General features: G+C 38.2%; 1 protein-coding gene and 1 long non-coding RNA gene across 2 annotated transcripts; one reads left to right on the forward strand and one right to left on the reverse strand.

Annotated features, from left to right (window-relative positions):
* Positions 1 to 124,943: 124,943 nt before the first annotated feature.
* LOC116783708 lies at positions 124,944 to 138,856 on the forward strand. Its single transcript, XR_004355800.1, has 3 exons — positions 124,944 to 125,098; positions 136,996 to 137,247; positions 138,488 to 138,856. It is a non-coding gene; the product is annotated as an uncharacterized LOC116783708 (long non-coding RNA).
* Positions 129,242 to 231,407, reverse strand: PRIM2 (DNA primase subunit 2). Its single transcript, XM_032681462.1, has 14 exons — positions 230,322 to 231,407; positions 229,544 to 229,647; positions 229,160 to 229,239; positions 223,140 to 223,260; positions 210,481 to 210,576; positions 209,486 to 209,623; positions 176,777 to 176,844; positions 170,418 to 170,490; positions 169,150 to 169,335; positions 146,453 to 146,579; positions 143,933 to 144,015; positions 134,683 to 134,751; positions 129,636 to 129,868; positions 129,242 to 129,567 (listed from the first exon to the last, which is right to left on the reverse strand). The coding sequence occupies exons 1-13, from the start codon at positions 230,473 to 230,475 to the stop codon at positions 129,641 to 129,643; spliced, it is 1,527 nt and encodes a 508-aa protein (XP_032537353.1). The 5' UTR covers positions 230,476 to 231,407; the 3' UTR covers positions 129,242 to 129,567; positions 129,636 to 129,640.
* Between the last annotated feature and the right edge of the window lie 16,288 nt (positions 231,408 to 247,695).

Consider the following 247,695-nt stretch of genomic DNA (forward strand, 5'->3'; position numbering starts at 1 on the left):
AAAAACTATCATTTCGTGGTCAGTGTACCCCAGACGGCCTCTGACCACCACATCTCTCACCAGTCCCTCTCTGTTTGTGAACAGCAGGTCTAACGAGGCCCCACCCCTGGTAGGTTCATCTATCAGCTGCAACAGGAAATTATCCTCTATACACTCTAGGAATCTCCTAGACTGCCTCTTCTCTGCTATGCTGAGTTCCCAGCGGACATCCGGTAGGTTAAAGTCACTCACAAGAAGGGCTGGCAATTTTGAGTCATCTGCCAGCTGCTTGTAGAATAATTCATCACCCTCTTCATTCTGGCTGGGTGGTCTATAACAAACTCCCACCAGGATGTCAGCCTTGTTGGCCTTCCCCCTGATTCTGACCCATAAGCGCTCAATCTTATTGTCACTGACCTCAAGTTCCAGAGAGACAAGAGTCTCTCTAACATATAGAGCCACCCCTCCACCCCTCCTACCTTGTCTGTCCCTTCTGAAGAGCTTGTAGCCATCCAGGGCAGCACTCCAGTCATGCGAATCATCCCACCACGTTTCCGTGATGGCGACTACATCACAGCTTTCCTGCTGCACGATGGCTTCCAGCTCCTCTTGTTTGTTACCCATACTGTGAGCATTGGTGTACATGCACTTCAGCTGGGCTGCTGACATCACTCCCAACCTTGGCTTTCCACCCTTAGGCTCATCTCTGGAGAGCTTTGTTTCAACCCCTTCACCCTTCAAACCTAGTTTAAAGCCCTCTTGATCAGCCCTGCCAACTTATGTTAGGCTTCTTTTGCCCTTGCTAGATAGAATTTTACAGTTCCATTAAAACAGTAGGCAACTAGAACTATCCCTACGATGGAGGACAAATTATGCTTTCCCTGAATTAAAGTCGACTGTGTATACCCATGCTTTTTCTTGCAGTAAGATTGGCTTCATATAAAACTGTCAGCTTTATCAGTGGGGCCAAAGCTTACCCCTAAGCTAACGTTAGCAATGTAGAAATCATTCAGCCTGACAATTTGAACCAACTTAAACATGGAAGAACAGGAACACACTCTTGTTTGTCTCTCCTATTGTCAGAGCCAACACAAGTAAATTTGCTGTTTAAAAACCCCATCAGAAAGATGACTTAACTTTTTTTTTAATATATCACAAAAGCCTAGTGACAGAATGGATGAAAAGAATAAATAAACAGATGTAGTCATGTATTATAGCGAAATTAATGTCACTGAGCATGAATTCAGAAATAATGTGATAAAGAACCATGCAAAGACATGATTCAATTACAAGAATACTGCTCTCACAAACATCTGGAAATAATACTGCTACTTTCACACCTTTTAACCAATCAGTTCTACTTTCACACAGGAGTGTCAAACAAACCTTAATTCCTTAATGCCTTCAATTATTTTTTAAAATCTAAAATAAAATACACTAGGATAACAGAAGTGACTTATTACATTTGTACTTAAACTAATTCCACAATGTAGCAGTGAAGACTTTGCAACTCCCTTTTCTTGGTCTTTTGCTGGAAGAGAGGTGATTAGGAAGTAAGAATCAATAAACCAAATAAAATCCTCCTCAGAACTTCACTTGCATTTAGAAGAACTGATTAACAATGCTCCATCTTACCAGTCACAAAGTAAATGATGTCCAGCCAAGAACTGCTATCATTTGTAAACAAGATGCTTCTGAAGGAAATCTGACTGATTTCACATTATATATGACTTGTCTGAAAAAGACAGATTTCTTGGAATGGCACAACAAGGGGATGCTGGCCAACTTTCTCTCCAGAATTTCCAGGGCTTCATACCTTTGAGTGTAGCATAAAATAAGCTTCTATGGGCACAAACAAGCAAGTAACAGAGGGGAGAGGAAAGTAACTGCTATGTTTAACAACTAATTTATGTTTTATTAATATTTTTCAAAATAACAAATTACAAGAAGATTTGGCACTAAAAAATCCAGTCTTATTTTACCTAAAGCAGTATTAACAGGTTAAACCTTGGGAAAACTTTCAAAAATAAGACCAATCAAGCACTAGTATAATTTGTCATTTCAGTAGGGACACTTTCAGAGCAGAAATTTTAGGGAGTAGTTCAATATTGCATTTTCAAAAATAAGTAAAATATAAGTTTGTCAGAAATTGTTTAAAAAGAGTTGGTTTAGCTGTGGCCCATGCAAAAGATTTGCCACTTTCCTTTTAACTCTGTTTCTTATATGAAATTAATTCCAGAAATAGTTTTTTCTTCCTTTTGAGCAGTTATATAAGGATAGGAATAGAAGAAGTGGTTCTTCAGCATCCTACAATTGTTAAAATTTGTTTAATTGATGATAAAAGGTGAAATGGATTTCTGTTGCAAAGATGGCTTTACTAATCTAATTATTAGACTTTACTATATATATGTATAAAGTAAGAGGATTGGGAATTGTGGTAGCTTGTATTCAAGAACACTTTTTTCACTCCTTTCTGCTATTATATATCTCTTTTCAATGTTGTTTACCTTTCTATTTTTTCATTTGTGTTTAATTTCCAGTTTGATTTAACAAAAAAATCTAGCACAACAATACTGAGCCTTTTAAAAGTAGGATATATTTCAAGGAAATGTTCCAAATTTACATTCTTGAGTTATTAAGTAGGATAGTGAAATACTTCCATTGCTTTCAAAATTATATTTCTTCACGTAAATAAAATCTAGTAGAGCTATATATATGCTGTTCAGTGAAACGGGGGGCATGTAGCCCCTTTAAGGCATAGATTTACACACTTCTTCTGAACAGATGTGATATTGATCCAAACACTTTGTTATTAATATTTCTTCTAGTGAGTGGCAAAGATGCCCTATTTCACTGGACAAAAATATGGCTTCAGATGCACAACAACACAGAAAAGAAGATAGGGATTTTGATTTATGAAAGCAAAAGAGTACAACAGACAAATAAAATGAAATAGAAGATTACAAAAAGGAAGAAATAAAAGCTTAATGGGGAGCAGGTGGAGTGGACCACAGAACACCAGCCAAAAATAACCCTTGTTTGTCATACTGGAAAGTAAAAATCAGCCTCAGCCAATTCAACTGCCTCTCTTACTACACAGTACTAGGCACATAGCCTTAAAATTAAATACCATGGAAAATGTTCAAGGAAGACTGGGAAAAACTGCCCCAAATCAACAGGGTTTCCTTGTTTTCTTTAGCCCAGTGACACTAAAAGTGCCTATCAAATCAGAGGAAAAAGTATAGAAAGGCAACTAGATTCTTAGAGAAGCATTTCAAGGAAGAAAACTGAGCAGCTAGGGAGCATGGATCTCACCACTTTCTCAGTCTTCTTAATCAACTTCCTCAATTCTTTTTTTAATTTTTCTTTTTCTTTCTTTCTTTCTTTCTTTCTTTCTTTCTTTCTTTCTTTCTTTCTTTCTTTCTTTCTTTCTTTCTTTTTCTTTCTTTCTTTCTTTCTTTCTTTTCCTTTCTTTCTTTGTTTCTTTTCTGCAGCATGGTTAATTGGTTTAAAGTATGCCTCATTTAGCTTGTGGGAAGTAGTAGTCTTCATTAATTCAGTTCTCAGTTCATTTGCTTTGCATAGAGTTATAATTAGCTTCAGAATAACTTTGGTAACTTCTGCAGATTTATAGCTTCAGTTTTATTCTGCATTTGGCTTTTCCCTTATGTTTCAATGGGTTGTATGAGTTTTAAAAAATCAAGATCAGAAAGGATTGCTTTAGGGAATAATTTAGCATTGCAATTTTGGTGACAGTCTGTTTACATCCCTCTGTCTGTTCAGTTACATAAACAGTTAAAACAGTAAACTTTATGAAATCTCAGATGACATTTTCTTACAAACAGGCAGAAATTCACAGTGTTTGACCTGCATTTTCTGTAGAAGGAATCCTTTCCCATGTATGCCAATCCCTCACCATATTGTATATGGTATCAGAGTAATGCCCCCATACTGTTCTGAGCTGAGGAAGGAATCATGTCAGTCTTTCACTGATGTCCTATAGCTGAAAGAGGATTTGGTCTATTCATTGGGTCTGTCCTCCCCCAAGTCCATTTAAACAAACCCTTTTTAACTTGCTTTGAAATTTTGCTTTCTCTGTTTGTTTTGTTACTATTTCTTGTGTCACAGCAGGCTGTAAGAGGACTATCAAAACAGATATTTTCTAGCCGTGCTTCAAACAAATAAAGAAGGGTGAGATGTGACGGACAAGAAATCAGAATGGGAAAAACCTCAGAAGTGGAAAAGGACTTTATGATGCAGACTTTATAGTTATTATGTATACACACATTGTATGTTCCCCCAGAGTTTGTGTCTTTTGGGCAAATCCCGGCCTGTTCACCTCCCTGCTCCTCTGTTTCTCTGCCGATTGGCTGGAGAAGCTGCAGACAGAAGACAGCCCCCGTTCACCCTTTCCTCCCCTGGTTCCGCCTGCGTTCCTCCCCTCTTTTGCCCTGTCCCTACCTTGGTTTGTCCCCTCGCTTGCCTGTCTCATGCTCCACCCTGTGTTCTGGCCCTTTGCCCTCCTGAGCTGATAAAAGATGGTGTGCACACGTAAATAAAGGATTCTACCTGCATCCCACCCTCGTGTCTCGGACCTGTGTGATGTCACAGTCCCATCCCCTCTTCGGACTGCATCAATTGGAGGCATACTGCTGTAGTAAGGATACATACACAACACTACACAGTGCAAACTCATTTATGTAGGCTGGCAAGGCAGCACTCCTATTTTAAGAAGGGTAAAGAGTCAAAAGACAACAGAGCCACAGTATCTCCTGACACCTCTGTAAGGCTGATATCACAGAATCACAGAATTCTTAGAGTTGGAAGGGACCTCTGGAGGTCATCTAGTCCAACCCCACTTCATATTCACACATGAACTGTGTCAGTGTATTTTGTACATCAGCCCACCCCTGGCTGACTTGATGATTTCTTTCTTCTTAAGGAAAAAGCGCAATATGGTCCAATATGTTGGGCCATGTTGAGTAAGAGGAGGGGAAATAAACCCTTCAGAAAAGTTCCACAACTTCATATAAACTATAATTTTCTTGGCACATGTGTCAAAATACCACCACCAAGAAAGATGCCAACAATTCCAGGAAGAAGCCACAGCTACTACTAGAGATATTCCCAAGGAATATCTGATGCTGTAAAGGAGTTTAAGTGAAAAACATATGTAGTAAGAATAAGGTGCCCAGTCCCTCCACAGGTGTCATTTGAGATCTGAGCTGGTCAGAGCACAGGGCCAGGGTGGGAGTCATAAGTGCAATGTTAAGAGCAATGCTGCAAAGGCCGCTGTTTTTCTGGTTTAAATACAAGTCACTCACAAAGCTCTGGAATCTGTGTGCATTCACTGTGTGCTTAGGCAGCCTGAACTGTCTCCAAATCCCACTGAAAATTTCCTGCTTCGGTAGCTCCCACAACAAACCAGAAACCTATGATTTAATGGTCTATAGCTAGTATACTTTTCCCTTACCTCAACAGCCAACTAGCAGACACCACCTAAAACAAAATGAGGTTGTGAAGAAGTTCTACCAACAAGTTGCCAGTGGTTCAGCCTATGGTAAGACAGAAATAAAGTGATATTGTAAATGCTGGTAACCTGCCGAAGTCCTATTAACTGCTCTGCATGGACTGCTAAGCTGTAGCTTCCTGTAGCAGTCCACATGCTGACTTGGCGATACATGATCTTAGAGAACAACTCTCCCCCACAGTTACCCAGCATGGGATCAGGCCACTGAGCCAGGAACGTGGAGTTCCTGGCACACTCCACAAGTCTCTAAGAAAAATGTTTTATTTGTTCCTCAATACCATCATCATTACAGCTCAGGAGTTAGACTCTCAGAGATGTGGTCAGTCCATACCACTGCCATGAGATGAACACGGGGTAAGCCCAAGCCCAACACTTAGGTAATATCCTAATATCTGCCATAAAAACCATAGGTAATTTCACCCTGCATGCTCACAGGAATGATTAAATGACATCTCTTCAACAGCAGACCACCTTGCAGAGCAAATTGTTGACTGGAATCCAAACATGCAGAAAATTGAGCTGACTTAGTATGTGGAAGACTCCTGGCAGAGCCTCATGAGCAGAAAGCATGTTTGAGCAGCTTGTTGTAATCAGATTTCAGAGAGGTCCTGGCACCTGGAGGGATATGAGGATACCTGTCCCAGATGGTTGACTCTGTGATACCATTCCTGCCACACAAGAGTCGTCCCTGAAAAGACCAGTTAAAGAATTTTGTATCATATTGGATCTGCTACATGGCGAGCACAAAAGAATCAAGCTTTATCAGTGAGATGGTTACAAAGTCATTTATAATGAGTTTTGATGTAGAAATTTCAGAAACTGCTCATATGTTTGGACAAATGCAAGAGACTTTAATTCTATCAGCACACTTTTTTTTTTATTTGTCAGATTGTTCTGGATCCGCTCATTTTCTGTCTACATCACATCACAGAATTTATTCAGATTTTGCTCTCATTTTGCTAAAACCTTTTGTGCTGTTTTTACTATGCCACCAGCCTTGACTTCCACTACCCCAGTATAAACTGCGGTTTCTTTCATCCAGCAGGTACCACGGTGCCCAATCAGCTTTTGGAGCTGTCCTATCACTGTGGAAGGTGACTGATGATGACACTCCTCAGATTTCCATGCCCAACACCACCAAACATTCAGAAGAAAGGCAAGGTGATCCTTTTAATTTCTGTTTAAAAATTCCGTGTGATATGCTAATTCACAATATGAGACCCTAACAGAAGCTACAAAAATGTCAACGAAAGATTAAAGAGGGGTGAATTTAAGGGAACTTGGTGACATACCAAAGTGTACATCAGGTTGTAGTCTTGTCCTGACATACACATAAAGCCAACAGAGTCCTTACAAAAAATACTGCTTGTAAGGGTCCAGAAACTAAAACGATCCCAGATATGGGAGAAGAAACTGGAATCCTTTATTGAACACGCAAATGCTATTTAAGGGTCTCGGGGGCTTAACATGCTGATAAGGAGGCCGGTTTATGCCAAGTAGGGGAATCCACAACCCATTAGCATTTCTAGGAGCAGGGATGACATAAGGGGAAAAAGGGTTTTACATTTCCTGGATCCAGTATTTACATTTGGGGGAAAAGAATTGATACTTCCAGTAAGTAGGATTACATTGGGGCAGAATGGTCAGCTTTTCCCAAAATAAGGATTACACAGGGAGGGGAGAAAACAATGGGTTATCTGCAGGGACTGATAGCATCACAGCGAAGTGTCTCCATATCCTGCTGGAGGAGACCAGAACAATTCACATGGATGAATGTCAATGGATCTTGTCTGGTCTTTTAGATGGTGGGTTTTTCCCCAGCCCCTGTGGCCCAAGGCTTCTGGCTCAAGCCCAGCACTTCCTTTTCTGCTGATATTCAAATTTCGGACTGCAACAATTGCTTAGTTCAGTACCTTCTATGTCTAAAAATTTGTTCACAACTGTTGTATACGCTGTCAGTAATTTTTCTCTGTGTTTAGAGTACCAGTAATTCAGGGTTATTATTTTTTGGAGTCTTAAGAACAGTTACTCAAGGTCTACAAATGAAAAGTTTAAGGGTAGCTGTTCTGGAATGCCAAGAGAGTTCACCACAAGGACAGTGCTGTTTTCCAAAATAAATCACAGAATCACTGAATCAAAAAATGGTTCTGCACGGGGTGGGGTGGAGGAGGGAGAGAGAAAGAGAGAAACAAAGAAAGAGCAGATGATCTTTGAGGTCCCTTCCATCCTGCTATTTTATGATTCTATGATATTAAAATACGTGCTTTAAGAAAACAGAATAAAAATAGGACTATGGATGGAAGTAAATCTTATGTCACTTCAAATGCTGGGAATCTCTTCATGGATGGGTTCTGTATGGCATACCATGGGAAAATCCATCTGATGTCCATTCGGTGCTTTATGAAATCAAGGTTCCCAGTACCTGAAGGAAAATAAGATTTATGCACTATCTATATCCCTCTTTTTGCTTTATCTTTCTGAAAGAGCTAATTTTGATATGCCATTTGTTGTTCGGCCTTTCATAGTGTCATCCACAAAGAGCCCTGGACCATCTCTCACCGCACATCCCCTTCTGCCCCCCATGCAGGACATGTGTCTAGACAACAGTTACCACAGAACATTTGTGGCACTTGGAAGTTGTGCCCTACCTTAATGATTTCCATATGCAGGAAGTCCATTCTCACTGACACACTCAGCAGACTCAGAGGCTGCTCTTTGCAGCAGGGCAGAAATACCTGAAACCAATTTGAGAAACCTTATTTCCTGGGTCTGCACAAGCTGGAACAGCTCTATGTCAATTTTCAGAGTGGTGATCTTGTTTTTATCATTCCAATTATCCATCACACAAATGGAGAGGTCTTAGGTGAAGTAACTAAGGTTGCCCACGCCTCAGTCTGTTACGGAGCCTTTCTTCTATAAATACTAAAATAGATCATGAGAGACCTGGCAGGATGTGAAGAATAATTGCTAAAAAATTCATATTTTAAGTTGGGAAAAGTTTTGCAAAGTTTTTATTAATATTTGAAAAATGCTATTTCTCTCTGTTTAATGCATCAATACCATCTCTGCCTTACACACTTTCTAGTTAGCATGAAGCCATCAGCAAACATTTTTATCTGAATTTTCTCCACCTCTCCTCTCTAATTATTTTCCATTTAAGAATTCAGTCAAAAGACGTTAAAAGTTTGTTTTAACAAGATTAAGCTTGCTGAAACAAACCATAGGTTCAGCAGTAATAGACTGTCTCTGAGTTTTTGAGAGATTCAACGAATTTCTTGAAAAAAGTAACAAGCAATGCTGTGAAGTTCCAACATCTGGAAAAAAATTTGTTGCTTGAAAAAAGTGTTGCTAGCTGTCATGAATAGTCCCTAATTATACTGAGAATCTTTACACCAAGAAACAGGGTTTTTCAGCACTGGACGTTGGGCTGCAATCAAATGCTCTCAGTGAATTCCAGCTCCAAGAAGTTAAAAGATGCATTGAAAAGTCATAATGAAGTGTACAATTGGAAACATTTAACAGCGATTCTGTCCAAATATGAACCAAGCAATTGTCTGAAATCACTGGAAACTGGTCTGTTGGCTATTCAAACCCATATTGAAGAACTGATTGAGATTGCATATAATTTTTTTAACAACTTAAGCTTTCCTACTTCAAACCAATCGGAAGGCATGCTGCATGATTGAGACAAACTTTGACTAAGTGCATTCAAATTCTGATGTTATATCTTCACATAGTCCAGATTTTGAACACTTCTCATGCTAAGCACACAACAGCAAGACAACTGGAGGGCCATTCTTCCTGTTCTTTTTCATAATCAAACACGAAGCAGAAAAATTTGAGCAAGAAATTTGTATCCAGATCTCCATGGCCTCTCAAAGATATTGTAGTTGAGTTTTGTCAGCAGAAAGACTTAACTACATCCTCCAATGTATTTTGCAAAAGTGTCATCAAGAGCCTGAAATAATTACATTGCTTTTTGCCACTTGAATATACAATTCCCTAATGGTCTTATCTACTTCATGTGTTATGTTTTTGTTGTTATAAGAATCTGTTACCTGATGAATAAGTGCAATACTGTTGCAATTCATCTGTCACTTGAAGGCATCAATCTAAACACAGTTCCTTCATAACAAATCACCTGTTAAGATTTAAAAGTCATCTCTTGTCATTAATAAAGAAGCTTTCATATAAGAGAAATATGGACATAATATTTGGGTTACCATCAATTGAGTGCATATGTATCCTTTAACTGAGAAAAATCCAGTTATTTTGCTTGAATACAAAAAAGCAATGGATATATGTTAAAGGAATTTACTCAATATTTTTCATTATTTAATGGAAAAATGAGTGGAGAGATCATCAAAAATTATTATCTAAAAGATGAATCCACTTTTACATTTTTAAAACATGAAAGAAGAGGGTTACCTGTGCTGTCAGAAAACTTTCACTTCTGCCCAGCAAGCTAACAGAGAGACCTCCTACTATGCAACTTTCCAGCTGTGATGAGTTGTTTGAGCTAAGTGAATTGAAATGGAGAATAGTCTACAGAGCATCTGAAAAAGGCTCTCAGAAGCCTTTGACCAGAAATTCTTTCTTCCCTTGGACCCTGCCCAGATGCAGCTGAGCCCACCTTCTGAGGGCTAAGGTATCCTGACAGAGGGGCTCATAGCAGGTGTTTGTTGGCCCCAGTTCAGCACCAAAGCCATCTATCACTTTTCCCCAAAGCCTTTCAAGTGCTCCTTCTCCAAGAAGGGCAGGCAGAATACAGCCTTTATAAAAGCACCATGAAAAGCCAAATGATAAATTGATGTTCTTTCAGTCTGAAATTAAAACCTATGTCAATTGTAATGGCAGAAATGTATGTTTTAAATTGGAGTCAAAATGCTTTCAGCAAAAAGACATTTGATAGTATCACGAGCAGATTGAAGTTTCCAAAAAAACATCAGCTGCCAACATCAGTAATCCCTGGAGTGCTGCAGAGACCGAAAGAGTCTCTTCCATTGAATTTTGCCTGCAGAAAGCCACTGCAGACTGGAGTGGCTGGATGTGTGGAAAGCACACATTTTTAAATGAGCATTGGTACCTGAGTAGGTCGAAATATAAACATGGAAAAAAACTTGATATTTTAAAGAATATGGAAGTCTACCATTCATCCTACAATTGAATGCAGCCTAAATTACAAAGCTGCAGATTTTTACCCTGCCAGGATCCAACTGCGCAGTGCTTAATCAGCCACCCTAACACTGGGACAAGGCTGAGAACTGCTTTGCTTGCTCAACAGATTATGTTGTTGGCATTATCCTGTAATGACACAACAAATTCTATAGACAAATTTTGCTGCAAAAGCAACTTCTCTGGTTTTCACCCTAAGAAAACCTGCACAGTAATTAATTTCACAACAGTTTCTTTTGGCAAAGTAATACAGCAGATAGAATAAAACATTTACTAATAATTGATTATGAAAACTGTAGCTAAACTATGTTCAGCTAGTATAATAGCTAACAGCTATAAGAATACAGAGGCCATGATTCTTCACAAGAACAAAATATTTCAGTCCAATAGTGTTTGAGAGTGATTTGGTAGATAATAATTCTAGTAAAACTGCAAAGGACCCACTACAAAAAGGATTGATGGAGGTGCAATGAGCATTTTTTATAAAATTTTGACCCATAATATGCAACACTTCTAAGAATTAGATTATTGATAATTTCTCCAAACCCAAGTGACATATTTCTCCTAAATATTTCAAGGACCAGCCAATGGTTTCTTCTCAATGATGATTCAAACTACAAGGAAACAAAACTTCATTGCAAATAACAAAACCTGATAGCAACATGCAGTGATGTATGATGAAATACAGATGAAATCACTGGTAACTGTGCATTGAATCAAGCCTTTTGTTTCCATGTTAAAGCTCTTCTCTTACTCTTCTACACTGTCTTTCCACAGTCCCCTTAATTTCAAATTTTTGTTCCTTAATGGGAAACAAAATACAGCTCTACTAACCTGTTTGTCTGTGAAGTGGTGCATTTTTTCCTGTCTCTTCTTTCTTTGCATGTATTTGCTAAGTAATTTTTCTACCTGAAAGAGAACTTGCAGTTCAGTGGAGCTCTGGTCTAATGCTTCATCTTTCATATATTAAGCATCTGCAAAACTTTTTAGGAAGAAAAGAAAATAAAGGCATTAGGAATATTTTTTCCCAAGATTGTTTTTTCCACTGTGTAGCTCACCTTTCATAATTATTCTACTCATGCAGCCTGACTTTTGCCAGCAAATAAACCAGAAGCAGAGAATTGATATGTCCTTTCTGCAAAGAAGTGTTAGAAACAAGCATATTAAAACATTTTGATAGGAAGAATATTACCACATTTTTAAGAACGCTATCTCTTTCCCCCAAAGTGAACAGATTTTCCAATACATGAGTCTAAATATGAGGTCAAGTTTTCTTAAAGCTTTGGTGTATTAGCAACTGCAGTCCAGATTCTGGCCTTTCAACAAATCAAATACCTAGATTCTGTCTGGCCTTAACTACAGACACCTGATTCAGATGTCTATAGGCACCCTTGCTGTCTAAATTCCCCCGGTAGTCCACGGAATTAGCCAATACAATTAAAATTCCCTGTAGAGACACGAGCTTACCAGCCACAAGGGCATCAATACGGTTTCCCATGCCCACAGATCCCTATTTCCATGTCCAATATCTACACTGACTGGCAATATTGTACAAGATGTATAAGAGATACATGAATTTAAATGGTGGCTTGTGTATCCACTTTTGGATGAAGTGAATGACTCTCCAGCCTCCCTTGGCTGGGAGCAGGATACAGTTACTAACAACACAGCGTGTCCAAGATGCCACAGGACTTCCAAGACACTTGCACAGGACATGATGTAAGACTCACAAGGGATCTTTGTCTCCTGGAGATTCTGCTCGAGCCCAGGCAGTAAATCTCACACAATTAAGTGGCACCAGTTGCTATAGCAAAGTAGCTGAATCCCACTCTAGAATCTACACACAGAAGGAGTTTAGACAACTGGAGGGCTTGTAGACAACTAGATTTAGGGGGTTTGTTTTGAATTAAATCCCACCATAAAAGTCTGCATGAGAACCCAGTTTCCCCAAGTTTCAAACAAGCTCAAAGTGTTCTGATTCACACTATACACTTATGCCAAATAAGCAGCCAAAGTGCACATACTGAATAAATTTAGACCTCAAATCTCAAAATTCTCTCTTACCTTCATGCCAACTGTGTATCCTATCAAAGAGAATCATCTCTGTCCCCATCTGTGCATCTAGTGTTTCTCAACTAGAGATGTATGAAGTCTATTTCTCTTTTTTACTGTCAAAAAAAGCAGTGACTCATTAGAACTAAACTCGTCCTTTTTTTCCTAGTTGTTTTAAAACTTCTAGTTGCAAAAAACAGAAAAAATAATTTCTAGAATCATGCTGTAAAAAATAGGTTTTGCTTACTGACACCCAAAGTTTTGTAACTGGCATTGAAGTGACAAAGTTTACTCACATTCTTCTTCAGACATTTCCAGCTGCAAGGGCAGAGAGTACTCTATGTAGATATTTATAACTGTTTCATGTGATTCACAGTAACCACGTTTCTCCCTTAAATCTTGTAAATTGAAGAAAAAAAAAATACAAAATTCACTAAAGGAAACATGTACTTGTTCTTAGGAACTCGCATAATCATCTTTAATCATATACACAGTTTAGTTAAATTTTCAAACATAAAATAAAAAGCACTAGAAGTGAGTATTGTCTAGGTAAAAGCCACCTTTAACAGCAGAAGAACAGAAGTTCTTTAATAATATACACAACATGTAATTATTTTGGATAGTAAATGAGAGAGAAATTTCCTACTGGGAATATGGGATGAATTCAGATAATCTGTTTCATCATTATATTGATTATTAACTATATTCCTTATTTTCATAAACTACTAACAGTCTTTTAAAGGCTATTAGTAATCAGGACATCCATCACTTTCAAAAGAAAATCAAAATTTTGTAATAATAGTAGAATAGAAGAATATCTTACATTTTTAATATACCTATCATCTTTTCTAAATTATCTCAGATTGCCATTCCGTGAGGAAGAAAAAATCTCTTTTTTAAGGCACATAGTTAAAGTACAAAAAAATTGCCCAGAACTAGACAGTCAGCTGTAGCTTGATGCTTTTATAGCTCACTACCAAGAGAAAGTTGCAGCTACACTGGTGGTGGATTTTCAGAGATATTCAAGTGATTTTCCCAACATCACCTAAACCCAGTACAAAAATGCAAATCAAAAGCAGAGAAATGAAGAGACCAGGCAATGGGAAACATTAGGTTTCTAAGCCTTAACCAACACTTCAATTTCATCCAGCTGAAAGTAGAGCTGTACAGAAGTGAACTTAACTCACAGGGCAAGTAGCATTATTTTGCCTTAGGAAAGAAAAGCAAGAGGAATTTACTCCAAAGAGAGGTAATCCTAAGAGTTCTGCCTACTCAGAGCTAACATGAGAATAAGAAGGGCAAGCCTCCTAGCCAGGAAACACAAACACAGATAGTGGCAACTCTGGCAACTCTGCTATAAATTAACAACTGGACATCAAAGGAGAATGTCTAACCGCTAAGAGAAGATCCTAGTTCACACTTGGAATCAACCAGGATACACTGCAGTCTTTTCTAATGAAATAATACCCCCAAAAAAGCAGATTGAAATTTATTTCTTTATCAATGCCTGACCTTCTTCTTGGCTGGGTTCTTCTTCATCATTCCCAAAATCAACTACCATGCTAATTCCATTAAAAGCAAAAGATCTAATTGATTGTTAATGAAAAGAGAACAGGAAAAAAGGCCATTGCAAAGCCAAGACAGACAACCTGGTTAGCAGTAGAATGTGATTCTGCCAAGTGCAAAGACATTTATTCAATCTTATATAAAGACAGATTTCATTTATTTTGAAACTCTCAAAATTAAATCATTCACCATTTGAACAACAGAGCTGATCAAGAGATTCCCAGCTTCAAAATGTGATGGACTAGCAAAGATCTGACATTTGAAACTGTCAACTATACAAGAATGTTTGGTAGCATTTCAAAAGTGTCCATGATACTTTATATGGAGTTGTCTGGGGGCTTTCTGTAAATTTTTAAACTTTTAGTCTTAAATGCAGAAAATTTTCCATAAGGTTTGCATGAAAGAAAATCACATTAATAACTTGTGGGAGTCTTGGGATTCAGTGTTTCCAGGTAGTCTTTGTCTCCCAAAAGCAGGTCACCTACCTCAGTACTTAGATACACTTCCAGGTACCTTTCTCTATACTTTCCAGTAACACCAATTTTGACCTTCTCTATTAACAGTCTATAAATATTTAACTCTATTAAATCCATTATGATCTCGGACTGAAATACATCATCCCTGTCACTTTCACTTGTGCACTCTCTCTCTCTTTACACATATATGGATTTATGTAATTATTTTTCCTGAAAAAAGAACACTTGGCTTTCAGATGTTTGGTTCTCTTGAAAATTTACTTCCATACTTCATAAGTAGATAAAGTAGGATTTTTTAGCATAGTACATAAGCTCTTTCAATTCTGAATGTTACTAAACTCCGAACAGAAGATGATGGGGTTTTAGCTTATCAAATGTCATTCGAAAATAGCCCAGTGTACAAATAACCTGTTACTGTGGATCTATGTCACTGGAAAGTCTGTGTGCTATGCAGATGGAGAGACCAAACCAACCAAGCTAAAGCTAACATCTTCAAAGCTGAGTGACTAATTGTTCATTCATAGGCCTCTGTGTGCCCAGTACGCAGCACAGAAACTAAAGCAGCCCACTGTGCAAGGATATGAACAACCACACACAAACTTAATGCCCATTTCTGTTCTATTAACAAATTGCCTCCTGATGCTCTTGAGATCAGATTTCTTCATTGGCTAAAGGTAAGGCAGGAGAATAGCAACCATTTCAAATTGCTCACCACCTGTATGCAAACACACAGAAGCCAATTCAACACAGGAATTTACTGGGATACAGAATATTGCCTTGGCTGAGAAAATCCAGACACTTATTTAATACTTCATGCAGGTTGCAGTGATGACAGGATTCTGAGGCAGGAGATGTTGCCCAGCCTTGCATAGAAATAGTTGAGTTCCAGGTAGGCACTGGCTAGCCCAGCTATAAGCATTTGACAGAAAACATGGTTCAGAGCAATTTGAGTTTCTCTTTGAAGGTGCACAACACTGCACCGTCTCAGTCACAGAATACACTCAGTTGGAAAGGACACACAAGAATCATTGAGGCCAACCCTTAGACCTGCACAGGACCATCCCCAAGAATCACATTGTATGCCTGAGAGCATTGTCCAAACGCGTCTTGAACTCTGTCAGATTTGGTGCTGTGACCATTTTAGTCCCCCCATTCTGCAATAAGTAGAGCTGATCACATCCCCAGCTTGATGTCTATAGGTACCCCAGCATATGCAACACATCAATTGTCCAAAAGAACCCAAGTATTGTCCTTTTGAGAAGTGGATCTTCCAGTGGCAAGGAGAGAAGAGTATTTTGGGAAGTATTGAAAAATACCTGAAAGACAACACAGTCATTGGCCACAGCCAGCACAGCTTCATTGAGGAAAGTCCTTCCTATCCAACCTGATTTCCTTTTTTAACAAGGTAGCTCATCTAGTTCATCAAGGGAAGCCAGTTCAAGTAATCTTTTTGGATTTCAGGAAAGGTCTCAATATCATCCCTCACAGGATCTTTCTGAACAAAATGTCCAGCACACAGCTGGATGGCCACATCATGTGGCAGGTGAGCAATTGGCTCGCAGGTCAAGCACAGAGAGTAACAGTGAATGGGGTAACATCAGACTGGTGACCTGTCACTATTGGGATTCCACAGGGCTCCATCTTGAGCCCTGTGCTCTTCAACATCTTCATAAATTACTTGGATGAAGGACTGGAAAGGATACTAAGAAAGTTTGCAGATGACACAAAAGTGGGAGGAGCTGCTGGCTCCCTCAAAGGCAGGGAGGCCCTGAAGAGAGACCTCAACAAATTAGAGAACTGGGCAATCACCAACCACATGAAGTTCAATAAGGATTCTGCACATGTAATGGGGCATCTGTAGATGCACACATGGGCTGGGGAATGAGATGCTGGAAAGCAGTGCCAGCAAAAGGGACCTGGGGGTCCTGGTTGAAGACATGTTAAATCTGAGTCAGCAGTGCCCTGGCAGCCAGGAGGGCCAACCATGTCCTGAGGGGCATCAGGCAAAGCATCGCCAGCCAGTCAAGGGAGGAGATTGTTCCACTCTGCTCTGCACTGGGGAAGCCTCACCTTGAAGCCTCCCCAAAATTGTGTGCAGTTTTGGTCACTGCAATATAAGAAAGATGTTAAGCTATTAGAGAGCTTCCAAAGGAGGGCAACAAAGATGGTGAAGGCTCTGGAGGGAAAGCTGTATGAGGAGCAGCTGAGGTCACTTGGTCTGTTCAGCCCGGAGAAGAGGAGACTGAGGGGAGACCTCATTGCAGTCTACAACTTCCTTATAGGGGAAGAAGAGAGACTGGCATTGATCCCTTCTCTGTGGTGACCAGTGACAGAACCTGAGGGAATGGTCTGAAGATGTGTCAGGGGTTTTAGGTCAGATATTAGAAAAAAGTTCTTCACTCAGAGGGTGGTTCAACACCAAAACAGGCTCTCCAGGGAAGTGGTCACAGCAGTGCCAGAGTTCAAGAAGCGTTTGGATGATACTCTCAGGCACATGGTGTGACTCTTGGGGATAGTGCTGTGCAGGGCTAAGGGTTGAACTCAATGATCCTTGTGGGCCTCTTCCAATTCAGCATATTCTGTGATTCTGTGACAGTGCCACTGAGGTGCTGCTGGGGTGGCATGGTGAACAGTTTCAATACTGAAGTCACACTGGAAATGTTCCTGTATACTCCATATTCAATGCCACTTAGTGTGTGACTGGATGGATGAGACCTTGCTACTTTGAGTATCCTAGGGTACTCCAGCCAAACACTGCAAGCCCCAAATAGATAACTGCTCTTGTGTGCATGTGCTGGTGGGATATTGGTCTGAGCTATCGAGCACCTTTTAAAATACATATGTCTGCCCAGACCTGGAGCTGCTGTGAAAACTACGGGATCCTTTCATGTAGAATATTTACCCAGACATAACACTGTTCCTGAACAAACTAGATTGTGCTTACCGACACATTTCAAATTTGTATTTTGAGGCACCCTCAGATGAGCAGGTGCCAGGAACAGTTACTACTAACCAGCAAGTTTCCAGTCTTAGATTTGAACTCTTAAGGAAGTTTATAAAATCCTAAGGGCAGCCTGTTTTTTTTCTTTTAAAATTTCTCCACATGCAAATACGATATTTTTAATAGCTTGCTCCAAAGTTCACCAAAATCCTTGAAACACCATATATTAACCAGGAATCCATCACCAGAATTAATGTTGGTTATCAATACCCTCAGTCTTCCTAAAACAGTGTGCTCTGAGCTCCCCTGACATCTCATTGCAACAGGAATGGCATCATCCCTGCGGAACTGGAAAACAGTATAAAGTGGAACTGCTGAAGATGTGATCAATCTGTTTTTAAAATCCTCAAAGGTGTGCTTGTGCAATTTATCCCAGATGGCTACAGAGTCTCTTTTATGTAGTTCATAAAGAACTTGGCCTTCTGAGGAAACAGAAGGTAGGAATTTGTTACACAATATTATCTTATAAAAGATCCACAGAAATTCTCATGTGCTTATGAACAGTGGCATCTCATCTACATGTTTTGTCTTTTGTCTCTGCTATCACATTTATCAATCACATGTTCTAACCACCATGACAAGATTTCTCACAGCACATATTTTGCTACCTTTAATTTTAGACTTGTAGCTGCACATTTCAAAACTTTTTTTAACATTGCATCACATTATTTTTATCTCCTATGTTTGTAAGATATAAACACCATGAGTACTAAATCTCGGTCATATCAGAATTTCAAGAGTCTTATACATTCTCTTGTGCGTAACTTCTCCCTGTTCTTTTGATGGTGAATGTAAAATAGCAAAGGAATCACTGGATTAAAAACTTGTCACTTTGATGAGACCAGGACAGGGTAAATTTTGGAAGAATATGCCACCTGTATCTACTCAGGAACTCTGATCTATCTACTGTCAACCCACTCATCACTTATCATCCAGATCAGTCTTCTCTCAGAAGGTACAAGCACAGCTTTCTTGCTTTCTTTGATTTTATTCCATGCTATCATGTTATATGTAAACACTGATTTGTCAGGTTCTTCATCCTATGTCATGCTTGGTCTCCATCTTGGTATGGTTTCCCTTGCTTTTGAAAATTTTCGAGTGTGACCTCCTTGGTATAATTTTCCTTCTTTCAGCAAAATCTGTGTTAGCTGTATTTGAAAAAAGGCATTTGTGATCGCCATCATCTTATCCTCCTCTTGCATTTTGTGAGGTTTCACTTCTGCATCTCTCCTCCTCTTCTGTCTTTGTTAATAGTTCTCATATAAGTCTGAACTTCCCTCTAGGACAGAGAATGTGGAGCAGGTTTCAAGATACCTCCTTCAGATGAGTCTTTCATCTGGGTTATTTGCATTTAATATTACTCTACACTTTTCTAGATACGCATTATTAGGATTTTTGCTTTCTTTCCTGTTATCTGAAGAGGCCAGGTGTGCACACAATACATGTCGTGTTTCAAGTTTATGTGTCCTCAGAAGGATATATAAATAATCTGCTGACTAGGCACTTAGACAACTTGTCTGTCCATTCCAGGAATGAGACTGTCTGTACTAACAGTGTTAAAGCTATAATGACAACAACATCATTAAAACAGTTTGGGGGAAAACAAAGGACTACAATTTCACAAAAATTTCCTCTCTTATTTTCACTCTCCAGAATTGACTCAAATGTACTTTTAGTCTTCCATCTGTCTATATATACTGTATGTGAAGCTGGGGAGAACTTAGACTAAGTCAGTGCTGCAATAGCCAGATGCATCTGTTGGTGAGAGACCACTAACATTTTCACCTCTCTAAGGCTGCCTAAGAAGAGAGTTTCTTCTTTATCAATGCTTGAGGATCTCTTATGGAATAGGAGGTGGTATTCTGAAATCTCAGCACCAAAAATATGCTTTATTCTACCTCAGAAGACAGCAAACATAGAAAGATTTTTTGAAAGACAGGGAGATTTCAAAGTGTGGTACTATTCCCTGTTGTCAGCAACAACATGGAACCACATTTCTTTTATAAAGTCCTTTCCTCAGTTAAAACAACATCTTATAATTGCGAGAGTTTGACACAGAAAACCAAACATGACCCAGCTCATTTACTAATAAAAACACAATATACAGAAGTAAAACAACAGCTATATATGATGTATTTGTCCATCACTGCTTATTCAATAAGATTTGATTCGTTTTCTTGGCTATAAATGGGACTTACTATTCTGTTATGCACAAATGTTATAATTTGAGGGATAATATATTGCAAACCTTGGTATCTTGGTGTTCCCTTGGAGACATCCCAGGCAAACTAATGATTTTCATTTCAGACTCTCAGTTCACTCTGTACTTTTCATTGCTATGAGGGCTTTATAGTAATCACAAAACACTTAACCAAGAAAACAAAATTAAAAGTCATCTAAGGTATCCAGAACTCTACTATACTGCCCTTGAAAATGTGTGTTATTCTTTTCAGTATTTTGTTGGCTTAATGAAATTTGACTGTGTAACATTTTGCTTTTTTTCTCTGATCCAAGCTCACATTACCATTAGCGACACAAAAATTATGTATTTTCAAGTCCAGAAGCAAAATATTCCTCTTTCCCTAGCTAATTAAAGTCAGCTTAATGTCCATTTTTAAGCCAAAATCTTATCACATGTTGTCCTGTAGAGCAAAATTTGTCACGTGTTTCATTACATATACATGTCTTTTTTATTTTGTCTCAAAATGGAAAAGTAGTTTACAATTTCTAATTTTTTCTTTATTACCAAAGGCTCATTTCCTAATGCTTTTGAGAAAAAGTTGTCTTTTATGTTTTCACATTTTTACCAGCCTTTTCTCATTCAAATCTCAAATCCTTCCATATTTCTAAACTCTGAAACAGTGGTTTTGTATGACTAAAAGTTTGCTTCAGGAATAAATCACACAAAACTGAATAAACCTTTGACCATTCTCTGAACATTTAAATAGACCTATTAGCATAGAGGTTAATGACGGTGAGTTCTTTAGGTATGCATTATTTCCAAGTTTGTTGTTATATAGCAACATCAGCAATTCATAGACAAGCAATACCCAAGATGGTATTGCAGCTGTTAGGCTAACATGCTTCCAATTCTTGTCAAAGGCAATTCAACACATGCTCAACACAAAAATAGGTATTGGACACTAATATTGTTATGAAAAAAGATTCCAAGTCCAGATAAATGACTTATGAAGATGCTGCTAAAACTATTTTTATGAGTGTGACCTCAGTGTAGAAAAGCCATAGTAAACCATTAAATATTGCACATCAAATGTTTATGAAGATGACAGTGACAAAAGAAGAGACCACAACTGTAGTGTCCAAGCTATCTCTTCATAAATATGTTCAAAATAGGCATAAAGAAGAATAACTCCCTTATATGGCATCTGTGTGTGAATACTCCTTTTGATAAGTAATTTATCTGTACTCTTTTTAATGTTGATAACATCAGAAAAAAAATCTAAAAGTTGCAAAATAATATGAGTAGTAAAATGGCCTTCTTAGTAACTCCAGCATGTATATGGCAGAAAGGAGAGATGATGAAGTGAAGATTGAACAGAGAGGAGACAGCAGCAAGTAAGCATTCTGAACAAATCAGCCATTAAAACCACTACAGAAAATGCTGTTGTTTTGTTTTCCCTCCAGCATAAAATTTCGCTCCTGAAATATGCTGTCTTCTAGGTAGCACAATTTGTAAAACCCATACACAATAATTTGCTTGGCAGTCACAATTTAGTGATCCATTAAAGACTTATCTTTAGGCTCCAGTTCCCTGAACCCATCAGTCAGAGCTAAAGCAATAAAAACTTGCTCAGGGCAGAAGCTCTGGGGCTCATTTTCAGAACGGCTGAGCACCTTCAGCTGTGAAAGTAATAGCTACAGGTACCCAGCATAATAAAAAAAAAACCCCTCTACTACATGCATTCTGTCTGTTGGTTTCCTTCACCTGCACAGTCACTAAGCAGAGAAAGTCTGCTTTTGTGTATTTTCAAGTAAGTCAGCTCCCACATTTCCATGAGTAATCTGCATGCAAGTTTTTTAGGATCATAATCGATCATTCAACAGTGGTAAAATATTTTGCTTGGTCACAGTAAAGAACTTCCTAGAAATAAAGTAGATAAGGAAAGAGCTAGGTGGAGATAATAAAGTTATGCTATCATGGAAAGGAGAGTTCAGGAGAAGCTGGTCAGTCACCTTCTCTTGCCACTGAATCAACATCCTTCTAGAGGAAATAGTTGCCAGTGATTAATGAAGAAACTCTCTTCGTCAGCATTGAAACTATGGGGTTTTACTGCAGCATCTGAATTTGCATTAGGGGGAGTTAGAATAACAGTATTTGCATTTGCATTTCAAATGTGACTTTCTCTTCACCATTTAGATTTAGAACTCTTTATTCCTAGGATTATGACCTAAACCAGTTTGGACTTACAAACCAAAAAACTAAGACCTGCAGTTCAGAGTTTGAAAATGACTGGATTTAGTTGCTTTATTTGGAGTACATGCATGGTTCTAGACCATGGAACTTATCAAGCTAAATGAGTTTCGCCAAGCCATCAGGTGCTACACTGAGGTTGAAGATCTGTTCTGGTCGACCAGCAAACTCTTCTGAACAAGAAGCTGGGATGTGACTGCCAGACTCCTGAGATGCACATAAGATAGTGATGTTATCAGCTCCCCCACTGTTGCTATTTTTCTCCTGATAATAGTATTTTTCTTCAAGCTCCAGTTCCTGAAATGAAAGTCTCACTTTTCATTATATAAAAAAACAGATTTCTAACTCTTTCTGTTGCAAGGGAAAGTTGGAAAATGAGACTTCAGAACACCTGAACATCTTAGAAACCTCAAAACAAATATTTTTATTATGTGGGGGTGTTTTATTTGGATTTTTTGAGTTTACTAAAAATTAATCTGGGGAATCCAATTCCCTGTTTACTAATGCACAAGAATGACAATGATGAGAAATACACTGAGGGTCCCTCATTCAGGTGACTGGGACACAAGGAGAGATGCAGAAGATATTATAGAAGACATTTTGGTCTTTTCTCTCTAAGAATAGCTCTAAACTAGACAGTATAAATTGCCACTGGGGAGATAGTTGCTGTGACTTGCCTTCATTATGTTTTATTTTCCTATCAGAGTGGAAAAGAAAGCATGCATGGTAGGCCTGTTTGACCTACACTGCTTGCATCATATATGCAAGAAGTATAGCCCTAGCTGGAGGCTAGCTGGGAGCCAGCTGACACATGGGGAGAGGGCTGCAAAGGGATGTAAAGTCACACTCAAGAGAGTCTAATAACAGGATGTACTACAGACCACTAAAATAGTTTGGTGAAGAGAATAAGTCCATCCCCCATAATGAGACAAAATAAAAGCTATATACAGAAAAGTTTGCCTCAAGCAGCCAGCGGCAAACAGGATTAGAGCTGCTGACAGGTACAGATGGAAATGACCCAGCACAAACTCCACCACAGGACTTACACAGGTTGGGTTTTTTTGAAATGAATTGATGGGCTAAAGGGATGAACAAATCACATGCCTGTGATAGGGGCAGTTACCTATTGCTAGCTGTCAGACTGAATTAAGACTAGGTTCCACAGTGTCTTTGTTAGAAGTTACTCCAACTGAATCCCAAAATTTGTTTCAACAGCAATCAAGAGGTAGTACGTTAACTTTTGGTGAAATCAAAGTAGTTGCTTATTTTGTTTTATCTTAACTCACTGTGGCAAAATATGGGTGCCTTTCTTTAAAGAACCACCTGATAAAGCATGTACTATGTGCCCCAATGTGAGTTGTGTCTTCATTAAATCTTTTCAGTATGACATGGAGCATAGAATCATAGAATCAGCTGGGTCAGAAGGGACCTCCGAGATCATCAAGTCCAACCCTTGATCCAGTACTGCTGCGGTTGCTAGGCCATGGCACTAAGTGCCACATCCAGTCTCTTTTTAAAAATCTCCAGGGATGGAGAATCCACTATTTCCCTGGGCAGCCCATTCCAATGTCTGATCACCCTCTCTGTAAAGAAATTCTTTCTAATATCTAACCTAAACCTCCCCTGGCACAACTTGAGACCATGTCCTCTTGTCTTGCTGATAGTTGCCTGGGAAAAGAGACCAACCTCCACCTGGCTACAACCTCCTTTCAGGGAGTTGTAGAGAGTGATGAGGTCTCCCCTGAGCCTCCTCTTCTCCAGCTTGAACAACCCCAGCTCCCTCAGCCTCTCCTCATAGGACTTGTGCTCAAGTCCCTTCACCAGCCTTGTTGCTCTTCTCTGCACCTGCTCCAGCACCTCAATATCCTTCCTGAACTGAGGGGCCCAGAACTGGACACAGCACTCCAGGTGTGGCCTCACCAGTGCTGAGTACAGGGGAAGAATCACTTCCTTGGTCCTGCTGGCCACACTGTTCCTGATCCAGGCCAGGATGCCATTGGCCTTCTTGGCCACCTGGGCACACTGCTGGCTCGTGTTCAGCTTCCTATCAATCCAAACTCCCAGGTCCCTCTCTGTCTGGCTGCTCTCCAGCCACTCTGTGCCCAGCCTGTAGCGCTGCATGGGGTTGTTGTGGCCAAAGTGCAGGACCCGGCACTTGGCCTTGTTGAACCTCATCCTGTTGGAATCAGCCCAACTCTCCAACCTATTCAGATCCCTCTGCAGAGCCCTCCTGCCTTCCAGCTGATCGACACTCCCCCCTAGCTTAGCGTCATCTGCAAATTTGCTGATGATGGACTCAATCCCCTTATCTAAATCATCAATAAAGATATTAAACAGAACTGGGCCCAACACTGATCCCTGGGGGGCACCACTAGTGACCAGCCGCCATCTGGATGCAGCACCGTTCACCACCACTCTCTGGGCCCGGCCCTCCAGCCAGTTCCTGACCCAGCACAGAGTGCCCCTATCCAAGCCGTGGGCTGCCAGCTACCACGTAGGTGGTATCTATGCCCTCCCCAAAAAACCTCTGAGGACAGAAATATAGCAACGTCTGTTTTAAAAATGTGGTTGCTTATAATCTCGTGGCACAAAATCCATATATGCTGTTAATGTCAATGTAAGGTGAACAAGGCTTGAATCTCACTCCATTGACCCTATGTGCTCCTTCCTGATACCAGCAGGAGAGCCTGAGAGAGGCAGCTGGGGCATGGTTCTGTGTCATAAGGCAAGGATAACCTTTTCTAGCCCTGTCAAAAGATAACCTGAATATGTGTTGAAGTAAAGAAGCTCTTTTACTACTCTGGAAAGCCCATGGCATTGAACATTCACATAAAATCACTAGGGTCGCATTTTTTGGGGTAGTCTCATAGATCTCATAAACTCAGCCTGGGCTTATGCAGAATTAAAAGCCTCATTCCTAACCAGCATTTCTAAGGAGATAGTTACATAAACGGGATTTTTTTCTGGGTATATATAGTTCTATAATAGGCATTCTTTTTTTTTCCTTCTTCTGCTATTCAGATTGCAATAGGAAATGGCTAAGCAAACTGTGGAAGCCATAAACCAGCTAACACTAAGATGTCTGGGGTTCTATTTTGCATATTTGTATTCTTAAGCACCAGCTCCAGGCAGAAATTTGAGAAGAATGCTCTGTGTTTGGTTTATTTTGTCACAAGGTAGATATGGATTGAGTTTTGAAAACATACTTAGCTTATTTTCATAATACCTTTTCCTTTAATGTGCCCAAACTAGAGTTGCCACATAAAAAGCAAAAGTATCAAAGTTAAAAGCCATCAGTAACAGGCAGAGACAGTGAAAAAAAATTATCTGGCAGTTGTAAGGTTCTGGGAATTCTGTAAAATTCACACAGAAAGTCACAGTCATTAACTCCTTCCTCTGCCATGAGTGCATTTGATGAAGCTCCAAGAAGTATGTCAAGGTCACATTTACCCAATTCTAATGAAGCAAAGCAAAAATCACAATTTGTTAACCATCCACGGGGGATAAAAGTGATTTTTTTTTTAATAGCTAAGTAATTAAAAAGGCAAATGTGTTCCATATTGCAAGAGTACCACTATATTAGATAAGGGAATGGTTCATGACCATGTGACACTATTAACATGACTCAAAATTATCTAGTCTCTTCAATTACTATATTTCCCTTAGCAGAATGTAAATTTCAGGTTAGTGATTTTCATTGCACTAGTATATGGTTGCTCAAAAGTGTCATTTAATGAATTTTTTTTGAAGTTGCTCCTCTTTGAATTTCTTCTCCTCCTACTCAGGGTTCTGTTTATTTTAATTGGGAGTTATTTATGCCAGATTGTGTACTGACTCTCCATGATTTTTTTTTTAAATAAGCAGTTTTTTTCAAACCCACTATGTGAGAAATATCTCTAATTAAAATTTCAGAGATGACCAAATAAAGTGAAATAAAGAACTTTATTAATGGCGCACTGGGTGCACCGGACTCGTGACCAGGTCCGAGCACAGCCCGAATGGGAGGAACGAGCCTTTTTAAGACCCTTTGATTTACCCTCGCTCCTCCCATGCCAATCCTTGCTCTTTTCTTCCTTAAAAGGTGATATTGTCTTCTTCTTGCAGTCCATGGGTTTTTTTAACCAACCTATCAAGTTGTTTCCATGTCCCCGGCCACATGGTCCCTTGGCAGTGAGCCCAGACTGGTCTTACTGCCTTAGATACTTTCCAACCCGCCTTCACACTCTTAACTGTAAGTAACAGTAAGTAACTATAAGCAACCATGTAAGCAGAACAGTAAGCAGCAACAGGTAACTGCAAGCAGAACAGTGAGCAGCCACAAAATGGCTCCCCAACTTCCCAAATAAAATGACCTCCAGGTATCTCAGCACTAGGCAACCATGGAAACCCCTGCTTGTAATAAAACCGTCTTATTCATTTCCTACAACCATACTGTGAAAAGAGTCACTATAAATAACAGAGGGAATTTAAAATCCAATCTCCCTTGAACGGAGAGACTTTCTCTTCAAGATGCAAAATGACCTAATAATTTCATGGGCACTATAGGTTTTTGCTTGATTCTGTCACCCTTCCTCATGCTGCATAGCAATATCTTTTGCAAGTAGTGCCACTGGAATCAGTGTAGGAGGCAAATAATCCATTTTATTTAAAGTCATCTATTTTTCACAAAGGTGAAAACATAATATGGCTACTTTATCCAACGTGGAAATACAGTATGAGACAATAACTACATAACTACTCCTTTTCTGTTAGTTTTACTAAAATATTAGAAAATAATTTTACCTCTTTCACATTAATGGCAATGTTTGCATTATAATTTAATTTCTCTTTTGCCAAAAGTTTGTTTCCTTGGTAACCAAAATCTTTACCACAAACTTCAAAGAATGACCAGCAAAGCAGACAATTAGTTTACAATGACATTTAAACCAGGAGCACTTATCAACAGCAACCCCACAATGGTTCTTAAGTTTTTCTTAATCAAGGGTTAGGTGCTGGTCAGGTACAAATGCTGGGAGGGGGAAGGAGTGGGGTGGGTGACAAAGAGAGAAAACTTGACAAGGAGTTTTAATTAGGCCTGCATGGGGAAAATTTGCTACCAATTTTGCTAGAACAAAATGCTCCTAAATTCCTAGGAAAAGTGAACTGGAAGAGAAAAATATCGAGGAGCTTTTTCCAAAGAGGTTACTTTATATCTTATCTATTATTGTATAGTGAGGTACTTACGTGGCACCCCCCAGGTGCATATGCATGTATGGGAAACAACAAATGTGACAGCAATGTATCTTTCTAGCTGGTGAAATGTGACCTGCCATTTTGTACCCTTAACATTTTGACACCTCAGTTAATGGAGTATTGCCAGCCTTCCTTAACAAAATAGACACCTGAAGGGTTAGCACCCACTGTAATCCACCTCCTGCCTTGCTATAGCATGCTCTAACACACACTGAACAAACTGCTTTACAAATCACAAGTGGTTGTGATGGCCCTCTTTAACTACATCAATGTCTTCTGACAGAGATTTCCTCAAGATAAAAGATCTCCCTTGAGTAAAGATCAATTAAAATCACTAAAGAGACAGGTAAATGGTCTTAAGTTAATTTTACATGTTTTACCAGGAGCAGTAAGGACTGGAATTCTGTGTATGGTGTCTTTGTTATTTAGCCTCAGTTTCATCAGGCAAAAAGGTTAGAGTCAAAATGCAGAAAATATTGTTCTCTTCCAGGAAGAAGATGACTTTTCACTTGTGATTAAATCCTCATGTATTCCCGAGAGTATCCAGGCCAAGAGCAAGGAGGATTTTTTTAACTTTATAGAAAAAGTGCATTTGCATTCAGAGTTGTTTCCAAGACAAAATATGTAAGAGCTGTTTAAAAATAATAATACAAACCTCACAAAATAACACCGAAATTCTTTGATATATGATTCTAATTCATAAAGGAAACTGATGATTTCACAGATTTTGTTGAAACTTAACATGTGTTCAAATATTCTCCATTTAGTACATGAACTGAATAGCTCTGTACTTCTAGATAATTATATGAGTCGTTCTGATACCAGTAACTGAAATAACTAATGACAATCACAACATACTGTCTATCAGACATTGCTGCAGACAGATGCAAGTTCCTTAAGGTATATAGGTGTTGCTTTTTCAACAGGATACAATACGCATGTAGTGTTTCCAGTAAAATCACAGACTCAGTGACTTGTTTTATTGTAGCATTTCTAAAACAGAAAAGCATAAATGAAAAATGTTACTGGCATGTAAGAGAATAGACAATAAAGAATGCATACTGCTTTTATAAACCAGAAGATACAGGTGAAATCAATTCTCCTCATAAATGGCAGAATCTGCAAGTGCACCTTATGTTACAGTTCTGAGAGGTAGTGATAATGGTAACATTCAGCTAACAGGAAAAGACAGAAAATAATCCAATATCCAATTTACTATGACTAAATATGTACATAAGAAGTAAACAAATTCTCCTCTTAAGAACAAGTTTAAATTGTATACACTATTGCTCTCACAGCATCTGGAATTCTTCAATCATAAATGAAGCACTAAACACGTCCATAAAACATGTTCTTTTTATTAACTCAGGTGCACTTAATGCATCTCAGTAACCTGCTTTTATTTGAAGGAGCTGAATAGCAGAAACTTGCTGCTACACCATGAGAATGTTACACGGTGCTGAAGAGACTAAAACAGTATACAGAACTACAGAGCAAACTACCCAACACATTGCATCCTGACAACTTTTACAAAGAATATGAGCAAGAATAATTTGCTTCGCAACCCCATATCTGAGAAAGCTACAATACCTCCTGTGCTAACTACCTACATTTTCCTACTTCAGTAAAGAAAAAGTCTGACATTATGTCAAGAACATGATTGTGAGGATTTGTTTGTTTGTTTTTAACTGCTGTAAAAAACAGGATTGAACCAGTAGGCAAAATATGGTATTGAATGATGAGATGTGAAGGCTCCATGAAGTATTTCCATTATTAAAATTGCTCCTCCTTCAATGGATGGGAAACTGATGTAGAAACCCTTCATAGCCTTTGAATATCACGCAGTCTGGAGCTTTTGAAGAGACACAGCTCTATTTTCTAGCTGGTTTGTTACAAGACAGATCCTAGAGTGCTAAAGAAAGTGTCTTTGGTATTTTATCTGCAAAAAATTACATGCAGCTCTTGACTGTGTGCTTTTAGAGGCGCCTGAGAAAGTGGTTATCTTAGTCAAAGCTCTTGAGCATTAGTGGTTATTAAAGGCTGGTGAGTATTTCAGAGTAGTTATTAATCTCCCTGTGATCCAGTAACTAGATTTTCACAATGACTGGCTTCTTATAGTGAGTTCTTCTGTAAGAAAATGCATTATCAATAGGCAAAAACGCTACATAAAGTGCCATAGCATAGGAAGGCTGGAGTGGGTTGGCGTCATCTGATCCTGACAACAGACAGGAAGAATTCCAACACCATATGCTTTCATCTGCAAAATGCCTACTTCTGAGTAAAAGTGCCCCATAAAATTAAAGTTATCTTCCTGTAGAACTCAAAGTCATTTGCAAATTTCCTTCTTTTAAACAAGCTCAGAAGTAAGATTAATGGACTAATGAAATTAACTCTGCATCAAACCAGTTTTATCTTCTGACTCTTTCTGCAGGTTCTTAATTTCCATGCTCTTTTGCAAATCTGTAGTCACAGGACTCTAGTTAAAACTGCTTATCATCTGCCATATAGTAAACACAAGTTCTCTCTTGCTATAGCATCATTGTTCTCTTTGTGACATCTGGAGATTAGACAAAAGCATTTAAAAAAACTACAATACAATGCTTAGCTTCATTCATTTTTCTTCATAGTTTCTTCAACTACTTCATGTCAACTAGTTTGAAGATTTTGAAAAATATCTTGGAAAAGTGATGCTTTCGTGTTGTATCACCAGGTTTTGCTATTAGCACTATTCTGAATCTAATTACCAAATGTACATGCTGGAAACTTGAGATCCTCCACGGTGTCTAGTGGTGATACTAAAGGAGAGACACAACCTGCTTGTACAGTGCACTCATGTGATCTTTTATCGCTCCTCTGGTAATGAAGCATCAGTGGTAAATCAATTAAGTGTTAAAGTTATTGGCAGGCCAACAAGTAAATACAGACAATGTAGTAAAGTGAGAACCTCATTTTGGTATCAAAGCAAGAAGGATGGTTTAAGGGAGGTCTAACGAAGGGCTGAAAACTACAATGGAGATAGCCAAGGACAAATTTATTCTATGAATGCAGCCCACAGGGATGTTAATTCTTACTGTTGTAAGAAAGCAAAAAGGGAAACACACCAAGACTGTGCTGCATTCCTTTAGCTGAGGAATGAACACTGCAAATGCAGACTTCTGAAATGTGACTTGTTTATATATTTTTATATATGTATATATGTTTCTTCCTGTATTTTTTCATTGTAGGGATGGTAGAACATCAATAACATAGATATATTTATTTTTTTCTACTGGGTTTACATGAGAAGCTCACAGTATCTGAAAAAAAAATATGAAACACCTATCATTCATGCTGAATTTTGTGGCTTTCCATAGTGGTATAAGCAAGACAATACAGACCCAGGGTTAGATTGTTATTCCTTCTCTCTGACTGACACAAAAGACTTGCAGGGGGAAGGAAACTGTGTTGTGAATCATACGCTATCAAATGACTGTGGTATACATTGGGCTCCATATATCACCAGGAAAAAGAGAATAGTAATGTTTAAGGCAAACAGATTTCATGGCATTATCAGCCCATCAGGAAATGATTCAACTCCAGAAAGTGTTAATTTTTGTTTTGAAAACCCTGCCAACAGGGTTTTGTCTTTCTCTTCCATTGCAGCAGGCACAGATGCCTGCAATGTGTTACTCAACTGTTTCCCTTAAGCCCAACGACTGAGCTTTGTTATCAGTTATATTCAGAAACACTGCTTCAGCCTAAAATTGAAGGAAAATCTATTTTCACCTTTTATATTAAGTACATTTGCTTCTCCACTAGGATAAGACTATCAGAGGCACACATAGCTTAAACGTATTATTGATTTTTAGAAATTAAAGCCAGTTTCACATAGCTCTGGGCTTCAGTGAGTCATAAAATTCCATCAACAGTTAGTTCAGACGGTTTTTTTGTTCCTGGAAGACAGAGATCAGTTCATGTGAACTGACAGGTGGAAATGTATTCAGTGTGAAAACTTCTGAAGGAAATTTTGAAGTGGGACACTTAGCAGAAAGAGATTGATTTTAACTAATCTGCAACCAGCTGAGTACAGAGACCAATATGTAGTGAAATGGGGTCATTGCATTGGGGAAGTCTGAAATTCAAACCTGCAGATGTTCGTCCTTAGTGCTTAACTGAACCTCTAGGGTCCTCAAAGCTGTGTTTTAAAAAATATATTTCATTTTTCTTTTCTTACAACACTTCCACCTCATAGTAACGCAGAAAATTCCCAGACCACAATCTCCAGTTCATCACTTTTTTGTCTTGCTTGTTTCAGGATATGCAAAGATGTTAAGATGGAAACCCGATTTTAAAATGAGAGAAAAAAAACAACTTAGAGAAGTAAACCCATATATTTCTTAAGAACAAGTGTCTTGAATTTGCTCATGCTGTTTCTATCACATGACGATTCAATGTATTCTTTTAACAGATATTTCATTACACACAACTCTCTAGAAGAAACATTTGTTTTCTCTTAAAAAAACATGTATCAGAGCCTGATTGAACTCAGACATGTTCAGATACGGAAAAATTCTGTTCTCATAATATATCACTAAGTAAAATGCTATAAATACTACCACCAAAGTAATGAAGCTATTACTCAGACATTGGCCAGTGATTCTCAATGTCTCACCCTATCAAAAAATTATCAGGTATTCTGAAAACAGCGAAATGCACAGTTACCCAGCAAAGAAGAACCTATATTTCCTTCTAGAATTTTTACAGATGTTTGCAGAACCCAAGGGAATGGCCTGAAGTTGTGTCAGGGAGATTTAGGTTGGATATTAGAAAGAGGTTCTTCACCCAGAGGGTGGTTGGGCACTGGAACAGGCTCTCCAGGGAAGAGGTCACAGCACCAATCCCACCAGAGTTTAAGAAGAGTTCGGATGATACTCTCAGGTACATGGTGTGACTCTTGGGGATGGTCTTGTGCAGGGCCAGGAGATGGACATGATGATGCTTGTGTGTCCCTTCCAACTCGGCATATTCTGTGATTCTGTGATTCTGTTATCCCATCACCAGCCCATACAACTCATGAGCAGACATGAATTTCACCAGGAGAATGCTGTGGGAAACAGTGTCAAAGGCTTTTCAAGTAAACAATGTCCACAGCCTTTCCCCCATCCACTAGAGGGATCACCTGGTCCTAAAAGGAGATCAGGTTAGTCAAGCAGGACCTGTCTTTCATGAATCCATGCTGTTCTGGTCCCCGGGTTGCCCTGCATGTGCCATATGAGGACGTACAGGATGATCTTCCGGCACTTCTTATAGATGGGCATCACACTGGTTAACTTCCAACCACCTGGAACCTCCCCGGTTAACCAGGATGGAAATGATGGAAAGAGGCTAAGCACTTCTGTCAGCTTCCTCAGTACCCTTGGATGGATGTCATCCAGCCCCACAGACTTGTCCATGTTCAGGTGGTACAGCAGAGCACTTATCATTTCCACTTGGATCTTGGGGGCTTTATTCTGCTCCCCATCCCAGCTCAGGGGGCTGGTACCCAGGGGGCTGGTACTTCAGCTATTAAAAGCTGAAGCAAAAAAAGCATTAAGTACCTCAGCCTTTTTCTCTTTCTTTGTCACTATGTTTTTCTCTACATCCAGTCAAGGACAGAGATTCTCCTTAGTTCTCTTCCTGTTCCTGATATGTTTACAGAAATATTTTTTATTGTCCTTTATGGTGGTGGTCACTAGTTGGGCTTTGGCCCTCCTAATTTTCTCCCCACATAACCTCATGACATCCTTGTATCCCTCCGGAGTTTCCTACCCTTCTTCCGAAGTTCATAAACTCTCTTTTTATTCCTGAGTTCCATCCAAAGCTCTACATTCACCATGTCTCCTGCCCAACACTAATGTTTAATTCTTCTCCCTTTCCAGATAGACACTGTCCAGAAGATCCTAAAAATTAGGGGTTTTCCCTTTCCCTCATTATAATATTTATTATAATATTTATTATCACAGTTAGCACGAGATCCAGATGACAGGGAATTGTCTTCTCAGCACATAAAACATCACTAACATTCCATATAAGCAGGTGCTTTGCATGGTTTAGGCTGCTGCTAATATCCTTGCAGATAGCAGTATCATAGGATATTGAGGTGTGAAGACACCTCGAGAGATTTCTAGTCCATCCTCATGCTCAAAGAAGGATCAATTATGGGATTCCTCTGCATTTTATCTAGTTGGGACTCGAAAATCTCCAAGGACAGAGACTGTACCACCTTTCTGAGCAACCTTTCTGAGAAACCTGTTCTTCTGCTTAGCTGTTTTCATGGCAAAAGTCCTTTTCCTTTTAGCTATATTTGTTTTAAATTCTTTTCTTTGTTGTTGTTTTTATTATTCCTTTTTTTAAAAATTGGTTTTTCCTAGTCTAGGTCTCTCATTTCAGCTTATGCCTGCTGTCTCAGATCTTCTTGCCACACAGCACTGTTAGAAGACTCTCTCCGTCTTCTCCTGTTCTGCACCATTCTTCAATCTTTGGACCTCTGGAGCTTCTGTCATTTGTCCATAAAGCTCTGCTTAGGGTTCACTCATCTCTCATTACACCTTCACCTTTAACTGTTACCCAAAGGAGAACATTTTGCTTTTCTACCTTGCTGTACATAGCAGTAAATTATCTAAGTAATTCTTCTCAGGTTTAGGAAACTACCTTCTTCTCATCTGGGAGAAGTAGATTCATAAGAGTTTCCTCTCCAACATCAACCTAAGAATTTTAGTTCTGAAAACGGAGCAACTTTGGAGAAGTGCAGAGAATTCCCAGGCCCCATAAGGTGAGGAAAGATCTATTTCCATGCCAAGTACAGAGTTGTGTGTGAATGCCTCACTTCACATTGCAGTTGCTGGAGAGCAGCTGCTGATTTGAAGCATGCTTTATGAAAAGAGGATGATACTGGAGTTCTTTCATTTGCAAAGTTTCCAAGATAACATCTTTGTTATACTTTCAAGCTTAGAATTCAGGCACTCATTTGAAGCTAACACTGTTTACCTCTCAGATGGACTTTAAAGATAGTTTATCCAAGAAATGGGAAGCTGCTTGCCATATTTCTGTTTCTTACTCCAAGTTTTGTATTACAGTTCCAGGCCTCAAAATCACACCATTTAAAAACTTAAAAGCAAGCAACTACAATTCAACACTTAAACAATCTGTATAATGAATGGATTTAAGATCATCTATAAAATGGCACTCAAGGGACAGCAGGTCCAGGTTACACACACTGTTTTCAAAAACTCAGCTTATGAGTGATTTGCACACTAGTGTAAATCATTGCTTTCTCAGCAAGTACATTCCTGTAAACTAGTATTAATGTCAAATTTATACTCATAAAAGCATGCAGACTGAAAGGAGAAGTGACAGGTATTGATTTAATTTCTTGTCATGCATATATTTGCATAGTATTTACAGATTAATAAAGGACATATACCTTGTGTAAATCAATAGCTACCCTGCCTGTGTACTGTAAACTTCATTATTCATGATCTTACACTGTGAATTAACATTACACATTGAATGAAACATTAAAGATACAAGTAAAATGACTATAGATTTCTTTGAAGGACATAGGGAAGGTCATTAACTGAAAGATAGAACAGGGATGTACATGATTTCAGAAATTTTAGTCTCTGACCTTTTCTCCATCCTTTCATAGTCTCTTATCTGTTTCCCATTCTGTCAAATACAGATGAGAGTATCTCAAAGGGTCATTGCGAGGAGTTATTCATTAATGTTTGCAAATGTCTGAATAAAGGGCCATCATTTTACAGTTATGGATGCCTTCTAGTTTACAATATTATTAGGACATTCTCTAACCTTGTAGATGCATACGAAGTGATTACTTCATTTCAAGGAAAGAAGTCCACATGATAAATAGAGGACAACATTTGCTTCCCATCTCTGCATAGAATTTTATCACCATACATTGATATAATTATTTATTTGTGATTAGTGTTATAGATTAAGACAATATAATTTTATTCTCATTCTGCTCCCTTTACACAAACAAGACTTCCTGTGGAAGATGCACCCTGTATGGGAAACATCCATAAGTCCCTTAAGTTCATTTCTGCAAAGCACATTGAGGACAAGCAGGGTGAGGAGCCTGGGAGAAGGAAGAATTGTGATACACTCCGCAAAAGGTTGCAACAACTTTGTCCCAGGGGAACACTGCCAGCAACAATAAGTTTGATCAGTCTGGAGGTCATGTTGGCATAAATGTTCCTGGTCAGCTGTGTGATCTAATGGACACTAGGGGAAGGGGCACACAAGACAGAAGTGGCAGCATTCACCATGACCGTACTTAGTTCCTAGCCAGCTTGACCAGGCAGAAGAAATAAGTTTGGGACGGGAATAAGTTCTGCAACAAAAAATTACAGGAGCTTTGTAGTCGACAACCATTGTTCAAGAATCTGGTTCTCCTTCCTCTCCTCTATGAACTAAAGAAAACCACAGAGGAATAAGAATGGGAGAACAGGGAGTATTGGGTATGGAAAAAGCCAGTTACGAAAAAACAGCTGCAGGTCAGTGCACTTGTGTAACTGAGCCCTGGGCATGATCTCAGTCATGCCTCCTCTATTCTTCCTACTTTTCTCACTATCTTTTCTGTGGGTGAGGTCTGTCTTCTGAGTCCATGTGGATGAGCTCTAGTGACCTCCAAATCAGACTGGACACTAGACAACGTGCCAGATCAGAGTGTCAGCCACCAAGGTGGAACCATCTGCCTGGGGGTTCCAGAGTCCCCAGAGTCAGCAACAGGAGGAGACCAAGTCTGAGGGCCGGTTTCTAGACAGACCAAGCAGCTCTGGGAGACACACACAGCACTTCACTCTGCGTGTGTGTGTGTGTCTGTCTGTGCGTGTGTGTGTGTACGGCGCAAACTGTAACCCCTGGGAGTAAATGAGGAGGAAAAGGTTTGGGTTTTCTTTGTGGTTTATGGACACGTGAACACTGTTTTCTTTCATGACAAAAGCACTGGCATCTGTAGTGATTTGTATGGCCAACTACTGTGTGTCTGTGCATGTAGGCGCCTTCTGGACAAACTGGCACAGCCTCACTACTGGTTGAATCTACAAATGAGAATAGCAGCAGTCTGGCTCTGCTGGATTGGGACAGGAAGGATCTCTTCAGTCCCTGTGGCCACCAGATCTAGCTCCGATGAACCAGAAAGCAGAAAGCCCCTAGATCATGAAACTGATCAGACACAGTGACCTCCAGGATCTTCCCCATACAAAAATGATGAATGTGCTCCTCCTGCAACAGCAGATCAAGTAACTCCACAACCCAAGATTGTAATGGAAAATACCAAGTCATTCCAATCTCTTCTTCCTGCACCAAGAGTATCTGCTGCCTTTTCATCCCTTCTTCTTCCATAATTGTTATTTTTGTGTTATCTCTATAACAGAGGTAGGCAGAGCTGAGTTTAGGAATATCATCATGCCATAATGCATAGCGTGCTGCCACCAATCTACAGAAACTTCTGTGCCCAGAATCCCATATATATCATGTTTGAACTTTTCTGGTTTTCAAGTCTTCGGTAAAACTAGTAGAAGCCTCCCTACTGTATCTGGGCTGTATCCTTTAACATGGTATTGATCAAAGCCGAATTATTTCCAAGCAGAGAAATGCTATCTCATTGAACCTAGAATTAACTTTGCTTTTCCATAACTGAGCAAAACCAAAGCTGATAAATCCTTGGTGTTTAATTCCAGTAAAGAAAAGATAACCATGAGAGATAATAGAGCTTTTCAGGAACTTGTGTTTTACCTGAAATTATGAGCTGGAAAACAGAAGAAGGATACTGAAGGGGTAGACTGTTCTGCTACTAGAAAGAATGCACTGAAAGCAGTGAGACCTCATTGCTCAAGCCAAGCACAGAAAGCCAATGCTCTGAATTTATGAAGATAAAATGCAACCAGAAAAACCCTCACCATGCCCTGCCTGATCCTATAAACCCTGGCACATTGCACCAGAAGATCTAATCTTTTATAGTTGACAACACTATTGGTCCTTGAAAATATGAAAGAAAAGAAGTCCTCAAGGAAAAAAGTAAAGCTCACATAAAAGCATGGTTTAACTTTTGTTTTACTTCTCAAACACCTTTTTCTCACCCTGACTGATCTTAGCGTGATCAAATGGAAAACAAATCTCCACAGAAATAACACAGCTGTCTTTCTGGTCTCTCAGATCCTTTAGAGAGGTAGAGAGAGGGCACTTGGAACTCTAAGGTGGTGTTTTCTGGTTCTCTCTTCCTTCCTTCTCAATACGAAAAAAAAATAAAAAGAGTATAGAAACAGGAAGAGTAAAACTTCCAACTTTCTTAGAAAAATGAAGTAGTTAAAAAAAGGTTAAAGATTACTAGTGGCAACAGAAACAGGAAAATTCAAACGCAGTGCTTTCTAAAATGGCTTGAATACAAACTTCCAAGCATGTCTGGTCTTAGTATTCTGTCCTCAAAGAGGACTCTGAGGACATGAGAGGGGGATTAAATGCAATAAGAGCGTTCAGAGGTCTTCTGCCATCATCTGTCCAGGAAATAAATAGGGATGAAAAGTGAATGGAGCAAGAAATGGACTGTCTGGCAGTCATAAACATCTACAGCTATGCTAATGTAGGAGGCTGAGCAAGGGATGGAGAAACAGGATGGCAGAACTTTGCCCATTAGATCTCACTGCATTTATCACACAAAGTGAATGAAATCCAGGAGATTTAAACTGCAGGAAGAAAATGCTCCTAGCTTAGACCAGCTCAGCCCAGCTGACCTGCAAGGAGTGGGCAAACAGGGGCGTGGCGCCTCAGGGATAGCATGGCAGTTTGCTCAGCAGTTCATGCAGGCAGGGCAAGCAGGAGGTGCACAGCCACCCTCCCAGCTCTCTCTGGTGGCCTGTGAGGTAGGTTTGTGACTGTCTGGGGTTTTTGGTTTGGTTTGGTTTTTTCTGCAACTCAACTTGACCCAGCAATGGTTTCCAAACGAGTGAAAGCAGTTGCTGTTGCTCTCAGGGGGAGCGTGCTAGCCCAGACAGAACTTCCAAGGAAGGATGCAGCTGCTCAGGTCACTGGCTGCACAGAGTGGCTGAACCTGGTGTCAGTACCAGAGGACAGTGTGAGAGACACCTGCGTACAATGTGAGCAGGAGAATGATTTGCTGTGCTTAGTGGCAGAGCTCAAGGAAGAAGCGGAGAGGTTAAGAAGTATTAGGGAGAGTGAAAGGAAATACAGTGGTGGAGTCATACCTTTTCGACCCCAAAAGAAATCTGTCAGGAGACAGTGAAGCCCCTCCTACCATCAGGCAGATGGAGCAAACCAAGTAGATGGAGGGGAATGAAAACAGGTCTCTGATCAAAAAGGTAAAGGAATCCCCTTCCACTGCCCATCACCTCCCACAGTGCCCTTAAAAAACAGGTCTGAGGCCCTGGACCCAGAGAGTCAGGCAGAGGGCAGTCAAGAAGAAGATCTGTCTGGAGGGTCTCCAGGTTGCACCCCATCTACCAGACGGATACAACCACAGCTATAAAGGAAAAAAGAAGGGTAGTTGTAGTAGGCAACTCCCTTCTGAGGGGAACTGAAGGCCCTATATGCAGACTGGACCCATCCCATAGGGAAGTCTGCTGCCTTCCTGGGGCCCAGGAGAGGGATATTAGTAGGAGGCTCCCTGAGATAATCCAGACCTCTGATAATTATCCACTACTGGTAGTCCCGGCTGGCAGTGATGACATTAATGAAAGAGGTACCAGGTTAGTTAAAAAGGACTTCAAGGCGCTGGGTCGATTAGTTATTAGTTAATGGGACAGGAGCACAGGTGGTATTCACCTCAGTTCCTGCAGTAGCAGGGATGAATGAGGAGAGGAGTAGGAAAACCCATCTTATCAATAGGTGGTTAAAGGATTGGTGCCACCGGTAGAATTTTGGTTTTTTCGACCATGGAGCAAATTCTATGGTACCAATCCTGCTAGAGTCAGATGGGCTTCATCTATCTAGCAAGGGCAAAAGTTGTCTAGCCCATAAGTTGTCAGGGCTGATCAGGAGGGCTTTAAACTATGAAGGGAGAAGGAGTTGAAACAAAGCTCTCCAGAGACAAGCCTAAGGGTGGAAAGCCAGAGTTAGAAGTGAAATCAGCAGTCCAGCTCAAGTGCATGTACACCAATGTACGGGTAACAAACAAGAGGAGATGGAAGCCACTGTTCAGCAGGAAAGCTGTGATGTAGTCACCATCATAGAAACGTGGTGGGGTGACTCGCATGACTGGAGTGCTGCCATGGATGACTAAAAGCTCTTCAGAAGGGATAGGCAAGGTAGGAGGGGTGGAGGGGTGGCTCTGTATGTTAGAAAGTCTGTTGACTCTATAGAACTTGAAGTCAGTAAGATAAGTGCCTGTGGATCAGAGTCAGGAGGAAGGCCAACAAGGCTGACATCCTGGTAGGAGTCTGTTATAGACAGGATGGATGAGGGTGATGAATTATTCTACAAGCAGCTGGCAGATGTCTCAAAATCGCCAACCCTTCTCCTTGTGGGCGACTTTAACCTGCTGGATGTCTTCTGGAAACTCAACACAGCAGAGAAGAGGCAGTCTAGGAGATTCCTAGAGTGTATTTACCAGCTTCAGCTGATAGATGAACCTACCAGGGGTGGGGCCTCGTTAGACCTGCTGTCCACAAACAGAGAGGGGCTGGTGGGAGATGTGGTGTTCGGAGGCCTTCTGGGGCACAGTGACCATGAAATAATAGAGTTTTCAATACTCTAGAATGCAAAGAGGGCCATCAATAAAACTTTTGCCCTGGACTTCTGCAGGGCAGATTTTGGCCTACTCAGAAGACTGGTTCAGAGAATACCTTGGGCAACAGCCCTTGAAAAGAAAGGAGTCCAGGAGGGATGGACATGCTTCAAGAAGCAAGTCTTGAATGCATAGGAGCAGGCTGTCCCAGTGTGCCGAAAGGCGAGCTGGAGGGGAGGACAGACAGCCTGGCTGACCAGGGAAATTTTAAAGGAAATTAGGAGAAAAAAGAGAGCCTACTGATTATGGAAAAAAGGGCTGGCTACTCATGAAGAGTTTAGGAATATACTCAGGTCATGTAGAAAGAAAATTAGAGAGACAAAGGCACAACTTGAACTCAATCTAGCCCCTTCTGTTAGGGATAACAAGGTGTGCTTCTACAAATACATCAGTAGCAAAAGGGAAACCTCCATTCTTTCTTGGACATGGGGGGAAACATAATCACCAAAGATGAGGAAAAGGCTGAGGTACTTAACACCTTCTTTGCCTCAGTTTTCAGCAGTAAGACAGGTTGTTCTCAGGACAACTGCCCTCTGGAGGTGGTAGAGAGAGAGAGGAAGCCGAAAAGCCCACCTGTAATCCAGGAGGAAACTGCTGAGCCACTTGGATCCTCACAAGTCTATGGGACCAGATGGGATCCACCCAAGGGTGATGAGGGAGCAGGCGGAAGAGTTCACCAAGCTGCTCTCCATCATCCACCAACAGTCTTGGCTCACTGGGGAGGTCCCAGATGACTGGAAGTTGGTGAATGTCACACCAATCCACAAAAAGGGCTGCAAGGAGGAACTGGGAAACTACAGGCCTGTCAGCCTGACCTCAGTACCTGGCAAGGTTATGGAGCAGATCATCCTAAGTGCAATCACACAACAGCTACAGGTTGGACAAGGGATTAGACCCAGCCAGCATGGGTTTAGGAAGGGCAGGTCCTGTCTGACCAACCTGATCTCCTTTTATGATCAGGTGACCTGCCTGGTGGATGAGGGGAAGGCTTTACTGATGATCTGGATGAGGGGATTGAGTGTACTATTAGCAATTTGCAGATGACACCAAGCTGGGGGGGAGTGTCGATCAGCTGGAAGGCAGGAGGGCTTTTCAGAGGGACCTGGACAGACTGGAGAGTTGGGCTGATTCCAACAGGATGAGGTTCAACAAGGCCAAGTGCCGGGTCCTGCACTTTGGCCACAACAACCCCCTGCAGCGCTACAGGCTGGGCACAGAGTGGCTGGAGAGCAGCCAGACAGAGAGGGACCTGAGAGTTTGGATTGACAGGAGGCTGAACATGAGCCAGCAGTGTGCCCAGGTGGCCAAGAAGGCCAATGGCATCCTGGCCTGGATCAGGAACAGTGTGGCCAGCAGGACCAGGGCAGTGATTCTTCCCCTGTATTCAGCACTGGTGAGGCCACACCTGGAGTACTGTGTCCAGTTCTGGGCCCTTCAGTTCAGGAAGGATATTGAGGTGCTGGAGTAGGTCTAGAGAAGAGCTGGTGAAGGGACTTGAGCACAAGTCCTATGAGGAGAGGCTGAGGGAGCTGGGGCTGTTCAGCCTGGAGAAGAGGAGGCTCAGGGGAGACCTCATCACTCTCTCCAACTACCTGAAAGGAGGTTGTAGCCAGGTGGGCGTGGGTCTCTTCTCCCAGGCAACCAGCAGTAGGACAGAGGGCATGGTCTTAAACTGTGCCAGGGGAGGTTTAGGTTGAATATTAAGAAAATATTTTTTACAGAGGGAGTAATCAGACATTGGAATGGGCTGCCCAGGAAGGTGGTGGATTTTTAAGAGGTTTTTAAGATGAGACTGGATGAGGCACTTATTGCCATGGCCTAGTAACCACGGCAGTATTGGATCAAGGGTTGGACTTGATGATCTTGGAGGTCTTTTCCAACCTGATCAATTCTGTGATTCTGTGAAAATGGTAAAAGCAAATGGAAAATCCCTTCTATAGGGGAAATACTATAGCTGTGCATTGGCAAAAACCTAATAAAGGAACTTGGAAACCTATTGCTAGAAATCAAGGGGCTTAGAGTATAACAGTACAGGATTGCAAGTGCCAAACTAAGAGCAAAGTCGGAACCTAGGCACCTGAAGGAATAAAAAAACTATTTTTTTTTTAAATCACTACAACCTACACACATGTACAGTCACCCTTGCAGGAACCTACCAATACTAAAATAAAGCACAGTTACAATGGAAAGAAAACAAGTTAGGTACACAGCCTGACTGGTCCTATTCCAGGGGAAGGATCATAAGTCTCTCAAAGGGGAAAAAATTAAGATTTCTTTTTATCCCATGATCCTAATGGCTATTTTTGTTAATGGTTTTCTGTAACAACAGCAAAAACAATGGAAAACTGTACTGAACAGCAAACTGAAACATGCCCACAGCAAGAGACAGCCTTTTAAGCTTCCATCTCACTAGTGCCTGTCTATATGAATAATGTCACCATGTCACTGCTTTTCCTGCATTCTATTACAGAATATTCTTCCCCCGTTTTTATTATGCTATTCTATTTCAACGTGATGAATTATCTATATTACATTTCTTGAGTAATATTCCCTCTAGGGATGGACATACTTAGTTCAGAAAGTTTTCAACAGAAAAAGGAAAAGAAAAGGGGAAGAAAAATAGAAACTTCCACATCTCTACTTTTTTTAAGCTACCCCTGGGAGTAGGACTTAATTATCTACATTTTGCAATTGCCAGTCAACTCTTAGCCGAATGATGAAAATCAGTGGTACTAAGAAGTGCTGTTCAGGCAAGTTCGGGCAGAAGGAAAAAGGAGTCTGTTAGCAGAGAGCAAGAATGGGAAGTTGAAGTCACAAGATGGGGGCCCAGTTAAATAGTTTCACTGGCATTAAATTCTACTCCTTTCTCGATTGTTCCAAAACTGATGCACTTACTCAATCGACCAAAGATAACAGGTTCAATAACCTTCTCTTTGAAAGTGGCACAAAATAAGAAAACAGCTATCCCCACAGAAGCTCTTACCAGGGGAATAGGTGGGTATGCTCTGGATTATATAGAGTAAAACAGATTTCATTTGATAGAGACCAATTTAAGGTTAAAATCTGTGACTCTATGGATATAATTTTCACTTTGTTCCCCACTCCAACATGAGAAATAAAAGGAAATAAGACATGCTAAGTCACCTTTTCTTTGTGTATACAGTTATTAATGGATTTTTTTACATTTCTGTGTTCCAGCAGACTTTAATGAGCACTGCTGATGAGACACCTTCTCCATTCTGCAGTGCTAAGATCTGAGGACTTCAGGGGCCGGGCATGCATGATTTGGCTTGTTTTCTACTCTTACAGTAGCCTATACTTTCATGTGAATATGTTAACCATTCCCATGCTGTCAGCCTTGAATAGAAATTCAATGCTGAACATTGTAAGCTTCTGTTCTGTTGAGTTGCTGCAGATATGCTTTTATGCTCAGAAATCTGTTTTGTCACCAGAGTAATTCTGGACAAGGAGACCCTATAGACACTTTTTTTATTAAAAACAAAAAAAGAAAAAACAAAATCATTTTGGGAAAATTACTTCCACCAGCTGAGCTGAGTTTCAAATAAATCTGTAACTAATAATATGTATTCTGCTACTATGAAAATCTTTACAGGACTAAACAGTCCTTGAGGAACCATAAGCCAGCTTTGCCATGTAGGATGACTGCAGTACAAAACCCCCTACTTGCTCTTTCTTCACACTTGTTTGTTTTAATTCTGTTGACCATTAATTTTTTTTTTAATAATCGTTAATACTTAAAATTCAAGAGTGCTTATTTGTTTAGAATTGGAAAATGTCTTTCTATGCATTCAGTTAGAATGTTAAACATTCTGCAAATAATCTTCACAATTCAGCATATATCACAAAACTTTACTTGTTTAGTGCTACTTTCTTTTTTCCCTTTTTGAAGATGAGTCATTGCTATGCTTCCTTACCCAGAGGAAATTATCCACCTAGGCAGCCTGGTAGCTTTCCATTGTTAAAAAAGCATCTGAGGCTTAAATGGCACACTGCAACAACAGTTCTCACTGAAGACCCAATATGGTAAGTTCTAGACTCATAGTCTAGCTACAATTTTGTCTCATCACTTGTTTTAGGGCCTTTCTTTCATAAGGAAATTGCATGGCTCTGAGTTCACCATGGATTTGGGACTCTCACAGGTATATTTCTGCAGTGGCTATATGTTCTTGTTGCCTAAATGCTACTTGGCTACAATAAGGCTAAGACAAATACTACTTCTCCAACGACTTTTCCTTAAAAACTCAGAGAGAATGGAGGTTCATTATTGCCTTCTTGAGAAATGTTGCTTGTGAATACCCAAGCTATATATATCACTTCTTTTAAATTGTTGATGCAGATCAGTTTTGCGACATTACAATGGACACCAGAGCGGTCTAGAGTGGGAAATATAGCACCTCAAAGTTTCCCCTCCAGCAGGCACATCCTCAATTTTCATTGCCCAGCATATTACATTTCATCATGATACAGTAGAAAGATGTTCATTAGCAATTTGACCCTTGTCTTGCAGGGCTTCAAAAATCTGATACTCTCTCATGAACAAAAAAAATGATTTAGAAGTTGGTTTAGTAAAAGTGTCTCTTTGGTCCATGCTTTCGATCAACTCTCATGACCTTGAAAAACAATTTGCATTTAAGAAGAGGACTTTATAGTTTCACTTGGAATATCTTTGATGTAGTCCCATTTATTTCACATTCTAGCCCACTGCCCCTAGAAAAAAATCCTCTTTTACTGAACACTGGAAAAATTAAATAGGCTGTTTCCTTAGAGACACACTTACGTTTATCTCAACAGTGACTTCATTACTTACAAATCTCTACTTCCTTTCTTTCAAAGCCACATTTTTATCTCCTTTTTCTGGTCTTTAACTACAACAGCTACACACTGAACATCAGGCACAGGAGCCCTTTTGTGCACGGGAGAGCTCAGCTCGAAGCTCACCATGCAATTCAATAAACCAGACAATAACGCCCACTGTGTACTTCTGCCTCACTGCAAAAAGGAGCTGAGTCAGCTCCATTAAATTCAACTGGAATCCTTATTGTATTCCTTACTTTTAATAAGTTGTCTCATAGTCTAAGAGCAAAGACCTATTGACAGTGGCCGTTAGTGCCTTCAAGTTTAAAACAGTATAACATACCATCTTTATGGGGCAGTCACTGGAGGATGCTCCACCATTTTTACTGTTACCTTGAACAGTAGCTCCAGACAGACTTTTCCAATATACTGAAAATAACCAACCAAACGTGATGTATATAAGCAAAGATGAAGCAGTTAAGCAAATTAAAAAAGCATATTAATGCCGAGGCTCACATCCTTTTTATGAACATGTAATGCTCACTAGTTTCTTTGCATGGCAGGGTAGGAGGTTATACATTTTGCAAAAGGTTCATACATCAGCTTCAGCATCCACTATCATATTTCACACACATTCTCTTGAGATGACAAATTATTACACCATTTAATGTGCTTACTCATAGTTGCAATAAAAGGAATATCTTATTCTTAGTGGAGAGTTTCATTACATATAATCTTGACACTTCTGGTCTAAGTACCCTCATATTTCACACAGGGTAAAAAGAAAGTCAGGAGGTGCCTTGTAACTTTTCTTTTTTTTTTTTTTCCAGCTGAATGCCTTGTTACAGATTAGAAAACAAATTTTATCTCTGACTGGAATTAGGCTGTTCTTAGGCAGAAGGTTACTCACTTGAGTACTGATAGTCTTTACATTTCCACCATTCCCCTCAAAAGGAATTATTTGGAAAGAATCCTAAAGTATCAATATACAGAGAGTTGTTCTTTTAATTACAAGTAGCCAAAAGCAAAAACAGTGGTGGAAGAGTAGCCTAGCAGTAGAGGTTTGCATTTATCTAGGTTGTTAGCACTCAAATTAACTGGCAACTGCAAGCTTACTCTAGGAAACTCTCTATTCTCTTAAGCCACCTTTGCTCACTTAGAATTAGTAGGAGGATTCAGACTGGAGCTTTAAAGACTGAAAATAAAGGGAGAGGATGCAGCCCATCCTTATGAAGGCTCCGTACCTTTGAAATTCATATTTTCCTCATTGCTTGAAATAGCCCAGTTCTGATTACCTCCAGATTATACTGCACAATGCTATTTTTTCCAGAATTTTGTACTCAGTAGAATGGAGGAGACTGAAAATGTTCAAAAGAATGACTTTTCAGGAGGGGTGTCTTTTGGTGTTGCACTTACAATAAGTTTTATATTATATCAAAAGTTCTGGGTTCAAAGGAATGTTTAGTGTTCCAAAAATCTAAATAAATACATAAATTCAGACTATAATGTAAAATATTACAGTTACATTTATATTTCAAGTAATGATCATCTCACCAAAATCTGAGTAATGGTCAGGTAATGACTATTTCACAATATGTGTTGAAAAAGCAGAAACTGAAAAATCCAAAAGTTGTATTTACACGTTCCTAGAAGGTATTTTTTTAAGTGTTGTCATCTTAGCAAGACATTTCATCCACAACAAACAAGAAAATGCAAAAATAGATAGGTTTCTATACAGGGTGCTTTTCTGTAGCCTCAATTCTCAACAGTTCCTTGGTCAAAAGGAATTAGAGGTGCTAATTTTACAAATTTCATTAGACCCTTTGACATGTAGTTCCAACCATTAAAGATGCAAGACCAAAGTAATTTAGAATATTTCTGTCTTTTAAAGGTACCTGAATAACATTCTAGTATGTGGTACTGTTTTAAAGAAACTAAGGTATGACTGTCTTCCATTATATCAAATCTATCCCCTCTCCACCCTATATTCAGTAGCTACATCTGTTCTTTTTTGACCCATGATAAGGTAATAATCTCAGTGTGGCTTCTGCTGGCTAAAATGATCACAACTTTGTAGAAAAGTAATTTTTCTCAAGAAGCAACACTGCTGGCTTAAAACACACAGGGCACATAACACAAAGTTAATTGGGCGCATAATGATTTTTGAGTCATAAGGTTAAGTATTAAAAACCAAGGAGATAAACAAATCCCATACACCAGACCATGGTGCTTGCCATGTTGTAATTGATGTAATACACTGCATAGCTTTTATTCAGAGAGAAAGAAGTTTTAGGGAGTGAAGTGAAGCAAATAACACAATATGTTAAGTGAAACAATAGTCATTCTTACTCTAATCTTGTAAGAATTTATCACAGGACTATTTCACAGCTAGAAATTACTGAGGTTCTTTCTGCATACATTTCCAGAACCAGCTATCCTGAATGCAGGATCACAGTTAACTGCTAGTAGTTCAGAGTCTCACAGTTTTGCAGGGGTTTTGTCTGTCAATTGATGTTTACTTGCAATCTTTATGTCTTTATACACTTCCCAAACATTCAAACAAGCCTGATCTATTTTACTAATTTTACTAATTTTTCCAAGGTGTTTCAGGTTTCCCTTTCTTCTGCTGTAGCTATTATTTATATTTGAAACTGAAAGCTGTTCTTTAAACACAGAAAATTTCTGGGGCTTCCTAGTCATACAAATTTAGAATTCCCATTCATTTTATTTAGAAAATATTGTAGATATGCATTTTTTTAAACATCCAGAGATCTGAAATTTGCTTTCAGAGATTAAGACAAGTGATTCACAGATATCTCATTTTGCCTACCTTTCATCTAGGATTGAATTCTCTTGTTAGGTTTGAAACAGAAAACAGTTCCTTATGCTATTAATGGATTTTCTTGTCAAATAAAACTACTTGAAAGGAGGTTGGAGCAAGGTGGGGGTCAGTCTTTTCTCCCAGGCAACTAGAAGCAGGACAAGAGGATACAGTCCTAAGCTATGCCAGGGGAGGTTTAGGTTAGACATTAGAAAGAAATTCTTTACAGAGAGAGTGATCAGACATTGGAATGGGCTGCCCAGGGAGGTGGTAGAGTCACCATACCTGGAGGTATTTAAGAAGAGACCGGATGTGGCACTTAGTGCCATGGTCTAGTTGACAGGGTGGTGTTAGGTCATGGGTTGGACTTGATGATCTCAGAGGTCTTTTCCAACCAGGTTTATTCTGTGATTCTGTGACAATAATTGTCATAAATTTGACTACAACAATAATGAACATTCTTTCAAAAGATCACACCCAAGAGTTTTACAGTAACATGAGATAAAATAACAGCTTGAATCATTCCAGGATTAAAATAATGATTTCATGCCACATTCAAGTGATGCTTATGAAACACTCACTAATCTTGAAAATTTAAGCAAAACTGGGAATGCTTGCTAGACCCATAAGATAGGCCTTTGAAGGCTATAGACTGTATACTTCAGTACAAAAAAACTGCTTGTAGCTGTCATCTTCCCTTCTCTGCAGAGTATGTTTATGTGACTTGACACAGCATGACGTAAGTATTGTATTCTAGATATATGTGTGGTACTACACAAATGTGAAAAAAAGAAAATCCAAACAGCCCTTCCCTTGAAGATGTGAGCAGGCATTACACATAAAATGTTAGGAGATGCTGTCTTTGCTGCAAAGTACAGAAAATAAAAGAAAAATAAATCAGTAAGGTTGTCATCCAAAGTAGCATTTGTATGCCTGAAATGCCATAAACCCCTCAAGTTTCCTGACTAGAATCTTGCACACAGATCTCGACTTCTTTTACGCTTAGAAACTCTGTCATTGTGGCCAAACAGATTATTAGCTGAAGTCTGGGAGGAATTTCTTCCAAAGTGAGTATCCTTGCATCCAAGCCCAAAAGAGACTAGATCTAGTAAGTATCCAGTAATTTTATCCTCCATTCTGCTCCAGAATGACTATTAAAAACAGGTAAACTGTGAAAGAAAAGGATTAGGGTCTTCCCTTCCTTTTACTGCAGCTCCATAATTGGAATACCCTCCAAAGCAGAGAGAAGAGACACCCCTCTAATAGTTGCCAGCCTAAGGGGATGATGATCATTGTTCCACTCCCTTACAGAGGAGCTGCACATGCATCTATAAAACAAAAAGAAACTAAAGGTATTTTTCATCTCTCGCAGCAAAATGCAAAAATTATGAGAAAAATTATGGAGAGCAAGAGGGGTGGATTCTGATTCTGGAGAGCACATGGGGAATGTGATCCTGTGTCCAACCCTTGCTCCCAGAACTATTCATCCTAGGATGAAAAAATAGGAATAATCCAGCTGGAGATGACTAAAGCTGTTTTTTGCAAAAATAAATTGGGGATCTACCGAGCTTCTCCAACACTGAGATGGTCAGTCTTGCAATGTTAGATTCAGTGAGGTCTTTTTTACAAATTATTTTATATCATATCCTCGTTTTAAAGTTACTGATTGTAACTACAGATAGCAGACACCATCAAAAATTGTAAGAAAGGAGGGCTGGAAATTGACTAGGCCTGGTGAGACATTTTGAAGTATTCAAAGACCATCCCTAGCAAGTGTTTACTTCAGCTGTTCTTCAAAATCTCTGATGTCACCATCTCCCTAATGCAGCCTCTTCTGCACTTCCACAGTTTTAACAATGAAAAAAGTTTTCTTAATATCCACCTTCCGGACATCTTTCATTCAGTTTAAATTTCTTCTCTTCTTTTTGCCATTGAATATGTGGAATAGTTGATCACATGTATCTTTACCTTTAACATGTTAGAACCCTTTAACACCTCAGAAAATTCTCCAGTCCCTTCTTTGTCTTCCAGACTTTCAAAATAACAACAGCAGTTCTTAACCATTTTCTTGGTTGTTGCTTGGGCTTCATAAATCTCTCATAATTGCTAATGATTTTTTTCTGAATATTATCGAATTTGTTTACATATTTTCTGAGGTACAGTATAGAACACTGGATGCAGTTCCCCAGATAACCTCACTAGCACCGAGTGGAGTTTGGTAATTTCATCCCCTGTCTGACATAACCTCTTCCTTATAATAACAATTCCAAAATGAGATTAGGTTCCTGGCAACAGCGTTGTTTCTTAGCCCAATTTATATACCTCTTGCATTATAATCCCCTGCCATTATCAGAAGTGCTGTTGTCTACTTTTTTCCAGCCTTCAGTGTTTGTGTTTGATACTTCCAACCAAAGAACAGTACTTTGTGTTTGACCTCATTTCAGACTGAGAATATCAGAGCATTTCCTCAAATCATGAGTTCAAATGAAGGATTCTGGAGACACTGCTTTCATCTGTTTTCCTTACAACAATTTGAGGGAAGATTACATACATTTCTGTGATTTCTTCAATGTTCTTGGTCAAGATCTAACCATAACCCTATTTTCTTACTCCCCTTGCACTTTTTACCCAGACAGCCACAGTTTCATTCTCTACATTTTTCCCTATTTTTTTTAATTCTTATTCTCTTTTTTCTTGGAAGAAATCAGAGAACCTTTAATAATTTTTCTTTCCTTCGTAGTATAAAGGTCACTCTTGATAACATGAAAGTTTTACAAAATGTACCTGCACTAAGAAGGAAAGTAAAAATTTACATCAAAAACTGAAAGACTGAAAAATTTGGGCTCAAGCCTATTTTAAAGATCATTTAACTGAAATAAGAGACTTTTTGAGTTAATTCATGTCACAGGACTACCTAATATAACATAGATGTTATCTTGTCATCAAGGAAGATGCCAAGGAGCATATATTAGCTGTCTAGTCCACCAACAAAACTAACTGACCTCTTGGAAAGTGTCTTTCAAAGGGGAAAAGACCATACATGCTGTAACAGTGGAGCTTACCACACACAGCCAAGCCATGACAAACTGGCAGATAATTTCTTTTGAAAATGTACAGTTTAATTACTCTACTGACAATTGTTTTGAAATCAAATAGCACAAAAAGCCATTAGCAATTTTTAATCAAGGGGGGGGGAAATTATTGCAAATGCCAAGGAGAAGGGCATCTGGGGGGAAAAAAGCAATAGTGAAATGACATGTTTAGAGGAAAGGAGAAAAAGCAAATAAAAACGGTGTTCAGGAAGATGGATTACAATGTATTAAAGAAATTTCAAGATACTTTCTCCTGGATGGCTAATTAAGGTGAACACCTGTTAGAGACTGAGTTCCTTGAAGTAACTTTTAATGGTAAATACACAAACCATTCCACCACAGACAAAAGAAAATAAGTACAGCCAACAGACTGCCGTGACTAAACCATGGGAGCTTTATGGATTTTAAAATGCAAGGAGGAAGTATAAAGATACAGTGAGAAGCTCAGCTTAGAAAAGACAAAAATTAAAATTTCAGCATGACAATAAGAGAATAAAAATGAGGGGCAAACTGGAAAGGAACCATCAAAGAACATGGAGAATGGAAATCTGCATACTCCCCGTGTTTGCATTTGAAAATTTTCCACACCTGAAAGTTTTCCATACCAATCTTAATCTTCCTTGCTGCATTTTTGTATGATTTTCCTGTCCCATCATCCCAACATGAAGAACAGGGTTTTACATCAGTCTGTTACACATCTAAAATCTTCAGCATTTGATCTTCTCTTTTAAACCTTAACTATGTTATCACTTTGCGTTTTCTCCATGGGATCATAACTTCATTCAATATGGAAGTTGTTATGCATTATTTTGTTTTAATCTTCTTGTTCAGTTTGTGATTTAAATTTTTTTCCTTCTTATTTTATTCAGCCTATATAAAAAAGCATTGCCCAGATCACAAAATTGTTTATTTCCTACTGGATTTTTCCTTTGAAATGCAATGCCTTTGAACACTTTAGAAGTATTAATTTGTTTCTCTCCACAATACTGTTGTGAGATAAATGCTAAGCTCTTTTCACTGAATAGTTGGGAGCTGAGGCACAGATAGTGAAGATAGAATTGCTAAAAGCATTCATTAATTGTTGATCACCAAGTTTAGCCAAACAGAAGGTTGATCCTTCAGATTTTATGGAAGTTCAGTGCCTAGTTAAGATGTTAAGCATTGCTCGCTTAAGAGATTTGTCCCTCAGTGTAACACACTGGAAGCACATTATGGCCCAATGATTTCACTGACTTACCCAGTGACAAGCAGCAGCTCTCTGGTAGAGACAGGAAAACCCAGTCTTCCAAAACAGCACTCTACTTCCTTAAGCATCAATCAGTGGTTATGTAAAGATCATATCTCTGTTCATAAAAAAAACCAAAATTTGTATGGATAAGTGTATCTCTGGTATTCTTTATCCTAATTTTGTAACTTTTGCAGTAGTCAGACAGTCTCAACAGAGGTGTAGGGAGAATGGAGAAAAAAGTTTTGCTGTGCTCACTTCTGACATTTGAGATTACAGTTTACTTCAGGAAAAGGAAAACCTCCAGGGAAAATCCCAGTAATTTCAGACTGGATCATACTCTGTCCAAAAATGCCACTTGGTACAAAACACTGAAAACCTCTGGACTGTATAAAAAGATTCCTACATTCAGGAAAATTTTCACCAGCACTGGAACCTGCTCAATAAATATCCTACCCAATGTCAAGACTTCCCATAAAGCAAACAGTTCATAGTCTTTTTGAAAAATGCTAATACACTAATAATAATGCTAATATTATTAATATATGTAAATTTATAATAAAATAAATTTTAAAAGTATATGCATACATAAAATACACTAAGAATTTATTATACTAATTGTGTATAAATTACTTTTTGTTTTTTTAATTAACAGAAAACACATTATAGCTTGAATTTTGGTTTCTGATTTTGGTTTAAACTTAAGGCATCCTGAGAAATCTCTCTGTTATTAACAACAGAATTAATTTTCGAGCCCCCCCATAAAGTTATCTTTGTACTGTGTCCAGACCAGATAAGATTCAATGTTTTCCTGGTGTCAGATTATTCTTGATGTAAAATTTCCATGCTGTTCATATACCACGGTGCCAAGCACAGCCAGATTAGTAACAGAAACAGTGTCTCCCTGGAAAGAGATTCCTGACTTTTGATTCAGAAAAGTAATTTGCTCATAGTTATTGAAGGACACACTTCTTCCTACCAGGAAATTTTATTAGTCAGCCTAAAAACCTGCTTATAACACAATTCACAGCCCATCCATCTGTGCTGCTGGGCAGATCCTCTGCCAGCTTGTGTCTCCCACACTGCTCTAAATGGCAAAATAAAAATGTAATGGTGTACCAAAGCCTTCCTAACCTATTCAGCACAACAGAGGAGGAGCCTATGCAGGAGTGGTCAGCGGTATAGGGGACAGTCTGCTGTCCTTGCTTCTGGATGGTTACCCCACCTGAAGGCAGATACTGTGGTCGGAGCCCAGACCCTGCCAGCACCCCAGGAGCCACAACACATGGCAGGTCAAGGCAAGGGAATCATCAAAGGCCTGACCACAGCTCAAGAAATAAAGGTTTTTCTACAGAGAGCAAAGGTACTGTGCAAAGGGCAAACAGGCAGGAGCAAGTGTTTCTAGGCAGGTCAGGAATCACAGCCAAAATTAAGTGAGTTTTGAAGCTGGAAGAGGAGCAAGGCTTAGAGGGTCATTTCAAGTCACTCGGTCTCTAGTAACAGAGAGTTCAACTGTCATGAACACATTTAATCTGGTAGCCTGTCTGTAAGCTGCTATGATGTAGAACTGCAGGAAGCTGAGTTTACATGCACTTGTCCAGTGGTCAGAATAGAGCAGCAATACAACTGTTCATAATTTTAAATAAAAGCTTTTCTTCGCTACAAAGAATTAAACCAAAGTAGAGAGTAGCAAAATTGAATGTTTCTTTATTTTTGTGCTGTAGCTGCAGGTAACGTTACTGGAAAAGAAACAAAAGCAGAAATTATCTGATTACCTTGGGTAAAGTAAATGACCTGCATCTTCCCTTCCAGTTTGATCATGTCTACCAAAACAACATTTTATTATTTTTGCTAAATATTCAGTCCTTCCCATGATACTAGGATAAGCGAGCAGAAATCCAAGATACATTATTTTTAAGTTATGTATCCAGACCATCAAGAACAATGAATAGAGGAAGCTTTCCAGGTTTTCTTACACTGATTCTACTTCAATACTTCTTGGCACACTGCTGAATAATAAAATCTCCTTTCATAAGAAAGTAAGTGTGCAGATCTACCAACCTCATTTAGGCACTTTCTACAAATACCAAGGGAAAATTAGACACAATGTCTGGTTTCCCCAGCATTGTTTTACATCAGATGTTTTCAATCTGTAAATCCCTAAAAATTTTTCAGAGAAATTTGGAGACCATTGTAGAGCAAATTTAAGCCTAATCCATCTTGAGTTTTGAGAGATTTACAGACCCTTTTAGACAAAAAAAAATAAAAATTGACCATCAAAAGGAAAATATGACACCTTTCCATTTTACTATTAAAAAAATTGTTCAGGAAAATTACAGCTGTGAAAACAGCAGTGGCTTTTGTCTCCATGTGATCCAATTTGTTCACTGCTTCATGATGCTTTTGCATGACCAAAAGCTTGAGATGCCCAGACGGCATGGCATAGATTATATCAATGAGGAGCCACATGGAGAAGCAAACATGCCGGCTGCTCCTGCCCACCATAGTATGGTAACACCCTAGGGTTTATTCAGCAGAGCTGGGGAGGAGCTGCCCTTAAGCTCTGTGCTGTTTCAACTTTATGAATCAGAAATTGATATTTCTATAATGCTATCTGTGTAAGGCATCATTATTCATATCACACCCAAGCCTATAAACAGTTTCTACATTAAAATGTGACTTGCCCCTCGATTCATTCATCTCTTCTCCAAAAAAATTGTTTTTCTTTCAGTGATCTTTAATTCTGCATGTTTTTCTTCACAACAGAAAACTTTCTATGCTTCTCTCTATGCGTATATGGGTCCTTATACACTCCTGTGAAAAAGCAAGGAATGTTTATTTTGCAGACACACAGAAAAGATTATGAAAAGCTGTCTGATCTTCTCTATCTCCAAGCCTTGGAATCTCATCCAGTTCAGACTATTTCATCCTTTTTAGTCATTTCTGACATGTATCCTCCTGTCTCTCCTCCATTCAGTGAAATACTACTACCTCCTCTACAAGTGTGGAAATTCTTACCACCCCTTGGGCAAGAAATTCTCTGCATGGTCATCCCCCCCATCAACCCAGCCACATTCGATGTCACCCCCTTGGCAGTCAGACATAACTGACCCTGCACCTTCTTCTGACCTGTGTTGTTCTTCAGTTGCTGTCTGCTGTACTTGGTTCACCTCTTACAGGATCCACCCACACATGGTGTGAACCTCCAGAGTTCTTTATAAATATAACCCAAAATGAAAAAAAAAGTACACTGCACGTTTACTGGTACATATTATTTGCAAGGAGAGGCATAATAAGTGGATTGTTTAAATATAAAGTCGGATTTTCTTTTCATCTACAGAATACCTTAATTCTTCAGTGCATCAGTCAACACTGTGGGAAATACTGTAATAATATTTTTGCAGCCACAGGAGAGGCAAGTGGTTTTGTTTTTGCACGAAACCAGTTTCAGTTGTTGATACTGACCTTCTTATATCCATGTACTCACTAAAATGTGTAAGCCCAAGTCATCTGTCCAGCATCCAGGCAAGATGCCATGTAAATGCAGGTGTTTTGTCTAGCAGTCCTTGCAATGGCCTGGGAAAAAAGGACTCTAGCTGTCAAGCCCTTCCTACATCTTCTGTGTTCCTATTATGCTGGCCACTATGTACTGGCTTTAGATATACCTTTTGGTACCACTAGGAACTGCCAGTTTCTCTATTAGTATTTGATCACTGCCCTTTGTCCCTCAGTCTTGGTAAGAAGCTGCAGTTAGATCTGTGCTAGGATCAACACACATCATTCTCACAGCCCTTCTCCTGACTTTCCCTCAGTGCTTCCACAGCGACATTCCCAGGTTTAACATTTCTGTAGTAACTCTCTATAACACCATCTACACAAGGAACTTTCTAATGTTGCAGGTTGCACTACATATTTTGGAAGAAGGCTGGAAGTTCAATAATGGTTATTTCTTCAGAGGAGGGTGCCTAACCCTTCTGAGGAGGGTTTTTACGTTTACTGCATGCAAGGCAATTTGAACCTGTACACAAAGACTGCATTATTTGGAATTCTGTCCTGTGAGTTGGATATGTTTATTGCACCAGTGCAATAAGCCCACTATGAGTAGTAGGAGATTGCAGAAATACAGATCAAGTTTTTTCACTTGCTGTTCTCAAGATTTATTTATTTCTTTCAGAGCATGTGTAAAATCCCATCAAGAAAAAAATCATTATTCTTAAATAAATTGATTGTTAGGAAGTTTCCAGCAATAATAATTTTTATTTTAGCACTGAATGAGACAAAAATGTTCCTATAAAAACATTCTCAAGCAATTCTTTCCACAGAAGATCACATATATAAGCAACGAAAGAAAAGGAAACAGCTCTACATACAGGTTTCCTATGTCCTTGTAACAGTCAACCTAACACATAGAAATTATGAACAAAATAGGAAACAGTATTATGTATTAACTATACAAAATCTAGAAATAAATGTTAATAGGCAATAGATGACTCACCTGATATATTTCTTCCTTGCTCCAGACCCCTTGCATTTCCCCACTTCAAAACTCAGTGTCTCTGAGTATCAAGCCACCTGATACGGCCTAAACACTACCGTGGACTGCCTTCCACTCAGTATCACCTGCCTTTAACCCCCGTCACTTCCAAATATTAGCAATAGCACTGTAATAAATTTTACATTTACTTTACTGGCTATTACTTCTCCCACATTAGCCATCCCAGACTCTGTTTCTTAGAAGATGTTTCATCTCCAGCACTCAAGAAACCACTGACTTCCCTGCCACAGAGTAGCTAGAGATCAAGTTTTTTATAACTCCAAGCTACCATGGCTGCCTACAGTATCAACACAGCAACAATATCATTAAAAAAAATAAATAAATTGAGAGTCTAGATACTGTTCTGCACGTCCTTTCAGGTGAATACTTGTTAAAACAATGTGTAGATGATAATTACTCACCTATACTATTCTATTCTATTCTATTCTATTCTTATTCTATTCTATCCTATTCTATTCTATTCTATTCTATTCTACTCTATTCCTTTCATTCTATCTTGTTTGTTCAATTTTAATACATCCTTACAGCTACAAAAATTATTCTTTTTCCCTTTTACTTTGTTATTTCAGTTTGTCCAGTATTCAAGGCTGTTAGACTGCAGTTTGTTCACCACCATGAGAACAATTATATTGACAGAGAAGTGCCTCTGACAAAAAAGTATTAATGCCTCTGAAAGTATAGCACTAAGTGCTATATATTGGTATATACCTCAGGCTTCTTTGGGGCTAATAATAATAATAATAATGACAGAGAGATGTGTGATGCTCCCATGATGAGAGCTCTGGGCTCTAAGAGCAACTCATTCGTTCAGCTGCTTTTCCGACCTCCCTGCTTTGTCATTCCTAAACAGTAGCCCAGCAGTGAGCTGCCATGGCAATACACAGCATTTTCTGCAAGTAAGTGAAAGACAATGCTACATCCCTGCAGAAGAAAAAGGACTTAATCTAAACATGTCAGCAGCTCTGTGCATGGACAGAGGGCTGCCTGCATTCAATACTCAACATGAATTTAATGTTGAGAATTGGTAATAGGAGTGGTTGTTAGCATCATATTTTGGAAAGCCATGGTCACTTGATCCCTTTTGGGGCTATAAAGTGGCCTGATTCCTACTTTTAGAAAACAAAAAAAAAGAATTGTGAAGAAACTTTGGTTTTAAAAAAGCATAAATACCATACAGTGTGGTCCCTTAAAATTCCTATCTGAAGCAGGCATTTTTCTAATATAATGCTCCATGTACAAATGGAATTGGTCCTCAACAAATTAGCAATTACATAAAAGTTTATCATATACAATACAGAGATTAAAATGTATAACAGAAAAAGATATCTAATTGATGTAATATTTATATCAACAGTAATTTTTTACAGTAAAGTTCTAGTTACATGACTTTTAACATAACAGCATAACTACATTACTTCCAAACATGACATTTCACAGCTGCATATACATTTTTTTAAATATTTTTATATCTGCATACACTTGCAGTTATGTATGAAGCACCTGAAGTTTATGCAGTAGAAGATATTTTACCCAAAAGGATTTGTGTCAGCTGATTTTCTGCTGAAGAAGTCATGTCTCCAGATTACAGAAAACCTATTCCATGCAGGTGGCTGCAATGAAAGACTTGCATAGTCTCAGAGAAGCGGCAGTCAACAATATGTTGCAGCTATGCAAAATCAAAAGCTTCTGCACATCAAGGGACACTAGAAGAAACAGTCCTTCAATCCTCTGTTGAATAAATAACTTACACTATTGTGCAGCTAATCATAAGCTGCCCTGCAAAAGGAAAACATCTGCAATGTTCACTTTTTAAACACTGTGCATATGGAGTTTTCATCTGCTTGGTTGGTTCATGCTTTTTTTCAGATGTTTCATGACATTGCAGCCTCTAGAAATGAAGATTCTTTGTTTCTGCATAAAACAGGACTGCAGAGAAAGATTATATCCGCCAGAAATGACATGTGTTTGCCTCCTTGCAATGTTCTGACAAATAAAAACATCCTGATAGTGTCACAAGTCTATACAGGTGTGATGGAGTGCTGCTTTTCACACAGAGCTCTGATTTATCTTACTGCTAGGAAAAAAGCCACAGGTAGCAAGGCAGTTTGAGAGTGACCATTCGTCTGCAGACACGGAGGAACACACACCATTCCATCTGGGAACAACACGAATGAAGTTTCTGCATGTGGCCGTGCCCCTCCCATGGCTGGTGTAGGTCTTGATCCCACCCTCTCTGCTCACATCCCACTGATTGAAACAGAGGTGAGGAAGAGCCTGAAGGGAAGTCTTTGTGGACATAGGTCCATCTTTATATCCTGTATATAAAATTATCATGCAGCCTGAGTAGTTGTGGGGTTTGTGTGTACAAGCTATAATATGTATTTGTTTGGACCTGAAGATGAGCAGTTTTAAAGAAAAGTGTTCTATCAGACCATCATGGCTATGGAGAGGATTCTACTTAAGCCATTGAATATTTTAATAACCTCATTCTTAGAGAGAAAAACATTATAGAGCTCACATTACTATGTTGGCCAGACAGAAAATGTGTTTCAAGGATGAAAAGTTTTCTTGTATTATTCAGTGAGGCAATAAAAGTGAAATCATCAAAAGTCACCCTTCTCGTCGTGCATTACTGGATGAGCTTTGTCAGAACACATGATCAGAAAGATATAACAATTTAGTATCGCAAATCAAAAAGTGTAGTGGATCTGCTCACATTAGTTTGCTTGCAATGAAATGGCAGTAACTATAAGAAGGAAATTTCAGAAGCACTTAAGACACTTCAAATTCATATAGACATGACTGCAGGATTTTGTCTTCTACCTTTGAACTCAGTGGGCATTAAAAGTGCTCAGCCCCCTGCAGGAGCAAATCCTTTCCTTCCTCTGCTTGCCATGCTTCTCTGCATTGCAGATATTCTCTGCTGCCTCTATGACTTCTCCCTGCTACCCCCTCATTCCTGAAACATGCTCTTTTGAGGTACATACTCCAGTGCATGTCATAGCCAGCTCTGCTCACACTCCAGCTATTCGTTTTCTTGTCAAAGCATGTACACACCACATTTTCTATTGTTTTTTTCTGAGCACAACAGTGGTCCCAGTTCAAGTTCTTACATATTTCCTGCAACTCTTCTCAGCTGCTGAAGCAAAACCACAGCTGTACTGGTGGAGACAGAAGAGCTCGGGAGCACAGAGCTCCAAACACTCACTCCTGGCTGTACTGTTGTCTAAGTTTAAGATTACAACTTTGAAATTAGGCGGCTTCAAGCGAAAAGTGTGGAAAAGGAAAAGAACCAAATCCTCCAGACAAAAGATTCTCAAGGGGTGGCACTGGCCCACTCTTTAGAGGGAAATTCCCCTGCTCCTGTGCTGCCCAGTGAGCGTGGCTTTGCTCCGTCCCCCCTTCCTGACTCCCCCCTTCCTGACTCCCCCCACCCTGGAAAAAACAGATGGGGACAGGGGGACACTGGGAAAAAAATTCCAGCATTTCTTTTCAAACCCGTGGCAACTATTTACTGCTCTGTGTCAGCCTACCAAAGACCCAGCAGTGGGCACGTGGCCAGGAGGAAGCATGTGCAGGATAAGACTGAGCTGATCTGTGCCAGTCCTCATCAGCAAGCATTCATGAGACGGACAAGTATCCCACATAGCATGATGGGCAGGCCTACTTTTACACTGGCTTTTGGTATGTGTGTCAAGACACATATACTACTATTTTTTGTATCCGAATAAAGTATAGGGAAAGAAACACAGATTTCCATGGCTTAACATAGCACATTTCTGTTAACCTGTATATTGTCAAAAAAATGTCATGAAGATGTGCAATGACACATGGTTCATGGTGCCAATGATCTTGCAAGCAGAAACCATTTTCCCCAGATCTTTGATCTTACATAAAGAGAGCAAAGTCTCTTAAAACAATCTGCAGCAGGATTATTTTTTGTCTTTACTAGGGCTACCTACATGTCCTCTAAACCAGTAGGGCAAAACCAATCCCTGTGGCACTGGAAACAGTGCGGTCTGCTGGAGTTGGTGCAGGGTTTGCAGCAAGGAGATCCTGAGCAATGATTAATCCTGCACAAGCAACTGATTCATTATGTGGCCTTTGGCAAATCCCTTCACTCCTCTGCTTTCATTTCCCCATCTGTAAAGTGAGAACAGCAACATGCCCTTGGTGGGGATGCAGTGACCACAGGCTGTGGTGGTGTCAATGACTCCCAGCCATGCTCCCTAAGGAAACTTTAGCCCACCTGTGCAGAAAGCAAAGCCAGTTTATTCCCATGGCACAGGCTCAGCAGAACAAAACCAGAACTGTGCAGAGGAAATTACCAAATTAGAAAGTAGAAAGCAGAGCCTGGAAAAGAGAGGCCGAAAAGTCATTGCATTCAAAGAGGCACTGGCTCCTTCTGGATTTACTGACCCTCTGTTGGATCATAAATTTTTCTTTTTCTATCCCTGTTTAAAAGTTTTGGCAAAGTCCATGAGGTGAATATTTTACCTGAGGTAGAACATAAAAGCCATTTGATGTGACTGTGATTCTGACAAAAGTCAAAAGGGAACTTTTTATGCAGACGTTTGAGCCAACATTATCAAATCCATAAACGATATCCATTTTCTGCATGTCGTATTTCTCTTCTGACTGGTTCTCACTATGAGCAAACAGCCTTCATTTTTTACAAAGTACTGCAAAGTGCAATAGGTATCATCAAGAAAAGAAAAAAAAAACAATTGCGGCAGTCTATCAAAGTTTGTCATGTTTTAACTGAGTCTCAACCACAGCAAGCAACAAAATGTGCCAATGACAGCAACTGAAGAAAGATGCATTTGCAAGATAAAGTTCAGCCTTCCCCATGCTAGAGCACCCACTTGGTCACATGAACATTGCTTGGAGCATGTGGCTGGTAAGAAGATATTCCTATTGCAATACTGGGCAATAATTGGACATGTCTCTCCCGTTATCAATCCCTGTGTGACAGGACACCTGTGATATGTCTTCTGACTCTACCATTTTCTGCTGAGCCAATTCTCTCATTAGTTTCCTTAAACAAAACTTTTCCATATTGAAAAATAATTCTGAAATAGCAGCATCAGTGTGTTACACTCCTCTCTTATTAGGAAACCAGCTACAAGCATCATGGATCTAAAAGCAAGGGGCACAGCCTGAGCATTGCCATCTATTTTGGCAATTTCCCTGTCCTTAGTGGCTTGATCTTATAAAATTAAAAACTAACAGGACTTTTATTTTTTTTCTGGTTGTTGGAGGGAATGCTGAAATAATTGGGTGGGGTGAATTATTCCTAACAGCTAGTCCACTGTTCGTACAGCCTTAAAATTTGATCAAAGGAGGAAGGAAGATTTCCAGAAAAATGTTTTATATGTAACTGTGCAATTACTTGCATGTAATTGTACTGAAACTGTTCTTTGATCTGACTCATCTTCCTTCTTTTTGGACACTTTTTTACAGGCTACCTGGACTGCTTTCAGTGGCTTAGGAATGATCTTCTGCACTTACCTGACAGATACTGTCATGACTCAACTGATTCCCATACAATTACGATAATTACACCTATTAATCTGCCAATACCTCTGCAGCCCATGTTCCTGCCTTCAGTATCATTCATCCCATCTATTTACAGAGTCATCACCTGTTTTATTCCCACAGCTGAGTCACCAGTCCCAACATAGTGACATTTTGGGTTTCCTTGAACTCTCTTACTGACATCTACCTGTTGTATGAATTTTGAGAGGAGATCTCTTGTGACTTCCTCTGGAGATTTAGAGAAGACCCTCCATTTCTTCTTTCAACCGATATTGACTCATTGGGAGACCAAGGTGGAGGGCATGCTCCTCACCTGCCTGGCTAGGTCATTAAATAGAATTAGCCTTTTCAGGAATCCAACCAAATTAAAATTATTTTATTGTAGCAGAGAGCACTGTAACAAGGGTCGCAAATCACACAACTATCAGGCTAGGCATTGTGGCTGCCAAACAACGTTAGAAGACAATTACTATGCAAAGCAGGGAAATACAATCTGACAGCATAAAGGTTCAACCAAAGACAAAACTATCCATGTTACAACAGATCACCCTGCATCACACGCTGTAATGTTTGTGTACAGGGGCCCCGGTCTCGGTTAAATAGTCCTTCTGCTGCCATTTTGTCTGCAGTAGGAACTCCATGTTAGATTGTGACAGGAATAAGAGACAAACCGTGAGGGAGGGAGATAGCTATTTTCATTGTTTTATTCAATGCATTAAGTGTAGTTTTCATTTACTCTGTATCAATAATTTATAATAATTGTATGCAGTGCTTTCAAGATCCATTTGCAGGATGTTCAGCCAGAGATCATTCCCTTTCAGTTACACAGCAAATCCTCCATAAACTCCTCAACCCTGACTCTCTCATTCCTATATGGAGGGCTAAGGGTAAGCCAGCAGGTCACCAGGACATCAGGCAGGAGGAGGGCCCAGAGGGATTTTGGGAGTATCACAGAGGAGGATAAGAATGAATTGTCAGAGGCCTTTATGTGAAACCGTTACAAGCCCAGCAGGCTCAAACTACAGGAAGGGTTCCTTCATCTGCATCTGGGGTCTGAAGCAAGTCACTGCAGCACATGAGACTCTCCTAAGAAGTTAAGCAATTTATTTTTCATGTCCATGAAAGTACATGGGCCTTGGGGATAATTTCCATTTCCCTCATCACTTCTGTTCAGTTTTGCTACACATTAAGGTATATAATACACAGCTAAAGCCATTGCCAGGCTGGCTCACAGCTCTCTGCCTGTTTTTCCAGTTTCAAAACATTAACTATCTTGGAAAAATGTGCAGAAGATGTATTTGACACATACTCAAAAATAAACATCTGGAGGGATAAAGGGGTGGCTGTACAGGAGTTGTCATTACAGTTCCTACTACAAAAAGCCTAGAAAACAAGGAAGATTAAGTCGTTGAGTAATTGTTTCAAAACTAAGATGTAAAAGCAGGTAAAGAAACTGGTACATTAATTAAAAATGCAGATAGTAGCAGCTATTGTCAGTATGTTAATCATGATCTCTAGTACAGCGACAACCAATGCCTTTGTTTTGTCACAAGGACACAGTCAATAGCAAAGTGCTGCTGTACCAACATGAACACTGTGGGATAAATTCAGTGGTTCAAGAGACTGTTGATCCTTCCTAGCTTCCAGAAGAAGGGAATTCACTGCCGTACTGTATTTGTGCCAAATTATGGCACCTATGTTGGCCAGTGGAAGAGCAGTGTGATTCTACCCATTCGTCTTCCCTTGTCCATTTGCTCCCAAATGATGGGAACAAGTAAAATGTTTTTTCATTTATCCCAGCCTGACCAGATCAAATTTCATAAGCAACATCATATGAACCCTGCAAGGCAGGTAGCTCATAGGCACAAGGCCCAGATCTCTCCAATACCTGAGTTGTCTAATGCTGTTCTGAAAGAAGAGTCTTGAAACTCAGGTATGATGCTGATGAAATATTACCATCATTTCTCCCAAAAGTGGACCAATTTATCACAATGCTGTTGTCTTTTATTCCAGAAATTCCAGATACAAAGTAAAAAATATCATGGTACTAAATATTTTGCATTAATAAATTATTATGCTTACTGATTTAATACTACCTATAAAAAGTTCTTTCTCAGGAGAAAACAGGTATTTTTCTACTGTTGTAATAGTCCTGGCAGTTGATAGAAATGCAAAATTAAGCAACAGAACTTCCTTTAATTTCACAGTCTGTGATTCTTCCATAAAACTTTTAAAGATCAATTATGTCCCATCACTGCAGGCTGAACTAAGTGATTTATGCATAAATAGCCATATACAGTCAACTACTGGAGAATGAGCAACTCATCTGTTCACGTACATTCAAAGAACTGTTATTTTTGGCACATACTTTACCATTACATTAATCTTTCTGATGCTTCATATTTTCCATCATGCAGGCATCTTGTTGCACCTATAGCTCTGTGTGACTTTCATAAAACTTGTGCTGTTGAATAAAATAGAAATTGAAATCCAAGAGCAATTGTTTATGGATGGGCCTGTACAGTGTCCCAAACACGAAATGAAAAGTGAATTAACGCTTTTCAAAGTCACTCTCAAAAATTTGCTCTCCTTTCTACTGGAAAATAGAGGAAGAGTTTGCATTCCAGTAGAATGGTTCGGTGTGGCTTTTGAAGCAATTACATTGCAATAGCTTTTTGGGCTTTTCAGATTAAACTGAAGGCTTACCTAAAAACTGAAGGCACTCTTCCTCATCTGCTGCAGGGCTCGTGATACTCAAGCAAGATTTGAAGACTCATTCTCCAGCTCAAAGAGACTGGAAATATCAAGTAGCCAATATATGGTGGTAGGGCTTTTATGCTCTGGTGAGAGCTGAAGAAAATTGTGCCTGTCGTATTTATAGCTCTACAGTCCACAGTAGTCAGTAATTTTATCACCAGGTGCATCTCAATGCTGTTGTAACACAGCAGGTAGTATCCACAGCTAATGGGCAATGGGGAGGTGCACAGAGCCCTTTTGGATCTGTCATTTCCCTCCTGCAGCAGGGAAGCTGCCAAGCTCCCAAGTTTCAAAGATAAAGTCAGGAGAAGAGCTGAGGGGCAGGATATGTCCTGGAGGGTGGCATGGCTGAGCTCTGTCCTAGTACAACAAGACTCTTTGTTATCTATTCGAAGAAGCCACAAACTATCAGAGCAAGATGTTGGTGTTCACTGGAACATTTGTGAGACTGAGAAATGGTCTATAAAATGCAACCTGAGAACTTCAGAACTATTTTTGGGCTAGCTTACAAAATATACCTGCACACTGGTGAAAAATGCAGTTTCATTTCAATTTTTAACTGAAGAATTAGAATTATATTCATGGTCAATCCCTAATCAGGCAGAAGAGACATTTGATTTTGCTGTTGAAGAGTCCTACAAGCCCAAACTCAAAACAGTACACAATCCAAATGCCAAAGTAACAAAGAAATTCTATGACACAGAAGAATAAACAGACAATATCTATTTGTGCAATATCTAACAGAGCAAAGCATCAACATTCAGAAATCTTTTTTGTTGTCTCAGATCTATGATCATCCAGTGGAGTAAATGAGTTGAGGTGCATCCTTAAAATCACCCTGTAAAGGATTGAAGCACACTGGCACGATACAAAGCTTATTACACATCTAAATCTATTATCTATAAGGAGCAGTTACAGCACTGTCATATCCAAAAAAACCTCTTTAGAAAACTAGGAAAGAATAGAGTTTTCTGCCAGCATTAGGATGAGCATCTAGAAAATATGTTTCTCTTTGGGCCTTATTTATTGTTATTTATCTAACAGCACTGTGGCTGAGCCCCTGAGCACCATGGTCTCTCTAGACCCTCCAGGTTGCTTTGTGCCATATCAGTGGATGGTGGGTGCTCTATCTGACTCAGCCCCCCTCTCTTTCATAATGGTGCTCTGGGTGGGGAGAAGAGAATGAAATTATGTCAGTGCATTGCAAGTTATAACCAAAGCTGAACGAGAAACAACCATAAAAGCTTAAGAGCCCTGTATCCAGCAGTCACCAGCTCTTAGAAGGAGAATGAGGGGATTGGAAAAGGAACTAATCAGGAAACGCTCATCATAAGAACACAGCTTTTTATCAGAGGCACTTCCTCTGCTATGGCTTTACACGTTCTGAGCACAAGGTACTTGCAGAATTTCATGTTTTATTGATCATCCCATACTTAAATTCAGCTAATGGATGGTACCAATTATTCAACCAGTTGGTGAAGGAGAGATTTTAAATCATGCTGAAACACAAATGATTCACAAAACTGCAAGTTGCGGATTTTATGCAAGTGCTGGAGCATCACAGTTTGCAGTCCAAACACAGAAAATATTTTGAATAACAGAGCAGAATGGTCTTACTCCATAGCACTCTGCAACCTGAAACCTTTTACATATATGCAAAATGTAGTGCAGCCAAACCAAAGCAGAGTTTTCCATCCACTTCCCAGTGACATCAATGAGGTACCTATCCAGTCAGATCATACAACTTTCGACACACAAGCTATGTGATGCTATTTCCACCTTCCCAGCAGGGTAGCGAGAGCTCCTGCTTTGCTAGATTTGGCCATAAGTAATGACTTACACGGAAGACAAAGGAAAATACAGTATTATCTAGTAGACAAGCATATTAAACTCTTCTTTAAGTAAACAGAGCACAAACTAAAGGTCCAGTCCAGCTGGCAAGAAAGCTCATTTCATTAGTGATGTGAATTTAACCTGTAGGAAGCAGGGAGGAGGCAAATTGATTTTGAAGATGTCTATCATTTATTTTGAACATGGACACAGCACTTGGAGAGGCACCTCACTTAGAGGTCCCTGGTAACAACGAGAAGTTTTATTAATTTCCCTTGAAGAACAGCAGATGAAGGTAGGAAAAAAGTCCAAGAAACTCTTCAGTATGAAAGGGGCTATAACACACAGATATGGGAAGTTAAAGTAGGGTAACCCTTAACAGAGCTTACTACTTTCCAAAGAGCAGCCTGGAGGTGGGAAGGAGTTTCTGCAATGCTGCCTTGATGAGGATATTCCTTCCTGCCCCTACAGGAAAGTGAGGTTCTCCTCCAGGACTTCTTGTATCAAGAGGTTTCCCACTCCTCCTCAGACAGAAGGCAGTTGAGTGGCCAGTGACAAGACACACACAAACACAGGTCTGAGATCAGAGATGGCAGGAAAGAGTATTTTAAACCCTTTTATTTTCTGAAAGGGCTGAGGTAGGATATCGTGTGAGATGGCCAGTAACTCCCCTAGGGCAAAGAAAGGGTGAGAGATTTTGTAATTATTGTATTACTTGTGTTACTACGCACTGATGACACAGGCAGCTTATTTTGTCCCCATGTCTCTGCTATGATGAGCTTTTTCCTGAGTTCAGTTCCTTGCACAATTTTGTGTTGCTGCAGTTTCGCCTGTCTTTGCAAAGCAGAAGAGCACCAACATCTCCTGTGGACTAGGAAGAACTGTAAAAACCCTGATTTGAAAGGACCTCTGGGCCTGCTGCCTGGCCTTTGCTGCTTCAGGCAGCAAAGTATTCACATACTATTCAATTATGGTCTTCTGTGGCTGAAGGGAGCAGCAAGAGAATGCCACTCTCACTGGCTGGTAGTGCAGCTGCTGAAGCATCTCTTTACAGATTTTAAACATTAGATCTCTCTTCTATAGCAGCAGTGTTGCATAAACAGCACATGCAGTGCCTTAGCTTTCAACCTTCTGACTGCTGAGAACCACATAGCCTGATGCTTGGTGAGGTTAGCCTAAAAGTATATATATTCCTGCATTACAGAGTTATGTTATACATGCATATAATAATGCAATAATGCCTTACATAAGGTAAACGTGTTTGCATGATGTGTCCCAACACGCACACCTCTAAAGTCCTGTGGAATCATCCATATCAACATTAGATACTATAGAACAGAAATAACTTTTGTATTATTTAAATACAAAACATTTATAGTTTTTGATTTTAAAATATGTGTGCAGTCTTTAGAAAATGATTCAGTTATGCACACAAATATCAGTCCTTGAGCATATATCAAAAAGATCACATCTGTATATATGTACATATAAAACTACACACTCTGTGTGTGTGTATATGTGTGTGTGTATATATATATACATTCTCTGTAATATGAATGTGTTATTGCATGAAAAGAGAACATAACAGCTTGTTTCCAGGGAAATCACAGCTAAGGTCCTTAAGCACACCTCTCCACTGCCCACATGAAGAACGTTTGAGGTGGGGAGGGGGGGGGGAATAAGACTATGGTGTGAACTCACACTTGCATGCAAGACAAATTTGCAAGGCTATGAAGAAGGCTACTTTTTCCTCTAGCTGCCAGTGACTGCTGAGCTCAGATACTGCAAGCCAGGAGACATTCCCTCTCACAGAGACAAGACACCACCAAGCTGCTGATGCCTTCTCAGCAAAGTCTTCCATCAAACTGAAGAACTGGCAGCATTTTGAAGGTGGCAATGAAAATGTTTCAAAAAAAACAGTACAGTGAAAGTGAATCTCCTTTCTCTCCTTCTTTGCAACCTTACATACCACACAGTCATGCACAAAGAAAATAATCTACACCCATATTTGTGAATGTATTTCTCTAATGCATGTGTTCATACATGCCCAACACAGAAGGGTTGTAGAGGAGTTTAGGACAAATGGTTTTAAAAGCAAGTAAATACATATGCACTCTTACATGTGCACAGATTATCTAGGACTCTGCTATTTACAAGTAGAACAAGTGCAGATGAATGCAGAAAACTGCATAAAGTTCTGTTTGTTACCTATTTTATTTCTTTATAACCTTTATGGAGGATTTTTCCAAGTTAATTCTCAATTGTTACTTACAATTGTACGATTGCAAGTATGATGTTTAACATCTACCATGACAGGTAAATGTATACTCTTCTGAAGAGATGGTGCAGATTACATAAAGGAGCAGGTGTATTTCTTGGGTAATGCAGTTGAAACAGAAATATTTTGTCCCAGAGAAACCAGCCATGATGTATGAAATGTGCCGAGGATATAGGATGCAGTACTTACTAGGAAAGTCTGAACAAATTCCCTTGCAAGGTGTGCAACCTCTGTACATCAATAGCATCACCACCAGGTACCTGAATGTGCTGTAATGAAATCATTGCAGCAAGAGTGTGCTTTTAACAGGGAGGCCAACAGCAATTTTTCTTCTCAGCCAGAGAGACTAACTAAACCCTTTCTTTTCTCTCTCTCTGTCTCACACACATTTTGCATAGAACAGCCCTTTGTATGCTCCTCTTTTCTTTGGGAACCACAGACATCCTAACTCCACAAGTGCATGCAGCTGGTCAGGACCCTACTGTGCAACTTCACTAATGATTATGAACCATGACAAAATCTATCACTTTATGCTCCTGTGCCAGTACCATCATTTGCTGTAGGTGCTCTTCTCCATGTTTAACCTCAGACTGCAGCCCACACCTAACGCTGTCTGTCCTGATGTTGTTCTCAGCTGATCAGGATTCAGCTACCAGGTCACAGTCCCAGCTGCCTGCTGCACCTTTATTTCAGCTTAGCTTAACTTTCCTTTCATCTAGACAAAATATAGCACCTCCAAGCCATATTGCATGTAGGTAGCCTTTCTTTGGATGAAGTTAACTTAGAGTATTTACTACATAATTTGGTAGCTTACTCCTTAAGGGGCTCTACTCTGGCTGCCGGCAGATCTAGTCAAGGTATGTTAATTAGCAAGCAGTCAGACTTATGAAATATTGGCCTGGTAATTATCCATTGAGAATTTTCATCTTGCTGAACCTCTTTTGAACTCATCTAAATTGCTTTCCATCAGCCCAGCAGGGTTGCTTCAGAGGTAGTGACTGGTACAGTACAAAAAGGGTGAACCTTGCTAATGAAACTCTCCCTGAGAGTAGTATGCAAATGAGATTTGTTTCATCCTTTACAGTCAGCAACTCTAAATGTTGCATTACTGCCCCACTCATTAGAGCAAAGGCATCATGCTGGATAAGTACACTGCCCTCTATCCCTGTTTCTTCATTCCTCAGTAAAATTCACGCTCAGAAAGAACTGAGCAGTCAATATTATTCATTGAGCAACGCAGCACAGAGGAACTAGGCTCTTGCAGAGAATATAGAGTCATGCTGCAGCCTTTTCACCTCTGAGAGCCAAAGTGGTTTCCAGATGTTGTGCTTGCAAACTCTGCTCACAGACTGGAAATTCATGAAAGGGTTTTACTTCAGAATGACACAGAAAGGGCAATGAAACACTGCCCTGCTGACACAGTTCAGTGTTAGGTGCTGTTCTTACTTAATAAATTGAGAGAGACCACAGGCTCCTGCTTGATGGAGAACTTCCTTGGTGGGTTTTTAACAGCTCTTTGATCTGAGGCTTCACAGTGTAGTGCACAGATTGACTGAAAGACACAATGATGTTACTGAAGTTTGACTGTTGTTTGATTGGTACTGAATTGTACTAGCTCCCCTTGTCTCCTGTGTCACTTAATTTAATCCTTCTTGATCTTCCTCCCTGACATTTCTAATCACATAGCAGATTTTTGTAAAGGTCATAGGGGCAGAGGGGGGATGCAGGACACAGGATTGTTTTCAGTCTTTTGCAGATGCAGTGGCCCAACACAGCATATCTCTCTCTTGCAGTGATGCTTTCCTGGAGTTTTCCTCCATTCTTCCATCACATTTGTACGAGTATATTCAGAGATGAGAATTCAGAAAAAAAAAAATATATGAGCATAGACCTTGCAAGAGGTGAGTTTGTCATTATTCTCTTTAATGGCATTGATTTTCTTTTCATTTTCACTGCTGAAGAGAAAGGAAGAACTGTAAATAAGAGAATATTGCTACTGTCACTCTGACATATTGTAATGAACAGCACAATACACCTTGAATGAAAAACACAGGAAAGCAGTTTTCTGCAAAACTACCATTTCTGGGGTCACAGATGATATATTTATGGAGTTTTAATTTTTTTCTGGCTCACTGTATAACGGAATCACTGAAATGCAGAACTAGAAGGTGCTCAAGGGGTCGTATAGGATAGCTTTCAGTGAGACACTTAACTTCCTCCTCTGAGGACAGGGGAATTTGGCATCCTGCTGCACCTCTCCTGGTGTCCAGGGTCCGAGGCTGCAGGTGTAGAAAGCCCAGTTTATCAGAGCACAGGATAAGCTGCACCTACCCAGAATGTTCTGTCTGCTCCTACAGCAGCCTTAGACCTGTGCGGTAAGGGCAAGCTGAGGAAGACTTTGGCCCAGAGTAGATCACTGTTGCACCAGCATAAGTCACCCTAGCACTCTAATGAATGAGCTTTTGGGCAAGCCAGAGGCAGACACCAGGCTGCAAATCTCTCACCTACCCTATCCCTCCTTGTACTAGACACAGTCCCCTGTCTCCAGACCCCCACTCACCCAATTTGCTTTCATGAGCTTAACCCAAGATGCTCTATAACTATGCAAGCTGCATTCACCCTAGAGAGAAAGGTTTTCCTAATATTGAAACTATAATATTTTCTTAATGTAAATTAGACTAATTTATTCTAGTCTCTCAGCAGCAAGTAAACCACGGCATAAACTGCTAGTTCCACAGAGATCCTGTTTCATGTTACTGTCATACTCCAAGATTAAGCCTGACCCTGAGTAATTTGAGGCATATTTTTGAAATAGGACTGTCACAACATAATCCAGCAAGAAGGCAAGGACAGAAAGCTTCGCCTTTTTTTAGTGAAAAGCTGATTGGAAACACCTCTTTTTAGAGTGATACTGAGATACAAGAGAGTAACATGTAGCAATCTTACATGGTGGGGTCACAGGCAATCTGAGAGGACGACTTGGAAAACTTAGTCTGATGATGATCAGTGCCAAGAGAAATTAAGTGTATTTTAATTGAAATATTCTCTGAAATAAGTGTTTGGCGATATCTGAGTACATCAGTGAGTCAGACACAAAAGGAATTAAGCTATTTGCACTTGAACAAATCTGATTAAAAACTACCTTCATGAAAAAAGTTTTAATGCTATGAAGAAAGGGGACTGGAGGAGGGGCAGGGGAATAACCACCAGGTTAAGGTAATTAATACCGTTTAAAAAAAAACCCAAACCCTCAAAGGCGTTTCTTTGATCATTGCAGTAGAAGCCCAGAGGATATTGTGAATTCTTCTAGACTTCAGCAGAGTATCAGTCATAGTGATTTTACCTCTCTCCTGTTTAGTAATCATATGCTCACATTTTACTTGATCCTGGTCATGGTTCTTTAATCCTTCTTATAGAGAATACTTTACTGAAACAGATTATTGTACAGCCAGGTCCTTGCTATTTCCCTTGCTGTGTTTCTCTCTCCATAGATTTCTGTAGGAAAACAATCAAAGCATCAGCTTCTTCCCATCTGTGCAGAAACAGGAAAGGTTATGAGTTTCACTGTTCAAGACTGCCTTATACTCTAGTATTTTAAATTAAGCCATTTGAAAGAGAACTAAAACACAGAAAATGCCATAAACTTTCTTGAAAAGTATGCATTCTTCTGCAAGTTAAACTTACTTGCAAGGCTGAATTTACAGTTAACTTTAGTACAGACTTGCAGGAGAGGGTATGATGCCAAGCTGAGACAGACCTCTATGTGCAAGAAAAAAATATATATGTGAAATTCTGAAGCACTTGGAAGCAGTGAATCTGAACATTACTGTTCATAGAGGGAATTTATGGATTTACAGATTTATCTGCTCTTATGAGGTCAAGTCTTTTATACTAGTGGCTTAACAGTAGCAGTTTAGTTTTCATGCTCACAAGAGTTTCATGACACTGGTTTCCTGAATATCTCTTTGCTTATCAAGCATTCACAGACAGGAATAAAGATCAATGTTTTTTTAACATAATTATATGGTACATTTATTACAGATTATGCCATTTTGAAGACAGACAACAAGCCTCAGAGCAGGACTGTGAAGCAGACCTTCAGCCAGATGATTAGTTCTGCCTGTAGGAAAAGATACACAACAAAAGTTAGATGAAGAATTGTTGTATGTCAGGCAATAAACAAAGAGAAGAAAAGCCACAGGGAGAAATATCGAGTTAACTGTACACCATGAAATGCAAGCTGGGTTTACAGACCATCTGAGGAGAACTCAAAGACCATCTAAGGAGAACTGAAAGAGCTGGTACACCAGGCAATCACTGGAAGTATCACTTCCCTTCTACTGGTACAAGACAGCATTACTGTAGGCTACTGGCCAGATTTCTGTAGAAATTCTGTACATTCATATTAGTTATCAAAAAAAGAAAAGGACATTAAAGAGGAGAGCAACAACTGAGTAGCGAGGAAGATATTCAGGGTAGCAGGGCAAGCAGGAGGTGGCAGGAGCTGCCTGGTGCTCTGGGCCATGCTGAGTGCGCAGAACACAAATTAGAAGAGCTTCAAAAGCCTGATCATCACACAGAAGTCCAAGTGAGACAGATATTGTCTAAAGTCACAGCAGCAAAATAAGGAGCTGCGACAGACTAGCTGGGTTTGAAGCAGCAGCCCAGCGAGGGCCAAGGAGCTGTAAGATGATCGTTGAGAAAATGGGCTCTAATTCTGGCAGGTCAAGTTTGTAACAGGGATTTTTTTGGATGATAGTAGATGAGTAAAAGATCATGCTGATCTTGATTATATAGACTTATGTCCACTTCACCAGGTGAAATGAGCCTCACAGAAATTCCAGGTCCAGCAGGAACACACCAACATGGGGAGGTACAAAGGAAACCACCATCTTTCCCATGCACTGCAATTCAATCTCAGGTAGATCACTCTGAACCCCTCTCCAGAACCATTTGCATTTACAGAATATGCAACTTGCAGTTTGTACCTATCGGCTGCTTAATCTTTAATGCTTCTCTTAGGGAGCTTCTAGATATCAAGACTGGCACCCTGCAGATGAGGAACCTGGTACCTGGAAGGTGGTGTAATATATTTTAGAAGCAGAAGACAGACTGAAGTCCAGCTCTCCCTCACAGCACAGTTAATACAGAACACAATATTTGCAGGTAGCTTCAGTGACATGAAATTTAACTGACGTAAAAGTGTAACCGAGTACTGTTATCTTGTGGTGTCTGCCAAAATCAAACTGCCTCTCACTCCTGGTTGCTCTTGTGCGTCACGCACAAGAGGAGTACATGAGCACCACCTCCTGGCAGCTGATAACAGCAGAGGTTTAAGAAATAAAACAGCGGGTGAGAAAAAAAATCTCATCTCTATGTGGGAAAGACAGCAAAATCATGCTGTCCATGCACTAATGGTAATATTTCCAATTCCTATAATAGTCTTTTGGTACCAGGATATATACTTGCTACTTGGGAGCAATGGTCTAGTCAATACCTTGAATCAATACAGGGCACCATAGTAGGGAACAGGATGAGGCAAAAACACACCAAGACACACATCTTTGACACATAACAACTAGGGTGAAGTAAGCCCAAAAGCTCTCTCCATATGAAATGCTGTCATCTGAAAACCAAAGCACTTTTAAGCTTTCATGGTATGGCCTGAGAGAAGTTTTGAAATGGGTATAAGCAGTCTTTGCAGTAAGAAAGTCTGAGTACATCCATGCTTTGCTTGCTCATCAGAGCAGTTGCAGCTGAGATTGTAGTCTCCTTAAAAAAGTCAGAAAGGCTATGTCAACATTTGTCTTGAGCAGAGAAAAAGCAGCTCAAAGACAAGTGCTGGCAGTTTCCTTCAGAAGGTTTTAGATTCCGTACTTGAATGTGACGGCCTCACAAAGGGCAGCATGTTGATTATCAGCACTATAAAAGGACAAAGACAGGTCTCTAGCTCTTTCTTGGCACAGTTGACCATGAAAAATGATGATGTAGGAGGGAAATCACTGAGCATAAAATGCCCCCTGACTCTCAAATACTACATGGATTAAAAAGGAAAGAAACTCTTATAATCACAAATGAAATTATATTATACCAGTTCTTCAAGCTGTGAGATTTCTCAAGCAGGACTGCTGGTAATCAGGAGGACCAACTGGCAATTGAAACCTGTTTACGTCTGAGAGAAAGATTAAAGTCCTAAAACAGAGGAGAAATAAACCTTATCATTTTTAACTAAAACTAAAACCTGACTTTAATGTCTCACAAAAAAAGCTGCAAAATTTCAGCATTTCATGAAAGCTAAACAGTGAACTCTCAGGATCTGCACTGACGGCTTTTAATTTGGAGGTTAGACAATTAATTTTCTCACTTCCAAACTTCAGTGAAAGGTTCTCAGGAGCCTTCTTCTTTTTCTGGTTTATATAGTTCCCTTTGCTTTCTTTTGACCAAGTACAACTTCTAATATACATCAAAAGAGCCATTTGAAGTTATTAGGAAGGTCTAGCACCATTTTTTTCCTGACACAGAAAAACAAGATCTTTGTTTTAACAGTGGTTTAGTCTATTTGTAATTTTTAAAGATCTTTTAAGGATAACTTCTGCTCATTCACACACACACACACAAAAAAAGCTATCACAGGTGAATTTGGCTTCTGTGGAAATACAGAATGGCACTCTGATGATAGATTTGGTCCCTCTGCTCTTCGGCTGTTGAAGAAGAGTCACCTGGGCAAATGCCACTGCAGAACTGTTTTAGGGCCAGCATGTTATGTTCCATTAAACCTGGCAAGAGAAATGTTCAAAGCTAAATCTCACAAATCCTACTCTAAGAGTTAAGCTATTCAGCAAATAATTCAATCTAAATCTTCTTGGAATCAGGAGAAGGGTATATTAGTGAGATGAGTCACAAATTCTGTCTCACCTACCATTTCCCAAGCATTCTAAATACAAGGTATACCATCTTTACCCATAAATTAACTGAACAAGTCTGTTTTACTAGTCAGAAAGAACCAGAAGGGGTGGCTGCACAGAATACGTACCTGAAAAAAAGACAGATAAATAGGTCAGTCTCTGCTGAAGTACAATATTATTTGTCCCTTCCATTAAAGCTTAATATGTCAAAGCAATACCAAGTTGATTTCTCGATTGGACATCCAACCCCTATTCCAAATTTCAGACTTTCCTCCATTGTTGATAATGAACCTTAAAATTAACGAGGAAGGGAGGGATCATTCCCAGAGCTGTCCATGGCTTCATCTCAGGTGGACACTTGTTGGTCATAGTGAAGACGGTAAGGTAGAAAACACTTGTCTTTACCATCTGTACCCAGCTTGCTCCCAAATTGCTCAACGTTTTCAAAAGATGGGAATGCAGTTATGCAAACCAGAGGTTTTGTGGGACAGAGCAGAGACAACCTTCTTCACTAATAGGCTCAAAGCAAACAATCATCTAAAGACATCAGACATCTCATTGCATCAGATGCTCCTTTTTTATATGTGTCTTTAATCATGTGATAATGTATAGCATATGTTTGAAGAGTAGGACAGTGAGAATACATGTTCCCAAGGTAGGAGATAGTTATCGAAGTCTGTTATAAAAAGCAGTATGCAAGTATTAGTATTATTCATCAGTCCAATAAAGAAGAATAATTATCACTGTTAAAAGGCCTAGGCAGATGGAAATTAATTCAGAGGAAACACTGGTAAACAAAAGCACAGATCCCAAATGTTGTGCTTACACCACTTTGGTAAATTATAAATAAATAATTTCTTAATGACAAAGAGCTGTAAACTCTTAAATAGATTCTAAAGATCAACTCAGAAGTTTGGCTTACTATAACATGCTTTTTGTAATAAAATGAAATAATTCAAGTTGAAAACTTTTAATTAAAAGTGTTTTATAAATTGCATTCATTATGTACAATTGCAGTGATATAGTTTTTTTGCTCTCTGGAGCAATCTGTTTTCTTTAGTTTCTTTCTTTTTACCACTTAATAAATTATCCTCATTTACACAAAATTTTAATGCCAAACTCTTTATTAATAGAATAATTATGAACTTCAGTAGCAACAGATTTTGTGGTGTCACTATTAAATTATCTACCCCTTCCCAGCTTAAGTTCACTGTTCAATACCACGCCTGCAAATGGTTTGGCAGTTGCTTTTTGCAGCATAGCACAAGAAATATTTAAAGCAAAGCTTTCAGGAATTACTTCTGAATTTGGGGTGGTCTAGCACAAGTTGAGTTTTCCTGTGCCTTATTTCAAAACAGGGCTGTGAACACTTTCCTTCACTGCATTGGCTTTCTTCCCACAGAGCTATAGCAGATTAGGATGCACAAGAAAGCTAGTGGCTCTGTTTCTTACCTAACTTGAAAAGCTTGATATTTAAATTAATTTAAGATATGAGCCTCCAAATATGTTGTGTTTTCTCACAGAATTTGGCTGCTATGACAGATGTCCCATCCTTACAGAGATCACACAAACAGCTCAATGGAGTTTTTTTTCACAAGAACCAAAACTCAGGACATGGTCTTCAGCAGTCTCTAACACTTTCAGCTCTGGTACCCAGGCAGCAAAGAGAACATGATGCAAATGTATGCATCAGGTGTATGATGCAAATGTATGCATCAAGTGTATGATGCAAATCTATGATGAAGGTACAATGAGGACAAAATAGGAGGACCAGGTTAGGACAAGTAATGCCTAAAGAATCAAGAGAAGCTGGTAAGCCTGAGATTAGCTAAGATTAGACAAGGAAAAGATCATAATATATATAGAAGGTATATATAGAAGATATGTATAGAAGGATTTCTAACCACTGAAGGAGTTTCCTGTTCAACATGCAGACCATAATTTCAAATCCCAAACCTAGTAACAGCCATAGGTTATAAAACACCTTGGAAAGGGCACTTTTCATTCTCCTTTACTTCTGGTAAACAGGTGATGACAATCTGGTACTGCTATCAGTTTTTCTGTTGCTCAAGTGACGAAGATCTGTGTGATAGAAGGCTCTGGTTCTGTCAATAGACCATTTATCATGAGAAAATTTCTGTTATTTCAGTCTGACTTCTAAAACCCTGAGACTACACAGATATTTCTTCTGAGAAATCAGTCGGGTTGCAAAGTCAAGGATTTAAGAGTTAATAAATGGTAGAATTAAGGTTTTACAGACACCATCACTTTGTGCAAATTTGCTATGAAACAGTTAATAACTACACAACCACATGACATAATGTTTTTAATAGGCTCTCTCACATTTAGTGAATAAAATAAACAGTACTCAAATAAATTAACACATTTTGGTGCCATTGTTTGATGTGAGGCTCCAGGCCTCACATATTGCATCTTTTTTTCAACAACTGGTTTCAGTGCCCTCACTGTAGGTATTCATTCCTGAGCTGGCCACCTACCTTCTCTATAAAGCAGTGAAGAAAATAAAGAGAGTTTTAAGAAGCAATTCTTGAGACCCAGTTGAAACACTTGCTTTACTAGAAGATAATGTCCTACAAGTGCCTGCTTCTAGGCTTTCGAAGAAGCCAAGGCGCAAACATCACCACGTAGGTAGATAAATACCTTATTTACACCCTTATATATTTCCCAGAATCCGTATGCTTATCTTAAGTGTGGCTTTTAATACCTTCAACAGCAAGCTTGGGTGCTCAGCAGCTTTGATCATTGGGCTTAAATGTATTCAGTCAGGCAGCAAAAGATGAGGCCTTTCCAGACAATGACCATGTGAGAAAAGTCAGTGGATAAACAATGGCCAGGAGTTTTGTGGTAGAACACAAAAGACTCTGTCCCTCCAGGGCAGTACCATTCCCTCACCTAAGAATTTGTCTTTTCCCTAATCTACAGTTCTTCCTGGTTCCTTTTTGGCATTTCATATCTCTAGGTGATTTTGCAGGTCAGTGACTGTTAGGATAACAAAGTTATGAGAGGGAAGAGGAAGGCAATTTTGTTGTTGTTACGTGCAAAGGCACCCCGGTGGCTTGAGGCCTACTGTGGCCAACCTCTGGAGGGCCATCTCACTGCCATGGCTTATTTGCTTTGCAGAGACAGAGGAGGGTTTATAGCCATTTCAGAGGTATTTATCATTTTCATCCTAACAGTGAAAAAGCAGGTTGGAGAATGATCAAATTGTAGCCTGAGAAGAGAGACAGACAAGGCTGCCAAGACATGCACAAAATCACATGCTAAGTTTCCTTAAGGAGTAGGGCACTCCACCTCTCTGCAGGACTGTCTTTTTCTTTCTGTCTGTGCCTGACCTCGCACCAAAAAAAACTGAATCCCCCCTCCCTTATACAGATATTTATTTTAATGTATTATTGTGGTGGGTTGACCCTGGCTGGATGCTGGGTGCTCACCAAAGCTGCTCTATTACTCTCTTCCTCATCTAGGCAGGGGAGAGAAAATACAATGAAAGACTCATGGGTGGAGATAAGGACAGGGAGAAATCACTCACCAGTTACCTGTTAGTAGATATGGAAAACAAACTTCCTTGAGAGAAAAATTTAATGTAACCACAAAGCTAATGGGTACTATCGTCATGTTTTTGTTCATACTTCCTGATGACATTTTTGACAAGATGTTTAGCCTGGAATGGAAGATATATAAATATGTATTTCATTTGGCAGCCTCACCTAGATAAATAGTATATCACTTTCAGGGACACAGGATTTGCAAATGTCTCTGGAAACTAGAAACTTGCTGGCCTTTTGTGTTCATGTCACTTCGGTCTCTCATATGTTAAATAATTCAACCGTCTATTTTTTGATTGCAAAGAGTTAGGCTTGACTCACATTTTTTCAGCAACATGAGCCTGCAGAGTAAAGAAATGATAACAGCAGGCTCCTGTGTAATAAATCACTTTTGTGACAGCATTTTGTTCTTGATGTGAGTTTGTGCTACACTGGTGCCTATTTATATTTTATTAAATAAGTCAAAGGGTGAATTCCAAAAATAAAAACAAAAATGTTTCTTTTATGGGGAAAAATAGGGATTGTCAAATACATATACTGATTTTTGAGGACATGAGTGATTTAACAGCATGTCTAACCTTGACTAAGGAAGGGGGGGGGTGTTATTCAAATACTTTATTATTTTCTTTTCCTCTGATAAATTAGAGGATGGAAGAGCAGGTCTCTCTTCTTTATATAAGAGCTTGATGCAACATAAAAAGTATTTAACTACTAAACATGGATTCATTAAGTGTTTTTCCAGGAGAAGCTGTCCTTGCAGTATGTTTTGCATCTGGTGTACATTAGCTCCCATCAAATTAAATATTTCTCATAAACAAATATGAGGGTCATTTTAGTTCCACTTTAAGTAGAAGATTGACTTGAAAGTATTTGGAAGAAGAACACTGTGACAACCTGTCAGCACTAACCACATTTCCAAGATTTCTCTGATTAGCCTTCCAAATCCATATGAGCTACTCTAGAGTAAATCTGCAGAAAATACAAATGGAAGAGACCTTGAGATATCCCTCAGCTTGTGGTAAATGGGAGGTCCTCTGACTCTTACAGGACAGGAATTGCTGTACAGAATTACATCCACCAGGCAGATTTTCCCTGAACAGAACCTTCTTCTCACCAAGAAGAGCAGTGGGGCCACCACACTGGACACAATGGTGGCAGCCATGGGGCCTGTGTCCCCTTCCTGCTGCTCTTATTCTATCCTGAACACTGTGCCATCACTGCCTGCCAGCTGTCCATATTTCTTAAAGACCTTCTCACCTCTCCACCCCCTAAGGAAATTTCATACTCCAAACCAGTACCAGGGGCTCTGCACATTGGAGTTAAGACCAAAGAAGCAATGAACATATGCGGTCTATTAAATAACCCATTAAAAACTAACAAAAATTCTTAATGTTGCCCCCACATTTCTAGATAGCCTTAAATGCCGACATAAGAAAGCTAACTTTTACATTTTTCAAACAATGTCTAATCTGAATATATAGCATACAAAAGCTTTATATATAACTATATATATATGTTCTAAGAATAGAAAGTGGGGGGTTTAGCATTTTTATAGGGTGATGGAGTTTTTTTGCTAGGACTCGTATGTTTAAGATTTAGATTACAATATATGTTACAGTTTTCAAAGGGCACATTCAGTTTGTAGTTTGGCAAAAGCCCTTCTTGGAGAAATACTAAAGATTTTCTGCCTTTGACAGCTTTATGCTCATGTTATCAGCATGTTTATCTTCTCTTGGGGTTTTAGCATTCTGAATGCTATGGTGTCTTCAAATCAAAATAATGAGACACGAGCAGGCACTATCATACATATATCATTGTCAGTAATTGACAGGGACTGCTTACTAGCAGACCCTCATGGCTGTAACCCAGATAAAGAGTTTAAACTCTATATTGAACTACAACTCTAAATTTAGAACCATTATGGTCCTTCATTAATAATAGCAATACTCAGCACTTGTGTATAGCAGTGTCTTTTATAGGAGCACCTTGAATATGCAGTGAAAGCACTAAACAAGCCACAAAACACCCTTAGCTAGTTCAGAATTATTATTATCCTTTCATTTGAAAAGGGAGTTTCAAGAGGACTTTTTATCATTTTTTTCAATAGCTTCATCTGTTTTAAAGGAAAACAAGGTCTGCCTAGCTTAGTTGTTAGTAGGTTTTGTGGACCATTCTACTTCTAGTCATAAACTTTAAGGCCATGTGGAATGACTATGATCATCTAGTCTGGCCTTGTGAATACTACAAGATTGTTCTTTCTGGACAGAATATGGAAATTTTTCTATTCTGTAGAGCAGTATTATATTCATATCCTTAATACACACATTATATATTCTATAAACATATGCCGTACACACAGTCTAAGCAAATGAGTGATTTTGCAACCTGTCAATCTCTCTTATAAATTCATTTCACAGTTGACCTTCCTCAGGTGAGTGCATGTTATTACCAGCACCCACATCACAGAAGTAGTGGTTTATGGACTGTGGACTCTATTCACACACCACCGTGTCTAAACACTGCAGAGGTTTGTTGCAATTAGCATGGCATGCAGCTTGGTGTCTTATTGCCCAGAGTGAACTACGTCCTTACACTGAGCAGAATGTTGAGTGTTCGACAATAAAAGATGATAGATGTCTGCAAGGAATATTTTGTAACAATTACACTGTGTCATGTGCTCTCCATTAGCATAGCAATGAACTACTCTCTTCTGAAATAACGTGAAGGAAAATCTACCACAGAGGTTTTCTCTCTCCTTTTATATTTAACTTATTTCAGATATACAAGAGATGTGAGAAAAAAACAGAGTGGGCAAGACAAAGCCGTTATGACAACACGTGAGTACATGCATAAATTCACTGAGAACAAAAGTGAGGAAAAAAATTGAAGCTAAACAGCGAAGGTATGGATACACTAGAAGGATGCATACATACCACAGCAAACTGAAACTGCTCTCTTTACTAGTTCGCTTAATGCTGTAGAGGAATAATTCTGTTCATACTCTCTACAAGGGACATATGCCATGTGTAAATCAACAGGCACTGCCTTTTTACTGTTCAAAAGTGTTTTCTATTAGGATAGGAATTTTCCTATTAAAAAGCCTTTTTCTGGGAGCTTTTTTGACCATTGTTGAACCAGCTGCTAATGACATATCAGTGAAAAGACCTACTTTGGACACCAGACTGTTATTCTAAATTTTTCTCTTTTTCATCAGAACCTGGTGGTTTTTAAAAGCAATGATGTAACAATAATATTCCAGTTTTTGAGAGAATGTTCTTGTCAAATTGCTTGTAAATGTAATCCAAGAAATGAAAAGAGAAGATATGAAGAAATGATGAAGGAAAATATTTCCTGTTCACATCATCTTGACAACAAATAGAAATGCTTGAGGAAGATATTGTACTCAGTTGTAGAGATACAACTGGAATATATCTGGGCAACATTCTTTTGTTCTGTTTTTAGTAAAGATGGAGTAGCAGTTGTTTATGTATCCTGTCAAGGTCTCATACATGGAGAACAAAAAAATGCATGCTTGCTTTCCAATAAACCCTGAACAAGAAAAGAAACATATCAAAGCACATGTTAAATCAATATTTTCAGAGTCCAGCAGAAATTAAAAATGTTAAATATTTTGTTGTTGAACCAGCTGTAATTATGATAACAAAGCAAGGGAGAGGACAGGGAAAAGATGGCACTGAATTTAAAGGACATAGAAACTAGAGACTTAGAAATAATTAAAAAGAAAGAAACTGTTAGGCTCATGATGCATCTACATTATGCCGTCAGCCTGAATACTTGGCATATAGATCCATTCAAATAGGCTTACTCTTACACAAACACAGCTGTTTCCACGGTGAAATCATGCTGCTTACACTGAATTCTTCCTGCCCACTGGGTGAAAAGGTTTATTTTGCTGGGAATAGTCTAGTACCCCTTCTCAGCCAATGGTATTAGTTGCAGAACTTCCCTGTCCCTCAAGGAGAGGATTAAAAAGTTACTGCAAGACTGCAATCATTTACAGGATCTCTGAAAGTAGCTAGTGCTCAGCATGGTTTTAACCACACCATCTGCCACTTGAGGAATTATGTGTTAAATATACGTGCTTAACACCTGTGGACAGAGGACAACTCAGGCAACAGGACTTGCAGAATGAAAGGCTAAGACCACAGATTATTCCACTCTGTGAAATCAAAGTCTTGACAGTTATTTGTCAAGGCTGCTGAGTGCCTTTTCTGACAGGTCTCTTTAGGAGGCACTGTCTCTTGAGAGTAGTGGAGGTTGCACTAACTGAGGAAGGCAGAAGTGCAAGTACAAAAATACAAGGGGCTTCTACAGAGTCAGGTCTACAATGAAATTGGTGTCAGTGAGCAAAGAAACAGGAAAATCAACTATATCATGGACTTGATGCTTCAGTTTCTGTGCTTTTCTGTGTAGAAACATGGGGTTCTTTTTGATCTTTTGATGCATTTGCAGTTAAAATGTTATTGCCTTTTTTTTTCAGGTAGAGAAAACACTGGTATTCATACCCTTCAGAATATATTTACCCAAAAAGCAAATCATCTATAATACAAGACACGTGTCTTATTACTTCTTAGACACATGCACATAGTTCTTACTCTTTTACATCAAAGACCCTGTCATTGAATTTTTACTGAGAGCTCCCATGAGGTCAATGAAAGCCGGGAAAATGTGACCATATGTTTCAGTCTTGCCCTTGGTTGAGTAGTTACTGACACCTTCCTTATCCAACATTAAAGCTTCTTCATCACATTTTATATTTCAAAGATATAAGTTATTTTAAAGTAATTGACTGAGATAGTGATCTCTGGAATTAAGATATATGTAATTTGCATACATATCTGTTTTGCTATAAATTGCTGGCAAGGAAATGCAGTATCTAAACTTTAACTGCTTTGATCATCCCCATGTTATATTTAATATTCTTGCAGTGAGGAATATGTGGGAAATTAACTAATTTAACCAGAAAGAAGGAGGGAAATAAGGAAGGAAAGAAGGAGGTAAAGAGGGAGGGAGGCAGGCAGGCAGGTAAGAAGGCAGGAAGGAAGGAAGGCAGAAAGGCAGAAAGGAAGGAAGGAAGGAAGGAAGGAAGGAAGGCAGGCAGGCAGGCAGGAAGGAAGGAAGGCAGGAAGGGAGGCAGGAAGGAAGGAAGGCAGGAAGGAGGGAAGGAAGGAAGGCAGGAAGGCAGGAAGGCAGGAAGGAAGGAAGGAAGAAAGGAAGATTGGTCTAAATAAAAGCAGAATGGTGCTAACAAAATTGCACAAAGGCCCTTACTAATTTTTTTGTGTCCTGAAAGTTTTCATATTTTGGATTATAATAACGGTGCAATTACAGCAGTGTTTCCAGATGTATAAGAATGTTTCTAAGACATAAATTTTTTAGTTAGGTGTTGCTTAGATAGAAGTTAAACCAAAGGGGAAAAATAAGCTCTCACATATAGAATCATAGTATCATAGAATTGTTTAGATCATTTTAGATCATTTGATCATTTAGCTAATTCAAGGTCATCAAGTCCAACCCTTAATCCAGCACTGTCAAACCCACCACTAAACTATGTCCCCAAGTGCTACATCTACATATTTTTAAATACCTCCAGGGATGGTGACTATTGTTTCACGTAGGTACACCTTCGACGTAGCCAAAATATATTGCCTGAACTGCATGGCATGAATCCTTTAAGTGTTGCTTGAGTAAGACTCACTCAAAGTGAATTAAATTCAGCATTGAGAAAAGTTTCAGACTGGTCTTACTTTTATCCATGCAATTCAAACTGGAATTCAAACTCTCCATTCTTCAGTCTTTCATTGTAAATGAAACTAAAATTATTGACCAACTTTTTGTATAGTCAAACATAAAATACTAGGTTATAATGCTGGGGAGAACTCTCAAAATTGCTAGCCAACATCAAGCAATATTAGAATACTCCCTTTGCTTCCCCCTCAAAGCAAACCCCGTATTCTTTTGCAGTAAGTTTTCGGTTAGTTTGATTTTTGTGTATTCAAAAACAAAAGTTATTCTATTCTTTCTAATTATTCTATTTTTAGTACCATTTGAGAAGGGTCTACAACAGGCATCTAGGTGCCAACAGATTTAAACCCTATTTTACCAGCTGCTGCAAAAAATCCCAGTCTCTGCCATAAGAATCATAAACTTAGAAAAATAAGAGGTAGCCATCTAAAGCAAGTTTGTTACAAACCAAAAAGAGAGGGTGCATAAAGAGAGGTTAGTTGGGATTATTTCCTGTAACTGCTTTTTGAAATGCAATGTAATTTACTTTGGCAAACTAAAACTAAAAAGAATATGAGTATCAGAGGAAAATAGTAAAAAGGCTGCAGAGAGGTATGAAAAAGACTTAGAAAGAAATGGAAAGGTCCATAAAGGAAGCTAAAGGCTCTGAAGATGCCTCTGAAGAAAGGAGAATGCCTGAGGGATAAGCAAATTTGAGACCTCTTGTTAAAAGCAACCATAGCCCATGGTTTAGCAAAAGCTGAGAGGGCAGGAGACAATCTGTGACTGCTGTCAGGTTAGTTACACATGATTATCTGTGTTACCCTGTCCACCAACCACTTGTTTCCACAGGCTTAAAGCATAGATTATAAACCCTTCAGAATGGAAACCATCTTTTTATATGAAGATTTGGTAATTTTGTAGTTAGCACAATGGAAAAATAATTTCTGATCTGGGTCTCCCACAGCACAAGGACTGCTATTAATCACAGAAATTGTGCAGCCCTCTGCCGTTGTCATTTATCCTGTGTGGTTAATGCAGTAATTTTCTTCCTATGGCCTACAGACTCCCAGGAAATTCGTATTTCTAGGTCCACAAAAAGTAACTAAAATCAGCATTCTACTATAAACAGTCTAATAAATAGACTACACAGGAATTCGTCGTTCTCCTGGAAAGCATCGGAGCATTCATATATTGAAAAAAGATGAAAGCTTGAGGCCTTGTATAATTTTACAATAATCAACAAAGGAGAAAGAGAGACCCTACCTTTCTGGCCATCACATGGTCTGTGCCCTGTTAGGCAGCTCAGTAGCACAGGAAGTCCTATGACTCTCCAGTCACCAGGATGCTGCCTGCTGCCTCTTTCTCCCAGTGCGTAGCAGAGGGGTGTCCCCACAGGTGACAGCATACAGATTGGATTAAGAACTCTAACCCAGGTCTTCATAATTTCCATAATCTCTATTTGGGTTGTTTTGCACACATATAATTTGAGACCTTATACCATTTGTCTAACTGAACATACACTGAAGGTCATTTCCTTGGCAGAGTGGGTGTTAGAGTAACACTTATGATGTACTGAGGGCTTAAGAAAGGGGAAAGAGAAGAGATAATTGTGCAACCTGTTATATCTGGCTGACTGTGTCTCATTTTAAGAAATGGAGCCCTTGGAAAGCTGTTGAGCAGAGCAGGTCAGGGTGTTACTGGCTCGTCCTTCCTGACACACTATACTGTCCATGTTCATTTTACAGACTCAGGCAGAGACACTGCAGTAGGTTAAAGTGCTTGCACTGTTTATCTATTAAAAACATACTTTTAATTGTTGACCTGTTTTCACTACTGATTTTTATTGTTTCTACATGTTTTATAAATCTTTTCTGCCTAGTAACATGTTTCTATAAGATTTTTTTCCCCCTGTATATTTTGGGTAGTTCCTCATGAATTTTTTCTAATGTTCTTCAATTTTAGTCATTCAGAGGAGGCTTTCCCACAATGTTTTGGTGTGTTTCATACATTTCCAGGGGAAAAACACAAAAAATGGTCATTTTTAAAAGGTCTGGTTTTAAAATAGGAAATATCAGATATGAAAACACAGCAGAGTCCAGCTGCAAGGATTTCTATTGGTAAATAACAGAATAAGGACACTCAAAATAGATATTTTTTAATAATGACATTGTAAAAAAAGCAGGTATCTAACCTGAAAGAATCCTTGAGAGACAATGTAATCCACTTCTTGCCTTTAAACTGGGTCAAATGTGCCTATACTGTTCCTGACAGATGCTTGTCTAACTTAGTTTAACCATGCACCAAAACTGTGCTCTCAAAAGCTCTCTAAGCAACCTGTTTCTATGAATAAGTACCCCTTTAACCTTATAAAGGTTTAGGAAACTTTTCTTATGTTTTACTGTCTCATCAAAACTTGCCTCACTACACTGAAAGCCCATTTCTTTTTGTCCTATCCAGAGAGAACAAAAATTAATATTTGGAGGTCTTGGTTTTTTCTTATTCAGAATAAAGAATAAAAACCTTCTATTCCTAATAAGAGAAAGATAGGTAGCAAGTTTTCATTCCTTCAGAATTTTCCTTGCCCTCAACAAACACACAAAGATTAATAATGACTCATGATTGATTCAGACAGTTCCTATAATATCCTAGCACAGGTGTTCTGATCCAGATAATTTGTTAAACTGCTTTAAGTGTTCTCCCATCTGTTTTTCAACTGGTCTAACCTGAGCTTTCATTCAGTTATTGCCTGTCTAAATAGCAGTTCATCAAGTGATAATCTGAGAAATGGAGCAAAGAAGGCTTTAAATATTTCCATATTTTAAGTTTCATCTGTCCACAGCTTTCCTGTGGAATGTTTTTTTTTGCTGTTGTTGTACCCTGAAATTAGCTTAGCTGTTTGGAGCATGGTGTTAACACCAAGGACATGGTTTTCATCCTTGTGTCAGCCAATCATGTAAGACTTGGACTTGTTGATTCTTATGGGTCTCTTCAAATTCAGAATATTATATGAAACTTATATAATATGTATTTTATACTGCATGTTCTTGGTTTGCTTATCTTTGTATGTCTCGGGGTTTCTGATTTTTTTTCTCTCATTCCTATGTAATTCTTTACACTTCATCCTTAAAAACTTGACCAAATTTCCACATCCACTCTTATTAGATTTAGAATTTGCTTTCAGCTAAATTTTTCATATAGCACTTCCTGTTCTTCCTCCTCATTGAACTGATTAATACCTGAAGATTTAATGTAGCTTCTCAGGGAACTGCCAACTATTCCTAACTCCTTTTTCCATCTCACACTTGCTGCCTGTGAGTAACAATACCACTGCAGCCATAAATCCAAAACCACATGCAGAAACCTAACACAACCTTTGCACACAGCAGGGAATGAATTCCAGAAGTGAGAAATGACTTGCAGAACAAATATGAACTCCTTCAGTATATATGAACTGGGAAAAGTCTCCCTTTCAAATGGTACATGAATTTGACAGGTTTTGAAATGCATAATGATGGGTTACTGTTGCTGCATTTAGTCCCAGCAGCCTATGGGGAAGAAAACATACCTTCATAAAATATATTACTATGGTGCAGGAAGCTACATGGAGAATTAGAACCAATTTACAAGTTTAAGAGAGCTTGTCTGAAGGGCAAGAGTCAGCTATTCTGTATGGCAAGAGTTAGCTTAATAAAAGGTTCTGTTGTTTGGACATCATATTCACTAGATGTCAGGATTACATGTTTTTACTTTAAATAGTAAATGCTAATTATGAATTTACTTAACAGATAACAGACAAAGGTATTTCCAGCTTATGTTTTTCATATAAAAGTTTGGGTGTTCCCATGGAGACAGAAATGACGCTCACAAAAGTCAGTGCAAAGCCTCAGATTTAGCTCAGTGGTCTCTAGATCCACCTTTAATATGTATGAAAAGATAATGTGAAATGAAAAGCGTGAAGATAAACACACTCAAAGCATGACTGAAGAGCTCTGCAGTCACACAGACTTGTTAACCAAGTAGAGGTACATGGCACTTCTGCTCAGATATAGGGAAATAAATAAAGTCTATCACACAAGTCAAGTTTGAGAAAAGAATAAATAGGTAGTGATGTAGAAAGATCTATAGATCTGTTTGTCCTGTTAGTGTTGAGGCAAGCTATGACTATTGGACAATATATCATTCAAATTACTTTTATACTGCTGTAAAATGGACTGATTAAACAGACTTATAAAACATTAAAAGACATAGGAAAACTACTACAGATTAATGAAAAAGGTTTGACAAAGCTTTGGGAAAGGGAAAAAAAGATGTGAAAAGATATAGAGGACTCTGCAGGCATACAGGAAATTACACTTCTCAAGTGGTTGACAGCCTCAATACAGGAGACTTACAAATCTGTACATGCTGGTCATGTCAAAAAAAATTAAAATCTAAAAAGACAAACTGAAATCTGTCAAGAATCTTCATAAAAATGCAGAGATTTTCAGGCCACACGTTAGGATGTGAATATGTTTTTTTCCAAAATTAAATTATAATATATTTTCTACTTGAACATTAAAAAGGTGATATTTAGAGCACATCTTGTCTTTTGGGGACAGCAAGAGATTTCAAATTTCATAGAATCATAGAATTATTAAGGTTGGAGGAGACCTCAAAGATCACCGAGTCCAACCTTGGACCAACCACCACCATGTCAACTAAACCATAGCACTAAGTGCCACGTCCAGTCATTTCTCGAACACTTCCAGGGATGGTGACTCCACCACCACCCTGGGCAGTCCATTCCAATGCTTGACAACTCTTTCATTTAAGAAATTTTTCAGATAAAGAAAATTAGTAAATTACCCATCCCACACAAACAAAGAGTTTTGTACCTTTAACAAATAACTTAATGCAACACAAAAAGTAAATAGTAACAAAAGACAACACTACTCTGAGAGAACAGAAAATTCATAGCTCCATCCAATATCAGCTCAGCATTCCCTGATTAAAGCAACTATTATTATTATTATTATTATTATTATTATTATTATTATTATGTATTATTCTTCTCTTGAAAGACAACATATTGTGAAGAGCCGAGCTGAACCAGACAACTGAGGCATGTACAGATTTCCCTTTTGCAAAAAGTTTCATAAACTGCTATCTCTTTTACCTAAGAGAGCACAAGGTATTCTAAGCTTGAAGAGAGCATGGTGACAGAAAAAAAATGGTAAGAAACAGGCAGGTATTTCTCGGCATTATTGCAAATCACAAATTTTGTTCTTAGGTACTTAGAAATAATTGAATCAACATTCAAGATATTGAGAGAAGACGTGAGTTTTAGACAAGTTCAGAACGTAAAGGTACAGCTAAAGTATAAAGACAGCTAAAGATTGATTTTTTTTTTAATGTCACACAGGTTTTTATCTTCTTGGAAAAAAAAATAAAAAAGATCCTTTTAAAGCCATTTCTGTGGCACTAGAGAGTTGCAGTGTGTGGCTCATGCTTAGCAGCTACAGGGATTTCCTACCCTGTGGAAGGATGAAGGCCAAGATCCTTTTACTTGCGTGGAGTCTGAACTTAGGCTCTAATGATCAGCAGTTTATAAACTTATATAAAACATCTACATTTCAATCCAGGCATTGCTCTAAACTTTTCTAGAGATAGTTCTGAATCAGAGAGATGATCTTTTTTGCTGCCCTTGGAAAATTCAGAGAGGGAATAATTTGGCCCAACAAGTTTAACTAGGGCTTGCATAAGAAAAATGGAATGACTGAAACTGTCTTTTCAAGAGCATTCTTTTTTATCCTGTCTGTCCACCCAAGAGTCATGATCTACTTTTTATTTTTCTTTTAGATCAATTTCTTCCTAAAGAAACATATTTTAATTTAGCTGTACAAAATGCTTATGTTCAGCACTTGCTCTGTAAGTGCCAGTGGCAATACTACCAGATGCATGACCCCAGAGACTGGTCATATGTAAATATGTAAATGCTTACAGTGCAAAGAGTTATGCTACAGGATTTGGAAAGATAAGATATTCTGATAGTATGTTGGTACTTACACAGTCAGTTGTTTATGAAGAAATTAGAAAAAGGTCATACCTCCTGTTGGGATGACTCAAGAGGACTTCAAGGTACACCAAGAGCCCAAAAAGCTGCAGGTTACCTCTTCCTAGCTGACATTTGGCAGCAGAGCACATGCACTTCCAGGCATTTGCATTGCAAAGTGAACAACAGGCATATAAATCACTTAAAATCTCAGCCATTCACCTGACAATGCAACAAAGAGTAGATGATTAACAACACTTAGCTATGACTAAGCAAGAAGTGACATGAGGTTTACTCTGTGTTTTACAGTCGATAGCTCATTTTTGTTTTCATCTTTGCTTTGTTTTTGCGTTATACTTTGTTAATTGCTTCCGGAAATGCAGAGTTTACAGGCTGCCTGGAAACTGGGATGTTTTAAGAGCATGTACTGAAGCACATTGATCTGAATGATATCGAATCTATTCTTTCCCAACAGTGCACAGCAACTGATCTTACCTGATTGCACAAGTCTACTGTTCTTCCATTAGTAGTTTATAACCAGTGGTTCCAGTTTTTATCGGTTTTAAATATATCATAAATCTTTAATTTGAGAAGCAGCCAGCCAATATGCAGGGCTCTGTAACATATTGAAACTTCTCTCTTGTTTGAAACTGTGGTTAGCTCCTGGGGATGGGTTTCACTCTGGGCAGGCAAGTGCTTTCTGCTGGAATATGCTGTTAGAAAAAGCAGTGACAGGTAGACTTCCTAATTTAAAAAAATTACACCCAGTAACACCTTTATGCAAGTCATCATGAATATATGAACATATGCACCCTCCAGCAGTCTTTACTGAAACAAATTATCCCCCTAGATATAATGCAGATACAGGACACTCTCAGTACCTAGCTCTGTCTTTTAGCATTTAGCAAGTGACATTATCATAGAACCATAGAATCACAGAATATGCTGAGTTGGAAGGAGCCCGTCAGGATCTTTAAGTCCAATTCCTGGCCCTATGCAGAACACCCCAAGAGTCACAGCATGTGCCTGAGAGTATTGTCCAAACACTCCTTGAATTCAGACAGGCTTGGTGCTGTGACCACTTCCCTGGGGAGCCTTATCCAGTGCCCAACCAGCCTCTGGGTGAAAAACCTTTTCCTGATGTCTAATGTAAACTTCTCCTGACTCAGCTTCCTGCCATTTCCTCAAGTTCTGTCACTGATCATCAGAGTGAAGAGACAGATAGGTATCTACCCCTCCTCTTCCCCTATGAGCAAGTTGTAGACTGCAATGATGTCTCCTCTCAGTCTCCTCTTCTCCAGACTGAACAGACCAAGTGACCTCAGCCTCTTCTCATACGGCTTCCCCTCAAGGCCCTTCACCATCTTTGTTGCCCTCCTTTGGACACTCTCTAATGGTTTAATATCTTTCTGATGTTGCAATGCCAAAACTGCCACAATATTCAGGGTGAGGCTGCACCGGGTCAGAGCAGAGCAGGGCAATCACCTCCCTCAACTGGCTGGCGATGCTTTGCCTGATGCCCCCCAGGACATGGTTGGCCCTCCTGGCTGCCAGGGCACTGCTGACTCACATTCACCTTGTCATCAACCAGGACCCCCAGGTCCCTTTCCACAGTGCTGCTCTCCAGCCTTTAGTTTCCTAGTCTATACACCAGCCAGGGTTGCCCTGTCCCAGGTGCAGAATTTGGCACTTGCAGTTGCTTCAGAGAGTATATACAACATTTTAACTAAAAATTATAAAATTATAGAATGTCTTGGGTTGGAAGGAAAGATCATCTGGTTCCAACTCCCCCACCATGGGCACGTGTGCCACCCACCAGACCAGGTTTCTCAGAGCTCCATTCAATCTGGCCTTGAGCACTTCCAGGGACAGGACATCCACAAGTTCTCTGGACAACCTGTTCCAGTGCCTCACCATCCTCACAGTAAAGGATATTTTCCCTAATATCTGATCTAAATCTACCCTCTTTCAGTTTAAAGTCATTCACCCTCATCCTATCACTACATGCCCTTGCAAATAGTTCCTCTCCAGCCTTCTTGTAAGCCCCCTTTAGGTATTAGAAGGCTGCTGTAAGGTCTCCCCAGAGCCTGCTATTCTCCAGACAGAACAACCCCAACTCTCTCAGCCTGTCTTCATAGAAGAGGTGCTCCAACCCTCTTATCATCTTTGTGGCTTTCCTCTGGACTCATTCCAACAGGTCCACATCCTTCTTATGTTGGGGACTGCAGAGTTGCACACAGTGGCCCAGGTAGGGTCGGTAGGGTCTCACAAGAGCAAAGTGGAGGGGGAGAATCATCTCAGGTACAGGACCTTGCTTTTGGCCTTGTTGAACTTCATGAGGTTTGCACAGGCCCACCTCTCAAGGCTATCCAGATCCCTCTGGATGGCATCCCTTCCCTCCAATATGTCAATCACACCACAGAGCTTGGTGTTGCTGGCAAACTTGCCGAGCTTGTGCTCAATCCCACTGTCCATGTCACCGACCTAATTACATTCCTTTTTCTCTTTGTTCTTTAGCCAATGGTCTCAAACCCCCATACAACCTAGTACTTGACAAAAACCCTATCCATTCTTTGCAAGAAGACATGAAACAGAAACCCAAACTCAGGATTGTCATTTAGCACTGCAATTTTGTCTGAGAAATATATATTTAATTATTTGATTGGCTTTCATTGGTCATATCCATCATTTCTATGCCACTATATTTAAAAGAATTTTCATACAATCCAATAATCTAAGGAGCAAAAGTTCTGTTAATTATTTGATGCAATCACTGTCCATAGAATGAGGGCAATTTTTGTCCTTGCCAGTTCAGTCTCTTGAAATAGATATGGAAAAGTTGAAATTTTAGCTTCTATTTTTGTTTCTGAAGCAGCAAAGTATCAGCCAACATTAACTATGTGCAATGTACCTGAATACAAATGAGAAAAGAAATGTCAAGAAAATCCTATCTGTAGCAGTGCTACCAGATAGTGCAGTAGTACAATACCTATGTGGACAAGAATAACCAGAACAGCAGCTACCACTTGTTTTCAACAAGGTGAAGTCCTCGTAGTTTAAACTTAAAAAAAATATGTTTTTCTAATCTAGTTCTAGTGTCAACTTGTAACCAATTTGTAGTTAACAGAGATAAATATACATTTATCTACTTCAGTTCTCTATAGATGAATACTGATGAGAGAACAGTCATTACTAATGCTGAAGAAAAATGGATTAGGATTGCAATTTTCAAAGTGCTTTCTGTTTACTTCAAACAACTTGTGTCTGCAAGTATACATGCTGTCCGGGGTGGATTAGAAGAGGACCAGGGAGGAACAGCTTTGCTGGGCTGTGGCTGGCAGCTTGAGCCTCTCTTCTGCCGAGCTGAATTCATGAGCCCAGCATCACTGGGTGGAAAATGTTCATTGTGAAAATAATCTGGGGCCCTGAGAAGCCAGAGCTGCCCCTAGGCACAGGAATCTGCTAGAAGCATTTCAGTTTTCCAATATCTACTTTTTTCCTAAGTTTCAAAAGTAAATTTCTCAGTCAAAACTACAAGAGTTCTACTTATCTCATAGAGATTTTGAGAGCATTTAGGTAAGCTTGGAAAGGTTTACAAATTCCTATTTTTTTAGTTTTAGTACTGATATGACCCAATATTTTGTATATTGGAGTTTAAACAATGTTTTATTTTTTAAGAGAACTTTAAAGATGCCTGAATATACACTCTCTTGGTAAACAAAATTCGTATTTGTTGCTATTTTGCGTACCTGATTTCTGATACTGTGGCACAAACCAGTTGCTTGCTGAGGGAATTAGGCGCTAACAATATATCCTAGTAAGTCTGTACTGTTCAAAAACCCAAAATAAACCAAACCTCCAGAAGCTTACACAGATCTAATTTAATTTCTCACTAACCTTGCCAAATAATTCTTCCTGTAGTGATCCCTGCACACCACCAAACTTTGAAGATCAAAGGTCTGCTTTATGGTGATAGTGTTACTTTACTGTTTTATTCCCCATAGGACTGACTCTAGAGCAATGGAGGCTGTTTCCCCTGGAATGATGGCATTACATTGACATGGATGATATTGAACCTTAACAATAAAAGGGTTTTAATGTATACAAAGAAATACTCACTGTCCTTGCCTTCATACCTCTTATCCTGAAACTGTGAACATGAGAAAGGGGAAACATGATGCCCCCTTGCTCTTCTTTCTTATGGATGCAATTCACAACATAGTTAAAAGACATCTAAAACTGACCCTAAATTCTAAAAGAAAACATTATTGCATGTTGCAGAGGAAATGGTCATACACTAAGTAGTGTCCTTCATCTGCCTGAAAGTTTTATTCACTTCAAGGTGAAGTATGTCTCTAAAAAAACCTTGCTTCAAAAACAGCTCAACTTTGCAAACGCATTCTGCACAAACAGCACCAGAGGGTTTGTCATGTCTTCGTTATTTACATACCAGTTGTTCATTTCACAAATGAGGAGATGGGTATTTCTGACTCCAGCTAACTCAGAGCTCCTTCTGTGTTAATCCTGAGTCATACATATCCTCTATCACTGAAGTTTTCACAGGCTACATCCTTTCTCTGTGCCTTTACTGTTCTCCCAGAGATGCAAGTGGAGCCTCAACTTCACACTGTAATCCAGATCTTATTTAACAGTTCTCTTGTGTTGGAAAAGTCAGAAGAAAATCCACTTCAGTCCTTTCCAAGTGCATCTGCAGGGCCAAGAGCAAGAAGAAAACATGCAGAAAAAAAAATTACTCTGCAATAAGCAAAACTAAATTCAAAATCTGTATACACACAGGAAATCAAATTGCTCCATAAGAATTTACCACTTTTATATATTAGCTCTCCAGGGATAAACTGCCCTCAAAGATATGAATTCTGGATATCGTAGGTAAGCAACAAGAGAATGAAATTCCAATTACTCACCTTGGGTACTATGAGAAAAACTCAGAAAATAAACACACCATTTCTACTGTCCCTAGCAGCTCTACTTACACACAAGGGGTCAAGAAAATTTGTGATAAAGGGGATCATGTTGCCATGATAGGGATGTTTTGTATTTTGTTTTCCTTTATTGTGAGGTTATTCCATCTCCAGTCACTGAAGAACAGTGCATGTTGCTACTTAAAAATGACAAGTAACCTAATACAGCTTTATTACCAGGCTCTGGGAAATGAGGACAAACAATGACTTAAGAAAAAAAGAACTCTTATCTACCTAATGTAGCAAGTGATCATATGAACAGAGGCCAAATGAAGTCTCTGGTGGAAAGCAACCAACTCTAAACTTCAGCCCAAAGCAATGGTCACAAGAGACTTGCATGGGGACTGAAGCATGCTAGAAGACAAAGGAAAAAAAGAGGATGTTACACGGGAGAAAAGCACAAGGAATAAATATTTGCGTGTTTAATAGGAATGGAGTAATGGAGAAAAAAAAACCAAACAAAAACACCAACAAAAAAGAAGCTCAGTTCCTCAGGATGTAAAGAGAGGTAGCCATAAAAACTACCACAGTAAATGTTAAACTGTAAAAACCATATCAGGAAAGAATATTTATGTTTAACTAGGCTAGAGGTTAGTTTATGTTTTCAGCCAACCTTCATCTTATCTAACATATTGACAGAGTCACATGGGAAGAGTATGGATTTGGCCATTTACAGTGGCCCCAAGGATCAGCTAAAGACTACTTCCCACTACCAAATGAGTCCTCAGGGGTTCCCAGTGGCTGGAGAGCCACTGATACCTGGGTCAATCAACAGAGCACCTCTGGTGACAATGGGAGGTCTCCATTATTCCTCCCCTCTGCCTGGACAGCACAGGTGTTCGTGGAACTGTGCTAGGAAATGGACTACAGAAATGGTCTGGACTGAAATAACCCTCTCAGATGAGCTATGAGAAGCAATGAAGCAACAAGCTTTACTTCCAATTGTCTGTTTAAAACTTTTTTTCCTATTTTTACCGCAATAGAGCTGTAATGAATCATTGCTGGGACACTCCTAGCCTTCTTGAAAACTGCTGGCATTTCATAGCTAAAGACAGGAATTACATGATGAAATGGGTTATTAAATAAAGCAGCTGCTTTTGTTGTAGCACATTAACTTCTGTGTTATTCTGGAGAAAATGCTTATGCGTGGGCTGACTGCACTCTCCATTCCTCCAAAGCCAGCCACTGAGTTTAAGCCATTTGTCAAGCATTAAGGGAGACAGATCCACAGAATCAGAGGTCACCGACTGCTTCATACATTCATTGGCTATAATTTTCTTTTTTTCTTAAGCAGCCAAGCCACTTTTTTTACAGTAACCTGCATGTGGTACCTGGCTCCTTTTCTTATAATGTCATAAAGCACTTACAGCCTTTGTCAGCACCTGTAGCTGCTCCCAATCAATGTAGCAGCTCTCTAGGGCTCTGCATGGACAGAGTTTGGAAACAAAGTCATGGTCATTATCCCTGATTTTCTAGGCACACACCTCCTTTGTCTATGCATCAAGCTACACTTCTTGACCTTTTTTGGCCCCTTTTTTTGTTTCCAGTGAGCTCATAAATAACACACAGTGGGTTATGCACGGGAGGGGAGGAGGAACCACATGCTCCTCTGCATACAGGCTGAGCAGCGTCAGGTTAGACAAGTCTGCTCCTCCTGTGTCACTCCTCAGCTGAGATGGAAGTAATTAAAAACTGTGGGTTGGTTCTAAATGCTTCTAACAGAAGGAAAGACTTCCTGTGCTCATACCCTTCCACAGCAAAATAAATTACACCTTGACCCTCAAAGTTAAACACCTATTTCTCCCTATTATCAAAAACTTCAGTGAACTTTAAGCTTACTCCAACAAGGAGATTTAGTAACTGCTACTTCGGACTATTGAAATGTAAATTAAAATCTCTTAGGGCAATGCTCTAGCAATTTAATTTCTCAGGCTGTGCAGAGCTGTGGAGGAGTGCCAGAAAACAATCTCCCTCCTCTTGCAGAAAAAAACAGATTAAAATATGGAAGCCGGTTTACAGTCTTTTGTGCTGTCATTCACTACATGCTACCTGTGCCAAATAAAGGGCTGGGAATCAGGCAGTCAACAGTAAGCCTCAGAAACATCAATGAACTTAAATGCAGACTTCATACTTTGTACTGGGTACCAAAAACACTTGACCTCCGAGATGGACATGAAGAGAACCTGTGCTTTACTCCTGCGAGGCACCAATCATCTTACTATCTGCACTAGAGTAAAATGGGTGCGGTTTACCCAAGAAAGATTATGTTCATGGGAAGAGAAAGTATTTCATCTACAGCTGCTGAAATTGTCTGATCCAGGGGCTGTGGACTGTGCAGTGGGAATTTGGGTGCTGAGATGTGTTCATCTGCTAAATGCTATGATACAAGTAACACTAAACTATAACCAAGCTATTTCCCCTTGCAAATAGGAGGAGGGAGGAGGGTGGAGGTGAAGGAGAAGGAAAGAATCAGTCTTTTCCCCTCAACAGAGTAGAATTGAACAAAGCAGGAAGCCTGGAGGGAAGAAATGCTCTTCAGAAGACACTGCAGTTAAATAAAGAACGCTTTCAAAGACAAAATATTCATTCCCTCTTCTGTCTATACCACTCTGTTGTCAGTGCGCAGGAACATTTCTATGGAGTCAGAGCGAGCACATGGGGCTAAAACGTGATCTCGTCAGTCTTTGGCAGCCCTGTACATCAGGCTGTCCAGGCCTCTTTTCCCAAAATTGCTTCTAAGCAAGTACTCTCCAAATGCAGCACTACGAGTAAGAGGCTGTTCCCAGCATGCCCAGCTCCATTATCCCACTAGCCTAGAAACATGGGACACACCATCATTTGCTGTTAACACAGTCAGTGGCAAAAGTAAAACTAAGGTTACAAATTAGCCTACACACGGGTCCACTTCAGGGAAAAAAAAAAACCAAACCAGACTGTCAGTGTGGCAGGATAGACCCACTCTGATAAGACCTAAAATCGAATCAAGGTATAATGCAAGCTATCATGGAAGCTCAGTTGCTGAAGCCAGGGTGTTGTCTTGGTGTTAATTATGCTAAAACCATCCTGGTACACTAGACTTAGAATACACATCCTGCTTTTTGAAGTCTGACTTGACAGATAAGCTGATAGCTGGCCTGTACGTGTGTGACTAGAAGTCAATCTACTATACTAAAATACTATAAAAGTCCAGTCCCCTCTCATGCAGTCAGGTTCTTCTGACATAACCCTTCTCGGGGTGTATGTACAGAGATTCCTTCCGTGGGCTGTAGACGCCCTCGAGGTTACTCCTTAAGGTTGAGAGAAAGAGATCTCCCCATGAGTGTTGGTATGGGTGAGTTATATCAAATCTCTACTTAATAATTATTTCTTTTTGCTAGCTTCAATATAATTGTTTCAATAATTGCTTTGTTACAGTGCCTTATATTACTTTATGCTATATTATGCTCTAGTAGTAGATTTAAAGTGTATTGTGTAAAGTGTATTGTGTAGTAAATAGTTCTGATTAAGATCTTTTGTCTGATCATTTATTAACACAAATTATTCATCTTATATAAATATTCTCATTTTGCCAATCATTAAAAACCTGCAGGACAAAGTGGTTTAATTATATCTCTATAATTCTTTTAAGTTTAAACTGTTAATACAGTCCAAGGCTAAGATAGGATTCAGCCACACCTAAACCCTTCTTTGAGAAAGGAGTTTAGAAAGCAAAGCAGTAATTTCTGCACCTTGTGACTCAACAGTAGAGCTTTTTAATAAATTTTTGTCTAAGCCTTCCACGCCCATCCACAACAGTCAGCCTCTAGGTTTCTTACTTGTTTTGGGAGACCCCACCATCACCAGTGTAAGAGATATCAGAGCTATTCTATCCCTCTCCATGCACGTCAGATTTGCTAGCCACAACCACAAGATGACTGTGCTATGTGAATGCCTTGTACAATGCCCTGTGCAAATTCCCTCCAGTTCAAACTAGGGAATGCCATAAGAAGGCCACAGCTGAAGGGAGAAAGCAAACCCATATATCCTGATTGCTACTAAATAAATGTATACAACCTATACTAGAGAAAGGTACCATATTACATCCCAAAAAGAAAAAGATGCACAACAAGATGTTCATTTGCCACTACTGACTGTACCAGAGCAAAAACCCTTCCTCTGAAATTAGGGCCAAAGAGACAGAGTTGCTCACTCCTCAGACCCTCTCCATCCCTCTGCGACCATCCCACCTCACTTCATTGTAAGTCTCTCCTCATTGCTTTTTGGGTCCCAAAGGCCCAAGAAAGGTACTCAGGGAGAAAGCTCCAGAATCAGCATTGCAATCTATTGCTTTGCACAGTGCAAAGGACACACCCATACTTCCTTAGCTGTAACAATAACCTGGCAGTCCTTCTGCAGCAGTGGGTATATTGGTCCTGAGGACAGCAGGGCTTAGCCCGTGCCTTGCAGCATGCTGGCCAGGTGTCTTCTCAGCTGAGAGACATTTTGGAGAGTCTTGAAAACAAGATCATTAGAGGTGCATATCACCATCTTCAACAGCAAAGTCTGTAATCACAATAGGTTTGTCTCATTATGTCTGTAAATTAAATACACTGGAAGTACAGGGCAAAACAAATACTCTGATTTATCCTAACAGACACTGGTCCCCATTTATAAAAACTTGTTCTGCACAGTTGTTCTACAAAAAGCCTTCATAAGTCACTTGCTATCCAGTAGTTACATTGAGTTATCACATGAGCAGCCATTACTCATGGTGACAGCCTCAGCACAACAAGCGCCTGTCAAGAGCACGTGAGTTTATGTCAACATGCAACAGATGAACCTAATGGATACCTGCCTGGATGAGTCCAGCACCTGCACACAGCCATAAGCCTGACTGTACACAGGGGGACAAATTGACCGAGCAGTGCCTCTCAACAACACTACTTACTCTCTGCACAGTAATACTGACATTTTTCTGCTTTTCTTTACACAAGCCTGGGTTTTGTTGGGCTTTTTGTGGGGAGGTTGTTTTGTTTGGGGTTTTTTTGATTTTTGGCTGGTTTTGGTTTTTTGGGGGGGAGGTTTTGTTTGTTTGTTTGGGGGGGGTGGATTTTTTTGGTTGGTTGGGGTTTTTTGTTTTGGGTTGGTTTTTTTTTGAGGGGATGTGAAGTAAAAATAACTTCTACTTAACAGCCACCAGTCACATCTGCCAACATCCGAGGGTGGGGGATGGGGAGGAATCTTTCCAAAGTGATGTGAGAAAGCTTGGCTTTAATTTTTTCCATCAGGTCTGATCTGTCTGACAGACTGAGGCACAAGGATACCCAAAGGCTGGGCTATGCAGCCCTCTTTGGGAAAAGGGCTGTGTCCAGATCCGGTGTAGGTTAGAAAAATCTTGGAAGCTATTCTAACCCAAACCTATAATCTTCTTTAGCTAACTCTATAGATTTATCTATTTTATCAAACGTCTTGAAAGGTAAGTTTTCTACAGCTGCTAGCTGAGGAAGATCAGGCTTTCCTCCATGGCTCTGTCTCTTGACTAGGAGATATCTCCTTGCTGCAAGCAGATGTTGCTGGTTTTTAACAGATCCCAGACTATTTTGTTAAAACCTATAGCCCAGCCTCATGGTGCAAAGAGAAGATTCATTCCCTAAGCAAGTATAGTAAAGAACAAATAAAATCCACACCAGTTATTTTTCTACTGTCAAAGTTACTTCATTGCCATTTTATAATTATTTCCTTCTTCTTCTAAAAAAGAAAAGTAATGAAAGCCAATATGAAAGCAGAATATTCATCTTCTGACTTTTTTTACTGCTGTTTTAGGCTTTTATATCTTCACTGCATATTAGAAGGGGGGGAAAAACCCAGTAAGTAGTTAGTAAGATTGATTTCTGGAACCGTTATTTAATCTCTGGGTTTTTTTCAGCACTCAATACAACGCAGCCAGTAGGGAACAGTCACATTTTGTGTTCATTCACCTAATTAAGGAGAAGTCAGTTCCCAGTGCCACGCATTCAGCAGGGGATTAGACAAATTGCTGCGATCTGTCATCAGGTCCATACCTGTCCTCCATCAGTCTCTGGACAGCCCTTCAAGCAGGGAGCTGCATGGCATAGTCCTGTGCCCCAGTTTCTGCAGTGCCATCACCCCAGAGCAAGGTCCAGCCACGACCAGTCACAGCCACTGGTAGATACCCCAACCCCATGGCGAGTGCTGCTCCCACAGAGACAGGAGGCAACAAGGGGCTGAGAAAGTTCTCCTGGCCACAAGCACTAAGGAATCATTGCCACAGACAATATAGAGGAAAATTATGTCAACTGACTCATTTGTTTGGAGCTTTATTTAAAAGGAACATTAGGCAGATGGGGACAGAATAAATCTGCACTGAGAAGTGAAGTGGGTTAACAAATAAGAAGACAATACTGAACTCTGTTTTTCGGGGAGTGCAACTACATTCTTACCTAATAATGTGTCCTTTTAGTGATGATACAATGGAAACAATTCAAAATCGCATTAAGATAAAAAGAGTTTCTTACCAAGTTTCAGTTTAAATGACAAAATTCTCTATTAATGTGAATTCATTAGTATCCCCTTCCCTGGATGTATATATCTAATTTACTACTACATTATTTGGGAGGTTTAAGCTATACACAACCCCAATCTGATGCTGCAGTACTTTTACCCCCAGAGCGGTGAGAGGGGTGACAAGCAGGTTCTCTCCTCAGTCCTTGCCAAACACCGTGGCACAGCAACTGCAGTACCTGATCACGCAAAACCTCTTTTAAAAGGCAATGGTTATTTACAGAGACAGTGAAGAGCCAGGAGATCAGAGCTGTGTGGCACAGCCACAAGAAATTACACCATTTCTCTTTGACCAAAGATGGAGAACACCACTTAGAGAAACCACAGCAAAATTGGTCAAGTCATCCTCCATCCATCACAATGTCTGCAGCTTCCTTCGCAAGGCAGGCGAGATGATAATAAATATGGCATGAGGGCACTAAAGTGTGTCTCTTCCCTGAGCCGCAAATAAGCTGCCTGCAGGATCTGCCTCCTCAGGAGTAAATGCCAAGCAGAAATCCAGGGGAAACAATGGGAGCTGTTTAACTGAAGGATGCCCACATCACTCAACAGACATGATCCTACAGAATGGAGCATGCAGTCCCAATCTGGCACTGTTTACAAACATGATGCAACTGGCATCTTTTAAATACTGTTGTAACAGGCGAAAACACATGTAGCCTGGGGAGGAAATAGCATTTTTATTGACTGACAGAGTGCAGTATTACATTGAACATCCCATTAAAAATGGAGTAGGCCTTGTCTAAAATATGGCACTGCACTGTGGAAAGGTTAGCAGTGCAGTGGTCATTTTACCAAGATTAAGATTACTCTGTAAAGCTTTGGTGGAACAGCTATGTTGGTTATGAATGTCAAATAAATAAGTAAATACAAATTCTATCTCAAAACCAGCTCAGCTCTGCCAGGGTAATCCCTAGAGCAGGTACAGTTATGCTTTCCAAAGCTTAGTCAGTCTGTTTGAGGAAATAGTGTAACAAAAGCAGCATCTGTCTGTATCTCTACTGCAAGGCTCAGCAGACACACAATGCCAGCACAGCTGCTGCAGCACTCCTTCCACCCCTAATGTAAGCCGTGTGCATGTGTGTATGTACATACAGATAATGTGTGTCTCTATGTACATGTCCTGACCTTCAAGTCCCACTTCCAGCCACAGTCATGGCTTTTAACTGCTTGTGGGGCACACACCATTCCCCAGAAGCTCCTGGCAGTGGTGACAGACACTCCAGTGCCTGCTGCTGCCTCCCTTTGTGCTGCAGTCCTGGCCTGCCTAAAACCAGATTGATGAAGTACAAAATGGATAAAAAGTTCTTATGCGTGTACAAATTTGACACTTAAGCACTGAAGAATTTCAGAAGGGATCTGAATTGCATCTTTGCTTATTATACATCTAGTTTTCCTCACTCTGACAACTTCGCGAATGACATTTATTTGCCTTGGACTTCTTCATTGTGATGCCTTAAGCCCCTAATGGTTTTTATTTTTCTAATATTTGTAGGACTTGTAAGTTTTATAAGTAGGTTTTAAAAGCAGCAACCTCCCTCCTTTGTCCCTTGTCCCTTATCCTTTTCCCTCTAGCACCCTTGTTTATACATTCCTTAACCCTCTTACCCCATTCTATCCTCCCTATATCACTTATAGCCCCAAATCTAATAGAAATGTTTAGTCTTTTGTCAAGGCAAGGCCTAGACAGTTGACAGAACAGCATATCTGGGCCTAAACCACAGAATGAAGTCAAAAATTAGGTAACTATGTACCCTTTGTGCTCTGATGATGGTGAAGGTGATGAAGTAGGTGGTCCCAAAATGCACCCCAGACCCATTTCAGGGGGTGGACCCCGGGGCGGTCCAGAGTAAAGGCCACAGGGTGGACACATCTGGGATTGGATGGATGGTATTATAAAATGTAACCTCTTGGGCACGGGGGCGCGCGTCTTGTAACATCTTCTGCCTTGGCAAATAAACCCTTTCTTATCTCACCCCTAATTAACTGCTCCGGGAGATTTTTTCAGCACCTAAATCCCACGGCAACAATTGAGCTTCCATCCTTACAGCAACCAGTGCTTGAGCACTCATCAAGTATCATTACTCACCAAATACCATCAAGAGTAAATGTTCTGTGTAGCCATAATCAAAAGTTGAAGAAGGTTTCATGAAAGATTTTATCACTTAAACACCTTCAACAGATAGTGTAGAGTGGTCAAATAAATCTGGATGAGGTGACTTTCTTGTCTTGCAAAAAGTTTCCAAAGGTCTCAGCTGTTTGGTTTTTTTCCTTGCATCCTGATGAAAAGTGATTTGGAAAAAAACCCAGAGAATATATATTTCTCAAAAATTACTACTACACCTATCAGAACATGCAACCCAAATTAGAAAGATGGGAATTAAATTCCTCCTCTGCCTCTTTCAGAGCAGGAACTTCCATTCAAAAACCATTCCCTGTAAGAAAGACATTTCATAAGTAAGTTAAAAAAAAATAAAATTGACAGTCTCTTATATTTCTGACAAAAAAAGTCTGCTCTGGACTACCAGACAAGGAGAAAACTGAGAAGCAAGTCACATTTAGGTTAGAAACATGTATATTTAAACTAATCTTTTGCTGAAAGCAGAGCCAGCCCTGAGTGCAGGCAGAGCCATCAATTTCATCACCTGCCTGTGCTCATACCTGTGTGTGAAGGTGGATGGCCTAAGACCAGTCCATTCCTGTCCACAACACAGCAGCACAAGAATGAAGCTCTTACAAACCTCGATCTCCCCTCCCATGCCACTTGCACCTTCTCTGGAGCCAAAATCTGGCCATTCCTCATCTGAACCACAATGCTGAGGTCAGCTTCTGCTGCTCAGAAGCTCAGAGCCAGCCCTGGCTCCTAACCAGCCAGGCAGAGGTCAACTCTCCCAGGGAGCTTTGCTGCAAAAATAATGAATGAGAAACTGGAGATGTTTCTCCTGCTAGTTACATTAGCAACATGTATGTGGGCCCTGTGTATACCAAGCAGCATTGAGGAAACATCTGCAGAGTATTCACACATCTGTCACTCCACGTTTTTAAACACTGTAAGCTACTGGTCCTAGCAAACGCTTTACAGTCTCTCCTGAGTTCATAAATCTGAGCACCTATATAAATCTCAGTATCTCTTAAACTCTACCTTACACTTGAACAGATCCAGCACAGCACTTCACAGAATCACAGAATATGCTGAATTGGAAGGCACTCACAAGGATCATCGAGTCCAACTTTTAGCCCTGCACAGTCACACCATGTACCTGAGAGTATCACCCAAATGCTTCTTGAACTCTGTCAGGCTTGGTGCTGTGACCACTTCCCTGGGGAGCCTGTTCCAGCACCAACCACTCTCTACGTGAAGAACCTTTTTCTAATATCCAACGTAAACCTCCCTTGACACAACTTCAGGCCATTCCCTCAGGTCCTGTCACTGGTCACCACAGAGAAGAGATCAGTGTCTGCCCCTCCTCTTCCCCTCACGAGGAATTTGTAACTGCAATGAAGTTTCCCCTCAGTCTCCTCTTCTCCAGACTGAACAGACCAAGTGACCTCAGCCTCTCCTCATACGTCTTCCCCTCAAGGCCCTTCACCATCTTTGTTGCCCTCCTTTGGACACTAATACCTTAATATATTTCTTTTATTGTACTGCCCAGAACTACACACAATATTCAAGATGAGGCCGCCCCAGTGCAGAGTGGAGCAGGAAAATCACCTCCCTCGACCGGCTGGCGATGCTTTGCCTGATGCCCCCCAGGACATGGTTGGCCCTCCTGGCTGCCACAGCACTGTTGACTGAGATTCAACCTGCCATCGACCAGGACCCCCAGGTCCCTTTCCAAGGCACTGCTTTTCAGCATCTCATTCTCTAGTCTGTACAAACATCCAGGGTTGCCCCATCCCACATGCAGAATCTGTCACTTTCCCTTGTTGAACCTCATATGGTTGGTGATTGCTCAGTCCTCCAATTTGTTGAGGTCTCTCTGCTGATAGAAGAAATAGAAACTTTACTCACAGTATCCCAGAATGCCCAAATAAGGAACAATATGATCTTACAGAAGTCCTAGAGAATTTGGTAAGGATGTACTCAAACAAAGATATAAACTAAGCTTTGTGTATCCAAACAAGATAAAAAAAAGAACAAATGTAACAGTTTTTGGTGGTGGAACACAATGGTGCTGTACCTGCTGTACCTGCTCAAGCACTGAGGTCAAGATGATGAAGAAGACCTGGAAAGACCAAAGAAGGACTGCCAATAGGGGTGTGACTATGTAAACAAACTAGTGAATATGTATTAATAAGCAAGACTATCTAATGAATATGTCTGTGTAATTAAAAGCCCTGTCTGCTGTCACGTGGTACATTTGATTAGAGGAGCTATCCTCTGAAGGTCCAGCATGCTGAATAAAGAAGAATGCCCTTTTTAACATCTGCAAAATGGTGTTAAGAAGTTTATTTCTGTCGCTTTTTGGTATCACTGCAGGGCCTCCCTGCCTTTGAGGGAATCAACAGCTCCTCCCAGTTTTGTGTCATCTGCAAACTTTCTTAGTATTCCTTCCAGTCCTGTGTCCAAGTCATTTATGAAGATGTTGAAGAGCACAGGGCTCAAGATGGAGCCCTGTGGAGCCCCACTAGTGACAGGTCACCAGTCTGATGTTGCCCCATTCACTATTTCCCTCTGTGCTCAACTTGTGAGCCAATTGCTCCCCACCACATGATGTGTTTATCCAGCCGTGTGCTGGGCATTTTGACCAGAAGGATCCTGTGAGAGACAGTATTGAGAGCTTTACTGAAATCCAAAAAGATGACATCAACTGACTTCCCTTGATCAACTAGGTGGGTTACCTTGTCACAAAAGGAAATCATGTTTGATAAGCAGGACTTTCCTCTCATGAAGCTGTGTTGGCTCTGATCGATGATTGCATTGTCTTTCGGGTGTTTTTCAATACCTCCCAAAATAATCTTCTCCATAACTTTACCAGGCACTGAAGTGAGACTGACAGGCCTAGTGTTTCTGGGGTCCTTCCTCCTGCCCTTCTTGAAAACTGGGACAATGTTTGCCAGCTTCCAGTCAGCTGGGGCCTCTCCAGATTCCCAACACTGCTCAAAAATCATTGAGAGAGGCTTTGCAATGATATTAGCCAGCATTTTGAGGATTCTTGGATTAATCCCATCAGGCCCCATATATTTGTAGGGGTTTCTTTCATTGACTACATGTTACACAGAGCCATAAGACTCCTTGGATGAAGCACAATTGAAATGCATCTTGGAGAAACAAATATTTCACCACTAATTATGACACTGCTCATGAACATGGACAGAGAAGACCAATGTTTAGATAACTGAAAAAAACATATTTGCTACACATGGACACCCCTGTCCAGTTACAGCCAGTCATTTCGCAAGTACTTGGGGCTTCAATAGCAAATGGATGAGCGGATAGTGGGATCAGAAAATGACTCACTGACTGGAAAACTGCTCACACTGATATTTCTTGCAGGAGAGAGAAACGCTTTCTTGGCTTCTCCTTTGACACAGCTAAGCATGGTGGGAGCAAACAGCAGAAGGAAGGCCCTGCCTCAGGTGTTGGGCTGTATGTACCATGCAGCTCACACTCTCTCCATGCTCATCACTGCAGTTAGTTTTCAGAAGCCTGCTCATTCTTGAAGAAACAGGCTGTTCACGTTAGGAAAAAACCTCCAATGTGTAGAACAGACAGAAAGCATGAAACTGTGCATGGAAAAGTAGGGGGAGAATTACCATAAGTGTTTTTTGAGTTTTTAATTTCTTCTGCAGTCTGAAGAAAAACTAACCTGCAGTATTTCTGCAGTTACTTCAGCCAGCTCATCTTCTTAAAATTCACGGAAATGATAATTTTCAAAACAGCATTTAAAGGCTACACTGGATTCCAAGTTTTCTTTGATCATGAGGCAGAATAATCAGCAGATCACAACAGATAAAGCTAGAAGGAGCCAAAACTCATTGAAGTTGTAAGATATCTCCGACAGATCCAGAAAGATTTGGTCCCGAGTTTGCCTTATAGTATAATCACCCTGAAGGCTGCTGGCAATGACAGAGTACAATTTCTCTTTTTTCATAGTGAGAGTCACATGAATTGATAAATGCTGCCTCATTTGAAAGCCAGGTGCTTATTCCCTGGCTCTAACAGCACTCTGCAGACTGATGACTGATTAATTGATAGGCATTTGGGATACCTAGGGATGAATATCAACAACAAAGCAAAATGTCAGCAAGTGAAATATATTGCAAGGATTTTGTGGATTATGAGAAGCTGTATTATCAAACAAGAGAAGGAAGTCAAGGGATAAGCCAGTGTAGAATCAGAGCATCCAGTAGGATAGTGATAATTAAGTCCAGGGAGATAATTTTATAAATGTAGATTTAATGGCTTTACTCAGACGCTCATCTTTTCTCGTATAACCAGTAGGTTTATTCGGAGATCATGTTAGTAATCAACTTGAGTAAAAGTGGCAACGTGAATAAAAAAGGGGTTGCACAGTGGAATAGTTAGGTTGAAGAAAAACAAAATTACAATCTCCCTGCTGCCTGCTAATGACTTAATGACCTCAAATGTGATCCATAGGGGGCTGCAAAAGAAAGCTGTCTTTTGAAATTCATGCTGGAGTTTCATATCTGTTATGCTCTTTTCCAGATATTAATGTGGCCATTATATAAAAAAAACAATTTCACCTGTCATTTTGGGCTCAAGTTGCAATCCTTTTCAGTAAATATATATATGTATATATGTATCAGCAAGTAAGTAATAATGTACCTTAGGCTAGAACTGTGACCTTGGTGTCACCCAGAAAACAAGCCATGTTAATTGCCTAGCTGCAATGCCATGAAAATAAACACATCTGTTTATAGAGAGTTGCCTGTTCTTACATATCTGTTACTGGGTGCCCCATATGCACCATCTTACCTTTATAAGGAAGCTGGCCAGAAAAAAAAACCCTCTGCTTAACAAAATGGTTCATATTTCACCACTGAGTTTTGCCTATTGTAAGCATGAGCTGGAACAACTATGCATGACTTTCGTACAGAAGAAAAAAACCAGTGAGATAATTGCTTCAGATATCCAGTGTTAAATCACTGTTCCTTGAGGTGCCTGATTTCCCAGCAGTTCCCCAGCCACAATACTATGCGATCAATATTTCACACTGCATGTATAAATGAGATGACGTGCTTCCAATTTGCAGTCTCTAGACCCCTAAGGAGTCCATGGAGTGATTTTAAGTTGTCCAAGAAAGGAGGCTACAAAAGCAAGCTCCTATATTCTCTGTATGGTTGGGAGGGGCATTTTGGTCCGTAAACTGCTAGAAATTGAAATTCTCTAAATGAAGTCTTCAAAGAGACTAACAGGAGTGGTAACAACCACAATCATGAGGCTTGACCTGTAGTCTCATTAAACCAGCACAAGCAACAGTGGCATCGTAGGTTCCCTCAGACTTTCTGCTGCACACACCAAGTCAAAACCTGAGAAGCCTTTGAAAGGTTTGCCCAAAACTTTTAATTTCAACAGATGAGAATTTCTCTACATCCAAAACTTTCCAATAATAATAATAAACAGAGGCATACAAAATTTGCACAAAGCACTTCAATCCTTTGGGTATTGTAAGCTTAGAATCAACTGAAAAATTGAAAAAAACCTCAGCATGGTGAAAGATTACAATCAAATGGGATTATCCTAAATTACAACGAGAATATATATATATTCATTTTAAACACTGATTTCACATTTAACCTATTGTTTTGTCATAACAGCCTTTAAATACCAATAATTACATGTTGGTTTCTATTGTTCAGACTGTTTTGTATGAACATGTAAGGCAAATGCTCAGAAATAAATCCCAGGTGCTGATTATTTTTAATAGTGCAATGGGGTTTTTTATTCTAATCACTGGAGTGCAATTCCTATTAAACTATTCAGCATTCCTAGAGAAAGTTAAGTTAAAAACAATCTCATTTACTTTAAGGTAAGGGCTTCCCATCTCTGCTCTCTCTACTTTCTCTGCTCAAATAAATATAAACATGTGCCAGCTATGTGGAGAATCAATGAAATTATATTAAATTTGCAATTCAGCCAAGTGTCTGCCAATTCAACTAACTGTTTATATTTTGAGTCTTGTTGATGCTGCGGTTATTGAAAAGCTCAACAGCTCAACCTTTAACGTAAGCAATATCTGAGGCTTTTACATACCCATTTCATTAAAGTTGAAATATTTTGTGGCCTAGTTAAGCAGTGTAGACAATTTTCGAATTATTTATCAGAAATTATGAAAAATAGTTTGGTCCCCTGAAATGCATTTTATAAAGTAGCACATTTTCAGTAGTACCCAATAGCTTAGTATGCATGCTTTAAAAATATTTGGATGTTTGGAAAATCATGACTGACCAAATTTACTTCCCATAGGACTTCTGTGAAAAGCTCCTGGTGGAGGTTAGAGAGCAGCAAATCCTTCCAAACCCGACACAGCAAGTCCTGCTCCAGGCAGAAAACTAGGCAAAGTACCCCCCCAAAAAACATCATTCTCCCTTTTCCAACAGTACGAAAGCAATTAGCTTGATAGCAAATCCTGACAGGGATGAGGAAAACCTGCTCAAAGACTGTTGGGAAATGAATTTCTATCTGTAATATGACAAACACTGGTGCAAATACTTCAAAATCGATTTGAATCCGCAACGAAGAGTTCACTGCAAAGACCTGCCCTCCCATGGTTGCTAAACACCCCATGACATTTATCAGAGGACTGCAGGTAACAACCTCACTTCTCCTTGGCAGATTACACCCTGCCTCCATGAACTCATCTTTAAAAATTTCAAATGTATTGTACATTACTCATTTCCTGTCTAAAAATGTCTATTATTAGCTAAAATTATTTTGGTATGGAGAGAAATGTAATGTAATCTGCAAAACAATTTGTAGGGATTTCAGTAAAGCAATTAGGGGAATTTTTGGACTACAAATACTGTAGTGTGTAATGTGAAATTTCATCTTGACTGATAGACCTGTTTTCCAGTCAAAAATACAGCTGTGTTTCCCTCCTTACAACCTTACCTTTTCATGAGTTATATCCAAAATTTTCTGCTTTCTTGCATTTGTTATTAGCACCTTGGCACTCTACCCAACTTTAATCCGTTTTAATCCTCTTGTTGTCGCACTGGGCAGATTTGAGCAGGACTGCAGAAAAAGGGACAAATTGATGGCATATCTGCAGGGCTCGGGAGCCACCAAAGAGAAATGCAAACCAAATTAAACCTGTAAAATGTACCAAGTGCTCATTGGGCAGGGGAGAGCAAGTCTAAACAAAGCTGAGTTCACATACATCATACAATCTTCCAATCATATAATGGCTTGGGTTGGAAGAGACCTTAAAGATCATCTAGTTCCAACACTCCTGCTGGACTGGGTCACCTTTCACTAGACCAGGTTGCTCAGAGCTCCACCCAATCTGGCCTTGAACATTCACAGAGATGGGACATCCACAACTCCTCTGGTCAACCTGTTCCAGTGCTTCACCACCCTCAGAGTAAAGAATTTCTTCCTAATATCTAATCTAAATCTACTCTCTTTCATTTTGAAACCATTCCCCATTGTTCTATCACTGCATGTCCTTTTAAAAAGTCCATCTCCATCTTTTCTGTAGGTTCCCTTCAGGTACTGGAAAGCCACAATTAGATCACCCTGAAGCCATCTCTTCTCCAGGCTGAAAAAAACCCAATTCTCTCAGCCTTTCCTCACAGGAGAGGTCCTCCATCCCTCTAATCATCTTGGTAGCCCTCCTCTGGACTCGCTCCAATAGGTCAATGTCCTTTCTGTGCTGGGGAGCCCAGAGCTGGATGCAGCATTGCAGGTGGGGTCTCACTAGAGAGGAGTAGAGGGGGCAGAATCCCCTCCCTCGAACCTGCTGGACACACTGCTTTTGATACAACCCAGGATACAGTTGCTTTCTAGGTATTGTCTACATAGAACATATGAATGAACATATTAAATAACACTGGTCCCAGTACAGGGGACACCACTTGTCAGTGCTGTCCATTGGGACTCCCAGCCTTTGACCACTACTCTCCGGATGTGACCATACAACCACTTCCCTATCCATCTAATAGTCCACTCATAGAATCCATCTCCATTCAATTTAGAGAGAAGGATGTTGTGAGGGACTGTCAAAGGCTTTACAGAAGTCCAGACAGCTGAGATCCGTAACTCTTCCCTTGACCACCAATGCAGTCACTCCATCTTTGAAGGCCAGTGGGTTGGTCAGGCAGGACTTGCCCTCGGTGAAGCCATGCTGACTGTCCCAAATCACCTTCCTATCCTTCAAGTGCCTTACACAGCTTCTTTTCAAGATGATGACCAGTCTCAAGGTTTCCTAACAAAATAGGCAAAACGCAGGATTACAAGTTACAAGCTCTGCCAAAAGGGCCCAGGACATCATTTTAAGAAGTTATATGGCATGGTTTTTTTGAGCTTTTTATCCTCTCTTTCCCCGAAAGTGCAGTGAATTCATAGTTATGTTCCAGTTTCTTTTGAACTAGGCACCAGAGACATCATAAATAACAACCTTGCTGCCATTTCATTAAGATTCAGAAATTTTCCAGCCATTAAAAAACTGAATTCCCTTCACATTTTCAGGTTGTGCTCTCTCACTGGTAGCTCTCTCTGAGAGGTTTCCCGAAAGAAATTTAAGAGTTGGACTCTATGATCTTTGTGGGTCCCTTTGAATTCAGACTATTCTGTGATTCTTTGATGTCTTATTAGAAGTTGGCATCCCCACACTGAGCCTGGCTCTTGTTTTGACCTGCTTGTCCCTGCCTCATCTCACTAGGTTAGGAAAGAAATTCATTAAGTATTTAACCAACTTTCAGAGCTTTTGTGTTGGAAACTGAAATAAACAGAACAGCTGAGCTAGTCAAAAGCATCCATCTAAGATCCTCTTCCCTAAGCTTCAGACACAGCCATGCCAGCTGCACCAGGAGGGAACGCAAGCACAGATAAACAGAACATTCAAAATAATTAGATACCCACAACACTGCAAATAACTTAAATGGGAGTTTTCACACTCTGAAGGAGTGAGGTGAAGCTGTTCATGACAGATTTTTCGTGGCTGCATCTGAACTGACTGTTACAGTGAACAGCAGAACAGAAGAGTGAACTCAAAGCAGGAGCAGCCTGCATCACTCATGCAGTCAGAAGGAAGATTTCATTTCCTACCTAATGTATGCCATGCTGCAGCCCTTACACACAGACCATACCTGGCCCTGAGGGGGTGTGGTAGTTTGGTCTAGGCCTTCCTTGGTGACCAGTTTGTAACCAAGGAAGGGCCCAGATTTACCCAGTATTCCCTACGATTTTTATGTAAACCAGACTATAAGAAGAAAGGAGGAAAGGTCTTCACTCTCTTTCCTTCCAGTGGCTTGGAGGTGCAGGTTCCCTGCTGTTGAGTCTGCTGTGTTGGGGAGCAAGGCCTGGTAAGGCCTTGCCGACCTTGGGAGGCGGAGGTTGCCAGCGATCGTTCCAGAGCGACTCTCGGTTGTCCCAAGGAGAGTAGTGAGATATTTCTTTGCTAACTCTTTTAGTTGCTAGATATTGGGCTACTAATCAGGATACATATATATTTTATTTTGGTTTTGTTCCTTTTTCCCTTCCCCCTTCCCTTTCCCTTGTGAAATTGTATATATATTTCAATTGTATATAACTGTAACATAAGTGTAAATATATTTATGTATATATATTGCTTTAGCTGTCTCTCTTGTTTCGTTTTTTCTTGTTTGTTTTTCTCCCTCTTCTCCCTGAGGTCTGGGGGGGGACTTCTTGCGGTAAGGTTTGGAGACTTGGCAGGGAGCCAGCTTCAAACCATATCGGGGGGTGAAGCAGAGGATGTGTTGTGATAGGCAAGTGGGAACTATTCCAGGTGCATCGATGGAAGCACGGAGATTTGAAGGTAATATCAAATGGCAGACAGAAACCTAGCATTTCTGGATCAATGTAAAATCCAGAACACAACAGAATTAGCAACTAGAAGTGTCCCAAACACCCAAAACTTTTAGCATCAGGATGCTACAGCAGGCCACCTGGAATATTTGTTTCTATTATAATCCAACTTTATTGCTCCAGTAAAATACACGTTTACACATCATGTGCCTGGAAAGAAGATTCTCATTGCTCATTGTCATTGCAGGCAAGCTTGGAGAAACCAGATGAGACAGGAGATACAGTACATGTGATATAGACTGATGCAAGTGGGCCAGAACGGGGATAAGGAGGGATGGTTTCCTGCACCTTGCAGGTGAGGCAGGTAGGCCATTTGCCATGAATCACCAGGGAAATTCATGGCCACATCTCAAACTGAACACAAACTGTCCCAGCCTCTGCAGCATGGTTTTTGAGTGGCAAGAAAGGTAATGTTCAGTGGGACAACGCTAACAGCAGTAGTGGGGTTCTGCCTGCTAAGACAATATGAATCTGCTATCTTTATTAGGAAAGGAAAACAAATGAGTTCCACTCACTCTTGTCCCAGCATTTCCAGTGTATCCCCATAAAATCGTGTCTCTGCTCCTTGCTGGCGCAGAGGGGCTCATGGTTTCATTAGTCATTTCCCATTCACTCACCTAGTAGGAATGCATTATTCTCTCCCTTTAAACAGCCCTACAAGCAACTCTCTTTTATTTGTGATAATGTCATGTTCTTCCTAGAAGTTGTCACTTCAGATGAAAAACAGGCATATGCAAAAACATTTTGAAATTAGCAGGTTTCCATACACAGCCAAGGCCACATGATTTTCAGCCTTGCCTCAGGCTCCAGCAGTCCAAGGCTTTAATTTTCCCTTCCCTCTGTCAGGCAGAAAATACCACGCAATTCCAGTTCGGGAGGAACTGGAAGTGAAACATGAGTGCTTGTGTCACAAGCTGCCCCCTGCCAGCACAGTGCAGGCGGTCACGCAGCCCAGCCTCCACCCTCAAACTCAGCAAGAGGAGAGCTGTGTATTTTCTCAAAGTGTCACAGAGACATGGAGAGGGGAACAGAGCAGGCAAGGACAATGTCAACATCGAAGTCTGTTACTGCAGCTGCACCCCTTCAGAGCTTTAAACACCAAACTGTGTATTTGCAGCCTTCCTGCTCTCAGCAGGCCTTATGTGCAGGCCCTACCACATACCTGCAGATCTAGGCCCAGCTCTTCTCCACACACACACACACACACACACTCACAGTGAGTTGGTTCTGACCCATATCAATAATTCAGTGAGATTTGGATTCATTATCTCACATATGCCTACTCTGAAAAGGAAAAGCAAGTGACAGACAAAAGCATCCCCAGTCAAAGGCAAGGTAGCTCCTCAGCCTTCATGCTGTTCAGCAGAGGAAACACTTCCTTTCCCACAAAGGCTGAGGTTTCTGGATAATGGAAATGTTCTCCCTCCAGTGTAGGCATTACTTAAACGAGTAAGGTAAAAAAAATATTGCCTTTCTGACTTTCTTGTTTAGTAATTTTTAGGGTCTTTCGTGCTATGTCCCTGGCACTAAAAGCTAAAATGCGACTACAGGAAACAAAATTTTTATTCTTCTTCAGCCTTTTGTCAGGAACAAAAGCATTTGCTTAGCAATCTACCTGTAGAGAAACACAAAGCAACACTTTGAATACCCATTCCAAATCAGAAGCAAAAGGTAAAAGCCAAACAACTGGGAGCCTGCTCAAGGATCACACATTTCCTTATGTGACTCCATTTCTCTAACAAGCTTCTGTTCCTGAAAGTGCTATTTAAAACTGGGGAAAAAAAATTCTGTACTTTAAAGAAATCCTGGAATGGCAGAAATTAATTAAGTGACCAGAGTACTGTTTTGAACATGTTTTCAGTGCTCATGAGGTTTCTCGAATATATTCAACTGGTAGCTCTGAAAATAAAAACTTCAGTGGCTAGGAAGAGTTGAACAGGAAACAGAATATGCTGGTTGCTTAGCTCCAGACATGTCTCTTAAGCCTAACACATTAGGGGAACATATCTAAAGTGAGGAAGACAGCTCTATCACCATGTAAAGATGAATAAAGTATCCAGGTGTCCATTTTGGATATCCAAAACTGTTTGTCATAAATTATTAGATTGCATTTAAAAAGATAAATTGACTGAAATGGGAGTTCTCTTATTCCTTAGTCAACCAAATCTGTCAAGAAAAAGATATTTTGACTGCTTTTTTTTGGCTGTGCAGTATTTTGCATATTATAAATTGCTAACAGTTTGTTATGATTATAAACTAATTATTAAAATATTAAATAGACCAGTTTTATGGCATCAAACCAAAATAATTTGCTGCAGTACATAAGCTCGTATATGAAATTTGCTGAAGACAGGGTTTCACTCTGGCTGTAAAATCACAGGACTAGAATACAAAACAGAGCGTTCAAAGATATTTGTGAACCTTAACTGCCTGTGTTTAGAGACTATGAGATCAGTGATGCTCAGAACAAGAAAAAGTGTTTACAAAGTATACACAATCCTACTCTTTGGTCAATCAGTAATTATAAAAATTGTTTATATTTGGGGTATTTCATCTAATCTTCAAGATCTCTCATAGAGGAATATGGTGATAAAACATGGGGCTGGCTTTGGCTTTCACAACACTGAAATCAATCAAGTACCTGTATGCAGTTCAGAGAGAAGATAAATCGTGTTTGTCACACCTACAGCCAATTTTCTGGAAAAAAAAATCTAACAATTTAGAGAAGGCTAGATGCCCTATATTCATCCTTTCTCTGAGAGCTAGAAGTGAAGACAGAATACATCTCTCCTTTTTTTTTTTTTATAAGCATCTTTTTAAATAGAGCCTTTCTTTTTAGAGGTAGATTTCTTACTAAAGCTGAAGCTTTTGCTTGAGGCAGAAGATACCTGAAATGTATGAAATAGAGTACTCTGGGCTCCATGTAGTGGCCTAGATTATACTTCATATAAATGAAGTTATTATATTAATCTCAACATTCATCAGGAAGTATGACAGTTTAAAATGCCTTAGATTTGTTATGAAAAACAATATTACGAAAAATCCTTCCTATTATATCTGTTTAATTTACTGCCTCCTTCTACACATATATTCTAGTTACAAGACATGTTTATTTTCTTTATTGGTAAATATTAGAACAATATGAGATTTTAAATTAGAAAAAATATGTGCTGTTGTGAACTCTTAGTTACAGAATTACTCGCTTTCACTGCATTGCCTAGATAATTCACTGATCTATACACCCTCGTAAATATTCAGGCAGGTCAGTCTCAAGCACAGATGCTTAACAGGCACATGTGTTTGAGGCATCTGCTTCTGGAGCCAAGAAAACGTAAGAGAGTAATTTTCTCTGCATCGTGTCCAGCCATCTTTGGTTACCCCAGCCAAGATTACCAGGTACTCGATGACAACAGAGCCTGCTGGCTGAAGCCTTGTTGCAGGTTCAACACGTGATGTTAACTTGTGCCTCTGGGTGTGCAGTGAGACTCATTAGCTGTACTACAACAGTGGTCAAGCAAGTCTCTGGAGTGCTGGGACTGAAAACACAACCTGAAGTCTCAGGTAGAAACAAACCACATACAAAAAAGACATGGGATGAAAAAATATGAGAGGCATAGAAGAACATCCATGTGCAGAAATATTAAACACAGTAAGACTCTTCAGTTTAGAAAAGCAAGGATAGCTAAGACCTGCTATTTTGAGAAGGTGAAAAGAATAGTTGTTTCTCATCATACAACATAACACAGTCAGCTTAAAACAATAAAAAGAAAGCCTTTTTTCATAAAATACATAATCACATCATTGGAACACAAGAATGCCAAGGTAAAAAAATATAAATTACTTCAAAAAACTGCTTTAAAAATTCAGAGACTGCCCAGAAAAGGATCACTGCCCACTTGTTTTCTTCCTTTCCTAAGTATACGACCAGTTACAGCTGCCAGGGATGAAGTATGGATTAGGAAGCTATAGGACTCACTCACTTAGCTTCATTAGATAGCAAAAACTCATTTAAATTCAAAATGCTCAGGGAGTACAAAGCAGCAGTAATAACAATGAAAATTTAAGATTTGCCCATCAGAATAAACAATATACAGAATAGGCAATATATCAAGCTTGTTATTGCCATTCTATGCTATGAGAATTAGAGCTGGGATTGGAGATTGCAAGTAGCTCCAGTACTTTTCACCTGAATTACAGAGCTACTTTCTAACAGAAGACCTTTCAAAGCAGAAGGTATCCTGACTAGTTTGTGTGCATAATGTTTACGTATTTCTATTTGAACTGAAACAAGCAAAGAAATCCAGGCTCTAGATGCCCTTGTGATCACTCATAAATGTAATTTAGTGCACCAAAACCCAATAGATTAAAATAATCTTTATAAATAATTATGAGTTGACACCTAAGAGCTAACATAGCTGAAATGACAAATTAGAAATGTCATCTCATGATGTGTGTTAGCCCAGTGTCACTCAAAGCCAATGTATTTTTTCTCATATCAAATTAGACTTGCCAGCTACTGTGGACTTTTTTTTCCTTGAACAAGGTACAGCTGAAAGGTCTGCAAAGAGAAACCTGCTTCTAAAGCATTTCTTTTGGAGCAGTCCATAAACCTTCTGCACAGGCCAATTATATTGGACATGGGAGCAGAGCTGCTGCATGTCAAAATGCTTTCATCATAGAAGTGTTTCTTTGGAAAACGAACCATATAGGCTAATAAAAAGGTTTTTATAAGTTGACAAAAATATTACGAAGCTGAGCGATAGACTTGGACAACAGTAGAAAAAAGACCTAGGTTGTTCTTTCTTGAGAAGTCCCAGGCAAAGGAATGGGTAGAGCTTTCTGGACATTGAAAAGAGCAACAGCGTGACTGAAGGCCTTGTCAGACACCAAAGCATCCTCCTTGTCAACATACATGTGAAACACGCACATTCCTGTGCCATTTACTACTGCTGCAATGTCACATCAATAACCCAAAATTAAGAGCCAGAAAGTGAGGGCTCCTGCTCATACAAGAGCTTCTGCATTGTCAAAGATCCTCAAAAGTTTGTGGATAGCAAGAGAACACACACAGTTAAGGGGGTACAGACTTTAGCTCAGGGTTATTTTGCATGTAATTTGATTTCATGTGTTTTCCTACTTTGTATTCATTGATTTCAAATCCTTCCTCAGTACCCAATTGCCAGCTCATATTGGATAGGCCAGCTGAGACTATGGGCATAATTAATGTCTGTTTTAAGAACTCACCTCAAACCTTCAATTTATACAACACATAAATGTAAAAAACATCTTCTGGTTACAGTCCTTTCCATTTTATTTTTTTATCATGTGCCCCTTTGTTACATTCACTCATTGCATCATCTCATAATTTAAATTGTAAACTGTTGAGGACAAAAATATTCTGTCTTGCCACCCTGTGACTCCAACAACCAGGCTGGACTCCTTTCAGTGCTAACAACTGTTTTGAATCATGAGCAAAGCAGGATTGATGGGCAACAGAAACCTTATGCTTTCTTCACCCTAGGAAGTTAAGATTTCACCAGTCACTTGCAAACATCCCACTGAGACTAGTTCAGAAGTGTATGTTTATTAGAGTTTCTTCCACCTGGCAGAACAAACATGCAAAGTAACGCATGGCTTTAATAATTTACCCTCCATGGGCACAATTTGGCCATACAGCTAATTCATACTGTAGATTCGGCTCAGTGAAGCACTGCAAATTATCCATACAAGCAGAAAAACCACTTCCAGAGAGTAGATCTAGGTTAAGCAACACTCAAGGATCTGCACGCAAGACTCTCACCACACTGAACAGTGAAGACATTAACACCATGATAGATTGGAAAGGTGCACCAAATGCATTTATTTACTCAGAACACAGAAAAGACCCAACTTTTCATTCCCAAAGCAATCATTCAGTAACAGTTGAAAATTAAAACTCTTCAAAAGTTCTCAGAAATAGCTTGTGTTGGTGTTGTTTGTTTGATTTTTGAAATATTTAGACATTTGGAATTTAAGGGAATGCCAAAACCCTTCAACTTACTGGTAGAGAGAGGAAATAAGATAATTCTAGGATATTCCTACCATTTAATTTTAGTTCACACAATAAATACCATTAGTGCCAATCAACTTGCTCATCTCCTTGTGTAGCTATAAACTGACCATTCAACTTCATGAGAGATCACTGAGTTTTCTAAGCAGCTGGTATACAGTACAGCCTACCTGCCTGGCAGACCCGAATTCATAATCCTCAGCTGAAAAAAGTAATGAAGAATGGACGGTTTAGTCTGATACTATGAATCTCAGCTCTTTTAAGACATCAGTCAATACCAGTTGCAGTATAAATCCTGCTCAGCAAAGTAGAAGGGGTCTATCCACTTCTTTATATTATCAATTTAAAAATGCCTGTTAAATAAAGCTTGGGATGCACTCCTTTAAACATTTCTTCCAGGTTTATGGACAACGTCACCTTTTAGTAATTAAACATTCTCTGTAGCTATGATGATTAGGAACTGAAAGAATAACACTATATACAGGAGTACTACTTTCCTTTCTGTTTAAGATTTTGTTCTTGCAGGCTACAGAAATGCCCCCCAGGTAATTTTTGTTAGAGAAAATTTTTCTTGCAGCCATTCTTAATGAGGAAGACACAGTGACTTGGACAGGTTTAGGTCTATTAACATAAAGGGGAAAAAAAGTAACTTATTAGGAACAAACTTCATTGCTGGCAATAAGCTCCAACTGAGTTTAAAAAACTTCAGTAAGACACTTTAATTAAGAAATGCAGCACTTTTTCAGTTTAAATGCAATTAAAACTTTTTAAAAAAATTCTTTTTTATTAACATTACCACAAAACAATGGGTCACTACCTCTGAGGAGTGCAAGTGAAATTTTTGAAATAGCACTAAATTCTGGTTAGGAGAGAAGCATTTCTAGAGTCTACCACTTGTTGAAAAGTAAGTTCAACTACTAATTGTCCTCTCGAGAAACTTAATCTGAACCAAGAACCGAGAATGTTCGTAGCTGGCATTGCTGCAGAGATTTGAGTGTCATTCCTGGAGAACCGGGTTTAGTGTTCTAAATTCTGTGCAACAGACAATTTAATAAATATTGAACTTATCATGTAATGAAATAAACATGTGCCAAGAACACTGCTTGCAAAAAGATGAAAAATATGAAAAGTCTGTTACACTACAGGTATTGTTTATTCTGACATAAAACCCATTCACAGAAAGCACCTTAGTGGAGTAAGTTATACAGCTAGATGGCATATACAGACAGATGATTTTCCCCTCCCAGGTAAGTATTTAATCACCTTAAGTAAGCGTCACACAGGTGAACTGGTTTAAAATAGTTTTCAGCTAGCTACAGGAAACAAGCGACTCTTCTCTAACTTGATACACGCTGGGAGCCCATATTGCAGTTAAAAAGAGTGAATATCCCATCAAACTTGCTTGACAACCAATTTAGATATGCCAGCTTGATGGCTGTGCTTCAGATCACATTGGCCTTCAGTTTGGAAGTTCAGCAGGGTGAATATTCTACTATTTTCAGTTCTGATAAGGATAGTAAGGTTGGTTTGGTTTTCTCTCAGAAGTGAATTGCCATTTGCATATGCTCCAAAACAATTCAGTAATCAAAAGAAAAACATTGTATCTAGAACTGGCATAAACATATTGTCATGAGGCCTCCTGGGTCTAATTACATCCCCCTGGGTGTGCTTAGAAGAAAATTTACTTATCTTTCTTTACTTATCATTTAATTCAATGGGAACTTTAGAAGGGCAAAGGGAGGAGTTAATTTCATATGACCTATGAAGGTCTTCAAAATTTTCATTGTGTAGGGATTTTTTTCTAGGTGATGCATGAAGAGAAAATGAATGAAGTGGCATTCTTTAATCCAAAACCATCGAATACTGGGGTTTCAAGGTAAGGCCCTACATAGCTCATAAAAGTCAGCTTAAGTCAAAACGTAGAGGCAATAGAGAGAAAATCCATTAAAATCAGGGATTAATTTAAAAAGGACATTCCAATGTATTTTTTCAATGCATAATACATTTGAAATTTTTACAAAACAAAATTATAACAATTTTAAATAAATAGTAAAAAGGGGAGAAATATACATTTAATAAACACACCAAGTAGAAACAGATTGGAAAAGGAGTATGGCACTTCTTTCACATATGCTTGCACTTGCCCGATTACTGTAGCTGCACTACCAACATATTCAACTATTGTAATTCTCATTACACACCCTACAACTGATTTGAAACATATATTTAAATAATTGGATTTACTTTTTGTATTTGTATATTGATTCAGATATTTGTAATTGTTATTCTTTATATACTGCAATAGTGATGAAAGTGAGAAGACCATAGGTCAATACCTAAATCCAAGTGAAAAGTTTCCCCAACTGTAAAAAAATTATATTTCTGATAATGCTAGATCCTGAAAAAGGCAGTTTTACAACCACCCCTCAGGACATCATAATAAAGAGAAAAATGTGATCACTGTAGATAAAACCATTACCTTCAACAGTGCCTCCTGATTTAACAGAGAGATTATATAAGAAACCCCTTGCCTCCTTTCTAAGACACAGTTGACAAGGATTCTCCTTTTCTTCCATTCAAAGTCACATAGCAACTGCAATTATTACTGTTTTTTACCTACAGCATGTTAAGAACTTCACATATTTTTAATTATGCTCCAACACCAAAGATCAGAGTAGAATCAAAGTCATTCAGCAGGTTTCCTGCTATTTTTCTACAGCCAATCATTTCTCTGAAAACTGTAGCTGGCCAAACCACTGACATTTCAAAGACCTGAACACCGACCGAGTGACTGAATCACACATTTCTAACTCTTCAGTCTCTCTCAGATTGCCTCTGTATTCTACCCAAAAGCGCTAGAGTAGCTGTCTGAACCAAGGACACTCCACAGCTTGGAAGATTAAATTCTTATTAAGCATAAAAATAAAACAATGTGTCATAGACTTTAACAGCCAAAAGGGCCAGCCAGATAATCTACTCTGAACAGCGCAACACAGACCATTACATTTCATCCTGTAGTTCATGCATCCATTTGACTAGTTCAGTCTGAGCAAAGACATTTTCTCTAAGCTGATTTTTACTGAAGTTCACTTTGTAAGTCCTGCCATTGAACATGGCAGAGACTTTCTGTTTGCATAACTCCTCCCACGATACAACCCTGATCCTGAGTAGAAAAAATAAATATTAAGGTTGTGCCATATTTGCTTCTGCTATACTGATGCCTTTTCATTATCCCATGTTCATGAACCTTCTTAATTAAGGTTTATGATTATGTGACAAAACATCTTGGACTTGGTTGAAAACTTTCGTTTCAGCTATAACACAGCATCTTGTGATCCTTTCACTGTGGTTGTAATTTTTAAGAGAAATCATACATTTTCCTTCTTTTTGTACCTAATCACCAAGTCCTGCTCTCCCTCAAATGATACATGCTGATATCACCATCAAGTCTCCAGCTACTGATCTACTTTTTACCTACTCTAAATCACTTCTAAAGCCTTTCAGTGCTTCCTCTGTTAACAAGTTATTATTTAGGTATCTATTTCTATATATTTTGCAGATACAATTCACTCTTGACATTATCCCAACCATTTTTATACCTGTATTCCAATTAATTTACCTACCTAAACAGTTCAGGTTTCTTGGGGGATTGAATTACACCCACTGATCATAACCTTTGTCCAATCCAAACTGTGTAGATCCTTCAGCATTTGAGGGATTTAAACAAGTCTCAGCGAGTAAGCAAGCTAAGGGGTGGAAGTCTTTATTTTTCGTTCTGTCAACTAGATACCAAAGATAGAAGTTTGATGTTGACATAATACAATTACCATGAGTATTTCAAGATTGCAAGTGGAAAGAAACTTTACTAGGAACTGGGCTTCCAATTTAGACAGGTCAGTGAAGAATAACAACATTTTGTACAGTAGAAGGGACAATAAAACATGAAAGGCAGCAACTGGCAAGCATGGCAGCAAGGACAGGTTACTCTGGCAATGTGAACTAAGCACTGGACCTCACACATGTTCTAAAACCAACCATCAGTAAGATCTACTATGCAGCAGAAAGAAATACATAGGATAGTGAAATACAGGAACTGTGAACAGCAAAGGTTAGATAGAAGATGCCAGTTATTTAGCAGATCTACAGTGTAGTAAAAATAGCAAACAAATTAAAAAAAAAAAAAAGACAACAAACACATCATGACCTAAAAGGACAAAGTGATTCTTTTCTGGATTTTTAAAGGACTTGAAATGGATACAGATTTTGGAATAAGCTATATATGCTTTAAAAAAAATAAATAACATCTAAAGTATCATGATGTTAAATACAGCCCAAAGAACCATTCACATATTGAGACCTTGAATACATCTTCCCAGCTGTAATTCATTGGGTTTCTGATATGTACCTGGGAAAACAAGGAAAGTATCTGTAATTGCTTGCAATCAGTAACCCTGCCCAAAAGCTCACACACATCACACACACACACCACACACTCCCGAGGTGGGGTGGGGGGAAGAGAGGAGAATCAAAGGGGAAAAAAAGTAAACCTCATGGGTTGAGGTAAAAACTGTTTATTAACTGACACAAAATAAAATATATCATAATAAAAGTAACGAAAAGAACAGAAAGGAATAAAACCTTTGAGAAAAGAGTAATGCACAGCTGCTCACCACACTGCTTCCAAATCATGCAGAGAAGGAATGCCACGTGCTCAGCTTCAGGTGTTTGGCTGCACGGATCCGCTCCTATCGTGCCGTGATGGCAGTGGCTGCTCTCTCCTTACCCATTGCCAGGGCAGCACTCCACATCTCAGTAGAACACTTTAAGTCACACCCAAACCTCCTCAGCCTTCCTTCTGCAGAACACCCAACAGTAAGGTCTCTTCTTCATTAGATATTGAAAGGCTTTGAAGTCAGAGACTTTTATTGTCTTTGATGCTAGCACTTCAGATGATCACAAGCTTTGGACCAGCATTCTTTTTGAAACATCCATCTCCAAATTGAACTGTGGTACATTTGAGAACAGATGTTGGATGGAAAGAAGACTACTTCCTACTAGAGCATGATTGCTATGCAGGGCTATGTTTTAGCATAGTGCATCCCTTCAGAAACACAACTAAATATCATCTTAGTATCTCCTTTACTGATGGAGAATACTGAAGTGTCTCCTCCAGAACAGTTTGAAACCTTAGATGTACGTGTATCTCCTGTTTTTATTTAAGTACCAAATATAACAATTAAAAAATCCACTTAGAAGAGTTGATACTTGCAAATAGATCCATCTGCAGTGCTTTACTGCAGAAATATATTTTCTTTTTAACTTGTAAAATAGGGATTGGAATTTTGTCTGGCTTTGGTTATTGGTTTATTTGGTAATTTGGTTTGTTGCTATTTTTGGCTACTGCATAATTATATCAGGGTCACTTTGGTTTTCAGAATACTTGTCTTCTGACTAAGTATACTTTTAATAGCACTACTATCATGCAGGAAGTGTTTTCAAATGAATGATTTACATATTCTTAGTGATTCTGCCTTTCTAATCTCAAAGAGCTCTGTAATCAAGCAAAAAGTCATTCTTACTGAATTTACAAAGCAGTAAGAGCTTAAAGCTTCTCGGTGGCCAACAGCTCACAAGGAGGATTCTCATTTTGGTTTTTTCCACACTATCAACTTCAAAATATTCAGCTTTCAAAGAAAACTCAAAATGGCAAAAATGTGTGAAGTATGAAAATAAATTGCCATTTTCTTCAAATAGCAATGACAGCATTCATTTCAATCCTTTGCTAGTTACTTGCAACTGTATGCTATAGTTTGTATTTGTACATTTTTCTGCTATGTATTTTACTACAGTTCTCCTGACTAAGAAAAGGGAAGAAAATATAGTTTAAAGAAATTTGTACTACTATTAATCAAGAGAGGTAAACTCACAATAATGAAGCCAATGAAGAACAAAGGCTTTGCCCCATACCCTTATGTTTCTTGCACTTCAGTGTAAGAATTTTCATTCAGAGAATGTGTGGTTATACTCTCTTCCTTGTAACAGAGACTTATTTTTTTAATTTTGTGCTCGAATTCCTAAAAATAAGCTTGTTTTGCTAATGTAGCAATCCTTTGTAGGATATGTGAACAAACAGCCCACTGCTACCATAACAGATTTCAAAGCCCAGATAAAGATCAAAAAGGAAGAGCTAGAAGTTTGATGGTTTGATGTCTACACGAGCAGGGTTAGGGCTGAATCAGAAATCACATTCTCCCTAGGCTGGGAAACACCACCTGCATTCAGTGCCTTGACAACCTCATTCTTCTCCCAGCTGTTTCACTTAGGAACATGCATCTCATTGCAGGTCTGAAAGAGTTTCATTTCTGTCGAAAGGTTCTGTCATGTCCACTGAGGCACTTCTAACTCAGGTATTCAGGAATGCAAAATTAGAGGACACCTACCGTTTCCAAAGACAATTCAAAACCCTAAAGTCAAGTTTCTTAACCATCTAATACATCCAGTGGACTTCCACACACCAGGAGGGGTGATGCCAGGAGCTTACCCAACAGTAGAAACCAAACCCATGGCTGTTTGTCACTCTTTGTTCCTTGGGCCCAGGACAACCATCCCCCTGCAGGACCCAGGCATGGAGCCTTTGCCCAGGGTGAATTTCTACAACTCCTTTGAATATACGATATCCAAAGGAGGCTTGGTAGTTTACACAAAGCAGTCCCTAAATAAACTAAGGAATACTTCAAGGAAGATAAAAGGAACAGTGAACCTGGTGGATCCTCTTCTAACAACATACGATATGTTTTATTTTTAAAGCCTGGTATTGCACTACCCCTGTGCAAGTTATGGCCCATAAAAACACTCTCTATATAAGAAACCAACATTTTACAGTTAGTCCAAAATCTTAACAGTAATCAAACAGTCTTTAGTCCAGTCACAGTCTTAAGAGTCTAAATCATTCAATTATTGTAGAGAAAATAAAACCTCTAACACAATATAAATAAAACCTCTAACATAATACAACTTACTCATACACTAGATACTCATATACTCCCTTGTGTCTATCTTCCCTTTCTCTAGTGTTGCACACGCCTTTCCATTGCCCCTTCAGGTCCTGAGACCAAAAGCACACAGTCAGGGTCCCAATTGTTTATCAGGAGTTGGTGGATGCTGATGGTGGGAACTGTTCTTTCTTCTCTCTAGAGTCCACCTGGTGTAATACAACACATTTCCAAAAGCATTCTACTTGCTGTTCTTTCTTCATTGTCTGCAAATTCCACACTATAGCCAAATAATTATTTATATATAATGTGTGTTTACTGATACTGTATATTTGTTATTTCTTCTCTTATCCCTAAAAACTTGTTTTGCACAACACTTTAGGTTGTATTTGTTTAAGGATGGGCACCTAAAATTATATATTAATTAATTCTAAAAATAACTACTTATTACTTACTAGCCATTAACCACAGAAGTATATCAGAATCATTACAAACTATAGGCAGTACAGCACACAACTGCACAAAGTCAGGCTGTCATTTGACAGATGCTGTTACAGTTGAAACAAAGCTTCAGGTGGGATAAGGCAAACTCAGAAAACTAAAGCTCAGTGAGTCGTCATGCTAAGGCCTTGCAGAATTAATACAAGTTACTAGCAATGACAATACCATGTTTGTGTGGTTACAGGGCTATACCAGTAGCTGGGTCACTCTCCAGGGAGGGTGTAGTATTGCCTTGAAACTCCTTAGGTATCAGGTAAAATAAAATTAACGTCTTTTAAATCTCTGGGAGAGTACTCTAATAGCATGATAGAAAACACCAGTTCTGCTTAGAGCTTCCATCCATTGCACAGTGGTCACTGCTGGACTGAAAGCAGTTTGTGTGTTAGGTGACAATGGGTGGAATTTAGGTAATCCAAAGCTGCATTCAGACAGCTGTTTAGCTTAGCAAGACACAGGAGGCTCCAGCCACACTCAGACATTGAAGAAAATTTAAAAAGAATATACCCTAATAAGCTTTTAGATTCTTCATGATGAGACAGTTGGTAGAGAATCGCCTTTTTTGATTATTTTCTTACCTACAGGTGTCTAAACTCTGTTTATGCTCTATTTCAAGCACCAAACCCAGCTCTCTAAATCTAGTATCAAGGTACAAATGAGGAAGCTGATTTTCCTCAGCTGCTCATACAGAAGAGACAGACTACCTCCTCCAGAGGGTAATTTTGATCATAAGGAAGTCACTTAATTACCATCCAAATACAGCTAAAAAGAAAATACCAAAAGTTTTTCTTTGCAAATTATTTATTAAGAAGATACATAGATAATCAACCACAAAATGAGATAAAAATATTTGAACATTTTGAAGAAAACAAAAAAAAAGGTAAATCAGACAAAAATCACCTAATAATTGGGAAGGAACTTTCATTTCCCATCCTGAAAACATGCCATATAAAACAGCCTCCTAAAGCAGCGAAAATAGGTATTGGATGCAATTATAGCTTCATTATCTATCTTTCTTTTCTCAGTCTATTCAAAAAATGTCTGCGAATTCCAGGTAGTGAAGTGCATATCCCGTAGTATAGAGACAAAGCCAGCTAGAGAAGGGAAAGAATGGAAGAAAGAAAAAAATAACACAAATAACATCCAAATAACACAGCTGCTTAGTCTTCAGTGAAGTAGGCTTCCAGTCCCTCCAGTTCTGTATCATCTGTTGTATTTGAAGAGATGGGAGTGGAATTCAAATTCATGCTTTCCTGACTATTATGTTTTTGTTGAGAGTTTCCTGAAGTACTTAATTCCTTCTTTGGTTCTCTACCACCACTTAATAGCCTTTGACTCTCTGTAAAATACTGATTAGGATGATTCAAAGAAAACCCAATGTCATCAACCTGCACATAAAAAGAAATAAACATCAAGTTATTATATTTATTTCTAAGAGTCATCTTTTTCATATTCAAGAACAAATTAATTAACAATTTTTAAAGTTCCAATTTTGTTGAAGAAAAAGACAACAGTTTCTAAATACTGTCTCAGTAAATATTAGAGTGAAACAGATCTAGTTTCATCACAAATTTTCTTCCTTCATGAAATAATTTCTTTGGCATATTCAAACATTATTTCACACTGTCATTGCTGTACTAAAGAAAAGTAACACCCCAAAACATCTAAAACAGTGTAAGTAAAATGGCATCTCTTTAGAGATGTAGGACAATTGAAGTTGCACCTTGAAATAGAATTTCCTGATGCAAAAAGGGGAGTCAGACAAGTCTAGAGTCCAAGTGGCAGTAGAGAATACTACTAGATGTTGTGACAACTGCACAATATAAATCTAGATCTCAATTATCAGTGTGAAACTGTGAATGGAAACAGGTAACATCATCTCCTTCCGTTTTCCCCAGTAGCCACAAAGGCAATATTTACAAGCAGCAGGCTAAGACAGACACTCAACAGATCAAGCCTAGCTCTGTTCCATCAGTGCCAACATCAGCATCCCGAAACTAGAAGCACAACAAAGAACATTTAGTCTTCAGTGGAAAAAAATACAGAAAACTATCATAAGGTGCAGCATATTTGTATTGCTCCTATATATCTAGCAGGTACCTTTCAGCTCTGCAATTATTTGATAAATGAATATTCAATTTCAAATCAACGAAGCTTTCAGCTTTGAAAGTAAGCTCTTCTGATGTGTTTACCACAAACCACAGTTATAATCTTTGTGCTTCTTTTGGGGGGCTCAGAAGTCGGAAATGCTCACTTTAAATAAAAGGTGCTTCCACTTTCTATTCAGGCAATCTGCACCTTTTATCCACCTGCCAGTTCATGTGAATTCTAAGAACATTTTAAGAAAAATACTGCTCTTAAAATACATTGGAAAGTTTACCAAATGTGGGACACAAGAAATAATGGAAGACTAAGAGTCATATACCAGTAAATTTCTGCTCCCACTATATTCCCTTTTTCGCAGCAGGGTGGGGCCAATTCAAGCACAACAAGCAACTCTGCACACACAGAGTCTCCTGAGGACACACAGTGTGGCTAATTTAATACGCCAAACCCCATCAATTTAAATTTCAGCCACTCGTGAATAATCATAAAGTAGAGGATCAGTGTGTACTCTAAATGGAACCCTGATTAAATGCATTACCACTGCCTCCATTAGAAAATGGTGGCGTGGATAACAAAATCTAATTTAGACATGAATTAGCAACTGTAGTCAGTGACCTTGCTTGAAAAATCTTAAAAGTCAGTAACAGTCCTAGCACTCCAGTTTGGTACTCTAAGGCATAAAGAAAAAAAAAAAAAAAAAACAAAACCCAAAGCCATCACTGAACTTCATTTTTCATTTCAGTCTTATCTGGATGAGTTTCATCCAGACAGCTTTCATCCATGCTCCAGTTTTCATTACGTGGAAACTAAATTACTTCTTTATACCAAAAAGGCTTAAGAAGAAGTGATATAGTGAAAAACTAGCTTTTCTAGAAGAAGCTCTTAATTAGCTCTGGGTTTTTTATCCTTAAAATCTCAGTTTTCTTCAGATCAATTTAAGAGTCACTTTGTAACTCTTCATTTTGTTCTAAACTCCTCTCTCCCCAAAAAATTAGAATAAGCTGTAGAAGCAGTTCATTGTATGAATGGGAGCCTACAATCCTGTTTTCAGAGGTGATTGATGGTATTTGGCTAAAAGCTACTTACAGGTTGTTAGTTAATATTGTTGTATGAGTTCATGTACCATTTCTCCTTTTCAAACTTGAATACTACTATTTCAAAACTACTGGATGAAGCTTATACAACTTTTAATTAAAAGAATTCTGTGCAAACTATCACATTTTTCAAGAGCCTGAAGAGAGAAAGGTAAAGATTTGTTCATATCATCATCTTCATTTGTGATATAGTGATACAGAAACAATTCTGTTCTCTGTAATTTTCAACCAGGTTCAGTGAGCATTTCTCTGAATAAAAATATTCTGCTCTGGCTGGAAATTTACAAGAACTCTGAACACAAAAATGGAGGCTTTTTATGTTAGATTCCTCATGTTTTTAATTTATCTAAGTTTTACAATATTTTTAGGTAATGTAGATCAAAGTACATCAATTTTAAAAGCCTTGTCATTAACTTAGTTGTATGTTAGCTGAAACTTACTACCAGAAATAGAGAAAGTAGAGAAAAGAGAAAATAGAAATAGAGAAAGTAGGTTTCTCTAACAGCTTTGTCCATTCACACCTGTAAATCTACCTAGAATCCATTATACCCAAAGAAAAATGTATTTTCTGTGCAGTTAAAAATTTAAGCTCATAACATGTATTGACCCAAGTAAAAGGACATATCACTTCATACAGAACTGTGTAACCCATCTAGTGGGCGATATTAATGTGGATTCAGCACGTTGCACACACTGGCTTTCACACAAACTCTAGTTTTGTATTTCTCCTGTAGCAAATATTGTTTTGAAAAACTTAAAGCATCCCTGGGTTTTAATCAAGAACTTAAAAAGTGACAGCTGATAATGCTACAGGTGATATTACAGAAAAACCACACTTATGGTGCTACAACTTTTCTTTCTCACACTTATTAAAAGAGTCAACAAATTGCATACTCATACACTAGTTCCTGCCTGAAGACAATGCGCTGGACCACACAAATGATGGCTCCTTTTGTTCTGTGGTTGCAAAATAGTGAAAACAAAGATCAGGAGAGGTGTAGCATTGAAGTTAATAAGTCTAGGTTACACAGAATACAAAGAAAATCAGCTTTTTCGTAACCTGTGCTGTTTGAACCAGTAGCACCAAAGTGTAAAGACAACTCTCATCACCAGCCTCCCAAAAAATATACCCAAACATTCTCACTCTAGTCCTGCTGTATTTATTAGCACAGTCTCAGTGCCAAGGACTAGACTACAGAAGCTGACCCTGTGAACTTAGAAAAATATAATCTTATCAAGTCTCCACTAAAAAGTCATTCATACTTGATCTAACCCACATACACACCATAACTTTCAAGAATAACAGGTAACACTAACAGCTCTACCCAACATATATCAAACAGTTTCTTGGTAAAATTTTTACATAATTGAAGTTAAAATTCTCCATGTGAGCCAGTCCATTATTTCTATGAAAATTTTACTTAAGATTGTTCCCCTACTCAAAGAAACAATCAACGTTAGGCTAATTGATTCTTCTGAAGCTTCTTTCACTGAAAAACCCTGATAGTGATATACAGGAAAGCAAAGGTCAGAGTCACATTTTTAATTATCCCATAAAAAAAAAAAAAATTAATAAAGCATACAGTTGTAGGATACAAAAATCACTCCAAGCAGGCCAGTAACAAGTTGAGCAGTTAAATTCTCTTAAAACAAAGCACGTGCCATGCAAACTATGGGAAGTGTCTTTCTCTGTATTCTGCTTTCTCTCATTGAAATAAGACATTTATTAACAGCAAAGCAGAAAGATGATTCTTCATGCAAGCAGCAAAGACAGATATTTATATTATCACAAGACTGATAAAAAATAATGCTGTTCTGGAATTTGCTATAGAAGAATGGAAAGACAGCTTTCCTAAAATGCACTGTGCTGATTTATCCTTCATTGAATGTTGACCTTGGAGTCTATAGTCATCTTTGGAAAATATTATTTCTACTGACTTGGGCTTACACAGGTCAAGTCTTATCTAAATTTCAAATTGTACATAATTTTGAATTTACTTCCAGATTATTAGACTTGTCACATTTCCTAAGACTAAGAGAAAGTGTTCCTCTCAAATTACAGCTGCCAAAACAATACTGGATAGAGGTCCAGAGTATACCTTTGCTATACACTCATATACATGATTGCTGGAAATTTGTGAAGAGAAACAGTTCCATTTAAATCAAATGTGAAAACCAGGAAGAACAAAAAAGTCAACTGTAAGTCTCTGGGTGGGTCATCTAATCCTCATCCATATCTTTAGCAACATACATAGCAACAAACATAGCCTGCTGTTTGAAAGGGATGTTTCCATTTCTTGAGTTGTGGAGAGAACAAAGCTATAAGAAGGGCTCTGCTTCATTGCTTTTTCTTGATGAAAGGAATTTTGAACCATTCCAAAAGCTGGTTCTTTGAATCAAGAAATCACACAGGAGAGGGAGTGTGGCCATTTGCTATCTTGAAATTTTCTGGAGGATCTTACTTTAACTTTGCTTGCAATTAAGCAAATGGGAAAGCTCTGAGAATGTTCATCTTGATTTAAAAAATAATCACACATGACTACAGATGTGAAAAAATACCAAGTAAAAATTAACAATATTAACTGTGAACAGACTGGGAGATTAGCTTAAATTACACCTTTTAGATACTTTCTGTTAATTTTTTAAGGTGTATCTAAACAACATCAAACTTGCAAAATGCATTAAAAACCATAAATTTCATTAAAAGTAGGATATTGAGAAATTGAAATGACCTGAAATTGTTAAAATTCAACAATATTGACCTTTTCAGGAAAAAAACATAACATTTTACTACATCTTGTATTGTTGAGGGTATTAATAACATCAATAAATAAATGCAGAAAATTACAAAAGAATATTTGAAATTATTGAAAACTAACAAGGCAAGACAGCTAATGGTGGATGTGCAAACTGAAAATAGTCTCTGGACTTCAAGCATGATTTCCAAGGCCTTCCTCAAGAGTCAGTGATAATAGTTGAAACAAAAATCAGTAGCTACTTACCTCATGTGTCAACTCAAAGTACTTCTGACAGGCCAGTTGGTAATGCATGCCCTTCACCAACTCCAGGATCTACACAGAGGGAGAAAAATGTGACGGATTCAGAAGTAGCACACATACATCTTGTTGACCTTCCACAACAAGGTATTCCACAACAGCCTTGTACAACAGCCCATGGACACTTGCAGCACATGACATCTGTGTATTCTACTAATAACTGACAACATTTAAAAATTCCCTGGCTACACTAAAAACAAGATAAAACCAAAGGAAGGTATGCCTGGTCCTCAAAATGTAATTTCAATACTCTTAACTTCAACAATAAGTTGAATCCATATTTTAGTAATATAATTGTGACAGTTATTGTCAAAGTATCATATTGCAACATCACTTCCAAAACTGCAGACATAAATCTAGTAATTCAAGTGGTTGAAGCATGAAGCAATCAAGGACACGACTTGTATTCTTATTTTCCACATTACCAGTTCATGGAGATGCACAGTAAAATACTGTGCTCCCATCAAGAAAATTTAATGCAAATCCTTTAGACAAGTATCTGTGAGAGAGGAATGCTTTTACCTTCAATCAGATTTGTCCTTTTTAAAATGAAGCTATTTCTAGTCAAGCTCAGCAGAATATGTGAGTGAATAGGCTGTTTTGAACACCTATTAGGAAAATCATGCCATCTTTTGTAAATACAATTTGCTTTCCAATTCTACTTCAGGTAATCTCTTCTGTGCTGCATAAAGTCCCATTCTTATCACCAGAATGCAATGCTGGTTGAAATATTTTAAAGTTTCATCACCTCCTCCCTCCTTTATATAATCAAAATGTATGCTCTCTCTGCTTATCAAACAGAGAAAATTGCTGGAATTAAGAGATAGCCTCAGTGGAAGGAAAAATAGTTTTCAAGAAATGTTAATTTCAAGCCCTTTCCCAAGGCTGACCTTTGTGTCAAACACAGCAATATACAGCTTAAATCCCTGCTGTACTCATTATCGGATGCTGTCTTGTATTTATTGACAGATGTATAAATAAATTACATTTGCTGAATGGATAAAAACTGCAACACAGTGCCAGGAAAGTACTTAGCCACATTATTTCTATGTAATAGCCCAACTGATTACATTTCTATCCCTCTCACCACCTACTGTTACACCTTCTGTAAAAGAGGCCAAGGCCAACTAGGCAATGAAGTCTGAAATCTGGCACTATCTGGGTAGATACATTTATTTCTCTTTTTAATCTTCTCTCTCCTTGAAATTGACTGAAAAAATTAGTAGTTAAGGATTGGAGAAAACTCATCTATTCACTTTTATATTGCCTTATGTTTTCCTGTCTGTTCCTTACATTATGCTATGCTATGCAAAAGAGCTACCTCTATTTTAAAGAAAATGCTAATCATATTGTATGTATGTACTTTCTTAAAAAGTATTTTTCACACAATTTAGAGTAATTATCAGAAGACCTGTTTGTCTGCTTGTCAGTTGAAAGAAACATTCACGATGTTCTGTAGTATTCAGACTCTTCTAACCTGAATTTCCCATTTGAAATAAGTCAATTCATTTAATCTAGTTTATAAACACTTCAGGTTTTCTCAAAATTTTTCTTCATTTAGTCAAGATTACACCTAATAAAATTATATAAATATGAAGTTTTCTAAATTTAGGTGTAAATACATTTGAAGTCTCAGTGATCTTAAGTGAGAAAACATAAAGTTAGGTATGGACAAATTCTTGCTATAAACCCCAAAAGACAAAAAGCATCAAGGTTCTCTTATAACTGCAGTGAACTTTTTGAACAAGCTTATCAGTTAAAGGCTAGGAAACAATCTACAGTTTGTTTAACTTCTGAATTGCAGACCACAGTTATAGCTGCTTTTTGTATCAGTGATGCCACTGTTCAACTACTCTGAGAAGCAGAAAAGACAAGGATTACCAAAGCTAGCTTTTAAATATTATTTTATTATTTTAATTATTATTAATTCACAAGAGCTCAGAGGATGAGAGACCAAGCTGCTGTTGTCTTCCCTGACAGTTCAGGGGAAAAATGGTAACTCAAGTGACAGATATCAGAAGAGGGATCACTGACACAGCAAAAATGATAACACAATAAAGGGGCACTTAAAAATAAATTCCAGTTCTGAGCAAACTATTCTGAAACCAAGCCCATCCTTGTCAAAATCTTGACCTGCCTTTAAGGTGGAGACAAGGACTTCATTGAATTGAAGCAACTGACATATGAAAGCTATAATGGTCACGTTATCAGAGCTGGCCTTTAATGTTATTTTGCAGCAGGTCAATCTTTATTTCCCAGCTACACTTCTGTTTCGCCAAGGAACTACTGTCCCGCTCCCTTGAAAATCTGCACAGACCTTTCTGCTGTACTACTATGAAGACGTATCTTGGAAAACAGCTGTGAGAAGAACCCATATCAGCATTCTCCAGTGAAGTTTCATAACTAGGTCTTCATGCCACTTCTCTTCCTGACATGGATAGAGTGTTCCATAGAATAGATGCCCACCAGAACAGTCCAGAAACTTCTATCCAGTTTGTTATATTTATCAATGTACGTGATTGAACTGGTCATCATTTTACTCCTGTACCTTTACCCTCTTCACCACATCATCTCCCCAGATTGAAACAGTTGGCCAATTTCAGCCAAATCTGACAAGTAGAGATGACAAAGCTAAATGCTGATTAAAAGCTGTGGTTGGACCAACGTTTGTGGCTCGTTCAGAAAAACCATTAAAAAGCAGTTATAATTTAGTTCATAATCCTTCTGAGAGACAGCCACAAGGCATCAATGATAAGCCTAGTATTTAGTAGACATGTAAGTTTAAACCAGCCACATCAGGGGGACCAGGTCCACCTTCCATGTATATGAAAGGACTGAGGAATAAGGGGCACATCAAACATATTCAAAGAAAAACAGTTAGTAGATTAACTTGCTTTAATCAGGGATCAAGTTGCTAAAAGAGGAAACAAGAAAAGTTAAAAACTGCAATAGAATGGAGGCCAGATGGAAAGGAATCATCTGTGTGAGAGAAACTATCAATTCTCTATTAAAATAAAACAGAATTATAATTCATAATAAGTATTATCTTTTGTAAATTTGCGTACATAATGAAAGCAAGCTTAGAGCTGTTTTTCACTAGTGTTACCCAATAACAGACCTCCACTCAAAACTTAATTCACAGCAGCAATCTTTTGCCTCTACATATATTAAGATATTCACACTGCATTGCTTTATTTTGCAAGTAAAGGTACATACTCAAGGACTCTGTTAGTCCTTATGCGCCTTTTCCTTCACTGCCATCTGCAACTTGCTTTTCTGATGTTGCTCTACTGACTACTAATGAGGGTAAGATGATGTTTGGCAGCTGTATGCAGCCACCTGCTTTTATAGATCCTCAGCACTCAAAGCTAAGATGTTTCATAGCAGGGTAGTTGGGGCTCTGTAATTATCCATTATTATTTTCACTTACTCAAAGTAAGTTTGGGGTTGTTTTTTTTTTTTTAAATTGCAGAATTAACTTATATTTTTAACATGAAAATCTTTCTACTATAGATTCAGTAATGTATGACTCATTTCTAACCTTCTCTGGAGGTATTTAAAAGATGTGTAGATGTGGCACTTGGGGACATGGTTTAGTGGTGGACTTGGCAGTGTTGGGTGATGAACTCAATCTTAAAGGTCTTCTCCAACCTAAAGATTCTATCATTCTTTTTATTTCAAAGATGACTGAAGACATGATTGGGTGCAACTGCTGGAGATTATCTGAACACATTCCACTCTTCTCTTTCAGGCCACTCTGTGACCACCTCAACACTAAATCTGGCCCCAGAACTCCCCAGTGCCTTTTGTCTCCTGGTCAGTACAGTCATCTGTCCTTTCTACTGATTTCAGGTATTCCCTGTATGTTTTAAATTGATTTTGAAGGTTTCATGTTTATAATGTATGCATGTATAGTACAATTTTCTCAGATAACCTCCAGACACACCTTTCAACCTCAACCATACTGTGATTCAATAATAAACAGTCTCAATAGCACCTGACTACATTTTTATTACATCCTTTTGGTGGTCAGAATATAAAATCCAATCTTTAAAAAGTACATTTTCTAGTTCAACTATGTACCTTCTATACTTTCAGTTGTGTTCCATGTATAATAAATCTGTGCACATGCTCTAGAAGTCTTCTGTATTCTTATAGTTTCTTATTATTAGGAACCTTAACAATGACTATAAGTATCTGAAGGGAGGGTGCCAAGGCTCTTCTCAGTAGTACCAAGGACTAGAGGCAACAGGCAGAAACTGATGCACAGAAAGTTCCACCTGAAGACAAGAAAGAACTTCTTTACTGCACAGTTGACCACACACTGGAACAGACTGCCCAGAGAGACTGTGGAGTTTCCCTCACTGGAGATATTCGAGAACCATCTGGACACAATCCTGTGCCATGTGCTGTAGGATGCCCTTGCTTGAGCAGGAAGGTTGGACCAGATGAGCCACTGTGGCCCCTTCCACCCTTCTGTGACTGTGTGATTATCAGTTAGCTGTGCTTCTCACTGTGTTTCTGCATGTTTTGCATTCTCTCAAGTTTCCTTTTCCTATGCTGTATTTTTGTTTTACTGTCACAAGCCCGTTCACCACTTACTAGTCAACATTTACTTTTTTTCTTACCCATAGGTAAATCAGATTTTTGAACAGTCCATTCTAATATAATTGCATACAGTTTTTCTAACATTATAATCTCACCTGGAAATAGTTAGATATAACTTCTCATTTCTAGTACTTGTTTCCACTTATCAACAATAAACTGAAGACTGGGAAATTTAGGCATTGGAAATACTGTAAATCAAATTTTTAAAATAATTAGTTTTAGCCACACCATATTAAGATGTCTTGTCATATCGAGATATTAAGCTATGTCATGTTAACACTCTACAATATTGTACCCATTGATGGTGTCAGTAACAGTAACAGTAACGCCCCAGCACCAACAAATACACACAAAAGAAGTCAGATGGGAGATTTAACATCAGAAAAAAAGGGTTAGATTTGGCTAGTTAAATTTGCAATTGTGTTCACTCAGCTAATACACAAAAGTAATCCTAGTGAAATCGATAAGCATATTCATACTTGAAAAATACACCAACTACAAGACAATTAAACATGGCATACATTCTGGATGAGAAACCATTGAAAATTTTAAGGAACTTTGATGTACCAAATTTCACTGTAATAATAAAATGGGTATTACAGAAAATTTGTCTATATTATGAATATCAATTGTTCTTGTATTTTTCTTTCTGTTTTATATATCTCCCCAATAAATACTGACTTAATAAAAGATATCTTACTTAAACAGTACTTGCTCTTATTTAATCAGAACTTACAGAAGCCCTACCATGAAGATGACTGGTGCTAAGGCAAAATTCTTTAGCTGCAAGAGAAAATATTTTTACAGACAGCACTGATTAAAACTTTTCTAATATTAGACCATCAGAAGGGAGAGTGTGAGGTTTTTTCCAGTGTGGTGGGGTTTTTGTTGGTTTTGGAGGAGTTTGTTCGGTGTTTTGGTGTGGGGTGTTTTTTTCATTCATGGAAACGTACAGCCATATCAGAGGCCTAGGAACAGACTGGCTTCTTTATTTCTAGCTCTGTGTAGATGCTCCAGTCCCACAAAACACTAATCTGTTGGAGAATATTAGACAAAGTTCAACAACTTAATCAAAACCTCTAATTTCACTCAATTATGGAAAAAAAACCCCTTTTTAAATTAAGAGAACACTTCTCCTAGAAAGAACATGCCATCTTCTGAAGTTATCTACTGTTTATTTACATAAGCATTTTTCCCTCAAGAAATGCTTTTCCTCCTAATAGAAAAGCAAAAAGAATGAGTCTAGAACCTCTATTTCTCCTGATTGTAGAACCACATATTTTGACTACCTTTTGCTTTTGCTATTGTGATAGATGCAAATTGGGAAATGGGTGATTTCTCCAAGAAAACTTTCTGAAACCAATAATATAATATTTTGACATAACTCTAGTTCAAACCCTATAATTTCTATCTTCCTATGTGAGATTCTTCCTAATATCTATTCTAAACCAACTCCCTTTCAGTTTGAAGCCATCGTTCACTGTCCTATCACTACATGCAATTGTTCAAACTCTCATATGTAAAGACATAATATCTTAACATGTATTTTCATCTATAGTCTTCAAATTGATTAGGTACTGTCAAACCTGATTTCATAAATATTTTACCTAATTAGCATTATATAAAAGACAGAAATGAAGTATGATCCAAAATACACTATAAATTCAAATGTTGTACACTCACACATTTGATGCTCAGCTAACCATATTCTTTCTCTATGAAGTATTTTTAAAAGAAACAGAAAAAGCCACAATCACAAATAAAGAAATAGCCTAGCCTAAGGAAAATGTGAAATGAATACAAATTAAATAATTCAGTTCTTGGAATAAACATCGGGATTAATTCTTTCTGCTTTAGGCTACATAATAACTAGAGAAGACCTGGAAGTTATCTCCTGTATTACTTCCAGAAGATGACTTCAGCAGATAGAATCTTAAACAAGATAAAGCCTCAGAAAATATGGACTGCAGGTTGAATCTAGACAATTCACTGCAAGAACATTCACATATTCAAATGTTTTGATCACTTTTTTCAGTACTGACAGTACTACAAAATAGCTGCAGTGAAAGCCGTCGAATGCTCCAACTGATTACTGAAGGTACGTGAGGTCTGGTTGTATTTGCTCTGCACCATCATCCCAAGGTCCAGCATTCCTTTTTCACACCTAGCCCTTTGAGGATGGGGTTTGTTTCCACCCCACATCTGCCAATGCTTTATCTGTATGGGAATAACTCAGAAATTCTTCTGAACCTTAAAGGAAAGAGTGTATGCCAAGAGTATGGACAGCCCTTGAAATGGATGACTGAGAACAACAGCACTACAAAACTAACCATCTTGGGTAAAATCACAGCCATAAGGGCCCACATTCTGGCTCACATAATAGCCAAGTGAGAAACCAAGAGGAGAAAGTGACTTGTTCATGGGCTTCAACAGAAGACATGTAAGCACTCTAAACCAGAAGATAAAAATTCCAGTAGGAAACCAATTAATAACTGCACAGCTAAATCCAAAATAAATGTTTGAAAAATTATGCATCATTCATAGAATTTTGTTACAGAGTGTAAGAGGCCCTGAGCCACAGAAAAGACATACCATTTATTAAAATACATAGCTGAAAGGTCAAGCTCTGAACAATTCATTAAAAATAGGAATCTACCAGGTTGTAAGGGAGCTCTCATTGGATCTGGAGTTAACAGGAGGTCTAAGAGAGTAAAAACGTATGCATGGTTTGGGTGAATGTCAATCTAAAGACCCACATACTGGAAAAGCAACTACACCAGAGGCTTTGAGAGTGGTAAACCATCCAATCCTTAACTCACTGAGCTAAAGGAAAAATAATACTTCTGATAATCATTAACTATCATCAGCATCGGAAAAGACTCTTAAAAGCTACGGTCTGGACTGAAGGATCTTTAATTGTTATTAATCATGCAAACATTATTGGACCATGCAAACAGAGCAACAACAAGTGGCAGCAATAACGAAAACCTGGAGACAGATGTGAACTAATTTTCTTCCTCTTCTCTTACTGAATATCTCAAAGACTGATGTAAAAGATTAATTTCTGAAAATCCAGGCACAGTCAACTTTTTTTATTATTATTATTATTTGGCTTTGTGTGGAGGGTGTATTGTTTTGGATTTGTTTTGTTTTAACACTAGGAGTGGACACTGCAGAGCCCTGTACTCTGACCGCACTTAAACAGGCACCACAAAATTCATGGACAGGACAGTGCCTATTTCCAGGCAAAGAAGACATTGATGGAAATGGTTTTTCTTAGTCACTTTTTTGTAATACAATTTAGGAGTCCTAGTGAATTCCAATTCTACTTTACAAAGGAAAAAAAATACAGACACACAAAAATAAAAACACAATTCACATCAAATAAGGAACTATGTTAAGTATAAAGATACTGCCTTACTGTGCAAATTCACTGAAGAAATAACCTCTACTAAATCCTACCCACACATACAGAAGGCTGTTAAACCAGTAAATCCTCACCAATCTTTCCAATGATTAGCAGGATAAAAATCTCAGACCGGCATCAATTTTTGATGCATATAAAAAAGAAAAAAGCCAAAGGAGAGTATATCTCATGTCAGACAGATGGAGGCTTATTCATATGAACCAGGAGAAAATATGAAAAAAAAAAAAAGAAAAACCATGACTAGGAAAAAGTCTGGGTATTTCAAGAATTTTAGTGAACACTAAACTCTTTATTCTCTTTTTATTTGTATCTTAATTATTCCTTCCAAGGGAGACTGCTTTAAGTAGAACTTTCACATTCTTTTCTATATAGTTCAACAGTCTTTGGAAGCCTGACAAGCAATGGTGACACTCCACATGAACTCAAGACAACAACTTAAAGCAGGTTTTTCCTACGGACCTAAAGCAAGTTTCAGGCAGTTAATATACACAGCTGTTTTGTCTCAGCTTAACTCTAACCCATATGTCTTCCTCCAGTGAAAATGATGGCAAACTTTCATTGCCTTAAGCTCCTGCTAGAGCAAGGAATAGGAGTCAGTTCTTCAGTACACACCTCAAAGTTCCAATTCCTACATTGTCCTTGCTATACAAGGTAGGTTTCTAATTTAATGTTACGTGTTTAAAAGCTGATAAAAATCTCTACATAATTTCACTAGGCACTTCATGTGCTTTTGTTATTTAAGGGAAGTTAGCACAATGGATGATTAAGAACGTATGGGTTTTAGAAGTTTATTATAAAAAACAATTACATATGTCTACTGACTACAGAGTAGTCATCCACAAGCCACTGCAAGAGTAAAAATAAATTCTCTAAAACACTGCCATATTTTTTAATCACACTGCAGTAGAACAAAATTCTACATTGTATCCACCACAGTAATAAACCAACTCATAATATTAAACAATAAAAGCTGGTGACGATAATCATCACGTCAGCAGGAGCACTGCAGCCAGAAAGCCAAGATTCTGGTTTAAACCTTTCATAAGAAGAAATATTTCACAATACACCCTGACAGATTGCATATAGCATTCCTACACAAATAGAAAGTAAAATTGAAAATCAGTGCCTTACTAATTAAGTGTCAAGCAAAATACGCCTTACCTGAGTTATTCCACTGGGAGGGATCTTGTATGACTGCAGCTTTTGCCTCAGTAGCTCAGGATCACTGTGTCGGAATGGGCACCCTGACAGTAAAAAACAAGCAAGCTCACAAACAAGGCTGTTTACTCAGGAGTTAGTGCAGTAAGGCACTCAAGAGACCAGCTAAGCTGTTCCTAATTGCCTAACAGCTTATTAATAGGAAAGTTAATTACCCATGTGTACAACTGTTTCGGTTTTTTTTCTTTTCTTTAAATAATTACTCTACTGCACAGTTATCAGGGTACCACAGGCTCAAGAGTTACATAAAATATCCCACCATAAACAGGCCACAATTCTCATTCACTGACAAGAAAAGAGTTTAAGTTAGTTCCTTACTAACAATGTGTCATGGTTTGAGATAGCCCCAAAAATCTAATTCCCTAGTCTAAGCCCCCTCCCACATCTCAACCCAATGTGAGATGGGTCTTTCCAGACAAAACACACCAGACTGTACCATTGTAGAGAAAGTAACTGTAAGGCTATAGTAATGTAAATTAAGTACTGAGAGTAAAGTTTTTTTGATAATGCTATATTGATGTGTAGTAGAGAGATTTTGGTTATATTTTAGTTTATTGAAGATTGAATGTTGATTAGAGTTTTTTTTCAGTTGTGGTGTGTTGACATTTCGCAGGAGCGAGGGGTGGAATATTGTAGTGGTTTGGACCTTGCTTTCCCCCAGAGGCTAAGAAAATGGTAAAACCCCAAGGGGTGGAAACCCCTGGAAGTTTTGAAATTTTGTCCAATGGGCGCTCCTGCAAAATGTAAACATACCACAAACAAACGGAAGAGAAGAGTTGTAGTTAGGGGTGGTAGGAGAGGTGGCCATGTTGTAGGAGCCACGAGGAGAGGGCAGGAGCCCTCTGGGGGGGCCTCTGCCCCCCCCCAGCCCTAGTTGGGGGCTACAGAGACTTGGAACAGTGTTAAGCTGGACTAAGTTTCTGTAGTTAAGCTGGGGGATGTTTTTTTCCACCGTGAGTGAGCAGAGACAGAGCAGAAGCGGCGGTAGTGTCCAGAGGTTATGGCTAAGAGCCAAGAGATAACTGTAGAAGCAGCAAAACAGCATGCAGCCAAGGAAGACTCAGAGTTATTCGAGCCGAGATAGAGAGCTGGCAGCAGAGAGAGAGTTTTTGGGGTAAGAACTGAACCAGACCCCCCAAACTCCTTTGAGACCCCTCTGAGAAAAAGAGGGAGATGGACTCCTATTAAGGAGAGGAGTTGTAGACATGCAGCACCGGAGAGAGAGTTGCTGAGAAGCTCAAAAGCGTCCTGAAGCTGGACCGGGATGGAGAGGAATGCGGGGGGAGTTGACCTTGGCCCCCCCCGCTGCTGCTGACAAGCCTGGCAGCCTGAGACAGAGCACAGGAGCTCTGGTAGAACTCTTGAGGCAAAGGCTTGCAACTGAAAGCTGCCCAAGATGTTCTGACTCAGGGGTGAACCCCTGAGGAAGGGACTTTCACGAAGATGCCCCTGCATTTCGTGATATACCTGTGGTGAAGCGAGTCTTGTCCCTGCTGGCAGACCACAGGTGAGGCCTTCGCTTAGAGTCGAAGGAGAGCCAAGGGGCTTGGAGACCCCCTTGTGTGTATTGAAAACAGATCCAGCTATAACAATCCAGTTGCAACTGCTGCATGGAAGACAGAAGAGGAGCTGCTGCCCTAAATCTGGAAGGGATCTGTCCTTCTTTCCCTCCTGGACTTTTATTTGGAGGGGAGAAGAGATCTGCTCCATTGTAAATACTATATGTCATGGTAGAGATAGTTGTGATCGTGTGTATAATGTGTTATAATATTTATTTGTACGGTCATTGTAATATATTCCTTTTCCCCCATTTGGAGTCTGGTGTGTTTTGTCTGGAAAAAGCCATCTCACATTAGGTTGAGATGTGGGAGGGGGTTTAGACTAGGGAATTAGATTTTTGGGGCTATCTCAAATGGTGACACAATGATACCACTGGTACACTTAATAATGGGAAAAAACCAGGAATAGACAAGTAATTTAAAGCACAATCCATTGTAAAAATACCTCTTTACAAATACCTTATAAAGTTCCACCATCTAAATAACAGTGGAATTTTTTTGTTCCAGAATTAATTTTGAGACACAGCTGAATGAATGACTTAGTACCAGCATAACAACAGTGAAGCCAGTGGTGTTTTTCCATGTTTAGTCACACAGAAGTAAGAGGCTTTAAAGTACCCTAGCAAACTTCAGAATTCCTGTACAATTGAATTCATACCTCAGAACACCTCCAATTGGTCACTTCTTAAAGCATCTGTACATTTAAAGTCTCCTAGAACTGCATGACACAACATTTATAAAAAGAGAAGTTATCAAGTCTGATCTAATGAGAACAGTTCAAAACAACTAGGGTCTAGAAATTAAATACTTAATTTAAGAGACTACAGGATGGAGTAACTTCTCTTTAGCAGCCAAGGGATTCTGCTGTTTGCAAACATTTGGGATTTTTCCTTAAGGAACTCACCATGATAATCCCCTTGACTTGGTGGATTGGACATGATAATCTTCATGCAGCTGTATGGGGTATAATCAGTTCTCTTTCCTTCTTTCCCATAGCTGTGGCGAATGCTGTAAGCATATCCTTTGTCAAACTAAATAAAAATAGAAGAATAAATTTACATATTGTGCCAGTAATTCTATCTGATCTGCAAATAAAAATATGAAAAAACAAAATAAATTTTCCAAACATACTCAAAATAGGAAAAATACAAATCTAGTTGCTTGCTGTTAGCTTTGTTTTTTATATTACACGAACTTGCATATGAACATATACGTGTTTTACAGACACATGGCAAGAGAAGGGTGTAACTGCATTGATTTAAGGTCTTTTCAGTTTGTTCTGTAATGGCTTTAAAGATAAGATGATATAAATTTTGAAGCCCACAGTGTCAGTAAATGGAGAAAACACAGTAATTTAAAATCTTTCACAAATGTCCATAAATTGATTGCTTTATCAGGAAAAAAACCCAGACATATAGATTTCTTTACTCAGGTTCACATTCTTGTTCTCCCAAAGTATAATGCTTCACCTATATTTTGCTTCAGCACCAAAGTTCAATTCATCAGATTCTAAAATGGAGCTTACTTTGCTGGTATGAAAAAGATTTTCTCTTTTGTCTACCAATAGACTACCAACTCCTCCTACAAAATGAAATCATCTAAAGTAATACAGATGTAATCAAATATTTACCTTAACAGCTGAACACAGAGCTATCAATATATCATTTTAGATAAGTCTTGTGCAGAACATTCAATTACACAAGTTCATGTTATTTTTTATACGGCAATAGGTGATATAATATCTGTGCTAGACTCAGATTACTTAAAATACAGATTCCATTAAGTTGCATTAAGACATCAAGGAACATTTGTTCAAATACCATATTTCTAGTCCTAAAAACCACAAATATGATAAAATAATGAAGCACCATATTTAGAATCACACATGCTCAGTCTCTCTTCATCTCAAAAAAACCCTTGACAATACATAAAAGAACTCTTCTCTTGCTCAATTCCAAATGTTAGCATTAACCTTAAGTAAAATTCTGCACCTGAATCTAGACAATTCCCACAAGAATTTAAGTTTTCTTCTCAACAGCCACTTCAAATTAATTTTTTACTCTGGCTCTGGTATTTTACTAATAGAAGACAATGCAATATACTGAGCAAAATCATTCAGGCATGCAACTGGTAACAATACTACTGGAAGGATACTCTCATTTCTACAGATAAAAGAAGTTCCCTGTTTGGCCTGAGAATGTTCAAACAGTAATTCAGAATATTCAAATACCTATGAAATACCTTGAGTAGCTAAAATACATCGAAAATAAAACAGAAATATAAGTGTATAAGTGTATTTTTCTTCATATAAAACACTCCAATTTTTTAAAAATATAGATACTCAAAAATCTGTAACTCAATATGCAAATACATGATAAATGTGTATAAAAATATACACAAGCAGTGAGAATAAAATCCTAAATTGCACCTGATTTAAATGGTAAAAAAAAAAACTTCTCCATCGAGATGCTGGTTATAATCAAGCCAATGCATGAAGATGGCTAATATTCAGCACTCATCCCAAATAAGGTTTAAGACATCCAAAGCTCTGAACAAACATTGACTAATTAGTCCTCAGTGTGCATTTGACAAAGTGACTTTACTCTACTTTAAAAGATTTTTTAAAAAGCGGGAAGGGGAAGAAAAGAAAGAGAGAAAACAGCATTTTGTTTTCCAGCATAGCCACAGGCAGAATCCAGCATTCCTATTTAGTCAACCTTTTTGCTCAGAAGATGAAAGAACTGCGTGATTGAATAGTAAATGAACACTACTTTTGATAGCAACAGAGCTGGGCTTACCATCTCTTCACTAGAAGGAAGAGCACAACTGAATGAGGATCTGCTCTAGGTGTGTGCATATACTCAAAAGGCCTAGGAGAAACAGTTCCCCTCCCCTTCACGGGGCAGCAGCAGGGCCAAGTCCTGCTGAAAAACAGCAAATATCAAACAGAAAGACATATGTATTTTAATTTCTAACCCCTGCGTGAATCTGGTAAACTGAATATGGAATCTGTACTCCTGTAGCCACCTATTCTTCTATCCAGAAGCTCTGGAATCTTTCCTCCTTTACAAAAGATGAATGAAAACACATTTCATTTGCTTAACAAAGGATATTTGAGCAAGCAATTAAATTAGACTAAATTATTTTTTTTCAAGGGAAAAGCAAATCCTGAATGCTTCAGGATGTAGTGCTTAGTTTCCCAGAAAATTAACACCCTTCTTTAACAGTTCTGTGTACTAAAAGCTTGAGCTGTACTTTTCACATCACTTGCCTTAATGCCCACAGAAATTACTTTTACTACCTAACTCATTACTTTATGCTGAGAAGCAGCTCTTGCAGTAAATAGAAACAACAGCTACACAATAACACAACACACCCTTGGGACAGGTTGGATATTTTCTCCTTGCTTTCTTGTAATCCTGTTTGGTGCTCAAGAGTTTTTGCAGTGGCAGATGGCAGAGTGACATAGCTGCATGGTGCAAGTTGGCACAGGTGTTTAGTTGCTTCACTAAGAGCTCTCTCATCCTTGTAGTTCAGCTCTTCTTATCATTGATCAAGTAAACAGGACTTTAGCAGGGCCAGTATCTGACAGGCTGTGTGGTCATCCTCAGTGGGAACAAACCATGAATTGTGGTATTTCATTACAGAAAACACATCCTTTGGAACAGACCTCTCTGGGGAATTAACTCAATGATCAGCCTCATTCTTTCCTAATACTATCACTCTAGGATGTGCATAAACGAAAAAAAAAAAGGGAGGAGCAACACCTTTTGCTAGCAAAAGCACCAAGGTAAAATTAGAAATATGCAGAAATAAGAAGGCCAAGGGATCTGTCCCTTCCTACTTACTCTACCACCCCAAACCAAAATGGTTCCATTGAAACTCCTTAAACAAAATTAATAAATTATGCACAGCACATTTCATGCATGTAGGTGTTTGCAGGGTCATTCCAACTGCTTATAAATTGTTTGGGTTTGAACTATTTTGGAAAAACAGCTTAAGACCCTATAAAACTGTTACTGTCTATTCTAACTGTAATCTACTATAAGGGCATTATAGCAAAAACCTGTAAAAGGTCAAACTCAAATTAAGTGATTTGAAAAATCCCAAAAATTTTTTTGTGATTTTTATAAGAAAAATCAGGCTCTTATTGAAGCCTGATGAACTTGCTCAATAATAATAACGCTGCAGAAGCATGTACATTTCCCTAGTATTCTGTGTGACAGTTTCCACTGAGACAAAAGAAAACAATACAAACCCATAGAAAAACACATATGCCTATACATCCCACCACAGTCTGTGCTAAATATCAGTGGAAACTTACTGTCAAAGCTACAATAAAACAGTAGTATTAAAGCAACATCATTACACTACTGAGTATCTACATGTACTAGATCACCTACTAGATCACACTTGACAGCAAGGATTCTCTGCAACTTTTTAACTGTATAGCCACATCTCAACTACCTCAGTTATTTTGCCTCTATGTAGCTCTCTGAGCTTTCCAAAATCTGCAATGCATTTATAATTTATGTGCTGGGTGGATGGGCCACAGCTTTGGCGAGGGAGAAAGTGATCAAGAAATATGTCTCATTTAAGCAGTGAACAGGTTCACACTGAAGCCAGGAAGCTGAGGCAAAGACAGCCCTATCAAAAATTGTCACATTTTGCAATGTGCAAGCCTAGGCACTAGCAGCAGTGTGAACTTTTGTTTTAAAAGACTGCAAGTCAACTGTCCAAGGTTTAACCTGATCACTGAAGACAGCGTTTTTTGAGGACTTCTTTTTCCTTCAGGTATGGCTGTAGGATGAATGTGATGTCATCAGCAGTGCACTTCAGATCAGACAAGTGGGTAGTTTTGAGGTTTTATGCACCAGTATTTGCTGTAATGAACTGAGGTGTCCCCTGTACAGTACTGAATGTACCAATGATACTGTGTATCCTGGTGGCACTGAGGCTTCTTATCCCTATAAGAAACTAAGTTCTTAGCACTGATTAGTAGGACAAAACCAATAGTCCAAAGTCAAAATGAAGGAGGTTTGTGGGACAGTTCACTGGGTATTGATAAGTGTAGAAAGGAACTTACATTTTGCTTTTATGTGGTATATTCACAGGAGTATCAGAGTAAAGCAGATTCACTTGCCTAATAAATATTAGTTAAGACACACATACTGTATTAGGTAGCCTTCACTAGAATATATACAAATCATAAACTAAGGCATAAATAAAAAGGGATATATGTGTGTGTGTGTGTGTGTGTGTGTGTGTATATGTGTGTGTGTCATGGTTTAGGAATAGTACTCCCCAGTTCAGTTCTCCCAAACAGACTCCAAACCACACTGCTGCTTGCTCCCCCTTTACCCTCCCTCTTCCCACTGTGGCAGGATGGAGTTGAGAATTGAAGGCACAAAAGGTGAAAGTCACGGGGTGAGATTAGAACAATTGACAGCAATGAGATATGAAAGCAAACAGTAACACACCAATACTAATAACATAAAGTGCAAGATAAAGAAATGATCTACACAGAAAACCTGCTGTGGTGGGTTGACCTTGGCTGGACGCCAGGTGCCCACCAAGCCACTCTATCACTTCCCTTCCCAACCTGACAGGGGGGAGAGAATAAGATGTAAAACGACTTGTAGATTGGAATAAGGCAGTTTACTAAAGCAAAGAGAAAATTTGCATGTGCCCAAGGGAAGAGGAAAATAACAAGGTTTATTCTCTACTTCCCATTAGCAACTGGTATTTGGCTATTTTCCTGGGAAGCAGGGCTTCTGCACATGGAGTAGTTGTTCCAGAAGGCAAACATTGTAAACAATGAATGCCTCCCCCCCTTCCTCCTCCTTTTATATCTGAGCTGAGGTCGTATGGTATGGAATATCCCTTTGCTTAGTTTGGGTCATTTGGTCTCCTTGTGTCCCCTCCCAGGATCTTGCCCGTCCCCCCCGTCTTCCCTCCTTTCAATGGGGTGTGCAGGGGGAGGAATGTCAAGAGACAGTGCTGATGCTGTGGGTGCTCTGCTCAGCAGTACCAAAACACTGGTGTGTTATCAACACCCTTCTAGACATCAATGCAAAGCACAGCACTGTGAGGGCTGCTATAGGGAAATGAATTCCATGTCAGCCAGACTGAATACACTCACGACAAATACCAATTGGCTCCTCCCCACCATGCTTTCTCCCAGCCTGAAACCACATCCTTCTTCTCGGGAGCAAGAGTTCCTTATTCCCACTCCTCGCAACAGCCATGAGGTGGTATCAAATAACACCTGGGCCTTAGCCACATCCCCCTCCTGGTTACTGTAAAAAATTAACCATGTCCTGGCCAAACCAAGGACAATATGTGTATATATGTATAAGCTATAAATCTGCAATTGGTATAGCCTAATACCAGGTTACCATGTTCCAGATAGGAACTTAAGGAAATGCTATTTTCACATAAACGCATACAAGATCTTGAGATATGGAATGAGGATGTACATCAGATGGACCATTTGCCAGGTGTACGTTCTCCTTTGAAGAAAAGTTTTCATCAAACAAAGCAGTGAAGGATGGGTCATGTGTGCCTCGGAATTATCAGTTTGATATAAATGAATACACTTCCAAAGGAGAACAAGAAGAAACAACATTCCCAAGGCACTCCAGCCACTAAACAATACGCATCATGTCATCACTGACAGTTACCTTCCTTATATCACTTGTCATATCTGCAGATTTGTATCTGGAAATAGAACTAGGTGCTCCATAAATTTTGTTATCAATTCTGATATTCAGCATGCGTATGAGGATGAAAAATAATTTGCTGACATGTCTTTCAAGCCCTGCACGCTTAGGTTCACACTTCCATGAAACTTTCAGCTAAAATTACTTTTGTATACTCATATAAGTTTTTATGCATCTGTTCCTTACAGTACTGGGATATTTATTTATTTGAAGTCTAACAACTGAGCAAAATGACTGCATTAATTTTGTCTAGCTTCTTGACTGACCACCAGATTAGTTCCAACTCTGCAAAATTCAAAGAAATGGTTTAACACACCTTTTTTTTTAACAGTCATTGGATAATTTCCTGTCTAAAACTGTCAAGCCTCCATAGATAACAGCGTCAAATTCATAAATTTATCACACATAGTTGCATATCTTCTGAAATAATTGGTTCACTTTTTCATTCATTTCCCAAGTAGTCGCTCAAATCATTACGTTGACACTGCTTAGCTGGCATATCTTCATCCAAGCAATTTTTTTTTAAGCTCATTCTTAAAATAACCTCAACTTGAGAACATCAAGCACAGTTGTCATTTAGGAGCAAAAATAAATGCTTCTCTATCTACCAACAACAAAAATTTACCCTAAATTATCCATCCATAGCACAATTTCTACCTTAACGGTACAGATCTGAGTCAGTAGCTAAATTTGTGTCGGAAAACTAGTAAGTTGTGTGGCAGTCAGCACAGACCAATTCACAGCAAGTACAAAAAACTTCTTCCCCTCCAATTTCAGTATTTCTAAACCTCATGAGGCAAGAACCACTTTGCCCTGGAGATGGCTTCATCTACCCCAAGGAAATCAGTAAATTTTTGATCAGTCAGACACGTTGTATACTACACACGAGTGTAAGCTGTGTGGCTGATGAACTAGCAAAAATATGACACTGTGGGGTTTTATTTACAGCAGTTTAAGCTTTTCTTAATATAACTTACCTAAGTACAATTTAGGTACACAATTTCCAAACACCTCTTGAACTCTGTCAGTCTTGGTGCCGTGACCACTTCTCTGGGGAGCCTGTCCCAGTGCCCAACTACCCTCTGGGTGAAAAATCTTTTTCTAATATCCAACATAAACCTCCCCTGACACAACTTCAGGCTGTTCCCTCGGGTCCTGTCACTGGTCACCACAGAGAAGAGATCACTGTCTGCCCCTCCTCTTCCCCTCATGAAGAGCCTTGGGAAACACCACTTGTGACTAGCTTCCAGCTGGATGTAACTCATTCACCACCACTCTCTGGGCTCAGCCATCCAGCCAGTTTTTTACCCAGCAGTGTGTCCTAGTTAGAATAGCTGGGACCAGTTCATCACTGGATGGGTGTAACCCAAAACTGTGTATTCTATAGCCTTCCATGCCATTTCCCAGAAACTGTTATCAATAGACCATTTACACCATCTGCCCAGAGCAGCTTGACTCCTCAGGCTATAAACTGGGTGTTAAGAGGCCTGTGAGATAGGAGGGTGTTTCTGTCCTCACACTCTTTTGTGGAACTCCCCACCCTGAGGGAGGTACTGGGCATTCCTGCCTGAACTGGAGTATATATATAATCTTGGAGTCTTGGGACTTTTTTAACCGCTTGTGGGATCCAGAGGAAGACTGCAGACCACCACTCTCTACCAGACTGCAAACCACCACTCTCGACTGGACTGCAACCACCACTTTTCAACCAGACTGCAACAGATCTCTCACCAACAGGTTTTTTCCCTCTCCTTTTACTTTGGACTCAGGGGGCCAAAAGAACACCACTCTGTTCATGCCCCAGGGTGCTGGGTTATACATTTGGGTTTTGTGGATTAAAACCAACTGTTTGTCTGTATAATCGTATTTAGTGTATTATTTTATTAAATTGTTATTCTGACTTATAAGCTCTCCTTTGAGTTGAGTTCATTTCCCCTGCCAGTTTACCTTTAAACCAGCACACAGTGTCCCCGCCCAAGCCATGAGTCTGAGTTTCTCCAGGAAAATGCTGTGGGAAATGGTGTCAAAGGCTTTACTAAATACTACGTAGACAACATCCACAGCTTTTCCCTCATCCTCTGAGTCACTCTGTCATAGAAGAAGATCTGGTTGGTCAAGCAGGACCTGCCTTTCATAATCACATCCTTAAGCAAGAAAATAAATGTATTAGATGGTAATTAACACTGAACTGGTAGCAGGAACTTCTGCTGCTTTGTTTTTAAATAGAACAAAATATTAAATTTCATTTTCAACAAGAATTGAAACACTTGAATAAAAATGGCAATATTTGACAGGACCATAAGAGATATTGTGCTTTTCCTAAGTAGCTATAAAAATATATTGGCACTTTCCTTCAAATAACAAATGAACACTGAAACCCGACTACTGTAAACATGTTTTACTTTCAACAGATTGCTGCAGACCACCTCTACAGTTTTAAGGAACTATTAAGGTTTAATATCAGAGAACAATCTTGAATTCTTTACTAAGTATTTACTCCCTAACAAACTCGTTTAGATAGTTTGACATGAGATGAAAAAAAAAATAATCTAATAAACAAGTTCTAAAGCAAGGAATCTCATTCAGTTAAATAAAAAAAAAAACCTCTCCACTCTCCTGGTATTCCATCAATTACAAGTACAGCAATGCCGTTCAGATTTTTCTGCTGATGTTTTTCAATCGGTTTTTCTCACATTTCAATATTCAAAGAAGTTAACAGATGTAATTTGAAAGTTTATCTTTCAGCAGAAGGTAAGGGGGAAAGTAAACAGGCTATTCATGTTATCAGAAGCGGCAGATAGAGAATAAGAGTCCCCAAAACAGTCAATGGCAAAGGAGAACACAGAAAGCATAATCACCAAGAGAGGTGTAAGAGTGTTAACGGATTGCAGAGTAGACAGAAATTTGGCATGCAGTACAACAAAAAATATCTAAGAAAGTGAAACAGAAGTAGAAGAGTAACTAACTGTTTGCATCTACAGGAATAAGATTCAGCTCCAGACATCTACATCCAGACGTCTCCCATTATTGTCAGTGGAGGTCAATGCAATCAGAGGAGTCTGGGGAGCAATTCCATTTGCCGTAACATAGGCAGCTAGGGGCTCGTTAAATAAATTATTCCCCACCACAACACTATTGACTGTATAGGCTAGATCTCTATTGATCATAACGGCAGCTTATAATCCAAATGTAAAGAATATGTATACCAAGGAAAAATTCAAGAAAAGAAATTCAGTAGGTCTGTATTAAAACTTGGAGAAATCCTTCCTTATGTGTATACCACAGCAGCATGTATTAGAAGTTTCCAGAGAAGATGCATGAAGACAGTCAAGAGACCCCTGCAAAGTCTAAAAACTGATTTCCTACTGCTTATTCAAGCTGTATCAATACTCAAAACAAGAACGCTCCCATATAATGTTCTGTAGTTTTATTTGAGCACAGTGAACATGTAACGTCTTTACAGACTCACATAGCTCATGATACTATGACCATATGCTGTAGCATATACTGTAACCCAGACTAACATGTACAATAAAAACGTAAACATATGGGGAAAGAACAGGAAAGAAAATGGATGTCAGCGTGGAGATGTCACTTTGTGAAGAATCCTGAAACGCATCCAGTTAGACTCTGATTATAAGACTAACCAGCAATAAAATGCAGGACTGGGACGTGAGGTTCAGGCTGCACGCTGACAGAGGGTTTATTATTCTCACTAGTCCATCACAACATCTTCGAGGATATGGATGAGAAGACAGCCTTTATCAGACCAGATAGGTCTGCAATAGGCCAAATCTGGAATGGATTTTGGAAGCTTTTGGTTCCAGCTCGTACCTGAGGTACTCAGGATATCTGCTTCTTGAAAAACATGTTACCATGTCCAATTGTTATCGTTTAACTCAATAGTCTGGCATAGCAGGCTCCTTCATTCTAGGGATAGTAGTTTTCCTCATAAGGAAGGAGAAAGAGCATAGCAGAAATCAAAGCTATCCAAGTACCTATACTACAGTTTGAAAATTGAGCAGGACATGAGGACTTCCCAAGTTGTTGGGACAGCAGAAGAAAAACTCACAATGAGAGAAGGTCTGAGGAAAAATTGTTTTGGCCATTTCAGACAATCTCAATTAGGAGGACTTGCCACATTTTGAATGGGACTCTTGGCATTAAAACAACAGATGTTTCAAAGCACAGCACCAGAAATGAGCCCAAGTGAACAGTGCATATTGGCCTGCTCTTGAAGAGTGCTGCTCCTGGCAAGAGCTGCAATTCACCTTTGCTAGGATGTTCCCAAGTACAAAGACCTCTAAAGGATACTGGAATTAATCCAAGCAAGACTGGCTCATAATCCAGTATTTCAGTTCTACTCAGTACACCTGGCAGAGAGTCAAAGGATCTGAGCAAGCCCACCACAACAGTTGAAGTTCTCTGTCTATGCATCGTTTCCAAAGAGCAACCATGTCCAGACACAGTGGAAGACTTCATGTGCTCACAGAATTGTTTATATTTCACAAACTGGTTGAATTACATAGCAGTCCCTAAATATGCAATCTTTGAAGCAGAGACTGAAAAATTTTGAACACCTTTTGGACTACTTAAACCACAGAAGTGTTCTTCCCTTTTACAGTCATGTACCTTGCACAAAGAGCTCATCTTAGCAAGCTGTCAATTTTGACTGATTATATATTATTGGATAACTTAATTAATTTTTTACTGCATCCCCTTGCAAGCATCTTTGTGGTGTTCTGATGTTATCAGGAATCCTTTACAGACTCTTATTTCCCAATCTATACACTGATCTGAATGACATCTGAAGCCAAGTTCAGCATTACATGACAAAAGGCAAGGCAGTCAAAACAACAAAGGTATGCCTTTTTCATTAACCATGAGGTTGAGTGGTAAATAGCTGTTACCCTCAGGTTATAACCACCAAGCAGTCCTCTTCATTAGAAATCTATGACTGACCCAATCTAATCTGTAATAGGATACTGTAAAGTCCAAGAGATTCAATTTTACCCTAAGCCTCAGATTTCCAAAACCAGCAGCATCACTCAAAGAGATCCAGTGACTTGGATTGGAGAATATCCCTTCAACCAATCAAAGTGACGAAGTTGTCAAAATGTGATACAACTGTGGGAAAAAACCTTGCCTTTTACTGAAATATGGTTAAACATCTTGGACAAGGATCAGTGACAGAACAGAAGGACATTAAGTCTCCATTCATAAAATGTTTCAAGATATCAGCAACTCCTCAGTATAAGTCCAGATTAAAACAAATTAATTTATTTTCTAGATAAATTGATCATTGGAAAAAAAGATCAAATAATTCTTAAAATAAAACTAGAAGGAGGCTGAGTAATTAATATATTTCCTCAGGCTGATAAGTATTCCTTAAGTGTACTCTAGAAACATGTAGACTTAACTTTTTTGATGCAGTAATAAAAGAATGACAAAAGGCATTAAAACACAAAACCATACATGGATAATTGATGTTTGTCAACCCCTATGAACATAGAGAGATATTAGCCTCTGTGTGATGATGCTAGATATTGGAGCTCTCCAAACAGCATAGTTTGGCTCAAGAACGCTGGCATTCTCCCTGTAAAAACGCTGCTGTAAAAACAGATTTTTTCTTTATTAACAGCCCAATAAAAGACAAAATTACATTTTAAGATAATGATCAAGGAAAACAAAAGTGAAGAAAAGCAGATAGGAGCCCTTGTTGTCATAATAAAGAGAACTGCTTACACATAAGGAACATTCATATTCTATCTTATGCAAAATGCACTATAATCAAGACATATTTGAACTCTAGACTGCAATTATGACAAAAGCCTTTCTGCGTTCGACAGAAGAAAGCTTGTTTTAGAAATACACAAGACTATTTTCCTATCTTTTTTTAAAAACTTTTGTTAATTCATCATTAAAAGATGACTAAAAGATTACTTGACTGCAGGGAGAATGAGAACAGAAGAATAAAGAAGGTCTGGTTCACTGGCAGAAGTACTGTCTCAGAAGTAACACATACCTAATTTTATAGTGCCTGTTGTAAAGTTCTAAAACCAGGGAAATAACTCTGGTAACAAAGTACAAGAAGGAGCCCAACTACTGTAATTGCTTTTTTAAAAAAAAAGTTACTTAGAGTTTCACTAGTATTGCCCCAGTTCTCATGCTCCAAACCCAACTCCATTAAATAGATGAATCAGAAAAAGAAAATAAATTGGCATTTAAACGCAAAATTTGCCATAAAGACCACATGCTTCTGCTCCCCCATGTGCAGCAGGGAACCAAAAGAAAAGAAAAAGAAAACAAACAAACAAATGATATTTGAGGGACATTGTGTTTTTCTCCTTTCTGAGTGGACTTAAAGAGAGATACAGGAAACAGTAAAAGCTCAGAGCACACCCCATTACGAAGAATTCAGTGTCACAGCTAAATAGCAGTGTACATTTCATACAAAATCAGAACACAAACTTCTTTCAAGAAGTCGTAACCTCTATCATGTTGAAACACTTAAGCCCTATCATGGTAATTTCACTTTCCTAAATCAATATATTAAATTTTCAAAACACAATTGTGCATAGAACAAATAATCTATGAGCTGTTTTGTCTTCATGAGATTCAGCAGATTTTAAAGACGTGGTAGAATGTTAAATTAATTCTGAAAGTAAAAGTACATTTTTATTTACATTATGCCTACTGTGGTATATCAGCAGAGTGCACATTTGATACAACATGCTGCTTTTCTGGATGACTGAATATGAAATACAGCCATAATTTACTGGTTGAATATAGACAGATGGAATATGACAGTTATATGATATTACAACAATTACACAGACATTATAAAACAAGAAGGCAAAGTATACAGGATTCTGGGATTTGCTTTGGAAGTCAGTTTATCTGAATGTTTAATAAAATAATTTAAAAATATTCTTACAAGCAATTATATCAAGATTGAGAAACTATTCTATCAAAACTTTTCTGTTCAAAAAGCAGAGGAACTCAACTGGAAGAGATCTGCTATGCAATTCAGCTTGCCATTCAGGTGATACAGATCAAAAGATTTGCATCTCAAAGCCTGTTATCCCCAGTCTTACTTGGAGTAAATAGCCAAAGAGCTTAAATACAATAACTGGTGGTGTGTATGGCAACATACCACAGGTATTTTTCAGCAGATCGCTAGAGAGAGAGCTGTATGGTTAAGAAGATGTTCGAAAGAACCAGCTAAAGGTTCTATATTTAGTGACATTCAGATACTTCACAATCCCTCAACGCAGAAATTTATCAACCATATAGGTAAATCAATCCATCCATTACTTTTCTTAAAATGTCATGGAATGACTTTCTCACTGCTGCTGTGACTGCCAATAAAAGAGAAACCTCTTCTAAAAAGTACACAATCTTTCTACACCTATAATAAAGTGCAAGACTGACAAGCAGTTCAAGACTACAAAAGGAATCTTACAAAATTCAAGGTCTGGCTTCAACATCTGTTTTTATACATACAATTCTAAAAAGATACTACAGCATGTAATATCTACAGCAGTGTGTTGCTGGGAATAAAACAAGTCATAAGAGAGCAGATCCTGATCTAAATTAGTTTTAGTACAGAAAAGATAATTATTGCTTTCACTCTTTTCAGTGTAAGAACCTTATCACTAATCAGCTCATACAGTAGCTTACTAAACATAGATTTTGGTGCCTAATATGTAACAACTACAAAAACTGATCCTATTTCTTTTTACGGTAGCTAGCACAGTTAAAAACATCACTAAAATTATGCCAGCACTGTAACTGATGTCCTGGAAAAGCAATTATGTAGCTAGAGCTCTTCTCTGTCCTTAAGACATGCCACAGGCTGCAAGACTGTCCAAAATTTTCCCTTTTAATGTAAGTCATATGATGAAAACTGAAAATCAAAAGTAAAGGCAGATACATTTTTAACAGGTTAAAAAAAAAGCTGAACAAATGAAAGTACTTTAAAGGGAATAATCACGGGAAAATGCCACCATAACTTTTGCTTCACAACAAAGACTGGAGAATTCTAGTTTTAACTAGAATAATTGAGAAAATTGAAAAGCACAATCACGTGCTTAGAGTGAAAGAGCACACATTTACACATTTTCACCATAGCACTTATTACTGTGATTCTTATTTATGTGCCCACACAATAACCTTCATGTATATCACAGTCTAATATATTATGTTTTCTAGTCTGTCATCATCAGTTGTGGTCTATTAGAATAACACCCATGAAACAAAAATAAGGTGAAAAATAATAGTTTTATAACAAGTCCATTTCTTTTAAGAAATACTGCTTTAAGATTTTGAATCTATTATGCAAAAACTAACTTTTTTTAATTATAAGGTTTTTTAAAAAACAAAGTTCCTGTAACAAAAAAATTAAAATATAAAATGACACTGAAATGGATTTTTATCAATATTCAATAAGCTTAGAAAACTGTAAGATACACTGATATGCTGATTTGTAATTTGAGAAAAGAAAGTTTCAGAGGGAAATACACAGAAATATGACTGAGCTTAATATGCATCCACATTAGCTACAGAGCATAATTAAAATGTAATTATGGCCCAAAGACATTTCCATTTTAGCATCCTTAACTTTACTGATAAACCTTGGGTTTCAAAGGTCAGGCAGTATTGTTAAAGTAAAATAAATCCTTACAAGTAAGGGGTGAAGAAGTGTTTGGTTTGTTTTTATTCCTTATAGAGCTCAGAACTGCAGATGTGGCAGTCAAAACAAAATTCTAATGCAGACTGAAAGAAAACAGTACCAAATGAAGTTGCAGATTATTCACCCGCCAAAAGGAACTGAAACAGCATCTACCACTGGGAGGTGGGGTGCCGCAGTCCGAGTGGGGGGTGAGTCTGTGTGTTTGTTTATATATTTATGTTTACATAAAGTTATAAGTTAACAGTACCTTTTCAGTGATGACTATGTACATAGCTTATGGGCAAGAATGGGGAAAAAATGTATTACTTTCATCTTATTTTCCTGAAGTAAGTGCTAGGACACTTCCACCAAGCATCACAAAGAATACCTAATCTTATATTCACATCTGATTTCTCATCATCTGACTTCCCATATGTCAGCCAGAGCTATGATGTGCTTAATCTACTTGTCTAATTTGGAAATAAAAGTAAAATAAACTATGAGAGAAACAGCCACAGAACAAGTCTATATTTTTAGTTTATTAAAGAGACCAGAGTAGCAACACCTACAAACTTGCATATATTTGTGTGAAGATAGTGAACAATGTAGATGTTGCTGGTAAATCCCTTTGCAGCAAAGTCAGAATTTTTTATCTTTCAGGAAAGCAGAATCATATCAACTGCTTCATAAAACTTGTATCATTAATCCTATCAGGCATCAACATCCATAAATACATGATGGCACGTTATTTTAATGACAGCAATTTCATACTATTATTTGTATCTAAGTCCTAATAAAAATCAATATCTGATGCAAACTTTAAACTATTTTGATTTGATCTCACAATGTTTAATTAAACAGGAAGCAAACAGTTATCTCTAGCTCTGATTACATGAGCTAATTTTCTGCAGTCTTTGCAGAGTGGTTGTGTCCACATGACTAAATAGAAGTAACACTGACAACGCTAATAGGGACCTCCCCATAGCCAAAGGCCAGGGTTATATCTTTACAGGCACTGCTAATTATATATACATTTGATACAGTCAGTGAGGAATCTTATCCCAGTTCCTTCCTATGACTTAGCAAAATTTAACAGTACTCGGCAAGAAGTCATTCAAGTATGACGACAGAATCATTTAGGATAGAAAAGACCTCTAAGATCGAGTCCAATCATAAACCTAACACTGCCAAATCCACCACTAAGCCAGGTCCCTCAGCATTCTACTTCTTGGAATACAATCAAATGCAACTGCTGTGAGTGTGCTTTCTCAGTCCTCTCGCCTCCAGAATCCATGACAGATCTCCTTCCTACTGCTTTGGTCAATAGCAAGCAGCAGTCACAAGTGTAGAGGCCATGCTGATGAGAACACAGCTGCGGTGGGCAGGGCACGTCTCAAGGATGAAGGACCACCGCCTCCCTAAGATCTTGCTCTATGGTGAACTTGCCACTGGCTGCCGCAAGAGAGGAGCCCCGAAGAAAAGATTCAAGGACTCCCTGAAACAACATCTCAGCCTTGGCCATATTGATCACCATAATTGGTCCACTCTGGCCTCAAATCGGGAGGCTTGGAGACACAGCATCTATAACGCAGCGGAAGCCTTTGAGAACACACGCAGGATCTCTCTCGAGGAGAAAAGGCAACGCAGGAAGAACCGTGTCTTGCTGAATACTTCATCTAAGGAGTCTTTCTGTTGTGCCTTTTGCAACCGGATATGTCTGTCACGTATTGGCCTCATAAGTCACCAACGTGCCTGTTACAAATGTGGATAAAGCCTTCCCAAATCTTCGTTCGCGAAGCCCAGCCATGACTCAGATAAGCTTTCAAAATTCTGAAACCCTCTAAAAGAGAAGGGAGTAGAATGCTAGCAAGCACAAATGGATGTGCACAGCACACAAAGGACAAGTTCCCACCTATAAAAAATGATAATATATGATTGCAACAATCTTGTTTAGAATTAACACACATACTGTGAGATATTATGCCAAAAATAACCCAATTTTAATGGCAATTAAAGCTTATTTTCATTCAGTTAAAGAATTCAACATATAATAATGTTACAAGTGAAATATAATTTTACCAATAAATACTAAAAATTATTCACTCAGAATCTTTAAAATCCACTTGTCCTATCTCACTACAACTAGAGTATGAAATCATAAATTCCAAATTATCAAAGACAAATACAGACAGTAAGTGGTTCTACTGAAACTAATTTTTACAGTCACTTGTGGAAGGAAAAAAAATATTTTTCATTTTATGATAAGTTTAACACAAAAATACAATTTAATCAAGAAACTGAATATCTAGACCCCTGATAACTGATGAAAGCAAGAACGATGTTCTTTACGATATTAATGCCTCGTTACCATGACACACTACTCCACTTCTAGAGAATTCAGGAGATTTTACAGCTAATACATGTTGCATATTTATTAAACATTTTTTTTAATATATCATAGAACGGAAAAACCATTTTTTTTCAGGTTCTATAGTAGCCTTTATCTATCTCAGGAGAATTCAAACCTGGCTACCTATTTACATGACTAATGTATAATTTTTAAAAAATGAGATTGTAATCCACATAGAGGGATTTCAATTATATTTAAAGTTTTATCTCTAAGATATTAAATATGGAGGCTTGCTGTTCAACATGCTTCAGATTTGTAAAGTTTAAATAATTCAAGAATAAAAGTAGTAAATTACATTCAATTATAATTAAAAATGTGACAAAATAAAGATCCTTTTCTGATTTATTAATCAAAAGATATTCCCAAAATAGTAGGCAGCAATACCCAATATAAGGGGGCAAGTAAAAAATAAAAATCTAACAGCAAATCAGCCCCCAAATTTCAAACAAATGAGGAAGTAAAATACTGAAACCAAACATAACCAACTAATTGATAAAGAAAATATTCCTAGGGATCTGAGGGGGTGGAGGTTATTTTAAAGAACCATGCATTATCCACGTATTATAAACTGGAATAGTTGGGGACAGACTGGGAAAAATTGGAGATAGTTGTACATGCTTAAAAGCACTGACCTGGCAGATTATCAGGTGTCTATTTCTATTTTCATTTAAATACACAGGGTTTTTTAATAATATAATTGTATAGACTGACAAAGCATTAGAGCATAAGCACTTTAATGTATATCTATAAATTACATTTGTTTATTCCTTACAATCTTGTCTCCCTCTAGTGGCTGGCTCTCACAAAAAATGTACTTCCACCTGGATTCAGACCTGTCTGCAGAATCACAGGGTAATTCAGGCTGGAAAGGATCTCATGAGATCTCAAGTCCAGGCTTACCCTCATGGAATTTCTGGCTGGTCTTGGCAGAAACATTCATCACCAGCTGTTTGCAATCAAGGTAAAGTCTCACTTAACTCCAGACTCAAGAACCTCTTAAGATGATCTGGAAAAGGAATCAAAGAGCCAGGAAAATCAAGTCACTGGGACTATCTCATTGGGACGTATCTTCATCCCAAAGTTTCATCACTTAAGAGAGTAGGAGACTTATTCCTTTGCATATTGATGCAGTATATGGCCACCACGTTGTCTGTCCTCAGTTTCATACAAGATCATCGTGTGGAAGAAACATCTACAAAATATTAATCAACTGAAGTTCAAAAGTTTAATTATCAAGGGTTTGTTTCTTTACCAACAACAGACTCTGATCAAGGTTTAATCTGTGTAAACTTTTTCTTCTTCCAGCAAAATGGCTTGTCATGAGGACCTTCACTAGTGGGAAGAGATGAAGAGGCATACCTCAGACAGGAACCTCTGACAACTAGAAAACTACCTGCTTCTTGCCATTTGTAATCAACTGCTATAGAAAACAACAAGCCATATGAAACTGCAGTAAGTTGATTTGGAAAACTGAGTCAGAAAGAATGACGCTCCACTAGCCTGAGCGTCGCCACATCTGAGGAAAGAGTCCGAAAATACAAGGGCTAAAGAGCCGTGCCTTTTTTTCAATAAGAAGACACAAGGACAAGAAAGCTTTTCTATCATCAGGATAATTTTTAGTAACACTTAAGTTCTGGAGATTTATTAAATAAATAAACCCCCAAACTCATGTACAATTATAAGATACATCTCAGTAGTATATGCAACAATAATAAAAGCCAATGCCATATCAAATTGCAATACCAAAGGAATTATTTTTCAACACAGAAGTGCACAACTAGCAACTGTTCTTCTGTACACAGCAGTAAATAATCAGAGTACTAGAAGAGAGCATTTTGTACCACCATACACCAATTACTGCTAAGAAAGAGAATATATATCGCAAGTATATATACAGCAAAAGAAAGCAAAAAGTGATGGGCTGCCTTAAAGTCTCCCATCTGTATCAAAACCACGATGCCAAGCTATTAGCTAAAGAAGTAACTGAATAATCCGTTAAAGAAACTGATTCTCCATCCCTTCTTTCCTTCGTTTGAAGTACTGCATTATCTCTCAACTCTTCCTTTTCACATTCACAGACTAATCATACAAAAATATCTGAAAACAGTAATGATCTCCACTATAATGATCTTTACTACTAAGGACTTTATTTTCCAACTATCAAATAATTTGTACATCTGTACTGCAATTATTTCATTTGTCTTGTCATCTTATTACTTTTGTATTTCAAGCATTTTTAAAGCACACTGGAGTTACATGTTCCCCTACCCCCCCTACGTTTTTGGATTGGATGGGGATTTTTTAAGCATGAAAGACAGAATGTGAAAGAATCTATGAGAATTAATATCTGTTTAGAGTAAGATTATAATTTATAGAAAAAATAAACCAGTCTTAAAACAATACTGAGGTTATGAAGCCAATTGGCACAACCATTCAGTCAGAAGTAACGCATCTACCATTATTTGACAGTTGATCCTTTCACCTGAACAAGAATAATTCACCTTTTAGGCACTCTTAACCTAGCAATTTGCAGAGTAATTTTAATTGCAGTGGCTAAACAAAAAAATGCACTCTGCATTTGTCTCTTTGTGAACATGCCAGTACATGATCATTCCTCATCACCCCACCAACAGAGCATCTGTACCAGTTTCAGTGCTTTCTTTATAGGCAGTACTTGATTATTTTTTTCCCCCACTAACTACATGGTTTCACACTTCACTTACAATATACTTCACAGATTCCTCTCTAAAGGTAAAATATAATTCCTTAAAAATTTTTCTGCGGTGTTCTTATCAATGAGCCCTGAGGCATGTTCACATCAGTGATTCAGAACACAGGAGATCTTTTTGGTGTAAATTGTCAATGTGCCTGCACTTAGCCTGGAGACATGCACGCCAGTTTGCTGCTGATGTGTTCAAGGTAACTTCTATCCCGCTAAAGATTGAAGTTGTCTGCCAAGAATTCTTTGGATTGAAAACTGGCATAGATGTTGCATCCATTAAAAACAAATGCGAACAAATAATTTTGAAATCATAACCATTTGAAGCAAATTGAACACTCACTCTTTGCAAAATACCAGTTGGTAACTACACAATTAACCTTAATATTTAGAAAATATCGCATGTGTATATTCACAATACTCCAGTAAGATAAAACAGTATAATTATCTCCACTCTACAGGAAAGAAACAATGGCATGAATGCCAGAAAACAAAAACGTCAAAAGAAGAAAATACCAATAACAATTGTATTAATCTTCATTTTTTCAGGACATTAAATATTGTATGACATTTTACTGTGAAAAATTACAGGCCACTAATTTCAGCTGGAGGTGTGAAAAATTAGTTTTCTTTTTTACCCCAGTTTGAAGCTCATTATCTAGAACTTGAGAAGAACCAAAATTACATGGAAATAGAAGCCTGCTTATGACAAATGCAGTAACTACAACCCCTTGCTTGATTCACAATATGCTAACTATTGAAGCTAAACATAGGATCATAAAACTTCATTTATTTCTAGGGCCTATTAACAAAGATGCTACAGTAGAAAGTCATAAACCTGTGATTGAAAATAGGATCCAAGGTGCATACATGTCTTCATACACGTGCATGTACATACTCAGTCAAAGCTCAAGTAGGTGGAATCAGGTATGTTCTCCCAATATTTTTTGAAAATAGAAATAAATGTGTATCTTTATACAGTTATTGTTTCTAATAGCTTACTTTTATTCTTTCAGTTTCCTTTAAGCACAGGAAATGGCAATTGAAAAGTCTGGATTTTCCTGAATTCAACTACTGCCATGGGTTGACCCTGGCTGAATCTCAGGTGCCCACCAAAGCTGCTCTATCACTCCCCTCCTCAGCTGGGCAGGGGAGAGAAAATATAACAAAGGGCTCATGGGTTGGGATAAGGATAGGGAGACATCACTCACCAGTTACTGTCACAGGCAAAAGACTTGACTTGGGGAAAATATATTACCTATCAAATAAGAGTAGGGTAATGAGAAATGAAACTAAATCTTAAAACACCTTCTCCCCCACCCCTCCCTTCTTCCTGGGTTTGGCTTCACTCCTGATTTTCCCACTCAATGATGGAGGGGGACAGGAAATGGGAGTTCCGGTCAGTTCATCACACGTTGTCTCTGCCACTCCTTCCTCTTCAGGTGAAGGACTCCTCACACTCTTCCCCTGTTCTAGTGTGTGGTCCTTCCCATGGGAGACAGTCCTCCACAAACTTCACCAACATGAGTCCTTCCCAAAGGCTACAGTTCTTCACAAACTGTTCCAACATGGGTACCTTCCATGGGGTGCAGTCCTTCAGGAACAGACTGCTCCAGTGTGGGTCCCCCACGGGGTCACAAGTCCTGCCAGCAAACCTGCTCCAGAGTGGGTTCCTCTCTCCCTGGCGTTACATGTCCTTGCCAGGAGCCTGCTTCAGCATAAGCTTCCTGTGGAATCACAGCCTCCTTTGGGCATCTACCTACTCTGGCCTGGGGTTCTCCATGGGCTGCAGGTGGATCTCTGCTCCACCGCAGACCTCCACGGGCTGCAGGGGGACAGCTGCTTCACCATGCTCTGCATCACAGGCTGCAGGGGAATCTCTGCTCTGGCACCTGCAGCACCTTCCCCTCCTTCTCCACTGACCGTGGGGTCTGCAGAGCTGTTCCTCTCACATAGTCTCAACTCTTCTCTCTCTGGATGAAGCTGCTATTGCACCAAATTTTTCTTCCTCCTTCTTGAATATGTTCAGAAATGTCCCAGAGTTGCTATGCCTATCACTGATGGGCTTGGCCTGGGCCAGTGATCTTGGAGCCAGCTGGCATTGGCTTTGCCGGACATGAAGAAAGTTTCTAGCAACTTTTCACAGAAGCCATATCCCTGTAGCCTCATCCCCTACCAAAACCTGGCCATGCAAACTCAATACAACTAGGAAGTAATTGGCATTCCATTAAAAATTTTATTACCTCTCTTCAGAGCTGTTCTTGAAACTTTTCTACAGAAATGCATTTTGGATTTCTTTTTTAACAAATTAAGGATCTCCTCTTAAATCATAACACATATAAAGAGCTAGAAAAACAGAGGCAACCTACTTCATTCGACCTAAGTTGTTCAAGTTAAAGAGCAGGTCACAATCCTTCAAAAATTAGCATGTATTTTTCATGCTCTCAAAGAGATAGCATATATATATGTTACACCTTCCTCACTCATGATACTATCAAAAATATTAGCAAGGGTTAGGCCAATGAATATATCAGTAATGTCTCCCATTGCACCGAACAGCATTTTTTCACCATTTCCTTGAACATATTGTTCTGTCTCCATTCATCTCCAGTTTCTTTTTTTATTCTTAGACTGTAAATTCGCTAAGGCAAGCCTACCTCACACACAGATGTCCAATTAATATATTTTTTAATCAACCAACAAAAAAAGTTAACCTTGTCTTTCAGATGTTTGTGGTCACTTACCTGCTTGGTGAATTAATTTAGTCACATAGTACCTGTATTTCACAAAGGACATTGGCTTCCTAGTAATCTAATGGTAAAGTAAGATATTTCTAGTACTCATCAGTAAAAAGTCTCTTTGTAGCTTGCCTTTTTTATCCATAGTTCAGGCAAATGCCCAACAAAATTACTACAATCATAAGCAAAGAGAGGGAAAAAAACCCACCTTTAAAATACATTACTGTGCCTTTTGCCCAATTACTTTAACAAGCACCTATTCAAATCTGTAACGCAACGTACACATCAACTACACCCTCACATTCACATATTTAGATATTTTTCATTTGCTGAGTTACCTTATCTGCATCCACTTTTCCTCTGATAAATTCTTTCTTCCAGAACTCCAGTGCCTGTTCCAGAGTCAAGCCGATGCCCTTTAGGAACAGCCCATACTGCATCCGCCCCCCGTGACGGAGGTGATGGTTGTCGCGCAGCGCTTTGTGCAACTGCCGCATGCAGAGAGGGAACGACTTCACAGAAAGCTGGCAAGAGAAAAATTCCTGTTTAAGGCATACTGATCATCTAATTTGTAGGATACATGCTTTTTGTGATTATTAACTAGCTCCACTTGAAAATGCCAATGGATGGAAGAAAAGCTATGCGTGTACAGAGAGCTCTGGGACTGACCATAACACAAGTGCGTCCGTAAGCCATCAAATCCAACACCCATCTCAAAAGCCAAAGGACAGAGGAATACAGATTATCTTCAGCTACAAAGTAACACAGGTTTAATTGCTGTCAGGAAACATATATCCACAATTCTATTACAATACTTCTTGTCTCTTCCTTATTTCAGCTGCTGGAACGGCAAAGTGACCTATGTAAGAGTTTCTGGGGGCTAGGGAAGGGGACTTTTTTCTAAAAAACATCTTTGAAAAACAACAAGCAAGAGTAAAATTCCTTGCAACTAATCTGCAGGTTTTACTCCCTGAAAAATACTATTTGGCATAAAGCAAGATCCCAGAGAACAGAAAACATGCAACATTCAATTTTACTTAGGCTTTGCATTTTTATTTTTTAACATGTGAGTCATGCCATTGAATTCACTACCAGAGGATGGTTAAGACGGACACTGAAAATACACACATTTCTTAAAATTCAGATAAAATAGTTACAATGTGTTTTTAATTGACTCTGTAACATTCATGTGTGTTTTACAATCCATTTTATTTACTTTCTTGTTTTCAAAAACCCTTCTGTAAGTCAAAAAAAGAGCAGCGAAATTACTAATACTGGAATGGAATAATCATAAACTAAACATCATGGTTTGCAAGATTATTCAATAAGAAAATTTTGTTAAACTCTGCTTATAATTATGTTAGCTATTTGTGAAAGAACACAAAATTAAGCAGAAAATTAGGCAATTCATTATAGCCCCGATTAGAGGCATTTTCAGTTAATTCTGCTTTATTTTGAACTTTATCACAATTTCATTCAACAGTTAAAAATAAAATATGAATAAAAAAATGAGAAACATTTTTTATGTTGTTTGTACATAAAGTATTTGAATTTAAAAAGTTATGTTTCAACATACTACGTAACTCCAGAAACACAGAGGACTTACAGAATCGATCTGCTCTAGAGAAATTTTTCCAGTGTTCTTTTGGGCGCTGTAATCTGGGCCAACATAAGAATGGCTGAAAAACAAAGTAAACAGTAGAGTACCATTTAAAGCTGCTCAAAACAATATTTTTTTAAGTATACGAATGTAGAAAGAAATTATTTTATCAATTATAGGCTGCAATTATTTTATATCAGCAAAACCAGAAACCAAGTAATTGACACTTATAAAACCAACTTTAGAGCCAATATAGTAAAGAAATGCTCCCTACCCCCTCTGTCTGGAAAGAGCGGTGAGGAGTCATGACAGTATCATGCTACTGTTTAGGTTGAGAGAGGCCACTGAAGACGATCTAGTCCAACCCCCTGCTCAAAACATGTGCTTGCTACAGCAGGTTGCTTAGCACCTCATCAAGCTGGGTTTTGAGCATCTCCAAGGACAGAGACTCAAACTTCTGAGCAACCTGTTCCAATGTTTGACCACCCTGGCAGTAAAAAAATCATTTTCTTATTTAAGAGGAATTTCCTGTATATCAGTTTGCACCCATTGCCTCCTGGCCTATCACTGGATACAACTGAGAAGAGACTCACTCTGTATTCTTTATTCCTCCTCTGATACAGACACCTATTTATATGCATTGCTAAGATTCACACTCACACTGTCCCGAAACACATCTCCTCCAGGCTGAACAGTCACAGTTCTCTCAGCCTCTTCTCATATGTACTGGGGAGACCAGGACTGGACACAGCCCTGCACATACAGTCTCACCAGTGCTGAGCAGAGGGGAAGGATCACCTCCCTCAAGCTGCTGGGAGTGCTCTTCCTAACACCATGCAACCAGCTGTAACCATAGACTACAGCAGAGACAGTCGCACATCAGACATTGTCACCAAAGTAACCTCAAATCAAATTCAACATCTAATGCCCAGTTTTTACTTTTAAATATATAGACTTCATGAATGAGGATATATGCAAGGCTGCAGAACAGGACCAGAGAAATGCTTACAGTAGAACCTAACCAAAGTCAAGAGCTGACAGCACAGCAGGCAATAAAGCAAACAGGGGCTTTGGATACAGCATACTCATCCAAAAAGCAGGTTTCAAAACCTGGGTAAGAACAAATATCCTTGTGCAAGAGGGATTTTTTACCTAACTTCTTAGATCTTTCTTAAATCTTTCAACAGCGTGCAGAGTTTTAACTCCAGAAAAAAAGACATTTTGTTAAATGACAATACTAGGTGCTGCAAATTATTTTGTGGCATTCCAATACCATAAAGTATGAAAAGTATATAATGAACAGTTGATTTTACTAGAGTACCAATAGTTTGTTTAATTATAGTGCATTCATTTATTCTTTAGGTTTACTTCTCGCACACGCTGGAGCACTAGGAAAGCCTGCTGTACTTAATAGATTTTTTTCATTACACAACAACATAATACACAATAAGATAAATAATTTAAAGTATTTGAGCTGTGTATGTCTATTACCATGAATTTTACTATAGAATTATCTAAATTCCCTTGTAGAAACAGATCTGCATCAATTTACTTAGGCAAACTATAAACAAAATAGAAATCACAGTGCCCAAAATATTACAATCGAAGCATAGAACAACAGACAACAGTTGTTTCTTAGGCAACTTTTTTTTTTTTATAAACAACCAATTAGGAAAACCGGTAAATGATCACATCCCAGGATGAGGGCTGGTAACTTCTTAAGCTGCTCCACCATAATAATTTTAGATCACCTGCTTATATCCTAAAGTATTTATTAGAATCATATTAATACTGAAAAAAATTGTTAAGCTAAAGAAAATTACTTTTTCCTAGCTTCCACAGAAAGGGTTGGCCTGGGAAGAGAAGGTCCAAAGAGAAGACAGAAGTTTTCCTACAAGTGAACAAAGTAAGACTTCAGAAGTTACTGTTAAAAGAGGACATGCTCTCTGAATCTTACTGACCATTATATCTGGACCTGGTAGAAAACTCTTGCAAGGAGAGAAAACTCAGCGCTAAGAGGGGTTGAGGGGAAGAAGAAAAAATTCTACTTTTCAGACTCTGAAAAGGTCAAATATCTTCATCATGGTACACAAACAGGAAAAGTTATTAATTTTTTACATTAAAAAGCAGCATATGACCTTTGCAAGGTCAAATTTTCTTGATACTTGACACTACTCACCAAAGCGCTGAACCCTACACAAATTGCCTTCAAAGGTGGTGCTCTGAAAAAGAGTATGAGCTTTATCTATCCAGAATACGTGGTAGACTAGGGTTAGGCACAAAGGCCAGCACTAGCCATATGGCCTTTGGCAGATAAGCTCTTGGATTCCTGTCCCAAGGAGCTCAAGGGACTAAAGCTTTCAGGTTTGCAGTTTTAGGTTCCAGGTCTTCTGATTTTCTACGGTAGAGATTCTCCAAGTCCCTTGGTTTCATCATAAAAAAATCACACTGCTTTCTCCACAGATTGCCATTATTTTCTCTACAGTTCTAGTAGAAAAATCTCAAGAATCTTGCAAAAATAAAAATAAAAATCTAAGACTATTCTTTGTTCTATGAACAATGGTCCTCATTTTTTTCACAGGATTAAATGTAGGCAAACAGCTTCCTACTGCTGATCTGAAAACACATTACAACACAAACTAACCACGTTTGTGATCACTCTCACTTTCTTATATCTTTTGCTTTCAGTTTTAGCTCTTATTTTGGACTCATTTTTTCTTTTATTTGTCATACCTCTTGAGCTTACTTCCTGACCTTCTTACTCACCTAGAAATATTTATTTTCATGGTTTACTGGAATGCAAGCAGCAATGTCTTCACTTTTCACTTTAAAAAGTTTTGTTTTATCTCCATATATAAATTCCTGTCTCTCGATTCAGCCTGACTCAATCACTCAAAATCTGCTTTTCTAAAATCCAATATCTTAGTTACCAGAAGTTTTCTAAAACACCTAGCGACTAAAGATCAAAACATACATTTGCACAGCTGTTGACCAATAAGAAACTTCCACTACCTCAATTCTTCCAAGAATGGGATCTATGTCTTTCAAATAAACAGCTGTAGGACGGTTTTGATAAATATTGTATTATTCATGGATGTGTTAGTGTATTACAAGATTTAGTGAGGGTATGAAGGGTACTTTGTAGATGTTGAGGATAATAAATAACAACTGTCCATCAAGGTGTGCATTCTTCTTTACTTGCTTGTGAGATGAGCATAGGTGAGAAGGAAGGTGAATATGTCTGCATGAGTATTGCATTATCTATTAAAAAAATCCAGTCTTGCAAAACCCTTGGTTTCTGTATCAACCTTATGAACTATCACTTAAAGACAGAATTAAGAGAATCATACAGTGGTGGTTGTAAAGGACTTTAGAAGACCATTTAGTCCCATACCCCACTTTAAATAGGATTACTGTCAACACTAGTCAGGCGAGCCGTGGCTTTTTCCAGCTGAATCCTAAAAATCTTCATGAACCAAGATTCGATATCATTGTATAATCTGCTGCACCATCATTCTAGTATAGACATTTTTCCGAGTGTTTGATCTAAACCTCCCAAGCTGTTGTATGTGACCACTGTCATTTGTTATATCCTCTGACCATCGAGAATTCCAACACCATCATGTTTGTCCTTCAAACAGTTGTAAGCTGCTATTTGATCATCCCTAAGCCTCTCTTTAAGCAGACTAAATAAAGTCAACTCAGCTTCTTCCTGTAATTCATAAATAGGCCCAGTCCTATAGTAGTTTGATGGGATCACAAACAACAGTTTTAGTCTATTCAAAATTATTCCTGCTGAAGATTTTAAACAGTAGAATATTACATCCCTATAATGTCATCACACACCCCATATAAACCAGGAGTTGCAGAACTGTTCTTCTCATGCATTTAGACAAAGTTTCCATCTCTATTAAATTGCTAAAGTTTTAGCAATTTAAATCTCTTTGTAGCCTACTGTGAGCATGGGAAATCCCTAAACGCAACCTTGCAGCAAATGTTTTAACATTTTAACTAAAAATGTTCTCTTTTTTCTTTTTTTGATCTATTATGAGTAGTATTAGAAAGCACCAATGAAATAGAATTGGACAAAAAGAGTATCTAATCACAGACAAAATATATATTTAGTCTAGAACTATCCAATTACAAAACATATGTTACGTCCATTAAAGAAAAAAAAAGGGAATGGTTTACAATATCTATGAGGACATAATCCACAGTAATCTTTTCTGAGGTGACATAATCACTTTTTCTGAGGACTAGCTAATTTGTAAGTCACAAGCAGATATGAATGGGTGCCAAAAAAAGTGCTGGGCTTTAACAACTAAACAATACTCTGTAACCTTCCACTGGATGCTCTTTTCATACATTTCTATCTAAGCTTTTGCTCCCCTGATAGAGTTCTATTGACATATGCCAAAAATAAAATACTGCTGTAAGAATTCACACAATGAAGGCAGAGAAAAGTCTACAACTAACTAATATTCTCTTTTCTTATGAGTAAGATGAAGCACAATGAATCACAGATTCACAGAAACAAATAACAAAGATGACCTATTTGGTCACCTGTTTACTGCCAGAGCCTGCTTTTCAAGTTGTAAGGTTTGATGTATTTTCTCCATTTTAAACGAACTTGCAAAAAGGTAACTTGGAAGCATTTGTATGATTTTTTTCAGTTGGTGACAAAAAATACTGGAATCAGTCCCTCCATTTTCACAAAATCAAAATGGAAGTAACTTACCAGTTGTGTAACATAGGTACCAAGATAACATAAGAATGTACAACAAGTAGCATAAATGTGGGATACAGCACCTCTGTTAAAGTAACTTTTTTTTGGCAACCTTTTCCCATATTTAAAAAAAAAAAAGCATAGACAGGACTGATTGCTGTGATACTGAAAGCTGGTTCCACTTACACAGACACACAGCATATATCAAAAGAAATTTCCAATTTCTCAGTAATTACTCCTAGAGAGTACAGGTCATAAAAAGCTAACTTAATTGCCCTTTATCTTCAAATGGAGAAAGGCATGCCATTGAGGCGTATTTTTTAAAATCCCAGTGAGATGTATGGTAGCAATAACATTGAAGGTTATTGGCATTCAGAAGTATCCCTAACCAGCTATGTAACAGTTACACTGCAATACTTGCTTTCATTCATTGCTCTTGAACAAAGTTCAATCATATGTAAATAAGCAGAGATATAAAAAAGCTATTTTTCCTATTCTGATTTCCACTAGAAACAACAAAACATTAACCTCTTCCTATAAATTAAAAATTATAAAACTTTTTTTTTAAATCGAAATAAAATGTCAGGTTTTGGGTACAGATACCTAAAGCAGTAGAGCACCACAGGAAATAAGGAGCATGCTAACTAGACCTGCGTCCTAATTCCTCTGCAGTGCTGTCATGATGGAGCTTCAACAATTCCATTTCTAATTCATCCAACATAATTTCAGTGATCTTAATGTTCAAAAACAGAGATTTCATTACTGACATCCAGTATTTAAGTAAATTTCTATCCTTAGAGATATTAAAAATTCAACAGAAATAAATACCTGAGCAACCTGATCTAACCACTAAATCATCTCCAGAAGTTCACTCCAAGTTAAATTACTCTATGATTCTAAGCCATCTTCCTCTAATTGTATGGATCTTGTCCTCCCTGCATACTACCATAGGAAGAAAACTCTCCCATATATAGTGGTAAAAAGCAATCACATATATAAGAAAAAGACCAGATGCTTAACCTGAAGAACATCAGGAAAGTTTTTTTTCTTACTCTTCTTCCCTTTCCTACAAATATATATATATATACACATACCACTAGTGAGGCAGACTATTTAGTTTTGTTGGAACATACTCTAATGGCTCACTTTCAGCAATCTCCTTAGGTCCATTAAAAGAACAAATTAGGACTCCATTCATCAATGACAGTGAAATTTTCCAAAATCAGCACAGAATACATGCAACAAGGAAGGTCCATGCTCTAAGCAGTGTAACTTGGAATCTGTTTTTTTATAAAGAACCTTAACAACTTTGCACACACTATAAAAAATGTTATAAAAGCTACAAATAATTTTTTATTACTTAGAAGCAACCCTAGTTCTATAAATTATATTTCATGTCAGTCACATAAGAGCTGGACTCAATGATCCTTGTGGGTCCCTTCCAATTTAGAATGTTCTGTGATCTCTGATCCTGTGATTTATAAAGCTTTGCTTAAGTTGAAGGGTTACTTTTGGGTTTTTTCCAAAGCCAATCACACAGATGAGGTGTCTGAAAAAATCCCTGTACCTAAAGCATTCTACTAATACAATTATTTTAATCTGTATGAAGGAATATACTCATGCTTTCAGTTTATGCTACCTGAGATGATTAAGCAGAGGTTGTAGTCTCTCATCAGACTGTATGGAAGGTAGCGATCGTGCTGTCAGCTGGAAGAAAACAGAAGTTCAATTAATAAAATATTACCTTAAAAAAACTGATAGTAAAAACTGGGAATTACGTAAGAAGCCACTCTGCGTTGTTACAACTTTACACAACATTGGGTAAGACAATTTCTCCTATTAAAAATAAATAAGCACAGCCTTCCAAAGTCTGAAGTTAGCAGAAATGTTTACAAGTTAACAAACAGTGAAAAAACATTTTTCTAAAATTACAATGCTATTTGAATTAAATAGGAAGACATAATCGAAAGTCGTATACTTTTTTCCAAATATATTTGAACTAGAAGTCATATTCTGCCTAGACAGCCTTCAATGAATCACATAATGTAAATATATTCCATGAAGCCATATTATACACAATTTACATTTGTATAAAAGGAATTTACATACTATTTAGCACTATATGACTTTTATATAGACGTGCCTCCGTGTACACTGTTCTTTTTTAAATGGGTATAACTTCTATTTTGTAATTTGACTATTTTAAAATAAATACATACTTTATTTCTTATAATTCATTCACAAGACTAGTTAAAGCATTCAATTTTCTCTGCAAAAATAAACCTAATAATATGTAGATCAAAAAATACATGTCACACTCTTGCAGAATACTAGTTAGTTGATGTATTAACTAAAATAATTGGGAAAATATATGTATTAAATTTGCTTAGTATCTGTATATAGGTTTCTACCTTCACCTATAAAAGCTACAAAGATCAGCCCTTCAGATAATTCTGACTTACACCCAACATGAAATATTTAATACAACATGCATTTAATGATTCTATGGCTACCAAGTTAGGCTGTATTTTGAAAACTACCTCTGTACAAATTTAAAATTTCAACATATTTCACATTGTATAAATCACCATCAAGTTCTTGAGTATCTTACAGGTAACTCAAAAATAGCATGCACTGTTATATACACTAATTAAAAATATTATTGTAAACCAAAAAAACAAAACCCACCATTAAAAAAAGCCACCATTTTTAGCATGAACAGTTTAGCTTCACCTTGCTTCCTCCAACATACAAATAAGGCAAGCATTGAAGTAGGACTACCTAGTAGGCTGCAACTTATATTTATAATCCACAAATAAATATGCCCCAGAATAAGCCACAGAGTGTCTGGGTACAGAGGTTTAGTTCTAACTCTAAGAAAGTCCGGATCAAGCTCCATTGTCTCATAGCTACACTATGTGAAGATGGAGTTCCATATTTTCCTGAGAGACCACCCACCCATTCATCACATCCATTTCATAACCTGTGCTGCCAGACAGAAGTCAGACTGGGATCAAACCTTAAACTGGTGCCTCAAGCTTGCAATACCATCCACCAGCTAAATGAGAGGAGGTTCAAAAGAGCTGTCTGTCAAGTGAAAGCTGAAAGTTCTGAACACAGGGACAGTGGGGAAGGGACCATTCCAGCTGTTCAGGTAGCCCTGGACTGCAGCAATCACTGCCTCACAACACAGCTCTTCTTAGTCCCAGGTAACCCAAGTGTACTCATCCAATTTGGTTGCTGCAGAAAAGGTAACCAGGCAGTCTCAGCAATCCATTCATCTTCCTCTTTTAAAAGGCAGCTATCTTGGCAATTAAAGCATGATCCACATTCCCTTATTTTATGGAGCTAGATTGAGATGCATACGATATACTAAAAATTCAGTAAGCTCTGTATTTATTCAGAAGCTTCTTTTGATAAAAAACTTGTCTTTTTACCACTGAATTTTAAAAGTCAATATACTTATTGTTCTATATTCATGTCCCTGGTAAAGCAAACCTCTAATTTTGCTTTAAACACCATCTGAAAAACAGAAATTATGTTTGAAGAGAACTTGGAAGCCTTCTAAACACCATTCAAGTTATTCCACTTGGTTAAAATCAGAACAAAGACTGAATTACAGGAAATACCATCTGCTTCTTTTCCATTAATAACTTAAACGATACAAAAAACAATATTTGCATGCACACTCACATACATATGTATCCTTTCACATGAGACAAGCATACAGTATTTTTCTCTACAGAGTACTTGAAATATCACATTTAATCAGAAAAAAAATTTCCTTGCTATAAACAATATATTTATGACAAGATGTTTATGGAAGTCAAATTGGACAGTGATGTAAGTAGCAAAGAAAAGTAACATTCAAAGTCTGAAAAAACATTGACATTAAAGTTATATATACAGTAAAACTACATTGCTACATAAATACCATCAATTAACAAAAACACTGGTTTAAAACTAATTTTGGAGTCTTGTAGGAATTGAGGCAGAACCAAGAACTGATCCTGGAGTTTTTTGATGTGAAAATAAGATCTAACACCTTTCAAATCTTAAAACAAACACTTTGTAAGGTTAGATCAAATGTTTATTTTCATTAGGATATGGGATCCTCATGACACTGTTTTAAACTAAGATAAAGTTATCCCAAAACTAAGGATAGCTTTCTTTCTTTAAACACAGTTGAGGAAACCTCATCAAAATATTTGAACAATTTTAACTGAAAGAGCACATTTTGCTTTAACTTACTTGGATTATAAAAATTAAACCTAACATTTTCATATATAAAGTCATTCCTCACAATTATATTTTTTCTAACTGATCCACAGTGTAAAGAAAATCAGCTTTAACAAAGGTGATGTTAGATTATTGCTCATGTTTTCAAGCAGCTAAGAATTTTATGTTTTCAACAACATTTCTCTAAAAGATGATCCCTATTACAGAATTCAAACTAAGATTCTGAAGATTTTTTCCAACAACTCTGGAATGAAATTTAGATAAATTCCAGCAAGCACAGCCTTGCTTTCATCTCTATAAGGTACTCAACATAGAGACCATTTTACCAGAAAAAAAAAAAAAATGGAAAACCACGACATTTGATATTTTAGAGACCCGAAAGACGTCAAAAATGTTGTCAAGTAAAGAGCATAGCTCCAAATTCTAATCATGTTGAAGCAGTTTAATTTAGAGAGAACATAAAACACTGCCAACTTCAGATATTTCCAGTCCCAGGGCCTGGCTCATCAGAGCAGGAAGCAGAGTGACTCAGACAAGAATGTGTGGACACCTCAGAGCTGGGCTGAGATGGTGAAAGTTGGGGTGAGTGATGCAGATCAAGGCAAGTTCAGTACAATAGCACACAGCATTTAAAATTAAGAAAGAAGAAGGAACACTTAACAACATAAGAAAAAGGAAGTATCTTAAGTCTAAATTTCAAAAGTCTACCATCACCCGTGACCTTAGAACGTCATGTTCAGCAATAAGACTAAGGGGCAATTTTTCCAAAGTAGCCATTGCTCAAGGCCTGGCTGGGCATCAGTCTGCTGGTGATGAGCATCACTTATGGTTTTTTTCTTCTTTCTTTTATCACTTAATGAACTGTTTTCGCCTCAATACATGAGTTTTCTTATTTTTGCCCTTCCTGAACTACTTCTCCGTCCCTCAGGAAAGGTTGGAAGGGCAGAGAGAGGATTTCCTGCCAGCCAGGGTCAATCCACAACTTACATATATATACTCATTTTACACCAATAAGAGGCTGATAAATTTCAGCTTAAGTACAGATTTCACAATATTTTGAAAGTTTTGTTGTCTATCATAGAGGAGTGAAAAAACTGCTACTGGTTTGTGCAAAAAGGATATTTAAAAACCTTTAACAACAGCAAAACACAAAACCAACAAAAATATCACCAAAACCCCCAAAACAACAACAAAAAAACCCACCAAACAAACACACAACAAAACTCAAACCCCCACAATTATACAGCAGGTTTAAATGTACCAATAACTTACATCTCTACAGGATTTTCCTTGAGAAATCTGGGAAACAAAATAAATAAAGTGGAAACCTTGATGCTAACATAGACTTGACAATTTTGTTTCTGTAGACAATAGCTTAATCAATGTTAACAAGTGTGTAGAAAATGAATAAAATAAATAAACAAAGACATGGTTCTAAGGATGTAGACTTCACAGAAGCCTTCTCAATGTGACATTAGGCCACTGCATTTCTGTAAGGTCACACTAAAATTAGCCTAATTTTAACTAGATGCTAACAAGATTTAACAAGATGCTAACACTGCATTTTGCTGAAATTTCTAATACAATGGTAACATTTGAGGAAAAAAAAAAGTCAGAAACAAACTTAGCTTAGCTTAGAGCTGAGCTAAAGCAGGATCTGACATGGTGACCAGTAAGACAGAGGAAGGGAAAACTTTCCCTTCTTCAAACCTGCTGCTAAAGGTCCTGATATGAACTATTCATCTCCATTAAAGACTAAATAATAAGCCTATTTTCAGGAATCTAAAGTCTATTTATCTAACAAACAAACTCTGGCAGAAAACAGGTGCTATTAACTGCATTGCTCCTCAAACCATTCAATTCTTAGATAATGATTAAAAAACATTATGCTGTACATCTGTTAGAAACGGAGTCTTCCTTCTCACACCTCTGACTACAGTCTATTTGATTTCATTAAGTGCATCACCCAGATGAGTATGAGCCTGCACAGCAGTGAAGTGCAAGAGGGAAATAAGGTAAAAGATAAATGAAAACAAATATATGAGCAAAATATGACATGATAATAGTATGTTCAAAGAAACTGTATACAATTAGAAATTATCTTTTGTGGAGTGAAATAAAATCAGGTTTTACTCTGCTAATCCAACAGTACTATACCTATTCACGTCTTTCTACTGAATTTTTTTAAAAAGAGACTCCATTTAGAGATAGCTATTTAACACTAGTAGGCAGTACATTTGTTCCAACTAACTCATTAATACTAAACAAACTTTATTCAAAGATCTGTTTGGCAAGCATTTGAAGATGTTTTCCAGATGTAATCAATCTAGTAGAGTATCAGCTTTTATGTAACCTAAACCTGACGTACACCTTTTTTATTGACAGTACCATAGCCATGGCATATCTGAGAGTCAGAATTACAGATCCCAGCTTTTCCCCTTCACCAGGAATAGCTGAAAAACAAGGGAAGACAGTAAGATGTTTTCTGTTAAAGTTTTTACTTTAATTCAGGATTTTTCTCCTTGTCCCCAGTTTATCTATCCTTCTGGAGTCTCTGTTTAATCAAAAGGAAAACAATCTCCAAGAGATACTACAAAAGCCTTCGGGAAGCTTTCCTCCTCTCATCCTCATTTTAAGATAGAGAATAGATTAAAAATAATGCTGTAGAAACATCTTAGTTCTACTCACTTCTTAAGGACTGTGTCATAATATTCACTATATTATTACAGACACACTACACATCAGAGTACTCTACATATTTATAATATTTAGGATCAACACAGAATCATAGAATGGTCTGGATTGGCAGGGACCTTAAAGATCATCTAGTTCATGTCCCTGTCATGGGCAGGGACACCTACTAGACCAGGTTGCTCAGAGCCCCATCCAACCTGGCCTTGAACATGAACAGTGTACATACATGATTACAGTAAATAACAGGCCTTTAGGTCTCAGTTCCACTTACACCAAGTCCAGCTACAAGTGTTTCTCAATACACATAATCAAGGCCATGTTTTTATATAAAAAGGGAAACTCTACTACACACTGACATCTTGTTTCAAACAAATCGCTCAGGTAAAAATCTCTTTCCCACTGCAATCTGACTGCCTGTAGTGACAAAAACTAGTTTTCATGTACATTTCATTCCAGAATACAGCCTAAATGGAGGAAATAATAGTACAAAAAGCTTCTTAGTACATTTCTCTCTGATTAGAAGTATCGTTGATGAATAGAAACTCCAAAACTTTAAAACAACTTCATTTTCAACCAAATCTGAATTTTAGCTTGTTATTCTCTTAAAAGCAGTTTTAAAGGATATGAATTCTCCAGTAAGGTAATTTAGTGCACCAGGCACCAAAATACTTGCCTGAAATTAAATTTCAGATATAATGTCTAGAAAGGTTTTATACTTCTGAGAAAGCTTTAATATTACTTCGGTTTACCTTTTTTTTTTTAAGATATTTCAGAATGATAATGTTACATAGTTGTACGATTTTGCAGCCACCACTAAGAAGTAGTGAGATGCAGATACCACCATAACCTAAGACTTCAAGTTAATTACATTTCAGAGAAACACCTTTAACATCCAACTAAGTTGCAGGCTGTCTCATACCAACACAAACTGATTGATTTCGAAACATCAGCTGCCCTGCTAATGTTGTAACAAAATGTCACAATGCAAATGCTATGCAACTGGGGAACCTGAAATAAGAGAGCAGTGTTTGCATGCCAGTATGCTGCTGTACCTAGACAGTTGACATTTTAGCACTGATCAATTTTCCTTTGAAAAAAAGTTGGGGTTTAACCTTTCACAGCATCTTACAAATCTCAAGCACTGTACAAAATTAATAAATAATTTTTGCCAAGGCTTTTTCAGCTATTAAAAGTTATTTCAGCAGCACTTTAACTGAAATATGGTCAATAAAAACTACACCAAACAATTAATATTACATCTATTCCATGTCAATTTTTAACACACGAACTATGTAAGAGCAGATAACATTTTTCAAACCTAACCAAACTATGCAAAAAATGTTTTTGACATTATCAAACTTTTCTTTGTAATGGGTCAATATGATTTAATACGTAAAGCATTTCGATTATTCCCATCTAGCACCACCAAATGCATGGAAGAAAGGAAATAAATAAGATAGATGGGGATTACTGGGCTTCTAGTACAAATGTAACAACTCTGACATTTTTAAAGGACAATAAAACGTTTTCCTCATGAATCTCTAGTGGTTGATGTGTCAATATAAGGCTGAATTTGTTTTTGTGGGTTTGCTTGTTTTGTTAACTAAACAAAACTCCCCACCACTCTTCTCTCACACCCCCCTTCCCAGTAACAGAAACCAGCCAAAAGAAAATCACACAGAATGCAAAATGGCCTTTTATGTTTGAGGAAAGCTAGTCAAAGGCAACAACTAACATACTTTAAATTTTAAAAAAAAATAGGAATTCAAGTTCTATTGTTAGCACTGTCATTTTCTTTTTAGACTCTAAATGGGAGGACATAATACTTATTATCAATGTTGTTTAAATGCTATATCTAACAATTTAAAAGCTATAAACAAGTATAAATAAATATAAATTCTATTGTAAAATATATATTTTAAATTATAAATATTGCATATATAATGTCTTTTTTCATTTTGTCAGTTAATTCAAGCTGCCCAAGGACAAATTTTCCATGGCAGAAGAAACAAATTAATAGTTCTGAAAAATGTCCTTGCTAGCATGTCCTAGGTATTTACCTAATACTTTAAGAATTTTGAAGAAACCCAACTCCACTAATTTCAGCTCAGCATTTGTCAAATGCATGCAGAATAATAATTAATGTTTTCCTGAGGCATTTTCCTCTGACAATAATTGATTTCTTTTTTCCATTTGGAAATGTCTAGCTTTCATATTCACATTGAGGTATAAATAACATCTGGGTTGAAGAGTAATATTTAGTCTTTAAAGCAAAATTTTTCAGTAATTAAACCTTGTTTAATTGGTAAGCAAACTGTTCCTGGTTTTTGCATCATTATTACTTGTGGATATAATAATTTCGCTTGCGTATTAGGGTGAAAGTATGTAAATGAACTCATCTTTTGTACATTTTGCATTCTAACATAAAGCTAAAGTTGACAGTTATTAAGATGCTCATTAGATATTTTTCCCCCAAGATAAGTTATTAATTCCATCTTTCTTACAATAGTGTACAGTGTGTTTCAGGCCTTAATTATATGTAAATTGAAGTAGACACTTAGGAAGCAACCTTGTCAGCAAAATCCAAATCTTTTGTTAAATAATACTGCTTCCCATAATTGTGAAGGTTCTTCAGTGACATTATCAACTGTTTCACCACTGACACAGCCTTTACAGATAGCTTTCTTGACTTTTAATTTAGTCCTCAGTCTTTTTTGTATCTACTTCCAGACACCTAGTAATTTTCAAACTAAGTAAATAGTGTACTGAAACACTTGCCTTCACAGTGAGCTTGGAAAATAATTTACTTTATTTCACTACCAACTTCTGATACATGCAAATAGTTCTTCATCACTTCAATACTGCTTACTGTTCTTTGGTTGCATGCAAATCTTTTGCTTCTTTTTCTGGCATTATTTATGAACAGAAGCTTCTCCCTGTTCCCAAGTTCACAGACTAAATAGTGATTCCAGTACTCCGTGGTAGCCTGGTATATGTTCCTCAGTTCAGCTACACATTGATGCTTTAATTAACTTGCTTCCACAAAGTGTTATTGGAGGGGGAGGAGGTCACTCAGTCAGCAGTGATTTCTCCAACGTTTTGATGTTATAATTTTGAAGTTACACACACACACACCTGCCCCTTTCTACTCGTTTGTGACAAGGAAATTAAGAAAGCCAGCATCTCTGCATAATTTGGTAGAAGTTAGTGGCCAATACCACACAAGAAGCAATTGTCTAGAAAGCATGAAGCATTCTTACTGCTTCATTATGCACCGTCAAAGTCACTGTCAGAAACCATGGTAGGTGTTTCTCATCACAAACTTCATCAGTCCAGCACTAACACTGTGTTCCAAAACTGCTTTAAGAACAACCACACTAGCAAAACTTCTCCTATGCTGAAGACAATATAGTCAAAACCAGAAGAAGCAACTCTCTATATACCCATCCAACCCACTTGGATAAAATCTCTTTTTCCATAGTCATCATTACTACTACAAGGCTTCATCAATATAGACCAAAAACCTTTAGTTAAAAATCTGTTATGTATTTTATCTTTACAAACCTTACTTCAAAAGCCCTATACACTACAGAAAATAAATACATCTGCTACTGTATAAAAATCAGTTACTATAAATCGGTTTTATTATAGAACTTCAGAAGAGATATTTAGATTTCTTAACAGGATTTTACTACTGGGAATCAATTAATCCATCCAGTTCTGGGTTACCCAGTACAAGACAGGTGGACATACCAGAGAGAGACCAGCATAGGGTTATAAAGATGATGAAGGGACTGGAGCATCTCTCATATGAGGAAAGACTGGGAGAGTTGGGACTGTTCAGCCTGGAGAAGAAAAGGCTCAGGAGGAGTCTATCAATGCATATAAATACCTGAAGGGAGGGTGCAAAGAGGACAGAGTCTAGCTCTTTCCACAGGTGACCAGTGACAGGATGAGAGGAAATGTGGGCAACAAAGTGAAACGCAAGATTGTTAAATCCTTTTTCAGGAGGATGAAATGAAGGGATATTTTGGAAACAAGATCATTTTACTCTCAGATTGCTTTCAGAGAAAAATTAACCAAAATCTTAAAAAAATTTGTTAGGGACCAGAATTATTTACCAAAGTAGACACTAATTGAGGCTGTATTCCTACTGAGTCCTTAAACACTAAGGTAAAGATGTTAATGTCTAAGGAAAAAGGATATTACTGCAAAGCATTTTCTTTGTTTAATGAGTTTCTCAAATCTTCATATATTTATTTTTCCCCCTTGAGAAATTTACTATACAATTTCAAATAAATGTAAGTAATCTTCATGAATTTCATACCAAACAATATAGAAAAGATTTTATTACAACAGCCTGCATTATGCCAATCTCTTACTTTCAAAACTCAGAAGGCATCATTTGAACTTCAAGTGTTTTATTCTCTCAACATGTGGTACTGCTTGAAAACAATTGTTTTGTTGTTAAAACTTAGAAAATATCCATCTTTTATATGTAAAAAGGTATTCGGAATACTTTTGCTCAGTCATGCACATTTTACAATATTCATTAAGTTTTTTTAAGAAGTAAAAACAAATCTTGCCAGCCTTTGAAAGAATTTTAGGCCCTAGTTTCCCATATGTTCAAGTATCAGTGATTACACTCTTATCTTTAGTGAGTAGGGTTAAAAACATGACAGGTACTCAAATTTCATACTGCTACAACACAGCATTAATCTGAGCCTACTTATCATCATTTTCAAATACTTTACTTAATCTCAACTCTCAATTGCCAGCAACAGCAATGACATTTCCCAAACATGAGTAAGAGTTTAAGTTTAAATATTTTCTTTCCAAAACAGAAAAGGACATTTGCATTATGGAAAACTAGTAGTAATTCCAACAACATGCAATGTTTTAATTCCCTTTTTTTAAAATGTTGATTATTTACATTTACAAGTATTACAAGTATTTTACTTCTGAATAAATACACTCGGATGTAAGAACACTTCCCTCAGGACTCAATTTCATAAAGCAGAAAACCAAGCCTTCAAAAAGGCTACTTATTTATAAAACATAATAGTACTGCTTTAGAACAACTATGGCAGCAGGACCTCCATTTGACCCCTATTGAGGCCTGTGGCTCAGTGCCTTTAAGTAACAGCAGAAGTGCACACAGCAAGCTGCTAAAGCGAAGCCAAAGCTGGTGGCTCAAGGTGCAGGGATGTTCTCCTTCCCAGCCCACCACAGTCAGGCTGCTGCTACCCCTGACCCCAGCCCTAGCAACAGCAAGGCTGACCATGAACCCCTCATCAAACACTGTGCAGACACTGCTGGCCACCTCAAGAGCTCCACAAACACAGAAACAGACACCACACACTCAGAAACAGCACATGCCCACACAAACTATACAGATGGTCTGCTCTGTTCACATGTGTTGGCTAATCTCATCCCCATAAGCCTCTTGTAGCCAGCTGGCTGCCTTTCAAAACCCTGACTCTCCCTCTGGAAACCAGCTTGGATGTCAGCCCCTCCAGCCACCGACTCCCAAACCTTCTGCTCTCTCCAATATCTTGCCCCCACACTTATGGGCTCTGGCTCTCAGACTTCTGAAACTACCCACCAGCTACTCTGGATTGAAGTTCACTAGCACCACACACATAGAGAACAGAAAAACATGCCTCAAAGCAGGAGAATAATTAGGAATAGTGTTTAATAAGACAGATTTTCTTATCAAGCTGTTACTGCAGTGATAAGGCACTGGGCACAAACCTAATAATTATCAATAGATTTCTTTTGTTCCCTTTTCCTGCTTTGGCTCTTCTGCTAGATGATCTACAATCACTTACACACAATCCCACAAGTACCCTCAAATATCCCATAATAAGTCTGATCTTTTCCATGATACATGATCATCTTGTTTCCCTCAAGGCTTTGAGCTGTTCTCTCACTGGTCCATCTACCAATAGTCTGAGGTTAGAGTGATCTTGCTACCTACCCTCATCTTGAAGTGTTAGAATTAATAACTTTTGCCCATCTTAGGCAAACTCACGACATTTGACGGAGAATTTGAAAGACAGTAAGTACTAACAAGTTTCACAGGAAAACATTAGGTAAGAGACGCTATTATCTCTCAGAAAACAAAACACTACAAGGAAAACAACAAATTGTATAGAACAGCAGAGACTCTACAAGGAAAATGCCTTATCTGCTAATTACAAGAGTATTTTCAAAGTTTTCAGTTTGTTATACAAACATAATCACAGGAAACCAGCCCCCTGCTCAGCTAACTATGTAACTGAAAAGATTAGCAGACAAATAAAGAACTATTAACTAGTAACTTAGGTTCATCTACTACTTTTCAAGGACAGATTTAAAGAATGGGACACTAGCACAATATCAGAGAGCAGTATTAGAACCACGTCTCTTATAAGCCTGTATTTTTTTCCAACTATTGGTCATCCTTAAGAAAGACTGAAAGCTGCTCCTATTAGGTAACATATCTGACTTTACTGTGAGATGACTAATGAAATAATTAGACCCTGAACACGCATATGACTGCAGCACAAGGGTTGAAAAAGACTAGAGAGTCCAGGAAACAAGGTGTACAGGATTGAAAGATGTAAGTTGTTTGAAGTCAGATGAACATGTAAAAGAATAAGCAACCGAAATAAATGCTAATCAGGTATTACCACTGCATTTCAGAAGATAAGCTGCTTTACAGTAATGTCCTCAAACAAAGGAGGCACTAAAAAAGAGATTTTATGAAGAATGTACTCTACAAGCATTACTCCCTGAACAAATCTGGTATCTATTTTCTAAAGCAAGACCAACATATTGTTAGGCAAAACATCTGAGTAAATATCCTTTGTATTCTTGTATTTTTCTAACATTCTTCAAGCCCTTGATCCTTTGGGAGCCATAATAATATACGATGGTATTGGCCAAGTGTCTGACGGCAACAGACAGCAGAAGTTTGGTTCCTCCTGAGTTACAGCAGTTCAGCACCCTTGGGGCAGAAGAATAGAGGATGTAATTACTACTGGCAGAGGATCAGAGGCTGTAATCACTAGTTCAAGTATTTATATTAGCCAAGGAACTCTTGCTGCTAGCATCAAATCTGTTTCACCATGGCTGCTGAGTAATTATAAAGCCCTAAAGGATCTAAGTTGCTCACAACTACTTGCAGCATGCTGTCATGACAGAAAATAACTTGTGTAGAAGAAGAGTGCATAAAGTACATGAAAAAGCTACTTTCTACATAGTTCAGCAAAGCCATTGTTAAATATAGTATATTCAATATAGTACCAAAAATAAAGTCTATATAGAATTAAAAGTTAGAAGTGACTAGATCTAAATATGTGTCAGTCCTGTTCTGTGTAGTTTATCAACACAGAAACAGTAAATAATAATAAAAAAATCACATGTCAGTGAGAGTCAACTTAATAATTGTTTTGCAGATTGGTTTGGCATTAACACTTGGACACAAAATGGTTCCAGCAACCTGACGAAATTGTGACCAGATGAATTGAATTACATTTTTTTTACATATCCATTAAACACTTTCTTATTTCCTGAAACACAATATTGAAAAGTCCTACAAAGCACACCTCCTACATTCAACATATCCCATCATCCCTATGACCATAAAAACATAGTTCTTTAATTTCGCCTTTTACAACATTTTCTCTAATAGTCACCAAAAATCATGTGAAACACCACTATCCATTTTGCATAAGAAAACTAGTTTCTTTCCATACCAACTTGTCACATTACCAAGACTAAGCCTGTACAGAATACTCAAGCAGGAGTAAAATTAACTGGGACAAGAACAATAAGGTTACTGAGGTTGGGAAAATCAAATTGTTTTCATGTATGTACAAGAGATAAAGGAAGAGATTAGGAAAAAACAGAAAACAGCTCTCATAAAATGCCAGAGCAATCACAGTCCATACACAACATAGCGAAGTTATATGAGAAACTATTTGTCTAAAATATTATCTCTGGTCTTTAAGGTCAACTCACTAAGCCAAAAAAGAAGAACACAAGCAATACAGCATCTTTATTTTTCTTTACTTCAAACTTTCTGTTCCTAATGCCTTTAATAAATGAGAGAAACACTTATATTGTCCAAGCCTGCTCAGAAGTATCACTCAGAAAATACGCCTTTGATTACATTTGTCCAGCTCTAACTCTTTATATGATTCCAGTATACACTGGTAAAGCAAGGAAAGCACAGATAATTGTTACAGAGGTAAGCTTGCCCCAAAGACTGTATCTGCCTTGTTCTAATTGTTTAGGTATACGCAAGACAAAAACAAGAAGCATGGACAAACTTGGAACAGCTTTACATTCTTACAACACATTTGGGCCAGAAAGCCAATGATAGCACCTCAGGTACCAAGAGCAAGTGGGTTTTCAATATGGAGAAGGTCAAAAAGATGGAGAAAGTCAAATCATCAATGATTACGCCAAGTGCGTGCTGGTTTTGGCTGGGTTAATTTTCTTCACAATGGCTAGTATTTGGGCTAAATTTTGCATTTCTCTGGAACAGACAGTTGGTTGATAATCTAGAGATGTTTTTGGTACTGCTGAGCAGGGCTTACACAGAGCCAAGGCCTCTTCTGCTTTTCATACTGCCAAGCTGGCAAGGAAGACATGCATGCATGCTGACCCAAACTGACCAAAGGGATATTCCGTATCATATGACATTGTGCTCTGTATATAAAGTAGGGGGAAGAAAGAGGAAAGGGGTAATGTTTGGAGTAATGATGTTTGTCTTCCCAAGTAACTGTTACACGTGATAGGGCCCTGCTCTCTTGGAGATGGCTGAACACCTGCCTGGACATGGGAAGCGGTAAATTAAGTCTTTTTTTGCTTTGCTTGTGGCTTCTGCTTTACCTATTAAGCTGTCTGTGCCTCAACCCACAAGTTTCCTAACTTTTACACTTCCGATTCCCTTCCTGATCCCAGTGGTTGAGTAAAGAGCAGCTGCGTGGGGCTTGGCTGCTGGTTGGGGTTAAACCACATCATGTCTAAATTAGAAAGCAATAAATAAGTAAAACGTAATAGCCCTAAATAGGAGCAGGTGACACATCCGTGAACGTTCAACACTGCAAAAGGCTGAGCCCAAGAGGGAATCACTATGCATGGAAGCCATGCCACCAGGCAAGCCCTGAACCCTGTTCAGAGTCCATGGTACCAGTCACAGCTTGACAAGAGAAGATGAGTTGTTTGATGTGACCTTCTTTTGTTCACAGTATGTGCGAGTTGGTCATAGAACCATTTGGTGGGTGGACCTTGGCTAAGAGCCAGACTCCCACCCAACCATTCACATAATCCCCCCTCCTCAACAGGAAGGTGGGAGAAAATAGATCAAAAAGCTCATGAGTCACTAACGAATTATCATTATGGGCAAAGGAGACAACCTGGGGAATAGTAAGTTAATGCATTGGGAATTAAAATATAGTTGGATGGTGAGAAACAGACAAAAATCAAAACACCACTGTGCCGTGACCCTCCTTTTCTTCCCAGGCTCAACTTCACTCCTGTATTACCAATTTCTTTACCCAGCCCTACTAAGTGGTGCAGGGTGGGTAGAGAGTTAGTCAAAATCAGTGTGTGGTGTTTTATTTAAGAGACTGAAATGCTTTTAACTATGTGCTCAAAAAGACATACTAATGGTAAGCTGTCATGCAGGTTTCTTTATTGTACTTCTGTTATTATTTTACCAATTAATTTATCTTTTACTACATTCTTCGATGAAATAATCTATATAAAAACACAAAGTACAAAAACCTTTCTACCAGTGAAGTAGTATAAAGATGGACAGCTCTCTTGTACCATCTAGTAAGAGGCAGTTTTCTGCCATGTAAGACCTAATACCTTTCATTTTTACAAAGAGGCACTTCAGGTCTGTCTCTGACCTCTACTGCCACTTAAGTTGTTCTTCACTGAGTGTCATATCTGTAAAGAATGAAGAAAGCAATGTGTACACGGACTGTATACCTGACTGAACACAGGCTACTAGTAATTTAGTTTGCCTGAGACCGTTTGAAACTTAGATAAAGATAAGGATAACAACCTTCATCAAACTAGTCCCCCTTTACTTATAGCACAAAGTGATACTGTTTGAGCATTTGCCTTGCTCTTGAGCTGGCAATTGCTAAAGCACTTTTCAACAGTCAAGTAACCACCTGACAGACTGAGAATTTCCAAGAATAATGTCACTACAGTAATACAACTGGATAGTATGCCATGCCAAGTTTGCACCAAACAAGGGTCAAAGAGGTCAGAGAGGTCAAAAGCAACATGCAAGGAAAGTCATAGAATTCCATCAGGGCTTCTGGGTAGAAACACACAGGTGATAGAACACAAGTTTTGCAATCTAAACAGTAAAGTCTAGAGATAATAAAATTTAAAATAAAAACCAAAATATTCTTCATAAAACATCATTGTTTAACTCAAATTTTACATTTCAAAACCTAGTAAGTGATCAGGTAAAACATCTCAGGGTCTTTTTGAATGCAGCAAAAACGTTTAAAATAGCATGCTTCATTTTCACATATCACCAAATACTCGGAAGCAAGAATCTGCCAATTGCCACATCTGTTTTCAATATAAATGCAATGATTTTTTTAGATTCCTAATGGTTAACCAAGTACACTTAAGAAACACACCACCAAAACCAACTAACCAAACAAACAAAAACCCTCCACTCAAAACAAAAAGCAGAACTTTACATCACAGCCTATTACGCAGAAAACAAACAGGAATCTCTGTCAAAATCCCATAAACTTTAAGTTTAATGAGAATTTTTAATGACTTAGTTGGTGTAATGAAGACTGGGCAAATCCTCACCTTTTTGAGAAAAGCACTCAGGATCAATAGGTAACTTGAAAAGGTACAATAAGCAAAAAGAAATGTAAACCAGTCTCACCATTCACCTTGTTCCTTTCTGAGGCAAATCTTTTTTTAGGCGTGACACATTAGAACTTCACTATTCAAACACTAAATGAACATGCCTCCTCCAAAATTACTATCTACCACAGTAGTGATACATATCCCCAACTTTAAATAATAGTATAGTAAATGCAGTGACCACACTGACAGGTCTGTTTCCTTTTCCTAAATTTACATATTCTTTTGATTCAAGATTGAGATATTTAAAATATATAGAACACATTAAAAATATACATAACTCTTTAAAATTTAAAATACATATAACTCTTTTAGTTAGTGATTGCAAGCATTTAAATGCACTGATACATCAACAAATAGTGATTATTTTGTAAGAAAAAGAGTAATTTATTAGGACTAGCTTGCAAAACAGAATACCTTCATTTTAACCCATAAAATGCAGTTCTAGGGTTGGTTTAGAATCACTTTGTACATCATAGACCTTTCAGTTCATCTTGCAGGCAAATAAAATCTAACTTTCTAATACTAACATAAGCATGCATGACACTGTCCTTCCTCATTAAAGACAAAGTTTCTTGGGTCAGCAAGGGGCACGACAAAATCTTTTCAAGTGCTCAAAGTATCTTTACATATCTGGTTTTTTTGAAATAGATGCCTCTTTCTAAGCAGATGTCACCTGTGAGACCTTCTAGTCTAAAGCAGCCTAAGTGGATCATAAGAGTTGATTAAACTATGCTTTCAATTCAATGCAGTACACAAGTGTATGCAGCACACTGCTATTCTGACTGAAACTTCACAAACAAGGCTTATAAATGCAAGTACTAACTGGAAAATACAGGAAAGAACTTCTATCACAAAGGTATCGCTAACAGGGCTGGGATTTATAAGGTCGGTTCTCCACTTCTGAGGAACTACTACACCTGATTACTTTTATTACTTTGAGAAAGACTGTTGCAAACGGCAGGAGGAAACTTTGTTACAGGAGGAAAAGAGCAAAACCAAGCTATATAGGAGCACTGCTTACAGACAAATTATGTCAGAAAACGTGTCGAGTATTTTTCAAGGCTATTTTATTGCTTTCTCTCTTGCCACAAGAGTAGACAACTGTAGAAGCAGCTAAACACATTCCAAACTGATTTATTCTGTTACTCAAGCCTCTGCTTCTTCATTGGTTTACCAGCTAGAACATCAGCAGTAACAGGGTTTCAGCCTGTTCCTGATGTGAGACAACCTGAATTTATATCGCCATTTAAATCAGGTAGACTCAAGCTGAAGTTGAAGCAAATCTGAACTATGCTTGCAATATATTCAAGTTCACATGCAGAAAAGTCATAATACGTAGAATCATGTTCAGAATGTACTTGCTTCCACGCATTCTAGACAAGCACAGCCTTCACTAGAGACACCACGAATCCTAAGAATGAAATCACTATGTTAGCATAAACTGCCTTTGTTACTACTTTCCCCTACTTTTCAGAGTTAGCAGTCGCAGTATGGCATAACGCAGATATGGAGCTGAAGGTAATAGAGCCACGCATCACTAATTCTGTTATCTCTGTAGTGAGCTGTACAGTTACCACTTAAGCATAACTTTTTTTTTTAAGGCCGTGGCTCTACCAAAAATAAGCAGCGTGGTTCATTCATCTATTTACTTTCATTGTAGACTGTAATAGAGTCGCATTTTCAGGTTTTTTAAGCTTGCTGCAGAATTGGATTTCTTGCCAGGCAGGGAACACACAACTCAATGTAAGATATGACAGAATGAACAGAATTCAAACAGAACACAAGTCTGGGGGAAATAAGATTGTAAGATGTTACGTCCTTGAAAAGTTTTAGACGTATCCTTGTGATATTGGCTAAAACCTGAAATACGTCTTTCCTACAAGGAACTTGGCATGCAATTTTATAGCAGTGCTGACAAGAACAAAAATCTGGGACTGGAAACAGAACCACTGTGACTCCAGAGCTTCAAGAACAGGCTGTGTTCTTCATACAATATTGAATGCAGGACAACACTCTAAATATCCAAATGTATCTACAAAGATCCAGTATGTAACATTTTCAGGAAAAATATCAAACACAATGGAGAGATCATAAACTAGAATGCTACGCAGAATAAGGTTAGGTGTGATGAATATAACCACATCAAGGTCAAGAACAAAGCTCTAAATACAGGCTGACTCTTACAGTCAGCTGTCCACTGATGATGATATATCTGCAGTATTTCGTGCTACAGAAGACCTGAGGGAAACTGAAAGGATGCTGAAGGAAAATGCCCAAGTAATAGTCTTAGAAAGCTGAAAAGACAGGAAAACAGAAGCAGAGTTTTCAAAACAAAAGAGTGACTAGTTAATTAGTAACAGTTTTCTGGCTTATGGATAAGTCCAAATAACATTATCTTCCAGGATCAGCAGTAGTTGGTAAAAAAATGTTCTGAGAGAAGAATCACTCATCTTCTAAAGATGATACAAAGCTTTTAACACATATTATTAAAAAAAGAAACAAGTGCCCATTTAATAAGAATACAATGACATCAGGAAGAAAATAAGAGAGAAAATAAGAAGAAGAATTGACCATAGAAATCAATGCTAAGCAGTCTCAACAATAATTAATGAGAAAAACATAATTGTTCATTTATGGTCAAATACTTGGTCTAGTTGATGCTAAACCTTATGAAGTCTAATGACTGAAAGTTTAACCTGTATAGTCATAATATCACGGACAAAACATAATATTACCTCAAACACTAAAAACTTTCCATGCACCAGATGAAAATAAGAAAGAGCTACACATCAAAAACACATAGAAGCCTAGTAACTGTGAATGGCATGCAAGCAGATTCATGACCATACTGTTAAGACATCATCAAAATTTTTAAATGTTGATTATTTCTCAACTTTTGCTTACTAGTTCATATTGACAGACACAGGTACACTAATTACAGAAGTGAAAATTAATGACATTTAGTGAAACACTTATTTGCTTTTGGTGCATTACCAAGGGAATAAAATCATTTATATGCATTCTAAATTAGTCCAAACACAACACGTGTTTGTTCAGAATTAAGAGCTCGACCCCGTGTCCCGTCTCCTCCCGCAGACGCCCATGGCTACCCATAGCCCAGGGCTGCTCCCGCGTTCGGCGCTCCTGCGGCGCCCTCCGCTGGCCGCGGCCGGGAGGGGCAGCGATAACCTCGGCCCAGGAATTCAGCGCCCGGACGCGCACACGGCCCGCGCGCACCTCGAACCGCAAGGAAAAAGCGGTTTATGGGGCTTGAGCATAAACCAGACTAGATGCCACGGCAAGCCAGAATTTTCTCCCAAACCTCACCGCATGACCAGTGTGCTAACCAGAACTAAACCGGCCTCTGTAGCTAACAGAGAGAGTCAGCTTACAAAACACGGAATTGATAAAGCTGCTCCAAAATCCACTCAGGAGGCAAAATGTCCAACTTGACTGCGTGACATGAGATGTGGAGCTGCAGTAACCTGGAGAGAAATCTCTTACATAGCATTTGATTTTTGGTATTTTGTCCGAGTTTGCTTCTCTGACAGTGAAAGTTTACTTGAATTCAAGCCCAACACAGAAAAGAATGCTTTCACAGACCTCACCTTAAAGAGCTGAATAAAAACTTCAGAGGGGGGAAAAAAATTAAAGTCTAACTTGAAAATTGACAGAATTACCCAAAAGTATTTTGAAGTTTCCACACTTTGCCTTTTTAATCATGCAAATATAGAAAACTTTTCAGTCCCATTATGCAGTTAATGAAGTATAATTGCTGTACCACTTCAAAGTAATACTAAAAGTGTATAATTAATTAGGGTTTGCCAAGTGACAGGACACAGTAAACAAAAAAACAAAAAAAAGGAATGTTACATATTGACTTTTCAAATTTCAGAAAGTAAAGAGAAATAAATTAGATCTTAAGTACTCTAGCTTCTAAGAGTACTGCTATAAATTAAAGACAAACACAAGTTTAAGAGCGATTCTAACCTCTACATTTTCTGCTCATCTTTACCAACAAATTTCCAGACATTTATGCCTTATAAAGATTATTCAAGGAAGCAAAGAACTACCAAGTAGTCAAAAAGGACTGAATAAGGAATCTACCAAGAAATCTCTCATGCAAGTCCGTAGAACCTGACAGGATATACCTGAGGGTGCTGAGAGAGCTGAAATCATGAACATGTTTTCCATCTTCACCAAGCACAACTGAAAAGTCCTGTACTATGACAAAATAAGTCCCTGCATTGGTACAAGATGGTGGCCAACTCACTGGAGAGCAGATCTCCTGGAAAAGACCTGACGATCTGGTAAACAGTAGGTTCAATTTTGGCAGTAAAGACAGGAAATGCAGAGGGTAGAATTCTACCGGACTTGCCCTAATAGATGTTTATCAAAATCTTTTTTGTACTAGGAATCCCCAAACTAGACCTAATACTCTAGATGTGGTCTAATGACACAAGTCAATTAAAGGTAGAATTCCTCACTTCCACCTACCTACCATAGTCTGTCGATACAGCCCAAGAATGCTGCCAGGGCACTTTGCTGGTGCATGCTGATCTTACTGTTTGCTTAGATGCGAACTACACTAGATCCAGACTGCAGTGTGTATACTAAAAGTTTAAACAACAGCACCACATAAATACAAGTGAACATTGCACTCAGATACACAATCTCATTGTGGTTGCTTTCGCTATGCCAGGGAAATTCTTGGTGATTATGACTTAGATTTCAGTAGTGAGATTCAGAAAAAAATGTAAGGAGAAAAGTTGAAGAACTAATCCTGAGCTCGGAGTAATCACTTGTCAGATGAGACTATGTTACCATCTGCTATACAAATTTCTATGGTGAACCATGTCTTTAAAATAAAAATTAAATTAAAAAATAAAAGAAATAACAATAACACACATATAAACAAAAGCTTCTGCCATTCTATTCCCTAGAGGTTCTCTTCGGCTTCCAGTCACTGTCACACAGGCAAAGGAGGTTATGAAAAAGAAAAGAAAATGGATTTCTTTTTTGCAAATATCTCATATCCCTCTCCTGCTCATAATGACATTCATGACTGGGGAACAGCAAAGGCTTCCACATGAAAGAAGTGCTTACAATGACCCCCATACAGCTTCTGCACAGATTTGCCAGGAATGCTGGCAGAGCATCCTATGCAGGCCAGGTCAGGAGCTTTCATTCTCCACTACTCCACAGCTACTTCTTAACCCCCCAGCAGTAGAGCACAGTTTATGCTCACACTCTTTATGATGTATTCTTCCTTGCAACAACTGAATTCAAGTATCCCACATCTGCTCATGACAAAATCCAACTCTTTAAAGAGCCAGGTACTAGGCTGTGGACTTCACATGGATTACTCACTATCTTGGAATCATTATAAATTCCCAAAGTTACAGATATAAACACAGTGCTGGTTTCAAAAGTGTGCAGCTTGGAAGAATTTTTTATTCCTGCCTCTCTAATTATTACTTCAATCATCTCTCTGTTGTCATGGCAGGCTCTAACAGCATTATCCTACAGCATAAGAAAAATTTACAAGATGAATAGAAGCATCTAATAGTTTTCCACTAAAAATCGGAAAGTATTAATAATGAAAATCACATGTTATTCCCCAGACTAAATTTGAGCAAATGCACATCATCAGATGATCCACAACACTCATCTCTTTATTCCTCCTGAACTAGTTTCAGATCGAAAAGTCCAACTGGACTCACTATTTAAAACTGGTTACTCTAAAATTGACTAGTTGTACCACGAGTGATAAATACTCAGAAGGAGGAAAGAGAAAGTAACTACAAGCATCAGTATGTCTCCTCTCCAATGACCCTTGTTTCCTATACAGGAACATCTAAGAACATCCCAAATTTAAAAGCAGATTAACCCCAAGATTTTCATTTGTTCAGTAGAAACAATCGAGAGAAAGAATTTCAGTAAAGTTTAGGAGCATGTTGTAATCTGTCTTTGAAATCCCACTTATTAAAATATCTAACAAGACAAAATGCTCTTGTGCGTGACAGATAAGAGACTCATTTTGAATTTAAATATATCTTAAATTAATTCATAGCTCTTATTCTTTAGCCTACATCCTCCTGTTACATTTCTTTTACTTATTTGTTCATGCAATATGATCATCAGCTTTTATTGAGAAACAGGTATTTGCTTCCTTTCACCAAGGGCTGTTACATGCCTAGCATTCTACAATTAGTGCCTGCGACTAAACTCTTCCAAAAATTCCTTTAAAAGCCTGTCATCTGGAGTAAGAAGCGATTAACAGTTTTATGCATTCACTGTGACAACTGGTAGTATTCTACCTACTTTCCAAAAAAGTAATGCAACATTTTCATGTTCCCCAAGGAAGATTCTCCTGATTCACACTTTAGTTTTTTAAGGAGAGGGGGCGGGGGAGTGGTGTGTTGGGATTTCCACTTTTTTTTAAATTTATTTTTACTATCTATAAATCACAAGGATGGAGTAAAAAGAAACATAAATAATGTTTGGGATTAAGAAAGTTGGTAACAAAACAGCCTTCACCTCACTTGGGCAGCATAACTAGGAAAATAACAGGGAAAACTCATGGGTTTTTCTATTACTTAAGAAGCTCTAAGCACTACATCCAAATTTAATCCATTTCTTTCATATGTACCTCTATAAACCATTAATAAACCATGTCATTTTGCTTGTGACAAATAGTAATAGAAAGACCTTTGCTTTCTGATATTTGTTCAAGACTACAGATTATTTAAATTAAACATCAATCTTTACAAACAGAAAAATACTAGTATTCACATGAAAAGAATTTGTTTACATAAATACAGAAAAAAAATCTTTCACAAGCTACATGTAAATTGAAACTTAGTATCTTCATTGGTCTGTTTTTCCTTGATACTTCACCTTGCTTTCTGCCTTTCTACAACTCAGTCACTGAACAGCTAACTTAGTGTCCTTTCAAAAGTCTGCAGAGCATATGCATGATTTTACAAAATTTCACTTATAGCTGGACAGTTCCCTGCGACCCACAGATGTTGAATTAATATATCATGATCTTCCAAAATCCATTTTTACTACAAAAATAGATATTTTGTAGCAAAATTACAGTATTTTTGTGCCTCCTCCCTCAGACAGATGAGGCATCATCAAATGAGATGATAAAAATAGTTTACATACATACTTACACTTGACATGCAACCAAACATACATAACCCACACAGATTCTATGGAAAACCACTCCTGGTTCTCTGTTTCACAGTAACAGAAGATCCAAGGAGTAACAAAAAGCAGCCCAGGTAAGGCCATAGAGACATGCCTAATCTAATACAGTTTATTGCTACTAGACCACCTCCTACTTACCCACCTCAAGAGGAAAGAACACCATCTCAGACAAAGAAATTTCAGGCCACACCAATGTCAAAGTGCTTCACACAAAGCTACTGTTATCTTTCAGGACTCCAGTGCTTGTAAATCCAGACAGGCTTGAAAGACTGACAGATTAAGGTAGACCTGTAAAGGTGGAACACTGATCCCTCTCTCCTGAGCTAACTCAGTAATGTTTGAACACCAAGCTTTTGACTTGTACCTTTCTTCAAGCTGAACAGATCACGAGATAACTGGATATGCAGATACAATACAGTACACCTCTCATGGAAATACAAGGCTACATCCTTAAAAAGGAATGGAAAAAGGAATGGAAAAATAACTGGAAATATCTTGTTACACAGTAAAAAGTAGTTTGTATCAGTAGGTCAGTATGACCCTGCAGGTCACAAATTCAGGAATTTAGAGAAAAAAAAAAAATCAGGAATGAACTATAAAGTAACCTGAGATAATTCAGCAGGAAATTCAATCAAAAGAAATGCCAAATCAACCGACCAACCAGAATCAGCTGAGCATAAGACACTGATTACCCAACTTTAAAATGTATCCCTGCAGTCAAGATATTCAGGGATACAAGCAGTACCCTCCTGAGGCAGGGAAGTTGCTGGCCACTAGGAATAAAGTGATGATCCAATAGGAGCCTGGCAACAGAGTACAGGCAATGCAGAGGCATTTCATGCTTTCCTGGAGACAAGCCATTGTTCAAATAATGATCTGCTTCTCTACAAGCCAAAGATGCAAAATGAAGTCACAGTTGGAAAGGGAGGGGGCCAGGCAGGGTACACCAACAGGCCCAATCCTACTAGAGCCAAGTTTAACTATTCCAGTTCATATTTTCAGCCTAGTTAAATCATGTTTCTAATATTTCAGGAAGACAGACTCCAGAGATTTCAGCGACAGCCTGCACAGACTGTCCAGAAGACAACAGGGTTTGACTTTGTTCTAAAAATTCTGCTCAACTATAGTGCCTCTGAAACATATCCTGCTTTCCTATTTCCAGGAAAAAATATGCTGACAAATAATCTTCATTTACAAGAACCACAAAAAGGGTCCACTTCCTCTCTGCTATAAATATGCAAATTAGCAATTAACTGCAGAAAAATTACATTAAGACATGAAATTTTCTTTAGGAAACCGTAGTAAAAGGGAAAGTTATACAATGAGACCACCCAGAAATCAGCTGTAGCAACAGTGACAGTGACTAGCATTTCTAGAAATACTCAGTTCATCTATATTTAAAAGTTTGAAAATAAATATTCAGTAAGTTCAAAAGCATATTGCTACAGTTTTTCTGAAAAGAGTTCAAAACACGAGTTGTGTAATCAGTAAAATTAGTGGGGGTTTTTAGTTAGTCTTACAGTCGAATTTCTTTTAAACACTTCTTGGCAAAGGCATTTGAGATGAAACTTGTGCATAATTTACTCTTACACTTGCTGCTTAAAGAAGTGCTCCAACCTCTAAAAAGACTCTATATGTTAAGATTCTATCAGTCTATCATCTGATGTGACTATGAGGTGTTCAATTTATTTCATGTCTGATTTTGAGGTACTGACAATCGTTTCCCATTTTTCCTTCTGATTGAAAACAGGATTTAAGATTTAGTCCTTCCCCAAAGGTCAGCTGATCTTCATCATTAATAGGGATGGCAAAAACCCGTTAATGTTCCACATGCAAAGTACATTCCTTGGCTTAGGATATCGTAACAGTTTACTCAGGAAAATAGCCACTCTCCATATTTCATTAAAAAATGTATGAGAAAAAAATAATGTAATTGAAAAGCTAGTCATCACAATTTCTAGTGATTCAACCCATTTCTTTTTGCTTGCTCCATAAACTTGCTAAGCCAGAACACGGGTGATGAAATCAACTCCAGACAGATACTGCTACAGCTATCACATACAATTAGCTGTGGGTCACAGAAGCCCATAAGAAAACAATCAGGAGAAAATGCAAATTTGTAACAGTGTCATCCTGAGACGTGGACTTCTGTTTACTTACCAACAGCATATGCCATTACAGTTCTTTCTCGCTGACTGTAGTGCATCATTCCCCAATTACTGTTACCAGTATATTAATAAATTACATTAAACAGGCACCAAATTAACTGAGACGAGTTTCCAGGTTATCACATCTGCCACACAACATAGAAATCAAATTGTACTTGCAACTAATATATTCTATTCCAGTGTTTTTTCTCAAATTTGGGGGACATCTTAACAGTTAAGCAAGCCTTTAGCATGCTTCAAATACTGCAAATCCTACTTTTTTAGCTTGACTATTGTGAAATACCTACATGGATTTGAAGATCAAAGCATTTCCATACAAATCAAACCAGACAGGAGTATGCAAAGACCACAGCAACTGTTTATGATGCAAATGTAGTACTCAACAAAATCTTATGCTCTGTAGTAGATGGAAAAAGCCAAGTCAAGAAACAGAAAGACAAAATACTGAATACAGTTAAATTTCATTTAACCTCCTAATATTATTTACAATTACTTTACATTGTCAATCTATGTGGTCTCTAGAAGGAATACATGTACTTCAATTAAGGATGTATTTCAGAAAACAGCCAGCAATGGGACAATTAAAGGGCCATGGCAAAAAAATAAAAAAGCCTACAAAGAAAAGTACAGCGAGTTCCTTTGTCTTGCAGGTAACAATGCCACGTGCAGGCTTCAGTTTTCTCTGCCACACACACTCTTCAAGTCATTGCCCTTAATATCACTTCTCCCACTCAAAAGTATTACCATTTTATTCAGTCGACTTGTGCCCTAGACAATGACCTTACAATATCTCAGAAAAGGACTGCTGCTTCTCTCCAAAACTTTCACTGCAAACTTTCACCTGAGAGATTCAGAGGACAAAGTCACTGTAATCACGTTTTATCTTACGCTGCCAAAGTTACTACATTACTAACCGTGTATTTGCATATTATAAAAATCATCCATTTACATTACAGCGAATTACTTTAAGTTAACACTGGGAACATAACACCTGAAATGAATTTCAAGTGACAAGACCATCATCAATCATACTTTCTCAACATTAATGCCACTACACAAAGCCTTCTGCTTCGCTGCATGAAAGCATAGGTGTTTCAGGACAAAAATGTTTTGCAGATGGTCCTATACTGATGCGTCTCCCAAATTAAAGGTTCTTTGAATATAGCATAAATCAACTGAAATAGCATATTTGACCAATATTTAATTTTAAAAGACAAATCATTACAAATATTAGTAAAGCAACTTCCTTGAGCAAATATTTCTAATTATTTAAAAGATACATGCCAAATCAGGAAAGCAACCAATAAAAAAATATACAAAAATTAGAAAACACCATGAGGTTTTCTTTCTGCACCACATCCTCCAAACCCAACCACTTGATTCGTAGACATTTTATCAGATTACACAAGATCATATTTCAAGGTAAAAAGAGCTGAAATTAAATTAGGGAAAAACACATTCCACCAAGATTGTATGTAATAACACTGGAATCAATTTCTTAAAGTACCAGTTTATGCTATTTCCAGTTTATATTTTAATTTGAAGATTGTTAGTTCCTATATGATGTTCTGACAAAGTGTTTTCACAAAAGCAACCTTTTTGCAGTAATAATAATTCAATAATTCAAAGACCAGCCAAGTTATTACTTCAATTTCTAGGCTCAAGATGGTGAAAAAACAGGCAGGATTTAAATACAAGTATGATAAATCTACTGAAAAACCATCATTAGACTATGAATGGAAAGTTCAGTTATGCTATCATGAATAATTACATTTCCTGAACTGTAATGTTCATTACGGTAAAATGACATGATGATTCAATTTAGTTGATGCAAATACTGATAGAGGCATCCCAGTCAGAGTCAGGTTTTTCAGTATCTGGGATCCCCACCTCTTGAATTTATCCGAGAGCTGTTTCAGAGAAGGAGCCCAGGAAACACAGAAGCTAACACGACTCTGTGAGCTGGAACCAGAGTGCTGAACTTACTGCCCTCCAGCGTCCAACCTCAACAGATCTACAACAAGCCTTGTGACTAAAAATTAGAAGAATAGTCATAGTTAACCTACCACAACCTAAGGGTCAAGCTCCCACCCAGCTACTGATACAGTCAGGGAGATGGCTTATCAATTACCTCTGCAAGAAAACAGACTCAGCTTGAGGAAAATTAATGTAATTTACTGTCAGTTAAAACAGATTCAGGTAGTGACGAGCAGAGACAAACATTAAGCCAACACCTTTGCTCCCCTCTCTCTTAAGCCAAACTGTATTCTTTCACCCCAGACTCCCACACCTTCCACCCAGGGCAGTGCAGGGGGCGGACGGGATGGCAGGGGCAGCTGTGGTCGGTCTGGAACAGCTCCTCTCCACAGCTCCTGCCTGCTCACATATTTCCCCTGCTCTGGCATGGGCTTTCTCCCATGGGATGCAGTCCTTCAGGAAAACAAAAATCCTTAAGCATGGGTTCCCGACAAGAACTCTCCACCTGCTCCAGTGTGGGTTCCTCCTGGATGGCATGGAGACCTGCTCCAGTGTCATGGAGAGTCATGTCAACTCCTTTTGGTTGCCTCCTCTGTCAGGTGTTTTGCCCTTTCTTCTTACACACACTGTCCCCAAGGTACCCCCCCTTGGCTGTGGGCTCAGCTGTGCCCTGTGGTGGGTGGGTCAGAGCCAGCTGGAACTGTGTTTCCAGCACAGGGCATCCCTGTCCTCTCCTCACAGAGCTACCACACTGCAGCCCCTGTTGCCAGGCCACTGGCACCCAGTACACAGGTTTAAAACTACTAGTGTTATTTTAATAATAAAAGGAGCATTTTATAGGCTCAACCTACAATCATAACCTCTATGTAAAAGATTTTCTGACCAATCACACAGGAGGAGGATTTGTATCAGACACTAAGTACTAAATGGTACTATGAGAAATGCAGTTTAAAAAAATCCTAAACGCATCTTCAGAAATGACATTATTTCAGGGGATCAAACAGCACAGGGAAGCTCACACCAAATGCTGCAACACTTGGGGCAGGTGGGAGGTGCTGCCCACCCCTACACCCCCTTGTGGTTTTCCAGACAGGGTAGGAACTGTGGAGGCAAACTGCTGTCCAACACCAACTCCATTTCAAACATGTCAGACAACTGCCAATGTAATATTAAGTCATTTTCTCAATTATTTGAGAAGACTGTTGATAAAGGCCAGTTGCAGATGATGATTTGTCAGCTCCTTCCATCCTCTCCCCCTTTTGTCCCACTTCAGATTTCTCTGGAGCAATCCCAATTCGTACAGTATTGAGTACAACACAGCTCTGATGTGGGTCTGCTGGTCTGAGCCATAACACTGAGGTGAATCTTCTGATTTAAAAAAAAAACCTCAAAACACAAAAACCAAAACAAAACAAAAAACACAAACAAAAAACCAAAACCAAAACCAAACAAACAAAAAACCAAAACAAAACAAAAAAAAACCAGCAAAAACCCTACTTTCCTCAAATATGAGATCCAAATTTTTGTGTATTAGCATAAATACAGTGAAACCAACTCTCATGAATAAAACACAAAGCAAACTTTGATGAATTTAAATTGCGTTAAGTTATAAAACAATTGTAGAGCTAACATTACAGCTTACATGCTGTTACAGAAAATGTTTAAGCCTTCCTCTAGTTTAATCATCATTAATGGCACAGGGAAATTATTTACTATCAAATGGGTCAGAGAATACAGAAAGGTCTTCCCAGTATTGATTTTACACATAACATTAACTTCTTCAGTTGCACTTGCAATTGCCAAGAAAGCTTAACTAATATTAACTCCCCCTGTTATTGAGCCTCAAGGAATAGCCACAGTCAAGATGTCAAACTTATTTTTAAAGGATAAACCAAAACAGCTCAGTGCTTCATGGGCTTGACTAGAAAGTGATTAAAGCCTAACTGACTGAACTGAATTTCTGCCAGTATCAACACAAAACTTTTTTAAAAGGTCAGTCCTATGAATTATTTACTGTTCTCTCAAAGCTGTGTCAACACATCAATTTACTCTCATTCTATTTCTCCTTTGCAACCCCGACTAGAATCACTCTGTAACATGCAGGATGGTGACACAAGTCTCCAACGTAGTGAGCAATGTAACAAGACTAGGTAACCACCCAAATTATTCAAGGCTTTCAAGACCTAGGAAGAGCAACTTTAGCACAAGCACAGTCCCATAAAGTCTACAGCTTCAGAGCACCTTGGAAAAGACAGGGCAGGCCTTCATCATAAGATCACTCCTGTGTAGGCATAACTCCTTCCAAAAACCTGTGCATGTGACTGCTTGAGTAGCACCAAACAAGCTCCAGGAGGCAAAACATGCATCAAGTACTAATAACCAATATTATTATATTATTATAACTGCAAACCTACCCATACAAGAAAACCACACTGCTTAACTTTGAAGAATTGAACCACTAATGAAAGCTGTAAGAAAGATTCCTCAAAACTACATGTTTGAAAGACCATCTTTCCACTCTCTATAATCAGGGTATTTTGTCCCTCAGAAGCTTACAACAGAACATCAAAGACAGAAGTATTGGCCAAAGTCAAACTACCCCACAGAAGATACAAGTATTTAACCTAATTTTATGAACCCGTGAAGATACAAACCCCTTCTTTAGAAACAGCATTCAAGCCTAATTTGGATTATCATACTGTTAAGATGTTTAATTCTCAAATTCAAATAAAAAAAGGATTGCCCATTAGAAAGTGCTGAAAACGAAGTGTAAAAAGTCGGATGCTGCAAACCCACTAAAACATACTCTCAAAGAAAACATAAGTAATGCTTACTGAAGTGGTAATGTTATCAAACACATTCATTAAAAGACAAATTAAATAACCACCCAGTGATGATGTTTAATGCTCTATTACTTCTTAATTAAGTTTGACCATGATGCACAACTTCTGTGCAAAGTCGTCAAGACCTCTATACTACCAAAGTGCTTGAAGTGAAGCACATTTCTCTTGACTGATTTCTCCTCTGCAGCAGACACTCCCAGCATCCATGTCCTACCAAGTACAGCTAAACCAGCTGTACTTGCAGAACTTAGGTCTAGGTCAAACACTATTTCGACAACCACTTTTCACAAACAATACTGGAATTGTGCTACTGTGTCATAACTTCTGTTTAAATGTGCCTCTTCAGTCCAGATATGGCTGAAGAAAATCATTAAAGATTATCCTCCAAATTTGTATGCTGCAGAACAGCAACCATTACCATCTTCAGATTTGAAAAAGATTCCTTCATATAGTGCTTTATTTAAAAGTCTATTCTTACTTTCACTGAAGTGTAATTGATGTTTATAGTTTTGTTCCACTGAAAACTACACTAAGTATCCAGCTACCAAGTATCACACTTCAGTTATGCCTCTGCTGTAACAAGGTAAGGTTAGATTGACCTCTGTAAAATATGACGGAATTTTGCCCTTCATTTCCAAAAGACTTCAATCAATAATATTCCTAGCATCTCTTAGCAGTGCACTGTGCTGGCTAAAAATAGTTGAAACAGTTTATTAAACACAGTTTCTCACATTAAACTAGTGATCAAAAACCCCTAACTTCAATCAAAAGCTCTGCAATAGAACACTAATCTTCTTTTATTCTTTAGTCAGAAAATATGGTCAACTTAAATAAACAAAGGTTATGCATTAAAACAAAAAATTAATGCAAACCTGAAATACTGTAATAACTTAAAACACAGCAGTTCTGTAGAAGATAATTTTCCTAGCTCACGAGAGTTCAAATTTCTAAGCCATGACTACAAAGCATAATATAAAGAAGTTTTATATAGTGTGTGTATATATATATGTATATATGAAGTATCTGTATTTACTATAAAACAGTTATTGGCTTTAATAAAGTAATCTGGGTTAGATTAATAATATGTAAGATGGGGGGGTGTTCATATGTAATATAGTGCATGTGTTTTCATAAGAAAAAGTTGCAGATTTCTGCTCAGATTGAAAAGTCAGGAAGCCTACTCATCACAGTTCCTACTGTTTTTCAGGCTTCTCAGCTACTTACACAACAGGCAAATTCCAGAATTACACAAAGCTTCTCACAAGTATTTTAAATAGATGCAGATAACCTGTGTACTTAGCTAGACTTCTACAGAAACAATAATTGTTTTTAAATCCTACATAAATGTTATCAGCTTTCAGTAAGAACACTATGCATCAACTGAAATACAGATATCTCCAGTTGCAGTTGTATTAAAGAGTTCTAATGAAAATGTTCACATAAGAGTATCACAATTTTCATTGCACATTAAAAAATTCCACAGGCTCCAGTTATACTCAAAATTAAGAAGATGCCAGTATACTAATTTTCTAATTTGTTAAAGGAATGCATTTTTACTTCACACTGTTTGTTTACTAAACGTTCATGGTCAACCTTGATATTAATGTGACATAGCAATATAAGGCTTTGAAAACATTCAAAAAGCAATCTAAACTGCCTTCATGTTTTTCAGTGCTGCATTTTCTTGGACTAAAATTCTGTACATTAGATATGGTCACCAACTTTTAAACCCAGTGAACCATAAACTGGCAATTCCTGAATTGATCACCGAATTACTAACAGAAGAAAATTCACATACAGTGTTTACTATAGATGTCCTAACCAGATGTGATACCTCAAATATTCATACAACAAAGACTTTACTTTTGCCTGATATGTTCTGACTTAGCTCATTTCAGTTCTTACTAACAAAAGAAAGAGAACAATTTAAAAAAACTATTTTACTTGTTCCAACAAAAAAACCGTTGCAAAATGTTGTGAGAGAAAAGAGATGAGTAGAAAAAACAGTTGTGAGCATAGGGCTAACATTTTGAATGAAAGGTCATATTACTGTCTCTGTGAGAAACAATTTTAAAATCCTCTAGCAGAAATTTCTTTACAATGCGCATCATAAGCTAAATTCCATTTAAAATTTATGAACACTCAGCTCATAATGAACTTTTTTAGTGCTGCCAGTATTTTTGATAGCATTTCTGGTATTCTACAGATGGAAGCAGATAAATTTAAAAGTCCAAAAAAGCTACTGTCCAAGAATGTCACTAAATAACGCAACAGAAGTTGTAAAAATCAGACTGTCTGACTTACCGCCAATGCTTTAGATAATTTTGTTCTATAGTTATTCAAAACAATTGCATCAATCTCCTTAAATGGCACATATGCAAAGCCATCTTTAACAAATACTCTTCTGGTTCTAAATAGATCTACAGCATCCGCAAGTCCAACCTGAGAAAGAAGAAAAACACACATTTTGGAACAGCAAAATAATGCAGTAACAACGTTTACAGCCCTCAGATTCAAGATGGACCAGTAAAGCTTCAAGTCATTCTCTGTCCTTTAACACTGCCTCCAGACAAAATGCAAAGACTGTGAAATTACATGCTGACTTAGGAATAGCTGATCATTATTTTGGTGGAAAAATACTGTTTGCTTACGGAAAGTCATGCAACTCATCAAAATAAGATACTTCAAAGTTCCTATCTACAATTATTAACTCATTTATGTAGCTTTGCACTGCTTACTGATTTGATATTTGAAAATGGACTTCTGCTGGCCTTCTGTTTCAGATGTCTCAAAATATTTGATTCATGTAAGCTACATTTAGGAGGTCTTGCTAACAGATCTGGAACCCAATTTCACTCCAAAGAATCAGTGGGCTCCATTTAGAAACTTCTTTCCTCTCCCCTTGTTCTCTCACAAAATGAATTCCAGATTAATACAATCAGACCAAACATAGTTTCGGCAACAATTATTTGAGAATGTCTCCATCCTGAATTGTTCTTCAGCCAGGCAAATTAAGTCATTTGTCTGGGAAACATTAAAACTTAAGGCCATTTTTGTGTCAAAAGCAAAGGATAGCAGAAGAGGACAGAAGACATTCATAGTAGTTTAAAGCTCCCTTCATTTTCCCAGTCCCTCTCTCTACCCTTATACCCACATGAAGCAGAGAAACTCTCATTAGTCTCAGTTAATTTAGATAGCTGAATTAACTGTTAGTATTGGGTAAACTTAAAACTAGTAACTGCACATTTAACTAAGAGAGAATGAATGCAGATCTGAGGAACTTAGCAATTTCTAGTTACCTTATAGAACATTTGTTCTTTTACTTTAGCCAGACTGAGGCCAGGAGTTGATGCATACAGCTCATTTGCCAGTTCAGTTTTCAGGTCTTCACCAACCTAAAATGAAGAAGTTGTTTTAAAAGTGCTGAAATACTTTAGAATAAGGCTTTTTTTAATTAACATGAATGAAAAGATTACTTCAACTGTAAATATATCACCAGCTTAGTTGAAAAGGGAAAAATAATTACATATTCAGCACGTGAACACTAATAATTAATTAAGCAGAAACCAGCAAAACACTAGTGGTCAATAGTGTTAAGCAACCTTCCTTATGAAGCAAAACATCAGATTTTAAAATACAATAATTTTAAAAATTAACACAAGAACTGGAAAACATACTTTTTAAAAGTCAATCTCTTTAAAATAAAATTCATGACAATGCTTGCTCATCTCTGAATTTATTATATGCATTAAAACAAAGCAGGATGAATCAATGGCACTTAGTAAGGGTTTTGTCAGATTTCTAACAAAAACATCACTTTCAGCTCATTTTTAAATCCTGACTTTTAGCAAAATTATATATAATCTTATATTCATAAATTTAACTTTTTTTTTTTTAAGGAGTGAGAACAATGGTATATTTATTGTCCTCTAAATGTTAGCGCTTTTCCAGGTAAGTTAAGCAGCAATGCTCTAATTTAACAACTTGAAGTATTTAACCCAAAATTTCTAGCTTGAAAAATCACAATGTTACACTTCCTAATACAAAAACTTAAATACTGCATATTCGTTAACACACATCACAGAATCACAGAATATCCTGAATGGAAAGGGACCCGCAAGGATCAGAGTCCAGCTCCTGGCCCTGCACAGGAGCATCCCCAAGAGTCACACCATGTGCCTGAGAGCATCATCCAAACACTTCTTGAACTCTGTCAGGTTTGGTGCTGTGACCACTTCCCTGGGGAGCCTGTTCCAGTGCCCAACCACTCTCTGGGTGAAGAATCTTTTTCTAATATCCAACCTAAACCTCCCCTGACACAACTTCAGGCCATTCCCTTGGCTCCTGTCACTGGTCACCACAGAGAAGAGATCAGTGCCTGCCCCTCCTCTTCCCCTTACAAGAAAGTTGTAGACTGCAATGAGGTCTCTCCTCAGTTTCCTCTTTATAGCTTTCTTATAGAGTGGTGCCCAAAACTGCATACATTTGCATAATACGTTCTTGATAAAGTATAATGGAAGTAGTCCCTGAGTGAAAGGGACTAAGTGTTAAGAAACACAGAATACCTTCTCAAAATATAGATGGACAGAGATGTCATCAAAGCATAACGTTGTGAGACACTGCTGGATGTGTCTAGTCAGGAACCAAGCCCAGGCCATCACATGCAACACATGCCCAGACTCCAAATGCAAGATAAAAAAGACACTCTGTCCTTCACCTCCATGGAAAGAGTTGTGCATAAGCAGTTTTCTTCTCTGAATGGGGCAGAATATCTAATTTGCTGATCAACAATGACATGCAGTTAAATAGGCATTTGAACAAAATTTTTTTCCTTCTCAATTGAAAACCTCGAGAAAATGAAACAAAACACTTTTCTTGGAATTCATAGGAAGGACCCTTTAGTTTCAAACTTGTAGAAGTACCTTAGCAAAAAAAACAAAAGTGATTTGATAGATGCATATAAAATGGCCAAGGCAGCAATGTCAAGGAGGCTTATGGTTACCCTGTCTGCATCTTGATGTACACTCTCTGGAAAAACAGCTTTAAAAAATAATAACAAAGACGACAGTGAGACAGAAGAATGCAACTTTGAAGACAGAGGAAATACACAGTAGCATTATATTTCTGCATTTGAAAATTTAAAGCTCAGGGAAAAAGAGACTGTAAGGAAACCATTTATCTTTAACAAAGTAGCTGTATCAAAACAATTAAATGAGTTTCTGTAAATGCAACTAGAAAACATTTTCTATAAAATGTTCTCATTACCAATATACTTCTTGATAGACTTTGAAAAATTCCTGCTTTTCAAACATGACACACTAAACTATATTCAAATTTCACACAATGCTACTAAAACCCCGCAACTCCCTCCAGATGATCTATTTCTTGTCTAAATCTAAGTCACCATATCAGCTTGCAAGGATGTCTTTCACCTGCTATAGACCAAAGTTCAAATTTTAATTCCAAAATAGTGGCTTCCATTTTTCAAATCTAACATTTTTATGCTTTCTTACTAGAAATTGTTTAAGAGAGCCCAGTCTATCATGTCATTCCAAATCCTCAGTGACAGTGTCTTTGAATGAAAACAGCATAACACATTGAAGCTGCACTACAGTTGCACTATTTCTTGGAGGATATTTTATTAAAAAACACATCAACCCAAGCCAAAGATAGAGTGGGTGGGTTTTTTTTGCAGAACGCTATTAAAACAGTCCAGAGACTGCTTTATAAACAGGCCAGCAACACTGGGTGGAGAATGAGAATTTGTTCTTCCAAAACCAATTAGCTCATTTTCATCCACAAAACCACTTTTTTCAGTATTACACTTAATTTCAATGGGGTTTTATCTTTAAGACACACTTAAAATAATTATACTGACTCCAAACTTCACAAGTTGTCTAGCTCCTTCTTTATTAGTAATTTGACTAAATTAATCTTGTACAGATGTAAAGCCACAGTGATTTTACTTTTTCTTGCATGTACTAGCAAACAATTTAACACTGTTGGGGTAAAAGTTATCCTGGTGAAACCTCACAAAAAATAGGCTAATGGGCCATGACTGAAGATTTGGATAAGACTGTGGAAGTGTTCCCAAAAATATTTTTTTCAAAAATTGTATTTTTTAAACAAACACGAATATTATTGCAAAGTGCTATTTATAATATAAATAAATAATACCTATAAAGCTGTAAAATAATTTACATCTTACAGCCTCAAGTATCTTATAGGTTAGACACACCTTCAGCAGCCCTGCAAAGACTTTGATTCTTGCCTTTTCTCTGAATTTCCATCACCTTGACATTTTCAGGTGATAGAGAAAGAAGAAACAAGGGCATCCCTAGCCCCTAACTAAAGCTGAGAGACAACTCCAGAATGCATTTAAAAATAGAATTTGCTTCCCTAAAGACTGGAACATGAAAAATAACCTTCCATTGGCATTACTGATTTCACCACTTTCACGTAAAATTGATTGAAGATGCAAAGAAATATACTCCTCATAGTCTAAAGTCAGACTCAAGCTTTCAGTCAGGTTGTGCCTGTATCTCTACATACAGAGCACCATGAAACCATAAATCCCAATTTTTCTTGGTTCACAGAAGCTGGAAAAGATTATTTTTTTCTGTTGTTTTTATTTTTTAAATTATTTTAATAAGCATACTATGGTTTGTCTATTTAATAGTTTCATCTCTAAAATGGCACTTGGAAGAACACATTTCAGTAATCATTAAAACCTAGACACAACTAAATACAGCATTCAGGATTCTAATCAAGTCTAGAAAGACAAATAGGTTGCTTAACGTTTGACAGCACTCAGTGATCCTCACCAGATAAAATACTGTGTTGTTGAAAACATTAAAAAAAACCAAACAAACCAAAAAAAAAAGCCCAAAACAAAACACAGAACTCTTCTGAGGGTCTCATCTGGTGAACATCTGACCTTCCACACTGAACTGATTCAACTCACCTCACAGAAAACAGTTCACTAGTTTTGCTTCCTTTGTTTGTAGACAATATAGTAAAATGCTGACCACTATGTCAGCCTTTGGTTTGCCTAAGCAAAGAACAACAGGAAAAGGATCTTCCCTTTTCAGTGATAGTGGGTCAGGTAGCATAGCTTGAGACAATTCAACACTTCATCATAAGTCTCTCAGACTTAGAAAATTTACAAAAATAAAGACATAAAAAGAGAAGGCACAAGAGGAAGGGGAAGAAGCAAGTAGTCAGGACAAGCTGTATTATTTCTAGGCTTTTTGTTTTCTACGTGCAGTTTATTCACTGATTTTTAATCACAGAACTGTCCAGGAAACACAAAGACACATAAATTTAGATTAAAATATGAATAATTTAATATGTAAGGCTTAGTTACACAAACATAGTCAGTGAGGTAGTTCAAAAATTTCAAAATAAATTTGATATCCTTACTCCGCTTTAATGAAGAGATAAAGATGCATGCACACATTATACCACTATACATGTGCAACTACTTAATTTTGGTGTTTCCAAGTCTCCCAGTAAGGAACATACATACATAACGACAGTCAACTACTGTAGTAGCTATAAACCTAGATATCAATGGTGTTTCCTTTATCTGGAACAAAAAAGAATTTTAAGAAAGCAACAGTCAATTCTATGACAAAGCCACAATTTGTTTTCACTTTAATCTATCTTCTGAAACTTGAATGATTGAACTAAGAAATTTATTACTTCTTTTGAAATTAAGTACTTTAGGACAAGAATAACTCGCCACGTTATTTAAAGCACTAATGGTATACATGTTTCAGTGTCTCATTTAACAAACTCTAGCATTTAAAAACTTACCCTACTCCTAAGCCTTTCCAGATACAATTTTGTTTCTATTATGACTTTAAGCACGGAGCTGACTGAAAAATAAATATTCTTAGGTTACTTTGGCAGTAAGGCACTTGTTTCCCACTTAGGCATCACTTCTGACCTTTGCTGTCACGTGTAAGACAAGCATTGCTGATTTTCAAGCAAAGGGACAAATATAAGATTTAAGTAGTGGAAAACTAAGATAAAATTCAGAACCATTTCCTTAACAAACACAACCCTCAGTCTATTTGGACAGTAAAATTAAGGTTTAGACAATTTTTACTTTTAGGCATTTTCCCCATCCTGTCTGGGAAAGGAAGAAATATTATTTGATACATCTAAAATGCACAGCCATAAACCCTATCAGAAGAACATTTTGATTTAAACAGCTGCTACCAAAATGGATAATTATAGTCACAGTCTTTTGGTGGATAGACATGATATTGAGTATCTGTACTTACTAGGGACACAAACTAGTCCCCATTCTCATTAATCCAATTCTGACTTTAGGATCTTCTGTATCCAATAAAGGCAGTCATAAAGTATTTTTTCAAGAAGCTAAATTACAAATATTTATACAACTGCCCCACTACCAAGATAAATGCTTTTGAAGAAAGCATAATAGCAATATCAGAAAGTCTCTCATAGGAGTACTCTGATCATAAAAATGGAAATCAAAGAAGTTTAATTTCTACTGCTTAAAGCTGCTAAAAAAGCACTTCAACTGCACCATCAAAGAGCTACGGTGCAAAAAAAATTCTAACACTTACGCATTTTGCATTTTCCGTTTTATTTTGCAGTTCTTATTCTTTCCTCTCAAATGATGCACTACAGAGCATTAGCTCCCTCAACTGACTATTCCCATCTGCCATTTCTTCCACATTATTATGATCCAAAGCATTTATTAAAATAACATGCTTTATAACAGCATTTAAAAATTAAGACAGCTAATTCTGCAATAACTGGCTATTACCCTAAAATAAGGCATCTAAACTAGAAGTTATAAAAAAAAAATTCACAGTATTTTTTTAAATTTCAAGAGGCTATTCAGAGGTAAAGAAGTTCTATAATAACTTAAACATGATTTTTTTCATCCTCTGTGGAGAAGAAAAAGGAACACAGATGTATTCAAAATGAAATATACTACACTTTGAAGTTTATTTCTTTTGCACACTGCAGAAAGATAACACTGAACAGAAGCACTGCAGGGAATATAAATTCAATTATACATCATTCTCACACCACAGATAAAGACACAATAATAACTATCAATTTTCATTTCTTGTGGAAGCAACAAAGAGGAAATATGTCTATTTCAAGGTACAGTCTGAAGATAAGAAGAAAGATGGGTCACATGAAATCAGAACAATCAAGATGATGACCAGAACATCACCAAAAAATAAATTAAGGATAAAACTTTGCCTTCTGCTCCACTCTACATTCCAGTATATCCAGTTAAATTTCTGGAAAGTACAGCAACAACTCAAAGCATGCAACAACCCTTAGGAAAAAAACCCCCAGAGACAAGTAGCAATTCACCTGTGTCTGTCAAAAATTAAACTGTATTATTCCAATTATTGCACTTTATGACAGTGCACCAGACCTCGGAAACAGGGAAAAAAGCAAGTATCATATTGTGTCAAAAGGCCCTAAAGTCACTGAAAGATAGTTTCACAAACAAATGACCAAACAGTTCCAAAGAATCGTCTACAATCTGTGTTCAAAACCCATTGGAAAAGCCATGCATGGAAAAATTTAACCAAAAATAGTAGGACATACCAAGCAAAGTTTCAATACTACTTAGTTTTAAACTAAAATTTAATATTTCAGTTTCTAACCTGCATATTAAAACAGGAGCAGATTACATAGTGAAATGCCCTGAGGCTGGGGACACTGCGAGAGCTCTGGAGAACAGGATCAAACAAGAAAATCTGGTGTAAAACTGAAGGCTCTAAAAATTGCAAAAGACACTCACAAGAACAACAAGTCACTCTACAAAGAAAGGATAAAAGAAGAAACAACAAGAAAGTACAATGAGAGGTAGAAATACAAAGAAAAGGGAAAAACAAACAAACAGGGAAACAACCCCATATTTCTCAACTAGTGGATAGAACAAGAAGAAATAGACTTATATTAGGATTGATACTTGTTAAAAAAAAAGTTAAAAGGAAAGTAAAGCAGCAGAATGATGATCACCACTGTGAGACATGAACATGCAAGCAAAGCTGTGAGGTTTTCATGGACAAAGCAAATGAAACTACTGTAATCTTCAAAACACTGCTGCAAGTGATAAAGGTGAAAAAACAAAACAAAACAAAAAAACCAAACCAAACAAAAAAAAAAAAAAAACAAAAGAAAAACAAACAAAAAACCCACAAAAAAACCCCCACAAAACAAAAAACAAAACAAAAACAAAAAAAACAAACAAAAAACCAAAAACCAAAAGCAAAACAAAAACCAAAACAAATAAAACCAACCAAAAACCAAAACCAAAACAACAAAAAACCAAAAACAAAACAAACAAAAACAAAAACAAAACCAAAGCAAAAACCAAAAACAAAACAAAAACAAAACAAAACAAAACAAAAACAAACAAAACAAAAAACAAAACAAACAAAACAAAAACAAACAAAACAAAAACAAAACAAAAACAAAAAGCAAAACAAAACAAAAAACCAAAATAAAAACCAAAAGCAAAACAAAACAAAAAAAACCAAAATAAAAACCAAAAGCAAAACAAAACAAAAACAGAAAACCAAAACCAAAACAAAAAACAAAAACAAAAACAAAACAAAAAACAAAACCAAAACAAAAACGAAAAGCAAAACAAAACAAAAAACGAAACAAAAAAACAAAACAAAAAAAACAAAACAAAAAACAAAACAAAAACAAAACAAAAACAAAACAAAAACAAAACAAAAACAAAACAAAAACAAAACAAAAACAAAACAAAAACAAAACAAAAACAAAACAAAAACAAAACAAAAACAAAACAAAAAACAAAAGAATAACAAAACAAAAACAAAACAAAAACAAAAAAAACCAAAAAACAAACAAAAAACCAAAAAACAAACCAAACCAAAACAAAAACCAAAACAAAAACCAAAAGAATAACAAAAGAATAACAAAAGAATAACAAAAGAATAACAAAAGAATAACAAAAGAATAACAAAACAATAACAAAACAATAACAAAACAATAACAAAACAATAACAAAACAATAACAAAATAACAAAACAATAACAAAGGAATAATTTCCTTTGCAATTAAAATACTTTCTTCAGTTACTATAACACTTAAAATATTAACTGTATTTCCTTTTAAATATCTTACGTTAATGGTTTTACTGCCAGAAACTGTCAGGCATCATTAATGTAATTACTCATTTATAGTAAGATTTTAATGCTCTAATCTTCTATACTGATGTAAATCTCAACTGCACACCTGGTGTTTGCACACTCTCTTTGATGGGCTCTGTCACTCAAATGTCAGCATTTACTTGAGTGCTGCTTAAGGACTTGCTGTGCTCCCTCCGTGACTGACTTAGCACATAGTCTATTTAATGTGCCTTGAGAGCTGAAGATTACATGCTATACATAAAAAGCTTCTGTATTTATCTAGATGACAACAGCAATATCCTTTAAAAACCTTTTCTTCTTTCCTTTTTTTTTTTTTGTAGCACATAAAGTATAGAACAGACTGAAAACATTCTAAAATACTTTCAGAACCATTCAATGATTCTCTTTTTACTGTGATAGAAGACCATTTAATGTATCGGGGAAAATAGTCTTAAAGCATAGATTTATTCCTGCTTTCCTTCTACCCTCTTCCTTTCTGGACATTTTATTTAATACTGTGCACTCCACCTCTTGCCCAAGCTGGCATAAATTGATAGGTATAAGCACCAATATTTCAGACTGCTGTAAAACTTTGAGCACCAAACCAATGTTCCAGTAGGCTGGGCAGCACCAGTCCAGGCATCTTCCACACTTGCCAGAGAAGAGATTGGCCAAAGCTATTCCTACAAGTGACTCAAATGCAATCTCCATGTTCATAGATCAAAAAAGTGTCTCAAACTCAAATCGAACTTCCTTCCCCCCCCCCCAGAAAGTCCAGAGGCTTCTCACAGAAATACTAAAGATAGACTGACTTAATCCAGTGCCAGCTTCGTAAAAACTTTTCAAGGAAGAACTTACCTAAGCTTCAAATTTCCGTAATTTATACTAAATGTAGAAAGGCTTATTTTCACAGACATGGTAAAAATTTTTAATTACAATAATCCTATGCACGTTCAAACACTAACTCATTATCCTGAACTCATCATCTTTAACCTGAATACTTTGAACAATTTATAGCCTTCCTTTTGCAAGTAGAGGGCATCTTTATAATCAGGTAAAACTCCACAGTTTATTTATTTCAATAAACCCTTTGCCATCTATTTTGCTCCGACAACAATATAAATGTCAGCCACTGGACAAAAGAAATCCTATTAAAAAATTAAAATATTTCTTTTCATTAAATTTCATTTCTATTTTTATTTTCAGAAAGCTCTTGCTCTTTGATTAAAAAATCTCTTTAATCATGAAATCAGAATTACTATCATATCAAACTCACTACATCTTACTGTCATATAAAAAACTTTTGAAATCTGGTATGTTTTCTTCTAGTTATTAACAACTTCATTCTTGCCAAAAAGTTGCTAAATAAGATCTTTTTATTAGGTATTCAAAGATCTTTACAACTTCTTAAGTATTATCCATGAGTGGGATTGAAGACTTCTTGATTCTACAAAGCAGTAATTTTCAATCCATAATTCACAAAATCTCAGAAATTAGTCTGCAAAACCCCTGCAAAAAATACTTGAATAAAAGTCTCACTTTCTCATGCATGTAAGCAAATGAGAGAAGGAGAGAGGTGGCAGTCATGGAATTCTCAATGTTAGGTTCACTTTGTTGGCGCTGTAAATGAAAACAACTCAGACAAAACCATACAAGACGATCCACTTATTTCTCCTCCCCAAAAAACAGCTGACAAGTTCTTTCATTAAATACTGAGAATCACTCTTACAGTGGTTCTTCAAACTGTTGACATAAGCTACACCAGACTACACCAAGATTTGAGCTTCAGCAGCTCCGGCCTTTTCAGACTACAATTCTGAAATCAGAATCACCACCTAGAAAATGCAAGGCACCTGTTTTCTCTTTAAAGAAATTTAAATAAGTTTCTTAGGGTATCTTAAGCAATTAAAAGTTCCATAGTAGAATTTCTATCCATTTACCCATATAAAAACTGGATTGTAATATCAGAACTTAATTCCTTTTCCTTGAAGACCATCCTCTTTCAAACAGGTAGAGCACAAAGTTTGATTTCCAAAGTGGTTTATTGCACAATAAGGCACGAAAACATTGTAACTTCTAGTAGAGAAGTATGAGGAGAATAGTTCATCCTAATTTCCTTTTTAAAGCCCCTTGCAAATAGAACGTTGAGAAAAAGAATACTGCTTTTAGAATGGCCTTACTTTTTAGTGGCCCCTACATAGCACCAAAGAGTTTAGATCTCTTTCAGATACAGACAGAATTCTTTAGTAATATTCAAATGTTTTATACATGATAGTGCAAGGAAGGATTAGTTTTGCTTAAATTTTTGTAAGAATTGGAAGCGGGAGGCAGGGGACGTAGAAGCAGGGAAGTAGATTTCCAATGACATGATGTTTTGTTGCCTCGACAGGAGTAAGAAAGTAATACCTTCTTAATCATTTTGATATATTGAAGGCACATTCAGTAGCACAGAACCAAGCCATACTCCTAGCTATTTCCAGCAACCCGCAAATATTAATTTATTCTCACAAGCCTGAATACTGAAGCTGTGACAGGAGAATACGAGGCTGGGGAATAAGCAATGGAAATAGAGCTCCACAAACACACCGTTCACTGAAAGGTCTGTTGCACCAGAGAATGGCATTTCTAATAGTCTCTCCAAGACCCAGGAAAGCCCATCTGTTATTCTCAATGCTGAAAAAACCCTATTTCATCCTCAACATACACTGATGCCAGATATTTCAATCTAGCAATATACAACATACATCAGCCACCTACCTTAGAATATTTAAGTTCTTCTAATTAAGCAGTATTTTAAGAGAAAAGTTTTTTCAGTAGACTGATGATTGTACCTTAATTTTTATTAACTTTAAGTTTACTCTGAGAGCTATAGGCAAGGCTGGAGTTTCCTAACAGAACAGTTCACAGCTGCATTGCAAAATATTGTTAAAATCATTAATATAGAAACTGGAATAGACATTTTCCTTTAATCCACTCAGACAAACAAAACAGTATATAATAGCAGGAACTCTTTTCTAATATCCCTAAAACACCTCAAAAACAACAGTTGTTTGTCTACATAGATTTGTCATCTTCAAGGTTTCTCATTAGTTGTTAAAGAACCAGAGTGAATTTAAGTCAAAAGGGAAAAAAGTTTTGAATCTAATTTCTAATGAGAAAGCAACAACTTCAGAATAAGAGCACTTACAGAATTTTGGACAAAACTTATATTCTGTATTCTTCATAGCATGTACTTAATGGGCCAAAATCAAATGGTCTATTAAACCAATGTGTATGGTCTATGTAACAATAAAACTGCTACTTAATTGTACATAATTTCTCTTAAAATTATATATAAATCCTTCAACATATTATGCAATTTTTAGCTACTACATTTAATAGCAGCCTTTTTTGTGTTTTTTAAGCTAAATCATAGCCTTGGTTATATATCTACAGCTCCACTAACTCACATAATATACACAAACAAGTAGAATCAAAATGTTTTTTAGCATGCACAAACATACAACCATGTGTCCCCATGGGGACAATTACACAGTCAGTTACTTTCCTGAGCAATCCATACAAGATTTGCATGCTAGGATTATTAAATTTTAACTATGTCCTCAACAGCTATCTTAAGCATTCATTGAATGCATGTATTTTTAATTTTCACATAGTTTTCCAGATGTCAGTATTCATGGAGGGAAAAATGTATAAAGTCCCCAGGTCACTGTGGTTTCCCTCAGTTCCTATAGCAAGCAGTCACATCTTAAAAGTAGTCAGTAGATTGCAAAGGTTCTAGAGGAAAGCTTATGAGTAAAGATATATGTTGACCAAAATTATTTTCCAAGTGAAGTCAATAATCTGATGAGAACAGATTGCATATACACTTCACATAAGAATCAAACACAGCCTGAAACCTCTAGGGTCAATTATCAAACAATTCATCAAGAAAGCAGGGCAATTTTAACCTGTGTTATTTGCCCAAATAAGACAGACAAGACCAGGAAGGGCATTGACCTGTTGGAGTGAGTCCAGAGGAGGGTCACCAAGATGATCAGAGGGATGGGGGACCTCTTGTATCAGGAAAGGCTGGGAGAACTGGGATTATTCAGCCCGGAAAAGAGAAGGCTTCAGGGTGACCTAACTGTGGCCTCCAGTACTTGAAGGGACCTCTCAGGAAAGATGGAGAGGGACCTTTTACAAGGGCATGTAGTGACAGGACAAGGAATAATGGCTTCAAACTCAAAGAGAGTAGGTTTAGACTAGATATTAAGAAGAAATTCTTTAGTGTGAGGGCGGTGAGGCACTGCAACAGGCTGCCCAGAAAAGCTGTGGATGCCCCATCCCCCGAAGTGTTCAAGGCCAGGTTGGATAGGACCCTGAGTAACCTGGTCCAGTGAAAGCTGTCCCTGTCCAAGCCAGGGGGGGTTGAAACTAGATGATCTTTAAGGTCGCTTCCAACCCAAACCATTCTGGATGGATTAGATCAAGAATCATCGAATCTTGATTCAAAAATACCTCCTATCAGCTCTTGTAAACCTTGTCAACTTATCCGTGTAATTACACATTGTTTCAGTTGTGTTTGTTGACTGCAGTAGATTTGTTGTGGCACAAAATTATATGACTTAATCCTCATTTCTGTGGCACACACACTATTCTCCAAGTTCAGAAGTTCTGTGTGGTTGGGGTTTTTTTGAAACCATAACTGCATTTTTTACTTTTTAAACACAAGCGCTAAAACTACCTTAATGAGAATTTAAAAGAACAATAGGTACATGCAACATAAATACAGAAAGTAACATACTTACAGCTTCAAATGATAAATTAACATGTTCCAGGAATTTCTGCATTAAACCTTCAGTTAGTTGGCTGAAGCGATACCGGAATAGATCCATTTCTTGCTGAAGAAACCAACGCCTGAGATCCTCACTGCAAAGGAATAATTAAAAAAAACCATAATGCATTTTCAGAACATGCATTCTCTCTTTCCTTAAAAACCAGACCTCAAACCTAGAGAACACAGCATTAAATGTAATGCTGACTTTGGGATGTAACCCACAAACTGGGGAGCTTGGGAGTGAAGGTAGGATATCTTCAGTAATGCACACTCAATCAGAAAAGACTTCTGAAGAGACAATACACAAAGAACCATGTTTTGAAAGAACAGAGGTAGTCAATCTCAACACTAAAAATTGCTCTGTAGGTATGAAAGCTGTCACTCTCTAAAATGGTACTCACCATTTCTTACTTGTTTTGGATAAAAATATTCAATCGCAGGTAACATTCTCCCTTGGTATTTAAAGAAAAGCTTATTTTCCACAACATGGCACAGAATTTCTTCATTGTACAACTAATATCACAATTAACCTGATGAGGCAAATACATTTTGAAGGCTACTTCTTTTAAATCTCACTTTTAGGGTAGCTCCAGTTGAAGGAACATGCACACATCTCAGATACTATGACAATAGTGCTCTCCATTCTAGGCAACAAACAGCCTGGAAACAGGCAAAAGGAAAATATATGGAAATAAACTTGGGTGAGAAACACAAATAGAACATCCAATTCTCGACAAAGAGAAAAAGGGGTTTAGCAACTGCAGGTGATCAAGTAGGAGAACAAACAAGAACACAGGGACAGGAGTCAGTAGACAGTATAAAACAACAAGTCTCCAAGTCCTCTAAGTTTTCATATAACTCTTTACATTCCAGTGCTCAGATTCCCAGGCATCAGCACACTGCTCAAAGCTATAGCAAATAACTACCAAAACACCAGTAACAAAAGCCACCTTGTATGTACAAGCACAGAATGCAGATGATGCTGCACCTCACTACCACAGGGCACTCTCTTGAACTGTCCTCCGAGAGCTACTGTGTAAGCCACTGCCATGGCAATTCACAGAGCACAGAAATACTGCAGTCTTACATGTTCTCCTTAGAATATCTAAACATCTTTTCCCATTGGGAACACATGGATCACAAGAGTAGTTTGTGCTTTTGCAGACCATACTTCTGGTTGAAAAAAAGTAATTATTATTCAAAGTAATTCCAGATGGAAAAGCTCTGTTCTAAAGTATAGAGTATAAGAAGTATAAACCTGTGGACGGTTTCAGTGCTTGGGACATACTAATAATCTGTGCAACTTAAAATGGAAGTTAATGTCTTAATGACAGATCTGTTGCAGTTCTTCTATGTGCATCTCAGACAGCAATAAAATCCTAGGATGTGACAATTTTACTCTTTTCCTAGTTCATCAACTTCACACTGCGTTTGTTTTCCTAAGTGGGAAAACAAACAAATGAAATATCAACACACACGCCTACGAAAAACAAATCACAAACACAATTATTTATAGTCACTTTGGAGGCCAGCCAGTCTGTTGTTCTTCCTTTCCTTCAAAGGCTGTAATCCCACCTACACACTTAAGTTATCAAAACAAGAAAATATTACTGTTATCTCTAATACACACACCTATCTGGATTCTTCCTACAGCTGACGAGCTGACTTTACACTACTGTGTATGTCCCAGCATATACTTTAAAACTGATTTTCCTAGGATCATCATCATTGGGGCATTATTTACTTCATTTCTAAAGACAAACCATAACTTATCCTCATTATTCACATGTAAAAAACTGTACCCTCTCACTTCAGACACACATTAGTATTAATACTTATTATCAAAACCCCAAGCTTAACTGAAAAGCAATATCACTGTCATTAGACTAACCAAGCTGCTGATGCACATGAGGGAGTTGCAGGTCACTAAAGTGTAGACATAAAGGATATCTCCTTGTTTTTTGCCACTTAACTTCCTGGTGTGCAGGTTACTCAACAGTTAAAACCAGTTCATAGATTCCCAACTATAAAAGTAATATAAAAGAACAGGCTCTTTTTTATAGGGAACAGCACTTGAGAGAGTGGGATTGGAATGGAAATACCCTTCACCCCCCCCAAGGAAAAAACAGCATATTTGTTGGGAAGCATCAACGCAGAAGTACCTGAGGAAAGGCATGCAAATGTTCATAAATCTGGAACTTAAGACTAGTAGCACACAGTCCACAGCAATACCAGAGTTCAGTTACCAACAACTGAATACTGATTTGTGAAAACCCTGGGCAGGGGCCAGATCGCTGTTAGGCAACCAACACCAGAGGATTCCTCAGAGTTTAAGTTCCAAAAAGTGACAGAAGGGGAACATGGGTACAGAAAACACACAAAAGTAAACGCTACTCAACATAAGGGGTAGGAGTTTTAGCACACAAGTCTAATTTATCATATAGAAAAAACAGCAAGAAGTAGTGAAAAGGCCTTGCCAAGTTTGAAAAAGAACTTATGTCCTTGTTCTGTGACACAGACCAAACCAAATTAACAAAAAGGCATAAAAGTATGTTTGATAGTTTTCTGAATAGAAGAGTTTTGCTGTCAGAGCAGAGGCAAAATTTATTTATTCCATCTTAAGAAAGTAAAGTGAAGATTATGCGCCTGTGACTTAGAAGGTTCTTCATAGCCAATTTGCTGAAGTGAAGAGAGATGTAACATACAGAAGCAAAAATGCAGTCATGTCCAACATGCAAAAAAAACTGTCTTTAGATCTGCATCTGTCATGAAAGCAAACAATACAAGATTATTCTATTTCCTGGTCCTGAGAGATATAAGTGACATCACAAGAGGTGTGGAAGAAAGGTATGGATGAGACTGTTCTATTCAGACTGTACATATCCCATCTTATGGGAATAAGCTTTACAGTCTTGGATTTCAGAAAGCAGAAGAAGGAAAGTGAAGAGATGATGACTACATTACAAATTTAACTGACCAGAATGGTGGAGATGACCACTTCAGAGCGTGTAAAAACCAAACCAAAATAATTCAATTTGTAAGTGAGAACTGATACAGACTAGAAAAAAAAAAATCGATGTAAATTCATACCCCTGGGTGGCACTGTTGGCCAACTGGAAACTAAAAAATGCGCAGGAAAAGGAGCCTGTAAACACAGCTGCCACTGAATTCAACCTAGTTTGCAGCTATGTCTATGTAAGTACACTTTTTCAATCACTCCTACCTTAACAGCCCTCATCAATTAACCTTATGACTTGTGCCAAGCTTATTTTTCTGACCTAGTATGATAAAAACTTGAAGCACAGTATATTCTATTTGCCTTCCAATTTTATCTTCTGGGGAACATGCCAGTTTTAGATGACAGAAATATCTCATCCCTAAATAGTTGCTTTTCAAGAGAGAATGAAGAATGCTGGGTACTGAGTCACCTCATGGGGCTTAAGACACTATTTTCCATTTTAGGAGTAAGCACTAAATCCACCTTTTCAAAGAAAAGGCAAAAGTGGAAACTGACTAAAAGCTGCTTTATTGATATGGAGCATCAACCAACTGCATATAAACTGGAACACAAAAAGTTGTTTACAGAGTGCTCCAGAGCTCCATCCATGGCCCCTCCTCCGTCTAAAGGAGTCTTTTGCCCTAGACTACAAAGCCAGGCTGATTCTGTGGCCCAAAATAGATTGTAATCATTTCTGCATAGTGGCTCACCTTCAGAAAGCTGCCCACCTCTGTCCTGCTTATAGCCTAATTTTTAAGATACTTCCCTGAAACACAGGGTTTGAACAGTGTCTCCCATTTGCTTACCATGCAAGAATGCCAGTCAAATAAATCCTCAAACAGAAGATAATCATCTTCTTCTAAAAAGACAGCTTGCAGAGAAAAAGAAAGCAGTCAAATTATCTGCATCTATCATTCATTCCAGGAGATTCTAGAGCCATTATAGATAAGTAGGGCAGGAGGGTAAAGATATCACATCACTGACAAGGGTAAATGTTTAGCCAAGTGCCTGCTGGGATATTTCTGACTGAGGCAGCCTTTCACTCAGCTTACTATCCACTTCATTCACATGCCTTCCTCCCTGCTCAGCACAGAGGACAAAGCCTAGGAAATTCCACTCCTGAGCCTAATACCTAACCTTCAGGCTTTTGCTAGGTGGCTTGGGTTGCCTTCTGTGAATCTGACCCAAACTCATTTTTCCTGAGGTCAGAGACCAACCCAAAAATAAACACCTCTTGAATTCCAGATCAGATTCTTGCCACTAGAAAATTCTCCACATGAGTAGAATTTTTTTCAAATGTGTCATTACCAAAACTCTGAAAGCATCTAATCTTCCACTGAAAAGCAACGGTCTAAATAAGCTAAATAATAACTAAATGTTTAAAGTAAAGATTTACAAGAGAGGATAATGAAAGCCAAACTGACTATTCAAAATGCCACTAGCTGCATAACACAAACCATTACATTTTCAAGGGCCTTTTAGCATCCAGGCTATTTGAGGATACTATCTTTTAGAGGGTTTTGGTAAACTCACAACATAGGTAAAGCAAGATAATTTCTTGCAGGACCAGTATGACTAAGGGAGTTTATAAAAATACACACAACAAACACAGGCACTAGAAAGAAACCAGTATTACATTTGTTATTCACAATCACAAATTATACATGTAGAATACAGAAGAGTAAAAGGAATTTCAATTGTAATTCTGTTATTTAACTTGCTCCCTTCTTTCAGGATTTCAAACTATGCTATCAGAGTCAATGCAGTGAAGGCTGGTATTGATCTTCACATCCACAACCTGTTCCTCACTGTACCTGCATCATAGATCTAGCTGGTTCATCGATCACATACATTGACAAACCGTCTTCAGCACAGCCCAGATGCCTTTTGACAGGACAACATGATGGGATGTAAACGATCCATAAGATTTCAGAGTGTTTAAAAGTCAACCAGGGCCTGTCATGGTGAGGTTTGATCTATCTGGAGGCGTTTGAGGCCTCTGCTACTTCCTATTCTGATCAGATGTTCTGGAGCAGGAACCCAAATCCATTTCAAAGACAAGCCTCATTCATTCCAGCTCCAAATTTTGGCTTAGACCACATTCCCACAATCCTTCCTACTCACCTTTCCGGTCTGTTTTTTGCTGACAAATCTGTATCCAACCATAGCAGCACCTCAGTCACATCACCTATCACAGTATAATATGTATTCTACCACATTCACATAATTTAAATGGACTATATTGCAACTTAAAGTGCACTTGAATTAACAGTTCAAAAGAGTACATACTTCATATTTGCCAGGTTTAATTTTTAAAAAGACTGTAATGACAAGGAGTCAGGAGTTCACACTAATGTATAACAAAGCTGCTAGCAGACAAAAAGCACTGACAGCCTCTATAATTTCATCTGAAAACTACAGGAGAAGCAAAACCAATGCACTTTACTTTTTGCTTGAGATCTCACGCAACAAAAAAAATGCATTGCAACCATCCACAGCAATGAATTTGGACAAAAAGGAGAGTCAATAGAGGAAACCTCAAACTAAATTATATTTTTAGTTTGTCAGAAGCAAGGTTCTCTATACAATAATATAAAGCCTATTTACATAGTCAGGTCTTTGGTCAGTTATCAATAGTTTAGCATATACAGCAGTGAAATTATATTATTAATCACTGCAAATGCCTAACAAACACTTAATACTGACATGCTTTCATCTCAAAAAAAGATATGAAGAGACTCAAATCAATGCTCTGTGTATAAAAGCCAAAAGTTTGTTGGTTTTTTTTTAATTATTACAAAATCCAAATACTAATTTGTGTCCCTTTTCATCACAGTTGAAATCAGGTTCCTAGCAAAAAAAAAACCTGTTTGAGCCTACCTTTCAATAGAAATGCAACTCCAAAGTATCTGTAATGTCTATAATAAAGCAATGTAGTATCTGTATACATTTAAAATTAATAACGAGTACAGCATAATCCAAAAAGTACTTACGACTGGCAGTAAGCAAGGCGTAGTATGAAATGAGAGATATGATCTTTTCTTCTTGCCTCATAATCATCCTCAGCCAAAGCCTACAGAATATAGTTATTATTTTAGAGAAATAATTTCTCCCAGATTAAAAATTCACAATTAATTTACCATTGGTGTTCAAGATTGTCTAAACTCATCTTTTAGGCAATAAATGCAAACCATTAAGGAAGGAGGTAACCCTAAAGAAAGAAATATATATCCTAAAAGAAAAACTACATCTCTGACAAAACGACAGAACTGCAGTTTTAGAAATAGCATTTCATCACCTCTACTTTTATTCATAATTCTTGAATGGTGTAAAGAAAATAAAGTGCAAGAGAGTTACATGTTCCAATTTTTACTTACTCTGTAGGGAAACTTCAGTTTCCGGAGCTCATTCTCCAGTTTAGTTTTGTACGAATCAGTACTTCTTACATAGCTCACACCAAGGTTTTCAACTACTTTGAGCACTGGACAAAAAAAGAAAAGGTCCGTGTTAGAGAGAACATGTTGAAAAGAAATCTAAATGTATCACAGCTTGGAAAAGGCACAAACTGAGGTAAGGCCACAGGAATTGCTTTTAGCCGAAGGAGGAGTAAAAGGGTGAGAAACGTAGAGGATAAAGTGTGGTCCAGGAGTCCTTAACAGCTGGCCCAACTCCGGGATCCATAGAGTCAACAAGGAAAGGGAGACAGCTAACTGATGGATCACTCTCAGAACATCCGTTTCCACCGTAAGGACAGACACCTTGGATCCCGCAGTTTTCAGGAATTCAGGGGAATCCTTGGCTCCCCACCTGAATCGCAGTCCTGAGAGACATCATATATGTCGCAACACCCAGAGAAAGTGAAACGTGGTCGTAAAAACTACCAGTGTAAACCAAAACTACACAGTCCCGACGTCTACACCGAATGCTTATGGTGAAATTTGTCTCAGCTCCCTGAAATGCCCAAAGCAGCGCGCTTCCCTTTAGCGGGGGCTCCTGCCAGCACGAGCAGCAGCCAGCTCGCGTGCACATCCGGCAAAGGGAGCAACCGGGCCCGCCAAAAACACACACAGCCTGACAGGAACGGTAAAAAGCATCGAGGGAGAGAGAGAGGGAGGGAGGGAGAGAGGGAGGGAGGGAGGGAGGGACGCTACTCACGCTTCAGGCGGTCGATGGCAAAGCTCTCGAACTCCACCAGCGAGATGCTTTCCGTGGGGGGCTCCAGGTAGAACTGCAGGCTGTGAGGGTACAGCTCCCGTCGGTCCCCAGCCAGCCGCAAATGCTTCTGCCTCGCTCGGCTGGAGAACTCCATCTCTGCCGCCCCAGAGTTGCCTCCGGCCCCGTCCCGTCCCGACCGACCCCCGCCCGCCGAGACACAGCGAGAAGCCCAACCTGTTCCCGGCCCGAGCCCCGGCTTCCCGCGCTCCGCCGGCCACGCCCACTTCCGCGATGAGCCGCGCCCCCCGCGCTGCCATTGGCCGACGGCAGTCAAGGGGCGGGGCCCCGCTCTCACGTGCCCCCACCCGTCATGGCGGCTCCGTGCACGGCGGGCGGAGCCTCGCTAAAAGGTGCCCGCACCTGGCATGGCGGCTTCGAGCACGGGGGCGTCCTAGGGTCTTCTACAATTGTATCGTTTTGTCATTTTTCCACGATACTGCAGGATTTGCCATTTCTGCCGCCGTGTTGACCATTTTTGCTGCAGCTGGGGTTATGTTATGTTTTATGTCCCTGCCACAAAATGCCACTTACTCGCTAATTTTTTCCCCTACCCGAAAAGTTAGTTAATGATCTTGCAACAAATTCAGAGTGTTAAGGGGTGGGAAATCAGAACTGACATATAGTTTGTGCTCACAAAGTGAGGAAAATCAGTAGCTTACGCTGGCAAGTTCTTAAGAGCAATGAAATGATCATGGACCAGGACACACACTGGTCTTGTGTTCGTGGGCAGCACCTGAGACATTCCCAAGTAATCCGACTGCAGCTTCAACAAACGCTGCGACTGGCAGCCAGCCTGCAGCTGCAGACTGCTTCTGTACTAGAAGATTAAACAAGGTGCTGAGCTCAGCTGATGCAGGATAATCCACTCCATCCTTCGAAATAAGGTGGCCACATCCGCATTGCCTACAGAGGATATCGATGTGCTTGTGCTAATTCTCAGACTGTGAAGTGTGCTCTTTGGTCTGGGCCACTCTGCCAAGGTACTATGGGAACATTTTAACAGGATAGAAAGTCAAGCTTCAATCTCCAGGACTGCTCTGTAGTTTTCCAGGAAAAAAAACATGCTATTGATATATTTTGATATAGTGATAATTTTATAATATATTTAACCCAAAGTAAGTTCATATCTTTATATGTATATATATATATAAAGCAACTTTAATGCAAAGCAACCTTTTTTTCAAATAGACGCTGCTCATCCCACACAGTTTCTTCCCTTCTCCACCTGGCTGCAACATGAGTTGCTCAGGAGTAGGAGTGCATCTGCCAAAATCCACCTAATATTTGCAAGAAATCAGCTTTTGCCTTTGACCAGTGTGTTAATACCCTGAGACTGACAGTGCTCCATTCAGGGCAGGTCAGGTCAAGGAGTTTGGTCAGAGTTCCCACATTTGTTTAGAGTGCTGTACCTGGCCTGGACTGGAGGGGGAGAAGTGTGACAATGCTGAAGAGTACAGCAGAAAACGACGATACTTTTCATTTTAATTAAATTTCCATTCATGTTTTAGGGTTTGGCACATAAACAGTACCACACCTTTTGAAATCATGGTATGCAGTTTGCTGGCCATCACTATTTCTACTGAACCACGTCCTGCTGATTTTTAACAGTTCAGCAGCTATGTCTATGTCTGCTGGTTTACTTCTATTTTTTCATTTATTGCTGAATATTGATCCTGAAATTGTCTGTAATTAGGTGAAATCTATCCTGTTTGGTTTTTTTGAAGTTCACTTAACTAATAACACTAAGAGTATTGCAAAATATCATAAGATTACTTCAGCAGAAATTAAGAATCAAAATTAACATCTATATTACTAGACTTAAATGCTATATTACTAGACTTAAATGATTCTTACAATGCAAGACCTTACCTTTTCACACACACCAAAAAATACTGGGAAAAGAAAATAGGAAAAAAAAAGTGAAAATTTATCACCTTGATAAAACTCCCCAAATTTAGTACTTCAAACCTTCTTACTGATGCATTTATTGAAACCTACAGATGGTAATACTTCTCACTATATCATTTTGGCTACTTTTTTTTAAAGTATATTTTCATCACTCCCACAGTAACATTACCAGTAGGGTCTGATTTTTTAAGTATTTTTAAGATAATTATTGATTTTGTAAAAACCCACCTCACAAATGTTTTACAACAACATCCATATGGTCAGCTGTCAAACTGTCCCAATCATCCCATCCAAACACAGTCCAATTTAGCATACCCCAAACTGTTCTGCTACTTAATTAACACAGTGTTGGGAGGAAAGGGTTAAAAGTGGAAAAATGAGGAGGAGGATGGTAGATTTGCTCAAGTGACCTTGAAGCTGGAAATGCCAAAGCCTGGAGAATAACAGTGTGGGAAACCCCATATATTGTGCCTACTGCTGCTTATTCTGTCTCTGTTTTGAGAAGATTTCTGTTTAGAGATAATGTAGGTGTTTTGAGAGACTTTGAGGCAGTCTCATGGACATGTTTGAGCTCCCTGTTTCAAAAGAGAGAAGATTAAAGCTTAAAGATCATTAAAAAGCTCAGGGGAGATCACAGCATGATGGTAAACTATGCATGGATTGAGCTGGGATCCTCCAGTTAGCAAGGTAATGAAATAAATTTTCTCTTTTTATTTCAGCCATGGTTTTGTGGTTCTTCCAGCAACCTGCCTGTGTCCACACACACACATGCAAAATCCTTACTTGCATTAAATATGTATCATTGCACAGTTGCTACTCTCACTTTTGTTATATTTTTGTTATATATTTGCTATATTAACTCGCAGAGTGTCCAATGCTAATCTGTTAGAGCCCAGTTGTTCTCTATTTGCATAAGTATATCTGCTAATAAAAGGGTAAATATGGTGATGCTGGTATCTAGTCTCTCTTTCAAGCTGTCCCCTTCATGGATCATGTCTGGGATGTTTGGATCTCTATGGATAGCAGAGATGAGTACAAAATGTCCCTTCTCTGCTTCTGGCTCACTTTTAGCTCTTACTGTTACTTGACAATCCTATTTACTGCCTGACTGAATTCTCATGTAATTCTGTCTTGAGATATATTGTCTTCATGACTTGTTTGGGTTTTTTTATGTTTTCACCTCTTAAAATGTTCTTCTTGAATAATTGTTATTTTGCTTATACAAAATATTTATTTACATATTTTCCCCTCTATTAACTCTGTTCCTTTACTGATCTGACTTTTTCAGAAATCTTAAGTTTACACTTTTCTTTTAGTGCATTTATGTCATTTCTAGCACAACTTCTCTTTTCTTTTTTCTGTTTTGCAATTCTCCATGCTTTTTATTACTTTTTTAAATGTTTGACATCTGGATTATACTGAGATTTTTTTCTGACCACAATGCACAGATACTTCTGTACTTACTATAAATAGCAGGGTAAATGTTCTGAGCTGGCCTTTAAATTCCTGCAGGCTCTGAAGTGAGTAAAGCATGAATCATTCAGTGAAGAGAGGTTCAGGGGCTACTTTAGTTGGAATACACTCTCAGTTTTAATTTATTTAAGTGGGGAGTAACAATAGTCGCATCCCTTGTGACAGTCTAAATCTCTCTGGCTCCACTTACTCAGGGCTTTTGAATCCTGGATTTATTTCCCAAATCCCCGTCCAAGACCCTAGTGCAGAGGCAGAGAAAATCTAGATATATCTTCACAACCTTCTTATATTTATCCTGACAGGCAGATCTATCATCCACCTCTACCCCTCACTGCATGCATCTTCTTCAGTATGTTCAGGCTGCTGTAGCAAATATGCTCACTGCATCCTTCTCCTGCTATATATCATATTTTTGATCCCTTAGCATAATTTTTCAGTGTACATATCGAGGCAAAATCTGCCATTTCCCTACACTAGGCTTCTCCAAAAGCATGTCACTCTTGTACTCCATTACAAATGCTCCATGTGCATGAAATAATTTTGCTGCCATGGTGGGGCTCGGGCAGGGAGGAGGGAAGTGACCTGGTGGTTTTTTCTCTTGGTAATCTTTCTCTGATAATTTTTGAGCATCGAATCAATGTTAAAGAGAGAGGTTGAAGCAGCAAAGATAAGATGTGCTCACAAATTTGAGAAATTAGAGCCTGAGCAAAGAAAAAAGAGGGAGATTCATGGGAAAGAAAAGCACAACTTGGCCTCTTTGGTGTGTGGAGCAGCAGCAATCAGACAGTTAACACAAACATCCTGGTCGGTCAGTGTAAATACAGCTTGAGCTCAGCCACTGCTCCATCGTCTTCAGACAGACAGGGGAAGGTTTGAACTATCAAGAATCAAAACTAATAAAGTAGAATTCATTTGTAGACTTAATTTATTGTGCTGCATAAGGATCTCCTTCTTTTTCCTACTATGTCTATTTTTATCATATTTAAATTGGGAGTTTATGAAACACAAAAGAATTTTCAGTCTCTCTATCTGTAGGGGTATTGATGTTTTCTTTTCTTAGAAATTATTACCACTAAACTAATTTACAAGAAGTAAATGCTTTTGTTAAATATAACATTTAAAATTCATTACATTTCTAATACTATCCTGAGAATGATTAAACTTCTACCTGTATAGCATTAAAGAATAGGATGTTTTCTTATCAAGTAATCTGTAGGTGATCGAAAGATTTCATTAACTCCAAAAGTATTGCTATCCAGCATAAAAACTAGACATAGCTATGTATCTAGAATTTTTTTTAATCCCATGAGGAATTATTTGTCAGCATTCAGAATAATGCAAAAAATAAAGTTTAAAGTATTTTTGCAAGGAAAATGTCTTATTGTCTGAAAATTTTTAAATATTATTCTGTCTCAGTTAAAAGAAATCCAACCACTGCAGTTGAAGGATTTTGTACAGCCCTTTTGGTGTTTAATTAGGGGTATTGGATAATACAAACTTGGCCATTTTTTGGCAGACCTCCTGTTTTAAGCCTATGACTTGAGCATGAAAAAATGTCCTGTTCATCCTGACACACACTGAGTGTTCAAATACCCAGTCACTGCGTAAAACAGTCTGCAAAATTCCATCCTAATAGTAAGTAGCCAGCTGCCCTCCAGTTGCTAATAAATCTCTGTGTTAGACTTCTCTGAGCACTTACACCATTACAAATGAAAACCTCCAAAATAAACTTCAGGGTTGGATCCAGTCTGCCTAATCTAGACACTAAGCCTACACCTACCTTTTAAGCTCTTCTTTAAAGGGAATAGTTTCCCATGGAATACTTGAAAAGAGGTAGGTATCCTGCTGGCCTCCGAAAGGACATCTAGCCTGCCTAAATTTAGATGCGTAGGTAGCTGATTTGTTTTCCCTTTGTTTACCTCAAGTTTGTTTGCTGATTTGTTTTCCCTTTGTTTACCTCAAGTTTGTTTGGGCTTTTTGTTTTTTTCAAATGTAAGTGAGGCTTAGAAGTGGAAACTTAAGTATTTTTGCAAATTAGGGGAAAAATGTCTCCCTAGGTCCTCTTCCCCATTAGGAATAGATAAGAGGTAACTTCTACATTCCCTGTGTAAGAAAAATTCCAAATTAATTGGAAGTTGCCTCAGCAAGATATATGAGACAAAGATGGTTAACAAACATACTAGCCAATTCTTGAGCCACCTTCTTACTATAAGCTAAATATATTTATGTATTAGGTATAACAGCCTCTGTGTTCCCATCCAATGCTGACTGATCTCATTACCTTGCAGAAGGGAAGAGACGATACACTCAGGGAATAACCAAGAGTGTTAATTTATCTAGAGGCCTGTGAACATCTTGATTTTCCTTTGAATACCATGGCAGCCTGAAAATTCTATACAGGGCAATGAGAAAGTCAAAGCTGTAGGAGAGGAGCCCAGAGCAGGCAGTCTCAAAAAGGGAGAGACAGTCACAGGTGTCCTCAAAAGTATGCTGGTTATGCTGCCATCCCTACCTCCTAAATCACTTCATCTGCCATTCCTGCTCACTTAGAACAACCCAGTCCACTCTGACAGCTTCTGGGCCCCAGGAACTCATAATGTTCATTTCCACTCCCATCCCATCTGTGTGGGTTTTCATAGGTGTGTGTGCGCGTGTGTCCCTGTATTTCCTTCCTGCTCTCTGTCTTCTGCATAGGTAGCACTTGTGTTACTGCCTGCAGAGATTCCTCAGTTCCAAATATGTGCAGGTTTTCCTCACTTGTAGGCAGCAGTAATGCAGTAGTTGGAGTGATAGTAGTAACCCCATCACCAACCAGCCTGGTGTCCTGAATAATGTCACCATAGTTCACTTCATGCCCTCCCCACAGCCAGTCCTATTTCTTCCCACACTTCTTTTCACCAGCATCACACTTACTAACCTGCTTATTCTGCATCTCCAGGCACTTCCCATTCAGCAGTTGCAGGTGAAACAATCTAGACCCTCTTCTTTATCATGGCTCCACCTCAGCCTTGCCATCCAAGGAGTTGTGTCCCAGGAAGAGAAGCAGAGCTCCCACCTTCCAGCCCTCTGCTCCTCCAAATGTAGGCATAGGCCAAGTAGGGAACAGCAGCACCTTTCTGGTGCGGTCTCCTGACAGTACTGAAATTCAAAGGAACACATCAGAAAAAGAGCTTTTCTGAAAATTCAGTGATGTGATATGTAAAAAGAAGAAGGAGGAGGTAATGACACTTTAGATAATTAAAAATACATTTGCTCTTACAGATTATTGACGTTGGAGGCAAAAGAGTAGCATAACTTCCCATTGCATTTATCCTTCTTCGTAGTGTTTTACTTCAGTGATTTTAATTGAGCGTTTTTCTCAGAGCCTGGTATAAAAATATCTGCATTCACTCATAAGGTTGCTGTCTCCCTCAGTAAGCTAAAGTTGGACTCATTAACTTCCTTTTTTAAGGTTGCTATGACAGACTCTTCAAAGTTCAAGTGTAATACCCTGAATATTGAGGAGTTTTCACTAGCAGCAAAAGAACTCATTCTTTCTGACATTTTTGATCTTCAAAAAGACTGAAAAAAATGCCTGGCTGACCAACAGAATTTTTATATCAATTTGGTTTTGTTGTTGGGACTCTCTACTAGCCTGTTTGTCAGCCACATTTTTACTTTGGGATATTGTCTTTTTCATGCATAGGTCTGGGAAGACAACTGGCTAGTATCTTTGAATATCTGTAAAAATACTTAAAAATTAGATAGCTCTGAAAATTCAATTCTACAATTTCTTTGTTCTTTTTGTGATTATCTAATCATTTTCCATCAGTGACAACTGTCTGTTTTAAATTGTGCTCTACTGATGATGGATTGACCGTAAGGTGCTTAGTCTTGGTCTACAGAAAGAGACTGGCCACACAATTAGAAAAAATAGAATAGGCTCTACAATTTCATTTTTCTGCTTTGTTTTTTTATTAGACTTTATAGCCAGAAGGAAATATATTTAAACTTCCTATATACAACAGGTCATAGAATTCATCCACTGTATGGACCCCTACAATTAAAATTAGTCTAATGTACCTGGTTTAGGAAAAAGTGGATCTTGGGATCTGTCAGTTAAACTCAAATCCAAATTTTTTGGAGTAAGCTTGAAGTAAAAGGCAGATCTGGTTGTGCCAAAACTTAGTAAAGCCCACATGCTATGGTCACAAGCACATGGAACATATTACATATCTGAAATTTGCAGCAGGACATTGCAAACAAGATCAATAATTATTTATTCGCATACAGTAGCAAGACAGGCTAGTAGAGACTATGGTTTCTTTTAATATATTTATCAAAATGGGGGGGGGTCCCCTGCAGTTTAGCTGTAATATCTTACAAAGTCAAATTTTATTGTCTTGTTGCTTTTAAGTAAGGGTAGCTTTTCTTAGTATAAATTCTTCCCCCCCCTGCTTGCAACGGAAATACAGAAGACTTACAGAGGGCAGCCTGGTAAACACAGAGACAGAATATTTCCACTGTGATCTGCACAAAGAAGTTCCTAAGTTGTGTGTATGCTTCCCAGTTGTTCTTTTGCTTTTATTGGTGCTAGTTAGTTCCAAATTTCTCGTCTTACTTTCCTCCTTATGGGTGTGGACACAGATTTAGTATTTATGTCTACATCGATGTGATCTCAGCCTGACAGTACTTATGGAAAGCTGGAAGATTTATTGGCAGAAAAGAGCCTGTTGGAAAAAAATCTGGGTAGTGGTAATTGGAGATTGAGTCAGTGTCTGGAGTCCAGCTGTGCTTCCTACACAATCCTGACTAGGGCTGAGTTACTCAGATTTCCTCAACTATCTGGAACTGGCTTATTTAAAAAAAAAAAATATAATTAGACTTTATGCGTGCTGGATAAATCTTTGGCTGAGACCATTTGTATAAAGGCAGCAAATTATCTTTCTTTCTTCTTATTGTTGTTAGTATTGCAGTGCTGTGCAACAGCCATACTCTTATAGAAGCAATTCAATATACACACACAAAACCAAGTCTGAAGGATTGTGTGGCATAAATAGCTCAAAATGCACCAAAAATAGTTTGATATGCCATCAGTTCTGCGACTAATATTATAAAAACACCTACATCCTAACCCTGGGAGGCAAAGTATTGCTATTTCTTATTCCACACATTTACAGCGGTAGAAGCGTAAGAGACACAGGATTGGTTCCTAGTTGGTGTTATTTTAATTAGCAGGTTGTATTACAAGGCTTGCTTCATCAACATTCCAAACATTGAAGTTTTAACCTTTGAACAATACAATATTTTAAGGAAAAGGGCATTTAAATATCTTTAGAGAATATAGTCAAACTACATACTGAATTTAAAGCAGATGTTATAAAACTAAGGTTTTAAAAATCCATCATTTTTATCTCTGTTACCATACTAATAAAAAGTTACTTCCAGTGAAATGTTCTTCACGTATTGCAGCAAGAACCTCAAAGTGTTACAGGGGATATTTGTTACCTAATTTTATTGCCAAGACTGAAAGAAAAAAAAAAACAAAGAATAAATTGATTGTGAGTCATTCACATTTTTTCATTTTTTTGCACTTTAATAATTCCTGAAAGTTTAGAAACATAATGAAGGATTTTTTGGGTTTTTTACATAGGATTCATGAAAACAAACATTTAAAACAAAAGAAGTAGTACAGACAAGCTATTACAATTTTGGACAACAGAGAACAGGATGGTAACAGTACTACATGAGCCACAAAAAAAAGTCAGGATTGAAATTTATGAAAAAAATCTATCAAGCACTGGGAGTCTTATTTAAAAGAGAAAAAGCCTTTGACAGTCAGCTGGAAGAACATTTTGAGGCCACATTCACATATTCAGGCTAAACTTTTGCCTTTAGTATGATACCTAAAACAGTTCCAGTTCATATTAAAATATGACCTGGTTGACCAGTTTCTTTTCTCCATTTTTGTCTTATTCCTTGCAATTAGAATTGTAGATAAGTAGCCCAAAATTTCAGGAGAGCAAAACCTTACAAGATAGTGTGTCTTGTATTTGTTATAGGTATTTATAACACTGGTATTTATAACACAAGTATTTATATTTCTGGAGTTTTAGATTGACTAGAGAATTTAAAAAAGTAAAACAGAAGGGAAAAGATAACCAGACATGTTATCCTTTCCTCTCTGTCCCTATTACTCCACACAGCTGTTTCAAAACTATTCCTTCCAGCTCTGTGTAGATATAAAGCTAGCAGTGCCTGCTGTGGTGTAGAAAGCTGGATTTCTGAGTAGCTTTGTTCCAGATGGGAATGGAGAATGACCCACTCAGTCTGCAGGAACAGGTCACTGGAAAAGATGATCTCCCTGAAGTATCAGGGACCTGGCATAATTCCTACACTCTCTATGGCATTAGAAGTACAGCACTTATTCTATGCTTAGGAAAACATATATAATTTGCCTTTTTGTGGACCATCATTTTTTCTTTCCCCTAGCATGCCTGCAATCCTCTTCTCTATTTCACACACAGCCTCACCCTCTTCCCCATTGGTGTTTCCTAGGTCCTCCTTTTCTTCCTCGGTGCCTGAAGATCATAGTACATGTGCTGTGCATAGCCTGGACATTGATTCCCACGTAGTGGCTATCAAAAGTGACAGATAATTTCAGTTGTCTTGCCTCTGGTGAACATACATCTATGCCTCTTTCTTCTACTTAGCTATCAATTTTCAGAGATGTTGAATGTTTACCATCTCCAAGATGTTTATCTATTTATATTACTTGGAATTTACCATTACCAGCTGACGACTCAAATAGAAAATTCTTCTGCTGCTGTTGCATTAGCAATAGTCTGCAAACACAGCTAGCAGAGGTCAACTGTGTGGACACTATTTACCACTCAAATAGTGGGTTCCTGTCTTCACCACAAAATATTGCACAGAATGGGGACAATGCTGGGAGCTGATACAGTACCTATCTTGCAAACTCCTAGCACATTGTCTGTGATGAGATAAAAATAAGACCTCTTGTCATGATATTTCTTTCTCAGTTCTCTTGTATGTCTTACAGAAGTGTGACAGAATGATTCACGGACTTCAGCCTTGATGGGCAGAAATCACTTTATTCCCCATGATCAGAGGTTTCTTCATTATCATTCACTTCCCACTGGGAGTGGTTAGGCAAATCAAGGCAGAACACAGCTGCAAGTCACACATCAATCAGTCTCACAGGCTGGCCTGTCCCAACCAGATATCACACACACACACAGACCTTGGAGTTTCAAGTTACCCCTTTTTCACACCCCCGAAAGGTGAATTGCAAACTGGAGAGCTCAGCTCATCCCTGGGCAGTAAATCACGGCTTAGAGAAAACAATACAAGGTCATCTAGACATTCCTCAGGCCTTTCTCTTCTTGTTCTCACGCTGGCTTGCTACACAGAAGGTATTTTTTTGTAAGGTCCTTAAGAATTATGACTATCAGAATTCGGTTCTATAGAACTTCTGAACAGTTTATCCTCTTAATTTGCTTATCCACATCTATTTAGCAGTTTCATCCAAGACATCCCATCTATCTCAGAATAGTGCAGATTTTGCTAATCTGAAGGCAGTGCTCAAGCAAATTGAAAAGTCTACAAAAGTTTTAGTCCTTAGCATCAGAGCTAAGGGGTGATCCTTGTGGTTCCCTTCCGACACAGCATATTCTGTGATTCTGTGACCTGTATGTTCTAGCCTGGAATTTTCCAGGGCTCATAGCAAAAGCCTATCCTGATTTTCTTTAAGGTATTTCCTGCATTTCTGTTATACTGATAGGAAAATAATAAATAGTACCTCCTGATTGTAGGGAGGCAAAGAGGAAAGTGAGATTTCACATCTAAATAAAGAGGATCAAATGGTTCTGAAACTCTCTGACTGAGAAACAAGGGAGTTTCCTGGATGTGAGTCAGGGCTAACTTGATCCAGTCAGTGGCTTCTCAGGCATCATTTTTGCATCACCATAGTTATTCTATCTTGAAGGTAGTAACTTTAACTCCTACAAATTCACACATCAAGGAAAGCATTTAATGACTGAGTCCTTTTTCTAAGTGCCAAAACATGTCCTCTTGACATTTTGTTACAAAAAAGTTTGAAGCTATGTGATGTGTTAGGAGAGAAATCAGTTTTGTATATTTTTCAAATGCAAAAGAGAGAAGCTCTAAAAGGAAGGTCAATATAATAAATAGGAAAAATAAAAAATAACTCCTACTGGTGCTAAGATGACTGATAACCAGTCGCTAGACAAAGAACCTTGGCACTGGAAGAAATATAAAGATATTAAAGTAGAAAATATAAATCTAAAGCGAGAGGACAACTGTACACTACCCCATAACTGGGACAGTGGATTAAAGTGCCAATATTCTTTCATTGCAACCATCACCATCTTTCTACAAATGAAGTAAGATTAGATTGTTTTCCATCTGTAATGTTGATAAGTGAAATATTGAACAATTTGGTGAAAAACATCAGCAGGCATTGTTCCATCTTTTACAATCACTTTCTACCCCGCCTGCTCACTAACATCAGGGCAATGCAGAACACATGTGTGTTGTCTTTTTACACAGATATATGCATCTGTACAAAGTGCAGGAGCTGCAAATACAGGAGCAGCCCAAGCATCTACTTAATGCAATCTGGTTTTGACAGTGATCAGTTCCAGATGCTGAAAAGGAAATTTCCACAGAAACCACAAGGTAAGTAGTCATGGAAGAACTGATACATAAGGACAGTTTCTTCTCAGCTTTACTTTGTAGCTGGTTCATTCCCTGACTCTTACGCCCTTTCCAAGTTCACTCTCTCCTATCACCTCAGTAATGTATATGCAGTTTAGTGAAGCCTCTGTACCCTGCTGCAAGCTCCCCCATCACCAGGGCTTTATCAGTCTGTGTGCCAGAACCCATAGGCCAGCTCTGACACCACAGCTGCACAGCCTCTGCTTAGGCTGTCAAAAACCAGCTGTGAGTCTGTACAGAGACATGGAAATAAATAGTATAGGTACTGGTGTGACAGGATTGTTAGCAGCTCAAGGATTCACTGTCACAGTGAGGTATATAATTCTAAACTAAAACAGAGAGGAAGGCTGCTTAGCCCAGGCACTATTCAGGACCTACCCAGTCACATCACCAGTGTCGTAAGTGTTGGTGGAGCTACACATGCCCAAACAAACCAACTCAAAATAAGAACCATAACAACTGATGTACACTTATTTCAGAAACCTGCTGGACTCTTAACCTCAGTATTATCGAGGGTTATGTATTTATGTATTTTATAAAACACTCGTGATAATTATGGAAGCTGGGAGAAATTACACATTTCTAGGTCTGTGCTGCAGATACCCAACTGAAGCAAATCTTTTTCAACATGCTGTTTTTAATCTGTGCAAAACTAGCTAATTCCTACCACCTAGTTTGCTAGTACTGCAGTGATTTAACCCTTGGCATTTTCAGCAGATTCGCCACAGGTCATCAGTTGCAACGTTTGTTCACTTCATAGTAGATAGTTCACTTCAGAGTAGATTGCCCACAATCCTGCCTATTTTGTTTTTACAGGCATTTTTGTTCTGTTACACTGGACAAAGCAGTCAGCAGGATAAGAGTTCATGAGGTCATCTTTTGAAGTAGTATTTTTTTTTTGCAGTAGTAATGAGAATTTCCACAACAGAATATTGTTGCTAATTATTTTCACTCACCTAATTAAACCATCTAAAGTTTAAGTGTCTAATTTAAGATAATTTATTTGGCTGCCTCAGTGGTTACTGCAGAGAGAGAGGTCTCAGAAAGCAAAAGATCTCCAGTATATTTTTGATACTTATATTATCCCAAGATGAGTCATCCTCCAGAAGTCCTCTCTCTTTCTGCTGAGTACAGAGGTAGTCAAAATGACAAATTTAAAATAGATGCCCACCCTTGCTTTTATGCCGTGTACATATTAAATACTCTGCAGATGGACTGCAAAAAAACAGGATTACATAGACATAGCTTTAAATCACAGTTAACTGTCATGAATGAGTGGTTTAGATGACTTAAAGGATCACCATCAGAGGTATTAGCAAAAGGAGGTTTAATATAAATTGGCAAAAGCACGACTTAAGGGTTGGTGGCAAGTTTCACTCTATTGCATCCTACATAGATGAAGCACACAAAGGGAAATCGTATTAGAATCAATCTAGAATTATTTACATGGAGAGCAGGGACAAAAAAGGGTAAGGGTGCAAAGGAGTGAGGGGGATTCTCTCACAAAGTCACAAGGCTCAGAGTGGATCCCTTACTTTCTAAACTCCTGATGGAGCCGAGGTGCAGCTGAGTCCAAACTTCACCTCAGACTTGGTCAACAAGTTATATCTAAAGAGCTTAACAGCCCTTAATCATTGACTAATTTAACACTTAAGGAATGATACAATAGGATTTACTACAAGCACAGCAGTAACTTAACTATAGATCTGAGACTACAACATTCACACTACACTTGCTAAAGGGTATTTAAATCAGTTAACACATGCAAACACAGTATTTACACAGGTACCTGTTAAAAATTCCCCTTAAGTTTGGTGAAACACATCAAATGACTTGGAATTTGTCAGTGGGTAAAGGTTGAGCCTCGAGGAGTTGGGGATGGGTATCAATCCAGGCCCCATCATCAGCTTTCAGCAACATTCCTCCAAGTATCTTGAGAGTTGGTGAGCTCTGAGAGGCATCCCACACACAGGGACATGCTGCAGCCCTCACTTAGGACCACAGTTTATAGGGTCACAAAAGGTTTGCTTTTAGTCATCTGTCAGTCTCCATCCTGGACACGATTCCCATCCAAGATGGTAATTACTGAATTTTCCTCAGTAATAATAATATTGTTCCACTTGGGCTATGATTCAGACAAAATAATGTTCCAAGGCTATTTGTTAGAAAACAGAAGTTTCTAAGGCAACAGAAGTTCCTGGGAACAGACAGTGTTTCTGATAAGCGCAAGAGGAGTTTAACTGCCCAAGGTTAAGCCCATTAATCAAGGCTGAGGCCTAACGAGAATTCATAAGTTGCAGGGCGGCCCAGGAAGGAGGGGGGATGCACCACCGCAGGTGAGACATTATTTCAGAAATGTAGGAAACAAGCTGAGATTTTCTACTCTATATCAAACCCCAGGTCTCTGTCTTTTGCATTGTTATGATGAAGTTGAATGAAGTTTCACAGAATTTGATGAGCATAATGAGTCTTTTCCAGGCTGTTCAGCTCAAGGTATTTCAGTTTCTTTAGTGGGTTTTTTTGGCAGGAGGTTAGGGTTGGAATTTCAGTAAGAGCCATCATCACCAAAAGCCCAGACCACAAGTGAGGCCATAAATATGGTTTTGCAGCTAGTCATCATATTTAAGAAGGATACAGAAAAATTGGAGAGTGTAACAAGTATAATCAAAGATCCAACATTAAAAATATATAATAAAGTGGTGTTGTTTAGCTTAATAAAGGGAAGACTGGAAGGGAAGTGTCAGAACCTGACGATTTTCAAAAACCATCACATAGGAAAAGCAATGATCACAGCAAGGAAAATTTCAGGGTAGACATCAGGAAAAACCTTCTCAGAGTAAAGAAGCGCCTGGGGGAACTTGCCAAGTTTTCATTACCGGAGCTTATTAAAACCAAGATAAATGTCTATCAGGAATGACTGAGGCGTAGGTGCTCTGTCCTAGGGAAATATAAATAGAACAAATACATCCTTCTTGTATAGGTCTTTCATTATCTGAATTATTTTTTAAGAAATTTATTTTATTTCACTGTTTCTTATGGCTTTCTTAAAAGAAATGGGCTGACTGGAACCTCATGAAGTTCAAAAAAGGCAAGTGCAAAGTCCTGCACCTGGGGAAGAACAACCCCAGGCACCAGTACCTGCTGGGGTCACCCATCTGGGAAGCTGCTTTGAAAAAAGAACCTGGGTGTCTTAGTGGACATGAAGTTGATCATGAGCCAGCAGTATGTCCACGCCATAAAAGTGGCTCCCATTATCCTGATCTGCATTAGGCCGAATGCTGACAGTAAGTAGAGGGGGGTAATCCTTCCCCTCTACTTGGCACTAGTGGGGCCACACCTGAAGTACTGTCTATTGTGGGCTACCCAGTACATGAGAGATGGACATACTGGAGAGAGATCAGCATAGGGCCCTGAAGATGATCGAGGGACTGGAGCATTTTCATGTGAGGAAAGACTGGGTGAGTTGGGACTGTTCAGCCTGGATAAGAAAAGGCTCAGGAAGATCTTACAAATGCATATAAATACCTGAAGGGAGGACAGAGCCAGGTTCTTTTCAGGAGTGACAAGTGATGGGACCAGAGGAATTGTGGGCACAAACTGAAAAACAGGAGGTCCCTTCAGGATGCATCAGGAAACAGTATTTCACTGTGAGGGTGAGTGAGAGCTGGCACAGGTTGCTCAGCCATACTGTAATCCTGTAATCAATGGGGGCAGTAAGCAGACCCACAGAACAATTCTGAATGTTTCTGGAATTTCTCTTCTCCTGTAGGCCTGTCTTTTCCTGACACTCGTACAAAGAGTAGCTGGGTTAGGTGTCCACATTTTGGGCAGGAGGGCTGGGTCAAGGGCTGAAAAACACGGATAGCAGACAGCTCCTCAGAGGCAAGGTCCCTGCTTAGCTTCCACTGACCTCCCTTGGAATTAGTGGTATTTATCAGCCCACTGAATAAAGGTTGTTTGGGGTTTTTTCCTGACAGAATTTAAGCTTCTCCATAAAGAGGTGTAAAACACAGCCTCTCAGATCATTAAAATTATAGTCTTTACTTCTCTAGCATACGGCAGAGAAGAAAATCCTAAAGTAAATGATTGAACATTGTGTTATAATCCTCGTAACGTTTAAGTAAGGCAAAGACTGTCTCACACAAGCTTCATTTTTACCAGTCCTCAGTTTACTTAAACATGAGGGAGGCTATAACAAAACCGTCATTCACTGACACTATGAAACATAACAAAAAGGGGATTGCCAATGAAATAACTGTACTGGAATGCTTGTAATACCTTTGTGCATTTCTGTAATCTTTTTGGTCTTTTTCCAATTGATATTTACATTTGATAATCTGAATCTTCTTTAACCAAATACATAAACTCTGTTTTAAACCTTTTATCAGAAGCAAGAGTCAAGCAAGAGTTAACGTTAAAAAGAGATTTTCAGATTTCGTATTTTCCCTTCTGTTTTGTTATACTGAAAATCAAACTTTCCTAACTGATTTGAACAATCCCATCCAAGTTAAGCTTACCTACACCACTTTCCTAATTCCACTGCCTGCAGAATAATGTCTTTGTTTTAATCTACCATATAAATGCAAATAATTGATTTTTTTTTCTTTACAGGCATGCCACAATCTGCCCTTACTTCCTTAAACTATTTCTAATGCATTTACTGGTCTTTAAAGTGATGTAAGTATCTCATTTCAGATGTCAAAGAGCCTTCTTTACATCTAATGATTGTGAAAAGACAGTTAGTATTGTTAATTATTACATTTAGTGGGTGGTGTCTAAGTGATGAACAAGAATATGCACTTTGGAAACAAAAGGAGGTTACCAAGGAAGATTGATATAACCTGAAGTTATCAAATATCAGTATACAGACATGAAAATAAACAGCAGAAAATTATTGTGACTGCAAGATAAAATAACCAAGTTCTAAGCCTAACATAACAACCAAAAATAATCTTTTCTATATTCTACACATGAAATCTCAAGATAATCAGTACTCTTTGTGCCACAGCATCTCCCCACACAACATTTCTTCTCTGTGGTGACCAGTGACAGGACCTGAGGGAATGGCCTGAAATTGCACCAGCGGAGGTTTAGGTTGGATATTAGAAAAAGATTCTTCACTAGGTGGTTGAGCACTAGAACAGGCTCCCCAGGGAAGTGGTCATGGCACCAAGACTGACAGAGTTCAAGAAGC

Source organism: Chiroxiphia lanceolata, chromosome 3 (genome assembly GCF_009829145.1).
Source record: "Chiroxiphia lanceolata isolate bChiLan1 chromosome 3, bChiLan1.pri, whole genome shotgun sequence".
Lineage (NCBI taxonomy): Eukaryota > Metazoa > Chordata > Aves > Passeriformes > Pipridae > Chiroxiphia > Chiroxiphia lanceolata.

Bases quoted from the DNA above. Each gene is read 5' to 3' on its own strand.
- PRIM2 (XM_032681462.1), bottom strand. From the start codon at position 230,475: ATGGAGTTCTCCAGCCGAGCGAGGCAGAAGCATTTGCGGCTGGCTGGG. The intron at 176,845-209,485 runs GTAAGTCAGACA...GTTTTCTTCCAG, and splicing joins AATTATCTAAAGCATTGGCG to CTGACAGCACGATCGCTACC. The intron at 144,016-146,452 runs GTGAGTTCCTTA...TTTTACTGTCAG, and splicing joins AAGTCAAGGGGATTATCATG to GGTGCCCATTCCGACACAGT.